The following is a 288,358-nucleotide window of genomic DNA, read 5'->3' on the forward strand; positions in this document are numbered from 1 at the left end:
ACAGCTTGTCTTGCAAACAAGGGTGCCGCTTCAAATCTCACTGGAGTTGTGCAGATGCAAAGCAAGGTCATGGATCTCATGAAATGGCAAGCGCACAGCACCTGCTGCCTCATAGCGCAGGAAGCCATCTTTACTCAGATTTATTGCTCATTCTGAACCATCTCCAAACATGGCACCGGTGTCCCAGTCCCAAGCAGGTTGCAGTCTAAGTATAATCAGTTTTGCTTTATGCACCATTCCAAGGACTCTTCTCTCTTCATCTTGGAGTTCTTTCCGTGTGAGACTAGGTGGTTCTGCCACTCAGCAAGGCTGTTGGTCCCAAGAGTGTACATGTGGGTGGTTTTTGAAAGGCTCCATCCCAAACTGCTGCATTAAAAAAGAGACATTCACATAATTTTAGCCTACGAGCCAAGAGAGCCTTACAGACCCTAATATGGCAAGAAATGTTTCCATCACACTGCAAGAAATAAAGATTATTTAAGAACTGAAGTCAGCCTGTTAATAATAGCAGGGAGGGTTAGACTCAACCCCTGCCACTCTGAAAGGAGCCCGGAATACCTCTGAGATCCACATTCAGGGCTCCTCCAGACTGGTGCTTTATCACGAGGGTATTCTGCAACATGTTCCTGGCACAATAATGGGGGTGAATTTATTCTGTTTTCGTTTGTTCTGCAATGCCTGCCCAGTGCTTCCACATTATTACTATCTGAAGGGACCACCCTGCAACAAAGGCAGAACAAAAACAAATCAGAATGTATGTGGTATTAGAAAGTTACAGGATTTCAACAATACGTTACAAGCTATGCACTCATTGAAATGGTTTTCTTTTGGAGGGGGGGCTATTGGGTTGTTGTTTTTATTTTTATTAGGTATTTTGTGGTTTTATATCTTGATTTTATTCTGTGAACCGCCCTGAGACCCCTGGGTATAGGGCGGTATATAAAGTATAATAAATAAATAAATAAATAAATAATAGTACAGTGGTACCCCGTGTTACGCACGTGATCCATTCCGGATCGTTCTATGTAACACGGGTGGGCGTAATGCGAACGCCCCTCCCAAAAGAAAAAACCTGGAAGTTGTGCGATTTGAGCGTTTCTGCGCATGTGCGAAGTGCGCAGAAGTGTTCTGCGCATCCGGGGGTGGTGTGTGCTCCGGAAACGCTTCTGGGTTGTGGGCGTTCTTAACTCCACAACCCGGGGTTCCACTGTAGTAGTAGTAGTAGTAGTAGTAGTAGTAGTAGTAATAATAATAATAATAATAATAATAATATTGCACTAATTGGAAACGATGCTGTGTGAGAGCCAGCCCCAAAACCTTTGCAGGCGCAAAAGTGGGGTCTCATGTGACCACCCTAAGATGAGCATAAATACACAATCAAAAGGGAGTCTGGAGGAGTGCTCCGTTGCACGGGCCAACCCAACACATCTGGCTAGGAGAGCAAATGCTGTCACTCCGCACCCCCACCGCCCAGTCAAAACGCATAATACCCAAAGTTGGCGAGTTGTTAAGGGCACCAGTCATGAAATCTGTAAGCCCCTCTCCGTAAGCAATGCGGTTGGCATCCATTTCTGTGTCTCCAGAGGTGAAGTCCAACTGCTGCACCCAAGTGACCTCCCTGGGGCGCAAGCTTGGGCAGTGTGTATGGTGGGCTGCCCAAAGGAGAAGACCCCTCCCTCTCTTGGCCTCGCTGTTGTGGGCCAAAGGAAAGCGGAGCAATACGTTTGGCACCAGTTGGGCTGTCAGGAGTTGCCAGAAGGAGGCGTACAAGCCCTATCAACCCCATCTGCCCCTCGCTTCCCTCTGCAGCACTGCAGAAACCACCTTCTTGACTGTTGGACCCACACTTGGTCTTGTCTGCTTCATCTGCCGCAGCCTGTCTTCACATGCAGGGGAAGTTGCTAACACACCGAGGGTTTGAGACCCATCGTCTACCCTCAGCTGTGTCCACAGCTGCATGCTGACAGCTTCTGGGAGCCACACAGTTGAGAGCTGAGTGCAGGGTGGGGATCAAAGGGGAACAAACAATCCCAGAAGGAGCCCAAACAATTTTGACCCCTAAAATCAGGTGCTGCTTGGAAGGACAAATAAGAAGAACAAGAGAGGATCTGTGAAAAGTCACCGGAGACCATAGTTAGTGTGCCAACTTCAAAGACGGAGAGAGAGAGAGAGAAATCCCCACTTCCTTTTCAGTTTTTTAAATGAGTGCTATTTCCCCTTTCAAGACACTTCTTTGGATAAGCAAAGAGCAAGCCTGCTTCCCAAGGTTGTGGGAGTGGTAGAGGACATTGGACCCAGAGGATGGATGCATGCCAAGCTAAGTCCAGTCCCTTCCGATATTGATCCACTAATCCCTAGTGGTAGAACGGCTGAGGGATGTTCACAGAATCAAGGCATGGACCAGGATCCCTCAGTCGCTGGGCCATGCTGCAACTACCTTCATCCAAAGTGAAAGTCGATTTCCCCTCCACTCAAATGTCCACACTGTACGGAGTAGGGAGGGGAGAGAGATGTTTCCAGAATGAGAAGCACAATTCAGGAAATAAACAGCCTTCTCAAACAAGCATGGGGATTCATTCTTTATTTGGCCCTTTTCACCCAACCACAACAGAATACTTAATATTGAGCACCATTATCCCCGTGTATGAAGTACTGTTTGAAGCAAGGGCGTAGTTCATGTTTCTTTTTCCAACTACAGCCTTGAACGATAACTTAAAACCGAGTTAGTTATACAATGGAAACCAACAGAATTATCCAGAGGGATTTTGTCTGTCTCCCACAACAAAGTCTGTCCCTCCTTTGACTGAGATGGTGATTCAAAACAAGAAGCTTAGGCTGCCATCCTAGACCCAGTTACCTGGGGGTAAGTTCTATTGCATTCGATGGGACTTTCTGATGAGTATATATAGGCTTGCACTGCTAGGCAATTTTACTAAGCTATAACCTAAGGCCGGGTAGGTGGTTCTCACTATATAGCCACATGAGGTTCACAAAACTCTTGAGCTTGTTGTAGATAATCTACCAGAGACACCCCCATATTCATTGTTAAGTATGGGAGGAGAAATGAAGCAAGAACATATTAAAGCACCATTTCTGCCAGAGGCTTCTACAAACCTATATTTATTTTCTACAAGTAACTCAGGGCTTCCCCTTGGACTGGGAACTGTAGTTTGATTAGAGTATTGAGAATATGCTGTTTGATATCACTGATTTCCCAGAATTCCTGTGGTGAGGCAATGCTACTGAACCAGTTTTAGGCCTATGCAAGCTTTCAGAGGCCCACACTTCTCCCTCCTTGAGGTTAAGGAACATTAGATGCTAAGAAAGATTTTCAGAAGGAAAAGCAACCTGCAAGATTCAAAGTGGGAGGGTGAGAGTTAAGAGTAATTCATGGTAATAAAAAGGTTTTAATGGAGCATAAGTTAATTTACCTAGCTGGGTTTAACTTCCATCTTATTACATTAGATCAGGCTGGGAGAAAGGAAGGCTAGGATGGTGGAGACTTAGTAGGGAATTCGGATTCAGCTGCTGGCTCCGAGCTTTGAACTGTGGCCACACACTAACCCAGGGCACATACCTTCTCCTAATATATTCAGCAATAATCATGTCTCTCTGCACACCGGTTTCTTTAAATTCAGCTGCTTTGTTGTGCAGCCTGCAGGTTTTCCTCTTGCTTCCCAGGAGTGGGACAACTAGGATAAACTTTATGTCTCCGTGCTTGATGCACCAAAGCGGAACAGCTGCAGCATAAACCAGAATGATGCACCTGCTCTTCCAGCCTGATGAACGGAACTTTAAAAAGATCTATTCAGCAGCCACATGTGGTTTTTGGAGTCCTGAGAGGCTTGGCTCTTTGGAAGCACTCAAAACCGTTTGCCTAACTGATGCTTTGTGTATCCAAGATCTGGCAGAGTACACGAAAGTCTTCTGTCCCAGCTTCCAAAGGCTTCAAGGTCTCTCAATGGGTGGTATGTTGTAGCAACTTGGGGGAAGACTATCCCGGATTTCTTCCAGGTTCTTGATGTCTGCAAGGATCTCAGTAATGCTCCATTCCAGTGTCTGAATCCGAAGTTTCTGACGCCGGGCTGTTTCCTCCAGATGCGCCATCAGTTCTTTCAACTGGTTGTTTCTTGTTCTGACTTTACTTAGGTTCGTTTCAAGCATGATCACACCTTGCTCACCCACAAACTCAGGTTGGTCTATACGAGGAGGTAAAATAAAAGGAGAACTCAATAGCAAAACCTTCTGAGCAAGCATCCCTCAATCTAGTTGGCTGTTGAAGGAGCTGTCCCATAATCCACAAACCCAAGACTTTATAATAGTGTTGCCTAAACTTCTGGTAGCTAAGGCCCACTTAAATTGTCTGAATTAAATTTAGAGGCAGGTTCACTCTACCTTCAAAACACTGACTTTTAGAGGCTGAAGGCAGTAGGTACCTCCTATACCTTCAGAGGACTCTGTGTGAGAAACTGTTCAGAGTATGACCCCTGGTTGGAAGAAGGCACATCCAGAGCAATGACTCTTGCAGGGATGCAATGGACAGTTTCCTCTGAAGGCAGGTGATCGAACCAACAGGTAATGCAGAGAGGCTGTGTAAGTTTCCAGAGAATGACGGAAGGGGCAAGACCAGGCAAAGACACTGCAAGTAGCCAATTTAGGGATCAGAGAAGCATTCACTTAATTCCAGCTTCATTCACAAATCCCAGTTTGACACAATCAGTTACAGTAATTAAGCCTATTGTCCATTGATAAATCTGCCATTGGAATGTTATTTATTCACTTATGGATCCTGGAGTCTAGAAGGAGATCGTCAGCTTTATTTAATAGGTGCACATCGTGATTCAGAAGTGGTCAAAAACCCCGGATTTTCTGCTACCCCTTGCTGAAAACTGACCCTAAATTAGAAGATCTTAGAAAGGCTTTCATTAAGGTAAGTTTCCAAACAATGTTCTCCATTGTATGTGGGAATTTTTTAAATGATACTAAGCAATCTATGATCTTGCATTTGTGGATAGATTTTGAATTGTAGACCGTTATTTGTTTAATCAACCAAAAACAGTCTTCTTATAGTAAATATGCAACCATAGACAATGAACAATGTTGTCGTCAAATTGCGAGAAATTCATAACCCATACGTCTCTCTGTTTGCAGTTGCAGCCAAGAAAACCCAATCAAAGCTTCTCCAAAGGGCTTAAATTGATTGTGATGGAAATCACGTAGTATGAGTGGTAAAATTTATGATAGGAATTTCCCTATCAGTCACCCGAGCTATTTATAAATCCAGTCTATGAGCTACCCTCTGATGTTTAATTCGGTAATTTTACACTCATAAAATTTCTAACAGACTGCAATTTGTGATGACTAACGTTGTTTAAAAAACTTGATACAATCTTTTTTATTTAGTGACATTTGCATTCCACTCTGCTCCTCACTTGCTGGCAACAGTGCATTAGCTTTACGGAAATATACAAGGTAAATGATGCTAAGCAATTTCTCCACAAGTGCCTGCATTTCCCCCATAGGTAACTGGATTTCCCCTGTCCAAGTGCAACACTAATCTCTAGCCATCTGTCCACATTTGTCTTACTCACAGAAGCCCCCAAGCTGTGTGGCGCATCTATGCAATTTGAGAATGTTATGACTCCACCTACTACATGTGCTTGCCCCATTTGACACCCACAGCCTGGATGGGATATCATAATTTCCAAAGGTTCTGTGTGTGATACCTGGGTATCAGACAGGACAGGCATGCAGAACTCCTCCCATGCAAATTCATGCATACCTTAGGGGACTGTGTGAACTACTTTGTCACAGGGGTGTGATCATGGGTGTCATCTTATAACAGAAATAAGCTAGGTCTGATTAAGGACTTTGCATGGACCAGCAGCCTCAAAAGATTGCAATTTATCACACAACAGCATTCAGTCCTAGATTCATAGAGTTGGAAGAGACCACAAGGGCCATCCAGTCCAACCCCCCGCACCTTCATGAACTGGTCCTGGTGCATGTAACGTGTGAGGACTTCAGATCCAAGATCTTTTCATTTCTAACATCGGTAACGTGTTATGCTTTGACACACCACAAAATGCTGCACATGTTGAAGAGCAGCTGGTATGTGGAAAAATATAAGGCCACTCCTAGGGCACAGCAATATGTTACCACAGCCAACGTATGTTTGCAATCCCACATTTGCCAAGATAATGTGAATGTGGAGTGGGAGGATCAACAGGGAGTAAGCACTCCAATCTCCTGCTTGCCTATTCTCCCCACATACAGCCTGGCTCTCATCAGTGTTACAAGACAACAACTGGGATAGGGACTCTCTCATGATGATAGATCACATGGTTTAATCATACAAGGGGAATAGAAAGCTAGCAGTTAAATTTTATGTCTGTATTTGAAGCCATCATGTTTTGTCCAGTTGTGTTTTAGACTTCTTCAGCCTATGAAGAATGGGATAGTAGCAGCCTCTAGATTTCCCTCTGCAACAGGGGGCATCAGTGCAGGACAATACACTACAGGGATTTTCATTGTGGGACAATTGCATGTGGTGCCTCAATCTAGGCTGTCAGTGCCCAGCTAATCCTTAAATACAGTGGTACCTTGGTTCTCGAACTTAATCTGTTCCAGCAAGTCCGTTTGACTCCCAAAACCGTTCAAAAACCAAGGCACGGCTTCCAAAAACGTCCACCAACCAGAACACTTACTTCCAGGTTTGCGGCGTTCGGGAGCTGATTTGTTCGACAACTAAGCCATTCGAGAACCAAGGTACCACTATACTATATATTTCAATCAATCAATCTCATATGATTAAGCTATCAATAGAGTAAATATTTTTAGACAACTACCTTTCACCAATAAATTATTTTTGTGTATTATCAGAACTTCAGCAGAGATATTGAAGAAAGTGTGACATAGCATATGAATGCCACCTTTATTTCCTTTTTGATCCCTTCTCAAGATAACACACTAGAACCAAAATGGCCTCCAAAAGTGAACAAGTCTGCCCTTAATGGTCTTTTTGTTGTTGTTGAAAATAATAAAAAAATCTGATTTTACAAGCGTAAAGTTGTAACAATACCAATTACATATACACCTTTAGAGATTTATCTGAATCTCCAGACTTCCCACTATCCCTTCCATGGGTCTTATTGTTAACATTTTCAGCTGCATATTATTTCATGATCTATATTTTGAATCTCTCCACATTGTCCATAGGAATTGTTACATTGCAAGTGTTTTTAAAAATCTGCTAATGTTTAAGTCTGACCTTAATATTCAGCTACACCAACAAACATTTGCTCTCCCCTATTCTAACTTGTTTCAACTCTATGATTCTATGCTGGAATAATGTTTCCAGACTTAATAGGAAATAGAACTGCTTCTTACCCATCATGCGCAAAACATCATCTAAGGCACTGATGACTTCTTGGACTGTGTTCCCAGCATCATTGGCATCTGCCCAGGCACCCTGTGACCCCTGACCAACCTGAAGAAGCGGCAACAGTCAAACATACAGTATTATTAGCAGGCTTTCCTCCCTCAGCAGGTTCCTTTAAAACCCCTTTTAATAAAAAGCCAAAAAGCTGCAAACTCACTTCCTGAGCTCTGGTTGTATCCATGCCAACCTCCAACTCCTTCCTTTGTAACTCGCTCTCCACACGTCTAGCCTCATCCCGCAAAGAAATGATTCCTTTCTCCAGGACTAATACTCCATCTGCTGTCCTGTTTGCTTCCATGGCCAACCTTCTCATCTCCTGCAAAACAAAGCCAGCCAATAGCACAATTGTGAGGTCAGAATCAGTGGCAATTAAAAGAAAACTAAGACTGGAGCTATGTGTAGGTGAAGGAAAAGCCTTGGTGGCTTGATGTGCAGAAACAATGAGCAACTGCATTAGGTAGATGGTAAAAAAATCGCAGGTATCTGTGTATACAACCAGTACTCACAGTCTATGTACTTGGGGAATGAGGGGCATGTCATGTATGGTCACATTGCATTACATTCTAGTGCAGATGTAGCCACGTGGCTCCTTCCAGATGTTGGAGTATAGTACCCATCAGCTCCAGCTAGCTTGGTCAGGGATGATGGGATTTGCAGTCCAAAAACATATAGAAAGCACCACATTGGCTAACCCTGCTGTAGTCTGTGTAATGTTTATATTTTACTTCTCTGTAAATCGTATTGAGACGTATTGAGTAGTAGTAAGGTAAAGGTAAAGGGACCCCTGACCATTAAGTTCAGTCGTGTCCGACTCTGGGGTTGCAGCGCTCATCTCGCTTTACTGGCCGAGGGAGCCGGCGTACAGCTTCCAGGTCATGTGGCCAGCATTGACTAAGCTGCTTCTGGCAAACCAGAGCAGCGCACGGAAACGCCGTTTACCTTCCCGCCGGAGCGGTACCTATTTATCTACTTGCACTTTGACGTGCTTTCGAACTGCTAGGTTGGCAGGAGCAGGGACCGAGCAACGGGAGCTCACCCCATCGTGGGGATTTGAACCGTCAACCTTCTGATCGGCAAGCCCTAGGCTCTGTGGTTTAGACCACAGCGCCACCAGTACTAGTAACAATAATAATGCTACAGAATATCAGGGTCATAGAATCATAGAATCATAGAGTTGGAAGAGAGCACAAGGGCCATCCAGTCCAACCCCCTGCCAAGCAGGAAACAAACCACCTCTAGCTGGGCTATAGCTAAGGATGAAAGGTACTGTGGAGGCCAAGTCCAGAAGTCCTCTGCCAGCAACTTACTAGCTGGTCTCAGTCAAACCCCACCCCCATCGTACTAACCTACCTCACAGGGATGTTGTAAGAATTACTGCATAACAGTGTACATGTAGCAATTTGAATTCTCCAAGTGCTGTGGAAATTCCATATGGTGTACAGCTAGGGTTGCCATATTTCAAACAGTGAAAATCAAGACAGAAAAATTGTTGAGCTATTTTTATGGGAAACTGGCTACCATACACCCAAATTTTCCCAGACATTTTTCTGGTTTCCATATGGACACTGCTGCTGGCTGCAGTATTCCAGATATGTCTGGGAGACTCCAGACATATGAAAACCCGATGTACAGCATATCTCCCTGCATTTTAGTTTATGTAGATTTGAACAACAATGCGTTATCCAACCTGAGCCTCCAGCAAACGCTGGATACAAGTCTGAATGAACAATTCCAAACCAGGCTGCTGCCAGCCAGGCATCCTTGATCCCACCCCTATTTCCTCACTGCAGATCTCTGGCACTAACATACTTTCAGTCCCCCCTATACCTGGTCAATGCCCCCTGCAATCTCCTTTGCTTCCCCAGCCATTCTCAGGGCTGCCTCTGCTTCTGTAGTCGCAGTGCCCAGGGCTGCTCCTGCGATGCTTGTCTTTTCACTGGCTCTGGTGACCATGTTGCTGATGAACGGGAGCCTTTGCATGGCATCTTCAGCTTCTTTTCGCTTGTTCCCTACTTGAAGATCGAACCCTGCAAGCAGAAAGGGTGGGAGGGGACCCAACTGAATAAGGAGCCGTATTAGTGCAGAGAGGAGAAGCCTGAGGCAAAAGTACTGAGCTGGGTACTGGCCAACTTCCAGCAGCTTATGGTTAAAGTACCAGGTAGAGAATTGGGGAGGAAGAAAAGGGCAAGACAGAGAACATGGAGGTTTTTCGAGCAGAGGCTGGGCAGCCAACTCTGGGAGATGCTCTAGCTCTGAAATTTGGGATTAGACTATGTGGCCAATGAGACCCTCTTCCTCTATGATTTAGTGCAGGTGACCCTCCAATAGGGATGGCCAATTTAGTTTCTTATTTTTCAAATCTTAAGCTCAGCTCTCCACATTTCCATAGCAATTTGCAAATCCTTGTGAACATTCATCAGCCTTTTAGGACAATTTATCCTAATATTTTTTTAAAGCAATTTTGTATGTTATGTTCACAAATATATGCACTTGAATTGACACTTTGCTTACTAATTTTGTACATAGTGGTTGGTTGCAGAACTGCATTGCAAAATTCAATTCAAACAAGTGCAATTTGGGGGGAATTGCTGAGTTTCAGTTTGTGTACTGGTTTGAGAAGTAAGAATTAAGTGGCTTTTCATTAAAATGCAAACAAAATCAAATTATCTCCCTCATCCCAACCCTGGAGTTTATTCATTGTATTTATACCTTGCAAATGGCCCAAGGACCTTCAGGGCAGCTTACAAAAAATAAAAAAGACCCAAACAAAACCCATGAAGCCTCTGAAAAAATCTGCAATTAAATCTAAAATCAAAATCCAACTTCAACATTTAAGGGCAGCAAGCTGCAGCAGATAAAAAGTTTCCTTAAATCTGTTAACAATCAACAATCTGCCTTACCTTTCCTACTGGAATAAAACAGCTTTTCGTGGGTGAAATTCAATGTTGCACTAGGATGATTGTTCTGCCAATGCAAATATGTTTGCTTGCCATATGGAACAATTTCCTCTCTCCTCCCCCACCCTCCACTGTTCTGGGGGTTCTCTCAACCATCCAGAGTAGATTTGGGGAAGCCACATTGTCTCACTGAAGAAATTCCAAATCATGAATTTGAAAATGTGCAGGAACAGAGAGCAAAAGAAATCAGTGTGTCACATCTTTATATTGGAAGTCACCTGGTTATGTGTCTCACCTTCATGGCCTCTAACCAAGTCAGTGGCAGACTTTGGGCTTTAAAACTTCAGTGGTGTCCTGTGTGATGCCAAAGTTTGGCACCCCTCTGCCTCTCACCTTCCATTGTTCATCACTGTTGTGGTGCCCTCTTGGCTCAGCGGGCAACCTGGTCACACTCCCCTAAATCCGCTTCTGGCCAAGTTCTCCTCCCTATAGAACCTGGCTGCCCCTTGATTGCCTATACTTCGCTATCTGACACGACACCAGCCTTTTCCCAAAAAACCAAACTGCCAAAATGCCAAAATGAAGAAGAAAAAAACATTGGATTCTCTTTGTTTACATTATTCACACGCAAAACCATTTTGATGCAAATTTCAATTTTATTTTTGTTGAACTCTGGACATGGATGTCATTGCTTCTTCTGGCCGCCTCCTCAATGAACTCCCCACCCATTACTCAGAAAACCCGCCACCACAACACACCTGCAAATAGACCCAGCAGTGGTTAAGCAACTCACCCTTGAGATTCTTCAAGATGCTGTCAACTTCATCAAATGTGGCATTGCCAGCACTCAGTGCCTGCTGAGCTTTACTCTTGGCAAGGTTGGCACGAGACAGCAGTTGGACAGACACCTGCAACAAGCAAACAAAATAAATAGCATGAAAATACAGCCCCACTCCCAGATCTATAAAAATGCCCGAGAATCCAAGGACACTAAACTAGTTTGTTTCTATTCCTTAAGTGAAATAGACAGGCCCTAAAAACATGCCCATAACACTTGCCTAGAAACCCATGAATGGCTAGGAATGGATAAAGTTGCCATGCTGAGTGACTAAAGATTTCAGGGATCCCAGGGCCCTTTACCCGGTAATGGTCTCCCTGATTGCTTATATGGATGTACTTTACCAGTCTGTCATTCTGTCCTTTTTGCAAGAGCTCTTTGATCTCTTCCTCCCAACGCTCCGTGTTGCCTTGGAGCTGCTTGTATTCTGCAATGTACATTCCCGCTAAGCCAGTTAAAGAATCTGCTTTCTTCCGGAGCTGACCGGCTTCCTCCTGAAAAAAAACATCACTTGGTTCAGAGCCCTTCACAGCTGTCACAAAAAGCAGCCTCTCTTCACCTCTATCAAGACCACCCATCTCTAAGAAGTGCAAACAACTGTTGACTAAATAAGGGATGGAGAACTGGTGGCCCTTCCAGTGTTGTTGGCACTACAGCTGCCATCATCCTTGACCACTGGCCACGAAGCCTGGGGCTGATGGGAGTTGGAGTCCAACATCTGAAGGGCCACATGTTGTGGAGAGAGAGAGAGAGAGAGAGAGAGAGAGAGAGAGAGAGAGAGAGAGCGCACACACACACACACACCTCTCACCTGAAAGAAGCTTGTGTCGACCTTTGGTAAGCGAGCCAGAGAACCAAACACCATCTGACTACTCTGGTAGACCCTGTCAGCATCAGATGCAGCTTTGCCAGCATCAGCCTCCAGTTTGCTTGAGAGCAACTTTACCTCATCATATCTGAAACGGGAAGATAGCTTTTGAGCCTAGGAGTGTGAAACTCCCTTTCCCCAAGGGGTATACCATATCACCAAGTTAATGTATGAATTCAGCCCAAGAAAGGGAAGTGATTCTGCTTTTGGGCTCTCCTATCTACCATGATTATTTGTGGCCAAGACATCCAAGCATGTTGTGATTCTCATAAATGAGAGGGGTTTTGAGGACAGGCAATGACTGATAAACGTGTGTCCAAAAGAGCCGTGATCATGCATGCACCGAACCCAGAAGTGACCCCAAAATGTCACTCAATGCGTCACAAAAAGGACAGAACGGGGGCAGGGTGGAACGGGGGTGGGGTGCATTTATCTGCTCTCCTGGTGCCCATGGGGGCCAGGAGCCAGTCATTGACTGTATTCTAATTCTGAGTTCCCCACTAAGCCAGAGGGGAACCTCCATTATCTCTCTTGCTGTTCAAAGGAGAGACTCTTGTGCATGGCAATGCAAGGTTAGTCCATTATAAGATACTACTTGAGTCTTTTCTGCATCTGACAGTTTATTCTTCATCATAATTCAGCACAAATCACTTGGTTCAAATCTCAACTCAGTCATGAATTCACAAAGTGGCCTCAAATGCCTCAGTCCTTGCAAGGTTGTTGTAAAGAATTATTGAAAAAGATGTCTGTGAGGAGCTTTGAATATTAAAAACACACTATATAAATAGCAAGTGTTACTATAATTAAATATTATTATGAAAAGTATAGTAAATGAAATAATATGTTATTATAATACAAATAAGGGACATGTTTTAACACCACTCTTAAACACCCAGTTTTCTGTGACATGAATTATTCAGTTGACTTGATCAGATCTAGTTTGTTAGTTTTTCCCAACTCTGAAAATTTCTATCACATTTTCTTGGAGTTTTTTTTCCTGGGAAAGGAGGGTTCTAATACCCTGCTATATTCAACTCAACAGCATATAAAAGGTTGATAACGAACACAGTACCCTTAGTTCACACAAAATAACCAGTAATATGTCCCATGGGGAGCTCATAATCATGCCTCATGGTAATATTCTTTCTATAAAAGCCTGTCCATAACATTCCATCACATTTCAGCATCTGTAAGAAGGCAGAACTCTGGGCAGGACACTGCATATATGGAAAGAGCAAACTTGAGTCCCAGTTAAAGCTGGGCTCCCCAGAAGCACTCTAATCTCTCTTTTATAGCTTCACCAACCCCACTACAGAACTTCCTCCCATAAAAGTCAATAGCTGCCATTTACTCTGACAGAGAAAAAGGACAATACTGAGCCTGGGAATCAGTCATGACGAGGGGGAAACCTGCTCTCACCCCGCCACCTTTCACCAGATCCAGGTTTGTGGGGGCAAAGAGGGGCTTGGGCAAGTTGCCTCCAAAAGCACCCCCTCATCTGTTGTCACCCCTGCCCATTCACCTGCCCTCTCTATCCTGGTTCCTGCCCCTCACACTTATCACTGTTTTCTCACTCAGAGAAGGTGAACAGGAAGTGAAAGCAACCTATGAATGTTTTCATAAATTACATGAAAAAGAGGTTCCCAGGTCTTCGCTTGGCTTAGTGTAAATTAAAATCCCACTGGCAATTAGAATGCTCTCCACAGACTTATTAATTGAATACCGGGCTCCCTATCTGTCTCTATGTCAGGGGTGGGGAACATGTGGCCTTGCAGACGTTGCCAGGCTCCAACTCCCATCTGCAATCTGGTGGGCCTTTATTTTAAGACATGCATCCTGGTAGTAAACATATTTTGCACCTTGCGCTAAACATGATTGTGGTAAGCAGCTCCGAATTTGGAATTGCATCACATCTTCATCATCACATGCACCAAACAGGATAAGGAGCCCTTGTTAACTAACCTCTCACTTCCTTGTCTTCAATGTTTTCTTTGTTCCGCCTATTCTTTCCACGCAAGTGCTTTTCTTAATCTACTAAGCATTTTTCCTGTTGGGATTCCCCTTTTGGATCTTAATCAAGCCGGGAATTGGGGACTTTCCAAGCTTGTCATTTAAGTCCTCTTGTCCCTTATGTTTTACTGACATAAAGCAAGGTTCACAACAATGGTCAATTTATGGTAAGAATTGCACCCCAGCCAGAGAACAATGGACTAGGAACTGCTTAAGCCCTCATCGATACTGTCACTTAATGGCAACAGTAAGCTTCCTGCCACTATTAATTCTCCATTAACTTTCACCCTCAATCCAGATTTTCTCATGCGCTCCATTTTGGAGAACCATGGAGAATTAAAAGAAGTACAGGAAGCTTATTATCCACATTAAATGACCTGGGTTTTCCTTCTCCCAGGAAAAGCTCCAGTCCTATTTCAAAATGCTTTTAGCAATCATAATAATAATATCATGAAATAATGATGATGGGACATGGAGTCACCTGAGAAGAGAAAGGGAACAACCCCTGCACTAAGAAAGCATTCAAAGCAGCACATTTGGACGTACTTTTTGTGGAGCCCTGGCACAGAGTTCACCAGGATGTCTCCTCCACTCGCAGATGACTGCAGCAATCCCAGCGCCTGTTCTGAGGCTTCTGCCGCTGCCCTGGCTGCTAGCTCGATAGTATCTGCCAGCTGCATGTGCCTAGAAGGCAAAAAGAGACCATATGGGAAAGGGGGGAGAGGATGATTCACAGCCAGCACCCCTCCTTGTCTCTAACCTAAATAACATAATACAGCATTATAGTTAGCTACTTGGACAAGTTTTTACAGCCTGCTCAATCCCAGCAGCAGGGTTCCAAGGGCTTGGATCCTAAGACCCACAAGCAGAGTTTTGTGTGTGAAATCAGCTTCCTATATCCTCTTCACATTCCCTCTTCCCTCCCCTTCTTCTCTTTCATGCTTGCCAGCTTTTGCTTCCAGCCTTAAACAAACCACCATTTCCTGTGACACATAACCTGGGAAACTGTGGTTTATTTTCTTATGTCTGAAACAGGCTCATGTCCTTTGTGTGCTGTGGTCATAGAAATTGGCAGTTGCTGATTAACATATGTTTTAAAAAAAATGCCACTTCCATCAGAAAGTCAAGGTCTGGCCTTCAGGAGCCATCACCAATGGGAATGAACTAGCAGCTACAAGGACCCTAAAACTACCTTCACAGGAGACCCCTGGAATTTGGAGTAGTTTCCTTGCCTAAAGGCAGAGGCAAGCTGGTAACCATATCTGCACTTCACCATTCTAATTTTACTGCTCTTTTTTAAAATGTTAGGTGTTGATGTTTTCAACACCAAGCCCAGTGACAGAAAGTATGTTAGGAGCAGCCTAGTGAAGATTATTATCAACTCACCTGTTTGCCAACTTCATGGCTTCTTGTGCCAGGATTAAAAATTGGTTTGACCCTCCAGGGAGGTCTAAAGATGGAATAATCTACGTGGGGGAGAGAGAAATATCAATGTGTGCTTCCAAGAAGCAGAGGGTCCTATGCTGAGTTGTGTTCCACAGCTCAGCATAATTATGCTATAGCCCAGAGGTTCTTAGCCTTTCCACCCTCAGGGTCCACCAGAGAGCTAAAAGCCTCTCAGCTCCACCAGTCACAAAATAGTGCCTCTCAAAGTGTTTTTACTCATTCTCTGTAATTTCTTCTCTCTGTCTCCAAACCTCTGGCATTGGGCAGGCCAGAGCAGCGCTGGTAGGAATTCGAGAGGGATATGCAGCATGTCCCATAGACATATGATACATTGCACCACACACCCTTTGCTAGGCGTTTCACTAGCAAATGATAATAATGCACAAGACAGTATTTCAGAACGCAGATACTTGCCACGCTTCCCATCTTTGCCTTGCTCTGCTCCAAATCCAAGCGAGCTCTCACAACAAGCTTCCTGGCATTTTCTGCCTGGCTCTGGTACTGACTGCCCAAAGACTGCAACCTGTTGGCAGTCTCCGTGATCTCCTCCAACCGGGTCCGGTAGGTGGACTCTTGAACTTTCATCTTGGACAGGCGGCTCCCCAAGGACCTGTCAGAAGCTTGGAGAAAGGATAACGTTTGACATTAAGCTGGAGAATGCAACATAAATGGGCACATGTTTGGTGGTGGACAAACAGAGCAAACAATTTGTACAATCTGGGGGAAATCCCCACTGAGAAGAGGAGAGTTCATCTGAATATTCTCAGTTCTCCCATACTAAGTAGTCAGAAGCAGGGGAGAGAATGGACACAGACATGGAAAACTGCTTAACGTTATGACATGAATCATGAATTGAGGGGAAACACCATGGCTGTGTACATATGACTGGCTTAAGATGCAGCAAAGTAGCCTGCTCCCGGTTACACGGCAACACACACGAGCCAGTCATTGTATGCATCAGTATGGCTGGATGTGTTTCCAAGCTGCTGTCTGCCTATACCACTGGGAAGAGAGGGGGCATATATGTCTTTACAAGGCTAACATTTTCAAATTGGATCAAAGTTGGGAGGTTTTTTTGGGGGGGGTGCATCAAAATGCTGTATTTCTCAATAAACTACAGGACTGGTGTGGACTGTGACTAACAATGTGCCTTCACAAACAAGAGGGAGTGCACTGGTTGCAGAGTCAGTGGGTGAGTGTACACAGCTCAGTGGCATAGCATGTGCTTTGAATGCAGGAGGTCTCTGGTTCAAAGCCTAGCACCACCAATTTAAAGGGCTGGGGAATACACACATTCACAAAATCATCACATTTTAGAACACTTTTATACTACTGGCAGTCCTCCTTTTTCTGCCTTCTAAAAGAATTAAGTCCCAGGAGATAGAAAAATAAGGCTTTCATATATTGCGTGTTAACATTTTGCTTTTAAGAACTTTTTCTAGATACAGTGGTACCTCGGGTTACAAACACTTCAGGTTACAGACTCCGCTAACCCGGAAGTAATACCTTGGGTTAAGAACTTTGCCCCAGGATGAGAACGGAAATTGCGCGGTGGTGGCGCGGCAGCAGCGGGAGGCCCCATTAGCTAAAGTGGTATGGTACCTCAGGTTAAGAATGGTTTCAGCAGGGCCGTCTTAGGGAGATCGGCCGTCATGGCGCGGCAATCTCTCCGGCGCCCCCGGCGTTCTGCCTCTCCGCCACCTCCTGCGCTTCCCGCCCTTGGGGGGGCGAGCGGGGGATGAGGGGCGTGGCGCTGGAGCAGCGCAGGGCTCTGCACGCCCTTCCAGTGCTCCCGGGACGGGAGGCGAGGGCGGCCAGCTCGCAGCCCGCCCAGGAGCGGCATGGGCGGCAGTGACTGCACTGCCGGCGTGCGAGCGCCCGGCCACCAGCCCCTATGGATGAGACGGCCCTGGGTTTCAGGTTAAGAACGGACCTCTGGAACAAATTAAGTTCGTAACCAGAGGTACCACTGTGTTGATGTTTCATTGTGTGGACATGATCGAACCAAAACCAATCATTGTCAAATCCCATTGATTCAAATTGATTCACTTTTCTTCCTCAGTTCTCCTATAATAGCATCAGACCCTCCAAGGGTCCCTATTTTCCAGGGACATCCCTGATTAAGAGAAGTCATTCCGGTTTCCAATTTGATTCTGGAATGTCCCACTTTTCCTTAGGATGTTCCTATTTTCACCGGAGAAATGTTGGAGGGTATGGAGTTATCCAACCCCCGAGCCAACTGAAGGCAGCCCTCTATAGGGAAGTTTTTAAAAGTTTAATGTTTTATTATATTTTTATATATGTTGGAAGCTGCCCAGAGTGGCTAGGCCAACCCAGTAAGATGTGTGGGGTATAAATAGTAAAATTATCATTAGGGAATGGGACGTTCCTATTTTCATCAGAGAAAAGTTGGAGGGTATGTCACATTCCAAAGGGATCTAGAAAGACTTGAGTTACCTTGTAAGCTCTGGGCGTCCCTCAGGACTTGCTGGAGCATCTCCTCTGCCTCTCTCATTTTCCTCTCCAGCTCTGCATTATCTCTTGACTCTCCACCAGTAAGAACCTGAGAGACCATCACTTCAAGGCCCTGCAGTTGCTGGAGGTACTGGTCTACCTGGAAACAAGGTAGGAGAACTCTGTGAGCGAGGAACGGAAAGACATGAATACAAGGCATGCAAAGACTTGGACAGCAGCTCCAGAGTCTTCAAAAATATGCAGTCTGGAAGATTCAAAACAGGTGCCTCCGAAGCTTCCAGTTCTAAATAATTAATATTTTAATGTTATCAAGTTATAATAATGATAATTTAAAAGAAGGTACTACCTAGATGCCGTCTTAAATATTTCCTATTGCATTTGTGCTCTGCTGTTCCTCCAAAGGGTTAAAATAGTTTACATGCAATTCCTAGGAGAATCCCAAGACGTTTACTGAGACAGACCTGCTTGCTTGCTTGCTTATTTACTGATTAAATTAATTTATATACCGCTCTATACCCAGAGGTCTCAGGGTGCTTTCAGACTATTCTCCGGGAAGAAAATAGAATGAGCTTTATTTGTTTTTCTTTTCTGATTCCTAACCTTTTTGAGATTAATTAGTTACGGTAAAACATGTCACGATTCATTGCAGATGCCCTCAATTAATCAGGCAGCAGATCGCACATTTTGCAAGCCCCACCCACCCCCCATTTAATGCATTTTAAATGTTATTTTCACTAATTATGCAGTTTTATGCACACTTCCCCTAATGCATATTTTTGGTTGGAAAACTGCATTGAGAAATTCAGAGCAGTGTGAATTTCAAAACACAGCTTTGCTTCGTTTTGCATATTGTTTTGGAATTAGATAGGCTCACATTAAAATGTGAACCAAACTAAATTTCTCCCCCATCTCCAGTGGGAGGTTTTGCATTAACAATCCTAGTTGTTCTGCACCCAAATAACAAAGCAGAGAGCAGGGCGTTGGGTAGGAACATTTCATACTCAATTGATAGTTATAGTATTCGGTAACGAAACTGCAAGAGGGAAAAGCCAACCTGAGTCTTCAGTTGGCTGTAGCAGGCTGGACAACGGGCGTGTTCACAGCTCCGCCCTTCGAACCCTGGCTTGCAAATGCAGCTCCCATCACTGTGGCACCGTGACGGCTCAGAACTCGCAGAATTGCAATTGCAAGCTGCGTAGAGTAAGAAAAAGCATAAGGTCAGGAGGGGATAAACATAATGTATCTCAAAATGCATATTATCTCTCATATTTTCAAACATTAATTTGAAAAGTGTGGGAGCAAGTCAGAGGGTGGGATTCACCTGACCAGCCCACATGCTACAACCTCCCAATAGTATTAGTAGTTTCTGTGTCTTGCCCTAACAGACAGAGTGTTTGACTGACTTGCCAACAGATGCAGGAACTTCCAACCATCTAGAGCAGGAGTTGGAAACCTCCAGATGTTGTTGTACTCCAGTTCCCATCAGGAGTCAGTCAATGATCAGAGATGATGAGAGCTGGATTCCAACTGCATCTGAAATATCACATTCTCCACATCCCTGATCAGCACTGGATTTAGGGCAGTGCATATGGTTCCCACGCACAGTGTGCTGAGCTGAGAGGATCCATTTTGGGGCACCCAATTTTGACCTCACACAGGGCACCATATTAGGAGAGATTACCAAAGTCTGTCCCTGCCCTGAGCTGAAGGCAGCTCTGCAGGTCACAGCTTTGTTAGAAAGTTACATTACCCACCCAGGTAAGGCATTTGGATGTGACAGTAGGAGTGATTTGTGTGAGCCGTTTTATCCCTGGAAGGGAAAGGTTTGTAAGCAGCCCTTTGACTCCCCCGATTGTCCCAAACCCCAGTTTGGTCCAAATTCTTATAAAATTATTTGGGTGTGCATTGCTGGTAACAAGGATGCCTTTGAAGCCAGCATTGACTTGCATGAGATGATGGTGTATACCTTGGCATTTCTCCGCTGGGTTGATGGATAAAGGATTTCCAAAGAATCCGTCCTTGCACTTGCACTCCCCTGTCAAGTGGTTGCAAATCCCAGAAGCATTTGGGTCAACACTGCTACACTGGCATGGTTGGCAGGGACGTGCTTGGCCGTTCTGACCCAAGGGGTCTCCAAAATAGCCGTTGGTACAAAACTCACAGTGAGAGCCTGAGAAGAACAAGCAAATGAGGTCTTGAACAAGCAATACATGAACTGCCTCTGAACATGATGCTGGCAATCCTGAGCATAGGGTGCCTGCGGTCCTGCTCCACCCCTAATTCCCACAATCCACATATGAACTGTCCACAAAAATTGTTGCGGGGGGGGGGAGGTTTCTCCTGGTTTAGTTGTGCAAGAGTGGCCCTCCAGGCAGCAATAATGCAGTTACATCAAGCACCACATAACCACTTATAAAGTTGAACAATGTGTGGATGCTCCAGTACAAAGTTTCCTCATATGTACTATTATTGCATCCATGTGGTGTCACATTCAAAAATACACCAGTCTGGAGGAGCCCTAACTCTCTGGGCTGCCTGACTTCTGACTTTATCCCTTGACTACAGTACCCTGGTGCAAATCCTGGTTCATCTTCAGTCTAGCTGCCTAGAGCTCAGGCCCACTGACAATGACTAAATTTGATGAGAATCAGGAGGATTTCATTATGGTCCTTCTCTTTCCCTGCCTGAGTCAAGGTCTGCCTGTGTTGGTGCTGTGCCACCGAGACTACAGATAGTGGGTTCACATGACTAATGTGCCTACATGCAAAAGCATTCCTTCCACACTGAAAAACAGGTGTCAGGGCAAATGTTATAATCTAGACTTCTCCCTTCAATGCTAGTTTTATACGTAAATGGATAGTATACGGGTGCTTTCCCACCCCCTTTTTGGCAAAAACTCTTCCTTCTGTTCTTTATTGCAGTGCATTTAATCCTCAACCTCAGCCCTCCAGATGTTTTGAGACTACAATTCCCAGCATCCCTGACCACTGGTCCTGCTAGCTAGGGATCAGGGGAGTTGCAGGCCAAAAACATCTGGAGGGCCGAGGTTGAGGAAGCCTGCCTTACATGCTCTCTGAAACGGTACAGCACAGACATAGGTTTACCACCTCAGAAAGCAGACATGAAAGCGAGGACCTGGGCCTAGAAATCCAAGTCTCCACAGAATATTGAAAAAGTGGTGGTGGGAAGTGCAATTTGAAGGAAAGAAGTGGTGGGTGGCGGCGGCGCTGGGGTAAAGGAAACTTAACGATTACCCCGCTCATAGCTCTTCCCCTGCAATCTCAGCACTCAACTGAACGCTTTTCTTTAAGCATGCAGCTGGGAATCCCGATGGGGAGGGGCTGGGTGGACAAGGGGAGTGCAGAAAAGAGTTAAATGTCACGAGCGTCGAGCCCTGGGGGACACAGTGCGCACAACACAGCCTTTGCTATGCTCCTGTCATTCCTTAGGGAAAGAAAAGCTGGCCTCAGAAAGAAAGAACATGCTGTCTGGTTAAACCATCCAAATGTGGGCATTACCTCCTGCTCCTGGAAGGCAATGACTGCAAATGACTTCCTGCGTCCCTGGCAGCACCGAACAGCCTTGGCCACCTTGGCACGGGCATGGCTGGCAGTTCTGTGGGCTCCAGGGGAAGCTGTAAAAACCAGCTGGGCAAGTGGCACTGCTCTCATCTCCAGAATAGCATTCTCCTGGATGGAGGCAGAAAGAGAAAAGGAGCAGCTGGTTAGAGTGGAGCTTTACAAGATATGTTTCACATCATTGCCTGAGGCTCTTTGCATTCGACCCCTGAGAGTTCTGGCTTTAAGGTTTGTTTCATTTGCATAGATAAACGTTTGAAAAATGTGACAGCAAAGTAAAGATTCTGAGGAAAAAAGGGAACATTAAAGTAGACGTTTGTGTGCAAGACCTGTCCATAAATTCAGTTCTTTGCATTATGCCCTATAGACATTACAGCAAGAGCAGGGAATATTTGTGTGTGTGAGAGAGAGAGCTCATTCCACACTAGTTCGATAATGGATAAAGGCGGGGGGACACACACACAATTATGGGGGATGAGGGCTTATCATGAAATCATCGGACAATCGCCAATCATTGGACAGCCTTATGAGGAATGGTTGAAGGAGCAGGGTATGTTTAGCCTGGAAAAGAGGAGACTGGGAAGAGATATGATAGCCATCTTCAAAAATCTCAACAGCTGTCACATGGAAGATGGAGCCGGCTTGTTTTCCCCTGCTCTGGAAGGTAGGACTCGAACCAATGGCTTCAAGTTACAAGAAAGGAGATTCCGACTAAACATCAGGAAGAAGCTTCTGGCAGTAAGAGCTGTTCAGCAGTGGAATGGTCTCCCTTGGAAGGTTGTGGACTCTCCTTCCTTGGAGGTTTCCAGGCAGAGGTTGGATGGCCATCTGTCATGGATGCATTAGCCAAGTTTCCTACATTGCAGGGGTTGGACTAGATGACCATTGAGATCCCTTCCAACTGTACAATTCTATGATTTATGATTTGTATATGAGCTATTGAAATAAATGGGCATGACTTAAGACTGATGGTTTCAATGGGTCTAAGGGTAATTAACACTAGATATGACCCACTGAATCCAATCTGGGCCAGGCAGTGATAGAGAGGCAGAGACCTATATCTCTGTGGCCCTCCTCCTGTGGTGATGGGCCTTTAGACATTTCATCAGCAGCATGGGAATGTAAGCCTGGAAAAGCATTTCCGATGCTGTGTTACTCCAGTGCCTGAAGGTTACCTGGCTGCATCCCAACAAATATCAACCCAAATCCCCTCCATGACTATGTCTGCTGAGATTTTACCAGGAACTCTCAATGCAGAGTTGACTTCAAGACATGATGGACTGAATTTCCTTTCTGAAATCTTTAGAAGTCAACTGAGATTCTCAGGACTCAGAGAGTTTGCTCATACACCATCCTGGTGGGGATCCTACCTATGCAACACAATCCATCACACACCTCCCCATGTGCACACGGGTTAGCAACAACATAGGCACTATCCACATGTGCCACCCCAGCAAAACATTATCTTGTACATGAAGTGGGAGAAGGGGCTTCTCATGCCCATTCTTCCGTCACATGAACAAGATCCCTAGCTGGATCACCATGTAAAATGGCCCTAAGTGAGCTACTTGGTTTTTATATTAGAGACCTGCTTGTTGCCCAAACAAATAAATAAACAATCTCTCTGTCCACAATAATAGGCTCTTTGACTGTGGTTTATCCTACCAGTATCTGGGTCACAGATTCCTCCTCCCTGGCAGCTGCAGAGCACACAGTTGCTGAGAGCACCGAGTCTAGCAGGATCCTCTCTCTTGTACCCTGGGGCACATTTCTCACAGAACTGCCCCTGGTACCCAACTGGACAGACACATTGCTCCACCCAGGATGCTGGTGTGCCAGAGGTTGGCTGCGCCGAATCCAAAAGGACATTACTGAGGTACCCTGTGCCTGAGCAAAAAGAAAAAAGGAAGAACATTATGGTGAATATCCCTGAGAACACAACATGATAAAATACTACTTATCCCAGTATCTCAACTGGATCATGTCTAAATCAGAAGAGAGCTGACATGTGTGGGGCACATCTACGCTACCATGGTACATTTGTTTTATATCAATTTATCCATCAGTGCTTCCTGAAAAGCATCCTGGGAACTGTAGTTTGCCGAGGGTGCCGGAATAAGATATTCTATTGTTCCCCCTCCCTTTGCAGTGGTGGAGGAAGGGGGTGAGGGGGGGTGCGGTCCACCCCAGGTGTCATCACTGAGGGGGGTTGACAAAATGAGTTTAAAATAAAAAATAAAAAATTGGGCTCAGGAAACTTTTCAGGAGTGATGTGGTGGCTTAGGCGCCTGCAGGTTCCACGCTGCCTGAAAAGACAGCGTGGGACTTGCCTCTGCCTACTGCCTCTCCCTCAGCCGCTCTACAGCTGAGGGGGAGGCGGCGGCGAAGCTCCAAGCGTAGGAGAGGCTCATCCCACCTCCACATATGGATTGACCCGCCCCTGGCTGCAGGACACACACACACACACACACCCGCACCAGTCACCCGAGTGGCTAGCTACGCTGCTGCCGCTTTGATCCTTCACAGAAATGCAATTTACCTGCAGAGAGGAAACGACTATAAAATAGGGTTTGTAAGACAAGACAGAAACAGCAAAGTAATAAATAACCAGAAGAAATGTATATGACCCATTCTTTAGCCCAGATTTCACTATCCTACTCGCAACTCACTGTCTCCATAAGTGGCTCTGATCCGAAGAGCTGTCAGGTTCCCAATTAATTGGCGATACTCTTTGCCACTCAGCCTAGGGCTCCAGTTGCTGCTTGGGTGCTCATCCAACCTGAGTGTAGGAGGGGATGAAAGACACGAGAAGTTATATGAGCAGTCTCTGTGCCACCATACTTGTGTACAAAATGCAACTAGGAGTGAGTTTTTAGACCCAAGGAAGACTACAGCACACAGCTGTTGAACTGCTGATCAACAGGAAAGGCCAGAACTGCAAATGAGATGGAGAAAACAAGAACACTCTGTGACCAAGGAAGCACAGAATGTGGAAAAGAGCATAAAATTCAGTTTACTCCGAGAATCAGTGAAATCAAAAACAAATACAAAATCCGGCATTTAGGTCTTCACAAACAGTGCCTTCTTCAGTAATCCTAGGGTGCAACTTGCATTTCCTTAATGATATTTTTTACCATCAGAACATGTTGCAACATGAGCAACAATGGCTGGAATTCAACATCACACTCTTCCAATCATCCTGTCTGCGCAAGTATTCCAGTTTGCCAGAGTCAGACAGAAGAATGCTGTTCTGGGGGTTCTCCTGACCACCCCTTGAGCTAATTTCAGGGGGTGCAGGGAGCACAAGGGGAGAAGCACTGTTGTGCAAGCCAAAGTCCTTGTGCAAGGCTTCCACTGAGAGGGCTCATTGGGTGAATCCATCACAATAAAAGTGATTAAAGACAACTTAAGGTAAAAAGAAATAAGGTGGCTTTATGGACCAGGAATTGATGTAGGCAACTTCTCTGATTCAGGTAGCTTAACTGGGCTTTGCTGATGTTATTTTCATGACTTGAGGGACAGCAGCTAGATCCTTTTGGGTAAGCAATAGCCAAAGCCAGCAGTTTTCAAACTTTCCATCTTCTTGGAACACTTTCTGTGCTGACTTGTTTGCTGAGAACTTGCTGCCCATCGAAGAGGATTCTGGGACATGTACAACTAGGTACACATTCAGTTCATGTCAGGCACTAGTTAGGAACTGAGGGCCTCAACTCTACTTTGTGTGAACTGAGAGCATGATCTAAGGATGCGTGCGCAAATCTCCAGAAGTTGCACATTGGTAGTGGAGGGCAAGCTGCTTTTGAGGAAAACTTGTCTATCATTGCTTTGAGTTGCACTGCAGGGTTTGACATATGAGTGTTCCCTTACATTCTAAGCATTTTACCTGAATGTATAGGTCCTGCTGGCTTTACAAGGCAACACCCTTCCATTAGGCGTGAGTGGGGCAGTGATTCTTAAACCAGCTCCTTCCAAGATGACATCATGCTGTGAAGGGTGACGTCCAGGTCGGTTCACACGATAATCAAAAGACAGCTTCTGGCTGTAACTCAGTTGATGGTTCCCAAGGAACCTGGCTACAAAAACACACACAAAAGAAACACAAGGTCAAAGTATGGCATTTGCAAGTAAAATGCAAATGTGGCCTGTACCACTGTTGACCTTGATTGGACAGGACTAGCCTTAGGTATAGCAGGAAGGAGAATTTCAAAGGACCCCATCAATACCTATGACCTAAATGCCATTGATATCAGCCTGCTTGAACATGAAGACTGACAACGGGGTGCTTCAAAATTTGCTCTCAACTAAGGATGACACAAGTGAAAGTGAAAGGGCCTTTTCTATGGTGGCCCCACAGCTCTGGAACTCATTCTCATCTGACTGCCACAAGGCTAACACACTCCAATTCTTTCCAAAAGCTTTGAAGACCTATGTTTCAGGTGGATTTTATGTGACTGACTGCTATGAAGGCTGAGGTGTGTTTCCTTTAATTGTTTTGCTATGAAAAGTTTGCTTTATATCATGGACTGCATATGGATTTTTAAAATTAATGTTGGTTTTCTAATTTGGGGGATTGTTGTAGAATTATATTGTGTTTGTATATTATGTATTGTGGATAGTGTACTGAATCTTTATTATGTGAACCACCATTCATGAGTTAAACTCAGACATGTAGCCTGTAAATATCGGGGGGGGGGGGAGAGAAAATGTGGCTGTTAGTGGGCTCTAATTTCATGGTTAAATGCAGGGGTCCCTGAACTTACCCGGCCTAGGGCCGCTTCCTCTGGCACCGATTGCGCAGTGGGCCAGAGGGCGGGGGAGCGCGCACCCATACGCACACGCACTCACTTTTTCTGGTGCATTTCCAGGTCGGCGTGGCGGCAGAAATAGCTTGTGCACGTGCACATGGGCCTCCGCAGACCCGAAAGTGTGCTGGAAATGACACTTGCGCATGCGCACAAGCTATTTCTGGCGCCGTGCCGACCCAGAGATGGGCAACCGCACCGTGCTGTGCCAGTAAGAGCAGGGGCCACACAATTGGCTCGTGCAGGCCACATCCGGCCCGCAGGCCTTTGTTTGGAGATGTCTGGTTAAATGCTTGCTTATTTATTTAATTTGAATCCCACTTATCAGATAAAAATCTTTCAAGGGAAGTAATAGTACCACTATTCTGCCTTAGTCAGACCACACCTGGAATACTGTGTCCAATTCTGGGCACCACTATTTAAGAAGGATGTTGACAAGCTGAAACGTGTGCAGAGGAGGGCAACCAAGATTATCAAGGGTCTGGAAACTCAGCTTTATGAGGAGTGCTTGAAGGCGCTGGGTATGTTTAGCCTGGAAAAGAGGAGACTGAGAGGAGATATGATAGCCATATCTTAAGGGCTGTCACATGGAGAAGGGAGCATGCTTGTTTTCTCCTGCTCTGGAGGGTAGGACTCGAGGCAATGGCTTCAAAGTACAAGAAAGGAGATTCCAACTAAACATTTGGGGGAAACCCCTCTGACATTAAGAGATGTTTGGCAGTGGAACAGATTCCCACGAGAGGTGGTGGACTCTCCATCCTCTCCATCCTTGGAGGTTTTTAAGCAGAGGTTGGGTGGCCATCTGCCAGGGATGCTCTAGCTGAGATTCTTGCATTGCGGGGGGTTGGACTAGATGACCTTTGGGTCATATACAATTCCATGATTCTAGACATGAGGAAAGTGACAGTCAGCCATGGATTTCAGGATTTGTGGGTGGGGTGGGATATAATGAATGGCTCTATTGTCAGAAAACCATGCCAAGGTTTCTGGAAATTCAACCTAATATTGTAAGCCCACTTTCAACACACACTTAAAATGGGGCAGAAGGAAATTCTCCAGAATTAAGAGCAATTCCTGTTCTAACTTGAGTGTTAGAATTGCCTACAAGCCAGCAAGAATCTGTACTAGGATTTCTGCATGCAAGTGGACCAACAGGTGTCAGTATGTGAGACACTTGATAATATTGGCAAGTAAATAGTGAAGTTCAGTGGTCCTTGTGGCTGTTCCTGTTCCCCACGGGATATGGAAACACACACCTGGAGCCATGAAATAGACAGGATCTGGCCTTCTTGCTGCCACATAAACTTCTTTATAATGTGAAGACCACTGGAGCTGCAAAGGAGACCCGTTTCCTTGAGCTTGCCAACCTTCATCGCCTGGAATACAAAGAAACCAACAGCTAATTCAAATGAGCTGGAAATCCAACCATACCCAACGATTCAGGAAATGTGACTGGAGGAAAGAAGCAACGAACAGCTCTTTACATATTACACAGTCATGTCAGGCTAGTGGTGTCATATGCTTTCCTGTATTGTATCACAAGAGGTCACAGGACCCATTTCTACAGTAAGTAGAATCAGGCGGTAAAGCTTTCTGGACTGTAGCAAGTACTTCAAGTTGCTGGTGAGAGTGCTGAGCACTTGAATATTGACCCATGAAAAGAAACCTTCCCCACACATAGAAAAGTAGCATGTCGGGGTGGGGGTAGCCTTCTCCCCAATGTGCTCATTTTCTATCTGCAATACTTTTGGGGTGGGGCATTTCCGACATGCACTCTACACCTGCAATGTGCATTCCAGAGCTGGAGAAACACAACCGTTTTCCAGAGAGATGAAGGTAGTGTGCCAGAGCCAGCATTGTCCATGACGTGCAAACACTGATTATCATCTGTGCCAACATGTTTCTATACTGCATCAGAAACCTCCACAACCTGTTTGACCAAAGATGACCATGGGAGGAGAAAATAAAGCTGTGCATCCACCATGCTAAATAGTGTTTCTGTCATTCCAGTTGCACCTCCTTAAAACTCTTCCAATCCTAGAGAAGCTATTCTAAATTTGCTGATTGTATAAACTGGAACAAAGTTAGCAATTTTGACCCAAGGCCAGTGCTAAGTATTTTTGCATTCTGCACAGAGACTCAGATCCATTTGTCTTCTTCCTGTACATTATGACTTCATCACTGATTCAGCTCCTTTGCCATTTCCCAGCTGCTTTGCTGGTTCAGAAAGAATATAAGTGGAACCACTTTCTGGCAGGGTGTGCGTGTGTGCAAGTGCACACACACACACACACCCCATTCTTAAGAAAGGCAATCACATAACTGCATCTTATTGTTCAAATTCCATCAGTTAAAAAGCCAGAAGCACAACCAAAGATGTGGCTGTCTCTCTTTTTCCTTGTTTCCTGTCCTATCCTCTCCAAGTGTAAAGGCTTGAGGCAATTTTGCTTTGTACCTTGGCATATATATGTATGTGCAGTGCTCTTTTTCTTAAAAAAATGTTTAGGGGTACACTCATTTGGACTCAAGAAAATTACTGGAGAAGGAAATGAAGCAGCCACCGGATTAACAAAATGTTTAGGGGTATACTGAATCCCCCCAGAAAAAGCACTGTATATATGTGATCCTTCTGAAGGAATGACCATTTAACTGGAGACTGACATGCATACTATATCCTTTATCACAAGGCTATCATTTCCTGCCCCATCTTGTAGGTATATGGGATCAATTTTACATTTTCTATTGATGCAGGGAAACATAATCTGCCTCCATTACCGGACTGACGTTTGTTTGCTGGTGATGAGGTTTGCCAAACGGAGAAGCAAAGCAGCAGGACTAAACAATCCCTTTCTTTCTTAAAATCAGCAGCATAATATTATGTCGGTTACATGATCAGGGAAGACTTGGTTGATCTTTATGCAAAATGCCTAAGCAGATGCATTTCCTGCTAGATTAGGGTCAAAGCAGACATGATGGTGGAAGCCATGATTGAGCTTTAAGTAGCAATTTCAGTGGAATTGAAAATGACTTTCTAAAAAGCTCCTTATCTCATTTATTAGCAAATGCACTCGTCAAACCAGGCTCCTTGGCTGGGTTTAAAATTGGTACAAAACCATTATAATAATTTGCTGGGTTTTTAAAAATCACAATGTTTAATGCTGGTTTTTGCACTCAGTGTGGGCGAGTCTGAAAAGTAACAGGGAGCCTTGAAAACTCTCTTGAACTTCAAAAAGCACTTCAGGAAAATGCAAGTAGATTGTAGGAGGGGTCATTATGCCAAATATGCTGGTGGAATGAAAATGCAACAGACTGATTGCCTGAATGGCATGATGAAAGAGCTTTACAAACACAGAATCTTCCCAAAAGCCTAGACAGACATTTTTGTCAACAATGTGTGAGAAGGAGATGAAGGCTCATGTATGCTCTTGCATGCGCACGTACACACATACACACCAACTCTCTGTCTGTAACTGATATTTATGCCTAGATTGAGAGAGAAGCATGAAACATTAGTCTAGCGAGATCTTGGTACACCAGGTGTTGGTTGGGGAAAATACTGGATTTACCTGCGGAAAGAAAACACAGCATAGGCACCTGCAAGACACATTCCCACTCATACTGGAGTCCCAAAGTAGTGTTTGAGTCTCAACTCTACTTAGAATGGGGACAGAGTGGGGCCAAATAAGGAAAATATAACCAGGTATGGAACCTGCAGCAGGAGCAATACCCCCCAGATGCTCAGACCATCAAACCTGACCTAGAAGCTCTTACAGAATTCACCTGATCTGCTCTAATCTATTGCAGCCATAGAGCTAAGTCTACAGTGACACACACGCACACACACACACACACACACACACACACACACTGAACTTGCATTATTAAATGGAAAGTCATCATTGGCCATGAATAAGGATGTAAGAAGGCAGAGGTTTCTATTTTGACTTTTCTTCATCACAATCGGTTTCTGCAAAATGCTATGGTATTCGTCTCACTGACTGCTAGTTAATATAATTTATGTAATTATTTATGCAAGCTGCACAAGTTATAAATTTAATGTAATTAATGACATAATCACATACACACCATTCATTTCAATGCAAAGGAAAAGCAAATTCAATGGTGGAAACCATATTCAATTATGTATAATTGGAGGACTAAAAACAACAGCAGCAGCAAATACGAACTGAGGATTGCTAGATTGGTTCAGACATAGAATGAATACACAATTTCTGTTTCAGTTTCCACCTTCAGATCAATTCTCCAACAGCCCTAGCCATGAATGTTGCTGTATGGACAAAGGCAGAGACACCAATCTACTCCCTGTGTCTCTATAGTGCAAACTCTATTATAATATAATAATTATAATACTGGCAATTAAAATGGCAGCATAGTTCAGTGTAACACCGTGTATTGATCATGAAAAAGTGAAAAGGCAAACCCCAGTGAAGTTTTTTACCTTGCTCGAAAGTAGAGGTGATTTTACGGACGCTATAATTTTCTGCACTGGAACATGTTGTTGAGTGCCCATGACAGAAGCATCGAGAACAGCCCTCTGGGTTTCCTGCATCTAGGTTGTAATAGCCCTGCTTGCAACTGTGCAAGAGATAAATTAACACACCACACTTGTTTGTGCATTCATATTCACACACAGAAAGCTGACATATTGCATTTCCAACCCTGATACCTCTGCTTTATCTGCTGTGACAGGAGAGCTGCATCCTCCAGTCAATAAAAACTTGAGTGCTCTGATGTCAGCTACAAATCCTGTGCTACCATTCTTGTTCAAGTGATAACTTCATGACAGAATGACTGGCACTCACCACACACACAAAGGCACCGAGGTAACTGCTCCAGAAGGTACAGAAGCAGGAGTCTAGCCTGTGCTATAATCTGGTGAAAATGTGGATTTGAGAGTAGATCCACACTATTCATTTAAAGCACATCAAACACACAGTTAGAGTAAAAAAGGTAAAGGACCCCTGGACGGTTAAATCCAGTCAAAGGTGACTATGGGGTTGTGGCGCTCATCTCGCTTTCAGGCCAAGGGAGCCGGCAGTTGTCCACAGACAGGTTTCTGGGTCATGTGGCCAGCATGACTAAACCGCTTCTGGTGAACCAGAGCAGTGCACAGAAACGCCGTTTACCTTCCCGCCGCAGTGGTACCTATTTATCTACTTGCACTGGTGTGCTTTCGAACTGCTAGGTTGGCAGGAGCTGGGATGGAACAACAGGTGCTCACCCCGTCGTGGGGGTTCAAACTGCTGACCTTCTGATCAGCAAGCCCAAGAGGCTCAGTGGTTTAGACCTCAGCACCACCCACACTGTTAAAGTACATTACTTCCCCAAACACATCCTGGGAACTGTAGTTTTCCCCACACAGAGCTATAATTCTCAGCAACAAACTGCAGTTCAAAGGATTCTTTGTGGGGTGTCATGTGATTTAAATGTGTGCTGGATGTGCTTTTTAATGTAAGGTGTGGATCTCTGATGTGCTGAGCTCAGTGCAACTTGTGCACATGCCATTTTGGCCTCAGCGTGGACTCAAACAGTGACGTGAGTCAGGGCTGTCATTAAATAAAAGTGTTACGCTTTTTTACTTTCCATTAATTATTTGTCAATGGCACATTGGGGGTACCACTATGCCAGACCCTTCAAGTGTCCCAATTTTCCAGGGACGTCCCTGAAGCTGCCTTAGTTTCTCATTTGATCCTGGAATGTCCTGCTTTCCCTTAGGACGTCCCTATTTTCATTGGAGAAATGTTGGAGGGAATGGAATTATCTGACCTCCGAGCCTCCAAAAGGCAATCCTGTATAGGGAACCTTTTTTAACATGTAATGTTTTATTATGTTTTTATATATAAGATGTGTGGAGTATAAATATTAAAATTATCATTATGGAATGGGACGTCCGTATTTTCATCAAAGAAATGTTGGAGGGTATGCTATGCTGCACTGCTATACAGATTAGCACAGAAAATTCCAATCATCATCACTACCACAACTAATGACATAGCAGTGCCCACATTGCAAAGTCAGCCTGTTTTACTAGCCCATCATGCACTGAACTGGTCGTGAAATAGGCTTAGATTGGGTTTGCCGTCAACTAGCTTTCCCCTCTGGTCAGCAGGTCTAGTGCCTGTGGTTTTGGTATGAGCAGGACCAAACCTACCCTCACCTGGTTTAGCTGGCCAGTCAAAGTTGTTTCTGAGTGTGGCTGCAGGTGAGAGGTGAATGCAGGCTGGGAATCACAGGTGGACCAAGTACCCCAGAAGGAGCATGACGTATCCCTCACCAGAGGTACTACCCCTCCCTTAACACCCCATACACCCCATACAAAGCAACTAATACAAACGCAAAAATAAAAAAATGCTTTAACTAGCACACAGCAAAAGGCAAGAATGAAATGGAAGGAATAATACGAATAGTATGGAGATTGGGGTTGAGTGCACAGAAGAGGCAGGAGGATGGGGAAGTGTAAGGATGAAGGCTGAAAGTTGTATAGCTGTGACTGAAAGCCCCCTTCCTGGCTTCTGAAGCTCTGTTCTGGACAACCAGACACTACAGACCTACATTTCCAAATATTCCAGAAGCCACATTGCTTTCTCAGTGGAAACTGAAGTTCTCAGTATCCAAAACGCTGGGATTAGATGCCACATTCCATGCTTGCATGGTGAACTCAATCCACATAGCCTCCATTTCTGAGTCAGAGAGAAAGCTACATTTCTGCTGGGTTTGTATGCCAAGTGAAAGAGCAACTTGAGCTACCCAGTGGATTCCTTGATCGTGACAACTCTGAGCACCATGAAAAACGTTTAGCCACACAAACTTTGTGCACGCACCTGCCACATCGTTCCCCTTCAACAGCTGCCTTGCAGATGCAACGTCCTGAAACACACTGGCCCGTGCTGCCAGCTGGATCACAATCACAATTCCTGGGAAAATTAAAAGACCATTTTCAAATGAAGCTCCACACTCCTCATTGGAACACATTCACCAGTAACAATCAGCTCCACCAACCCAAAAGCACTTACTCTATTTGCCCAGCAGCTCTGCAGCCAGATTCTGAGAAGGAATGGAAATTGTGCTGGCATCGGTCGCATTTATCACCTGTCACACCAGGTTTGCAGTGGCACCGTCCCTGGTTATCACACTGTACACTCAAAGAACCTGTGAGGAAGGAGTAGTAGAGATAGCAATGGGGTCAATATTTATGATTCTCATCAGGTTTATAGCAATTCCAAGGAAACTCAAGGAGGGTTGCTGCAGTAGTCATTCAGTTCCATTGTGCAAAGTTCCCCTCCTGTTTGTTTTGTCATGGCTGGTACATTGCTGAACTACTCAGGCACACTTTGTCTTAAAAGATGCTCTGGCATGTACAAATGTGATGCTCTTCTGCAGTATGAGATAGGCTGAAACCTGGTTTTGTGGAATATTGCCAGAAAAGTGGCAGTTGTTCAGGTTTGAATTGGTAGACTCTATTGCTTGGAGGTTCTTCAAGAGAAGCAGTTTGTTTCTCTGCCCCCAAAATACCTATCCAATCTATAAATTTGGAAATAAACTGATTATTACAAAGGCAAAGCAAGGGTCAAACTAGAAATGATGCTAAACTTGTAATCACATCAGTTTTTAGAACAAAATTAATACATTTTTGTTGGGGATTTTTGTTGGGACTGGTATGTGGGGAGGAGATGCTTTCCTCCTTCACTTCATGTCCGATGAAAATATCTCTCTCTCTCTCTCTCTCTCTCTCTCTCTCTCTCTCTCTCTCTCTTACACACACACACACACTATGAGTCCCTGGAGGGGAAAATCCACTGGTGCTAATGAAGGCTTCCTTCCCAGAGGTTTCTTTGGCAGAGGAGACAAAGAGGAGACAATGGTATTTCTGCTCCACAGGAACAATCAATGCACAAAGTATAGCAAACTTTGCCAAAAGGGATACTTCTTGGACACGACTATGCTGCTGCCTATTTTTTCTTCTGGCCCAAATAACCAAGAAAATGCAAGCTACGTGGACTCTGTATGCATTACCAGCTTAGAACACAGCTGGGTTGTTTTGTTTTGCTTCACATTCAGATTGAAGCTGGTTTAGGGGAAAACACATCTGACCGTGGTATCTAATTAAAAACAACAATAGGATGTGCATTGTGGTTACCATTATAAACCTCACTGGGGCCTTGAGGCATACCTTCGGGTCCCCATACCATAATAACAAAGAAAACAAGTTTTTGGAGTCCTACAGACCTGGCATGCTTCCAAACAGGTAATGTTATTCAGCATTCATCTTCACTTATTTGCAGGGTGGTTAGATAATGTTATGGCAAAGCAAGTGTCACTCCACATTTCCCAGTGGATTCCACCTTCACTTTCCTTATTGCAGAAAGTCCAATCTTTCAGGCAAGCAGTTTGTTGCACAAGACTTCTTAGCCAACTATGATTGTGCAAGCTGGATTTCCCACCTGAAAATAGTAACAGTCTGGAAGTGCCCCTTGATTGTGTTGAGGAGAACAGCTGCTTTTGGCTTCTCCTCTCCCTGATCTCATTCAGTTGAACCCAACTCATGGAATGCACTGGAACCCCAATTCTCCACATAGTGAGTGGCTTTAAGGGTGCCAGAACATTTGTGACAACTGGCTTATTTTGCAAACATATTTGGGTTGAGTGTAGGCAGAGATACGCAGCATTAGAACCTCAACAGACACTGCAGTCCCATAAGATTGGGGGTGAGGAGCTTTCTCACCTGCCCCTCAGTCCCTGCATACCTTTGGGGTTGCAGCTGCAGGATACACAACGTCCTCGAGGTTCCTGGCGATAGAAGCCCTCCTTACACCGCTCACAATTATTTCCCTCTGTGTTTTCAGCACAGTTGAGGCACCGGTATCCATTTCCTGTTTGTCTGAGCAGCTCCATGTCAAACATGCACTGCCTGGATTTCCCATTGCAATGGCAAGCTGAAAGCAAAGAGAATAGTTAGCACCATTCAAGAACAACAACCCATGTGGCAGTTCCAGAAATTGGCTCGCCATTTTTACTTGATGATATACATTTAAAGGCCACCCTGTTGGTAAGCTCAGATCCAAACTATGCAAGCAGCAGTGACTAGTCATGCAACATTAGCCTGATTCCCTCATCACAGAAAACTGGCTGGTCCATTGGTTCCAATGCTGGCAGGCCAGTTTCCTCAGCATGCTAGTTTTCTATATTTGGGTTTTAAAACCTGGTTCTCTTCCCACTGCAACCAACAGTGGTAGAGTTCAACAAGATGCTTTCGTTAATGTGAATGCTTTGGTTGAGATTCCTGTCTTGCATGGGGTTGGACTAGATCCCTTTCCAACTCTACCATTCTATAATGGGGTCATTCTCCACAGCTGTTGCAGCAGGACTACGTTTTAAAATACTGTAATATATATGAACTAATCAATCTGGGTTAAAATAAAACAGAACATGATTTTTTTTAATTAAAAAAAAGATTCTCATGCTGAAACAACAGGGAAGGTGTCCCCTCAGTCCCGTATCAAACGCCTCCCTGCTTCTATGACAAGCAACTTGTTTCCCAGTTTCTTCCATTGACAGGACTTATCTAAGAAAGGAGGGTGAGCCCCATGACCTACTCTGTAACAAGGTAAATATGGCTCCCCTAGGGGAGACTCCCAGGCACTATGGATATACCATCTTTAGACCTTGGAGAATTCACAGACTTGAATGTAACTCTCTTCCTACACTCAGGACCCTCTATAATCACATCTGGACCCCAGGAACAAAACAGCAGCAAACCCAGAGAGAAGCAACCATTAGAAAGCAAAGTGTTTAACCTGAAGGACTTCCTTCACCAAGCTCTTCCCTGGGCTGGCTGTTAATGCACCAGGAAAGGTGGAGCTGCAAAGCCTGCTAGAAGGCTGCAGACGGGCCAAACTACATTTCCCAGAGTTATTTGGGAGAAGCCATGATAGATGAACAAGTATAAACCAGTACAGGTTGGCAGTGTAGCTGCTGTGCCCTAAGGTGTTACGGTGAATTTTGAGGAGTTGCAAAATAAACAAATCTACCAACATTTTATTAATGTGGTTTATTTTTAGTACTGAATTTCTGTTTTCCAAGCACAGGATTTAAATTGCCCCCCCCCCCCGCAATATTTGTGTACCAACAAGCCCAGAAGAAAGCAGAGGGAAATTTTCATAGCCAAACTCTTTGTAATGAATACTACAGAAAACCATATACTTAAGAATCAAATCTCCGTGACGTCACCTACAAAGTTTGCAGAATTATCGTGGGTGTTACAGAGCTTTTGCTACCAAGTGTTAGTCTCTGAAACACCAAGAGCTGCTCTCCACAGCTGCTCCTGCTAATCCTCAGTTTGGCTGCCAACACATACGATCAGGTTCAGGCACGACACTTGCATTCCGAGCACCTGAGAGGTTCCAACGCATCGGCCGGATCCTGGGTCTGCCAAGGCTGCCAAGCCAAGTAGAGCTGATCTCATACCCTTCAACGCCCACTCAGCAGCACCTGGAATTTAATCAGCCCCCCCCCCCAAGGCCTGTCAACAGCCTCATTTGCTTTCCCAGGCTCCCTCAATGCCCCATCTAGCTTGTGTGGGAGCCCTCCCATTACCGCAGAAGTGGGTCATTCCCTGCTTTCCCAGTATCTCAGGCTCAAATAGCATGCTGCAAGAAATTCTGGGTGTGCGTTCCTCCACACTTTTTTTTAAAAAAACCAAATCATCTCAGCATGTCTCAAAATGACTCAGAGGACAGGAAGACATGGTGCGGCTTCTTAAACCTAAAACCCAAGTAGGACATTGCCTTTTTAGGCATACACTCAAAACTGTGGTGTGTGATTGATCAAGAAATCCTTCCAGTAGTACCTTAGAGACCAACTAAGTTTGTTCTTGGTATGAGCTTTCGTGTGCATGCACACTTCTTCAGATACATTACACAGGTTACTGAGGGCCAAACTAGACGTTTCCTTAATTATGGAGCATGTAGCTATGTAGTATTCCTGGAGTGTGAGCGCTGCTGCATGTGTTGTAAGAATTTAAAGTCTTTTATTTATATATATCTATATATATATAAATGTTCCCATTGCGTGTGCGTCCGGCCCCACCTTGCTCCGTAACCACTGGACCAAATCACCTCAAATTTAGGACAAAGCGTAACATGACCATGGGGGAAGGATCTAGCATAATAAAAATTCAAAAAACCCCACACCTATCATGCCTAAAATATAGAATAAAGGCCAAAAAAAATGGTGCACACATTACGTGTCACCAGCAAGAGAACTGAAGACTTTGAACAACAACCAATAGAAAGGCTCATCGCAGGGCAGCGTCACAGACTGTGCGCTGAACAAGAAACCTCCTTCACCTCAGTCAGCCATTTTCAAACAGCAGGGACAACCCCCATTAATCTCCCTAGCCCCAGCCTCTGCCAAGGGCCTTACCGCCAAAAAACAGTTAAGAGGAAGGAAGGCCTCAACTCTTCTTAGTAGTTTCAGCTCCAGGCAGGAAAAGGTTTTTAGGCCCGGGCCATACCATTCCTTATGGCGGGGGGGGGGATGTAGGATGAGAAAGCTCAGCAATTATGCTTCGCTCCCTATCCTGTCTCCACACACAATCCTTTCTGCACTGCTGTATGGCTTTACAAACGAAACTCCAGTTATCAGAAGAGGAAAAAGCGCCGCACACAAATGTATAAGGACCCTCCCAGTTCCCCACCCCCCCTCCTTGCATCGTTATGGTCCCTTCTGACCCCAGGCTCAATGCCAGAGCGGACTGTACCATGTATCAGGTTTCCAGAGGTGGGGGGGGAGGAGATAGTAAAAGTTCAATGGGAGAAGCTGTGGGGAGGAAGGCAGAAACGGGGGAAAGACAAACAGGAGGCAGGCGGAAGTTCAATGGGATAAGCTGTGGGGAGGAAGGCTATGCATATTGTTTTCTTAAATAATTACTGGCATGGGTGAGACAGTTCTTACTGGGAAGGCAGCAAGTGAGAATGGGAAAACTTCTCATTCTTCCACCCTGACCTGACTGGACCAGAGATTCTCTCCCTTGGGGGGTTGGGGGGAGAAGACGTTTGCAACTTAATCACAAAGGCTACTTCTGTTAGGGAAAAGCAATGTTTGGAGCAAGTGACTTTCAGTGGTGGACTAGTACAGGACAGGGAAACTAGACTCGCTCTCCCCACATCAATATCTTATGCCTAAGGGAAAAGTAATGATAACTGAATCTAAACGAATACCAAGAAAGAACATTGGTCTTTGTCTTCCTTCTGTTTAAGGGAGGTGGGTATTTACAAAAGATAAAGAAACTAAGGGATGCAGGTGGTGCTGTGGTCTAAACCACAGAGCCTAGGGTTTACTGATCAGAAGGTTGGTGGTTCGAATCCCCGCGATGGGGTGAGCTCCCTTTGTTCGGTCCCAGCTCCTGCCCACCTAGCTGTTCGAAAGCACGTGCAAGTAGATAAATAGGGACCGTTCCGGCAGGAAGGTAAATGGCACTTCCGTGTGCTGCTCTGGTTCGCCAGAAGTGGCTTAGTCATGCTGGCCACTGACCCGGAAGCTGTCTGCAGACAAATGCCGGCTCCCTTGGCCTATAGAGCAGGATGAGCGCGCAACCCCAGAGTCGTCTGCGACGGGACCTAATGGTCAGGGGTACCTTTACCTTTAAAGAAACTGACTAAGTTCACAGATAGCATTCTAAATGATGGTTTGCAGTGCACTAATCACAGATTAATCTGTTCAGCATTTAGTCCATTCAGACATCACACCAAGCCATAAATAAGAAAACCATGGTTTGCAATTCCAGCTCAAAACCAGCTTTCTGATTTGCCAGCCAATCACAAACCACATTTTGCAAATTTAGCTGTCAGGCTAAACCATAGCAAAGCTTGCTTTGTTAAATTCTGTGCCGTATCTAAATTAACTGACTCTCATGTGTCTCAGTTGCTATTTTATATAAAGACCACTTTAAACCACGGCATCTTAGTTCTCACTGAGGTGGTGGTAAATATATTGTGTGGGGAAAGAGTTGCACCAATTCAGCCTGCAGATGCGGAGAATCCCATGACTGAATGCTTCTTTACAGTTATCTAGTACCGTATGTTATTTTCCTATGTAGAAGGAATTCTTTTGTATGAAAGAGCATTTAGTCATGTGAGTCTTCACTTTTCTTCTGGAGTGGTGAAATTCAGACACAGGTTTACCCTCTCAGTGAAAGAAAGACTTGACACTCTTCGCACATTTACCGTATTTTTCCTAACTTAAAAAAGCCTAATATGGCAATGACTGCTGCTTAGATTGACCACGCATATAATTAGCACTGCATAGCAATTTTCATAGCCAATAGCTCAACCTGCTTACAGATTACATCATCCAGTCTTGCCTTGATTCTGCTGCTGCTGTTGTTTTCTCAACGCTTTGTGTCTGTCAATAGCCAAATTACATCACGATAAGCGTGTCTGTAACTGCATGTGTTTACACAAGGTAATTTCACACTTCTTCCCAGTGCTGATGCCTGTGAAGTTTCTTCACATAGTTTTTCTGAATGAGATTCTCAGTGCTGAGATGGGCTTCCACAATAAAACTTTACATATGTCCGGGACTGGACGGACACAGAGGAACCAGCTGGGGAACCCCAAGGGAAGGAAGGCTCAGAGCCCAGGGAGTGGTGGTGGGAGAACAATGAGCAGTCACATGGAGAAGAAAGAGAAGAAAGACGGGTGGGGGGGTCAGAAACTGAAGGGCTAACAGGGCTTAGTGAGCAAGAAGAGTCTGTGGTGGAGGGAATTTCAGACTCAGAAGGTGGAGCAGGAGAGAAGGGAGGCCGGGATGAGTCAGGCTGGTGAAGAGACATGGTGGCTCCCCCTGCTGCTGCTGCGACAGACTCCCCTCCCCGCTGGTCTCTCAGAATGAGGTGAATATAAACTGATAGATTTGAGAGAAATTGCAGAAAGGAAGAATTGGGGACCAAATTAATCCTGGAAGGGTAAGCAAAATACAGGTGCTGGGAGGGGACAGGTCAGCAGCAATGTGTTGGGAAGACAGAAGCTCTCAAAGCCATCCATCAGACACAAGCAGACTGTTATTTAGTGCTACTTTCACCTCAGTGCACCTGTAATATCCGAACTCGAACCAACTGAATTCTGATGTAGTAAAACAATTGAAGGTGGTCACAAGCTCCTTTGTTTGTGCTGGGTGGGCAGAAAGAAAAGGTAACTCCTGTCATTTCAAGGTTGTTTCCTAGTGCTACTAGAGATGTTCATTTCTTGAAGAGAACTAGCTTTTTAAGAGGATGGGTCGCCCCTTGATATTTTTAATGCAAAGCCAGGAAGTAGTAGAAGGTCCAGACTGCAGGCCCAGAACAAAACTCATTGGCTCTATCTTCCACACAGACTGCCAGCAGTGTCATTAGGTTGGGCTCTGGACTTAAAGGTTTAATGCCAAGGGATGGAAGGACTGTTTTAGAAAGCAGTAAGTGTTGCTTACTTCAAAATGGCCTTCTTGATCATTCAGCTGAGAGGGACCTTGGCCTTTGGCTTCAAACACTTGCCCAATCCCAGGGACTTTGAACAAAGTGTAATAAATTTAAATACAGTGGACGCTCGGGTTGCGAATGTGATCCGTGCAGGAGGCACTTTCGCAACCCACAGCATTTGCAACCCGCAGCGCCGCATCTGCACACGCGCGGGTCACAATTCAGCGCTTCCGCACATGTGTGAGCACCAAAACCCGGAAGTAACCCGTTCCAGTACTTCCGGGTTCGGCAGAGTGCGCAGCCCGAAAATACGCAACCTGAAGAGTCTGTAACCCGAGGTATGACTGTATACATAACAGGTTTAGATAATATTAAGCGTTAAGCCCCTTATTCTGTCCCCTTTTCCACTCCTTCCCATTCACACCTGTTTTCCCTGCCTCTTGGTTCAAGAGCTTGCTCCCATTCCCTCCAACATTTCTCTGATGAAAATAGGGACATCCCATGCAACCATACAAAATAACCATACTTTGTCATTTTTACCTCGCTCATGTGACTGGGGTGCCCCAGCCATTCTTGGCGACTTCCAACATGTATATAAAAACATAATAAATCTACAGGGCTGCCTTCAGATGTCTTCTAAAGGTTGTATAGTTTTATCTCCTTGGCTTGGGAGTTACATAACTCCATACCCTCTGACATCCTACCATACCCTCCAACATTTCTCTGATGAAAATAGTGATGTCCTAAGAAAAAGCAGGACATTCCAGGACCAAATCAGAAACCAGGATGGCTTCTCTAAATCCAGGACTGTCTCTGGAAAACAGGGACACTTGAAGGGTCTGTGTTCCCTGTTCAGATTGGTCATCTTAGACCGGGGGTCAGCAACCCGCGGCTCCGGAGCCGCATGCGGCTCTTTGATAGGTTTGCCGCGGCTCCGGGTAGGGCCGGCGCTTAGCGCCGAAATGTAGGCGCCGCCGCGCCGCGCTGCTGGCCCGCCTGCGCCCACCCACTTGCCTCGCTGCTGCGCCGCTGCCCCGCCTGCGCCCACCCACCTTGCCAGCGGCTGTTTCAAAATGTAGGCGTCGCTGCGTCGCGCTGCTGGCCCGCCTGCGCCCACCCACTTACCGGGACTAACAACCCCGCGGCGCTCCAGAGGCCAAAGGAGGGAAGGGGAGACCCCGACCCCCCTGCCGCCACCCCCGTGGAAAGGGAGACCCCGCCCCCCCTGCCGCCCCCCCCCCAGCTCCCGTCCCAAGGGAAAGACGGGAGCCCTCGGAAGAGGAACACTCGTTGCCGCCATCACAGCCGCCACCGCTGCCGTCTAATCGCCATCCCAAGGAGAGAAGAGGGACACCCAGGGAAGGTAAAACCTCTTCCCTGGTGCCCAGCCGCCGCGCAACCACCGCCAAAGAGGGGAGAGGTAGGCTGAAGAGGGCCACGAAGGGACACAGGCCCAACCCGAACCCCCCCCCAGCGGCCGGCTTGTCGGAGGAAGACCTGACTCTCACTGGGAAAGACCTCTTCGCCTTACTCTCACCTAGTATTTTTTACTTTATTTATATATATATATTTATTATTCAAATACATTCTACTTTATTTCTTTTCTTTTTTTAAAAAAACTATTTTTAAAATATTTTTTATTACTAATTTTTCCCCCAATATCTTTTCTTTTTTTCCTCCCCCCACCTGTTTTTTGCTTTTCTGCTTTTTGCCTTGCTCTCCCACCCCCCTCTTTTTCTTCCTCCCCTCCTTTTTTAATCCAAGGGGGGAAATCCCATTTTTAAAACAAACAAACAAACAAACGAAAAACAAACAAACACCCCCCACAGCTGCTGCAGCCACTCTATTTGAATTTTTATTATTACCCTTTTCTCCCTCTATCCCCCCTTTTCTTTTCTCTTCCCCTTTTGTTTTTGTTTTCCAAAAAAGGAAAAAGAAGAAAAAGATTTCCCCCCTTTATTTTTATTTTTTAAACTACTACATATTTTAATAGATATTCTCCCCACCCCACCCCCAATTTATATTTTTCCACCCCACTTTTCCATTCCCACCCCCATCTGTTTTCTACCCCGTCTCTTCCTTTCTCTCTTTCCCTTTGTGTCCCTCCCTCTCCCTTTCTAAACCAAATCCCCCCCCCTTTTTCTTTCTTTCTTAGTTCGTTTGCCAACCTATCTTAGAGGGGGAAGCCCTCTCTCCCCCCCACCCCCCCAAAAAACAACTTTGAGCTGAACCCAAAAAAACAGGGGTAGATCACTGCTGAAAGTAGATCAGTTTCTTGGGAGTTGGCCACCCCTGGTATAAGACATGTAACTAGAATAAAAATTTTAAAAAACCAAGCAAATAATTGTAATAAAGCACTGCTATAATTATATATAATTTTCCTAAAATTTTGGTTTCATTCGCCTTTCCGTGCTGAAATGTCACAACCTGAACGACCATGGCTTGCGCCCCCCCCCCCCCAGTTTTGATCCTGGGTACACCCCTGAGTCAATGCAAAAAAGTAAGAACTTATTCTTGTTGTTTTTACTAATTATACTTTGCATTGGCTCCTATACGTTATTTATTATTATTGCATTAAGGTAAGAAACAATATATGCAGCGTTATATTTGTTTTAAACGTCACAATGGTTTTGCGGCTCCCAGTTGTTGTTTTTTCCTTTGGAAACGGGTCCAAGTGGCTCTTTGTGTCTTAAAGGTTGCAGACCCCTGTCTTAGACCTTCCCGTTGCAAACATTCCAACTCCAGAACACAAAAGAAGTCAGTGTTCTGTAACCGCTGAGAAAGTTCACTCTTCACTGGATTGGTTTTTGGTCCCTCCTCATGTTACCATTGCTAAATATATTAGTTTTCCCCCTAAATATTTTTTTTGCACTTCTGCAAACCTTCCCAAGGCTGATGTTGTTGTCGTTCAGTCGTGTCCGACTTTTCATGACCCCATGGACCAGAGCACGCCAGGCACGCCTGTCTTTCACTGCCTCCCGCAGTTTGGTTAGACTCATGTTGGTAGCCTCGAGAACACCGCTGATACTTCTCTCTTTATCATGGATGGTGCCGTGTGGGTTAGATAAACATCTACATTCGGGATAATAAGTTCACTACTGGCATCTATGATTCCTCATGCTCTACGAGTTCAGTATAATTCCCTCTCCCTTGAGATCTATTTTTTTCCTGTGGCAGCTGTGTATGGATATGTGTGTGTAGATTTGCACATGTGTGTGCCATGTATGTTGTTGGCATCTGGCTATGTCAAGAGATAATGGAGTGTGCCTCTGGGGGTGACGTCAAACCACTGGGTTACCAGCACTGAAGTGACCTCCCTGAGATGCAAGCCTAGGTAGTGTGTATGGAGGTCTTGGGCTGCCCAGATGACAATACCCCTCTGAGCCTCACTGATGTGTCCAAAGGAAAGCAGAGCAATATGTTTGGCACCAGCTTGACTGCAGGAGTTGCTGGAAGGAGGGGTACAAGGTGCCAGCCAACCGTCTTAGGGACTCCACTCCAGATTTGCGGAGGGTTTACTCCTTGGCCTTTTCTTCTCCCAAAAATATCCCGCAAAGCAGCAGAGGTTGAAGGTCAGAGTTTTCTTTCTCCTAGATGGGATACCATCCCAGGTGGATGAGCCCCATCTGCTCACTTCCCTCTACACAGCACATGCAGAAACCGCCTTCTTGACTGTTGGACGTGCTATTAGTCTTGTCCACACAATCCACCGGAGCCCGTCTTTGCATGCAGGGGAAGTCCCTAACTCACTGGGGGTTTGAGACCCATTGGCTACTCTCACCTGGTTTAGCAGGCCTGTTGAAGCCATTCCCGGAGTGTTGAAAAATGGTATACAAATAAAATGAATGAATGAAATAGAAAGTGAAGGAATAGAGCGTGACAGTCCCACACTAAAACATCTAGTGTGGAATCACCCCTTGTCTATAAATAATTGTTATATGAAGTTGTCTTAATTCTTGTTCTCTACATGGCTATATATGAATGTTTAGGGATTTATAGGACAATTCTCATCATTCTCTTCAAACTACAATTCACAGGATTCCTTAAGGGAGGGCACCATAGGAACACTGGTGTAAAACTGATATAAATGTGTGGCCAAACATATGAGTGGTACTAAATCCAAGTTAAGAACTCTGACATGGTCGCCCACAGTGAGTTTATGAAAAGTGTCAAATGCATAGAATTAATTTTGAAGGCACTGGTAGAAATGCTGAGAGAATTACATCACAGAAACCACCCCGCTAATGTAAAAAAGTGAAGAATTAACACCAACACTGTTGACCAAGTGCACACAGGGACCGAATATACTTGCATGATATACTATGAAAGCTGGATTTCTGTTTCTAGCTCAAGATCTAAAACAATTTAGTAAAACAATGATTAAGAAAATGACCACCCCCGCCCTCAGTTTCTTCCATTGCAACAACTGCCTTATATAGAGTAAGAGACTGTTGCTCTATCTAGCTCTTTTCACTTTTCAGGATTTTAGACTGGAGACATTCCGAATCATACCTGGAGATGCGGAGGAATGAAACTCAGTATCTTCTTATGCAAAGCAGATGATCTACTACTGAACCAAAGCCCCTCCCTATTGCCCTAGGAAGCATATAAAAAGTATTGGAATAAACATGTCTCATTTGAAAGCATATTGATTCCATCAGAGGTAAAGGTAAAGGTACCCCTGACTGTTAGGTCCAGTCGTGGATGACTCTGGGGTTGTGGTGCTCATCTCGCTCTATAGGTCGAGGGAGCCGGTGTTTGTCCGCAGACAGCTTCCGGGTCATGTGGCGAAACCAGAGCAGCGCACGGAAACGCCGTTTACCTTCCTGCCGGAGTGGTACCTATTTATCTACTTGCACTTTGATGTTCTTTCGAAATGCTAGGTGGGCAGGAGCTGGGACCGAACAACGGGAGCTCACCCCGTTGCAGGGATTCAAACCACCAACCTTCTGATCGGCAAGCCCTAGGCTCTGTGGTTTAGACCACAGCGCCACCTGCGTCCATCTGAAGATTGAGGTAAAACACTAAGGACAGCATTTTCAAAAGTCCCTGAATGAATCTAAATTTACTGGGGAACAACATTCATCCACTTGTCACCTTCTTACTGAAAGACCTATGGTGGACTTATCCACTGGACTGATAGGACATTTCCCCCATCACTGAACGATTACCAGGTGTGACCATATCTCAGCCCAGACACCCAATCAGGATACAGATAATACAAGCTTGCAGTTGCTAGGCGACCCCAGTGTGTGTTTCACCATCTACCTCTAACTAGCAGGTTTCGGAGGAGAAACGCGGTCCACACCTAAGGAAGTAATCTTAGAAGATGAAGATCTGGTCCCATCCTCCATATCGCCCACATGCTAAAAACGTTACTGCCCAGTTCCCAAGACATTCCACATGCTCATAAAGAGAAAGAGTTATCAGTCTAGCTACTTCTCTCACACAACAAGGGGTTGCTCAGCAGCTGGCTCACTTGACACCAAAACAAGAGTCAGGGAGAGACAGAAGACTGCAAAATGAAACCCACTTCCAAAAACTAAAGTGGAAAGATTTCAAGCTCACCTTCTCTTCTTTGAATGCCAGCAGCTGACGGGAGGAGGAGAGTGATTGCAAGGCAGCTGGCAGTCACCAGCCAGTGCTGAGGCATTCCAGGGAAGTTCGGGGGACTGTGTTGCCCAGAAAGTGCTCAGATCCAACTCTTCCAAGCAAAAGCCTCAAGATCAAGGGGCAAAGCTGTGTGGTGGTGGACGTGCAGCTGCGGACAATTCCACCCGGGCCTCCGTTTCTTGTTTCAGGTGCTTTTTATCACCTCCTCTGCCTGAATCACTCTAGACAGGAATAAAAGAACTTGCCTTCGGTCTGACTCACCTTGCAAATAAAAAAAAAAAAAAGAGGGCCCAGCCCATGTACATTTCAGGGAGACACTTAACAGTTTCTTCTTAGCCATTCGTAGGGGCGGATCTCTGCAGAACACAGCAGCCAAAGCCCCTGGCAGTGGGCCAAGAGGGAGTGGGATGGGTGGCAGGACAGAAAGAACAATTTAATTATTGATCTTCCACATTAAAAGCGCCTACAGGGCAAGCTCAAAGCCAGACTCGCTGCAGGGCTTGTTCTGTAAACTCATTAACGTAAAACACAACTTCATTAAGTAGTTGGTTTTACCCTCAGGTAACACCACTTTTGTTAAACCTGTGCCACGTTCTGGAATGAAATGGGCATGTTCCCACTCACCTCAGCCCAATTGGAATACTTGCGAAGAATTTGTTAGCATTATAATTATTACTATTACCTTAGCAACACCCAGAAAACACACCTCACCAGCTGTTATCCAATCAAAACAGCTTGAGAGGGACGGCTGTATGTCTGACATATTTTGAATCTATGATGAAAAAGAGAAACAGATGTGAAGATGAGCTAAGACTTCATCCTGATTAAAGTATTCTGGAATGTACATGTTTAAATTTAGGTTAACTGAAATTTACTATGAGAGCCAGTGTGGTGAAGTGGTTAAGAGCGGTAGACTTGTTATCTGGAGAACCGGGTTCGCGTCTCCGCTCCTCCACATGCAGCTGCTGGGTGACCTTGGGCTAGTCACACTTCTCTGAAGTCTCTTAGCCCCACTCACCTCACAGAGTGTTTGTTGTGGGGGAGGAAGGGAAAGGAGAATGTTAGCCGCTTTGAGACTCCTTCGGGTAGTGAAAAGCGGGATATCAAATCCAAACTCTTCTTCTTCTACTACTACTATACTCACAACTCTATACCCCACACCAGCCTTATACCAACAAAGCAGCTCATACTTTGCACCAAACTCAAGCAGACAAAACAATACCATTCAGGCAGTGTTATTTGCTTTAGCTCAGTGGTCTTCAAACTCCCTACTTTCCATATAAAAAGTAATTTATCCTACTGAGGAGCCTCTACCCTAGAATCTTTGTGTGCTGCTGAGAATTCTGGAGCTTTTCCTACAGACCACAAGCAGTTTTTCACACAGGGCACGGCTGACTAGGAACAGTGCGCCTCACCATTAACTGTGCATAAGCTGAGGGTGCCGTGTTGAACACACCAAACATTCTCCTATGGCTGTGTAGTGTTGGGGAAGACCAAGTGTGGTACGGAAGCTTACCCACTATTCTTGGTTTTCTAATAGAAGCCATCCTGGTAAGCTTCTGAGAAACTCTGTGGCCCCACTGAATAGGTCTGAAAACCTCTACTGTTAATCAGATCAATTGACTCTCACCTGCCATTTTTCTTATCCATTCACCCATTTCAGAGAAATCAATTAGGATCTCTTCAAAGTTTGCTTTGAGCTGTACCATCCTGAATTATTTTGATGTGCTATGCAAACATTCAGTGACATGTGTTAATCTCCCATAGCTTCTAGTTAATTGCTCACACTTGGCTCCACTCTCCAGGTATTTGTGAAAAAGTTATGGTCCCTGCTTCCAGTAGAAGTCCTCAGGAAATCCACAATTCAGTTGCCTCCATTGTAAAAACTCTGCACCGTCCCTCCTAACCACTGCTTCCTGTTCTTTAATTAGTTACCCACTCAGAAGAGGAACTGTCTGCTTTCCCCATGGCTGCAAAGTTTAATAGACTTTGGCAATGGACACTGTCAAAGCTTTATGCCAGTTTCAGTACATCATGTCTATCAGAGCCCCTCTATCCACATACATTGATAACTATGCATGCTAAGAGGGTGCGGATGGAGGGCACTTTGTTGCCTGTTTGGCTCATCCTTAGCTTACCTTCTCAGGCCACATTCTATCCATGCTCAGCTCACCTGTGGTAGTGGAGCACCTGCCACACCATGCATGCAATCATTCGTTGTTTTCACAGGAACTCCTTCCTAAACTGCTTGTTTGGTGATAAAACATTTTTTTTGGGGGGGGGGGGACACCCACAGCCTATACATATGCATACAGGGATATGCAGTTCAGAACTAACTTAAAAGTGACATACGTACAAGGCCTTTCTTATCTCCTAGCTTACTGCCTCTGATTCCAAACTCCAATTTTAGGTAATTAAAGCTCAGGTGTTTCCCATAATCTCTTGAGTTGTCTGGCAGCTTCCTCAGCCTTAAGCTGATGATGCTGGTTCAGACAGCGTAATGTTCTGTGGTTGCTCACTGCTGGGAGGCTCAGGAAAAGCATGGGGTGAGATCATCACCATGCTTTGCTATGGTTTGTCAGGTCATGGCAATACCAAGCAGGAGAAGACCGAGGCAGTAGAGATGGGCAGAAGCAAACGGTTTCAAGTTTCTGGGCAAACACAAAATTAGAGCAATGGTCCCATAGACAGGTGTCTGTTGAAGAGCTAAAAATGTTCAGAACAAAGTTTGATGAGGATGAAGATAATGATGGGGGAAATAAGCTAAAGGAGAAACATGCTTATGAAGTTAAAAATGGAAATGAATCATGCAAAGAGACTCCAGAACAAACTGATGAAAAGTTGCAGGACTGGATCAAGAAATAAGCAAACTGAAGGAATCAGATGCCTATGTGGAAATGGAATTGGAAATGATCTCCATTCAAGGATTTGAAGGAGAAATAGAAGATAAGATTACAAATGATGATTTGGAGATATATCTCGATAGGGTGTTGACAGAGCTGAAAGGAAAAAAAGCTTTGGGATTTCATTCCTGGTCTTTCTTTTGCTTTAGCAGAGAAAGGATTCTGCTTACAATCTGGAATGAACCCAAATAATGTTGTATTTCCTCTGGTAGGGACGCGGGTGGTGCTGTGGTCTAAACAACTGAGTCGCCCTAGCAGTTCAAAAGCACATCAAAGTGCAAGTAGATAAATAGGTACCACTCCAGCGGGAAGGTAAACGGCGTTTCCGTGTGCTGCTCTGGTTTTGCCAGAAGCGGCTTAGTCATGCTGGCCACATGACCCGGAAAAACTGTCTGCGGACAAACGTCAGCTCCCTTGGCCAGTAAAGCGAGATGAGCACAGCAACCCCAGAGTCATTCGTGACTGGACTTAACTGTCAGGGGTCCTTTACCTTTACCTTATTTCCTCTGGAAATAGATGGGGGGGGGAAATGAAAGTGGAAGAGATCAGGATACCATTGTAAAAACAAGAGGAAATGGGATGCAACTGGATATGGAACCAGATATAAAGAACTGGACATGAACTTATGGATATGTAGTGAGAAATCAAAATGGAATTCTCCAAAACCTATGGATATGTAATGGAAAATCAAAATGGAATACTCCAACAGGAAGTGGAATACAATAAGAAATTGAACCAAATAGATGGACTGGATATGAACAAATGGGATATTGATCTAATAGTAGAGACTTTAATATGGACACAGAGGGAAAAATATAACTTCTAAAAGAAAAATAACCCCTACAACATTGATAAATGTAATCATAAATTGCATTAAGCCTTCAGCTCAAACACAGGCTTCACAAAAGCATACACCCCAAAGAACCCATGTATATGCCGTCTGAAATAGATGGGCCTTCAAGATCAGCTGACAATGAGCTCCAGAATCGTGGGCTACCAGAAAGACAAGTTCGGCTAAGCACTGTTTCCCCCCCCAGATTTTCCACACAAAAAAAGTTCAACCACTTTGGCAAAAAAAAAAAACCAACAACAAACTATAATTTCATAGAATGTACATTACTTTCCTGCCCTGGAAAGCTGCAGCTAAGTGTGACTTCTCCCAACATGACATGCAAACCACTGTGTCATGTTCTCCTGTCTCCAAAATCTGCAACATTGGATGTTAATATGAATCTACTTTACAAGGCCATTGTAAGGCCTACTGGGATGACATACATACAAGCTGATAAGTGCTTTGATTATTTTAATGTTCAAAAAGTATTATTGCAGGATTAATGTGTTCTTCTCAAGTGGAAGAAGAAGAAGAAGAAGAAACAAAATAGAAAATTCTTTCCAGTAGCACCTTAGAGACCAACTGAGTTTGTTCTTGGTATATGAGCTTTCGTGTGCATGCATACTTCTTCAGATGCACAGAAGAAGAGTTTGGATTTGATATGCCGCTTTATCACTACCCGAAGGAGTCTCACTAAAGGAGTTTGGATTTGATATGCCGCTTTATCACTACCCGAAGGAGTCTCACTAAAGCGGCTAACCTTCTCCTTTCCCTTCCTCCCCTACAACAAACACTCTGTGAGGTGAGTGGGGCTGAGAGACTTCAAAGAAGTGTGACTAGCCCAAGGTCACCCAGCAGCTGCATGTGGAGGAGCGGAGACGCGAACCTGGTTCCCCAGATTACGAGTCTACCACTCTTAACCACTACACCACACTGGCTCTCCTCTCCATGTAATAACTTGTCCCTTGCCAGATGTTGGTGCCCTACAACTCTGCAACAGTCCACCAGCCAGCATGGCCAACAGTTGAAGATGAAACAAACGGCAGTCCAACACTATTTGTAGGGCCACAGCTTAGCTACCCCTGATGCAGGAAATGCCTAACAGATAAAGAAGGTGCATGGCAGTATTAAAAAGTGTAAATACTGTTGCTGTGGGACCGAAGAGGCAGTAGAAGCAGATTACAAACTGTGGCTAAAAATACTTTTGCCTGGAAGCTATCACTACCTAGTCGGTGACTATCTCTCCACTCAGATAAAGTTGTCTCAAGCACTCCTTCCCTGAAGCTTAGGTTAAAATAAAATTCCACACCCTCCAGGGCTGCGGCAGATCAGTGAAGGGCCACACCCTGCTGCTCAGTTCCGTTGAGCAAGCTAGGTGATGCATACCTGGCGAGACTGTGGCTGAGGTGTCAGCAAGGCAGGGAAGTACAGTCACATCTGGCCTTGTCCAGTCTGCTGCCCCTTCCTGCAGAAGGACTCCTCCTTCCTTCCCTCTCAAGATTAAAGGATCAGTTTATTTGCCCCTCTGCATACACATTCAATTTTGGCCCTTTTAGCCTCTTTGTTGTAACTGTCAGGAAAGGAGCATCAATGGAATTCCTTGAAGACATTCCTCGCATTTCCTGATTAATATGGAGAGGGATTTTGTCAACTCCTGAGCTGCCAAATGAGCTTTTAACCAAGAGAGCATTATACAGACACTATTTTCATAACACACTCCAGCAGGTCTAGACAAAGGTTTTGTGGTTGTGCGTGAGAATGAAGTTCATTCTGGGGTGATATTACCCCATCATCTGCTCATGTAAAGCAAGCAGGATAATCATTGCTAAAATTAATTCTCCAGCAGACACAAATGTTTTCAGTAAGGCCACAGAGTTTCGTCAGTTCGATTAATCAAAGGAACACATTTTGATCATAATGATGCTGTTAACTGGGCAACAGCTTGGGAAGGGGAGCTGAAATTCTTCAACAGCTTTTTCCTCACAAAAAAAAATATTTTAAGAGAAATTTCGGCTCATGTCATTTTGAATAACACTCTGTTGGAGGATGAAGGGAGCAACGGGCTAAGAGATGAAGGGAGCTAAGGATGAAGGGAGGAACGGACTAAGAACTGTAAGGAGGAAAAACCAACAGCATTAAACTAGACCCACCATTACATTCATATACAGGTAGGTAGCCGTGTTGGTCTGCCATAGTCAAAACAAAATTTAAAAAAACATTCCAGTAGCACCTTAGAGACCAACTAAGTTTGTTCTTGGTATGAGCTTTCGTGTGCATGCACACTTCTTCAGATACCAGATATTTCAATCTGGTTTATGGTCCATGATTTTATATAGTTCCAGATAATAGTTGAGATGGGAGATGGTGATACTGTTAGTTCTACTGGCCTGCTCAGTAGCTTGCAATACCATCAACCATGGAAGGAAGAGGAATATTTAATTGCTGACTGCATGTTGGGGGGTTGGGTGCATGCACATGAAAGCTCATACCAAGAACAAACTGAATTACATTCCTAGACAGCAAAATTGGGGAGGCTAATTTTCTAAATATTCCCCAGGGGAGGACTGAAATTCTAACAGTTCAGGAGGAGCTCAAAAAAGTGTAAAATAGTAATTGGCAATTGCTCAACAGGGCTGCAACTTTTAAAAGCCTAGCTCTGCTTGGCTCCATATTGTTCAGCTGTTGTGCCCAATCTTGGCCAAGTAAGAATTTCACGGGAAGTACTCTTATTGGACTCGTGAAGTAAATTTAGCAGCCACAGAATGAGAGGACATTGCTTTTCACGAAAGGCTGATTAAAGTAATGGGTAGGACTAAGTGACCAACTTTTGACAGTGGAGGGAAGAAAATAGTGGGATTTCTTGAGGATCTGCATTGCAACTTATTCATAAACCCTGTGTCTGAGGTAAGGAATGAGTTCTTAGATGATTTGGAGTTATTTAGGATGACACATTCAAAAGCAGACTGTGAACAGTTCCAGAATGATCTAAGCTAAGCAAGTGGCCAATAAGATGGCAGATGAGATTCGGTGTTAAGAAGTGCACAATGATGTGAACACTGTGGTAAAAAAATTCCTATCAAATATATACTGATGGGGTCTGAGCTGGTTATGGTTACCCAGTGTTGTTTCTTTTTAAAATTCTCATTCCCTTTTTTCTTTTTCTTTTTTCTCAATCTTATCTTCTTATAAATGAAATTTTCTTAATAAAATAGAAATAATACCCAGGAAAAAGTTTTAGAGGTCATGGTGAATCAGTCACTGAAATCTCCAGTTAACCTAGAAGCCTCTAGAATTCAAAGTGAGCATTTTAGCCACTACAGAGGGGGATATTTTCAAAATGTGAAATTAAATCTTGAAGCCGTTTAGAAATTGGTTAAAGTTCCATGCCAAAATCCTTTTTTAGCTCAGGTTTCCTTTCACAAAAAGGTGGTAAGGTAAAATGAGACCATTCCACCCCCATATTAAAATCCGATAGGAAAAGCAAATATATTTGGACAGCTGGTACATGTTCTCTCTCTCTCTGTCTCTGTCTCTCTCTCACACACAGTAAATACTCAAGAACCCAGCATATGAGGGGTTACAAATATTCAGTCTTTATTATAAATAAGAAATACTGTTTTATACATAAAACTGCCAAGTGTTGCATTTTTGTTGTTCTTGTTGTTCACTGCCCCCAGACAGCAAGACCACAGATTTAAGTCCAAAACTGGACTGAAGGCACTTTTTGAGGTGCTCACAGTTGAGAATAAAAAATAAAATGAAGGGAACTCTTCAGCAGGTGTCTCCCGTGAACAGCTGTTGCATCGCTTTGTTATGCACGGAAATAATAACTTGGACCTATACAAACGTGATAATAGCTGTTAACGCAATATTCGTAAATTCTTATAAAGGCCTTTTTATTTAGTTATTTAAAAATAAAAAAAAAATCTGTTAAAACCTGTTTAAGAGAAAAGGGGGGGAATACTAGAAAGGCAAGGAAAGAACTAGGAGACTACGGAGTGAACTGTAACCATCCCCTTCTATTTGGCAGAGAGGAGATACTGTTAGGATCCAGCCATCTCAAAAAGACTGAAGTCAAGTGCGACATGCCACAGCAAAAAGCCATTTCCAGTTAATGGCTTTAGGTTCTGCTTGCCTGGATGCATGCCAAGTCGGCTTTATGTAAACTGTTGAAGAAGTTGCTTGGATAAAGTTAAGATCCGGCTGGAACTTCTCTCTCTGGCCCTGCAGGTGCTGTAAAAACCAAGGCCAAAGCGATTTTGCCTGCCTACCTGTAATGGTCTAGCTCTTACTGGGCTGGAAAGTATGTGGCTGGCTGGCTCCCACGATTGAATGCTCCTTAATTTCCCTACATGGAGACAACGAGCCACGTCTGAGAGAAAAGTTTTTCTCTTGCATGGAGAAATGGTACCAGCTCAGTCCTAGGTTAAAGCACCTGAGTAAGAACTAGGCCCGTGTCGCATTTCCTCTTCAGAGCCAGCAGGAAGCCTATAACCATTCCTAATATCAAGACCACAAACCAAGGGCCAGTTTGGGTGATGCCTTCACCCCCCAAGCAGGAGAGCTGGGGAGGAGGAGGCCTCAGGCCTGGGGGTCTCCTTCCTGTACCCCCTCCCTGTGCAGGCCAAAGTCCGCTGCTGAGAGAACTCTGAATGGATGAGATTGTGGTTCTCCCATTTCTGCTCACAGTGGAGGAAGGAGGTGTGGGGCAGAAGAGGCCTGCTCCCCATTTCAGCCCAGGCAGAGTCTCCCAGGGCAAAGTATCCCCCGAAATGGCCTAAGGCACCATGACTGAATCCTTGAGGTGTCAAGGGGCTTGAGAAGAGGCGAAGGAAGGGCAACTTGCCTCTCAGCTGCTGGCAATGCAGAGATATGGAATACTATTAGCTCCCAGTACGGGAGGGCAGAGAAAATGCCTGACGCTGGCCCAGCCTGCCCCTCACTGCCAAAGGAGAGGATGTAGGCAGCAGTGTGGCGGGCGGTTAAGAGGAAGCCATGAGAGAACAGGGCCACTCTGGAAGCAAGGCCAAGCATATTTACATGGGGGAAGGGAGAGAGAAACAGACTTTTCCTCACACTATAATAATCATGATAAAAAAAGACACAAAATCCCACATTCACACAAAAATATAAATTTGAAATAATTAATAGCACCAGTGTGTGTGTCAGATAATAAATTTCTTCCCCTCGACGCAAACGTACAAAGTTGCATAGTGTTGAAGGGTGGCTATATGCAGATCTCCAAAGGCAGGGGGGGTGGAAGCATCAGACCTCTCTCTTGAGGAAACTGCAGAGGCAGATAATTTCCTCCAGTTCAGAGTGGGGGTGGAGAAGAGAGACAACATGGAAGGAGAGATCTTCTCCCCACAAGGAAGCTGAATCAAAGTGGGAGAGGGGACATTCTGAGTGGGGCAGAAATTCATACCAAGCAACCACCAGCTCAGTTAGTCAATACTGTGAACTCTTGGAGTTATTTACCACTAGAATTAGGCCTGACCAATTATTTTTCCTAGAAAGATGGATCAGCTATAATTTGTGATTATTCTTCTTTTACACAAACGGTAAACCTACCAAGGCAAAATGATATGATTCAACCTGCAGAAAGAGAGCTCTGCAAACATTTTGAGTTAATTTTCTACCAGAGAAGATTATGTTGACTTCAAATTTCACAGGCAAGTCTAGCAAAAAAAAAAAAAGTACTCTCTGGATAGTGGATGTTTCTTTCAAAAAAAGGGGGGGAAAGAAAAAGGCCCCTGCCCCCCCCCCCAAGAGAGAAGGACAGAATCTGTTCATATTAAATTATCTGTTCTTGGAAGATACCCCTTGATTATTACTAGTGACTGGCTGGTGACAGGAACAATTCTGATCACAAGTAGATTCTTCCATCTTGAAGAATTAAAATTTCTGCCTGTGTTCTCAGAGGTCGAAGGCAGGCCAAGGTATAGCACCATGGAGACCCAACACACCACTCCTTCCTTGTGACTCCCCTAAAACATTTCTGAGAAACTGTTTCTCAGAATCAAGATATACATATACATATTGCACTCTAGAAAGTTTCTTTAAAATTGGCAGCTGGCTACCAAAGTGGTAGTTTAATTGGCCACTAATATATGAATTAAGTTGATTTTTTCTTCTTTTCTGATTCTGAAGGCCAGCAGCATTTCTTACAAATTGTAGCTATACTGGCCGTTACAATTTAATACTTTGGTAGCCAAACCTTTTCCTTCATAGAAACAAAAAGAACAGAGAAATTGCGAGATGGGGTACGGGAGAGAGATACGGGGGAAAGAAAAAAGGAGAAGCCTGTGACTGCCCCCAGTATGCATCAGTTCTCATGGCCCTTTCTGTAATTCAGCACAACAGTCCATAATATTTCACATCATTATGCAAATCAAAGGGGAGTCTTTTCTGGGAGAAGAGGAGAAAAAGGAGTGTTTTGAGCAAGGAAGTGTATACATTTCATATCTTTAAACCCTTCTGATGCCCAAAGGCTGGATATTCAATTTGCGTTCATTCAGAAACTTGCAATTTTCTCCCTTGAATTGGGAAAGAAAGGACTGATAGCTATGTGGGAGATGAGGTGGGGGTCCTGAAGAAGGTAACCTAGGAATTAAGGCACTCCACAGCCAAAAGACCTGCTCCACCAGTCATTGAGGTAACGCCCCCCCCCCGGCCTTTAGCACATCCTTAGGGTTTTTCAATGGATGGGGTGTTGAAACAGCCAGTTGGTAAGGTCTTCTTGATGTCCTCTAAATTGCTAATGTCTTTCCTAATGGTGTTAATGTCCCTGTCATATTCACTGATGGCACTGGCTTGCTTTTCAGCTGCCTTCTCCAGATCAGAGACTTTCCGGTCCAAATCATTGTCCCTCATCTGGTTTTTGGCAGTGTTCAAAGTATCCTCAATCTCATTCAGTTTGCTCAAGTCCACAGGTTCCACACGCCCTGTAATAGGAGCAACACACAAAATTGGAATGTTTTTTGATTAAGGCCCACTTCATTCTGATACAGAAATAATTTCCACTTGTCAAATGCAAAACAGAAAGAGATTAAAGAAGCAAAATAATTTTAAAAATCTTATCTTCCTAGCTTGCCAAATCGTCTCTAACTGCTGCATTCAAATTGTTTAAATTTGAGAGATAAGTTGTGTATCAAAATTCAGAAATGTGTAACATCGGAGCACTCAGTTCAGTGTCTCTTAAACTGCACACCTAGAAATTCACATTATGTACAAACATTTTACATTGTGAAATTTAAATGTTATCTGAATTTTATTTCCGCTGTTTGAGAAAAGGTTCTCTATACACATACATCCTTAACTATTTCCCCCCCTTTTTACAATGGGAAGATTAAACAACAACATAAACGACTGATTGCCCATTCCCTGCATTTAATCATTCATCCCACCCGTTCTTTTTTACAGGCCAAGTCTATGGACTTATGAAGCAGTAAACTGTACAAGAAATTATTGTTGTGGACATAAAAGGTGAAAACAGGTGCAAAATGTGGCTGCAAAAAAAAAGGGAGAAGCTTGGATAATTCTTGATTGGGCAGCCAATTCAGCAAATAAAGTGTCTTGTGGACTGGTTGGTGAGTAGGGGTTGTGGGGGTTGGCGAGTGGAGCAAACAGGGACAGAGCCACCTTAGTGCTATATGCACACACTACAGTAATCCAGCTAACCTGGCAAGCATGTCGATTTGCAGAGTGAAGTCTTGCATACTGCAAGGGCCCCCAAGGGGGTGCTGTACAACTTTCTGTGATTTGAACACAAAAACATCCCTACCCTGTATGGAATCCCTGGCAGTGGAGGCCTGGACACCCTTTGTCAGGGTTAGCTGGCAGGTTTTGCCTTCACAACAACATGCCATTAAGAGTAAAACAGCAATGGATGTAAAGTGATGCAGTCAATAGACAGCGCTGGGAATGGGAGTCAATCGTTGCACATTCATAGATTTCTCCATCTAGGTTTTGTTTTAGACAGTCAGATTGTACTGGATACTGGGAATGGACCTTGAGACAGACGCCAGACATATCTTAATATGTAAAATAAGTATGAGTGCAGTTTTACATTAAGCCCCACTTGTCTATCATAATTTCAGCTTTGACAGCTCAAGTCACTGTACACTATAAGTATTTTATTGAAGTCTTTTGAGTAAGTCCACAAAAATTATTAGACTAGATGCCCAGCTACACAAACCTATGCTAGCCAGGTATCTTCAAGCCAGGCTTGAAAGAACAAACAAACAAACAAGGCAATACCCCAAATGCCACACTATTCGGGTGAGAAGGTCAAACTCTCTAGCAGTTTACCAGCTGAAGATACATACCCAGCTTCTCAAGGAGGTCATTAATCATGCTCAGCAAACTGCTAACAGAGGTCTTTGCTTTCCTTGCATTGGCTTCTGCTTCCTGAGCTGCCTCTGAAGCCTGGGGAATTAAAAAAATAAATTCAAATGGATATTACAACTGAATTCACATATGAATGTGTGTAATTCCATATCAATTACTTGTCGCTGACCACATGAACCAGCTAATAAGACACTACCTGTGGTGTTTAATTTGCAGTGAGTAACTCTACACACATAAGTCACTGAGTAATGAGCATGCATGTGTCAACTCTGTCTTGAACACTGCAGCATCATGCAATGTCATTTCTGCTGGAAGACAAGGGAGTCGCCCAGGAAGACAAAGGTGAGAGGATGAGAAAGAGAAAAGAAGAAAATGATTTCCAAATGGCATGAGACTTCTTTGAAGGGCACGCAGCCATGCATGGTTTTTGTAAAATCTCTTTTAAAAAAGAGTCCCAAACATACAGTGGTACCTCTGGGTTATGAATGCCTCGAGTTACGTTTTTCGGGTTACGAATGTTTTAAACCCGGAAATGAATGTTCCGAGCTCTCTACGGAGGCTCCATCAGCAGGAGCACTCCGAGGCCTCCACAAATGCCCGGAGCCAGGCCCCAACATCCTCAGGATGCCCAGCAGGTCACATCCCAGCCCCAAAGTTAGGTAAGGAACACTTACCTAACAAAGACCAAGATCAGTGAAGCTGTTAAGAAAACAAAGATGTGCCTGGGCCGAAAAGCCCTTTACCAACCCTTGGCCCATCTCCAGCTGCAGCAAGATGGGTGGCACCAGCCAGGTAAGCCCACCTACCCTGTGGAGGGGGGGGAGTGGAAGATTTTGGGATGGTGCAAGGGATTTTGGGATTTGTTTATGTGAGTCTGCCCTGTGCCTTTGTCTCTGCTTTGCTCCTCTGCTTTGGGTGACGTCTGGGGGACTCTGACTTCTGCCATTGTTTTGGGGATTGTGTGGAGCCCAGTTCAGCTACTGGTTAATTGTGTGACTGCAGAAATGGATAAAAGCCCCCCATCCAAACAATAACTATCATCAGTGCATGTAAGGAAAAAAATGTTAATTTTTTTCATCTACAATACTGTCTTATTTATTTTATAGTACAGTACATTGACTATCACCTTCATTTTATGGATCAATGGTCTCGTTAGACAGTAAAATTCATGTTAAATTGCTGTTTTATGGGGTATTTTTCATCGTCTGGAACGGATCAATCCATTTTTCCATTAATTTCAATGGGAAAGTGCACTTCAGGTTAAGAACGCTTCAGGTTAAGAACAGACTTCCGGAACCAATTAAGTACTTAACCTGAGGTACCACTGCATGTGCTGATATTGCAGATTAACAATATGCCAATCTAACCCTCCAGTCAATGGTTGTGGGGTTTTTTTTCGAAGCAGACAAAGTAACTCACCATTCCTGCCATCATCATATCTTGATCAGCGCTTTCCTGTTTCGCCTTTAGCTCTTTCTCTGCTGCATCCAGCTGCTGCAACATGTCACCCACTTCTTTGTCCAACTCGGCAACAGTGGAGAAGGTCTTGTCAGCATCAGCTTTTGTTGAAGCAGCATTCTAGAATGGGCAGAGACCAAAACCATTTTAAAAATAAATGAAAATACCCAAACAAAGCAAGTATATATGAAAGGCTGAAGAGCCTGCACAGCTGGTCCAAACATACATGCAATTTGTTCCTGAGTCCCAAACAACACCAGCACTGGGCTCTGCCTAATGAAGTCAATGCAGACTCGTACGTGTTTTCCCTCCAGTTAATTCCTTCACTGCTCTTAAAGCCTCACCGTAAAACTTCATTTGAAGTACGAATATTGATTATATGTGACTATATGAGGTTGCCCCGTACAGTTAGAATGATCAGTGGGTCCACAGTCTAGAACTTGTCCCAATGTGCCAGGACGCACCTTTCTAGTGACTCATGTAGGGATCATTCCCAGCCTTCATAACCATCTTTACCTGGAGCCACAACGGATTAATACCAGGGGTTTTCCACATGTAAATCACGTGCTCTGCCACTGAGCTGTGTTTCTCAACAGGGTAAGAAAGAATACCCTGCCATGGTATTTGGCCCTTTAATGTTATAGGAAAGCTCTCTCTGTTCTGGGCAGCATTAAGAGCAAGACAACTGAGCAAGCGTCTTTACCAATTGCTTGCCAGTAGAGAAACGTCAGCTTTTGACTTCCACTAATGCTAAAAGAGCAGCTGGTCTCACAGAAGACAGCTTCGTGTCTATTACATATTGCCAGGAGCTGATCTATTTATGCAGAATAATTATGTGAATGACTATGTGCTGTTGCCACTTCAGGCTGTGGACAGGAGGCATGATGTGCTTGGAAAATGGAGAAAGTAAATTCCACACACATGAAAACTAGCAAATTGGGAACTTTTGTCCTGACGTGCTAGTATTCTGTGTACTGAGAGTTCATTTCATGAACTGTTCAGACACGCTATTCACATCTGCGGTCTGAGGACAGATAATTCAGGGAAAACTGTACCACAAAAAAATACTTTTGAACAAATGAAGCTCCTCAGTATGTTGCTTCAGATCAATGGTCCAGCTAGCCCAGTATTTACTAGAGATTGAAGATGGAGCCTTACACAAAGGATGTACTTTAACACTGATGCACAAGACTCACCTTCTGCACAGAATTAGCAATTCTCTCAGAATCAGCAGCTTTGTTCTTTGCTTCTCTGGCATCCGCAGCAGCGTTGCCTAGTGCCGATTCCGCTTGCCGTGTCTTATTGTTGGCCTCCAAGATGGTCTGGGTAATGGCAGGAATTCTCCTTAGAGCCTCCTGAGCGGCAGTCTTGTTATCATTCACTCTCTTGTCGAAGTCTGGGGGGGGGGGGGGATGGAAGAGAAGCCCCACTGGATCAAACAAAAATCCATCTGACCCAGCCTTCTATTTCCAACTGTGGTCAATCAGATGTCTCTGGGAAGCCCATAGGCAAGACATGAAAGCCACAGTGCCCCCCTTGCGTGTCCCTAGATCTGATATTCAGGGGTATATTGCTTCCAAACAGGGAAGGCCCAAATAGCAACTGTAGCTAACAGCCACTGACAGACAGATCCGGCATGAAACACTGTTTTGTTTTATTGGAGTATCAAAGGTCTTAAAAACCCACTGGAATGCAAGTGGATGAGAAGAAACTGGTGTCGTCTCCCCCCATTTAAAAAACTTATAATATGCTGTTGACCCTGAGAAGCTTTCAGAGGAGCTTACAAAAGATCCTCACAAGTGATTATCTTATCCTTTTCTGTCTTGTCATGTACACGGCTACAGTAAATTTGTCAGAAGGAAACATGTACAAGGGCTGAAATGTATTACTGTTAATTTACACCTTGGGAATCCTGCTACACTGGTTGGCGTTTTTGACCAAAGTTCAAATCTGTGTCCAGTTACAAAGCATGCTAAGCTATTTGGCAAACCCACCAGTTTCCATGCATTTGCTCAAACCATTGACTCAAACCATGCTGCCTACCTTTCAAGTTGCTGAGAATGTCATTGGCCTCCTGGAGTGTGTTGCTCCCCTTCTTGGCGGATTCTTCAGCCAGAGCCTTGGCAGCATCTGCTCGAGCCAAGAGCTGATCAGCAGTCTGTGCAAACAGACACAACACAGCAGGTGACCCATATGCCCTCTCCCTCTCTCTACAATGCCCTCATATAGCGAGTATTATGCACAGACTGTTTCTATTTAATTTCAATTTTTAAATTTAATTTATTTTTTTTAAAATAATACTGCTTTTATTTATTTTCATGGTACAGAAGACAAATTTTGAGAAAACAATTGTAACAACAGTAAACAACAAGTAACTTGTCCTAATAAAATTACAGACTTTTATCATGCCATGTGTTAAAAGTTTCACTTGATTACTCTAAGAGATCACACCACATTTCCCCATGAGTGCTGGGTGGATTCCTGCCACAGTCTGAGCATTGTTGTTGTTGTTGTTTTATTTGTACCCCACCCACTCTGGGCAGCTCCAATGTTTTCCCAAAGGTGCAGGGGCAGGAGTCAAGTCCCTAGTTTCCCCACCTTAATTCTAGCCCCACAAGGCAGCCCAAAGCTTATGGCTTTGCAATGCTTCTGAAATACACTCCGGCTTGGATTTCGTGAGTCTTCAGTGGGCGTGAGTTCCAGCAGAGAGGAGAGAGCCACTGACAATGCTTCTTTCTTCCGTGGATTTCAAGGAGGGTGTAATCAGACACAACGGAGGAAGCGGCCTCTAAACCATGCTGAACCTAAGAGTCTCTGATTATCACGTGACTAAAGCAGCTTACAAGGAAGTTAAACAGTATAGGTTGGGAAGTACAGTTGCACAGTCACAAGAACAAAATCTAAACCTTTTAAACAGTTCATATATTTTAAGGACCAAGATGCTAAAGAATGGGAAAGGTTCTTCACCCTCCCCAACTCTGTTTTTAACTGCTGATTCTGCTTTACTAACAGCTGTGTATACTAGTTTACACCACTATGGTCTCTTTTGGCTTGGACACTAAAACCTTCACTTACCTTTTACACCAAATTGTTTCTCCCTTACTGCCTACTATCTCTCCACCTGTGCTTTCCTCGTCTCCAGGCCACTTTTCCTAGGCTCTGGGGCCCATGCTGTCTCTCCATGAACACTTTGCACCTAGCTCTGTCCTGCGCATGGTGCAGCCATTCTACAGAACACATGATCAAAAAAAGCCCGAAACACATGTCCACCATACCTCTCCATGAATCGGTTAACACAAGTTTTCAAAGGTTGAGAGCAGTTAAGCCACCCCTGTTTTAACCTGCATTTATGGCTTTTGTCAGGGTAGGAGCTTACATAAAAGTAGAACTGACCTGCTGTTCAGTCTTGCCCTTCTCCAAAAGGTTCTGTACTTCCAGCTCTTTCCCTTTCATGTCTTCTCTTAGGTCCTCATAATCCTTCAGCTTCCTGTTAATGAGTTGATCCAATTCTCTGGCTTCCTTCTTGATCTTATTCGCCTCATTCTACACATGGAGAAAACAGGAAGAGAAATGGCTTTTGTGAATGCAGCAACTGTGTATTATACATTTTATGGCACATTTCCAAGGGGCTGAATTTACAAACATCAAACCCACCCTTTAAACCAGGATCAGATACCGCAGTGCTATCTGCAGCACATCCTTATATCTGGTGATGGCTGGACCACCACTGCTTTCTGCTTCAGTTTTGATTTTCCCAAAATGTATTGCAGAACGTAGTTTAGGTGTCTGACAATATAATCCAATTTCCATATGGGGGACGGTATTCAACTAAATTTTACCCAGAGTAAACCCACTGAAAATGGTGAACCAAATTTAGTAGTGTTCATTAATTTCAGTACATCTACTAGGAAAAGAAAACTTAGTTGAACACAATGAAGGGTAAGGAGTGGATCTGGCCTTTGCTATAGTGCTCAACATGTGCCTTCCATTCCACTCATCTTCTGCCTGACTTACTGAGTTGGTGGGAAGAAGGGACATCTGGGTACTGCAGTGGGGCCTTTGCTGCTGCTGCCGCTGCCAGCATGTGGAGCAGAGGCACTGGCAAACATAAGAAGTTCGTTTCTCATGGTTCCCAGCACCTCTGTACACCAGAAGTGTGTAGGAAAAGACAGGCACTGAGTGATAGCGCAGCCTCCTCAGTATGGACCGTGGATCCTTGGAATCACTTACAATAGCCTTTTCCTATCTTTTTTTAAATGTGTTTGATTGACATAAAATATAAAGAGTCCTGTACTTTAAACCTTTCTTATATTTTTTTGTCCACCAGGGTTACTCAAAGTGATTATATTTCAAAAAGAATTAAACGAACAATCTCTTAGCTGACACCAAGAGCTTGAACCATTTATTTCTGGTGTCACCCACAAAAGCAAAACAAGTTTCAGTTTTATTGGTGCTTTAAAGCTCTTCCAACAAACTCCACACAAAGCCCAACTCAGCATATCTCTAGCTCAGAAAGATATGCAACCTGTCTCCTTTATTAGGTGTTTCAGATTACTCTTAATCAACACAAGCTATAAAGTGATGCTAATTTTATTGATCATGGCAGCATGTTTGGAGATAGCCACATGCTGCCACACCACAACTAGCTTATCAAGACTCGAAGAAGAAGAAGAGGAAGAAGAGTTTGGATTTGATATCCCGCTTTTCACTACCCGAAGGAGTCTCCAAGCGGCTCACATTCTCCTTTCCCTTCCTCCCCCACAACAAACACTCTGTGAGGTGAGTGGGGCTGAGAGACTTCAGAGAAGTGTGACTAGCCCAAGGTCACCCAGCAGCTGCATGTGGAGGAGCGGAGATGCGAACCCGGTTCACGAGATTACGAGTCTACCGCTCTTAACCACTAACACCACACTGACACAAGAATAGTCAGTTGCACTTGTAGAAAAGTTGACTTGCCAAATAGGGGTGGCCAGAGGCAAACTGGGTCCGATGTCCTTCTATGCCACCTGGCCGCTGTTCCATTTCTTACTTGCAATGGGATAATCAAGCATGTCACCCACCTTGAATGCATTATAACGTGTGGAAACACTTACTGGACTGAAGAACTTTAAAAATGAATATACATGTCCTATTGCACCTTTGAAATCTATCCCCCTTTGGGATCAGCCACGATATTGTTAGTGTCGACTATGTTTGGTTGCTGTATGTATTTCAAAAATAGTAAGATGAGAATAAAAAACATACCTCTAGCTCCTCAGAGTCTATAGATGGCAGACTGGTGAGGTTGGCATAGATCTGCAGGGCCTTATTCCCAGCCTCCTCAGCATCTGCATGGACTTTGTTTGCCTGCTTTTCTAGATCTCGGGAAATGTCTTTTGCCTGGTTATACCTAGGAACCAAAGATAACCTTACTATTGTTCCTCTGGCCTGTTGGTCTAAGGTACTATTTCTGCTTTGGATGCAACAGGTCTTGTGCTCAAGGAGTGGGTAGGTGGGTACGGCTGCACCAGATGGAAAGGGCCTGCAGCTCAGTAGCTGAACAAACTTTTGCACGCAAAGAGCCCCTCATTTAATCTCTGGCATCTTTTGAACGTAGATCTTTGGGAGCAGAGCTGGGAAAGACTGGTGCCTGGAGCAGTCTAGAAAGACTAAAAAGACTTAGAAGAGCTGGTGCCTGTCAGAACACATCATACGGAACTTGATGGATCAATGGTTTGGCAGTATAGGGCAGCCTTTTGAATAAAGTTAATCAGAGACGCTTTCAGATAAACAATTAAACAGTTCAATGCAAATACACACAAATCACTCAATTACATATGGAAACTGGCAGGGAATACACTGCACCTATGGATGGACAGCTGCACAAGCAACCAGTCAGCTTCCATTTAAAAGGTACAGGTCATGACCTTAGTATCCCCAAGTGGCCTGGCCCTGGCCCATGCTTTAAAATTGATCTTTGGGGCAGCCGTGGCAGCGGATTGTGGGGAGGGGGACTGGACCAGGACTCCACAGTTATGAGAACTGAAATCTGAGTTGCTCTTGGTGGTGGCCCTAGGAGTACAGGTCAGTTTCCTCAAAAGAAGCATATCTGATAACTGAACTTTGCCATTTCCAGCACCAAGTTAAAACTGTTGTATTCAGCCAAACTTTTAAGTTCTTTAATGCCGCCTTGTTTTAACCCTTCAGCTTTTAACCCTGCACCTTTGTTGCTAGTTCTGCATCTAAGGAAGCCATTCCACACAAACTGCAGCAGCAAATCCAGGAATGCCACAAACTGTACACTGAATGGGGAGCTACAGTAAATCCTGGGAATGTATGTGAATGAACCATATTTCTTTAAAGACATTTTGGCCTCATTCACACTTTACAATTGTAGATATACTCTTCGTATGTGCACCTGAAAACTTCCCTAAGCCTAATACTGATAAAGGTTTTATGCCAGGGGTCAGCAACCTTTTTCAGCCGTGGGCCGGTCCACCGTCCCTCAGACCATGTGGGGGACTGGACTATATTTTGGGGGAAAAATATGAACGAATTCCTATGCCCCACAAATAACCCAGAGATGCATTTTAAATAAAAGGGCACATTCTACTCATGTAAAAACACGCTGATTCCCGGACCGTCTGTGGGCCGGATTGAGAAGGCGATTGGGCCGCATCCGGCCCACAGGCCTTAGGTTCCCTACCCCTGTTTTATGCCTTAGGCTCCTGGATATAGATTCCTGACATCTCTTTTTGCATAAACAGTAACTATTTTAGCTATTCTGCTTCTTATGATCACTGCGGCACTTTGGACAGCTGAAACGTTTTAAAAATAAAGCACCTCAATTTCTGTCTTCACTTCATACTTACTTCCTATTAAGGTCACCGATGTCATTCATGGTCTGATTCTCCCCTGCCAGTGTATCCAAGAGCAGCTTATATGCTTGTGTCGACGTGTCGTTTGCTTCTTTAGCCACACGAACAATGTCATCTGCTTCTTGCTTGTGCCTGGAGCAGTATTAGGAGAGCAGAACTAAATGGTCAGAGAAACACCATCCTTTTCTCTCCATACATTATAGTAGGAGTTAGACGCTAGGCATCATTTTCAAAGAGAATGATAACATGCCATAAATCTTCAGTTTCAGGAACACGGTCTGAATTGTCCCTGAGAATGAAGCCAACACAGCCTATTCCTAAAACAGCAATAGCCAGCCTCTTTGTCAAGTGCACCTCAAGGGGCTGCTGCATAAAGGCGATACTCCATGTTTTCTGCTGGTGTATTCTCTAGCCAAGTAGCAGCACAACATAGGAGAGGCAGGCAGGAGTAGAGGCTTGACTCCATGCCAAGGCCAGACTCACTGGATCCTCCTGTTCCTCTTCAGAAGATCCATGCTGCCAATGCCACTGGCCGGCCATTCATGATAGCTAGAGGTGGGTGCTCTCCACTTCTGGCAAAGGACTGACATAATAGTTCTCTTTCAAAAGCTTGTAGAAACCCACTGTTTTCCAGTTAGTATTCTTTTTTCTTTAAGGGGTGGGTGGGAGGGAAAGATTCACAGAACCCAGGTTAAAATTAAAAAGGGAGGAACTTAAAGAAGTGGTTGAAGCACTCTAGCTTTTCATGGGCTTGTGGTGGATGAAGGACTTCCATCGTTTTGTGAGTTGGTTGACCAACAGTCTCTGTTCACGTAAGGGGATTCAGATCCTGGTCTCTCCCAAATAACTGCCTGTTTTCCCATTACTCAACAAGACTGTTCAAACAGGAAGTGACTAATATAAAAGTGGAACGGGGTGGGGAGGGGATGGAAAGAGACATACAACAGACTAAGCTAGCAGATACTTGCCAGTGTTATCAGAACAGAAGGTGGGGGAAGAGGACAAACTGTGACATACTCGCTTTGATCAGACAGGTAATATACTCGCTTATCTGGCCAAGACTGCACCCTTCAGGGCCAGTTCTTACAAAGCATTTTGTATTTACGTACAGATATACCTGAGCACAAAATATATATGTAACGCATTAGTTATGCTTTCATGTATGCTTTTTGTAGGTTTTTCTTTAAAAGAAGCACAATGAGAAACTGCACACCATGCGTTTCAAAAGTAGAAGCTGCTATTTATACATGCACACACCCCTTTGTAACCTGAACAGTGCTTAAGTGCATTCTGTACTGCAGAAAAGATAAATATGCCTTGTTAAGGTGCAACCCTCAGTTAAACAATTAGAAGCAACACCATTCAAGCAGTTTATGACTACGCTAAGACTGCTCCATTATGGGCCGTCCTTGTTCTATTCCCCTTAGGGCAAAATGGAAAGGTAAGAACAAATGGGGAATGGAATGGGAGCAGGGAGGAAAGAGTTCCCACAAAGGAGAGAGGGGCTGGTGGTTCAAGTGTGGAAGAACAGTAAAAGGGAGGGTGGTAGGTGTGATCTTAAGGTATGCTGAAAGAGAGAAAGACGAAAGTGACTTGAGGAGGGACAGCCTTGTGTTTCTTGACAATGTGTTGCTGTATTATTTATTACATTTATAAAACTGCCCTTTCCCTGCTCAGAACAAATGGAGAAAACAAGGAAAAATAGGCTAAAATGAATCCATCAGGCCAAAAAGTGCAACCAGCAGCCGTCCTAAAAATTCTCAATTTCTACTCAAGCTCCTTCCTCAAATACCTGTGTAAAGAAAGTAGTCTTCACTTGCTGGCAAAAATAAATCACGGAGTGGGACAACTGAACCTCCATGAGGCAGTGGTTCCATCACGTGGGATCCTTCATGAAGGAAGCCCATGGTATTCACCGACACCAAGAGAGTGAAGAGTGAAGAAGGTATGCTAAAGATGCAATGGGCCTTACCGAGCAGCTAGCTGGCGGGCTTCTTCTGCCAGGCGAGTCATGTTGTTGGGGTCGCCGGTTGACTCTGGTGGAGTAATAGACTGGAGAAGAACCAAACAGAATTTTAAGGTCTTCTATATTTTTAAACAAATGAGCAGTAGCTACTTGCCTTCTCAGACTACTACTGGGTCTAAAGTGCGGACTGGAGCTAGACATGGTGAGAAATATGGGGCCCTTGCTGATACAGGCAAGTCTTGTGTGGTTCTCCCTCTTCCCCTGGCCTGTGTAGGTATGGAAATACTCAGTGAGGCCCAAGCAAACACTTATTCATGACTCAACATGTGAGAGAGAGAAAGAGGAACTCAGAACAAGGTTGCCAATATCTCAAAGCTGACGTGCAACCACACTTGCTCTTTGATTGCCAACACCTTATACCGTTTTTCAACATTTGACACTGGGCCGGTATCAGACAAACTATCAGGAAATATTCAAGGCACTCAAATTCAGTAATTTTAGCTCTTTCAAAAAGGAACACAAGAACCACTCACCACATTAGCAACTGCCACCTTTGCTCTCTGCAGCATATCTGAAGCTGTTTCAATCAGTTCCTGTGTGCTGTCCACCCGGGCTTGGGCCCGCTCAGCCAGATTTTCCGTCTCTTCCACTGTGTTCTGGATGTTCCTCAACCGACCAAGTTGGCCGGACAGAGTTCTGTTGATCTCCTGCAAGCGATCCATCAAGCCCTGGTCTACATCTGGAACAGACCAAGCCAAGCAACAAGGAAAGACTGAACTAATTGCACAAAAAGATGAGACATGAACAAGAATAAGGCATTGCGCCCACACACTTTTATTGATAGTTGCTTTTACTAAAGAAAAGAAAAGAAAAAAAGTGTGAATGGGGATGTAAAGAAAGGTGGATGCAAAACTCCCAAGACTTTGGCAGGATTTAGGCATTTTCCAAGAATATGGAAATGGTCAAACTGAAAGAATCTTGGGCAGAGGATTTTAGAGAAGAACTTCATGGAGGTGTACTTTAAAATCAATAAAAGGTGTTCTTAAGAGGGCAGCACTACTCTATTAGGACCACACACAGCAAAAGCAGAGGGAGTCAACCAGAATTTCTTCAAGTTCTTCCTCTGAACTCATCTCTTCTCATGAAGCCCTTGGTTTTCCTAATCCCTGATTGACACAAAGTTTTAACTGTAGTTGCTTCTATTCATCCCTTGTTATCCTTTCCTTTCTCCCCAGCTGTCTCTCTCACTATCAAAATTCAGATTAAATATTCCTTTGGGCAGGGACAAAACACTTGCAGTTAACAAATTATGACAGGAACTATGGTACAGCTTCTTCTTACTGCACACAGGGTGGGGTAAAAAAAAAACAACAAAAAATCACCAAGACTCCTAGAAGCCCCTACTTCGAGCTACGAAATTCTTTCACAATTGCCTGTTGAACAAATTAAGCTATTTTCTGATTTGAAAAAGAACCTGCACACTTTGGAGTAAACTTTTAGGACAAAGACTTTTAAATTTGGTTTCCATTTATAATCACAAAAGAATACACCACTGCTATCGCCATTAAACACTAAAATCTAATTACTTCAATGTTATTACTTTCAGAAGATTGTGATCTTCTGAAATATTTATTTATAATTCATTTGTAAGAGAATTTCTAGCCCACCTCAACCTATGATCCCAGCATGGATAAACCACAGAACTAGAGAATTGCAGAGTTGGAAGGGACCATGAGGGTCATCTAGTCCAACCCCCTGCAATGCAGGAAATTATTGCCCAATGTGGGGCTCGAACCCATGAACCTGAGATTAATAGTCTCATGCTCTATCAGCTGAGCTATCCCAATGGAACATAATTTATAGAAGCAGATATAAATGCAGCACATCTTTGGGAAACAGCTAGGGAGTGACAATCTCAGCTCCTCAGTTGCTGCAGTGACAGAATTACTAAATGCCCCACCCCAAATAAAAAAAGCCTAATCAATAACATACACCAATCTTGGGGAAACAAGGGTATTCAGAAAGAAATGTGTTCCACCTACCTTTGCTGTTTTGGGCATCCTGAAGCAAGTCCATGACATCTCTTTCAGCTTCTTTCAGCCTGTCTTCAAAAGCCTGATCAGTTATAGTTTCTTCACCTGTTCCTATGTTGGCTATAAGATTTTCAAGCTCCTGCAATCTCTCCCGCTGTTCTGCCACCTAAACAGAAATGACAGAAAGGAGGGCTGAGGAAAGCTGTATCCACTTGCCAAGCGTTTAAGACTCCAGTAGGAATCACCTAGTCCTCATCTACAGATCTCTCTCTACAATTAAGTATAGGACAATATCTCTGTGTTACCACATGTTTCTGATTAAGCTGGATAAGCCTAAGGATGTTGTATTTGTCAGTTTTTAGTACTCATGTTTGTGTGGAAAATAATCTGCAAAGGTTTTGACAGTGTTCCTAACAAAAACGTAGAAACTATACAGTCTAAGTGGGGGGTGTTAATACAACAGAAATAATATGTACATCACTGAGTAGAGCTTTTATTTGTTTGTTCGTGAGAAGTATTTATTGCCTGCTCCCCATTGCCAAAGCAATTCAAGAGCAGGTTACACTAAAACCAATCCAAAAGACATATTAAAAGAACAAGCAGTTAAACTCAACTGGACGGATAACAATGTGGCAGACTTCTCCAAATGCCTGGGTGATATAACTGGTTTCTTCCAAGAATTTCTGAAGCTGCATTTTAGACCAGGGAACACTTTGCAATAAAAGTTATGGGTACGCTGTGGACTTGTTTTGAGGAAGCGGGGTGGGGGGGTTGTCACTGCCTTTTTAAGGGCAGCGAAAACCCACCCCCTGCACAATGGTATGATGCATTCGCCACACACTGGACCCAACTAGTCAATCCCCTCTGGCTAGGTCAAAGCAGTCAAGAAAGGCAAGGTGTTGAGAGGTCTGCACCACGCTTCAGCGCTATTTCTCCCCCTGGCTTGCAATTAGGGCTGTTTGGAGAACTCACTTTTTGAAAATTCGGACATAAATAGACCTTATCCGCACAACCCAGACTACGTACAAATTGGTACATTATCATCCTCTGGTTCCCACACATTTGGAAGTGTGTATTTTAAGAGACTTTCAAACCCAACTCAATCCAACTGACTTAACCATGGTTTGCTCTCTATCAACAAACCACTATGTGAAGCCGTGGCTTAAAACAATGGTTTGGCGATACTTCCAAATCCAACAGCCCTTCTTAAGCACTGTTTGTTTAGCTACCCCACCCCACATAATAACCCCACATAATAGCCAGGATAGAGGCACAAGGGAAAGCAGCTGGAAAACAAACCAAGTTTTGGAGAAGCAAGCCGTTGCTTGTTTGCTCATCTGTGCAATGACTCCATGATGAGGGGGGAAAACATGGCTCGGCACAATGTACAAATGCAGCCAGTGTAGATCACCACACTGTAAATCTGGAGCCAGCCTTGAGAATGGCTTTCCTCCCGCTTTCCTCCCTTCTCTGGAGCAATGTCTCCCTCTCCCTTCATTTCTTCAGGTTAACAATTACATGACCACCCAAACAAAATATGATTAATACAACCAAAGGTCATTTACAACCATGATTTGCAAACTTACTTGAACTGACATAAACACACAGTTTTACAAGCCTGACCTTATCTTTCACCAATCTGTAACACGCAGGGCACTCTTGACAGCCTGGCCAGGATCGATTGTAGAAATAGTTTTCTTCACACTGGTCACAGCGGTTCCCCACAAAACCTTCTTTGCACTCACAGCGACCATCCTCTTTGCACTGGAGAGATCGAGAACCTTCAGGGTCACAGTCACAAGCTGCGGAAAGACATGATTTAAAAGTAATTATGAGGAAGAGGCAAATGAGAAAAGGGGATTTGGATGAATATATTTCAGAACATACTTAAACAGTTTTGTTATGCCTTGAAGACCAACAAACATCTTTAAAGTACTACAGGATTAACAAAACTAACATTATTGGTCTTTAAGGCATAAAGGAAACTTTGTAGACTAGTGTGATGTGGAAATTGTACATTTATAACTACAGCTGACTGGATCTGTAAGTCGTATGCATATGAAAGTTTGCAATCACTTGCATGATAGCTCAGCTTGAGCAAGTTAAGACTCATTGAAGCCTAAGGGATCACTTGTGAGTAAATCTGCTAGTTTGCACCTTTTTGTGAAAGACCCATCTAACCAATTATTGGCGCCCTTATTTTCACATGCATTGTGTTGTATGGCATTGTGCCTATTCCTTCAACTGTAAGCACAACCTTCCAAGTCAACTTTGTCTTTGACACAAAGCCATAAAAGCAACAAACTTTTTCTTTCAGCCACTTCTCAGTATGCAGATGCCTCCAAGTCCGGTTTTTGTTAGGACCAAGAGAAACCCAGTGTGCACATCAGTACTCTATGCTGATCCAAATAAACACACACTTTCATCCCGCCTAAGGGCTGAAGTGGGCCAAAGGTGGAGGTTTGAAAGGGGTGTCCACTCTGTGAAAGTACCAGAGATGATGGGATTTGTCTAGTCCTGTGGAGCAAAGACTTTTTGGAAAGGTATTGGGTGAATATCCCATATCTGATATTCCTTTTAATATCAAGATGCAAGTGTGCAAACCTACATATAAACTCTCCCCATGGACATCAGTGAGCCTTACTTGTTCCATCTGGGCTGTGAGAGAGTATTTCTGGGTGATCTACAAACATACATATGTATACAATACACACCAGCAAGATGGAAATGGTAGGGAAAACCACATAATTTTGCATCTTTCAATGCACTTAGACATTGAGCTACTAGCAAAACAAAAACAGCTACTCATTTAGTAAGTATTACATTCTTACAAACATAAACTTACCACCTCATCTGCTGTTTGCAAGAACAAGACCCTATGAAGGAGCTTTGAGGTCTGCTTCTCATGTCACACCTTAATAATATGAAATCCATTCGTGCAAGGCCACGTTCATGCTTAAATATATAAAAAGCTTGCCATAAATTCTCTACTCTTGTAGATGTAGTCACACTTCAAATTGCACTTGCCAGGACAGCTGTGCACATGTACTAGGTCAAATGCTGACTCCCCAGAAAACATGGCTTGCAAACTGAAATGAAGGCTTCCTTGTCCTTCCTTCCTTCTCCCTTCTCCAACCTCTCCTTGCCAGGGGGAATCATGGGTTAGCATTATATGCTCACCAACACAAATACTGGGTCCCATGCACTTTCCAAACAATGATTTTCATCTCTCCATCAGATGTTTTACTCATTCAACATAAAACTATGGATAATGCTGCAAAGGGAAGACAGCTCTGTAGAGGGAAGGTGGGTATACAGCAATATTCCTGAGGCTAGCTTCCAATCTGCAAGCCATGGTTTTCAGGGAACCACAGATGCATGTTCTTTGGGCCACTGTATCAAACCAACAGATGCTAGTCTACTAGAGATGGGAGGGTTTAGATAAGTAGGAATGTATGTCCCAATCTGACACACTTTGCATGTTCTCAAGCCTGAGTTAGCAGCTAAAGGCCACATTCCAGAGTAGAAGCGTAGGAGTGTAACAGCCAGAAAATAGGCCAGTTCTGGGACAAAATTCAGAGGAAGTGTTTATGACAAGGAGCAGCAGATGGTCTACAAGTATATGCAATCATAATGCCCTAGAGGGAGAAAGTAAGACTCACACAACTGCAAAAACATTCTCAATAGACTTGAAACTCACACAACACGCAGGAAGCAGACAGACAAAAGAAGAAGAAAATGGGGAGGGTGACGCAAAGAGCCTCTTGTGATGTCCAAGTCCATAAACACACTAAGAGTGGTGAGCAACGAAACACATTTTCAACAGAGAAGAAAAAGTGGTGATAAACAAATGTAAGAGAAAACGGTGGGAAAGAAAAATCATGTTCCCTGCCTGCCCCCTCGCTTACGTTTGCAGCCTTCAGGACCAAATCCGAAATGGTTTGCCTCGCATCTCTCACAACGCTGCCCAGTAATGCCTGGCTGGCATTCACATTGCCCTGTCTGTATTTCACAGTGGCCATTGGTGGAACCCAATGGATGGCAGTTACACCTACGGGAGGAGGAGGAAGAAGAGCACATTTTTTTTAGCATTAAGGCACATAGTTAAAACAAAAAGACTGCACATGACTATCATGTTTGATTTGGGTACGGTGCAATGCAAGTCACATTCGCCATGAGAGGTCTGAACTATTGCTGCATCAAAAAGCGCCAACATGAAATACAAGATAAAGTGCATTTGCCTGCTTTCCATAAAAATATAAGCCTTAAACACATCCAAAAAAAACACCTCACAAAGTGGAAGACTGCTAGCTCTACTGAGCCTTCTAAATGCTAGTCTACTATTTGAGGAGCAACTTCTTCCCTCCTAAGAACTGGATTGAGATCCACCCCAGGGTCACAGAAACAGACCTGCAATGTAGTCACCTGCAATAGTAATAAGCAGTGTCCCAAAATTTCAGCCGGTTGTTATTATTATCAGCCTAGGAAAAAGCGAGGGAAGGGGGGAACCGACCAGTGTAGCTATATTCTATTAAGGCATATATCTATTATCTATATCTATGAAGGGAATAGGGACTAAAAGGTTAAGTAATAGGTTAAGTAACGTCTTTAAAGAAAAGGTGGCATTTTAAGTAGGTATATGAAGGGAGGGGTGGCACCCCATTGATCTTCTGGGAAGGAGTTATAGGCACCATTTTTGTCACCACTGCTCTCCTAACCTTCCGCCAAAGAGTTCCTGTGACAAGGTGAGAGCCCTGGGACCAGCTCACCTCTCGCAGCCACGTCTGCTCTGCAGGTTGTAGAAGCCAGGCTGACAAGAGCTGCAGTCCCTTTCTGTGACATGCGGAAGGCACTCACACTGCCCCGTTACTTGATTGCAGTTGGTCTGTAAGTTCACCGTGCCGTAAGGATTACAGTTGCAAGCTGCAGGAGCAAAAGTGGACCCATCAATACGTATTTTCTAAGAAGAAAGGGTTCGGAGAACAGCTGTGGACTAGTTGAAGTTGCAGGAAGCCCAAGGCGCTTTGTGTTTTCAGTGCTTCTGTACCAGGCTGGAAACAGGAGTCTCACCATCTCCCCTCAGTGGGATGTGTGAAGGGTGCAAAAGTACTATTTTGTATTTCAGGTGTTTTATTATTCAAAATGTTGCAATACATACATAAATCCGGGGATGCCTCACTGCAAAGAGCAAGCAACTATTCTTTACAAGTTCAAGACAAAAGATTATGTTCCGTTTCAGCACAATGATTACAAGTGCCCAGGAGAAGGGGAGTGCCTTGTGTTCTAACCTAGACCACTGGATTGTAACAAAGAACATATTACAGACACATACCTTTGCACTTCTCCTCTGTATTGTGAGCCAAGGGATTCCCATAGAATCCATCTTTGCACCTGTCACAGTAGAAACCAGCCGTATTATAGATGCACTTCAGACATTCTCCCGTCAAGCGGTTGCAATTCCCAACAGCATTGGGGTCAATGTTGTCACTGCACTGGCATAGGCGGCAAAGCCTGGCGGGGCCATTCTCACCAAGAGGATCTCCAAAATAGCCATCATCGCACAATTCACACCGTTTGCCTACAAGGGCAAAGCACATTAGAAAGCAAAATGAATTTTCTTGAATGCTGTTCTTCTATAGCCTAAAAAACATCAGGATGGGAGAAACCAAACATTTATAATTTCAGAACTCTAATCCACACAATCCTGCCCACCTAGCAGTTCGAAAGCACATTAAAGTGCAAGTAGATAAATAGGGACCGCTCCAGCGGGAAGGTAAAAGGCGTTTCCGTGTGCTGCTCTGGTTCGCCAGAAGCAGCTTCGTCATGCTGGCCACATGACCTGGAAGCTGTCTGCGGACAAACGCCGGCTCCCTTGGCCTATAGAGCGAGATGAGCGCCGCAACCCCAGAGTCGGACACGACTGGACCTGATGGTCAGGGGTCCCTTTACCTTTACCTTTAATCCACACAAACACCAACATGCAATTCAGTCAAGATCATAATACCCAACACTCAAGTAATGGAAATTGATCTTGCATTTATCACTTAATCCAGGAATGGCCAAACTTGGCCCTCCAGCTGTTTTGGGACTACAACTCCCATCATCCCTAGCCAACAGGACCAGTGGTCAGGGATGATGGGAATTGTAGTCCCAAAACAGCTGGAGGGCCAAGTTTGGCCAGAAAACTCAGGTGATGAATACTGACAGAACTGTAGCTAAAATGGAGCCACTGAAACAAGAGGGATGCTGGGAGAATCCCAAGACTTTAAGAAATGCATTTCAAAAAGGAAGACTCCGGGGGTCAAACAATCTCCCAACAATCCTATTAGCTCTAAGTGTGTTCAGTAGCAACAGCATGTGCAGTGAGACATGGAAAGGGGAAATGGAAGAGTGTGAAATGCCATGCTTGGACAGAATGGCTGGCTGGAACCCTGAACAGAAATACTTCCTTTAGGCCACACTGCAAAATTTTGTTGCTGGTCCCATTTGTTTATTATATGTGCATGTTGTTTTTTCCTCCAAAGAGCTCAGAGTAGTACTTTAGCCTCACAACAACGCTGGGAGAAAGTAAAGCACTGTGGATATGAAAATTTGTTTTTCATGTCCAAATCCAGCAATCAAACCATTGTGTCACACTGGCTTTATTCAATTGACATGATAAGCAGCATGTAGCCTTGAAATGTGCTACTTAAATGCTAAGGGTTGATACTGGCAGAGGAACGTGGAGGAAATGGAGTGGGACAATTGTGTATGAATGAATTCTGACTTCCGGCGAGGACGCCATCGCGGGCGGTCGTGGGTCGCTTCAGCAGCGAAGCGACTCAGGCCGGCCCGGGGGTAGGAGCCCCGCTACCGCAAAGCGGGGCTCCGCTAAACCGCGGGTCGAGCGTCCCGCGGCATGGGCTCTCCGGCGAGCCCGCTATGGCTCCGAACCCTTCCCCCGTTCCCCCTGTAAAGGGGGAGTGGGGGTGAAGGGACCACGGAGCCGGGCTGTGGAGGCATGCCCCAACCGGACCTGTCAGAAGGAAAACAGAAGAAGCCCGTTGGCCGTGAGTACGTGAACAATTGAACTTATTTTTGACATTTGGCGCTCCGGGAGATACGACGGAAAGGAAGCCCGTTTTTCTCCCTTTGGTGGAAAGAAAGTAACTGCTTTGATGGCGACTGCTGTTGCAGTGATGGATACAATGTTTCGAATTTGACAAGTGAGACTGATTAGATCCCTTTTGGGGGACCTAAGTTGGTGGGAATATTTCTTCTTGAAGTGGACAGAATGTAATCTTTTCGCCCTAACTTCAGGGAAAATGGCTGCGGAGACTTGTGACTGAGATGGAAAAGTACTGTGACTAAGATGGAAAAATACTGAAACCTGACACCCTATGCCCACTTCTACCATGTTGGGTTTCGTTTTCAAGCTTGTTTTAGACTCTGGACTGACTCACGAACAAAGGATTATTTTTTTGAATTTAGAATTGCTGAACCAGAAATTAACCTTGCTGAATCAGGATGACAATTTATATCTCACAGGAAAGACCATTCAGAACATTGTTAAAATGGAAGAAAACCTTGGCAGAGAGCTTAAGGGAATTATTGAAGTACAAAGTACAATGCTTTTGCAACTCCGAGAAGATGAAAAATCCTGTTGGGGTGAGAGGCCCAGGATTAGAAGACTTTTTATATCCAATTTCTGGGGTGAGAGCCCAGGAATGATGGGGAAAAGATTTATATATTTACAATTAGAAGAGGAACGGAATTTTGAACCGGAGATGCTGGAAGGTGATGATCTGCGTACCCTGATGCTCCCTGTAAGGACTGTTGTAGACTACGTCTGGAACTGTGGACTTATAAGAAAAGAGGACATTCTGAAAAATGGTTTTGGTGTAAGATGGAGGAACGTCTGGGGGGAGACCCCGAGATGGCGAAAGAAAATGGTTAGAAAAGGGATAGGGTGAAATACATTAAGGATAAAATTAGGATGGTTTATTATGGTACCCTGAAGTCGGTGTGTTAAGATTTTAAGTTTTTGAACTAGAGAAGAGATATTTGAATTTTTTTTATTAGCAGCAGTCTAAGTGAAAGAAGATGTATGATTTGATACAAGAACTAATTTGTTGTGTTATGTAGCTATATTATTAATTACTATGAAGTTATATTTGGAATAGATTTGATTTAAGTTAAGAAGTGATAGATTATTTTGAAGTAAAAACAAGATCTTAAGAAGTATGTTTAGTTTTGATTTTTGAATGATTTAATTTCAGAGATGAGAAGTTATTAAAGTAAAATTGGAATTGGAACCAAAGGAGAGAAAACGGGGGAAGTCACCTAGTAATGATTCGAACAAGAAAAAGTTTTTTTTTTGTGTAAACAAGAATAAGAATTGTTGGTGTATTTGTATTTGTTTTATTATGGTTTGATTGTTGGGTTTGTGTTGGTCTATGTGTTATGTTGTTCTTTGTTTTGTAAAAACCAATAAATTCTCTACAAAAAAAAAAAGATAAGCAGCAGTTCACTGTGATATAAATGAGCCTGTGGTAGCCTTGGGTTCATGCCCCCACTCTGGTGTAACCACAAGGTTTGAAGGCTTTCACTTCCATTTTTTTTATAAATTGTAGCTTCCTTTGACATCCAATTATTATTATTATTATTATTATTATTATTATTATTATTATTATTATTATTATTATTAAAAGCTTACTCTGTTAAAAACAAGCTGGTTGCACACCATGGCTTATGTTTGCTAAACCATGGTTAAGACTGGTGTTTTTTTTAGCCTAGAAAAAGAGGTACAGGAACTCCCAAAAAAGTTGTTGAGCTTTTTTGATGGACGACCCTAAGAGAGCCTTTTTTGGGGGGGGGGTGCTTCTCTGCCCAGTCGACCCACTGCCAGCATCACTGTGGCTGCATTACAACGTCACCTCCAACACTCTGCCCCACAGCCATGAGCCCAAAGCCTCCGACACGCAGCTCTGGGCAACGTGCTGCTATACAGCTGCCAGTACGCTACAATGAGGTGTTGCAATGTACCAAAGAGGTTGCGGAACTCAGTTCCAGTGAGTTCCGGATAAAAAAAGCCCTGGTTAAGACTGAACACAGTTTAGGGTTCAGTAGCAATTTTTTTATGGTTTGGTTGAATCTGGTTAACCAGAAATGGAAATGACAGCTTCCCCGTGGCTTCTTCATTAGTGCTGGGAAGCAAGTGAGAACTTGAGACTGGCACGGGCTCATTCCTATCTCAATAAACCATGCTTCCAAATTCAGCCACCAACTCTCTGAATAAAATACTATTATTAAATAGTATACAGTGGTACCTCGCAAGACGAATGCCTCGCACAACGAAAAACTCGCTAGACGAAAGGCATTCGCTAACGAAAGGGTGACTCGCAAGACGAATTTTTCTATGGTCATGCTTTGCAAGACGAAAATTTCAATGCATTCCTATGGGAATTAAATTCCTATGCATTCCTATGCATTCCTATGGTCGTGCTTCGCAAGACGAATTTTTCGCAATACGAAACGACTCGCAGAACGAATTAATTTCGTCTTGCGAGGCACCACTGTACTATTAAGACAAGCCAACTTGTAAAGAACTGAAAACAGAGAAGGCATTGTTCCGAGATTTAAGTACAAGGTCCTTCTTGAAGGCTTATAAAAGAGTGAAGGTAAAATGGGGAAGGCAGGAGCAATAAAAGAGAAAAAACCAAAAGGGAAAGGAAGAAGAAATGATTTTTTAAAGGGAAAATCCAATGTGTGTGAAAACTAAATGGAAGCTAAAAACTTCTTTCTTGGTCATTTTCTTACAAAAGGAAAAAGCAACAGCAGACTGATGTCAAAGAATGGTGGGCAGACTTTAGATGCTTTTTGAAAATGGGAAGAATTTTAAGTTGAGTAGACAATGGCTGGCAACAAAACCCCAAAGTTAAGAGCTATAAAGGCAATATACAAGATGAGAAGGAATAAATATGCCATCTTGACAAGGGGGAAGCCCTCCTCCATGACTTGAAAAATCAAGGAGTTAAGAGAGAGAAAGCAGAGTTGAAAAGTGAAGCAAGTTGCCCCAGAACCTGGTGGGATGAAAAGGAAGAAACAAATAAAAGTGCCTAACCCTTTGCACTAATCCCTGGGTAGAGGCAAGTGTGCCCCCCCCCCAATAATAATACAGTAACATCACACAGTAAAAACCTTAAACTGAAAAGGAATTTGCTGAAACATGATGGAGAGCAAACAGGTATAATCAAATTTATAATCCATACAAAGACCAAAAGAGTGCAAAACAGAAAAAATAAATAAGGAAATGCTAAGGAAAAATAAACAGCTGAGCATTTGGGTACAGGAGTGTCAGGATGGTACTGGGACAGGTTCACTTTTAGTTTCGTATTTGTATTATAGGACACAATAGACTAGGAGTTTTATCATTGGCGTAACCAGGATTTTTGTTAGGGGGGCAGAACCTCAGATTTGTATTGATTTAGGGGAGCAGCTGCCCCTCCCGGCCACACCCTTGAGTTTTATGTTCGCATGTTTTAGCGCAGAAAATGTATTTCAGTTAGGAGAATATTTAGAAAGGGATGGTAGACAGCTCTCTCCTCTCCTCTAGAGCACATTCAGACAGATGCTTTTTCGCAACTGCCACAGACACCGTACAGAAAAGCTATCGTTATTTTCATCTATCCATTAACTGATATGGTAGAACTCGAGATTAACGGGGGGAAACTTGAACTTCAAAGAAACAGGAACCCAGGTGCATCACAGCGGTTAGGGCTGATAAGAAATACAAAGGAGCCGCCACCCTTCTCAACAAATCCAGCACTGAGATGTAAAATTTCTTTTTGTGTTGGCTTGCACAACTCTTACAAGCTCATTTATGGAATGCAGACAAGTTGCACAATTATTTGGGGGCTGCCTTCTCCTCAGATGAATCAGCCGATAGTTGAACTGGGGGCCAATTCTAAACTGCCCTGCAATTCACTAATATAGGAAGGAGAGGCGTGTGTGTGTGTGTGTGTGTGTGTGTGTGTGTGAAGTCTTCTACTTGCTGTAATGATCGATGAGGCCAGTGACCAAATGGGACAGTTCCTCTTTGGTGTTTGTTTGTCTTCAGCTTTCCTGGATACCTGTTATCCACAGTTCTTAAGCAAAGGTATCACCCCCAGATGGGCTGCAAAGTCCATTTCCCCAATGAAACAATACCCAAAGAATTGGCCACAGGGAAAGTAAACTCCACCACCAATTCACTACTGTGCACTTCACCCTAAAACAAGCAGCATGTGACATCAGCTTCTGTTTTAGAGGGAACTAACAGAGGATTGAGGCAGGATACTAGCAGCAGCACTGAATTCAATAATCTGTAGTGGGTGTGTAAGGGGTACCTAGAGGGCCCTGCTAAAGCAGCTACGCTTTATGCTGCTGGCACATACAATATTGCTTTCTCCACCTCCTTTTCTCTCCTTGTTCCCAGATCTGGCATGGAAATCTTCATTTTCCAGCTTGGTTGCATTCTATGGTAATTCACTATTACCCATGGGAGGGCATAAACAGTTTCGGCTACCCACCACCTATAAAAGGAGGTTCAGTATAAATGAAGCTTGCAAAATCATGTGCTTGAAACGTTAAACGGAGGTGGAGAACCTCGGGGCCAAGGGCTTTCTCAACTGGTCCTTGCAACTCTCTCCAGGCCACACCTCTCACTAGCCCCATTCGATACCCTTCCTTGAGTGCTTTTGCCTGACTGGAATTTGCCCCATAACTGGCAGGATGCCTCTCTGCTTGCTTGGGCAGAGGATTAAAACCGCTGGCTTTTTGAGTGGCTGGAATGTAGTCTATTGTAGATTTTAAGGAGTTCTTGGAGAACAGGTGAGGTCCCTACAGACTGGAAGCAGGCAAATGTTGTCCCCATCTTCAAAAGGGGGGAAAGGGAAGACCCAGGTAACTACCAACTGGTGAGCTTGACGTCAATACCAGGGAACGTCCTAGAACAGATAATTCAACAGTTGGTCTGTGAGCATTTAGAAAAGGATGCTGTGATTGCTAAGACCCAGCATGGGTTTCTCAAAAATAAGTCATGCTAGACCAATCTGATATCTTTTTTTGATGGATCAGGGAAATGCTGTAAACATAGTGTATCTTGATTTCTGTAAGGCTTTTGACAATTTCCTCCATGATATTCTCTAGAGGAAGCTGATAAAATGTGGGTTGAATGAGAGAACTGTTAGGTGGATTTGTAGCTGGTTGACTGACTGAACCCAAAGAGTACTAATTCATGGTTTCTTGTCATCCTGGAAAAAAGTGACAAGTGGGGTGCCACGGGGTTCTGTCCTGGGTCTGCTGTTGTTTAACACCTTTATAAATGACTTGGGTGAAGGAATTGAGTGGATGCTCATCAAATTTGCAGATGACACCAAACTGGGACGGGTAGCTAATGCCACAGAAGACAGAATCAGAATACAAAATGACCTTAACAGATTGGAGAACAGGGCCCAAGCTAACAAAATGAATTTCCATAGGGACAAATGTTAGGCCCGGCACTTTGGCAGGAAGAATCAGATGCACAAATATAGGACGTGAAAGGGATCTAGGAGTCTTGGTGGACAAGCTTAACATGAGTCAACAGTGTGATGCAGCAGCAAAAAAAGCAAATGCTATTCTAGGCTGCATCATCAGAAGTCTAGTGTCCAGGTCAATGGAAGTAATAGTACCACTCAATTCTGCCTTGGTCAGATCACATCTGGAATACTGTGTCCAATTCTGGGCACCACAATTTAAGAAGGATGCTGACAAGCTAGAACATGTGCAGAGGAAGACAAGCAAGATGATCAAGGGTCCAGAAACGAAGCCTTATGGGGAACGGTTGAAGGAGCTGGGTATGTTTAGCATGCTTGTTTTCTCCTGCTCTTGAGGGCAGGACTCGCAGCAATGGCTTCAAGTTGCAAGAAAGGAGATTCCAACTAACTTTCAGAAAAACTTGCTGACAGTAAGAGTTCTTCAGCAGTGGAACAGACTCCCACGAGAGGTGGTGGACTCTCCCTGCTTGGAGGTTTTTAAGCAGAGAATGGATGGCGATCTGTCAGGGATGCTTTAGCTGAGATTCCGGCATTGCAGGGGGTTGGACTAGATAACCCTTCCAATTCTAAGATTCTATGATTTTATGTACAAAAGTAAGAGCATGTGCTTGTCATTGGAAGTCCTTGTCAATATCCCCCTCCCTGAGGGGTTCAGAGGGTGGCAAAATGAAAAAGGGCCTTTTTGGTGGTGACTTGCCTGACGTCATCATTACGTGTCTTTAGGTGCCAGACGAAAACAATCCTTTCACCCGGGTCTTTGGCCATTATATAGTCTATGGTTTGTTAAAGGTGTGGGGGGCACCTTTTATTGTGATTATTTCATTATTATAAACATAACTTTGTGCTATGTTTTTCTTTTTATGTCCTGTAAAATATGTTTTTAATGTTATATACTGGCCTGGGATCTTTTGATAAAGAGCAGTATATAAATCAAATAAATCATCACAATCTATTGCTCCATTCACATTCTGGACCCCAAAGAGTTGTCAATAGAGGTATGTGGAACTTGAGCTGTGAAAAGTTCCCCACCCCTGTATTTTAAAAAAATAATAAAGTCTGTGGAACATCATTCAACCAGTTCCCCACCTTGAGAGACCTCTGGCAAGTAGCATGTGAATATGCATAACTGAAGTTTCATGCATGGCAGCATACCTGTAGTACCAGCTGGGCAATTGGTGCACACCACCTCCTTGGTTTTGGGTACTATGGCACAGCTTGATCCCCCTGGACATGGACACGGCTGGCAATCGGAAGAGCTGCCTGTGGTTGCATCTCCATAATAGCCATCGCTGCACTTCTCGCAGTGAGGACCTGCTGTGTTGTCTCTGCAGTCACAGGCTCCTGTTTTTAGGTGGGAGAAAGAGGGTGGTTTATTCCCCAGACCTATGCAGCCAGTGGGCAACTGCTTCACAAGAATCTCTCCTGGCCCAGACTAATTTCTCAGCATGTGGCCTTTTCCGGAAACATTATGTGCTTAGGCACAGGGCTGGATTTATTTTTTTGCTTTATTGCTTTGTCTTTCCAGTGACTGCTTGCCATTCCAAGGACAGTATTACCAAAGGAGAGGGAGGGAGGGAGGGAGGGAGAGAACTGAAAAGTAAAACTAAATGAGGAAGAGGGGAATTTCCTCTGTGAACACTGTCATGGTCCAGAAGAACTTTCAACTCTGGCTGCTGGCTTAAATCTCTGTAAAGTGCCACAGGCCTCAAATTAGAGACTGGGAAACAGATACAGGCACCTTGCCAGAAGAGGGAGCTACTGGCTTGCTCTTTGCTGTGATCAGGTACTGCCAATGCACCTGGGAAAGCAATTGTTGGGTGGCATGAATATTCAAACTCATAAGGACGTAAAAGCCTGGCTGCTGGATCAGGCCAAAGGGGACCCATTTAGTCCAGCTTCCTGTTCTCACAGTGGCCAACCAGAAGCTTGCATGAAGCCCACAAACAGCTCGTGGGTCCCCATTTGCAGTTCCTAGGAAGCAGCATTCAAACCAGCATTCCAAGTTGGTGGGCATCGCTCCCTCTTGTGGGAGAAACTGCCATAGGACAACTACATGCTGTGTGAATAAGTCCTTTTTTCAATCTCAGGTCAACTGCCAATGCTATCAATTCAATGAGACTTCCTGGGCTAGTATCATCTTCTAAAAATTCAATAAAACCCCCAACACCATCTGCATCTGAGCGCTCTCTCTTACCCGATTCAGGGTTGCACGTTTCGCTGTGCCCATTGCAGAAGCAAGGCACACACGGACTATAGGGCCCAAGATTAGGGGTCTCCCTCCTGTAGCCCTGGGCACATCGTTCACAGAACTGCCCCAAGTATCCTGTGGGACACGTACAGCTCTCCACCCAAGTTGCTGGTGTTCCAGACCCGGGCCGAGCGCTCACAATAGTGACATCATCCAAATATCCAGCACCTGGGGGGAAAAGATGTGGTGAATATATGCAAATGTGAATATCATTAGCTATTAGAAGTGTAGAAGCTTAGAACAGCTTTGGAAGCAAAGAACCTGAATCCTGTCCAAGACAAAACACAAGTTGACATGTTGTGAGCCTCACAGGTGTGACCCTCTGGGTGACCTTCTCTCTAAGGCCCTGGTCAGGACTAGTGTGGGTTGAGAGTGAGGAGGGAAGGAGCCAGCTCCACCCTCTCAACTTCCCCACCAGCAAATTCTGTTCCTACCTTCACCACACCTTTAACTCCCGTAGTCAATTCTTAATTCCTTGGTTGTTTTACAAACCTTCCTATGAGGGATTAGAAATGACCGCAACTATTAGCAGCACCACTGCACTAGGTGAACATATAGTTTAAATGTCAACAAAATTATCTTCCATGTGTTTCTGCTTAGAAGATGGCATATAAATAAATCAAATTATTAGGTTTTGGGTTTTTTTAAAAAAACTTTCTAATTCATTAAGATATCCATTTCAAATTATACATTTTGTGTACTGCAAGGCTGGTTCTAGACCAGGCATAGGCAAACTTAGCCCTCCAGGTATTTTGGGGCTACAACTCCCATCATCCCTGGTCCTGTTAGCTAGGGATGATGGGAGTTGTAGTCCCAAAACACCTGGAGGGCTGAGTTTGGGGGTGCCTGTTCCAGACACATCAAAAAACGTGTTTCAGGAAAACACATTGTAAACTTTATTATGGGAAAGACAGGACTCTACAGTGCCATCTGGTGGCACAGTGTTATAACGCATATATAACGCTTTTTCTTTACTAATGTAGCCGAGTCTCAAGTTGAACTATAAACCTTCAATAGAGGTATTTTAATATTTTTTTACTGATGCGCTGTGTTTGTGTGTAAAACATTTTTTAAAAATCTGATTCTGTGAGTCCTCTGTAGGTGGAGTTTTAGCTCATTCTTGGAGAGTCTAAATGACGATCATATTTAAGGCCAGGAAATATTTTTTCTCCCAGGTGAATCTGACTAGCAGCCATAAGAATGGGGCCTACACAGCATGACAACAACAACAACAACAACAACAACAACCCACCCATCTGGCTGGGTTTCCCCAGCCATTCTGGGCAGCCTACAACTAAGCTTTATTTACTTCAACCAGCTGAATTAAAAGTGGCTGCAGTGCACAGTCACTTGCACTCTGTTTGTGCCACTCAAATGCATTAGTCTGCGTAGGCTCTTGATTTAGGAAAGGGAACTGGACTAGATCCCTCTTCAATACCATTCAGGCTCTGTGATATGAATCCACTCCTGATACAGTCCAGGGGGTTGGCAAATCTTATGAGCACAAAGGACCAATTATGTAATGTGCAGGAAAAAAGAACTTGTTTGCTACCAACTGCACCATGGGTCAGGAACAAACACTCCATCCCACTTCCTCCTGCACCCCCTAGACCAGTTTTGGCTCCTATCCTGCTTTGTGTGAGTTATCATTTTGCATTAGATGTGATGCAAAGGTCCCTCACATCTATGCTTCACAAATCTGCTCAAAACCATAGCTTTGATTCTCTGGTTCCTGATTTGCAAGCAGGCACATGTAACATGAAACCATAGTTAATGGTGGCAAATGGAACTGCTCCAGAGATGGCAGGAGGGAAGGTGTGTCTCTGAGGCTGGCTCCTGACTTGCAAGTGAAGGTGCTCAGGGAACCAGCACTGCATCTGCCCTGGGCCTCCATGTGATGCTGAGAAACCAAAGCGGGGAGATGCCTTTGCACAGCAGAGCTAACAGGCAAGCAGAGATGGCAACTTGCCAAAAATCCTCCTTGTAAAAGCATGGGAGTGGGTAAAGAATGCAGCTTTCACTACCATAAAATGTATTTGCACACACCATTCCTTCGGCTTATATGGTCAGGAAAGAGCCCGCCACAGCTACCGCCCCTTCACAGATGGACTGGCTGATCTCTTGGCCCAGCCTAACTTTTAATCCATCCTTTATAAACATTTATTGCGAGACCTCCCAGCAAAACCCTAGAGCTCTTCTAACTGGCTCGTTGCTGAAAGCCATGCCCTAGAACAGGGGTCTGCAACCTTTAAGACAAAAAGAGCCACTTGGACCCATTTCCAAAGGGAAAAAAAAAACCTGGGAGCCGCAAAACCATTGCGACATTTAAAACAAATATAACACTGCATATATTGTTTCTTATCTTAATGCTATATATACAGGATCGTGCAGTCAGCTGCTATAGCTGCTATATCAATGAAAAATATGAGCATGTCTGATCTGTGACTTTTGATGGCTAGTCCCAGTTATTATTCTCTAATGAGGGGAGAGAGATGCACCCCATATGGTCCCAAATGCATGTATGCTTTGCTGCTTTTGATGCCCCAAATACAAAACCCTCTCGTATTCTGAGCAAGCTTGGGCTTGCTCTCCTGGGTGTTGAATGAAGTCAAGGTGTGCATGTAGGGGTGTGTGTGTGTGTGTTTGTTTTGAATCAAATAAAGGGGGTGTTGAATAAACTCAGGGGGTGTGTATGTGTGTTGAATCAAGTCAAGGTGTGTGCGTGTGTGTACAGGGGTGTATGGGTGTTCTCCCAGGCTCCCTTTAAAAAAACGGGGATAAGCCGCTCTGAAGGGGCACCATGCACCCCTTCACAACGGCTCATCCCCGCTTGCTTTGAATGGAGCTGGGGAGGAGGGGTGAGCTTTCACCCCTGTCCCCAGCTCCCTTCAAAGCAAGCGGGATGAGCACAGGGCGTGGGGTGGTGGAGAAAGCAGCATCCCGGCTGCTTTCTCCACCCCGCGCCCTGCTGCCGATCCCAAAAGCCTGCTTTTGAGATCGGCGGGAGGGCGCAGAGTGGAGAAAGCAGCCGGGATGCTGCTTTCTCCACCACTCCGCGCCCTGCTGCCGATCCCAAAAGCCAGGCAGGGGGGCGCAGGCGGGCCACAGGCGCAGCGCCCCCCACCATTTCCCCGCCCCGGAGCCGCGGCAAAGCTCTAAAAGAGCCACATGCGGCTCCGGAGCCGCGCCTTCCCGACCCCCGCCCTAGAAACTGCCCTTAGGAAGGGCTCTACCTCATATATAAAACAATTTTATGGAACTATCTTTTGATGGAAGGATGTTTACATTTTGGGTAGCGAACTCTGACTTCCGCCACAGTCCTAGGTGTCCCTGCATGTTTGCAATGAAAGGAATGTTAATTACACCACAATTTTCCTGCATTTCTCCCTCCCCCCTTTCAGTAAAGCTAGTCACCAAAGCATACACAACTTACCAATGCTCCTGCAAATTCCATACATTTTACACATATTTAGCAGATGCTTTCTGCATTGTATCAACATAGCTTTATGTTATGGGCATCTTCTGTTAGGTGGTTAATGGGAAAGCAGGGAGGTGTTGGCTAAATCATGATGATCTGTTAAATTCTGCTTTATCTCAGGAAAATGTCATTTGCTGGTCACTGACAACAGCATTTGGACATTTATTATAACTGCTCCTTCAGCTCTGAGATTTACTGGAAAATGTTAAGAATTTTCCTCTGGCCCTCTTCTAAACTTAAACATTACTGTAAAATATCCACAATTTAGCAAATCTACAACATTTACCATCATCCAACAATAGTTGAATGATAATATTCCAGGGATGAGAAACTTGTGTCCCATCAGATGCAGTTGGACTCAAACTCCCATCCGCCCCAGTCAGCATGCCCAGTTCTCAGGGACAGCAGAGGCTGCAGTCCCACAATATCTGGAAGGCTTGAAATTCCCAGTCTCTGGCCTATTTCCTTTCCTAACGTGCTTGACACCCATTTGGTCTGGTCATCCAACTACTGTGGCAACTTACTCCTCTCACTGTAGGTCCCACGGATCTTGATTGCTGTTAAGTTGTGCAGAAGCTTCTGGAACTCAAACGGGGTAAGAGAAGGTCTCCATGGATAATCTGCAGCTTCATGGAGTCTAACAGGGAAGAAACATGCATCACTTTTAAACCCCTAAGCATTCACTTGTGAGATTAGTCATTCCCCTTCTTCAGGACAACTCAAGAAACTGTGTGATGTTGCTGTATTATTATTATTTTTTGGGGGGGGACACTTGCCTCTACCCAGGGATTAGTGCAAAGGGTTAGGCACTTTTCTTTGTTTCTTCCTTTCCATCCCACCAGGTTCTGGAGCAACTTCCCAATCTTTGCCCTCCACCTGGCATTGGCGTGCCAGCAGTGCTTGAAGGTCGCACTCACTCTAGCCTGCCCATTTCCAGAGCCATTCAAACCCAAAGGTGTCACACAGCAGCTGCCATGCAGCCCACTGTCCCTCCATCATCTCATTCAAATAGGCACCACTGTCAAGTTGTAACAGGTATGTTTAAAAACATGTTAGCGTGTGACTTCGCAGCAAAGCGTCCAACCTGAGGGGGAACGATGCACACAATACAGGTCTATTCTGCATGTTTTGTTCCAGCTTCTACTGCATAATTAAATTGGCAGCAGACATTTTTAAATTAGCATTATTTTTAATACAAATTACTTTTTAAAAAAACGCTGCATAGAGCTGTATTAAAAGAGGTATTCTTCATCCTCTCAGATACAAGGAAAAACCCCTCTTAATATCCAGTATACTGCCTTCGCTTGCATTACAACTACCAAGTGGCATTGGGGATAAAATGTCTACATCTAGAATGGAGACATGCATGCACAATAATTATGGGCCAACTTCAAATTGTTGAAAAAACACAATCCCACTGGTCCCAGAGTTTTTGCAGGCAGCATTTATCAAAGATTCAAGCTAAGCGGGTATTCACCCATAGCTGGCCACAGCTAGAATTCCAATCCGAAACTGCAATCTCTTTAAAGAAACATTTGTGCTGTGTTAGATTCTGGTTATAGCCGTTTGCTGCTCCTTCAATCATCCTTGAACTTCCCCAGATTAGAAAAACACAAATACACCTGCCCTCACCTGAAGGCATACTTCAGGGTGCTCTCACTGGGATAGGAGTTGCCTTGAGCAATCAGAGGTACGGATACTCTCAGGCCAGCGCCTTCAAGCACTATGTCCTCCGCAGAAAGGCGTGTGTCCCGCCTATCGACCCGAAAAGAGAATGTCACGTTTTGGCCGTAACTCAAGATTTGATTCCCAAGGAACTTGCCTGAAAGGGAAGCAACAAAGTTGCAGAGAGTAAAGGCAGAGAGTTTAGTTGTAAATATTAGCACGCTACCGGTCCACGCAAATAACCATGCCACTCTTGTTATATACCTGGTGCAATGAAGTAGATGGGAAAGGGAGTTTCTGAGATCACAGATATTTCTTGAGTCTCACTAATCCACTGAACTGAAATTTCAGAGCCATCTCGCTGTTCTGCGTGCCAGTCCTCCTCTCCTGAAAGCCACAAAAGGAAACTGGAACTTAAGCACTGCCAGACTAATTTGCTGCATAGCCTATGCTTTGCTTGATGTAACCTTATCATTTTATAATTTAATTTAATTTATATTTTCTGGAAGACAAACCATATTACAGTATTCTGTGCCTTGTGAAAAGAAAATGTTAAAGCTTTTAAGGTAAAGGGCAGGTGTTGTTCAAGTTAGATTGAAACTTGCACTTACCAAACTGAAAGCTGGAGGTGATTCGGTAGGTGCTGTATCCAATGGCATTGGTACAGACAGATGAGTGCCCAAAACAAAAGCAGGGAGTGCATCCCCTTGGATTGGCAGGATCCAGGTTAAAAAAGCCAGGTTTACACCTAAAATAAAATAAAAACCACTGAGCACTTCTAATCCATCTCCCACATTGATCTTCTGCCTTCACATCTTTAAGAGTTTCATTTAATTGGGCCACAGAGCTGCATCCACAATATTTCATACAGTCATGCTAGACCACTTTGCAGCAGAACTTCACACTAAATCTGAGGAAGTCTTCCACTCTGGTAAAGTAACAGCCAGCAACCTGGAAAAGTATTGCTAGAGATTGTCTTTCTTCTGTGGTGCAACAGATAGATGCTGGTCTTTGACCAGGAAAAGCTGAACTCTAATTCCTCACTTTATACGGCAATTGCTATTTCCATGGGTATATCCACGTTCTGTTGGAGAGCTGCGACCCAACCTCTGCACAAGTATACAAGGGGGTGTCTAAAGACATGCACCTGTCACAGATCATCAAATTCACCCTGCACTTTTGCTAGGATAACAACAGTGCATTCCACAACAAATGTGACTGAGCCCTAAAGGGCTTGTTCTCACTAACAGCAGAAGAACTGCTGCAAGTTGAGAAGAAAAAAAGAAAGCCACTGCTACCAAGTGGATCCCTACAAATTTCATTCTCAATTGCCAAAATTTCTCTTCCATCTCCCCCAACAAAAACTGAGCCCGACATTCTCAAGTGAAATCTTTCCACTCAATCCCAGCACACCTGCTGTTTGCGAGAACCGGACTGAAACGTCAGGAGCTGCTCTCAACCATCTGATTCATTAGGAAGCCTTTCAAAAAGCCGCCATCTCTCAAGCTTGATCTGCATCATGGATTTTTTGTAAGGATAAAAAAGGGTACGCTGCTCTGAGCCCTACAAAGGGCAGAAATGCAAGGCGCAACAAATGGGTCAAATCCCACATTCCAAATCCTGTGACGTAATGCAAACCACACTACCTTTCACAGTTGAAGCCCTCAGCATTGTCTCTGCAGGTACAACGCCCTGTGTCCATGTTGCACTCGTCCATACTGCCAGCAGGATTGCAAGAACACCGCCTGGAAGAGAAGCCAAGAAGTCCGGTCAGAGCACTGAGGAGAACAAGGAAACCAAGTTTCCAGGTAATGTATCAGGAAGGGGACCTGAGGCCCTGCAGATATGGATGGGCCACAACTCTCATCAGCCCCCAGCCACCATGGCCAGTGTCAGGAATGATGAGAGCTGTAGCCCAGCAACAGCAAGTGGTTCCTCATCCCTGTTGCACATTTTCTGTCACAGCCACTACTTTCATCTATATATTGATCTAGGGTCAGTCAACTTTTACCTGCAACCGGCCTCTGTGAGAGAGTGGAAGCCGGGCTGGCACCTATCACATTTGTCGCCCATCACACCAGGTTTACAGCTGCACCGCCCATAGTTGTCACACTGAGTGCTGAGGGAACCTGTGTGTACAAAATGAGATCAAGGTACTATTAAAAAGCAAATCAACACAAAAACTGCACCATTTGTTCTTCAAACTTGGCCCTTCAATAGGGAGGGACCAGGATCCAAGAACAGGCAAAGGCAATCACAATAGTATATCGTTTCTGTAGCCTCTCCGCGCCAGACTAAAACAATGTTATCTAGATGAAGTAATCTGAAGTAAAATATGCAACATGCGTTAACCATCTGAAGGTTTCCAATCTACACACTCAAATCAGGACTTATCTTATATTGAAGCTGCAATCATCCATAATTTAATACTTGGCAGTTATATGGTGTGTGTTTCCCCCCACCCAGTGGTGCATATACTTAGGCAAGAACAAACTTTTGCTCCAATACAATTTAAAACAAACTATTTAGATTCTTGTTGGCACAGCTCAGAATAGGCTAAGCTCATGCACAAAAAAATCCTGAACATTCTGTGGTGCAAAAGAGCATGAGCTGTGCTATATGGTGTTTTTGAGAAGTTCAATATCCAGCTGTCTGTCCACTACAATTGAGGGAGTTTTAAAAGCAGCTTATGATTTGCTTGTCAATTGTAAGAAGCAGCAGACTCCGCCCCCCCCACCTGCTCTCTTTTGCTGATCTGAGTTATAGCCTGGGCTTTGTGTACATAATTTCATTTATTTAAAAACAGTGTTATCACATCTCTCTATGGGCTGCGTGTCCTATTAAATACATAAAGCAAAAGTCTAGCTTTCACTGAGGTGGCAACTTGAGTCTGGACTGTCCCACTTCCAGTGGCAGGTGGGGGTTCGAGTGATGAAATACTCCATGAATAAGATTCCTCAAATAAAGGACAGCAGGTGGCAGGAAGAAGAATTCTAGCACAGGCCTTTTCCTTTAAGGTGGTCCTTGTCTATTGGCAGGGACTGTTTCTGTACAGAGCTGCATTCTGTCAAAGAGCTTCCACCTGGGCTCTGACGCAGTACAGTGCAGACTCAGATACTGCCACCAGACTCAACAATCTAAAAAGCTTTCACAGAAGACTTGGCATCCCCCCTCTGCCCCAAAGGCTAGGAGAGATGTCAGCTCTCAGACCAAACCTGGAAGGTCATTCCATAACTGCGGGGCACATTGGCTTCATCCCAACCATTTTAAGTTCCTATACTGAAGGAACTACAGTGGTACCTCTGGTTACGAACGGGATCCATTCCAGAGCCCCATTCATAACCTGAAAGGTCCGCAACTTGAAGCACCGCATCTGCGCATATGCGTGACGCTTTTCGGTGCTTCTGCACATGCGCGTGACGTCATTTTACACGTCTGCGCATGCGCGAACCGCCGAACCCAGAAGTAACCTGTTCCAGTACTTTTGGGTTTGGCAGGTTCGTAACCTGTGACAAACGCAACACGCAGCGTTTATAACACAAGGTACGACTGTATACAGTGGTACCTCGGGTTACAGACGCTTCAGGTTACAGACTCCACTAACCCAGAAATAGTACCTCGAGTTAAGAACTTTGCTTCCAGAACGAATTAAGTTCCTAACCCGAGGTACCACTGTATAGGCTTTGGGGTTTCATAAGCAAGAGGCTTTATCTGGAAACCCAGCCAGGTGGGTGGGGTATAAATAAATTATTATTATTATTATTAAGAAATAATATAGGTCATAATCCATTAAAATACAGATCAACAATCAGCTTCCCAAGAAGCCCACTTCGATAACACACTCTAAATCAGTGTTTTTCAACCACTGTTCCGCGGCACACTAGTGTGCCGCAAGATGTTGCCTGGTGTGCCGTGGGAAAAATTGAAAAATTACTTTATATATAGTCAATATAGGCACAGAGTTAAATTTTTTAACATTTTTTAACATTTTCTAATGGTGGTGTGCCTCGTGATTTTTTTCATGAAACAAGTGTGCCTTTGCCCAAAAAAGGTTGAAAAACACTGCTCTAAATAATCCTGCTGGCAAGTTCTCTTGAAGCATATCTCCACACATCTTTTCCCTCTAAATTGATGACTGGGGACCTGGCAGCACAGGAAGCAGGCTAGCTGCTGCCTCTTACATTAAAGCAGAGGTTGGCAACCTAAGGCCCATGGGCCAAAAGCGGCCCATGAGGGTCACTTAACTGGCCCATGAGCCACCCCCAAACTGAGCCACCCGCTTGGCAATTCCCCGCGTACTGCGCACTGACACAGTGTGGCGCGGGGACTCTCTTCTGCTGTGCCGGAAATCACTTTTGCGCATGCCCAGACGCCGAAAATCGCTTCTGTGCAGGCACGCTTTTTGGCGTCTGGGCATGCACAAAAGCGATTTCCGGCACTGCGGACATGCGCAGACGCGATTTCCAGTGTCATGCCGAACCAGCCCATGGAGGATCTCCGCAGGAGTGATCCGGCCCGTGCCAGATAAGCGTTGCTGACATTAAAGGCTTTGAATGCCAAAGCTTGCTGAATTGGGCCTAGAAGTTAACTGGCACCTCAAAGCATTTAACTTCCAAACCAGGATGCACTGAGATCATTTGTGATGTTTTTTAGTGGGTCAAGTATCAGTAGTTTAAAGAGACAAGGAGGACATTAAAAAGCTAACTTCTAATTAACATTGCAAGAGGTTACTGCAACTTTAGGCTAGAAAAAGATTGACACAAAAAAACCCATTAAGAGGATTAAAACAAAACATTGATTTAGCAACAAGAAGCTCACAAAGACCTTTACCACATACAGTCAACAGTCTTCCTTCAAGCCAGCAATTATTTAGGAACAATTACTCAGGCAAAAATGCCATCTTAAATCAACACACACACACACACTTTAAATATACACTGGCTGCCGGTTGTGTCATGGAATATACTGCAAGGTTTTAATGCTCCTTATCAGGCCTTCTAAATTTGCCCTGGACTGAAAGACCAGTCTTCATTGTTGCAACCCTACTTGGCATTTACACTTGGCACAATGGCAAAATTCGAGTCTGATCACAGCCCGACAGAGAAACACATAAACACAGCTTAGATCTGTGTCTGAGTTAGAAACCTAAGCTATATTATATTCTGTACAGATCATATTGAATATGTGAATCTGGGTAACCACTGTTTAGCATTTTAAACACCATTCTACTAATGCCCAAGTACAGATCTCTGTTCACACCTCATCCGTTCTAGAACCATAGAACTGTAGAGTTGGAAGGGACCATGAGGGTCATCTAGTCCAACCCCCTGCAATGCAGGGATTTGTGCCCAACATAGGGCTCAAACGTGCGACCCTGAGATTAAGAGTCTCATGCTCTTCCAACTGAGCTGTGACCAAGAAAGAGAATTCAAGGCACACCAGGAGAGGGTTAATCTCATCCGTCACTCCAGATAACTTGAATCACTAGGCTCAGCAAGGAGGCTTAACTCTCCAGTCCTGTTGGAAGAAGCAACAGGATGCACTTGGGGACATGACTGCCTCTTCCATAACGGGGCCCCTCCATCACTGATATTGGGTGGCCACACCCATTTGCCCCTTCCACATGATCCTTGCAACAGACAGGCTCTTCTCCATCTCACATACATCCCACCCATTAGGGCTACAACCATTTTGGTAGGGCCCCTACCTTTTAAAAAATAAAGCTGATTTAAGAGCTCACTCCACACATGATGTGATTCTAGTTGTTACAGTTTAAACCCACAAAGGGTAACCTTTTAAAATTGTTAGCGTGCCAAGAACTCTCTCCCTTTGGAAGCTTAACAACTGAAAAACACAAAGAGCTTCATCATCTCTGCCACTCACCAACAGGGTTGCAGTTACACGGCAGGCATGCTTCCTCGCTCCCAAGGCGGTAGAAATTTCCCCGACACCTCTCGCAGTTTGGTCCGTCAGTGTTACCAAAGCAGCCTGTGCAGTGGCCACCGTGGCCTGTGGAACGGTAGAGCTCAGGGTCGAAGTAGCACTCCTGGGACCGGCCATTGCAGTTACAAGCTAGAGGTAAGGAACAAACGTGTGCTTGCTTAGTAAGCCATTGAAGTACATCTCCCCGCTAAATCCTTTCCCATCTGCCCAACCCTCCATGCAACAAATCCAGAAGTAAACGCTACCAAGTCTACCAAGTTGTAAAGTAAGATGCTCCACCAAATGGCTTAGAAATGAAAAGAGGTTGGGGAGAAGTAAAGAAGTAAAGAGATGAGAAAATTAAGCAATTGTTTCTACCTGTTTGGAGATAATGGGAGTGGGAGTTTGGGACCTCAGATAACATTCCATGTTTACCATACAGAATATAAAAGCTCAACAAGTTCAGTGATTTTCAGAAAGCTAATTCACTGCGGTTTCCTTCATATTAGTTCAGGGGGACACCAAAAGTAGCAGAGGCTGAGGTTGTTGGTGAAGCTTCTGAACTGGAGCCAAAAATTCCACAGGTTGGGCTGTAGTAGAGCTTCGTTTCCTGCTGTTCTTGTTTTTTTTTTGAAAAACAAAACAACACCAAGCCATATTTTGAACTAAAAAAGAAATAAAGGGCCAGCAACATTGGCTCTATCCTCCAATTCCCATGTAAGTGAGAACACAGGCAACATGTTCTTTTACACACACACACACACACACACAACAACAACAACAACTGAAGAGCAGAGACTTTAGCAGGAGTGCTCTGCTTATGAACTTTGTGCTACACAGACCCATTTCTGGTGCACAAATCAAGGCAGGTGGGAGCGTCAGGAGAAATCTGCTAAGGTTCGTACACTGTGTTAAAGACCCCCTTTTGCCCGGGTCTTGGCTTACATGAGGGAAATAGCTAATGGTGCGGGTGCAATTCCTTAGACTTGGGGGCAGGGGGAGGGGGCACAAATAGAAAGCCTGGGTTGAACTCTCCCAGGTCACTAACTGCCAATCCACAGAGCGGAGTCAAGCTGACACACCCTTCCTGCAGTTGCAGGGCTGAGCTGCTGCCTGATCCTCAGTTCAGCAGCTTTAGGGTAAAACCACCCCAAGGCAGAGGAACCGCGGGGAGCTGCATAGGTACCATGGTGCAAACCAGAAGAGCACTATCCATACTTTGGCTTCTCCTTGTGGCTCACTTGCTCTTGCCTGAGGCTCCAGGAGGTGGAGGCAATTAGCCGTTGTCCATGAGCATGCCTTCCCCACCACCTCACCCCAAAGGGCTGGGGTCTGGATAGGTTGCTGAGTGTACTAGATTTTCCACCCGGCTGTCTCTCCAGCTGTGCTACAGTTTCTAGCCTTCCCACAGCCCTCCCACACAGTTTACACTGCTCTCTGGCATGCAAACTGCAGGGAAAGATAGCAGCGAGACCAGCCTCCCCCAGCTGCATCCTGTGTGTCTGTGTATGTGAATGGGAGAGGAAAAACTTTCTGCTTTCCTTAGCACAGACAGGCCTAATTGCTCATGTCTAGGACATGGAGCAGAACAAGAGCCCATCAGACACCAGTTTCGTCAGGCTTTCAACTCAATTCACAGACTCACATATACAGCTGGGAACTTTCAGCATACATACGAAGCAAGTTAAGAAGAAATATTGCCTTCCCTCTCCATGCAGTAAACTAGCAATTCTAATGCTGGAGGCCAGAGCACACTAGCGTGCAATGAAGCAGGCTAAATTGTGCCTTCAAGATTTAAGCCATTGTGTTAGGTAAAGGTAAAGGGACCCCTGACCATTAGGTCCAGTCGTGTCCGACTCTGGGGTTGTGGCGCTCATCTCGCGTTACTAGTACAGCTAGTACAGCTTCCGGGTCATGTGGCCAACATGACTAAGCCGCTTCTGGCGAACCAGAGCAGCGCACGAAAACGCCGTTTACCTTCCCGCTGGAGCGATACCTATTTATCTACTTGCACTTTGATGTGCTTTCGAACTGCTAGGAGGGCAGGAGCTGGGACCAAGCAACGGGAGCTCACCCCGTTGTGGGGATTTGAAACGGCGACCTTCTGATCAGCAAGCCCTAGGCTCAGTGGTTTAACCCACAGCGCCACCCGCGTCCCTCACAAGCCATTGTGTTGGGTGCACCCTAATCCATGCTCACCAGAGTGTGGTGTCCCCATGTAGCACAGATGCTATACCCACACCCGTCAAATGTATGGGAGGGAATAAAGAAGCACCATACAGCCTGTGCTACAGCTAACAAGCATGGGGGAATTCCAGAAGCATCACCATAATTCAAAAAGTGCAGGCCCATCGCTGACTGTCTGGGCAGAGGGAAATGCAAGATGCTGCAAGGCAATTATTATCTGTCGTTACAAGGAGAATGCCTTCTCACGTTTCTTATTTATTACAGTGGCAAACCAAACAGACATTTTAAATGCCTATAGCAAAATGTTTCAACGTCTGCCTTCATCGGTTCCTCTGACAGAAAGAAGGCTGTTTCCAAGAGGGCAGTTTTAGGGTGTGCTCAGAAGGCCTTCATTTTGCCACTGCTTGTATCTCTTCTAGGTTGAGGCCATGCAGTGCTGATGTGTCCACTGTGTGCATCCAAAAGTTCTGCCTTCTTGCTAACATGGTTGGATCTGCCAGCACCTCTCTGCCAATTATTAAGTCCAACATGGCAAAATAAAGTGTATATAGCAACAGGTTGCTCCAACTTTTTTTTTTTGTTCAAAATCGCTGATTTGTGGTTTCTAAAATGTAGGCATAGATTGGATGTAATTTTACCTGCATAATGAATATGACATTCTTTCTTTCTCTTTTCTTTTCTTTGCATTCAATGATATAAATTATTTTGCATGACCTGCCCAGGTGATGTTCTGCTTGAAGTGATACGTTCTGCTTGAAGTGATGTTCTGCTTGAAGTGATACGTTCTCTTTGTCAGGTGGCTCCTCACTTTGATGGAGGTGGTTTTCTCTGGGCAGGATGGGAGCCCAATGGATGTTGCAATCAATTACATGTGGAGGATATTCTTTTTGCAGGAGACATTGTTTATTTTCAGTGATCCTTTGGTGTTTTATCTTTGTTGCAAATGCATTTGATTCTAAGAGCCAGTCTGTAAAAATGAATTTCTTTATATGTTTTGGATGTCAGGATTTCCAGCACAGATGCATGTGAGCATCACTGGTTTATGTTGTAAAGACTGGTGACTATTTTGTTATTTCAACAGTGAGGAGAACATTCCATCCAATGACACAGAGTGAGAAATGCACAGCTCAATGATGTGCTGCCCATTATGGAAGGAGATGGGGAACTTGATATGAGGCTGCTGTTTTTATAACATGCACTTATATCCAAAGATAGGACTCAGGGGGTCATTTGAGAGTCTTCACTTGAGTTTCAGCTAAATTCATGGTGCTGGATCATACCTTGAAGGAACGAGGTTCCCAGGGAAAGAATTTCCACAAAAACAAACATTTCCCAGTTTCTTCAGGAGAGATCATTTGCATCAGTAATCAGAACTCTATTGTATTGCAAACCTGTGTCCATATGAAAAATCTCTGAAGGCCAGAAATACTTTGCAACTCCAGAAGCAAGAAGATATAGTAAGTATCAGATCAAGCAATTAAAATAAACTGCTTTTATCAATACTTTTCTCCTCTTTAAAAAAACAAACAAACCTCTTTCTATGACCACTTAATTGATTTCCAAGGATGTCACAGAACAACTAATAATTGCACACGCAAGTTTTCAGTCAGCTTCCTTACAACAGTTTTTCCCTGCTTCACTGTCATCCTATTCTACTGCACATTCCAGATAGAAGATAAATCTGCCTGCCACACACTGCAGTCCCCTCCCAAACACCACCCGGGTACCATATGTAAGCACTTTTCCCACAAGAAAAGCAATCACTATGGAAACAACTGTAAGGTGCCTTGCCCAGAATAAAGCTCTGGGCACCAGGTTAATTCTGATGGGCACATCTCACAAATACCATTTCTTGGTACACCTAACCCACTCTATGACTAGGGTATTTTTTAAGCCTGAGGGTTACAACAATTTCTAGGAAGACAGCAGTCCCTTGTACTGGTTTAAGCTCAAGTCCCTAGACCTTTCTCCCCATCAGAACTTTGCACCCAGAATGAAAGACAAGAAATCCAATTTTTCTCCCTTTTCTCCCCCTAAGGTTTGGGGTTTTTTCCCCTTTCAAAAAAGAACACATGCATACCACAAACTCCACAGTAACTCAGAAAAACAACAGGTCTCAGGGACCATGCAGAATAGAGTTCCCAGGTTTTTTTTTAAATTTGATTTTTTTTAAACAACCCAACAACCAAACACTTTCTAGTACTAATGGCTACAATGATGTACTTTAAAGTATGTGGACAACACCTGGGGGAAGTCTCAAAAAGCCAAAAGGATTGCTGAACTGGATTTCTACTAGTTAGAGGGCAAGGCTTCTGTGGGGTTTGACTAGGTGACCCTTGGGGTTTGCTTCCACCGCTACAATTCTATGATCCTTGCCCTCTTCCCAGGACTAGGAGAAGCAGAGTAATGTATGCAAAGTGAGAGTCCTGCATATCAGCTTGTATATTTCATGCATATTATAGAATTCCTTTCTTGTGACTGCAGAATCTGGGTCATCCTGGCACAGATTATCTATTTATTTTCATCCATAGAACACAATTCCTGGTGATAATTAGTTGAGTCCAGAGGACTATGCTGAATCAACAATGCATAAATGAGAAATACATTTCTAATCTTGCAGTTGGGTAAATAGATAGGTGTGCCAACAATAACCACAGATAACAAGCTGTATAGCACCTAGTGTGGTCTGAATCTTGAGATACGAGCTGAAGAATTACCCAACACTCTGCAGGTTCCAAGGCATTTCTACCACACAACACACGCCAACTGATAATATGAAACAAAGACATTTGAGGTAGGGTTTAAAATAAGCTAAGCTCCTGAATTAATACAGGATGACAAGAGACAGGAAGGGACTGGATCTTGCCAGGAGGAAAAAGGAAGAGAACACTCCAAAGAGCTTTAAAATTGGCTACCTCCTACATGACAGTAGGAGGTGATGAAATAACTGGCAGGAAGATTTTGCTTCTTAGACAAAGCCAGATTATTTAGGAACAACCCCAACACACTTACGCAAACATTCGTTGGCACTCTCTGCTGTTGCTCTTCTCCAAGGCCGGTCGTTGTAAAAAGGGAGGCACTTTTCACAGTCCACCCCAAAGGTATTGTGCTTGCAATTGCAGGAGAGCTTTCCATATTCGTTCTTCACACACTCGCTTGCGTGGCCGTTGCATTTACACCTGCGTGGTAGGAGCAAGACTTCAGGAAGAAATGTACATCTTGTGCCCCACCAGAGTCCAAACCTCCTACACAACCAGACTGACTCACATCAAAGGAACTCCTGGGGTCGGTCTGTTCCTTCCCGCCTCCACCCCAAGGAAAGCGATTCTCAGGGCAGTGGAATTTTCTTAACATACGATGAACCAATACAGTCACCTGACCACTCTCAAGTGACGGCTAAAGCCAAGAAGTAGGTGAGAAAGCAATTTCTAAACTTTTTTTTTCTTTAAAAAGAAAGAAAGAAAGAGACCCCAATGTGCTTCCATATTCCTTGAGGAATCGCCTTTTACATTGCCAATGAAAAGCGTGCAGCAGAGACAGGCAAACAGGGACCTGTTCTAACATTTCTACCTTTGCGGCTCTGAGCTCCTTTGGGAGAAAGGCCAGGATAGAAGTAGCAATAATTTTTGCAATATAGCTTTCAGGTGCCCCTCTCACATCCGCTCCACCGTGTTATTATGCATTAAGCCCAAACCAGTGGCTCTCAAATGGTGTGGCAGGAGAGAATGGCAAGTGTGGCAGGAAGATTCAAGGACAATCAGTATTATATTTTAGGAATGATGCGTGCTCTTATATAGTTGCATTGTTTTATACTTTCTAGGTGTCACATGATCATATGATAAAGTAGTTGTGTTCTGTTATAAATCAAGAACTGTTAGGAGTTGTGTCTTTTTGTTTTCCAACATATTTCTCATCAATAAAAACATTTGGTGTGGTGCAAGCAAATTTTAATTCTGACAGTGTGGCCCAGAGAAAAAAGCTTGAGAAGCACTGATTTAGACACAACCCAAGTGCTTTCAAAACTCAACTGGGTTTGCCCTCATGACTCTGACAGAAGTGTTATTTACAGGTAGGTAGCCGTGTTGGTCTGCCATAGTCGAAACAAAATTTAAAAATCCCTTCCAGTAGCACCTTAGAGACCAACTAAGTTTGTTATTGGTATGAGCTCTCATGTGCATGCACACTTCTTCAGATACCTGAAGTGTTATTGTTCTACAGATGGAAGAACACTGACACATCTAAGTGAATCAAAGGCAGAAAAGGGATGCTGATATTATTGGAAATGAAACAAAAATGGCACTAGCTCCCACTATGCCACAGCACATAACTTATTGGGAGAGCAAACATAATGAAATTGTGTAAAGCAGTTTCAAAGTTTACAAATGATACGTACTCTACGTACCTACTCTAACAGCCAGAGTTTAGTGGCTACAAGTTCAAAGAGTGTATTGTGAGCCAAGAAGCCCAACTTCTACCTTATTTGCCTTATGCAAACCAGCTCTTCAGCATCAGTTGTCTCCTTCTTCCACATCTATGCATGGAGATAAATATACTGGCCTAACTGAGAAGGTTGTTGTGAAAGTTACTGATGTAATATATACAAAGTGCTCTGAGCAAGTTGGAAAAGTTAAGTATTTGTATGGCAAGCTTATATAGACAACTGCCAGCTTAAACAAAGTCAGGCATAAGGCAGAGCTGCAATTAACACACAACCAAATTAGCAAAGCAAGACTTTGCCCTGCTTCTCATCTGCACTGGTCACACAATTGAAAAGGGGTAGGTTCTCATGTCTGGGTTTTACTTAATGACAACCTCTCTTTTACCATGGGCAGAGACTTTTCATAAAATGTAAACAACACCAAGTAATTATGAGAAGTACTACTGAATTTTATAACTTGACCTGGTTACATGAATCTAGTGCAAATGAAGTTGAAGAATGCACCATAGATATTGGAATAGTCCTTGAGCCAGTACACAAGTTCAGTAACGGATGTTTTATTAAGTCATCATTTTTAAATCAAAAAATCACTTTAACTGTGTGTACATACAAATAAAAATGGGGGGGGGGGTTGCAGTCAGAAGCCCCAAGCAAACACTCATTAAAGATATTAAATATATAATTGGATGTGGTTTCCTACTCACCTGCCACCCACAGCAAAGTCAGAAATGGCATAGTAATAAGACTTGAGAACTTTGGGATCATTAAAAACTTCGTCTCCAAAGGTGTTCAGGCGATTAAGGCTTACTCTGATATCGGTAGCAGTTACCCATTCCTAAAAGGAGAAATTGGAATGAAGCCACAATACACATATGAACAATCCACAGCAACACTCAATGTATAGCATATATTCTATGTGGCTGTAGCCAAGGTTTGTTTCTGGCTCATTGCTTGTGGTTTGCTTGGGGAAAACAAACTCAGAGGGAAGGTTGAGATGTAATGCTAAGCCACACACAGCAGCAGGAGGGGGACAGGGAGCAGAGCACCCACGATTTTGTCCTGCATGTTCTGCTTTGAACCATAGTCATGTTTACGGTAACTATGGTTTAAAGTGACTTGCTAATGAAGCCATTGCCAGTAGGCCTGTTGGGCCTTGTAATTCCACATTATTCATTATTTCCTTGAGAACACAACTCATCCATTATCAAAACTTGTTATATATTTTTTTAAAAAATCCCTTTATAACCTCACACAAGATCTTAACAAGCCTCTATGAACATCATTAAAAAAATTCTGTACCAACTGTGCATTCATTCTCCAATCACCCCTGTGGTTACTGCTCTGTGCTGTGACAACCATAAAGTCACAAACAGAGCATTTGGATCTGCCAGGTTGTGCAAAAACTGCAGTTTCTGGACACTTTTCAGAGGCAGTTCAACATAGTGCGTTATGGTAGCCCTATCTCATAAGCAAGACATGCATGGCAGTGGCCACATTTCTCTTTCACGTTGCAATTTTTACGGCAAGATAGATCACCGTAACCAAGATCTAGGAGCAAAAGTGTATACCAGGAAGTTCACAAAAGCCAGGTGTGCATATACTACACCAGTGTTTCTCAAGCTTGGGTCTCCAGCTGTTGTTAGACTACAACTCCCATCATCCCTGACCACTTGTCCTGCTAGCTAGGGGTGAAGAGGGTTGTAGTCCAACAACAGCTGGAGACCCAAGTTTGAGAAACACTGTACTACACTGTCTAGCACACAATTCAGAGTGTGGTTCAGCAGGACTACATGGCTAAGCCTGGCTGGATGCTGAGGCTTGAATGTTCTTCATTATTATTATTATTATTATTATTATTATTATTATTATTATTATTATTAATATACTGCCCGATACCTGGGGGTCTCAGGGCGGTTCAAAGAATAAAAACAAGATATAAAACCACAAAATACATAATAAAAATAAAAACAACAACCAAGTACCCCCCCACACACAAAAAACACATTTTGAAAGGGCATAGGATGTCAATCAGATCAACCAAAGGCCAGGTTAAAAAGGAACGTTTTTGCCTGGTGCCTAAATGTGTATAATGAAGGTGCCAGGCAAACTTCCCTGGGGAGAGCATTCCACAGATGAGGAGCCACTACAGAGAAGGCCCGTTCTCGTGTTGCCACCCTCCAGACCTCTCAAGGAAGAGGCACACAAAGAAGGGCCTCAGAAGATGATCTCAGGGTCAGGTAGGTTGATATGGAAAGAGGCGGTCCTTGAGCTATTGCGCTCCTGAGCTGTTTAAGGCTTTATAGGTCAAAGTCAGCACTTTGAATTGGGCCCGTAAACTAATTGGTAGTCAGTCAGTCTGACCAGGATCAGTGTAATACGCTCAAACCGTCTTGCTCCAATAAGCAACCTGGCTGAATTCTGCACTAGCTGAAGTTTTTGAACAATATTCAGAGGCAGCCCTACCTATAACGCATTGCAGTAATCTAACCTTAAGGTTACCAGAGCATACACAACAGAAGTTAGGCTGTCCTGTCCAGATAGGGGCATAGCTAAGCCACCAGCCAAAGCTGTTGAAAGGCACTTTGTGCCACTGAGGCCACCTGAGCCTTGAGCGACAGCAATGGATCCAGGAGTACCCCCAAGCTACGAATCTGCTCCTTCAGAGGAAGTGTAACCCCATCAAGAGCAGGCAGCTATCCAGCCATCCGGTGTAGGGAACCACCCACTAACAGTGCCTCAGTCTGATCTGGATTGAGTTTAAGTTTGTTGGCTCTCATCCAGCCCATTATCAAGGCATTTCCACTGCCTCACCTGCAGATGTAAGGAGAAACAGAGCTGAGTGTCATCAGCATACTGCTGACGACGTACTCCAAAGCTCCAAATAACCCCACCCAGCGGTTTCATGTAGCTGTTAAACAACATGGGGGATAGGATTGAGTCCTGCAGAACCCCACACTGAAGGTTCCACAGGGCTGAAAAGCATTCCACAAGGAACAGCCTCTGGGAACGACCATCCAAGTAGGACTGGAACCACCACAAAGCAGTGCCACCCACCCCTAGTTTGGAGAGTCGCTCCAGAAGGATACCATGGTCAACGGTATTGAAAGCCGCTGAGAGGTCGAGAAGAATTAACAGGGACATGTTTCCCTTGTCTCTCTCTCGACAGAGGTCATCATACAGGGTGACCAAAGCAGTTTCTGTGCCAAAACTGGGTGTAAACCTCGATTGAAATGGATCTAGAAAATCTGTTTCCTCCAAGAGCGCTTGGATCTGATCTGCGACCACTTGCTCCAGAACCTTGCCCAGGAAAGGGAGTTTAGCAACTGGCCAGTAGTTAGTTGGATTTTCTGAGTCCAGGGAAGGTTTCTTAAGGAGTGGACCACCCCTCTCGTAAAGAGGCACTGATCACCTCCCTGGCCCAGCCATCTTTTCATTCCCTGCTGGCTTTTATCAGCCAAGAGGGGCAAGGGTCCAGAGCGCAAGTGGTCGCTCTGACTGATCCAAGCACCATGTCCACATCCTCAAGCCTTAACAACTGAAACTCATCCAACACAACATGACTAGACTGTGCTCTGGACATCCCATGAGATTCATCTGCTATAACAGCAGAGTCAAGGTCTTGGTGGATGCAAGCGATTTTATCCTCAAAATGCTTTGCAAACAAGTCACAGAGAGCTACCATTGGTTCTACCACCTCCTTTGGGCCAGCCTGTAAAAGGCCCCGTACAGAAAAGCTTTGCCAGATGACATGATGAGGATGCCATGGAGGCAGCAAAGTAGGCCTTTTTTGCTGTCTTCACTGCCACTAGGTAGGCTCAATAATGAGCCCTTATCAGTGTTTGGTTGCATTCATTTGAATCTTTCCTCCACTGTTCAAGCCATCTCCCAGCTTGTTTCCTCGCCAGTGTGGTGTAGTGGTTAAGAGCGGTAGTCTCGTAATCTGGTGAACCGGGTTTGCGTTTCCGCTCCTCCACATGCAGCTGCTGGGTGACCTTGGGCTAGTCACACTCCTCTGAAGTCTCTCAGCCCCACTCATCTCACAGAGTATTTGTTGTGGGGGAGGAAGGGAAAGGAGAATGTTAGCCACTTTGAGACTCCTTTGGGTAGTGATAAAGCGGGATATCAAATCCAAACTCCTCCTCCTCCTCCTCTTCTTCTTCTTCTTCTTCTTCTTCTTCTTCTTCTTCTTCTTCTTCTTATCTCCGGAGTATACCAGGGGGCCAATCAGGCTCCACAAAGTCGGAGAGGGCATTCAGGGGCAATTGTGTCAATAGCCCGAGCCATTCGGGTGTTCCAGAGGTCAGCCAGGGCTTCAACAAGCGCACCAATCATATCAGCCAGAAACCCCCCAGAACCCTCCAAGGGTGGACCTTCCTAATAGGTCCCCCACCTCTGCAGAGGGGGAAAAGGTGCTGACATTCTAAGTCTAAACAGGAAGTGATCTGACCACGACAAGGGACTGGTGTCAATGTTCTGCACATTCAAATCACTGTCTTCCTGCCTAGTCGAAAAGACATGGTTCAGAGTGTGGCCTTCCATGTGCATTGGGCCGGTGACATGTTGGGACAGCCCCATGGTTGTCATGGCGGCCATGAAGTCCTGTGCCACCCCAGAGGCAGCTGCCTTGGCATGGATGTTGAAGTCTCCCAGAATCAGCAGCCTGGGAGTCCTCAACACCGCCTCTGAGACCAGCTCTGTCAGCTCAGGAAGGGAGACTGCTGGGCAGCAAGAATCCCTAATTTGTCCTGATTGGCCAATGCCAGGAATACACACTCTAGGTCGGTGTGTCGTCCCGTCCCCCCATCTCACAACTGGACAGAGACCCTGGGGATAGAGAGAGAATCTCTATAGACTACAACAACTCCCCCTCCCTGACCCTCAAGTCTGGCCTGATGCTGCACTGAGTACCCCAGTGGGCACAGCTGGGTGAGACCAACTCCACCCTGTTCACCCACCCAGGTTTCAATGATACATGCCAGATCAGCCTCCTCATTCATAATCAGTTCGTGGATGGTCCCTTCCCCTCATATGAAGCAATTCCCTACATCTTACCCTAGTTAATGGGAAATGGCCAATGATGATTTGCCTCAAGACCAACTGTCACACACAAGGGGAAGATGGAGCCGGGTTCAGGTACATAATGCCAAAATATGGCTTAGCATTACATCTGAACCGTCCCAACAGCTCAACTCAACTAAGTAGCTGAGTCCTCAGGGATGCTAGCGTATCTTGGGATTTATTTCTATCCCATATCCTTCTTTCTAAATGGTTTGGAATGCTTTGCTTGGTCCAGGAAGTACGGGAGAAATTTAAAAAATCAACCAAAGATATGTACATGTATTTGGTTTTCTGGAAGTTTTCCAATCTCAGAACCAAGTACACATGTGTAATACACACAATGAATCATACTTACTTGAATGCTTTGTTTTAAATTCTCAGCTTCCGCTTTCCCATAGACTCACCGCAACCCAAGGGAAACCAGCATAATTGCTCCAGAAGAGATACCTGCCCCAAAGCTCTTAGGCTAAAGTCTGTCTTTTCTTGGGAGCCTGCATTCCAACACAAACTGAATAATCATCAGTGAGGCTTTCATGTTCACAGCACCCAGCATTTTTCCTGTTCATTTCATAGCTTTAAGATATGCTGGTGCCAATTTGAAAAGGAAGCAGGCGGATCCCATGGAAAAACAAACACAACAGCGATGCAACACAACAGTTCTGCTTCCCTTAAAAGGAAGATGCCTGGTTTCCTTGTTAGGAGGTGTGACAGGATGGAAATTTAAATGGGTCAGTTAAACAAGAGGCAGTGATGGCCCCCAACTTAGATGGCATTGGAAGAGGATTAGACAAATTCATAGATATTAAGGCTATCCAATGGCACTATACTTCGGAATAATGCTGCTGGAAACTGCAGGAGAGGAGAGTGCTGTTGCTCTCAGGTCCTGCTTGTGGTCTTCCCATGGCCAGTGTGAAAACAGGATACTGGACTAGATGGGCCATGGGCCTGATCCAGCAGATGTTTTTTTATAAAAATCTGCACCAGTTTCCCCCTGCAATGAGCCATTGGACCTACATGGTGGACCACAAAAACAGCCAAATTCCCAAGCTCTCCCATTACTGTTTTACTAATTATACTTCATCACACATGTATAACGGTCTCCTTCAAAGGAGCAGACAGGTTGTTCTGTGGTTCCCATTCATTTCAATGGAGATTGTGCCAGAGAACGTGTGAGGCTCAGATCTGTCCGCTCGCACTGTGCTGCACTCAGGCGCAAACCTGAAGCTGCTTCACATGTCTCACGCCAGGGGTCTCCCTGACCAGCTGCTAAACAGCAAGATACAAAACACACCTGAAGAGGTAGGACCATAGATAACCTCACTAACTAATGAAAACTGGAGCATGCTGTGGGCCTACATTGGGGTTATCCATAAAAAGTAGAGAGGAGCTGCCTGGTGTCTTCTTCTGGTTGTACCCAGGGGAGCCTTAGATATGAAGAACTGAGATGTGCCTCAATCACAGCCTCTGATCCAGATCCAATCCCCATTTCCCTTACCTGTAAGACAGGGCTGTTGTCAAAGTTGTAAGCGCTGGGCCTGCCCTCAAGTGTTGAAAAGGCTACATTGCCTCCCGTGAGTGGAGAGATGTCACTGAATTCGTCTGTGCAAAGGGCCTGCTGTTCATCCTCCCCCGTCCTGATGAAGGCACGACTGGATTTGCGGTAGGTGTTCTCGCATGAGCCACTGTAGTACTGGTAAGGCACCCAAGGACCATCTTCCCGAGTGCGTTTGTAGATGGCAAAGCTCTCCGGCCGGCTGGTGTGAAATTTCAGGCGTACGTATGTAATATCAAAGGACTTTCCTGTAAAAGAAGAAAAAATGTTGAGAGGCACAAGAGCAGGAAGAGAGTGAAATTTCTCTTCATTCTTTTCAAAGTCTGCAGGGTCGACTTGCTATAAATGTTTGTGTGAAAAATCAAAATGATAAGCTATGTTCATAATATCAAAACAAAACGAAAAGGCTATGTTTGTCATACTGTAAACTTGTAAATGGTCGCTCTCTTGGTTACCTGCGGCAAGTTAAGAAAAGACATTAGGCAATAGGTTGGAGGGGTTTTTAGCACACTAGATGAGAATGGACACTTCTTCCCAGCTGAAAATGTGCCACAAATGTTTTAGAGTGGTGTGCATACGCAGCTTTGTCATTTTACCTGCAAGGAGTACAACTGGTATTTATTTTAAATTTTTCCTAACAGCACAATTGCCCACTCTGTCATTTTACTAAAGAAACAATTAATCAATAGCATTTGTATCCAGCCTGTCCTCCACATGAGCTCAGTGCAGAATGTATGGAACTTATCCTTTATTTGCCAAAGCAAGGAAGGCGAGTGATATATTGACCTGTCCAAGGTCCCCAGTGAATGTCATGGGGTGGACAGAGATGCTAACTCAGGTCTACTGTGCCTAAGTATACCATACTCTACCCGTGTCAACTCATGGGATGTAACTGTGGTGGTCCTTTCCAAGGACACAAAAAGTAATGTGCAAATTCACTTTTTGGATTCTTGACATGCAACAAAACACTTGTGTGTATCTTCCCCCCCCCCCCATGCCGTCAATGCCCAAGCAACTGTGGCTGAGGAGGATGAAAGAAGCACACTCCAAAAGACAGCATTGTAAGACAGGAGTCCTTGCTCCAACATAGGTCTCACTACCTCATGCGCATATGAAATGTGCAGCCGGTCTGCATGCAAGTCAATGAAACATGAGGCTTCTCCATGCAGTTAATGCTTGATTTGGCCTGAAAGGAAATATGAGGGTGCAATGTTAGTAGTCACTGGATTACACTGTAGGGCTGCACACTACTCACCCAGCACAATGTGTAATATGGAGATAAAAGGAACAGGTAACACAGCACCGTCCTAGGCCAAAGGCCCATCTTCTCCAGCACCCCATTCTCACAGTGTCCAACCAGATGCCTATGGGAAGTCTGCAAGCAGAACCCGAGTGCAACAGCACTCTCTGCATCCGATTCCCAGAAACTGATAGTCTCCAACATATGGCCATTGTTGCTAGTATCCCCTGGTAACCATAACCCCCATGCACCTGTCAAATCCCCTTTTAAATCCATCCATGCTGGTGGCCATCACTAAATATTATGGGGACAAAGTCCATAGTTTAATTTTGTGCTGTGTGAAGAGGTTCACTTGATGACCCTGAGCACCTACATTTTCCACACCATGCACAATTTTGTACATGTTCCCTCTCTTACTCACCCTTTTTTCTAAACTAAAAAGTCCCAAACGTCACAACTTTTCTCATAGGGCAATTGTGCCCTATAACCTCAGGGTTACTGGAAGCTTCTCTCTCAGTTTCAGACCAAACCCCAACCTGCTATAAGGGGCGGATACATCTGGACAACACAGCACAGTTGCTGTGCAGACCACTTAGAAGCTGAACTACACTGCAGAGGGTTGCCACTCTCCGGAGAGCCCTTGTCAGACAATGCAGCACTAGAAGGACCATAAGGCAGCTTCCCAAGCAAAATATCTTGAACACTTGAAAGTCTATTAAAACGCTAAATAAATAAATGCTAAAAAAATATACCCCATTGCTTTGTTTTAAAAAGGTACTCGCATAACCTTGCGCCTCACATAATCTTAAGAACTCCAAGACAGCAGACATGTTTCTGGGTACGACACTGAATGAAACCACAGCAACTGGTTCAGAAGTGCAATATACGTTTCCCACAAAGATGATGGGCTCATACTTTCACTTTCCCTGTAGTTGACACAGCAAAGAGGAAATGCTGGAGCCAAGCCAGGGAACTGGGATAGTCAGGGCCTCTTGTTGTGACAATCAGAGCCTTTGTTAGTTCCTCATTTCGTGCCATTATGGTTAGGATCAAGGAACTGTTTTCGACTCAACTTAACCATCCCAGGAAGGAAGAAAAGCGGAATCCCCCTTTGATACTATTTCTTTGTAGACAATCAAATGAAGAATAGCCCCAGGATTTATCAGCTTTAGCAAAAAAGCAAACAAAAAAACCCACTCTCTTCCACCCCACCCCCCACCCCCTGCCCACCTGCATACATTTCCCACCCAGTTTGTGAAAAGAGGCCTCTCCATTATAGATTCTTTCCAGTTGCTGGCATATCCCCAGGCAGGCTCAATAAACGTAGATAAACCAGCCATGATCATCTTTGCATCCTAGGAACGTGCGGCACTTCAGCATTTCACTCCCTTTAGCTCAGCGGTTTTATGAAGTATCTCCCTACAGGGAACTCTTTCCTCATCAAGTTATCTGAAAAGGAACCCCAGCCCACAGCAAGGTGGTTCTGGGGCACACTGGGGGGCAGCCTTGCTAATACAGGTGCGAATGCTGTTACCTCCAGAAACTTTTACCATTTATACACTGATCGTCTGGAAACAGAACAGACGTTGGGGCACAGCCCAGGGAAAGTGAAGCACTTTTAAGGTCAACTGTTTTCAATGGGAAAATCCATTGGCAAGTAAGCTTGAACTTTGCCTCAATCTGTCACCTCTCTTCTAGTTATGAAAGCTTCCCTGTCTGGTCAACTGGATGCAAGTCATAGCTTGCCACAGCCAACCAAATGAACAGCTCTTTTCAATGGCTGGAACGCATGCCGTTCACATGGGTTAGTGATGGGGCTCCCTATCACCAAGGCCAGGGATAGGAACCTTTGGCCCTCCAGATGTTGCTGAACTACAACTCCCATCAGCCCCAGAAAGCATGGTTAGTAGCTAGAGGTGACGGGAGTTGTAATTCAGCAACATCTGGAGGGCCAAAGGTTTCCCAAGTGAACTGTAAATGTATTCTGGAGCACACTCCGTACTCTCACATGGTTGCACATTTGCAGGGCCAGTGATTAAGGGTGAAGGGCAAGGTGTCTTCAGCATTTTTGGTGTTTATTCCTCAGTTTATTCCTCATCGGTAGTAAAGGACATTTCGAAAGGCACTGATCTATTGCAGCACTGTAACAGCATTATAATAGCCTAATGGTTAGTGGTTTAAACCACAGTACCACTTGGACTTGCTGATCGGAAGGTCGGCGGTTCGAATCCCCGTGATGGGGTGAGCTCCCATTTCTCTGTCCCAGCTCCTGCCAACCTAGCAGTTCAAAAACACGCAGTGCAAGTAGATAAATAGGTACCGCTCTGGCGAGAAAGTAAACGGTGATTCTTTGCGCTGCTCTGGCTTCGCCAGAAGCGGCTTAATCATGCTGGCCGCATGACCCAGAAAAACTGTCTGCAGAAGCGGACAAATGCTGGCTCCCTCAGCCTGTAGAGCGAGATGAGTGCCACAACCCCAGAGTTGTTCACAACAGGGGTACCTTTACCTTTACCTTTAATTGTTAGTTGGGGGATTTGTGGCCCAGCGGGAAACATGCTGCTCTTGGCCTAATTTTATGAAAACCTCAGCATCCTCTGGCTCTCTGAAAGCCGCATGCCTACAGTCCTTCCTAGAAATCCCTTCTGCTTCATATTTGTGTCTTTGTGCAAAGAAATGCATGGGGTGTTAGAGGAGGGGTAGTGCCTCTGGTGGGGGACATGCTCCTTCTGGGTAGTCCATCCACCACTGGTCCCCACTCTGCACTCAGCTCTCAACTGTGACTTGTAGAAACTGCCAGCATTCAATCGCAGCCACACACCAGCCACTGATGGCTTGGACTAGGCTAACCAGAACAAAATAAAAGAAAAAATCTCTTCCAGTAGCACCTTAGAGACCAACTAAGTTTGTTCTTGGTATGAGCTTTCGTGTGCATGCACACTTCTTCAGATACACTGAAACGGAAGTCACCAGACCCTTAAATATAGTGAGGGAGTGGGGAAGGGTATTACTCAGAAGGGTGGTGGGTATGGGTGATCAGCTGATTGGTGTGTAAAACCTGTTGACTGTTAAAGACTGCAATATATACAGGGTCTTACAGGGAAAAGCAAGGGGTGAGATGGCTAAAGATAGCTTTGTCATGTAATGTATAATGAGATAATGACTTCCGTTTCAGTGTATCTGAAGAAGTGTGCATGCACACGAAAGCTCATACCAAGAACAAACTTAGTTGGTCTCTAAGGTGCTACTGGAAGGAATTTTTTATTTTATTTTGTTTTGACTATGGCAGACCAACATGGCTACCTACCTGTAACTAGGCTAACCAGGTGAGGGTTTCAAATCCTTGGTGATTTAGGGACTGCATGCGAAGATAGACTCCAGCCAATTGAGTGGACGAGACCAGTAGTGGGTCTAACAGTCAAGATGGTGGTTTCTGCACATGCTGTAGAGGGAAGTGAGGGGCAGGTGGGGCCCATCAACCTAGGAAGGTAGCCCACCTAGGAGAAGGAAAACTCTGGTCCTAAACATCTGCTGCCTTGCAGCTATACTCATTTGTGAGAGCGGCTTCGGGAGTAAACCCTGAGGAACAATCTGTACCCACTGCCTTGTGGGATATCTTTGGGAGAAGAAAGGGCTCAGGAGTAAACCCTGTGCAAATCTGGAGTGGAGTCCCTAAGACTCCATGGATGGTGTCTTGTAGGTCTCCTTCTGGCAACTCCTGCAAAGAATAGGAGCCAACTCCAAGGGGCCACGGGGACTTTGCCCTCCCCATAAAATATCTGAGGGGGCCGGAGCCCCCCAAAGTTGATGGGCATTGCCATTCAAATGGTGTGCATGCACCACATCATGTGATCAATTATGTGGGGGCAGGGCTTACCTTATTCAAGTTGGCACCCCTGAAAGGCAACTGCTCTGCTTTCCTCACATCTGTGAGGCTGAGGGGGGGGGGGTCTCACCATCTAGGCAGCCCAGGACCTCCAAACATTCTGCCCAGGCTTGTCCCCTGGGGGGGGGGGGTTACTTTGGTGCTGCTAATGCAGCATGAATGTGATAAAGAAAGAAACAGGGGGAAAACAAATGTAATCCTGCAACAATATACTCTCTACCCACACTGGCTGCAGCCTCCCCTCCCAAACCTTTCCTTTGGAGCAAAGTTCCTTAAGTGGGGAAAAGGTTCTCCCCAGCTCAAGCAAAAAGGCAATGGAGCAAAATACCAGTTAAAACAAAAGCCCCACAGTGAGGCATGTTCTCTACCGTATTAGCTAGGCAGTGCGGATGGCACATTTTTGAAGGGGTGGTGATGAGAAAGTGACAGAAGGAAACCATCTTTCATTTATGGATTTATAATGGACATGGAGAAACCATTATAAGAGCTTCAAGAGTTACATGTGGGGGTGTAAAAAAAACCACCCTCCTTTTTGAATTGGGAATGAAATGAGCATTCTTAAGCTTCACTGTTCAAGAACACTGGCACTTCTGTTAAGAGATGCTTCAAGGAATTTTTCTTTAGCAAGAGCTTGCTAGACAGCCTTCCACCACAGTTGTCGCGACAGGGGATGGTGCTTATTGTTTTCAGATTTTACAGTGGAGCACACGGGCTGCCATTCCTCAGTCTGGGTGCATAACCAGGAACTATTTTTATTTTTTGTCAATGGCCTCCTGAAAAGCTCAAGACAAATGACTCCTGTGCTACTCACAGTCCACTAGGCAGTCAAATGCACTGTGGGCTCCCCTTGTTGTTATGTCCTGGTGACATCAGAAAGAACAGACCTGCGGAAGAAGAACTAGAGAGCTGCTCCTGGGGTGCCTGAAACAGTTAACAAGAGTTACAACTGTGGGAAGAGCCAATAAATAAATAAATAAGTCTTCCACCCCACCCCCCACCTTCCTCTCAAGGCTTCTTGGCTGTGAGAAAAGTTCCCAGAGTGAGGTGTACAGCTGCACACCAGCTGTTATTGTTTCACCTCAGTGGGCAGGATTGTATGCACACACAATCTCACCATAATAAATGCATTCTGCAACCAAGCAACAAAAGCAGATACAACAGAATGCCCTTTGCCCAACACTGCAACAGAGATGAGGATAGTTTGTGTGTGCATGTGTGCATGTGTGTGTGTGTACACACACACACACACACAAGCATGCACTATTCAAGCACAAAAGAACACACAGCCATTTATGACTGGCTATCATCTCAAGCAGCATAGATTTCTTAAACTTTGAACAATTTCAGTTATCCCACTGATCAAACCTGTTGCCAGAACAAGTCGCTGAGATTCTTTTCCCCATGAAAAATTGTCACGTTTGCTGTGGGACCTTAAAGTCTAACAAATTTACTGTGGCACAAGGGCTTTCACATATAAGACCCTATTTCGGATGCTCAATGTGGTTTGTGAGAGGTTGTCAGTGTTACACACACACGGGTCTGCAGGGTGTGTGCAGTCACTTAACCTGTGCCCTTCTTAGTCATGCGAGGAGACTGGTGTGTAACAACGCAATAACTGCAATAAGATGCACTAGCATATTCACAGTTTAAGGGTGAAGCCTGGGCAGTGTGTATGGGGGTCTAGGGCAGCCCAGACAACAAGACCTCTCTCTCGGTCTCACTGATGTGGTCCAAAGGAATGCACAGCAAAATACCGGTATGTGGCTGCAGGTATCCCCAGGAGGAGGTGTACAAGGTGCCATGCAACTGTCTTAGGGACTCTACTCTGGATTTTTTTACTCCTTAGTCTTTTCTTCTTCCAAAGATATCCTGCAAGGCAGTGGAGGTTTCGGAACCGAGTTTTCCTTCTCCAAGATAGGCTACCTTCCCAGGTTGAGGAACTCCCTCTACTCCCAACTTCCTTCTACAGCACAGGCAGAAACTGCCTAGACTGTTGGACCCATTTAATGGTCTTGCTCCCCCAGTGCTGTAATTTATGTATGTACTCATCAGTACATCTCTGCAGTGTGCATGCACACGAAAGCTCACACCAAGAAGAAACTTAGTTGGTCTCTAAGGTGCTACTGGAAGGAATTATTTTATTTTTAATTTTGTTTAGACTATGGCAGACCAACACGGCTACCTACCTGTAACTTTATTTTCCTGATATTAAGATAGCAGTAGAAGTGGTTGCCACTGTAGCAATAATTACATATAAGCAGGCATGCAAAGAATTTCACCTCGCATGATACTTTTTCCATGCAAATGCATGTAAATATGAGCCCGTATTTGGGAATTTGATAACAATGTATAAATTGAACCACAGTGGAAGAGATAAGGAGTTCCTTTCTCCTCTGGAGTGCTTAAGCTTAGACTGGAAACTGCAGTCTTTGTACTATGTCACGTAGCAGCAAAGCTCGCACTAAGAACAGCAGGACCACAAGGGGCACAGATTTTAATAGCAAGTGCCAAAGCCAATATTTTTTTTTTTAAAAAAAACCCTGGCACACAACCTCATACTTCCTAGGCTTTGTTTCTTCCATTTCAACCCAAGCTAAAAAAACCAGTAACTTGGATTTGCAAAAGCAAGTTTCTGGAGAGGCCCTAAATGTAGGCTCCTTCTATCAATGCTGTCCATGGGAAAGTCTAGCATGCATGATCTACAGAGACAACAAGCCTTAAAGCAAAGGCAACCAATGTTTTGCTTGCAGGTGTGATATTATAAAACAGTTCAAAAATAGGCCACTGTGCTAATGCAACAGAACAAAACCCACAATAGGTCAACAAAATACTAAAGCTTGGGTTTCAAAAGGCTGGTGTGTGCATGTGGCCTTTTTCAGCAACCACCCTGGCCCCAAATGTTGGGTGGCCTTCCAGAAGCACGCCTCTGAAGCCATCTCTCTTGCTTCCTTCAAATCCCTTCTCAAAACCCACTTTTCCACAAAGCGTGTAGAACAGTCAACTAGTCCACATAACCCGCTGCTGTAACTAAGCTGAAGTATGTGTAACCGAAAATAATAAAATACTATTTCTGGTTTCCTCCTGCTCCCATTTCCTTACCTTTTCTCTACTGCCCTTCCTGAATTTGTAAGCATCTTGTATAATATTACAATACAGGCAATACTTCCCATTTGTGCACGTTTGGCACACGCATCACCGCTGACACACACATGCGGTGCCTTGGAACACAACCCCTGTGAAAATGGGGAGTTGCCTGTGTATAATTATAATAGACTAGCTGGCCCGGCCACGCGTTGCTGTGGGGTTTTTTGCTTTTTTAAATTCTGACCCCGAAAGTATTCTGGAAGCTCCTGTTTTCGTTCTTCCCTGTCCCTGTAGAGTAGAGGTCAGCAAAGGGCCGGGCCGGTGGTATTGATCACTTGGGACTCTGTGTGTTCATCATGCGAAGTTGCGGCGGCCATTTTAGGTGAAGGCACTTGGGAAATTTTAAAATACCTGAGAGAGTGCAGCGGCCATTTTAAGTGAGGGCAGTGGCCACTTTATGGAGGCCTACTGCGGGCCTTGCTCTGGTTTTTTTTACTGTAAAAGCGCAACCCCCCCCCCAAACACCCCCTCCTCACAATTAACTGGCCCCATGCTCTATGCCATTAAAAAGAGCATTCTCCCCCATCCCAGTCCCAAAATTACACACCCCAGCGACAAAATCCCCTCAGAGCCAGTCTTACTCAGTGCAACCTCTCAGGCAGCCTTGGGCTTATTTTGCTCCCGCATTTTTTTCCTCCCCCCTCTCTTCCGCAACTGCCCTGCCTCCTGCTCCGTCTTTTTTCCACATTTCCACTAAGTAGTTTGTGTCAGAAAGTCCTTGGGTGCTTACAGGTGACAGTTATAAAATGGTGGATGGGGTTTTCTTTTTGGCGCAGGTCTGATGACGTCAACAGGCAATCCGCCTTTCTATTGGATGCTGTTGGAGTCTTCATTCCTTTTGCTGGTGAGGTATAATAGGCGCGCCATTTTTTTGCCTTTATTCTATATTTTAGGCATGACAGGTATGGGTTTTTAAATTTTTATTATGCCAGATCCTTCCTCCATGGTCATGTTACGCTTTGTCCTAAATTTGGTCCAGTGGTTACGGAGCAAGGTGGTGTCGGCCGTGCACGCAATGGGAACATTTTTATATGTATAGATAACCAAGGCATCCCTTAAAAACTTCACTTTGCAAGATTATTATTCCTAACATGGAATTCAAAACATGGTCCCCTTACATCACAGAGGATTCCAATGAATAACATGTAAGAACAGAAAAATCCCCAGACTAACATAAAAATCACACTGAGGTATTATTGTTTCACGCTTTAACCATGGAAGTTGGGTAATCCCAAAAGGTCCAGACCTTGCTCTACTGCTTACTGGCTGCTGAGAAAGTCATTCAAAACAACCGTTTTTCCTCTCCTATATGTACCACAGGACATTGGGGGGGGGGCGGAAAGCATAAGAAATTAAAGTTGCTAGAATGCTTTTTAGTTTGCTGTTCAGCAATTACTGGAAATAATAAATAAGCAAGCTTTTTTCTCCCAAAAATCTGGCTCGGAGGAAAGGCCACAAAATTGGGAATGTTTGCCTGGTTTAGAAATAACTGTTTCTGAGATGAAAAGGTTTACAACACAGATTACCACCAAAGTTTCTGGTGTTGAGGGATTTTTTAAATTTATCACTTGCTTTTATTTTAGAAGTTATTTCTAAACCATTTTTTGGGAAGACAGATGGAGAAACTAAAGAGTGATGACATAAGCCTGCTTTTATTTTTAATAACAAAAAAATACAACCCTCACTACAATGATTTGGGCTATAAGTCATTCCACACACATACCCTTTTCAAATGGACATTTGCAAAAGGCTAAAGTTCTGAAGACCTAACAACAGGTTACATGCAAATGTGTGCCACCATATCCCCAACATATTCCTACAATTTAGGAATAGGGACAATTAGGAATAGGGTGGCGCTGTGGTCTAAACCACGGAGCCTCTTAAGGGGCTTTCCGATTGCAGTTCGAATCCACACAATGGGGTGAGTTCCCATTGCTCCGTCCCAGCATCTGCCTAGCAGTTAGAAAGCCTACAAGTGCAAGTAGATAACCGTTACAGTGGGAAGGTAAACGGCGTTTCCGTGCACTCTGGCACTCGTCACGGTGTCCCGTTGTCAGTTTAGTCCTGCTGGCCACATGACCGGGAAGAGCTGCCTGTGGACAAAAACTGGCTCCCTCAACCTGAAGCGAGATGAGTGCTGCACCCCATAGTCGCCTTTGACTGGACTTAACAGTCCAGGTCACTTACCTATTTACCTTTTTACTATTTAGGAGAAGCTGGGAGGGGGAAGGTCTTTGGAGCCAAGAATCAGTAGGTGGGAAAAGGTAATGCTATTCTAGGCTGCACAGAATCACAGAATAATAGAATGGTCAAGTTGGAAGGGACCCCCTGAGGGTCATCTAGTCCAACCCCCTGCAATGCATGGAAATGTCAACTAAAGCATCCATGACAGATGGCCATCCAACCTCTGTTTAAAAACCTCCAAAGAAGGAGAGTCCACAACCTTCTGAAGGAGTCCATTCCACTGTCAACAGGGTACAATAGTATATTACTTCAAGGGAAGTAACAGTACCGCTCTACTCTGCTTTGGTCAGTCCACACCTAGAGTACCGTGTCCAGTTCTGGGCACCACAAACCAAGAAGGAGATCAACAAGCTAGAGGAGGGATACCAAGATGATTAAGGGTCTGGAAACCAAACCTTATGAGTAATGGTTGAGAGAGTTGGGTTTGTTTATCCTGGAAAAGAGGGGACTGGGAGGAGATACGCTAGCTGTCTTCCAATGTTCAAAGGGCTATCACATGGAGAATGAAGCAAGCTTGCTTTCTTCTTTTCTCTGGCGGGTGGGACCAGAACCAATGGATCCAAATGTTAGCGAACTTTACCTCGGCCTACGAACGGAAGCCAAACGGTGGAAGGGCACCAGCGGCAGGAGGCCTCATTAGGGAAAGCACGCCTCAGTTTAAGAATGGCTTTGGTTTAAGAACGGACTTCCAGAACAGATTAAGTTCGTAAACCGAGGTACCGCTGTACAATAAAAGAGATTCCAACTCAACATCACAAAGAATTTCTGACATCATGGGCTGTCTGATAGTGGAACAGACTCCCACAGGAGGTGGTAGACTCTCCTTCCATGGAGGTTTTTAAGCACAGGTTGGGTAGCCATCTGTCATGGATGATTTGATTGAGACTCCTGCATTGCAGTGGGTTGGACTAGATGACCCTCAGTCCCTTCCAACTTTACAGTTCTATGATTTTGTACTCCTCTGCTGAAACTACCTCCTTCTTGAACAGTTTCTCCTGGGGGAATATGGCTATTAGGGTTCAGCTACACATGTTTATATGTAACATGTATTTAGGCCCTATGGGTTAAATTGCATATTTACACCAGCAAACAAGTGTCTATTGGTGCACATGCTCAACTCTACCAACACTGTTTTTCTTAGCAGCCAGGCTTCTAGTTGATGCCCAGAACCAAACCAGCATATTTTAAATAGAAAAACAAAAACAAAACTCACGCCCAGTCATTTCAGCATGCCAGTGTCAGAAAGCCTTTAAAGAAATGGTTTATTTATTCCAAGGAAGAGCAGAAGGTCAATACCTTTTGCCTTTCTTCAGATGCCAAAAATATTAGGGTTGGCTGAAAGGATGGGCTTCATGCTACAAAACCAGCTTCATTATTTTTGCTTTATACTACCAAAAGGGATGGGCTTTGTGCTACAAAAGTGGATTTTAAATTTTATATTAGCCTTGTGCTGAGTTACTCTGCACAAAAGGTGCTTGCAGGTCTAAACAGAATGGATAGGAAATGCATTTAAAATGTTTTCTTCAGATAGGAAGTGTGTTAGAAAGTAAAGCATCAATATATTTTCCTCTTGCAGAAAGGAGAGAGCAACTTCAATAATCTTGATGAAGAAAGATAACTCTTTCGCAAAGCTTCCATACCTGTTCCAGCTACAATCTTTGCCATGTCACTGACTCTATACTGGACTGTCCACACATCATTAGTTGTTCTATTATGCTTCTCCAGTGTTATCACATGTTTGTTGTCTGGAGGAGCACTCTTGCACTATACTGCAACAAATGCAGGACAAAAACCCCAGAACATCTGTGTCAGGAAAAGTTATAGGATTTAGCAGGAAACCACAGGGCATGCACCTACTGCAAATGAAAAGAATGATTTCCCGCAAACCTACTGGATGTACAGTGCCACTGAAAGTGTACTGTACAGAACTGCTGTATATAACTGCCCTGATAACAATCATGATCACAAATAACAAGGAACGCTCAATTAAAAGGGTGTCTGGGAGAGTGAGGGGAGATGTGCGAGTCGCTCATAATTCACCTTTCACCTGAAGTGCTCCCAAGGTTGCAAGCATCCCTAGTGCCACAGAGAGAGTTCACATGTTGTGTATGTATAGAGCTTCTAGCCTTGCCATTTTAAAAGAAAGACCTTAAGTACCAAGGATGCTAAAGTCACAGCCCAAGATCAAGAGACGGATGAGATTAATGATTGTTCTAACACAGTTCAAGCCATATTACCTGTACACCAGTATAAGCAAAGTTGTGCACAGGGGCACTCCCCTCCCCAGTTACACCAGCCTCTGGGTCATTGATAAATGGAAGATCAGCCACCAGCAGCCCCCTGGATAAAATGCAGTCCACTAAGGAGAGGAACCAGGCCATCAAATCTCAAACTAGGAGACATGGGAACGTGCTGTGGCTATAATCATTTTGACTTGGGGGCAGGGTGTTTGGGCCTATGGCATCGTTCCCCCCCCCCCCAAAAAAGTGTTCCTCTAGTTAAACTAGTTGTTGGCTGAGGCAATAAATGTTCTGCTGTCACACTGCAGCAAAGGAGTAAGACACAAAAATAGGGCACTGAGGAATGGGTGGTCCGACTCAAAAGCTGCAAACCAGCACTACCTCATGACTCTATCCTGAAGATTTCATCTGCTTTGCTGAGAAGTGGTTTTTTAAAAGTTCCTGCCATCAGCAGCAAAGGAAGCTGGACTGAAATGACTTTGGGGGGCAGGAGGAGGTTCTCGCCTCCTTGATCCCTTTGCATGAATACCAACAATGCTAAGGAAGTGCTGCAACCTTGAATCTATAAATAGAGAGAGAAGGAAAAGTATGGCAGTGTCCATGAAGGCCCCCCTCTTATCCTCAGAGCACAAAAGCTCCATTGTTTTTGTGTTCTTCAGAACGGATGGATAATTCATATCATAAAATATCCCTGCCAGCTGACACTCCTCATAAAAGTGCCAGACTGTGAGAAGATTGCCTTCATGAGATGAGCATAGGCTGAAATCCTCCCACTCTTGATCCCAGCTCTGGAGCTCGGCCTTTTGAGAGCCCTTCTTCACACCCAGTACATTTAACTTAATAAAACAGGCAATGTTCATCCAGGGACATATGGGCAAAGGTGGCAGTGGGGACAGAGAACGCTACCTGATCAACTCAATAGCCACACAGAAACTTCCTATTTTCTCGCAGGAATGTGTTGGCTGCAACCAGATGCAAGGCAAGAGTCTCCAGCAAAGGCAAGAAGCTTCTCTCCCTTCCACCACAAAGACTGCTATAAAGGTTCCACTATATGCAAAATTCCGGCAGTCACTTCCTTCAAGCACAGTATTAATGGGGGAATGCTGCAAACACATCTGACTCCTTAGAACATGCAGCGTCTCCCTGAGGCACAAAAATTAATGCCTCAAAGTAAACACCCTCTGTTAAGTCTAAGACATAAACAGCAAGCGAAATATGCCTTCAAGGGAGTTCCTCCTCACACACCCTCCATGGATATGCACTTATAACATTTACAGAACACTCTCCCGTGCAATGTGCAGAGAACGATGCACCCTAAAAGGAACAGAAACCAAAAGGTAGAAATTTATCTTTGTCTTCCTTCTCATCCCCCCCCACTTGGGCTCATGAGACTTTTTTTTTAAAAAAAGATGAAGATTTCTACCTCTTCCCAACGTCTGTGTGCATTCCCTTAGCTGCCCCTTATCACTGCCCTCCTCAACATCTGCCTTCCTCCATCCATTGTCATTTTCAAGAAGAGATTAAAGCCCACCAGACTTCCAGATAATATTAGAATCCTCCATCTCTTCCTCTTTAGATGGACCGCCTGCAAATATACAGGAAATCTCTGTTGAAAATCTGTCTTCCATGGGCCATGCAATTCAGGCCCCTGTTGACTAACTACACAAGACAGAACTGTCACTTGATCACTGAAAACTCAGCAGACTACTTTTATGAGTTTTCATAAATGCAATCAGCCTATGAATAAAGGAGGGGAACCCACTTATTTAAAAATTATGCACGTCACAGCACACACACTCTCAGAAGACAATCTCCTCACCCCTTCACCAGATGAGGAGATGGTGCCTGCCACCCAAGCATTTGTTCATATGTTAGTTCCCTTATTTATGGTGCAGGTGAATCAGTGAAAGAGCCAAGTGAGCTTCTCTAGGGAGAACATTCCATAACCACCACTGGAAAAGTTCTCCACTCAGTGAAATTCAGATTGAAAGAAAGCTTAAGTAAGGGCTGCTTACTGTTAATATCTTTTTCTGTCTCCCATAAGTTAATTGTTTAAGAACCCATGCAGATGAAAACTGGGGTATAAATGCTTTAATTAACTAATATATTGATTAAATGGTGCCCATGATGTAGTCTCACCCATTTTCTGCATGAAGCTGTCTGTGTAACCACCCCATCACAGAACACGAAAGGCAGGGCTAGCTGCTGCACAATGAACAGGCACAGTTTTATTGGGGGAGTGGAGGCGGGTGGGAGAGAGAGCGAGGAAGCCACATGCATCTAGACAAGGGAGTCTTATCATTCAGAGCAGGATTTGTACTATCTACAAAGCTCGACCCTTCAGCAGGCAAGGCTTCAGGAAATACTGGGTCCCTCTGGGAAATTTAGCAAGGCCTCTGTAACTAAGCTTAAACTCCCACTACCCCCATTAGCTCACGCATTCTTCCAGTGCGCCAGGAACAAAGGCCCCATTGACTTTGGCATGTAGGCGGCAGAGACAGTAAAAGGCTGTCTAACACATTATTCCGTGACAATGTGGTGCAGGGCTGAGCTACTGATTCAAGCCACGTTTTCTTACAAGAGTCTCTCACTGCAATACAGCTGCCTTCTGCCTCGCTCCATTCACAAAAAACCTGGGACTTTCCCCCTTCTTTTTCCACCAGCCTCCCCCTGCACAGCCAAACAGACGAGACACAAACACACATACAGAGAGTGAAGCAACAGGAATGCTTAAAAGCCAGAAAGTGGCCACCAACTCTGTGAACCGCCCTGAGAACTCTGGGTATAGGGCAGTATATAAATTCAATAAATAAAATAGTAAATAGTAAAAAATTAATTTCACATTCCGTAACAACAGATGTCCTTGATCTTGCAAGGCAGAGTGTAGGTAGCACAGGTAGGCTGCCATATATACAGCCTGAACAGCAGAACGTGCTCAGAAATAAATCCCACTGGCTGCCTAGAAACAAAATGTTGCATTTCTCTTCCTTTGGCAGGCTTTCCCATTTTGATGGCATTTGTAGTATCCAAGGATACGAGGTCCCATTTTACTGCTGCCATTTTACTGCTGATATTGTTAATTACATTAACCTTTTTTCCAGAAAGATAAAGCAAGTGATTGTGCAAGTTCACTGTGCATGCAGAGATATTCAGTTGCAAGAGGCAGCGTGGTGTTTGAGGCTAGCAGCCACATATGTAGCATGACTGCTCACACCCAAAGTTAAACAGTGTGTGGTTGCAAAGGATGAGATCACCAATGCCTGAGGCTAAAACACACCCCAGGGCCCCAAAACTGAATTAAAGCTGGAGAGGTAGGTAGCCTTCCCAGTGTCACCTTCACTCTCCGGCTGCAAACAAACACTCGCTTACCCGGGTGCAAGCCCCATTGGATTCAATGCCGTTTCTTAGTAGACATGCATGAGGTTGCACAGTCAGAGAGAAATCTTAAGCCTGATCTTCCAGAAGGCCTGCGTGTCTGAAAACAGCATCTCCACCCTGCATTTTACACACCCCAGGAGCTGACACGACTGTTGGGATGGCAGCCAAGAAGCAGTGCACTGAAATAACCCTGTTCTGATACCTGGGGAAAGTCCATAACCATTGCAGAGTATATTTCTGTCTTTGATGAGGAAACCAACTAAACCGGTTTGGGTGGCTGCCTAGAGAACCTGTGGGCTACATTAGAGGTTCATCCTCTCAGACCCCTACACGTTCTGTGGTCCCTGACCAATCTCACTAACAATTACCCGTAGTTTCACAAGCATCTTGCAAACCCCAATAGTTTGGTAAAGAATAAGACACTTTTCCTTTAAAATAAAATACCCGTTTCCAGGGTTTTGTAAAATTCAAAATGCATGAAAGACTTCTCTTGAGTCGCTGATCTCACCACAAAGTATCTAAAGCAAACAAGCTGCTATCACTAAACAGGATGAAACACCAGACCTGGCAGGTATCATGCATGGGAAATTCCATTTTCAAAGCTAATAATTAGTTACATTAACACAATGCCAATGCCTTCATTTCCATCTCATTTTTGCAGACCAATGAAACTTGCACTGTATGGAAGAAGGGGGAGTGATTGGTGAGAATTAGGCACCTGGGCAAAGGAGGAGGGCTGCATGGATTGCTAGGGCTGCCATACCCTTAGTAGTGGGCAGGAGAGGAGTGTTCGTCTGTACACATTTATCATACCTTCTGGACTGCGCACCAGCCAATGGAAGTTGGCATGTCAGCCATCCCCCTGATTTGGCACACTGGAAAAATCAGTGGCACTACAATTCCTCTCAAGTGGATTCATGACCACAGAATGGGACTTGGGAGTTAGCAATCTGTTTTGCTTCATGTACTGCAGGCATAGGCAAATTCGGCCCTCCAGATGTTTTGGGACTACAATTCCCATCATCCCTGACCACTGGTCCTGTTAGCTAGGGATCATGGGAGTTGTAGTCCCAAAACATCTGGGGGGCCGAGTTTGCCTATGCCTCATGTATTGCAAAGTGGATGATGCCTAAATTGCACAGTGATCAGCACCACAATATATGGCAGTAATGTTACAAAGTTGTGGCCTTTTATACATTTGGATAGAGAGAAAGCAGTGCTGTGTTTCAGTGAATATCCACACTTTGACAAAAAGAAACATTCACACATGAATGCTGATAAGATGAACAGTATGAGGGACCCAGGAACACAGATAACTGTTGCCAGTCATCTAAACAGAATACAGTGGTGCCCTGCTAGACGAATGCCTCGCTAGACGAACGCAGGCATAGGCAACCTTCGGCTCTCCAGATGTTTTGGCCTACAACTCCCATGATCCCTAGCTAACAGGACCAGTGGTCAGGGATGATGGGAATTGTAGTCCGAAACATCTGGAGGGCCGAAGGTTGCCTATGCCTGGTCTAGCGGAAGCTGCCCCGCAAGACGAAAAAGTCTATGGGGCTGCTTCGCAAGACGAAAAATTTTCGTCTTTTTTTTTCGTTTAGTGGAGCGCGGCTGTCATTGCCGCTTCGCTAGACGAAAAAACCGCTAGACGAAAAAATCCGTAGAACGAATTATTTTCGTCTAGCGGGGCACCACTGTAGTCAACATTCATTGGTATGCATCTGCGAAGTCGGCAAATGTGCACCTATTTTTGGACATTCAATAACTTCACCTAGAATTTACAGCATTCACATGCTTTTATCAAAATCTAATTTTAGTGCTCAATGCAGCAGTTTACATAAGATCATAAAACCATCAGTAATATCAAAACAGCCACCCAACCCCCCAACATGCAGTCAGCAATTAAATATTCCTCTTCCTTCCATGGTTGATGGTATTGCAAGCTACTGAGCAGGCCAGTAGAACTAACAGTATCACCATCTCCCATCTCAACTATTATCTGGAACTATATAAAATCATGGACCATAAACCAGATTGAAATAGTTCCATATAATCCACATCCTCCATTAAGTGTTTGAAGTCAAGGCATCACCACCTGCCTGAGCACCTTTGCTTGTGTTTGTGACTGGTTAATACAGTAGTTGATAGTCATCTGGGTATATGGACTGCTTCTTCAGGTGCACCCTAACAAAAGCTTGCTTCAAGTCAGCTATGACTGCAACTTCTCTCAGTGAAGCATTTACAAACCCTGTTCCTGCAACTCCTTTCTGGCAATACGGGCCAAGGGTCAAACAGAGGCCCACACACCACTCCAAGGACCTTAGAACATTCATTCTAAAATACTTTCTTTCTAGAGGACACACATTAGAGTAGCTACTTCCAGAATCTCTTGGGTGAAATGTGTAGGCTGCCAGTCAGTTTACCATGGCAAAGACAGAATTTACCTTATGCTTTGGCTAGTGTTGGCATGGGTAGGGGGAGAGGAGCGACCATGTGATGTTCAGAGCATTTTGCAGCATGGCCCTCAGGCTCGTCTTAGAGGGATCAGCCGCCCTGGCGCAGCGATCCCTCGGCGCCCCCAGCCTGCCGCCTCTCCGCCCGCCTCCCTCCCGCGCTGGCCGCCCCTCGGGAGGGGGGGTGGGCGAGCAGGGGATGAGGGGCGTGGCGTTGGAGCGGGCGCTCGCGTGCCGGCGGGCAAAAGATGAGGGGCGGGCGCTCGCGCACCGGCGGGCGGGCGGGCTACAAGCCGGCGGGCGGGCGGGCTGCAAGCCGGCTGCCCTCACCTCCCAGAGCCCCAGCTGGAGTGCTGGAAGGTCGCGCAAAGCCCCGCGCCGCTTCAGCGCTCCAGCTGGGGCTCCGGGAGGCGAGGGCGGGTGGCTTACAGCCCGCCTGCCCGCGGGGGCGGGTTGGGGAGGGGGAGCCCGGTATGCCGGCGGGCTCGCGGGGGTGCCCCTGGGGTGCCCAGCGCCCTGGTGCGCCGCGCCACCGGCCTCTATGGATGAGACGGCTCTGATGGCCCTCTATCTATGGAAGTCCTCAAATTTCACCTAAGTACTTTCAATTTTGTTTATCCCCACAGAAAAGAAGGCCTTAGCAAGGATTACATTCTCAGAGTGTGTTCATTTGTGCAATGAAATCATGTGACATTTGGAAACCAAAGTTATCATGATTTATTAACAAAGGAGTGCCAGTGCTGAGAAACCATGACGTATCTCTAGAGATAACCACGGCTACTGCTGCCACAGGGGACGTGGATGGCGCTGTGGTCTAAACCACAGAGCCTAGGGCTTGTCGTTCAGAAGGTCAGCGGTTTGAATCCCCGTGACGCTCATCTCGCTCTATAGGCCGAGGCAGCCGGTGTTTGTCCGCAGACAGTTTCCGGGTCATGTGGCCAGCATGACTAAGCCGCTTCTGTTGAACCAGAGCAGTGCACAGAAACGCTGTTTACGTTCCTGCCGGAGTGGTACCTATTTATCTACTTGCACTTTGACGTGCTTTCGAACTGCTAGGTGGGCAGGAGCTGGGACCAAGCAATGGGAGCTCACTCTGTCATGGGGATTCGAACCGCCGACCTTCTGATTGGCAAGCCCTAGGCTCTGTGGTTTAGACCACAGCGCCACAATTGAACATGACTCCTTGCAAAGTAACATAAGCAGAGAGAGATGACCCCTTGTTATCTTTATAACCCAAATTCTGAAAACAGGCAAAGAGAGGGAGACTTAAGGATAAGCACATTTAAGGGCATCAAGTTGAAGAGAAGGTTTAAGAATAGACTTCAAGAGGAAAGAGTGGTTTAGAGATGGATTTACAGGAAGAGGTGGAAACTCTCGTCAAAGACAGGATGGTTGACATCTGAGGTGCTACAACTACCTGGTTTGTTTCAGTGTTGCTTTGGTAACATATGAAACACTTCAATCATGTGTGGTCAGGTTAAATCATGTTACTCCTTTCCATACCAGCACTGCCACCCTCCCATCCATTGGCTGGCCTCGAAACTCAGCTCAGTCCCATGTGGGTCAGAACTCTATTTGTTACCAAGGTGATGAGATTGAAACTTTGGATGTGGGGAGGGAAGAGCATCTTCCACACAAGCTTGGCAATGTAAGAACTGGGAGCGGCTGCCGAGACCACATAACATCGGTCCTGAAAGACCTACATTGGCTCCCAGTACATTTCTGAGCACAATTCAAAGTGTTGGTGTGCTGACCTTTAAAGCCCTAAACGGCCTTGGCCCAGTATACCTGAAGGAAGAGCATCTCCACCCCCATCATTCTGCCCGGACACTGAGGTCCAGCGCTGAGGGCTTTCTGGCAGTTCCCTTGCTGCAAGAAGCCAAGTTACAGGGAACCAGGCAGAGGGCCTTCTCGGTAGTGGCACCCGCCCTGTGGAACGCCCTCCCAGCAGATGTCAAAGAGAAAAACAACTACCAGACTTTTTGAAGACATCTGAAGGCAGCCCTGTTTAGGGAAGCTTTTAATGTTTGACTACTGCATTTTAATATTTTGTTGGAAGCCGCCCAGAGTGGCTGGGGAAACCCAGCCAGATGGGCGGTATATAAATAATAAATTATCATCATCATCATTATTTATCCTCTAAACCCGAGGTGGAGGACACAAAAAGATTCTTCCCAGCATGCAAAGCAACACCCTGTTCAGCATTCTCTTAGCGGAAGACGCACAGATCATGAGTTAATTTACATAATTCACTATTATAAATACAGATTCCTCACAAGTTGAAAAAAGCTAGCACACCAGGCAGGGGAAAAAACTAGCCGTGTCTGTTGTTGTTTTTACTCTCAAGGACATGACGATGTTTTCTTTTTAAAAAAAACAAAAACAAGCAGAGAGCATTAAATGATACCCCTACTTAAACCCTGAAGTTATTCATTCAATCACCTCCTTCTTTTGTGTAGACAGTGCCTCAGAGATGTATGCTGTTAAGAAGGAGAAATCAGAGCTTGTGTTTTAATTTATGGTTTCAAAAGAAAAAGAATCAGCAGAACACTTTTTTAAAAAGCACAAGCAAAATGAAATCCCCTACTGTAAAGGGATGTGCAATGATTTCCTCAGGAATCCCTTCCCAAGTGTCCAGTGCGAAAGCAAACTTAAAACTGATATTCAAACCAGGAACACTTCACTCTTCAAACCCTTTCAAAACAGCAACGCCTTACGCTACCCAGGAGCACCCCATATACATTGCTCAAAAACCCCACTACATTCAACACCGTGAGCACAAGTCCTAATTCCCCCCCCCCACTTAAGTGATCCAGTTTACAGAATTATGAGTGTATTCATTTGGCCTCTACCTCAAATCAGAAGGTAGAACTGTCCTGGTGTAGAAGCAGATCTAAAGCAAAACAGCAGCAAAGAGTGGAATATGAGATGTCCTTGTTTCAATGGTCACCTTAGCCACAAATGCACTAAGAAAAGCTGCTCTTTCTTTAATCTCTCCAATCCATCATATGGGGATAGCAGGGTGGATTTGATTTAAATCAGTGGGGGTTTTTTTATTTAAATCAGATTTTTTTTTATTTAAATCGGCCCTGAGCCTTACTGACTAGTGATTTAAATCGTGATTTAAATCAGTTTGATTTAAATCAAATCCACCCTGCTTCCAACTCTAGGGGATAGTAATAGCCAACTACCTTGCAGGGTCATCGATGAGGCTAACTGATATAATGTATGTGAAGCACTAGGAGCACTAACAAAACAATATTTTAAAATAGAACAATCCATTGAAACTAACTACTCTCTGCAGCTCAATGTTATTCCTCCATGCCATAGTAAGTATTTTTTACAGCTTAACAATATCGAACTGACAGATATTTAAGTTCAGGCTATAAAAGCAGCTGCAGAAGCACTTAATGGAAAGCCACGCATGATATAAAACCCAATTCATTAGCTGTAGTTTGACTTTTATTATAAAGTATTTCCACTGACTTGGCTGAAGTACAGGACCCCCTGTAGCCTTGCTTCCTTCTCCCTTCAACCCCACAAATGCTAAACAGGAACTTTAGCAGCAAGCTAAAGAAACCCTTACATCCGGATTAAGTTCGGGAGGTTTCCAGTGCTTCAGCTTACCCCGCTAGTCTTTTTTTGCACGTGTTTCCTAAAAAGAGGCGAAGGAAGCAAATGCACTGAATAGTACGTTATGTCTTGCACCAGATCAACTTCTGTAACCACAGAGGCCATTCTATAGTGCAGCCAATGGTCAATGGGTCTGTCAAAGTAATTAACCACAAAACAAGTCCCTCATAAGTTACCAGTCTCCATAGAGCAGCAAGGGCTTTGCTGTTATAGAGCACATGCACTCAGGCATAAGGAACACTATATAAAAAAATTTGATCCAAGAGACTGTGATCTAAAAGCATGAAATTTCTCAAAATCTTACAATGTATAAACATTTTATTTCTTTGAAAGTGAACCTAATGACAATCTGATTCACATTTGCTAGACCCGACAGGGTGGGTGAGACTCCTTTAGAGTCCGGATCCAGTCTGCAGGCCACTAGTTTGCTATTCCTGCTTTACACTCTGTGCCTTATATGTTGCTGCAATGTGATAATTTGTGTTGCACTAAGGTGGAGGCACCTGGTAAGTATTACTAGGAAATACAGCCTGTGTGCATTCATGCTTCCAGTAACAGCTTGCAGAGTTACAGTGGGTTTCTTTCACACTTTTCTTGGTCACAAGATTAGCTGTGGTTTAGTTACAGGTTTGAATCATTTTACCCTGCTTTTAAGTGGGAAAGGCTCCTCCAGTGCCCTTAAAGATTAATGTAAACCAAGACACTCAATATGCCAGCAAGTTTGGAAAACTCAGCAGTGGCCAGAGGATTGGAGAAGATCAGTCTACATCCCAATCCCAAAGAAGGGCAGTGCCAAAGAATGCTCCAACTACCGCACAATTGCGCTCATTTCACACGCTAGCAAGGTTATGCTTAAAATTCTACAAGGCAGGCTTAAGCAGTATGTGGACTGAGAACTCCCCAGAAGCGCAAGCTGGATTTCAAGGGGACAGACGAACCAGAGACCAAATTGCAAACATGCGCTGGATTATGGAGAAAGCTAGAGGGTTCCAGAAAAACATCTACTTCTGCTTCATTGACTACGCAAAAGCATTTGACTGTGTCGACCACAGCAAACTATGGCAAGTTCTTAAAGAAATGGGAGTGCCAGATCACCTCATTTGTCTCCTGAGAAATCTCTATGTGGGACAAGAAGCTACAGTTAGAACTGGATATGGAACAACTGATTGGTTCAAAATTGGGAAAGGAGTACGACAAGGCTGTATATTGTCTCCCTGCTTATTTAACTTATATGCAGAATTCATCATGCGAAAGGCTGGGCTGGATGAATCCCCAACCGGAATTAAGATTGCCAGAAGAAATATCAACAACCTCAGATATGCTGATGACACAACCTTGATGGCAGAAAGTGAGGAGGAATTAAAGAACCTTTTAATGAGGGTGAAGGAGGAGAGCACAAAATATGGTCTGAAGCTCAACATCAAAAAAACTAAGATCATGGCCACTGGTCCCATCACATCCTAGCAAATAGAAGGGGAAGAAATGGAGGCAGTGAGAGATTTTACTTTCTTGGGCTCCATGATCACTGCAGATGGTGACAGCAGTCATGAAATTAGAAGACGCCTGCTTCTTGGGAGGAAAGCAATGACAAACCTAGACAGCATCTTAAAAAGCAAAGACATCACCTTGCCCACAAAGGTCCGTATAGTTAAAGCTATGGTTTTCCCAGTAGTAATGTATGGAAGTGAGAGCTGGACCATAAAGAACACTGGTCGCCGAAGAATTGATGCTTTTGAATTATGGTGCTGGAGGAGACTCTTGAGAGTCCCATGGACTGCAAGAAGATCAAACCTATCCATTCTGAAGGAAATCAGCCCTGAGTGCTCACTAGAAGGACAGATCCTGAAAGTATCTGGCTCCAATACTTTGGCCACCTCATGAGAAGAGAAGACTCCCTGGAACAGACCCTGATGTTGGGAAAGGTGGAGGGCACAAGGAGAAGGGGACAACAGAGGATGAGATGGTTGGACAGTGTTCTCGAAGCTACCAACATGAGTCTGACCAAACTGCGGGAGGCAGTGGGAGACAGGAGTGTTTAAGTGGAATCTTCTTTCTTGTACCGGTAGTTTGAATCTGGAGCAGCAGAAAACAACCTTTCTCCCTCCTCTATATGACATCCTTTTATATCTTTGAACATGGCTATCATATCACCCCTTAACCTTCTCTTCTCCAGGCTAAACATACCCAGCTCCCTAAGCCGTTCCTCATAAGGCATCGTTTCCAGGTCTTTGACCATTTTGGTTGCCCACCTCTGGACATCTTCCAGCTTGTCAGTATCCTTCTTGAACTGTGGTGCCCAGAACTGGACACAGTACTCCAGGTGAGGTCTGACCAGAGCGGAATACAGTGGTACTATTACTTCCCTTGATCTAGATGCTATACTCCTATTGATGCAGCCCAGAATTGCATTGGCTTTTTTAGCTGCTGCATCACACTCTTGACTCATGTCAAGTTTATGGTCTACCAAGACTCCTAGATCCTTTTCACATGTACTGCTCTCAAGCCAGGTGTCACCCATCCTGTATTTGTGCCTTTCATTTTTTTTGTCCAAGTGTAGTACTTTACATTTCTCCCTGTTAAAATTCATCTTGTTTTCTTTGGCCCAGTTCCTCCTCCTCTTCTTGGGTTTTAAGGGTGTGAAGGCAATAGGGAGGCCATATTATCACCGTGTATATTCCTATATTACCATTGTTCATAAAGTGTAGTATCTCATAAGAACTTCCACAAAATCATCAGCATTTGATACCAAATATTTCTGTCCTTTAACAGCCCCCTAAGATTAAGTTACAATGCTCAAGTTGTTCAGCTTGCGGAGGCTCCCCCTCAAACAATCCTATACTATATGATCAGCTGTTTTGTTCAGTTCACAAACTACCCAAAACCCAGCATCAATCTGTCCGACATTAAATAAATTGCTCTAAAGAGCACAGTGCCCTGCCAAAATTCTAAATAAAGCAACTTGTTTCATCTGGTGATTAAAGATCTAGAAGTCTCTCAAAGCTGGTCAAAAAAATAAATGTAAAAATACCTTCCTCCTACTCATGAGACTTGTTTCCCAATATTTTTGCCATTCACCCATAATCTTCTGCTTAACCCAACATTTTACTTCCATGGAGCTGAAAACAACATTAATGCTGTGTTGCTTGTGTCTCAAATCATTCTTGGCTACCTGATCTACCATTTCCCATGTTGGCCGGAATTCAACTAAAACTGACCAAATACTTATTAACAGTGGTTCTGAATTCAAGAACCAAATTTCATTTACCAAGTTATATATCCCATATCTCCATTCTGAACAGCTAATAACCCCAACAAGCAGTCGGTTAGCAACATCTCCCTATCAGGCCTCGCCTCCCTAACCCACTCCAAAACCAAAATTAGAGTCACCATCTTGGCCATTGTTACTGAAACCCAATCAGATTAATGATAGTTCTTTTGAACTCTAAATGTTGGTGCACCAGTTGTTATAGGAAGAAAGTTCTTGTAAGGACCAGCTGTGATGGAAAAAGTTGGAGAAGAAGAGCCAAGGGGAGCTGGTCTCTCAGCAGAGTCAGTGGCATGGTGCTGCCTCCAGTGATCTCCTTGCAGTTGCTGCCAGGTGAAAACTGAGGGACAGAGGAGTCAGTTGGAGCTAGTTCAATTAGCTATTAGATTATTAAGTGGTCAATGACTCATTCCCCTGGTCAGCAATAACGGGAAAATGCTCTGAATGAATGCCAGATATTCTTCACTTTAAAAAGGAACAGCCCTTATTTACTAACCAGAGCAGTAGTGCAGCCTTTATTTTGCAAACCTTTTATAGGATAGTTCTTACTATAATGGGGAGAGGCTGCAATATTGAATGCAGGGAACAAAGAGGCATGGTATTGACAGTGCCTAAGTTTTAACCAATTATTGTTATTCTTACTCTCATTTTTACTGCTAGTAGTGCTATCACTACCACTACTACTTATTCAACAGAGCAGCTTTACCAGTACAGTACTCCAATCTAAAATCTGCCAACCAAACATCATATTCTGCTGCACAAACGTTCCAAAGCATTTGCAGAAAGCTAATTTCTTTAAAAAGGTGTGGTGCATAAAATTTAACGCAAGAAAATATAACTCTATTCAACATGGATAAAATTACTTCATTCATCATAGATAACATCATTGAATGATAGCAATCTAGCTCCGAGACAAAAATACAAGTCTAAGGCTGGAGACCACTTTCTCAAAATGGTGAAGCTGCAGGGAAGGGTGTTGGGTTTAGGATTCTTAAAAATAGCTTGCATTCTCAACCATGGAGAATGGAGAAAAAAGAACAAGGCCAGGCAGCATGATTTGAGCAAAATATTTGTTTGCATGTTAAGAGGGAGTTTGATTCTACAACTGAGGTATGGCCTCATCCATATAGTATTAAGCAAGTCAATCCTAAGTACTATTTTCTTACTTACATAGGGGTATTGTCAGTCCTACTTGCCTTCTAACAGAGGGAAGTAAAACTGATAAGGACCCCCCCCCCCCTTTATGTTCAGGGGAGATCATACTGACTGAAGGAGCTCAGAGAAGTATAAATACATTTTTTTCTTCTTTTCAAAAATATGTGTCAAAGAGATATGGGCACATCTGTAGAGAAAGCAAGTGGTTTACTGGTGTTAAAAGTTGTTTGGTTTGTTTGAAAGGAGCCACAATGGAATGAGATTACAGGGAAGTACTCACTTTTTAAAAAATTACTAGTTAGCAAAATATTATACAATATTAGTTATTGCTTAGTATCAGACAAAAATTATGTACTTCATAATGTAAATCACAGTTCGTCAGCTACACGCACCATCTAATTGTTTCAATCTCACTGTTTAATCCAATTCCATTATTTCTTTCCCAATACTGAAAAAATCTCATTCTTCATGTTTCCCATGCATTTCATTCTGCCTTCTCTATATTGCAGTAGGTATGCCAAGTTAAGAATTTTAAGAAACAGCATGTCATCTCCCATTGACGGAACTTCTGCTTCCCCTGCCCCACTGTGTGGCCTCATTTTCTAAACATCAAAACACAAAAGTAGAATTTCCTGCCAATGGAAACACAACTTTGTTGAAAAGCATTTGGATCTGCTGCATCAGTGATGAAATAAATGGGCATTCCTTTCAGAAGAACCTCAAGGGGTGCCTTGCTAGTAATCCCAAGTGACAAAATTAGGTGGGACAGCAGCAAATTTGCAAGAAGAATGTTGACTGGATGCCACTGCCACTACTACACATTGGTTTGGTACCAACATGAGGCTGGAGTGTTCTATTTTCATTTTGTAATCACTGCTGCACCAAGACAGACTGGGCATATCCATTTCAACTGTACAAGAGCAGGACAGTATGCCTCCCAGCCCCTTCTAGTTTCTTGGCAAAACCATTTCAGTTCATGAACATGTTCAAAAAAACCCACACAGCAACAGAGCACATGTAATCACCAAATGCTAGTCAAGAACCATACCTGTTTGTGTGCATGTTCAGACAGCAAAGCTACAAACAGCACATCTGTGGTGGCTGCTACCAGTTTGGGAGGTTTTGTCACAGAACATCCACCATTTTGAAATGCCCCATATTGTAAACCAGCACTGTGGTATTCATGATAAGTAGATTCTACTACTTTACTGTTTCATCTGATTTTCGATTATTTATCCTTTACTGGGTTTGCGGGGAGGGGGGCAAGACTTCAGTTAACAGCTGAAACAGAACTGAAACTCTCCGCAATTAAATTTGATTCCCTGCTTTGAATACATATTGAAATAAGTGGATCCTATGTTCAAGAAGTATTCTTAAGCTAAGCTTCCATTTATCTCAAACTTTAGTTAAATAAGCTGATGATGTTCTTTTGTAAAGCTTTATGCCAACTTTAAGGAAAGCATTATATTCATTCTCTGGTCCATATGCTATCCACCAGACCAGATAACAAGACGTGTCAATCTTAAAACCACAAATAATTCCCTGACCAAAGCCTCTCCAACTATTTCATGTTTAAAAGGCGCACTTCCTCTAAAAGTTCTCACGCAGCTCATCTTTAAACAAACATATGGGAATGCAACCCAATCCTCTTCCCAGACACCTTTCCATGAAAACAAGGAATTCTGGAAGAGGAAGGGGGGGGAGTGGCTCTGCCTTGGAATTTACTACTAAATCCACATCCATTTCCCAACAAGGAACTTAAAAGGTTTAAAGAGCTGAACAAACACTCTACAAACTCATTAGGTATACACTTCCACATACAATGCATAATTAACCTACAGGATTCATCGTCAGAAGATGCTGCAACTGCTACTTTTAAAACAAAATAAAAAATTCTTTCCAGTAGCACCTTAGAGACCAACTAAGTTTGTTCTTGGTATGAGCTTTCGTGTGCATGCACACTTCTTCAGATACACACGAAAGCTCATACCAAGAACAAACTTAGTTGGTCTCTAAGGTGCTACTGGAAAGAATTTTTTATTTTGTTTTGACTATGGCAGACCAACACAGCTACCCACCTGTAACTGCTACTTTTAAAAGTGTTTTTTTTAAAAAATAACTGACGTTTACCTGATTGTTAATGCTGAGAGACTCAACCACAATTTAAAATTTCAAGGACAGCATCTCTTAAATGTTTGAGGTCAAGGCAGGGGCAATATGCTACCATCTAGCCCCAGTTAAGAAATGTAGCTTTAGGAAAGCTAAATGATGATGATGATGATGATGATGATGATGATGATGACAGACAGAACGCTGAGCTAGAGGGGGCACTGAGATCAATCCAGCATGACAATGTGCTTTCTTACATGAGTATGGGGCTACCTATCCACCCTCTGTTGCCTCTGTATCTCTGCCCATGACCTCCTCTCCGCCATTCTGCTGCCACTCCTACCCAGTTGTCTGTTGTAACAGTTCTGCCCATTTTCCCTTACTACCTTTTATGGCTAGAACACCTTCCTGGAACATAGATCTGGGTGCTCCTTTCCATTTCAGAAGCAAGGTTGAACACTGGAAGCAGGAGGGCTCTCTCACTGGCTGCCCAAGGCTTTCTGGGATGAGCAATGACACTGATATCTAACCTTTCCTCCAAAGAGCTCAAGGTGACATTGCATAGTGCTCTCGCCTTTCCCTCATATTTTATCATTACAATCACCCTGTGAGATAAGTTAGGCTGAGAGATAGCAAGTGGCCCAACCTGGTCTCCAAGATCCTAATCAGATACACTAACCACTGCACCACACTGGCTCGCCATCCTAACTTCTCCCAGGAAAATTTAGTTTGTCCTCCCTGTTGGTATTCGACCTTGGGTAATAAGATAATAACTTCAGTGGACCCATTAACTGGACAGTATAGGCTTCTGATTTTAATCTTATTATGACATGGTTTTGTTTTAGTTTATCTTTTTCATGCAAGTATAGTAAGCAAGCTGGGTCAAGTCCAGAAAGCCAGATCGAAATATTTCTTAAAACAAAAAAAGTATGTGGTACTCTTTATTCATTCAGAACCCTCAAGATCTGGCTTTTCTGTGACTCCCAACTGAAACAAAGTCTCCATATGCACGGCTACCTTTGTTCACTTCAATTGGCTATTTAAAGTATTTTAACCCACTTTAATTCACGCACAAAAACACAAGCACAACACACACACACCACCACCAGCAGCAGCAGCAGCAGAAAATTGGCTCAACTACAGCAGAATTCAAGCACTTCTTCAGTTCTCCTCCCCAGCAGTCGATTCACCAGTGAGACCCTTTACACCAGGGAAACCTTCCCCCAAATTCCTGTTGAGCTACACCCCCATTATCCCTGATCATATTGGCCTTGCTGCCGAGGCCAATATGAGTTGCAGTCTGAGAGAACATATGAACAGTGTCACTTTGACTATCCTGGCTTCACCTCAATTCTGCTAGTAAAAGCCTGCAAAGTCAAGTCCAAACCTTAGTTTTAGTTTCTGTTGAAGAGTAAAACCTTCCATATGGTCAGGAGAAAAGAAAAAGAAAAAGCAGCAGTATCTATATAAATCCTCAATCTAAGGTCACTAAAAAGAAGTTCTAGCCTCAGTCTCTGCAGGTGCACCAACCATGTGGGTGGGGCTGTTTCACTGAAGGACGGCCAAGTTTACACTCTTTGCAGCAGATCCACTACATCTGCTTGTTGGCCTACCGTCTGAATATTTGATAAAGCACAGGCTGTCCTGTTATTTTACTACTCTCTCTCTCTCTCTCATTTTGGTGTGGTTTATTTTCCCGTTTTTAGAATACCACAGCTGCAGCTAGGAAATGCTCTCTCACTGTAGAAATCCCAGTGGGCAGTGGGCTACAGAACAGCATGGAAAGTACGTATCACTGCCCTCCCCACCTCAAAGAGTCACGTGTGCATCTTACAAAACACTCCTTTATCCTTGCCCATGAACTCAAAAACTCTAAAGCTAAGCCGCTACTTCCAGGGGTGGGGGTGAGGAGAGGGGAAAGGACACTGCTTCTTGGCATGGAAATTTTAATTGTGGATTTCAAAAGCAGCAAGCCAGTTGTAGGGAAAGAAAAACATGTTTTCATCGTATTTATACCAAGCAAACCTAAGAAATACTTAGCATCTGTACGGTGCATTTTATTTTTTAATTAATTTTTCAATTACAATAATCCAATAATAGCCTCATTGTAACAATGCCAAATTATAATACAATTGCTAATACAAATCATTCAAATACCAAATTATATAATTTAGACTGATGGTTTGGTGATTTATTTTGTTTCTGCGTTCCAAGATCTTATTGATTTCAACCACATTGCCATCATAACAGTAATCCTTTATACAACAGCTGCAATATTTATAACTTCTATTCGTGTTGACACATTAAGTAATTTATAAGACTACAAGTGAAAATCTCAAACTGCATCATTGTTCTTCCTGCGTGTGACATTTATTCTGCCCATGATGTTTCTTCCTGTCCTTGTACGTCAATCTTTCCCTGGTTGTTGCTGCAATCCATCACGCCTTGAGCGGAGCCAATATCCCAATGTGGTGCCAAAATTTCTCCCCCACTCTGTCCCGTGCTCTTTGTTTTTGCAACTTTAACAATAGCTGCAAAAGTCACTCTATCCTAGTCTGTAACCTGTTTTCGCCATTTTTCTTTTCCAGCCTCAGAAGAAGAGTGATCTGTTATACTGCCTGTGCCCTTGGCAGGTTTCCAGACGCCTTTCATTTCTCCGTTCGGCCAGAGATAAATAGCATACCTTCCAGATTCCATACTCACAAAGTGATAATTACGCACAGTCCAATTAAGTTAAATTTTAAGTCCTTTTAATGTTATTCAGTTGTTGTTGTTTTTTGCCCACATAGTTCAGTTCAATGTTGTATTCCAGGCACGTCCAACAGGTAGATCGTGATCTACCGGTAGATCACTGGACGTCTGCGGTAGATCACTGGTAGACCATTGGCTCCCCCTCCAAAGAAGCTGAACAACTGTGGCTCCCCTAAAAAAAGCTCAATATTTTACCTCCTCCCTGAAAAAAACTCAACAACTTTTGACCTGAACCCCCAAAAAGGGGGTAGATCACTGCCAGTTTTTAACTTTGTGAGTAGATCGCAGTCTCTTGGGAGTTGGCCACCCCTGTTGTATTCCGTATCTGCAATCCAGTTTCCTCTTTCTTCACTTGCTCTTTACAGAAATTGATTTAACATTCTAGGGAGGGTTGCCAAATCATAAATGTAAAAAAAAAAAAAATTATATAAAGAAGCCGTAGGCTCCCCCCCCCCACTGTCTTTTACACCAAATGAAGTCTTCTTTCAAGTTCAAACCTTAACGATCTTGTAGTTGCTTCAATTCTGCAGTTTATGATCTCATCTTTTCTAGCACACACCTGTACATGAGAATCTCTGCTTCTTAATGGCAGCGCAGGGGGGGTTATTTGCAGGCAAAGTGCTTTTGCACTCAGCACCTCCTGCCTCCTACAATCCATTCCAGAGCAAGAGCCAGGTACCAAGACGAACTGCGAGTGAAGTCCGTTGCCCCCTGTCCCTGGGGGGAATTTGCAAGGATAATTAACCTCAATCATCCTTGTTTTTTCTTTGCCAATGATCTCCCGCTGTCATGGGAGCTGCCTCCATTAAGGCACCGGATCCAGAAGCCTGCACAGTGCATTTCAGGTGCTTAAACCACAAATTCCCCAAGTAATCAGCCACGTCAGGTATATCGTTGTAATCCCTACCAGTGTTTCTAAAACCTGGGTCTCCGGCAGTTGTTGGACTACAACACCCATCATCCCTGGCCACTGGTCCTGCTAGCTAGGGAAGATGGGAGTTGTAATCCAACAACAGCTGGAGACCCAAGTTTAAGAAACACTGTGTATACCATATTATACAATACAACAGGGGGGAAAATGATGAAAACCAGCACAACTAGATCTGCATTTCTAACAACAACATGCCTCTGCCTATATGGTGGTAGGCTGTAAGGTGAAACTGTGCTTCATGAAAATTCTCCTTCGGATTACGACAACTAAGATTTCAAACTAGACTGAACACTGGGGTGACCCATTTCCAATCCTCGCCTGTTACAGTTCATCCCAAGACTCCAAAGCACCACTTCCACTGTCAGAGGCAGTGTACCACTGAATACCAACTGTTGAGAACTGCAGGTGGGCAGAGTGCTGCTGCTCCACTCATGTCTAGCTTGCAGGCTTCCCACGGGCATCTGGCTGGCCACTGTGGCCTGATTCAGCCGGCTCTTCTGTTCTGCTCTAAAGGTACTTTTGTGCATGCATGTCTGAAACAGGCCAAGGAGCTTCATTTGGCGAATACAATCCAACTGATGCACAAGTTGCATTACTGAAAGCAGCAGCTGTGGGCCTTCCTATTATCCTTGAGCACAAAATATAACAAGACAGACTGGAGATATGAAACCAGCAATTTAATAAAAGAGTAATGCAAAATATAAAAGATGTGAAAACACATCTCTAGCTGGGCGTCCGTTTTTCATGCATTTAGCAAGTGGAAAAGCTGTGGGTGACCACAGATAAAAGCAGGCGTGGGTTGTGCTGGAAGCCCGGTCTAAAAAAAAAAAAGGCATGAGTAGATGTTTAGCTTACATGCCAGCAATCTTCTGAGAACAAGTCCAAATGTTAAGAGTGATTCTGCCCTCAGGAATGAGCAATGTCACTACAGCTCACTCAACTTATTCTTGTACCTTGGCAGCCCAGCATGATGTTTACTTTTAAAAAAGACAAATGAGAGCTACTTCTCCTTGCAGCTATCCATAACCAGAGAACAGAGTATTCAGTCACTGAACTTTCTAAGGGTCCCCTGGGAGTGTGGAACTGATGCAGTTCTGCACCCTCCTTGCAGCACAGCGGGAACGTCCCACCAGTGCTGTCCCTGTTCCTAAGATGGACAGTGAGAGTTCCCATCATGCTTCTCACATTATCTCAGTCCTCCAGCATTGCCTCAGGAGTGTGTCAGGCAGCTGTGCTACAGCAACCCCCATTTCCTAAGGCGAATACTGTAAGGATTCCCTAGAAATCTTAGTAACATTGGGTTTCCAGAATCTCAGGCAAAAGACTTTCCCAACTCCTGTTATCAATACTTTTACCTGGAGATGTACCTTGAACTTTTTACATTTGTGGAAAGATAACAGCTCAGTGATGGGCATCTGCTTTGTGTGCATAAGGTTCCGAATTCAAACCTTTGCATTTCCAAGTGGAAATGTCCCCTACCTGAAATCCTGACAAACTGCTGAGGATCAGTGTTGGCAATACTGAAATAGATGAGCCAGAGGTCTTACTCACTATAAAGCAGCTTCATATACTTTTCGATTAAGTTGTGGCCTCTCCCTTGCTTCATCTGCTTTCTTCCAAAACCACCAATACTTATTATGCTGCCCACAAAACCACAAGGCAGTGTTCAGCAGACAGTATAACACAGCTTACACACCACATAATAAAGGCTACCCGTCTAACACAAGCAAACCTACATTTTTTAACAAGAAACATGGGTTTTAGCAGACATCTGGCTGTGGATGCAGATGGTGTACCTGTAAAGTAGGCCTCACAAATGCAATTAAGTCTCCTATTTTTTGTTTAATTGTATATAGTTATAATTGCTGTATGGGAACAAGCAATTATGTTCTGAGCTCTCCTGAAGCTCTAAAACGGAATGATCCACTTCATCAGGTACTACTTGTTAGGTGAACAATTTAATGAACATCATTCTGCATTCCTTAGAACAGGGTTTCTGAAACTTGAGTCTCCAGCGGCTTTTGGGCTACAATTCCCAGCTTCTCTGACCACTGGTCCTGCTAGCTCCAGATGATGGGAGTTGTAGTCCAACAACAGCTGGAGACCCAAGTTTAGGAAACCCTGCAGAAATATTCCCAGCCTGCTCTTTTAAAGTTGGATGGGTAACATCTTATTAAAGACCTATTTATCACAGCTGAATAACCTTCTTGGTATTTATTACCAAATGCTACATTTACTTTGGATTGGATGATGATACCTGGAGAAGGTACAATCACTACTCAGGGAAAACCATAATAAGAGGAGGTTAACAGAGGAGAGTAATAATAAATTCCAGATTCAAAAAATTGACAGAAGAAGCTAAGAAGCAGTATTTAATAGTCTTGTACTTTCACACAATAGCATAGCCAAAAATATTGGAATATCAATGAACTGACCACCTATCTGTCTGTGAGTAAACCCTTTGAAGCTATAAGAGCTCTTGTGGTTTTCCACTATACCTTCCAGTGTAAGCATATTGGCTTTTCACCACAGGGGTGTCAGTGAGAGAAATAAGCTCTTCTGCATCAAAAGAGAATCCTGACCAGCAGAAGCTTTTGGTTTGTATCCATTTTTATGCTGCATGGAACCGCCATCTTTTTCTGACCGTGCTCAGCCCAGGTCAACAATGCCCACGAGTTAGGCTGCCAGCCAGGGTGTTAATTTGCTGTAAGGAGAAGGAACCTTTGTGTGATCTGGCACTGTACTTTGCAAAGGTTTTCGAGAGGGGCTGAACTGTAGATAACTTTGAAGTGATCTTGATTCTCTCAGCTGCTATTCAGATCAGTACTTTAAATATTTTACTTATTGCACCAATATCTGAGTGAGGTGTGTGGGGCGGGGCAGGGGAATCCAGTCAAACCTCAACCCTGCCAAGGGTCTTTAATTCTTTCCTTAAATACACACTTAAATTCCATAATCGCAAATTATTCTGTAGCTAGAACATTCTGTGCAATTAGTTCAAATTCAAGAAATGAATCTAACTGGCAACATGTGCAGTAAGTATTGAAGAGAGAGCATTGAATCACTTTGTCTTTTCAACTGGAAAGTGAGTTTTAAGACCTGTAATAATATTTCACTTAATTGCCAAGTAAGATTAAGTCAAAGGGACAAGAAAATAATGAAAAGAAACAGAGATCAGAGCATATAAAGAAAACACTATCATTTGTTTCACAGATCCTGCACAACAACCCCACAACCAAGAGACTAAAACTCAATACATCTATTTTTACATCATCTGCATGATACAGATAATTAATCTCTTGTTATAACTGTGTGTGAGAGCCGTTGCCACTGAACCGCTTGTTGCGCTGAACTGCTTGCTGAAAACAGACGTTGTGGTGTAGCAAAGCAGGACAAAATTAGCAAGCAGTTTTTAGACAGACTATGTTTGTAATACTGTATTTACAAAGTTAATGACGTAGCTCCTGTAATACCACACCAAGGTATTCCAAGCTGCTGCTTCAGATGTACATTCAGCTGCAGCATCACACTGCCAAGCATGCAACCCATAACTGGAAGCCCAGTAGCGGAGAGCAAGGAAATACATGCTGAATGCTGTACAGTATTTGAACAGTCATTAGGTTACAAAGGAAGTGCACTCCCAAAGGAAATGCCCTTCGAGAGGTAACCCCATCTACCCCTCTGTTTACAGGATACTCAAGTTCAAAACAACTGACACAACCCTGCTTGCTAGTGCTACAGAGGAAACAGTTCTGAAAGTATGATCAGCCATAAACAGCTACACAAAGGTGAGGGTGCATTGCTTTCAATTTGTGCTGCATCAACTGACCCATCTACTAATCCTACTGAGGTGTGAGCTATGCATCCTCAGCCTCTCTGCTCCACAGCATTGCTTTAGCGGAGCACAGACAGTTCAATGCCTTATTACAGAACTTCATTGAAGATAATGATATGTTCAAGTTTCAGGTTTCCTTGGCACATTTGGGAGGAATGATTACATGCAAGGGCAGTATCTAATTTGTATGGCTGGGCAGCACCAAGCAAGCCTGCAGTGGTAACTAGGGGAATTTTACCAATTTAAATGCATGATTTATACTATGCAACTCTCTCTGGTGTGCCAATTTACAGCATAAAGGAGTTTGTTTTAGGGTTAGGGTTCAAAATTTGTATTGTTTGCCTCCAATCTGTAGTGGTAAAGCCCTTAATTATTTTTCAAATCTATCAGCAGATGCAAGAGGCTATTTTCTGCCACAACTAAAGCCATCAACTTGAAATACAAGCTACTGAACACGGTGATGATGGTGATGATGTCCAAACCTTCAAATCCAAAGAGGTATAATTTTAGTGTGTTTTGTTTCATTTGGATTTTTTTCCAGAAAACATGACATCCCCTGGCTGTCTACCATCCAAGTAGTGACCAGGTCCAGGTCCATTTCACTTTAGGAGTGCTTATTTATGCATGTGTGCATGTCCACCACTTGATTTCTCATCACCTCTCAACTTCCAACCACGTGTGAAGCCCTGGAAAGCAACAGCATTCTAAGGAGAAACCCGGAGTTCCATTTTTGAAGGCCACCTCAATATTCTCATAAGCTGATGAGCATCTGTATGTGAATCGGTTGTTGTCGTAGGCAGGAAATGTGAAACCTTTGGATTGGATCAGCCAGATATATATTTTAGAAGCCTGGAAATCTGCCTGCTGCTCTTTAAGCCCAAGCCTTCTGGGGTCTTGTTTATGGATCTGTTCTTCTCCCTCCCTGGCCCTGTCATTTGTATATGGATGCTGTCAAGGAACAAGTTAAAAGTGCATCTTTACAACTAGATAGGGAGCAGGAAAATAGATTAAAAAAACTATTCATACTCATGTTGCTTAATCAGGTTTGAAGAAAACTAGGTTAAAATAGAGTAAGCTAAACTTTTCTATCCACAGAATAGTCTGAGGACACCTGGTGTATTTTCAGCTTAAGACTGATTCACTCCACACTCTTGTGCTTCTGAGGAGGGCTTTAAGGCCCACATAAACATCATTTCTGGGAGATCACTACATCGCGGCTCCCAGGCTCCTTGCACCAGGTTCTCTGGTGTTCCTGGCAACATACTTCCCCCTTCCCTTCCCTCAAGACTTCCATTCAAATCCTGGCAACCCATAAATTCTGCAGGCCCAACAGTGACTATGAGTAACTGTTTCCAGATGCTTATAACCCAACAAACCGTTTCGCAATTTTTCAGTTCGGCTGCTGGCCCAAAATGGACAGCAGCACAGGTAGAATCAACTTATCTAATGCTCTTCAAATGGATGTGCCTAACAAATAGAAGTGGACGCTTTTATCCTGGTATGGCTCCCCTTTATCACATACACAGCCCAGCAAGGCAACAAGAACCCACTGACAGCATACGGTGGAACCTCAGGTTACGACAGGGATCCATTCCGGAGGCCCCGTCGCAACCCGAACATGACGCACATTGAAGTGGCGCGTCTGCGCATGCGCGAGCAGCGAACCCAGAAGTAACCCGTTCCGGTACTTCCAGGTTTGTCGCAGATGTTCGCTGAAGTGGATGCAAGCGGAGGACAACACAGAACGACGTTTGACTGTATGGATCAATATGGCTAACCTGACCCAACAAAGTGCCCCCAAACAATCTCACTGTAACCAACTAAAGACAATGAACCATGTCCTGGGCCCCCTCCAGCCTCTCTCACTACCAAGGAAATACAATAAATGAATAGAAAGAGAACCTACCAAGTGAAGCTGATGTAAAAATGCCACATACACACCAATTATTTCCCCCACCCCCCTCTCCGTCCTTCTCTCCTTTTGCCCCAACTTTATTCTGTATACAACATTATCGTCTCACTTCAAATGTAAAAAGGACTGTACAACCTGGAAAGGAAAAAAATAGAGAAGGCATGTACTTTTGTAAACCAAGAAAATCTTTAATAAAAATTATTTTAAAAAAAAATATAGATGTGTCTTTTTTCAAGTCTGCTATCAGCTTGGTCCAAGAGGCAGGGTGTTGGTTACTGAGGTAAATTATTTCATTCGGTACTAGAGTGAGAGCTTGATTTGGAAGGCAGGTCTTGGCAAGCAAGACAACTGGGATCCCATATGGGGAGAAAAATGGACTGGACTTCTTTTATTAATGTTGATGCCAACAAGGTCCCCCTGGCTGTATTTTGTTACACCGCCCCACATCAAAGTGGTTATTATTATTATTTAGAGTGGTGGTTTTAAACGTGTGTTGTAGGGAACTCCAAGGCTCCTAAAAGGTTCCTCAGTGAAATCAGCAATAGCAGACAAGTTTGCCTTGGTTAGCTCATTACCACAGATATACTAGTGTAACAGGAGGGCACAGTCCGCAAAGTCACTCACCATACCTGCCAACCCACCAGGGCATTCTCTGGATCCCCACGTCCAACCCCAACATTTTAACCACTATGCCCCATTTCTGTCATTTGGCACATTTTGGAAATCCTCCCTCCCTGCACCAAAGAAAATCATGGGAGGTCCATGTTCAAATTTCCCCTAGCAAACTTATTCTTCTTTAAAAGCATCTGCGGGAGACCCAAATTAGAGCAAGTCATCAGTAGGAGTACCTTTTCCTTTCTTGTTTCCAATCTAAACTCCTCTCTTCCAAATACACATTTGTGGGGAGAGGACTTTAGGGCAGGAAGAGGGCATTACTACGCTTCCCCTGCCTCAGCCAATGCAATTCTGGGCTGCGTCAATAGGAGTATAGCATCTAGATCAAGGGAAGTAATAGTACCACTATATTCTGCTCTGGTCAGACCTCACCTGGAATACTGTGTCCAGTTCTGGGCACGACAGTTCAAGAAGGATACTGACAAGCTGGAACGTGTCCAGAGGAGGGCAACCAAAATGGTCAAAGGCCTGGAAACGATGCCTTATGAGGAACGGCTTAGGGAGCTGGGTATGTTTAGCCTGGAGAAGGTTAAGGGGTGATAGGATAGCCATGTTCAAATATATAAAAGGATGTCATGTAGAGGAGGAAGAAAGGTTGTTTTCTGCTGCTCCAGAGAAGAAGACACAGGGCAATGGATTCAAACTACAAGAAAGAAGATTCCACCTAAACATTAGGAAGAACTTCCTGACAGTAAGAGCTGTTGGACAGTGGAATGTGCTACCAAGGAGTGTGGTGGAGTCTCCTTCTTTGGAGGTCTTTAAGTGGAGGCTTGACAGCCATCTGTCAGGAATGCTTTGATAGTGTTTCCTGCTTGGCAGGGGGTTGGACTGGATGGCCCTGGTGGTCTCTTCCAACTCGATGATTCTATGGTTGCTCTGGTCCAATTTCACTCACACACACAACACACATGCTTTCAAATTAGAGTATCCCATTTCTCTCCTGCTTAAAGGCTTTCTGTAAATGTGGTTTGTGTTGTCCCCCCCCCCCAACAATCAAAGGGATTATTTTTTAAAACATTAGTTTTCAGGTAGATCCAGTTTTCCATCAAGTATCAAATACAGAATCAGTTCTTACACTAGATTGACAAAGACCTAAGCTACTGCAAAGACTAACTGTAGAAGACATGAAAATTAGTGTGTCTGGAAAATTAGCCACATCCTAGCCAAGAACCACTACACTAAATATCACATTTACTGGAGTCTAACGTGCCATCAAATCTAATGCGCACCTTAATTTTTGCAACGTAATTTGGCCAAAAATGTACAGTATTTTAAAATGAAACTGCTGATCAAATTTAGACAATGAATTAATCAGTGTGTATTTTCATGAAAACCAGGATGTTACAGAATTATTTCATGGAAACAACTTCTGTGAAGAATTCTATCCCCTAAGTAAACTGCAGATTGCCATGTGTGGTTACTGTACTTTAGGTTTTCCACCATATCTCAATTGCTCATTGCTGGGAGGGAAATGTGTTTATTTCACCAGACGAAGGGATTTTTTGGCACTCAGAAAATGCTGCCAGATCAGTGAATTTATTTATTTTAAACATGCCTCCCTGCCCTTCAGTATACTATACCAGCACTAAAAAGCAATCATATCTTAACACCTTCAGTTTAGTTGTAACAAATTCTAGTTTGTAGTGTTGCCAAAGAACGAACTCTGGACTGATCAGAACTCTCTCTATTACTATTACTACTACTACTACTACTACTACTACTATTACTACTACTACTACTATTAGTAGGTTGCTGTTTTGTTTTTAGTTTCTCCCAATCTTAAAAAAATAAATAAATAATCTATGAACCGCTCAGGAAACATTGAAAATCCAAGCAGGAAGACACAGCATGCATGCAGCTGAGCAGTTTGGTTGCCATAGTAACTCCAATGTTTCATATGAAAGAAAACTTTACTTAAACATCATCCAGGTTTGAGGGGTGGGGGGGGGAGGACAGGAGAATTAGAATCACAGCTAAATAAATTTGACAAAGAGCTTGCTTGCATCCAAACTGCAGCCGTTAAATGAAGGAACAGCCAGGATTATGGCCCCTTCCCCAATAAACAGTATTTCTCCAACTTTACTGCCTGTCCTTTGTGCAAGAAAATAAGACACATGACCATATGGCGGTGGGGGGGGGAGAGAGAGACACTTCACCATTCATCTCTATTTATGTTATGCATTCCCCTCCCATCCTCAAGAAACTCCTCCCAAAGCAAAATAACATAAAGGTACATATTGTACCTGCCACCCGCACATGAGTAGCAGCGTTGAGTCACGTAATGAATACCAGCAGACGGGCAGATAGGTTCACTGAAGCACTGGATTCCTTTCATGAACAGTCACTTGGGCTGGAATTCCTGCTCTGCAGGGGGGGGGGGGGAATGCATAGCTCAGGGCGTTTCTTCTTAATTTCCCATTATTATGCAGGGCGCATTGGGAAGGTGAGATCAGGCAGAGGCTGCCTCAGGTGTTCTCTATCTGCTATTCTATGTCTCAAGGGCAGCCCACAGATTATTCACAACTTCCACGGACTGCTCATAAAAGTTAACAGAGGAGAGAGATCGTTTAGCCAAAGAGTGCGCTTCAGAAACTAGGAGCAAAAATGATCTCATACCCAAAGTTGTTAATGTTTCTATCAAAAGTTTTAAGTTGGTAATAAAAAACAAAAACAAAAAATCCCACTCAAAAGGAAGAATTTTTTTATGTGTGTTTTGTCCATGAATGAAATTTGTAGTCATTATAGTTTGAATGTAGTTTGAATAGATGGTGGTGGTAAGCCAGAGCCCTAGTGTCAGGAGTGCGTGCAGGAGCCAGGCCCCGTGACCATCAGGGCTTCTCAGGACTGGGGCCTTCCTAGGTTTGTTCTGGAGAGGCAAGGCGCGGCCACACAGGTGAGGCTGCTTGGTAACTCACTGCACCTGGTGGCAAGAGCCGGGAAGGGATATAAGGTCAGCATTTCCCTTCGGCTTTTGGCCACAGCAACACGCTTCCTGCCTTGGGCTTCTTGACTCCTTGCTTCCTGATCCTCGGACCTTTGTTTCCTTGACTCCCGGCTCTCTGACCCTCGGCTTCCTGACTCCTGGCTTCTGGACTCCCGTTCCTGCTCCCACCTCACCATCTTGCCCCCGGTCCTCACGTCCTCTGCTGGGACTTCGTTCACCTGTAGACCAGACCATGAAATGTCCATGAGGGGTGTCAAACTGGGTCTTTGACCTGGGTCAAATAAAGCCTGATTTCGCCCCTGGGTAAACCACTGCATAAATCCCAACTCCCCAAAGTGGTCTTCCAGCAAGCTCAGTTTTCAAAGACACCACTTTCTCCTTACCTCTTCTACCTACAAGTTGACAGAGTTGGTTCAGGGCCCTCCAAGCTCCAACTCTAAAGTCTGCATCAATTCCCAGTCACTTTAGCTCACGCCAAGCTACCTTTGTGGCAACTCTGCCACATGCCAATCTGACTTTTGGGAGTTCAGATACCAAATTAGGTGTGTGGCACATGACTGGCTCAGTGTAAGAGACTAATTGAAACTTTGGCTTTTGTTTCTGCTTGTAGCTGCCTCTTGTTGAAGTGGCCCTCTAAGTCAGTCCATGGTTTCATTTAAAGTCACACATGGAGCACGTGTGACCAAAATTTCCAGAGGGTTAACAGGTTTAGGTAAAGGTACCCCTGACCATTAGGTCCAGTCACGGACGACTCTGGGGTTGCGCGCTCATCTCGCTCTATAGGCTGTCTGCAGACAAACGCCGGCTCCCTCGGCCTATAGAGCGAGATGAGCCCCGCAACCCCAGAGTCGGACACGACTGGACCTGATGGTCAGGGGTCCCTTTACCTTATAGGATTTGTAGTCCAACAACAGCTGGAGAGCCACAGGTTCACTATCCCTGTCCTATAGTCTGAATGGAAAAAAGTCAAAGACAGAGCAGTGATTCATGCAGAGATTGTGAGTGTCCTCTAAGAGTGGGTACTTTGGGCTCACCTCGTGCTTTGTGAACAGATATCTCATGACAGTTTGGGCTTTCTGCCCTAGGAAGGAGGTCAGATAGATTTTAACTATGCAGCCTGCATGGGTAGCAAATCCCTCAAGACTTCTTCTTTGCCTGTTTTTTAGCACAAAGCTATAAGAAAATAGCTAAGCAGGCACCATTACAATCAGATCTCTGCGCTATTCCACTGTGTTAACTATCCAGGCTTCAGAATCCTTCTGTTTCCAATCACATCCCCCACAACCTGTTTAACTCTTATGCAAAAGATGCTACACAAGGCAGTTTTCTGCTGGTACATATCTCACTCATCACTACAGGAGAGGGAAACATCCAAATCCATTAAGAAAGGTTGGAGCCTGGTTTTTCAAAGCTTGTTGATGAAAGCAGATCACCCACATACACTAAGCATGGCCCTTGGAAGAACCTCCCTTTAATCTGAATTTTAGAGGTTAAGATGGGGTTGGAACTTTGCCTGAGTACACGTTCCACCCTGGTCACACACACAGAACGAGCAATAATTCTTTCAAAGCGTTAATTCTATCATGCAATAGCATGCTATCGCTTGGCTTTCAAACGCATTTTTAAAAGAAAAGCCTGACAAGCGTTTCAGATACCTTTTAATTGAATAACTTTCTAAAGAAATGCATGAAGTAACTGACATTATAGTTTGAAGTCTTGTTTATTCTGTTATATTTTACTCTAAGAAACCCCATTTATCCTAAACAGAACCCAATAAGGCAGACATGTATGTACAAAATACTTTTCTTTTAATGTGATCCCATTGAGATCCCAAGATGAAATTTTGCGGGTAGCTCTTATAAATATTCAATAATCAGTAAAATTTTGGAATTTTAAAATCATTTTTAATCACTTTTTAAATTTTAAATTTTGTAACTTACATTTTAAATTTAAAGTCAGTCCATCATGTGACATATCATATTAAAGTCCATGAAGTTCTGAAGAGATTGGTGTTTTTAGCTTTGACGGTATCTCAATTCAGAGCTGAGCTTTTAAGGTTTTTTTGCAAGGCCAAAATTGTCGATTTTTTGACATTTCAAACCCTCATAACTCACAAATGGGATGAGATAAAAAATTAACATTTTAGATTTAAACTTGGTTTTGATCATTCAACAAGTGTACAAAATATTAAGAAAACTGGATGACATGAGGTAAAGAAGTTGGGTCACTTGATATGGAATGACCCCTATGGAGTGTGAACACAACCATAACCCTCCTCCTTAACACTCAGGTGGCAGAGACAGTCCACCGAGGGGCAGGTGTGGATGGGTCTATGCTAGGCCAGTAGTGTAAGGAAGATATAGAAAAAGGGGCACCAGCCCTGAGAACTGGGGCAGGTCTGACAGCTAGTAAGGCGAACCTACTTACATCATGTTTTCTTTTCCATATGGAACAATTAAACAGATTTACATGATGAAAAAGGTCAGGTATCAGCTTGCTCAGAAGCCTGGAGAGGGCAAGGCAAAGGCAAAGCTGCAGCATCTTGCTGGCTCTGTGCCTGCAGTCAGGTTACATGCAGCTCCTGAATATTGCTTACTAGGAAAGAGAAAATCTGAGAAGCAACTCTGGAGAGCAGCCTCTTTCAAACAGTTTCTGAGCAGGAGCCAGTGATATGGGTTTTCCAGAAAACTTTAAATCAGAAACATTTCCTCTGTCTTCAAACAGAGATTAGTCCAACATGCTTTATTTTAACCACGTGTTTTAGTAAAAATAAATAAATCAACAGTATACATTCCCCTTACATTGCTTAGGTTTTAAGTAAAACATGAATGCACTATTAATGCACTAATTTTTGTATGTCTGAGTACCTGTTCTTCCAAATATACAGTACATGCGCTTCCTAGGTACAGTCACCCAGAAAAAACTTAAGTAGAACTTTGATTTTTTTCATTTGACAGTTACCGAAACCATTCCAATTCCCCAATTTGACTGGTACTGTGTCCTTTCATTAAGAGAATGCATTTTTCAAAATGGAAGACTTTTCACGGTGGAATATAGCAAAGAGGGAATAGTTCAATCCAAGTGGATTGTACAAGTACATCATGTCAATGTCCTCTTGCAAACTATTTCAAATCTACACCAGAGGACCAGCAACAACTTGCAAAATAGTTCTGCAAGGCTTGTAAACAAACATTAAGCTTCCAAAAACAATTGGAATACAATGAACTAATATTCCTGCAGCTGCACCACAGCTGGTCCACCAAACAGCTTTTTAGATTCCACTGTCAGGTGCTATGATTAAAACAGGAACACAGACCTTCACAAAAATATGAATGCTAAATACCACAATGCAGGTAGGCTACCCTAACCACCTTGCTGCTCATCTGTTTTTAATTGACCCATCAATGAACCACAACATGTGCCGGAAGCAGTGTTCCTTTTGGCAAAGTGAGATGAGAAAAGGGCACAGCAGTTCAGGGAACTGAAAGGGACTATCACTGTGAAGCAGTGGCAAATTACTATGTTTGGGGGGCAGGGAGAGAGGACTCTTAAATTACAGATTTAAGATGTTGCTTATAACAATGCTATCTGTATTTTGCAAAACGGGAAGATCTCTGCTACTTCCTGGAATTTTGTAATCTCTTGAAATAACACAGATGTTAGCCGCTGAAAAAGCAGACAGATATGGGCTTTGAAAATACGGTAATTACTTGTGCAATTTGCGATCCAACTCTCCACACACCACTAATATGAAATAATCTTTTCGTGGTCTTGCGTATTTCACCAACGGAATATTCTCATCAGCCAGGGACAGGGGGCATGTTTTACAAGATGACAACAACTTGTTCAAGGGCATATTTGTGTATTCTGCACCCGGGCAATCCAGGCATAAATGACCAGATGACCCTTGGGTTCCCTTCCAACTCTTAAGATTCTATGATTCAATACTGTAGAATTCTGCAACCTGTATAAATCACATATAGCTACACATATCTATCTATCTACACTCTCTCTCTCTCTCTCTCTATATATATATATATATATTGCATAATTTATTCTCAGTTTGTTAGCCATCCAGCCTTTGAGAACACCTGACTGTGGCTACAAACACAAAGAATGTTTACACACACTATTTTAAACACTGTACCAGTTAGCATCATACGTACTTGAGTGTTACAGCTATACTATTTGCCAGGATCTGTAGAAGTCTACTTTTCTCCCAGACTTCACTGATGTGGTAAACCTGTGTCTGAACTTGCAGGATGGAAGGCTCACGCGCACACACACACAAAATTAGATCAAAGTAGCAATGGAGGCACCAAGTGTTCCAGCCTAGATTTACTCCTCACCATCTATTTTCTAAATCAAAGGAATTATTTTTGTATGCAATCCCAGACAGAAGCATTACAGCGGACACAGGTCCACCATTCCAATGAGAACGAGGCCAATGAGGAGACAGTTGCCTGCTCCCTTGCAAACGGCTTCTTTGCAAAAAACCACAGCCACTCATTTGTCTCCTGGGTGGGCAATCTCTGTCTCTTAATGTAGAATTATGCACTCCGTTTTTTCATCATGCAAGCACTCCAAGACACCCTCAGGCACTGCTCTAGAAGGCTGCTTGGATGCACGTGCAGGATCAATTCCGTGTTCATGTAGGAAGCGCACCCAGGTGACTTTGACCAGTCATTACGAGTTTGCTTGTTTTATTGTTCCTTGTCGCATTTTGATCTTGCCCTTATTCCAAGGAGCTCAGAGCAGCATATGCAGTCAGCCCTTGCTATTTCCATTTGATTCCCAACAAGAAGAGTGCTTCAACTGTTCACTGCATGAAATTATTCTAAATAGAATATTATTATTATTCTAGCACCTGCCAGAGGACCAGGAGTCTCAGAGTAGTCACTACACTTCCACGCCAGCATGGCAACATCAGCCTGGTTATAAAGGGATTTAACACACCTGTTTAGCAACTCACCTCCTTATTCTGGCACTTTTGCACTGGCTTCTCTCTCAACTTTCTCCTCCCAGTGTGTTTAAGTGTCCAAAACACTCCATATGAATTCCTTTGCTGTAATATCTACAAAAAGCCCTGCACAGTAGCATAATGATATTCATATTGCAGACTGCTGACTTCATGGCAAAGGTGAGACTGAACTGGGTACTGTCTGATGTGCAACACTAGACAAGTTCAAATAAAGAAACATATGAAGATTTGATGGTGTTTCCTGCTTGGCAGGGGGTTGGACTGGATGGCCCTTGTGGTCTCTTCCAACTCTAGGATTCTATGATTCTAAGAATGTGCTGGAGCTATACTGGAAAGAAGCTCCAATGTCTGTCTGCCTAAATGGACATTTCCCCCATTACCCAATTTTATTCTATACAAATCAGACGTTTTGCTTCGGGTCTGGTAAACATTCCTAGACAGGAATTAGCACTTGGTTGTCACTGCTGCATATATGCCACAATTTCATAAATATGCTTTTGGATTTGGGGGGCTGTTTTTTTAAAAAAAATAATAATAATCATATATTTGTCTTAGCTTGGAACTTCAGCACATCTACCTTTGCCTTTTATCTCTGCCGGCTTCTGATACCATAGTGGACTTTAGGTGTGTTTCCTTATAAAAGAAAAGTCATGCTCTTTAATTTCCTTGTAACCAGCCTCTAACATATTGACACACTAAGGCCATGTACACACTCCTGCTTACTCTGCATCCAGCGCCCTCCCATCCAGCTCAGTTGGTTAGAGCATGGTGCTGATAATACCAAGGTTGCAGGTTCAATCCCCATATGGGACAGCTGCATATCCCTGCAGGGGGCTAGACTAGATGGTCCTGAGGGTCCCTTCCAACTCTACAAATTCTAGGATTCCCACCACCAGTTTGGGACGTGGTGTACAATCCATATCTATCCTCCACCCTGTTGTTTCCTATGAAATACTGTGCTTTGGTGCGTTTTCCCACAAACCACCTTCTATGTGAAGTGAGAAAAATAACGAGCTAGTTGCATTTTAATCCAGTAATGTGTGCACAGTCTTAGCTAAAGAATATCCCAGTGCCTCCTCCCTGGACGAGTACGCAAGCAAGGAAATGGAGTGAGCGAGCATGTGAGAGAGAAAGGCCACTTAGGGTGTGAGAAAATAGGCCTATCTCCAGATGTATGTATAACCAGCCTGCTTAAAAGGCAGAGAAGCAGTGATTCGTGTAATGTAATTTAATCAGTTAACTCATGCCTGCAGAGTCTCAGTGGGCGGAGGAGGCAGCAGGAAAAAGAGAAACTATTCCAAAGCTCTGGGCCCCATGTGTGAACCAATGGCCAGTCTGCAGAAAACAGCCCTGAGGAGGCATTGCTTTTCCCCTGGCTGGTTATACAGAGATGTATTTTTATTTTTAAGAACAAAAACCTTCTCCTAACAAATATTATAAAGTTGCAACCAAATATTATAAAGTGTCACCAAATGAGTAGGCAGCAGATCTTTTTAATAAAACTAAAAAACGAAGCGCACACACTTTTCCTTCAAAAGTATTTAACCCTGCGTAAATGCAAGTACAGATATACTCTTAACTGTTTTTATTTTTTAAAGCAAATCGTTTTAAGTGATTGTGATTTCTTTAATTGGAAAAGACCTTAATGTAACTACAAACGTTAGCTGCAGACCATAGTTGTCACGCCTACATTTTTCTGCAGAGTGAAATTCGTTGCCCAGGAGCCACAGCTATAATTGTGAGATTAAAATAGCAACATCAATTAGATGCTCACATTTAAAATCTCAGAACTGCTACTGATGCTCTAATTAGTTCTTTCTTCTTACATTAGTATCTTAATTAGAAAGCAATTTATATTTGCTTTCGTGTATGCTAGGAATCTGAAGACATCCACACCTCCCCAAAGCCATCAAACCAGAGATCAGAAGTCAATAATGGCTGGTACTGTTATCAGCTATTGGCAAATCACCCTTTTTGCCCAAAGAGAATCAACTTCCCACCCCAAAAAGAGTTGTATAAATGTGTGCAAAGACTGCTGCAGGCCACAGAGACCTCTGTCCTGCTATAAAAACAGCAGCGATTTAAGACTACAACTCCCATCCTCCCTAGCTAGCAGGACCAGTGGATAAGGATGATGGGAACTGTAGTCCAACAGCAGCCGGAGACCCAAGTTTGGGATATACTCCTTTGCAGGAGTAACAGGGAGGTGGGGACAGCTGGGGTTTTGTATTTTCACTTTAGATCTTGTCTTCATTTATGTGGAAGTTGTTGAGCTTGGTTGCTTATTTTTTACTGTTTTGTTTACGGTTTACAACTACTGTACTTTTGTATGTTGTAGTTATGTGTTTTTTCATGTTGCAAGCCACTCTGTGCATGGTCTGAACTGTGAAAAGGCAGCATACAAATAAAATTATGTATGTACCGTATTTTTTCGTGTACAGGACTAGGTTTTTTTCCTAAAAAAAATAATGTCAGAAATTAGGAGGCGTCTTATAAACGGGGGCATCTCCCCCCATTTTTTAAAATATGAGTCCCCCAAAATAGGGGGTGTGTCTTATACATGGGGACGGAAAAATGCGGTATGTTTTCTCCTGCTCTGGAGGAGAGTATCCGAACCAATGGCTTCAGGTTGCAAGAAAGGTGTTTCTGACTAAGCATCAGGAAGAACTTTCTGACAAAACAAAATAAAATAAAATACTCCTTCCAGTAGCACCTTAGAGACCAACTTAAGTTTGTTCTTGGTATGAGCTATCATGTGCATGCACACTTCTTCAGATACCATGCACACGAAAGCTCATACCAAGAACAAACTTAGTTGGTCTCTAAGGTGCTACCGGAAGGAATATTTTATTTTATTTTGTTTTGACTATGGCAGACCAACACGGCTGCCTACATGTAACTGGAACTTTCTGACAGTAAGAGTGGTTTGACAGTGGAACGGTCTCCCCCAGGAGCTTGTGAAGCAGAGGTTGGATGGCCATCTGTCACAGATGCTTTAGCCCAGATTCTTGCATTGCAGGGGGCAGACTGATGACCCTTGGGGATCCCTTTCTATATATGCCTTATACAGAGTCCGATCATTTAGCTCAGAACTGTCTACCTTGATTGGCGGCAACTATTCAGGGTTTCAGGCTGGGCTCTCCCCCAGCCCTGCCTGGAGATGCTGCTACCAGGGACTGTACACAGAGCTAGCATATGGCAGGATCAGGCCTAAGAATACGCCAGGGTGGGCAGGCCTCACAGAAACAAATAATGCTCACACCAGGCATTTACTCACATTAACATTGAACTGTGGGAACCACTGATTTGCAGGAGCAAATCCCCCAAAGTCTGTCACCAGGAATATTAGTGGAACTGACTCATAGTGGCTCTTAAGAGTGTGAGGTGGAAAACCCGATTCAGGGTTAGCCTCAGCTCACATGTTACCTTTGGGCAGATGTCTGGTACAAGAGTGGGAGTTTGGGCATGGTCCATTTAAGTGTATGAACTGACCCTAAGCTCTGCGACTATACTGAAGTTACTACAAAGTCAGAATGCTACTCCAATCGTAAATGATGGGGGAGGGGGAGAAAGAGAGAGAGAGAGTGTTGCTGCAGCAGCAATAGAGCAGCGTCATAAATTGCGCTCCAATTTAAACGATGCATTCCAAACACTGACAAGCTAAAGTAAGCAGAGGCACAGAGACCCATTTACATGACATACCAGAGAGATAAAGAAAACTGAACTGACTTTCCAGAGATTAATATCATGTTTAATACTGTGGAATGAGCTTCCATGCACATCAGGAAAAATAAGGGGAGGAGAGCAAGCGCGCCCACAGGAAGGGGAAGGTTTTTGGCTCCACGGGCCAGATCCTTATCAGGATCTGCCTTGACAGTGCTGCCAATCACCTGACAGTTGCAGAAGCGAAGGGGAGTGGGGGGGGGGGGCCAGGACAGGATAGCCCTCCCTTTGCATCAGCCAATTGGGGGAGGGGAAAGATCCTGCTTAGTGCTGGGTTCCTGCTGGTGGTTGCCAGGTGATCTGGAAGCTGTTTCTGTTCCTGCCCTTAACTGTGTAATGCCAAGTGTGGCATGGGCATGGCTTTCCCCAAAGGCCAAATGGGGAAGTGTGGCAAGCCAAGATTCGCCTGTGCATCAGGGGTTTCCTCACTCCTGACCTATAGGTTACTTCTACTCCTGTCCACCTGTGCCCTCACCCTGTCTTGCACTTGACATCTTCTGCAGCCAAAAGAGCTGGCTCACAGCTTCTGAAATTTGGCCATCGGTGAAGGACCACAGTTCAGTGTTAAGAGCATGTAAAAAAGATCAGGAGCTAGGAAAGGCCTCTGCCCAAGTCCCAGGAAAGCCATGGCCAAAGGGGAAAGTACTGGCCCTGATGGACAAATCTCTGGGCTCCAGGCCTCCGTAGTATCTGTACTATAGGGTCTCCCTGCAGCCAGAAACATGACCATCGCTTCCCTACCATGTAAAGAATGTCCTAAACAGCAGGAAATGTTTTAAAAAAACTGGCACACTCATATTACAAACCTCCCTTTTAATTAAGACTCACCAGGGGCTCTGCTTTGAAGTTTACGTAGCCTAATTAGAAAAGGTCCACAACAAAGATTTGTGCTGCAGCCTAGCAGCCTATTCACCAACATCTGTATGAGAAAAGCAGCCACCTACTTACTATTTAGCAAACAGTCCCCCCCCCTGCAACTTTGAACAGTACTTAGCAATATGTAGGACTATGTGCACTCTTCAGTTCTTGAAAGATGAGAACAAGCAGGAAATGAGGTACTGGGTGCAGTTTCTAGTCCTCATGACTACAGAGACAGACTTTAGAGAGCTGTGACAGAAAGGCCTTGTGAATCTCTCAAATCAAAGAAGCAGCTGAACAGGAGTTACAGTCACCACACTCGAGAGAGACAATGGAGTGCGCCTCCGGGGGTGAAGTCAAAGTGCTGCATTAGTGACCATCAATAATATGAGAGTTAATATATGAGAAGTGCATTGACCAAACTACCACTACTGCTGCTATTTATTCTCTTTCATCTGTAGTGTAGAATTATGCAGAAAACGGAACCTGGGCTATAGCAGCAAATCCACCAAGGTCTTTGAAACTCGGCAGAACAAAAACCACACGACAGCAATCCCACAATTTTATTACTTTCAGCAAACCACATGTTTTCGGGAGACGCTTGTGGTAACTTACTTAGAATGTACAAAGTCAGCCGACTCCTTGGTGGCACGCTGGCAGTAGACAGACACCAAGTATGCCTGGGTGTTCTGTTGTCTTCAATGGGTGAACAATGCTCCAAATCACAGGAGCAAGGCTCTTCTATGCTCTTCCCAAGTTAAGCTGCGGTGAATAGCAATCCCCTCTAAGCAACCAGCAAACTATGGCAAGTTCTTAAAGAAATGGGAGTGCCGGATCACCTCATTTGTCTCCTGAGAAATCTCTATGTGGGACAAGAAGCTACAGTTAGAACTGGATATGGAACAACTGATTGGTTCAAAATTGGGAAAGGAGTACGACAAGGCTGTATATTGTCTCCCTGCTTATTTAACTTATATGCAGAATTCATCATGCGAAAGGCTGGACTGGATGAATCCCGAGCCGGAATTAAGATTGCCGGAAAAAATATCAACAACCTCAGATATGCTGATGATACTACCTTGATGGCAGAAAGTGAGGAAGAATTAAAGAACCTTTTAATGAGGGTGAAAGAAGAGAGCGCAAAATATGGTCTGAAGCTCAACATCAAAAAAACTAAGATCATGGCCACTGGTCCCATCACCTCCTGGCAAATAGAAGGGGAAGAAATGGAGGCAGTGAGAGATTTCACTTTCTTGGGTTCCATGATCACTGCAGATGGTGACAGCAGTCACGAAATTAGAAGACGCCTGCTTCTTGGGAGAAAAGCAATGACAAACCTAGACAGCATCTTAAAAAGCAGAGACATCACCTTGCCGACAAAGGTCCGTATAGTTAAAGCTATGGTATTCCCAGTAGTAATGTACGGAAGTGAGAGCTGGACCATAAAGAAGGCTGATCGCCGAAGAATTGATGCTTTTGAATTATGGTGCTGGAGGAGACTCTTGAGAGTCCCATGGACTGCAAGAAGATCAAACCTATCCATTCTCAAAGAAATCAGCCCTGAGTGCTCACTAGAAGGACAGATCCTGAAGTTGAGGCTCCAGTACTTTGGCCACCTCATGAGAAGAGAAGACTCCCTAGAAAAGACCCTGATGTTGGGAAAGATGGCGGGCACAAGGAGAAGGGGACGACAGAGGATGAGATGGTTGGACAGTATTCTCGAAGCTACTAACATGAGTTTGGCCAAACTGCGAGAGGCAGTGAAGGATAGGCGTGCCTGGCGTGCTCTGGTCCATGGGGTCACGAAGAGTCGGACACGACTGAACGACTGAACAACAACAACTAAGCAACCAGAGAAGGAAGCCTTAGCCACTGACAACAGGGATGGGGAATATGTGGTCCTTCCACTGCTGTTGGCCATGGTGGCTGAGGCTGATGGGAAATTGAGTCCAGCAGCATCTTGAGAGCCACAGATTCCCATCCCTGGCTTAGGTGTGCTCCTCTACACCTCCTCATCTATGGCACTGATATAACACAAATGACTGACATAGGAATATGTGAGAAAGCCAGCTAATAAAAATGACTAAAGCCTGGTTGGGACTTATATGTAAGACTGATTTGGAAATGTTTCTCAAGGACTGTGGTTGCCATAAGCATTGTGAGGGCTCTGGCCAACATCTTAACTATAGGGAAAGAAGACACAACCCAGCCCTCAGCCGCTTTTAAGGATTCACCTCTGCAGTTCAATTTAGATATCTCAACTGGTTTGGCATGATGTCCAAACTGACAAACCATGGTTTACCAACCAGAATCAACACACATTATTTGAAGTCAATTTGCATACTGCTCCATAGAAACACAAGTGCTGAGCAGCCAGAGAAGTAAAAGGAATCAAGCTGCTAGAAACCATATTTTCTCTACGTGTTTAGAAGGTCAAACCACTGCAGAGATTCTGAACTAGGGTTAGCACAAGCCATGGTTTGGTGTGATGTCCAAATCGAGTCCTTTTTGTTTGCATCAGTTCAGTGTCGCATTTATTATATTTACAACTGTAACAAGCAGCTTCATTCTTCAAAAACCTTCCATATGATTACGGAAGCATTAAAACAGGCAATAAGTTAATAATACTAAAAATTGCGGATGACTGCTGGAAAGCCTCTGCTCCAGAGACAGACCCCTCCATGGCAAGTCTGTCCAAGACCACAAATAGCAGCTATTTTGTACAGCAAAATGCCACACGGTCCCCAACTCCTTCTATCCCTTAAAATAAATGCTTGGCCATGTATAGTATTCCCAAGCGACTCCTACTGTGGCACCAGTACTGCAGGGAGAAAGGAATTAAAGAAAAGCCAGAGAGTTTAAAGGGTGCGGGGTGGAGAGATGAAGAGCTTTGCAGAGACTTTATATAACTGTACTGAACAACTGCTGGCCATTAAAAAAGAGAGATCTCTTTGCTACTCAAGTTGAAACCTGCAAAATGTAAATCAAGCCTTTGTGAGACTAACTAAAATAGAGTTCCCTCAGGGCTCCACAAATACCACAGTGAAGTCACTGAAGTGCTCAACAAGCTATTCCCAGACCTTGATTTAACAAAGTCTCCAAAGGATTTCCTGACAAATTGCACAGTTAGAGACAGTTTTCAGCAAAGAGCTTTCTTCCAGGTTATTTAATCTTAATTTCTTGGATATGTAAAAAAAGGAAACCGCTCAAAGAGAGATTATAAATCTTGCCTTCTAAAACACAAAAGCCAGTATTACAGCTAACACTGCAATCCTATGCATGTCTACTCAGAAGCAGGTCCCGGTTAGTTAACGTCAGACTTAGTCCCAGGATATAACTGTACAGGATTGCAGCCAGGTGTCTCGTGTGACACTGGGCTACCCAACCTAATCTAATCTGGACGTTACCCCATTCCCCATCATCCCTTAACATCAGTCAAGCTGGCTAGGACCGAAATGAGTTTTAGTCCACAACATCTTCAACCTTTTCAGGACCCATTTCTATCCCAAACACGCACTTCGGGACCCTTTTCTTAATCCTTTACCATATGCATGCATGGCAGCAGTGCTCCTGCTGTGACCCACCTTGGACCCAATAGTGGGTCTCAATCTCCAGCCAAAGTCCAGTGATGTAGAGGCACCCCATTGGCTAACCCACTTTACAGTACTGTATGTGTTACAGAGGTGTTCCTTCTCTGCATTTCCAACAAATGCAAAACATAGTTTTAAATGCATTGAGAAACCACAGCTTTATGTGGAACGGCGAATTCCTAAACACCATGTTTGTGGGCATGCATGAATCGACTGCATGGCATGCCAGGTTTCAATGATAAATAAAATATTTTGGCTGACTAACATCCTATATCCTTTTAAATGTGTTTCTGGGAGGGGTGGGGTGGGGTGACTGGTTTGTTTTATTCTTGTTTTTATTATCTATTTTGTGTTTTCCTTTCGTATTTTTATGCTGCGAAACCACCCTGAGATCTACAACACAAGAGCCCAAGAAGCCCATTTTACTTCTCTCCTACTCTACACTTTGAAATTTGGCAAATTGCATTTTGGGAAGGGAACTGAGCAAGCTTTATATGAGAGAATGCAGCCAGTAGCTGACCTGTTTCAGACCATTATAAAGCTAAGCAGGTGAGCCTAGGAAAATATCGGCCTCTCCAATGGTTCGACTTTACCCTGAAAGGTGCAATCTACCACTGTCTCCCAAGACAGATGGATGCCAGCAAAAACAACAACAAGGCACTGGTGGAGAGACCCTTGTGAGCTGCGACGTGATCCAAGGTGGATCACAACAGGAACACTCCTACATATGGTAAAAGATTCAGAAAAGGTAAAGGTAAAGGGACCCCTGACCATTAGGTCCAGTTGTGGATGACTCTGGGGTTGCGGCGCTCATCTCGCTCTATAGGCCGAGGGAGCTGGTATACAGCTTCCGGGTCATGTGGCCAGCATGACTAAGCCGCTTCTGGCGAACCAGAGCAGCAGCACACGGAAACACTGTTTACCTAGCCGTTTACTTGCACTTTGACGTGCTTTCGAACTGCTAGGTTGGCAGGAGCTGGGACCGAGCAACAGGAGCTCACCCCGTTGCGGGGATTCGAACCGCCGACCTTCTGATCGGCAAGCCCTAGGCTCAGTGGTTTAACCCACAGCACCACCCGCGTCCCTTAAAGCCTCAGAAAGAGGTCCCCAATTGCATGTTTGTTTCCTGCGTCTGAAAAGGTTGAAGATGTTGGCCTAAAGGAAAGAAGAAGAGGAAAGAACCTGAGAAAGGAACAAGTCAAAGCAGGACCCAAGAAAAAAGGGTTAGAATAGAGAGTGGTCCAGAGAAATTGGGGAAGTGGAGAGAGATAGTACAGGAGAGATGCAAAACAGAGATAGAGCATGAAAGAAGGAGTGGAGGGGGGGGGAAACTGCAGAGGTGAGCAGAGCTGAAGTTCACAAACTGATTTGAAAGAACCAACCCAAATATTGGCTGTATGCCTGTGGTTTATTTTCAGTGCAAAAAAAAAGTGTTCCCATGGATTTTTTTTTTAAAGGGTCACACTACAGACCAAATAGTAACTCAGAATCCAGAATTAACAATAATTTTAGCCCGTTTCCATATCTTACAATAAATTCATTTATTTGTAGAAGAAAAAAATATTCACATTTTACTTAAGCCCTTATATTTCAAGATTCCTGCCGCAGCGTTTTTTGAAAGACACTTAAAAAACAGGATGACCATGAAAGGTTAACTTAAAACTGACAACTCCTCGTGCTTAATAACACAAGCAAAGAATTCAAGAATTAAAATTGCCAATTTTAAGTACTGAAGTTTCTTATGTAACATAAACTTTACATAGGATGCTTAGCTTTTTATTTGGTAATGATTACCGAACAACAGCTACAATGCTATTTGTAACCCCCCCCCCCAACAATTCAAATGGGGGTGGAAAAATATATTTGAATAGGCTACATATTTTAACAGATACAAATTAGAAAAGGGTTCCAGTAATATATAATGTATAAACAAATCAGTATAAAAACTTAAAATAATCTCTGTAATCTTTACAACACATCAAGGTTAGTAATGATCCACAAACTGCATATAAGAAACGGGGAGGACAGACTGGCATGAGGGTACCTAACCAATTCCTGATCAATACTAAATTTGGAGTGGAGACTTCATGGTTCATAGCTCAATCTCTTCACCAGTACACTACAATAGGCCTTATGCATTCAGATTTGGTGGTTGTTGTTCAGTTGTTCAGTCGTGTCTGACTCTTTGTGACCCCATGGACCAGAGCATGCCAAGCACCCCTATCCTCCACTGCCTCCCGCAGTTTGGCCAAACTCACGCCAGTCGCTTTGAGAACACTGTCCAACCATCTCATCCTCTGTCGTCCCCTTCTCCTTGTGCCCTCCATCTTTCCCAACATCAGGGTCTTTTCTCTTCTCATGAGGTGACCAAAGTACTGGAGCTTCAACTTCAGGAACTGCCCTTCCAGTGAGCACTCAGGGCTGATTTCTTTAAGGATCTTTAAGTTTGATCTTATTGCAGTCCATGGGACTCTCAAGAGTCTCCTCCAGCACCTATACCCTTTTAAAAATGCTGGCTCTTTTTTAAGGGGGACAACACAATAGAATTCCTTTAAAAAGAGCTAGCATTTTAAAAAGGGTATAGGATGTAGATCAGGTCAGGCAAAGGCCTGGTTAAAAAGGAACGTTTTTGCCTGGTGCCTAAAGGTGTATAGTGAAGGTCCAAGGCGAACTTCCCTGGGGAGAGCATTCCACAGATGACAATACAGCTACAGATCAATCAGATTTATATCTATCTATTTATAATCCTTCAAGGAGACCCAAGTCACTTCTTGGGCAGGATCCAGTTCTTTCTTCTAAGTAGCCACTCACAGCAACCTGACTGCCTATGGTAAGAAAGATGTCCAAACAGGGAAGTTTTACTGAAGTTGGCCTTTTATAAGTTATGCTGGTGAGTTAGCAAAAAAGCAAGCTAGCACCAGGTGACGTATTCACTGGGTTGTTTTAATTCTTCCACACCAGTGTTAGCAATTCAGATATACAAACTAGGCACCAAATGGCTCCCTAAACCAAGATTACAGTTACAAAAAATGGAACGTCTAGTTGCCATTTTGGGGTAAGACAGCTCCACAGTCAAATGATGGACTGACTGATTAATTATCAGTTAAACCTCTGGCTAATTCAGATGTCTACCTTGAGCTAGATTAAGAACTTTGAGAACTTACAAGAAGAAAAGCCACTTTATCCTGGGACAGTCCACATATATATTGGCCTATTCCTCCCCGTTTTTCCTTAATGGTGACACGGACCATTCATAGCGTAAGAATATTCACCACACCTGTGAGCAGGGCAGAGGGGTGAGGTAAGTGAAGACAAGTGACAATTAACTATAGTGTTGTTCACTGCTCCTACTAAGGCTGCACAGAAAAACCATTTTGGTTCCAGAAATTCATTCTGATTGTGCATATAAAATATAACTAATCAAGCTCTACAGGATGGGGTATTAGTGTGTGAAAACAGTCCAGATGGTGGAGATAGCCGATGCAAAATGCAGCTGGCGCCTGGCTAATTGTGACACTGCTTTCCTTATGAAACAGCTGTGTTCCTGCCACCGTACTGTATTAATGTGATTACTCCAGGCAGAATCAGTCTATTCCCCCATCTAGCACCCTAAAGAAAACCATGCTCTCCCTTCATTCAGCTGCATGGCTCACACCTGGGTCAGCTCTCATCTTTGAGAGCCAGTGTGGTGCAGTGGTTAAGAGCGGTAGTCTCGTAATCTGGTGAACCGGGTTCGCGTCTCCGCTCCTCCACATGCAGCTGCTGGGTGACCTTGGGATAGTCACACTTCTTTGAAGTCTCTCAGCCCCACTCACCTCACAGAGTGTTTGCTGTGGGGGAGGAAGGGAAGGAGAATGTTAGCCGCTTGGAGACTCCTTCGGGTAGTGAAAAGCGGGATATCAAATCCAAACTACTACTCCTCCTCCTCCTCTTCTTCTTCTTCTTCTTCTTCTCCTCCAATTCCGGTTCAAACCATGAAGGAAATAACAGCACAGCCTTCTTCCGCTCCTCGACCCTGAAACCAGACTTCCCCACTCACCTTGCCTAGATTGGGTCTTCTCTGCAGCCGATGCCTGGAAGGTTGCTTTCAGGTGGTGCACATGGGATGATGCTTTGGACTCAGACCTATTGCTTGCGTCTGGCCCTGACTTGTCTTTTAACATATCCTGCCACTGTCTGGTGGCAATCCTATGTGACTCTATAGATTTTGGCTATAAACTTTCACCCACTTGCTGGAGTAAATAAAAGCAGTTGCAGTTTTGCCTGCGGAGTGGCTAGCCAGAGGCACACCAGTCTTTCTGGAACATACTGCCACTGCCAAATCCAGCCCTTCCCTTGCCACTGCCCCCACCAAGGCCTGGCCCCCTTCCCTCCGCCTTGATTCTTCAGCACAATTAAGCAAAACAACAAGTCCATTCAGAGACAGCCTTATCAATGCAGCTACAGAGGTGTGACACGCTTCATTTGGGGTCCTGGAAAGTACAGCAATGGGGTATGAGTTCAAGAAGTTTGAGAAACAACTTAAACATCATATATTTTACACTTTTTTATTATTCAGGTGGTTCATAGCCACACCGTTGTCCAAGAGCAGGAACTTGCTCTGGAGAGTTTTCACACACAAAGATGAAACATAACATTAAGTCTCACTTCCAAAAGTTGTGCTATCAGTGAATATTGTTAATGTGGGAGGTAAGTTTGGCAACTCATGTATTTTTAAAGAAAAACTGAAAACACATGAAAACACCCCTTCATTGTAAGCTGACCCAGTGAAAAAGACTTATTTTTTCTTTCTCTTGTTAACCAGAGAACTAACAGGCCACTCATTCTATTTTGTAGTGAATTCACACAAGAGACATACTATGTGTTGTACTGTGAAAATGCTGTAAGACCACCAACACCTACAGATCTCTAGTTTTGTGTCTGTGCTTGCAAAGCGCCTTTTCTGTCATGGTGAGCGTGAACCATAAGACACTCAAGGAAGGCTGTGTGTTTAACTGGGTTCTTGTCTGCTTAGAATACAAGAACCCCACAGTGAACTGCTTCCTACTGAGTCCTCCAAACAAAGAAGAGTCAACTAAACTGAAACAAAGCGGGTCAACAGCAGTCATGTGAAAGATTTAGCCTTGTGAGCACTGGGGTGAAATATGCAGTCTGAGCTATCTGAAATTTCTTCAGTTCTAACCTGGCACAATAATCACACTAGCAGAAAGCGGTTTCCAGGCAACACTAAGTCCATTCAGGAGAGATCTGCCTCCCCCGCTCATTTGTTACCATGCAAAAGATTGATTTGTCAACCCATCAAGTAATTATTATCAATTCCCTTAAGATCCATTCACAAAATATTTAGAGTATTTTTTTATCCTCCCTTTCTATTAAAGAAATAAACCCACAAGGCCTTGAAAAAAACTAACAAAGTCCACCATAACATAGTCTTAAGTTATGTTTTGAACACCTTGAGACTGCTTTATTAACATTCCATAAGAATTAGCACAGAAAACACTATGTTCCATAAATATAGCTTGTTTAGCATACAAGGCGACAACATAGACTCCACATATCTGAATATTTCAGAGATAAACAGTATTCTAAAAAGCACAACTGGGAGTTTTATTTACTTATTAAAAGCTAATTTATTTTCCCAACAATGGAACTCAAGGCCAAAAGGATGAGCCTTCTAAAAACCATTGCATAAAATGTATTTGCATAACCATACAACAATAAACAGGGATGGGGGTGGCGCTGTGGGTTAAACCACAGAGCTTAGGGCTTGCTGATCAGAAGGTCGGTGGTTCGAATCCCCGCAATGATGGGGTGAGCTCCCATTGCTCTGTCCCAGCTCCTGCCCACCTAGCAGTTCGAAAGCACGTCAAAGTGCAAGTAGATAAATAGGTACCACTCCGGCGGGAAGGTAAACGACGTTTCGTTGTGCTGCTCTGGTTCGCCAGAAGCGGCTTAGTCATGCTGGCCACGTGACCCGGAAGCTGTCTGAGGACAAACGCCAGCTCCCTCGGCAAGTAAAGTGAGATGAGCGCCGCAACCCCAGAGTCGAACACAACTGGACCTGATGGTCGGGGAGGGTCCCTTTACCTTTACCTTACAACAATAAACACAGCCTGACACACTCCAAATCAAACAAATGAATTTGAGGACAAAGGTGTTTTCATACCAGCAGAAGCAAAACCATGCCTGATGAGAAGGGATTCCAAAAGGTGAATACTGAAACAGTAAATGACAGGATACAGACAAATATCTCTCCTGCTTGTTTTAAAGAGTAAGGAGATACATATGGGAGAAGGCACCCCAAAAAAGTATTCAAGACCTTGGGCTACTCAGAAATTTAAAATGCAATAATCAGCAACCTGCTTAAGGACAAAGCTAAAATGCAACACTAAAATTGTGCCAGGACTGGACCAATATCATCTTGCTTTTAGCACCAGGAAAAGCTCTCATTTCAAGAAATGCAGGTTCAAAAAGCAACCATTCCCTTTAAGTAACACACTTTATCTATGTAAAGCTGTTTTTGGGGGTTACATCCTCAGAAAGCAAAATGCATAACAGAGAGAAGATGCAATGCAACCATGTTAAAGTATATAAATTACTATATAGAGCATGTCTCTCTGAAATTCACGGGTATGCACACAGTTAAAGCCAACAGTGAAGAGCAGGGGTCCCCAAACTTACCTGGCCTCGGGCTGGTTCCTCCGGCACTCATTGCGCGGCGGGCCGTAAGGCGGGGGAGTGCGCACCCATACGCACACACACTCACTTTTTCTGGCGCGGCGCAGCACTGGAAATAGCTTGTGCACATGCGCACAAGCCTCCACAGACCGGGAAGTGCACTGGAAATGACGCTTTGCGCATGCGCACAAGCTATTTCCAGTGCTGCACCAACCCGGAGATGGGCAGCTGCGCCGCGCCACCAAAAGCGGGCAGTGTGGGCCAGATAATTGGCTCATGCAGGCCGTATCCGGCCCGCGACCCTTAGTTTGGGGACCCCTGGTGAAGAGTTTTCAAGGCCTACTGAACAGTGGGATAATGAACAAGCAAGTTTTAAGTCACTTGGATGGGAGTTACACAACTACCAAATCTTGCATGTACGTCAACTTAACCAATCTTAAGGGCAGGCTCTCCAGAAAGACCCCTCAAGCAGTTTGTAGAGTATAAGTACAATTATACCTTTTGGCCCTCCAGATGTTGCTGAACTACAACTCCCATCAGCCGCAGCAAGCATGGCCAATGGCCAGGAATGATGGACACAGAAGTTCTGCAACATATCCTACCAAAAGCTACCCACATCTGAGCAAAAGTGGACAAAAAGCACTCCTGGCTCCTGTTGCAACCTGCCCCTCTCCCAAAGTACCACCAGGTTACACAACAGGTTCTTCAATGGAAGAACAATCCCTTCCAAGTCCACTATCCAAATCAGTCAACTTCCAAGAGTTCTACTGCCTTCTTGGAGTCTTAGGTGGAGGAGAGAAGTAGAACTGCTTGTCATCTACGTATTGGTTACACTGGAGCCCAAATCCCCGAAATGATTTCTTGTAGTATGAGGCCACTCTCCATCTTTAGAAGTACATCATACATGTACAAAAGAGAGGGTCTTCTCTGCAATGGGCACCATGACTGCGAAATGCCCTCCTGAAGGAAGTATACCTGGCACAAAAATGGTCTTCTTTCTGGTATCAGGTTTTTGTTTCCCAAGGCATTTTGATTTATATTTGTTAACTGTCTAAATATTTTAATTCTTCCTACTTTTACTTTACTGTTGGTTTGTCTTCTAATGTTTTTGTAATTTTAACTGTCTATGTAACAGTGATACCAACATCTGGATGAAGGATGCCTTACACCTTCTGTCCACATACCGGTACTTTATTTTAAAAAGGTGTAAGGCATCCTTCATCCAGATGTTGGTATCACACAGTTTATGGCTTATATTGAAGCTTCTAAGGGCAGGAATTGTGATTTATGTGAACGTTCTGTATGGTAACAAAACCACATCCAAACTAAACCAGAATTCTACAGTCTTTTCTAAGTTTTACTTAAGTCTATCAGTAGACTTAAGTAAGTTCTACATTGTTTTCCAGGAAATCTCCCATTTCTCCACCTCTAGATAGGAGTGTAGCTTTTACAAGAACAAGAATTATCTCTCTTCAGCAGATAATGAGGCCCTTGACTATCTGATGCATCTTCCAGTGTCCTGTAAGCCTTTTATAGCAAGCAGAAGTAGAAACTTCAGGTTTGGATCAGACACAGGCCAGTCTAGTCAAACTATCACAGAAAACTCTACTTTCAAAATAATATCGGTGTGTAGCAATAGATGTATATCCAGATCCATGCTCCTTCAAAATGTAAGTTTGTGAGAATCATAAAGTCCTTTTAAAAAGACAAATGACCACACAGGGTGCATAGAAAGAAACAGCATATTAAATCCACATTTTAACACAGGTTAGTGCCTCTCTCCCACAAGCACCAAACAGCTCCACACCTGAGAAACACCTCCACCCATTTACACACAGAAAGCCCTTGCCTGCTTATGCAACTCAAGCAAATGACTGACCATTCACAGAACTTTAAACACAACACCGCTATCAAAAGCAGCTGGTGGGTTTTTGTTGTAGTTGCTGGGTTGTTGTCTTTTAGACAATGGCAAAGTGGTAACACTGGCAAGCTACCACAATTATAAATCCAGTTCAAATAGCTGAACGACTGAGAAGTGGAAAGTTATTTCTGTACGCTCCTTCCAGCAGTGGATAATAATAATAATAATAATAATAATAATTTTATTTATACCCCGCCCTTCCCAGCCAGAGAACCGGGCTCAGGGCGGCTAACATCAATTAAAATCACAACAAAAAACATAAAAACGATCAATTTAAAATAACAGATTAAAATACAAATTTAAAATTCAATTAAAACTGCAGGTCTCAATTTCAAAATAACCCACCAATAAAAGATGAAGCATAAATATTAAACAGAAACCAACCCAAAGGCCAGGTGGAACAGCTCCGTCTTGCAGGCCCTGCGGAAAGATGCCAAATCCCGCAGGGCCCTGGTCTCCCGTGATAGGCTGTTCCACCAAGTCGGGGCCAATATTGAGAAGGCCCTGGCCCTAGTTGAGGCCAACCTAACGTCTTTGTTGCTCGGGACCTCCAAAAGATTATCACTTGAGGACCTTAAGGTCCTACATGGGACATACCAGGAGAGGCGGTCCCTTAAATACGAGGGTCCCAAACCGCATAGGGCTTTAAAGGTCAAAACCAGCACCTTAAACCTGATCCTGTACTCCACCGGGAGCCAGTGCAGCTGGTAAAGCACTGGATGAATGTGGTCCCGCGGCAAAGACCCGGTAAGGAGCCTCGCCGTGGCATTCTGCACCCGCTGGAGTTTCTGGGTCAGCTTTAGGGGCAGCCCCGCGTAGAGCGAGTTACAATAGTCAAGTCTGGAGGTGACCGTCGCATGGATCACTGTGGCCAGATCAGGGCGAGAGAGGTAGGGGGCCAACTGCTTAATACGGCGGAGATGGAAAAATGCCACCTTTGCTGTGATTGCAACCTGTGATAATTCTTGTTCAAAGCAAATAACCCATGTACTGACAGAGCTTTTGCTGTAGCCACAGCATTTTCCCTAGCATCCTCTTGTGGTCCAAATTTTATACATAAACTTCAACCAACAAAGCATTAGTGAAATGAGAGGCACCACCTTGTTTAATGCATCCCATTTTCCCTTTCAAACAAGACAAGCTCCTCCGCTGTGACACACCACCCAGCTTCAGCATTTTTCTGTTTTACAATCCCAGCAGACGCTCACACATTCTTTTCCCAAACTTGAAGCATTTGCTCCAAATGCCTAGACAAAAAAAGTATGCACCTACAAAGGAAATGCTGAATAAGCACATTATTCATTCATTCATCATCATTTACTGTGTTACACAAAAAACCCTCCAAATTTACACTTACTGCATCACAGGTGTGCAAACATTCAATTGTTTGCAGCCAGAAAGTGTCAAAAGATTTCCCCACAAATTACTTTGTCACTACAGATACCAGCTCATTTTTTTTTCTTTTAAGTTTGCATTCAGGCTTCAAAATCCCAGCTCCACCACACACATTGTTCAAAGCAAACCAAAGAAAAGCCAAATCCAGGGAGGAATAACCTGCTAAAATGTTGCAGAAATCAGCCCCCTACAATTTATTACCACTTGGGAGACAGCCCATTTCCTTTTTGCATTGCGTGTGATGAGACTTAACTGTGAAACTGCTTTGTGACCTATTTAAATTATGTTTGACCACCACAAAGCAACAATTTAACCCTGAGACAGAGCACTCCTTTGAAGCGTTTATTCAAAGTCCCCAGATATACAGAAGGCAACGTGGAACTTATACTGTGTACATTCCTCACTCCCCCTTTTCCACTTTGGGAGGCGGATTTTTTAATTTTCCTACATTCATTATGCACTAGTCTGTCAAGTGGACCAGGTCAGTCAATATTTAACCTGAAAAAACCTAAGTCTAACAACCAAACTGCTTCTCCTCTGGAAGAGGAAGTATGAAGGTGAAAATGATCCTTGCTAGCACAGACACAAGTAAATGAGAAGACTGGGTGGGATTAAGCTGAAGGATAAGGAAATTAATTATTATTATTAATAATAATAATAATATCCTGCCCATCTGGCTGGGTTTCCCCTGCCACTCTGGGAGGCTTAGTATACATAAAAATTTCAAACATTAAAAAAACAGAATATCTTATACAGACTATACAAATCAATCAATGAATAAATAATAATAGAACATTTTACAGTTATAGCCAAATTAAAATAACCACCAACCCCAACCCAACAAAAACAAAACAGAGGAACCAAAATTAAAACCGTTTAAAACATTTTGAAACATTTTAGGCAGTTGCCACAACCCAAGAGTTGTTCCAGCAATGTACCATGAGCCTGGAAAAAATTCATTCCAGGTTTATAAAGAGCAGGAACAGGAAGGGTAAGGAGAGGAAAGGGTAGTCCTTGTATGGAAAAAGGAAAATGCTCAGTTACACTAGCACAGGAAGCAGGACGAGGAGGAAATTATTACATTATAGAAAACAACCTGAAAAGTGATGAAATCTGCTCTAAGAATAAAGCACTGAGGCCAGACATGCAAGAAACTGCTAATGGATGATCATAAAAGGAAGCAGGAAATGAAGTTTCTTCTCTAGTCAAGGAAATCTACTATGCCAGTTCAGGCACAAAGTTCCAATTAGCCATAAATGCAAGCAGGTGGCAAAGGAACTCTTGCCTGCAGGTGTTCCCTTAAGCAGAAAAGGATAAAGGGCAGGTGATGCTAACTTTAAAGGCCCCCCCTCCCCACCATCACCATGCCTGGAAGCAGAGAAGGATCTGCAAGATTCAGGAACAGACTGCTATTAAGTCTACTTGGGTTGCACCGCTCAAACTTCAAATAAGTCAGGAACGCTGTTGGGCTGGACCCCACTTCCACCGAGCACAGTGAATATAACTCCTGAGAAAACATGCATGGAAGTGTGCTGAAAATGTTGCGAAAGTTGCACTCTCATTGGACACCGCCTCTCTGCTCTCACCATACTGAATATTAAGCTCATGGCAGTTCGTGGAACGCCTGCCCCCCCCCCCTTTCTTCAATGTACTGGTGCTCCTGAAAAGCTTTTAAGGGAAGAGTCTTTGAAACACATTAAATGTGCACGAGGATGCAACTCGTGGGGGGGGGGCGGGGGAGACACCAAGCCACTGCCGGATGCAAGAAGAATGTCCATTTGGAATGAGTATGTGTTATGGGACAAAAGGAAGGGAGTGACAGGATAGGCTGCAGCTGCGTCACCACAGCTGCAAAGACAAGATTCCCACATGCCCTTTATCTAATCCAGTGTTTCTCAAACTTGGGTCTGCAGCTGTTGTTGGACTACAACTCCCACCATCCCTAGCTAGCAATACCCGTGATCATGGGTGATGGGAGTTGTAGTCCAACCCATGGTAATCCAATGCTAGGAGTAATAATTGGAGACTAGTAGTGGGTAGACCAGTTGCCTAAGATTTGGAAGGCAAGATGCAGCAGCTCAGCCATGGACCCACCAGCAAACTCCTTTGCCATCTCTCTCACTCAACTCCGCTCATTTGTAAAAACAGAGGAGAATGCAACTCACCTCTTATCATTGTGAAGATGAATGCAAAGGAAGTACAGTGTTGATATCTGCCTTGAGCTTAGGTACACAACGCATGTGCCTTATACAATAAAAGAGAGAGGCCAGCTGCTGATATTGGGCAATTGTTCCATTACTGCCCAGGCCTGGCAATGACTAATTTACACCAGTAATCTCTTCCAATGGACAAAACGAGTTAAGACATGCCCAGACGCCTTCTCTTAACCAGGGGAGAGCCTGCTGTTTCAGTGCTTCCTTAAAAATAATATTTTCTATTATTTATACCCCGCCCACCTGGCTGGGTTTCCCCAGCCACTCTGGGCAGCTTACAGCATACATAAAACTTAGTGCACTATGGTGCCACTTTGGACTGTACTGGCTGCTGTACACCTGCAGCGGGAGGTTTTTTTTTAAAAAAAAACAATGGAGAACAAAACCCAATCAGCAGTCTATACAATTAACTCAATACAAGTTCAATAAATAAATAAAACAAAACTTGGAGAGCTGGGGAATGGGAGACAGAATGTCACTACAACCAATCAAACTCATAGCAAGTTGCTGCAGCATGGACACCCCCTTAGCTTCAACCGATTCGGTTTAAAGAGTACCCCAAATAAAACAATGTCTGCACAGGGCTTTAGACAGTACAACTGCAGCACGACTCTTATTTGTTAGAAATCCAACAGTTTGACTGGGGGGGGTGGGGGTGGGAGAGAGACAATGGAGCTAAGTTATAAGGAAGGCAGGGAGAGGCAACGTACAGGAAATAAAGTCAGCGATGAAAGTTCAGAAGCAAGTAATACCTAACAGATTTGCCCTCTGGTCAGGAGGGAGGATTCTCACAAGGGCCAAATGTGGTAAAGGCACTCTGCACATGTTCAATGGGACACCCTCTTTTCTTGACTATGAATGTGCATGTTCCTTTACTTGAACCCCAGCACAGAAAACATGCCCTCCTGAGCCCTGCCCCAGGCCTCAAGAATCCTCTCCCCTCCCCAATGGGAGAGGCACAGAGCAAAAGGAGGTATTTCCCCCCTCTCTATGCAAACTGTGGGGGACACCCAAGTCTTTGTCGAGGCCTTGCCCGGAAACTTATTTTCACGCTATACAACGTGCATCCACAAAGCAACTTCTCCCTCTGTGCTGAATAATCGCTCTGGGAATCTGGACTTGGCGAGCAACACTCCCAGGCAAGGACACACTTTGCACTGCCAAAGATGCGATGGTAAGTCCTTATCAATGACAACACATGTGTGTGTGTTTAAACAAATCTGCAGGAGGCAGAACTATCAACCACAGTCAGCCTTAATAAGGAAACAAAATCTCCTATTTGGAGACAGTACCTCTAAACCAGTTTCCCAAACTTGGCTCTCCAACTGCTTTTGGACTACCAATTCCCTTCATCCCTAACCACTGGTCTTGCTAGCTAGGGATGATGGGAGTTGTAGTCCAAAACCACATAAGACTCAAGTTTGGAAAACACTGCTCTAAGGCATAAACCGCAACCTTCCAAAAGCATTAAGTTAATCACTACTACTACAATTGATGAAGCACTAACTCGCATGCATAGCGCCGGAAACTTTCATTGAGCACCAGCGCGCACAGCACAAGATCGCTGCCCCGAGGACCTTACAACTTAAGAGCGTGTCCAGAGGACGAAGAGGCGCAGGCGGCCGGCTCCACAAAAGCTGGGCTCTGCGAGGCGGCGGAGAGTCCCCCCCCCGCCCGTGGTCATCCAGCCCACCCCGCTGCGCAGCCCCTCACTCACCGAGGTGCAAGGTGAGGTTGACCGTGCTGGGGTACTGGACGCCGGCCAGCATGGTGCGGCTCTGCCACCAGGTGGTGTCGGCCTGGTTGTTGTAGTCGGTGAGGAAGGCGGCGCCGTGGCTCAGGTGAGGCTGCTGCGCGTCGCACAGGTGGCACGACTTGGTGACCCCGGTGACGCCCGTCTGCACGCAGTACTCCTCGGCGGGGCTGCCGCACGTGTCGGTGGCCGCCACGGTGGCGTTGAAGGCGGCGTTGACGAACTCGGGCATGCAGCGCTGCGCCCGCCCGCTCGCCTCGTCCGCGCACTCGTCCATGGCGCCGTCGCAAAGCCCCGCCAGCAGCAGCACCGCCAGCAGCACCGGCAGCAGAGGCAGCAGCGCCCGCCCCAGGCGCGACTCCATCCCGCTCGCTCGTTCGCTCCCTCGCTCGCCCGTCCCACGAAGTGGCTCTGCCCGGCTTGCCTGCCTGCCTCTCTCTCTCTCCCGCGGGAAACCGACGGCCCTCGCGACCTCGTCGCCTTGCAGCCGCGCAGGGAAAGCGGGCGGACGCGGGCCCGGCCGGGTGCAAGAGGAGGAGCCCGGCCCGAGGAGGCGCAGGCAGGCAACAACTTTGCATGCAACACACACACACACACACCCCGACGCCCTCTCTCCACCCTCTTTGCTGGGGACGGGGCGGGAGGGGGCGGCGCCCGCGTTGCACGCCGGGATGGCGAGCCCTCCGGAGGAGACGGGGGGGGAGGGGGTTTCACTGGGGTCCGGCTTCTGCCTCTTGCTGCTGCTGCTGCTTGGAATGCTTTGCATGGGGAAGGATTCCCGCAGGGGAACTTTCTGCAGGAAAAAGGAGGGGAGGGGAGGAGGAGGCTGCAAATCCTGAACTTCCTGCATCACTGGCAGGATTTGAAAGCACAAAAAAACCCACCCCACAAGCTTTTCACAGTTCACAAAAAAACTTTTCCAGAGCGGATTTTTAACCCGCTTCTTTCCCTCCTCCGCCCTCCGATTTTTGCTTGGAAATAAACTGGCCGCGTTCAAAGGGACTTTCTCCCGAGCGTAGGGACGGGGTTTGCAGCCATACTTGGAAGCAGATTTCGCTTTCTTGGCTCCCCGGCGAAATAAATAGACGCGCACAGGCTGGCAAGCCTGCCGTGGGAGTTTCTGTCTTTCGGGTTATAAAGGGCACTACTGCGAATTCATCTTTCCTTCTCGCAACAAACCTGAGAAAAAGGCTCAGGGCGACCCAAGGCGCTGCACGGCCATGGGGAGATGCGAATCTGGGTTAGGTTAGTTTCTCAGAAGAAAAGGATCTCTATTTCAAAGGCGGCTTGATTGTTGCTGCGTGAAAGCTCTGCTCTTCCTTAGGTCTCTGGGCATATGTAGAGTGCCTTTTTCTCCTGACCATGTAAACACAGTACAGTCCTAAACATGTTCATTCAGAGCATTTGTTGTTTTCAACTGAATAATTTTCCATTAAATGAGTTCATGGAGAGCTGAGTAACTGTGGAATGAGGCTTGGCCTGTAAAGTGATAGTGGGGACCAGCAGACTGCAGTTCAGAAATGGGCAATCAAAATGAAAGAGGCACTGGAGTAAGAGGATATGTCACAAATGTTTGGGGCTTTTTACATGGGGGGGGGGAGACTGAGGGTTCATGCTATTTTAATTATTTATTCCGTTGATATACCTCCCTTTTATCCAAAGATCCCAGGGCAGTGGACAACATTAAGAACAGAATATATGAACGTGTAGGTGCATAAAGTTATGCCTGGTGTTGAGAAAGTAGGCAGGGAGACGGGTCTGGAGACCAAGACTTATGCGCAATGGCTGAAGGGGCTGGAAAAGAGAAGACAGGAGATAGATAGCCGTCATCAACTACCTTAAGTGCTGTCATATGGAGAATGGAGCAGGCCCGTTTTCTCTTGCTCCAGAGGGTAGGACCCAAACCAATGGCTTCAAGTGACAAGAAAGGAGATTCTGACTAAAAATCGGGAATAATTTTCTGATGGTAAGAGCCATTTGACGGTGGAACAGACTCCCACGAGAGGTGGGTGGTGGACTCTCCTTCCTTGGAAGCTTTAAGCAGAGGTTGATATTCCTGCATTGCAGGGGGTTGGACTAGATGACACATTGGGGTCCCTTAACCCCTCTACAATTCTATGATTCTACTGGGACCTGAGGTCACCCCATGAAACCGTATTGTTTGCTTTTTACCTCAGCCACTTTCAATAGAATACTGCTCACTGTTTAAGAAAGAGTCTAACTATGTGTGTACAGTTTCAAGAAGCTTCTATGAAGGGACTTTAATGTGATTTTAAATAAGTTTTATACTCAATAAAAGTCAAAACCTCCAACAATACAGAAGGATTAAGCTGTTTTCAAATCCATCTGAGCTACTTCCTGCAATTAACTTCTCAGTACTTTAGGAGTAGACTTGTAAGATACGAAGTAATGAGGCATCTGAAAATAAAAATATTACTTTAACTGTACATTATAATGTGTTACATATTATTTTATAATTCATGGTAATGATCAGAAGCATATGGCCAGAATCACTATACAGTGGTACCTCAGGTTACATACTTAATTGGTTCCGGGTTGCTGTTCGTAACCCGAAAAGTATGTAACCCGAAAATCGCGCTTTGCACATGCGCAAACTGCGCAGAACGCTTCTGTGTATGTGCAGACCGCGTGCGAGCGCCGAAAAACACTTCCGGGTTACGTGAGTACATAACCCGAAAAGTGCATAACCTGAAGTGGACGTAACCCGAGGTACGACTGTATTCACTTTATAGCCATACAGCACTATTTCATACAGCACTATTATTTATATTAATTGCAACATACTAGTTTCACTTATAGAACACCATCACATATTGGAAAACAAAATGGATCCCTACCATCAGTAGGGCACTATCTGAATTTCGGCTGTAGGGGAGATGCAGAAGAAGGGAAAGGGGGTGGAATAGAGTGAAAGGTCCAAGGTAACAAGGAATGATAATGAAGAAATACAACAACTCCCTGTACTTAGAATGCAATCCTATACATGTCAACCCAAGTCCCATTGAGTTGAATGGGGTCTGCTCTCGTGTAGGCAATTGCAGCCTTGGAGACTTAATTTCGGCTAAGTTGAGGAATAAGGCAAATTTCACATACTACTCAGGAAAAAAGAAAGTTTGCGGCATCCGAGTGTACATTTGACAGGGAACCTCAGCCAGTTTTGGTTCTCTGACTAGAAGACAGACTTGATGCAAGGCATGAACTGGTCTGAATCATGTCAATCTCAATGCTGTCATGGATCAGTTCTGCCAGACATGGCTAGGGACCAGCTGTGATTTATTGTCCCCAAGAATGAGACTGTTATCACCATGGGATCTCCCCAGGCCTTTTTGAGATTCAGGAATGCAAACAGAGATAGGGCTTGCTCTTGTGCAAGGCCTGGTTGCCTTTTAAAGAGGACAGGGTGGGTCGGAAAGGCAAGCAAATTTCTATACATGTCTTTGTTCAACCAAGAATTGCTGAGGTACAAATTGATGTGGGAACTAAAGGCAATTTGTCAGCCCCTTTCAACTATGTCACAGGATGCAAAACTTCCAGCCGGCACTAAATTAATTCATAGGTGCAATGACAGATCACTGCTAAATACATGGCATAGGTTTGCATGCTTACTTTTAAGTATTTTTTATTATTAAATTTTAGAAGATTACAAGTGCAGATGGTTGCAAAATACTAGAGAGATTTTAGCTAATGGTTGGTGATTACTGGCAGCTCTACATCTTCTGAGGGAACTATGATTGCTGCAGGTATATATTTGTTATACCGGTGTTTCCTTAAGCAAACATATTATAAACTATAAATAGCAGCGTTTCCATGAGCACCCATATGATCACCTGGGAGTTACAATTAGAGGTTCCAGGCAGGGGCGTAGGAAAGGGAGGCAGGGTGGTTTGACCCAGGTGCCATCATGGAAGGGGGTGACAAATTATCAAGGAACAATTACTGCCCTACTAGGGTGGGTGTTCATAAAAGAAACTTTTTTAAAAAATGCCTGCTCCGAAGGTCTTATCTTGCTACACTAGGGATTATATAGCTATATATATGAAATTTAATGCATATCTGTTAATATCTTGACCCTCCTCCATGAAAATAGCTGTTTACTTGGCCGTTTTCCTATGTCGTGAAGGCTGAAATGTCAGTTCAGTGGAGCAGGGTCAAGATACAGAACTGTGCATCTAAGAACACTTCTATGTTTTCCTCCTCCCCAGTTACTTTTTCCTTCTGTGTCATGTTTTTAGAGTGTAAAAGCCTTTTATTACTCTACTGTATTTGTAAGCCACTCTAGAAGCCTAAGGAAAACATTCTTTTAATAAATAATGTTGTGTATTGATTCAAGGGTTATCATATCTGTATTACTATTGTCTGTATTCACATTAGGGGAAAGTAACTGCCTTCCTGTTCCAGAAGGAACAGCTACTATTGGTTCATTCAAGTTGCTGCATTTGGATCCTCAGTCTTATTGGTTCCCACCAAAAGGCAGCTTTGTGATTGCTTGAGATTGTTCCTTCCAAAATGTATCCTTTCTAGCCAGTCTTCTGTCCCTAAAAATGTAGCTTCCCTCTCCTCAGTCTCCAGTCTTGTTTTCCTGAATAAAGAGTGTTACATGAAGAAGCTGTCTCCTGCCTGCTATGCCAGAGAGCTGAAATCACTTGCTGAAATCATTATTCCCATGCTACTACAAATAACAGTAGAAGTAAAAACTGGTAAATGGTGACAATAAACCTATTCATTCAGATAAAAATGGAAGAATCACAGATCTCCGTTGTTCAGTGTTTAACATTTAGCAAATCTCCTTTGTGAAGCCTTTGAATATGCCAGTTAAATATTCTCATACTCTTGCCAAATATATTACCTAGGGATCTTGCTTTGGAGGAAGTTTGGAGAGCATCTTGTCTCAAAAGATGATTTCCGTGCTCTAGCAACCCCTTTAGGTAGGAGGTAATCCAGCACAGGAGTGAATTTCCCTTCTACCTTTTTTTTTTTAAATGAGACATGTCCTTTCAGCTCACTAATATTTCTAGTCTAAAGTATCTTTGATACCTTATTAGCTGCTGCTTCCAGAGAGAGTATGAACTGGTGGTCCTGTTCCAAGGGATTTTCGTGTAATACCAATGCATAAAGCTTTAATCCTTCCATAAAGGCACTGACAACATCCCTACCACAGAGACATTCCTCACATTCTTCTGAATACATCGGCAGCTGAGATTCTGACTGTAAAGTACTGATTGCACCATTTACCCAGATTGAATTTATGGACTTTCATTTGCACTCATATAGCGATCACTCTTAGCAGAGTAAGATTGTCTTCCACTAACATGGTCTTAACAGTGAGTCCGTAAGTGACTGTGGAGACCAATTCTGGATCCACACGTCCTTCCACAGTGGAGGCATAGGTTTCCTGGCAGGAGTTGATTACGGTGAGAGTTTGCCAAGCGTGCCTTCCTCTTGCACACTTCTCCCTTTCGTCCTGAGTTTGAGTGTCTCCAAAGTCCACGACACCTTTGGTATAGGCTGTTCTCCAATTGGAGCACTCACAGGCCAGTGTTTCCCAGTTGTCAGTGTTTATGCTACATTTTTTAAGATTTGCCTTGAGAGAGTCTTTAAACCTCTTTTGTTGACCACCAGCATTACGCTTTCCATTTTTAAGTTTGGGATAGAGTAGTTGCTCTGGAAGACGATCATCAGGCATCCGCACATGACCAGTCCAACGAAGTTGATGTTGAAGAATCATTGCTTCGACATTGGTGATCTTTGCTTCTTCCAGTACACTGACACCAAGTGATGTGTAAAAATTTTAAGAGACATTTTGATGGAATCTTTAAAGCAGTTGGAGATGGCATTTATAAGTGGTCCATGTTTCACAAGCATACAGTAAGGTTGGTAGTACAATAGCTTTGTAAACAAGCTTTTTGGTTTCCCTGCGAATGTCCCGGTCCTCAAACACTTTGCACTTCAATCAGGAGAAAGCCACACTCGCAGAGCTCAGGCGATGCTGACAAGGTGATGATCCAGCGAGTGAGACTCATATATACAGTGATACTAACCTTTCCTGTACATGACCAGAGCTGTCAACCTTCCTTTTTTTTGCATTGGGAAACGGCGCTGGAATAAGGGAATTTCCCGCAAAAAAAGGGAAAGTTGACAGCTATGTACATGACTAGAGAGGCAGCTGATACAACTTATTATTCTGATTGATTGATTGATTGATTGATTGATTTTTTTATACCACCCTTCATCTGAATATCACAGGGTGGTTCACAATATAAAAAATACAAAACGAGAACACAAAATACATAATAAAACAAAAACAAGCCATTAACTCTCCTCAAACAAATACATTTAAAAAGACACAGAATGTTAATCAGCCCAAGGCCTGTTTATAGAGAAACACTTTTGTCTGCTACCTAAAGATATGTAATGAAGGTACCAGGTGAGCCTCCTTGGGGAGAGCGTTCCACAAGTGGGGAACCACCACAGAAAAGTCTCGCTTTCATATTGCCACACTCCAAGCCTCTTGTAGGGGGGGGGGGGCAGACAAAGAAGGACCTCAGACAATGATTGCGGTTCTTATTGGGAGAGGTGGTCCTTAAGGTATTGATTGCTGTTTAAGTGTGGTGTAGTGGTTAAGAGCGGTAGACTCATAATCTCGTGAACCGGGTTCGCGTCTCGGCTCCTCCACATGCAGCTGCTGGGTGACCTTGGGCTAGTCACACTTCTCTGAAGTCTCTCAGCCCCACTCACCTCACAGAGTGTTTGTTGTGGGGGAGGAAGGGAAAGGAGAATGTTAGTCGCTTCGAGACTCCTTCGGGTAGTGATAAAGTGGGATATCAAATCAAAAAATATTTATAGGTCAAAACCAGCCCTTTGAATTGTGCCCAGAAACTGGGGGAGAGAATAATAATTAGGGAATATTAAATTATTGTCAAAGGAGTGGATAAGAGGCCCATTCTCCCAAGCTGAGAGTAGTTAGTCTTTTAACTGCTGAGTGGCATATCAGAAATTTATAGGAAACTATAAGACTTCACTTTGTTTTCTTATTCTAGTTACATTTAGCAGAATTTCAATTTATGAACATGGTTAAAATGCAAAATACATCGGGGATTTCTCTCCTGAATTTCCTGGATTGTGTTACTTACCAACAGGTAATATCCAACTCTTTATTTCTTGGCTTACAGGTTTGTACCTTATGGCTGAGGAATCTTGGGACAGAGAACATGATGGAGTCTCTCCCCCCCCCCCCCACAATTTAGGCTGGAGTTACCAAGCATGGGATAGCCAACGTCGTCGTCCTCCTCCTCCTCCTCATAGAGGAAGCCGGAGTCCGAAGCCCCCAGAGTCCCTGAAGATTATTAGAGAGCATCAGTGCTTTTTCTCTTGGGGCCGCACGGCGCAGGGGTACGCATACCCCTAAACATTTTGTGGATCTAAGTTTGGCCTCATTGAGGGGCAGTATTTCAATATGAGTAGGAAAATGAGAGTACCCCTAAACAATTTTTTTTAAGAAAATAAAAGCTCTGCATAGCATCCAGAATCCTCCTGAGAGAGCTTTGCAAGCAGCTAGCCCCAAATTTAGCATTCTCTGTGTTGTCTCAGAGGTGAGGCTGGAGCAGCTGGCTGGCCTTTAAAGAGCCCTCCTCGCTTTTGGGTTGGGGAGGCAGTAGCACCATGGGAGGGGCTGCTTTTTTGTGTCCGCAAGTCAGGAGAGTCTTGAAGATAATCCAGGCAATTTCCCCTCACACACACACACACCCCTGTCTCGATCACACAGTGTGTGGTTTCTGGATTGTAGGGTCACGTCATCATGTGTGTAAAATAGCTTGTGATTTAGCATGAAGGTTAAAGATGCAAATCATTATGGCAGTATATAAGACGTCTGTGAATTCAATAACTTGATATTAATCTGTATGTGCAAGTATGTTGGAACATAGCGGCTCCTAGTCATTTTTGTGTATGTTCCAAAAATACATATCCTACTTTAATAACTTGAAAACCCTTTGAAGATGAATAACCATGAAATGTTGTTATAGGTAAGAGAGCCACTTTGTTATTTTTACATGTGACAAGATTATGAAGGAAGGAAATGTTATTTTTAAACCCTGGAGTGGGCACAGCTAGCAACAATGGAAACAACCATACAATTGTATTAAAAATAGAGAGTTTCCATTTTAACGTATCAAGATTAGCCTGCCTGCTTTTCAAGTGCTAGCCAAAAAAAATAGTTTTTAAAAGTAGGGAACAGATACTGGGCTGAACTCTTCTTGTATACAATGAAATATTAAATTAAAAAATAACAAGTGGTGATTTTCTGTTTTCAGACCTTGTCACATTTAAAATTAAATGCACCAATCCCAAAATACAGGCATTGGGGGTTGGACTAGTTGACCCTTGGGGTCCCTTCCACCTCTACAATTCTATGGTTCTAGAATGCATCAGTCCTTTTGGGGATGAGCTATTTGTTCAGACAGGATGAAGGGACCCACCCCTGACTTTTCCATATCCTATCAGTCAATATTATGTGCCCACTGGGCATGCTCAGTTCTCAATTGGCTATTGGGTTGGGGTTCTGTACAGATTTTCCTCTCAAAATCTTTTGTACTTCTGCAAACCTTGGGGTTCCCCTGGACCTGACTGCTATGTGTGTGTGGGGGGGGCACGCACTGCCATTTTGGCTATAAAAGCACCAGCACTATCTCCTGAAGAATGGAAACAGAATATAAGTTTGACTTTGATATCTTTTATATGCTCTGTGTAAATCTTTGTAATATGTACAACCATAGCAATTGCAGTTGTGTTTGGGTATACATACTGTGAAGTCGCAATAGACTGATAAAGGCATTCTGCCCATAATTCATTGCTGAAACCCTAGAAACACAAATCCCTTCTTCTTTTAACAGTTGTTAATATGTTATAGCTTACAGTGCAGAATATTTGGTTTCAGAAGAAGTGATTTCATTTAGCAGGTTTTAATCTAAGCAGATGCAGCTACAGAAGGGATCAAATAAGCAGTTTGACCTTGAGCTCACTTTTCCAAAACTTGCCACAGACATAAATGGATATCAATTACTGCAGATGCATCTTGGACTGAAATAGAAGGTGTGTTTGCATGAATAATTTGCACCTCTCTTCTGCCCTTGCAAATATTTTTTACCCACTCCAACAAGAACTGAAGCCATTATCCCGGGGAGCAAGCATTCATGCTGGAGAGGTGGATGTCTTGCAGCCAGAATATGTGGCTATAGGAATCCCTGGAGCCATTGCTGAGTTAGCTGGACTTGTGTGTCTCTGTACTGCCATCCAGGGATTAGCACAAGGGCTAGTCCAACATCTGGGCTGATCTCTCTTAACACCCTGAGCCTAAGCACATTATGTGAAAAGAAGTATCCTTCATTTCAGTTGAGTCTATTTCCACGTAAGTGGCTTAGGATCACAGTGCCAAAGTTGGCACAAGGCTTCTGGCTCACAGAGGGGCGACAAGCAAAAGGTGGGTAGGGGAAGGTAGTTGTGCCAAAGGCTTTCTGCTTCACTAACTAGCACCAAGACTTAAGTTGTCTTTTAGGAAGGAGATTCTTTCCACTCCGCTTAACTAAAACTGCAAGAACTAGGCTGTATGTTGTCTTTCAAGAGGTTCACTCCACACAAACTGTTCCTTGGACATTTCCAGGTTATTTATTTATGCTGCTATAAAGCAGTTGATGGGACCCAGGTGGCACTGTGGGTTAAACCACAGAGTCTAGGGCTTGCTGATCAGAAGGTTGGCGGTTCGAATCCCTGCCGCGGGGTGAGCTCCCGTTGCTCGGTCCCAGCTCCTGCCCACCTAGCAGTTTGAAAGCACGTCAAAGTGCAAGTAGATAAATAGGTACCACTCCAGCGGGAAGGTAAACGGCGTTTCTGTGCGCTGCTCTGGTTCGCCAGAAGCGGCTTTGTCATGCTGGCCACATGACCCAGAAGCTGTCTGTGGACAAACGCCAGCTCCCTTGGCCTATAGAGTGAGATGAGCGCCGCAACCCCAGAGTCGGACACGACTGGACCTGATGGTCAGGGGTCCCTTTACCCTTTAACGTTTTAAAGCAGTTGATAAGAAAATCAGATGGCTGGACTGATGGTTGCTTAGACCAGTGTTTTTTAACCACTGTTCCGCAGCACACTAGTGTGCCGTGAGATGTTGCCTGGTGTGCCATGGGAAAAATTGAAAAATTCAAGAGAATTACTTTATATATAGTCAATATAGGCACAGAGTTAATTTTTTTTAACATTTTCTAATGGTGGTGTGCCTCGTGATTTTTTTCATGAAACAAGTGTGCCTTTGCCCAAAAAAGGTTGAAAAACACTGTCTTAGACTGTACTTATTTAACCCAGGTGTCCTTTGGAATGCCAGGTGCTGCTGAGGCTATAAAATGAACCAGTGCTGAAGTTGTCCAGCTGCCATAACTCCCTTTGTGGCAGAAAAGGAAGGACCTGAGGGGGCAGGGACGGATGTGCTTTAGAGTTCTGTCTCCAGTCCATCATGTGTTCCTGCTGCTGCGACTACTGTTACTACTATTTGTTTTCAAACCATTTTCTGGAGAGCCAGTGTGCTGTAGTGGGTAAGAGCGGTAGTCTCGTAATCTGGTGAACCGGGTTTGCGTCTCCGCTCCTCCACATGCAGTTGCTGGGTGACCTTGGGCTAGTCACACTTCTCTGAAGTCTCTCAGCCCCACTCACCCCACAGAGTGTTTGTTGTGGGGGAGGAAGGGAAAGGAGAATATGAGCCGCTTGGAGACTCCTTCGGGTAGTGAAAAGCGGGATATCAAATCCAAACTCTTCTTCTTCTTCTTCTTCTTCTTCTTCTTCTTCTTCTTCTTCTTCTTCTTCTTCTTCTTCTTCTTCCTAGAGGTTCCTCAAAAGCTTATCAACTGTTCCTCTATGAGAAGATTGATAATGACAAACTTCCCTAAAAAGCAGCTTGACTTGATATTTCTACTTGCTTGTTTTTAATGCGTTTTGGTGGTCCTCTGTTTTACAGATGGGTTGACACTATTGACCTGTTTATATCTGTTCTTTATCATATTTATATGTGATGGGTATTTATATGTTCATTTTGTTAGTTGTTTTCCTTGTTGTTGGCTGGTTTGATGGAAAGGAAAGATGCCAATTTATATGCTACTATTCACAATACTCTAAATTCCCAGTAGGTGCAGACTAGACAGAAGAGCAGGTGTGGCGGGCTGTTCTGGCTTTAAGGGCCACATTGCCTCATGACAAAACTTGGAGGGGGGGGCTGCATGCTGAACTGGGCAGGGCCTCACACAGAGACATATTTATACACATGTACACACAGATGTGTACATTCAGGCACATGGACACACATGATCTAATGCTGATCTGTGCAGACCAGCATAGGGTGAGGAGTGGTGTGATCATGGCACTGGAATGCGAAGAGAATAAAGTATTTCTTCCCAAAATGCTAGTTTCAAAGGAAAAGGGTTAGCAAGGCCACCCACTTCCTCTCACATTACTCTCACAATACTCCACCATTTTATTTTTTTTGTAAAAGTTCTGTTGATTATGAGTATCCTCCTTCCTCCGCAAAGTCAGCTGTGGAGCATTCATCTTGCCCTCTTTAAGAACTGTGAACACCAGCAAGACTAGTCTCTACTAAAGTGGGATTAGGTCTGCTGTTATTCTAGAATAAAATCTGGTGGGCTTTTTTATCACCTGGAAAGGCCCACAGTCTAATCTGATTAAACTCTTTTTGGACACAATTCTACGGAGCTGCAGAACAATAGTAGCTGTTTGTTCTTGCTTTATAGGGAATAGATCCAGCTGGCTTTCTAGCAACATGTGAGTTTTCAATTATAAGGGCTGGAATGAGTAAGAAGGAGCAAAAACATGATTGACGGCTCCCATGAGGTACATTACTGCAATACACAGCTAATACTTTTCTCCCACTGAATCTAAATACTCAGTGTCTCAAGGATTCCCTCTAGATGAAAATATGAGATGGCAGGTGTTCGTCTGTTTTGTTGTCCTGTTTCTCAGAACATTGTGACCCAACTACAAATGTATTTAGATTCAATAATATCAATAAGAATGTGTCCAACTGTGAAATTTCTAGTCAAACAGGAAAATGCAATCATATTGTTTTGGACAGTGTCTATACAAACATAAGAACAGCAGTCCCATGTCCCAAATTGTGCACCATTTCAATATTATATGCAAACTACCAAAATTTTAGTAGTTCTGCTATGAAAATAAGACACTGTACCAGATTTGCCAGAAATATTATCAAGGACTAGCTGCTATGTAAGAATGTAAGGCTTGAATTATTGTGAAAATCCCAGGTTCAAATCTACACTCAGGTAGGAAGGTTCTGCTCCATAGACTTCTGGTTGGCAACTGTGAGAACAGGATACTGGACTAGAAGAGCCACTGGCCTGATCCAGCAGACTCTTCTTATTTAAAGCTCACAAAGTAGCAATGGGCAGGTCTCAATCTAACATACGTCACACGTGGGGTTGCAAATGAAATAAGAAAATAGATGTACAGTATTACCTTGTTGTGCAACGTGTACAATTTGCACATACATAGAAACAATATGTTATAGAATCATAGAGTTGGAATGAGAGACTGGAAAGATCTGGTTTCACATTCCTGTTCAAGCCATGGAATTTACTGTGTGGCTCTAATGAAGTCACCACTTACTAGTGCTGACATTTAAAGCCCTAAACGTCCTCCACCTTGTATACCTGAAGGAACATCTCCACCCCCATCATTCAGCCCAGACACTAAGGTCCAGCTCCAAGAGCCTTCTGGTGGTTCCCTCACTTCAAGAACTGAATTCAGTTACAGGTAGGTAGTTGTGTTGGTCTGCCATAGTCAAAACAAAATAAAAAATAAAAAAAAATCCTTCCAGTAGCACCTTAGAGACCAACTAAGTTTGTTCTTGGTATGAGCTTTCGTGTGCATGCACACTTCTTCAGATACACTGAAATGTACCTGAAGAAGTGTGCATGCACACGAAAGCTCATACCAAGAACAAACGTAGTTAGTCTCTAAGGTGCTACTGGAAGGATTTTTTTTTATTTTTTATTTTGTTTCAAGAACTGAAGTTACAGGAAACCAGGCAGAGGGTCTTCTCAGTAGTGGTGCCCACCCTGTGGAACACTCTCCTGTCAGATGTCAATGAGATAAAACTACGGTACAGTTGTACCTCATGTTATGAAAGCTGCGTGTTGTGTTCATCACGGTTTATGAACCCGCCAAACCCGGAAGTACTGGAACAGGTTACTTCTGGATTTGGCAGTTCACGCATGCGCAGACGCGTCAAATGACGTAACGCACATGTGCAGAAGCGCCGAATCACGCAGTGAGCATGCGCATACGCGGCACTCAGGATGCGCACTGCTCAGGATGTGAATGGGGCTCCGGAATGGATCCCGTTCGCATCAAGAGGTACCACTGTCTTTGAATTTTAGAAGATATGTGAAAGCAGCCCTGTATGTTTGATGTTTGATGTTTTATTGTGTTTTTAACATTTTGTTGGCACTGCCCAGAGTGGCTGGGGCATATTATTATTATTATTATTATTATTATTATTATTATTATTATTATTATTATTATTATTATTATTTCTGAATAGCATTACTGAACCCATAGGATGGGTTGGCATCTTCACATACAAGGTTTCAATCTCCTCTAGGACTTTCTGTTGCTGTTATCTTAATGTTCTTTGTGATGAAATGGAAACTGAGGGCACTTCCAGATGATTTGCTTATTGAGCATTCATCCTGATTTGTTTTTAGGTAGGCCATATGATGTTGTGTCAGAGCAAGTGTTATCCCACACTTTCCAGTGCATTTCCATGTCACTTTCTTTATCTGAAAATGTCAAACTTTGGGGGGAAGGAGGGGTGTGATGCAAGATCTCACAATCAAATTTAATTGCGCAACCTGAATTTGCCAGTATGTGGTTGAATCCCACCCAAAAACAGAGATGGTCTGGAAGTGTCCCGAGGGAAGACATGTGAATTAGCATTAGAAGACAACTTTAAGCATGTGCTGCTTTAAGCCCCATGTGAAAACACAAGTTCATTGCAGAATATGAACTGCCTCATCCTTTTACAAGGCGCTTGGGTTACACAACAGGGCTTTCTGCAATATTGAAGATGCAAAGGAACAGCATGGGTTCCTAAACAGTTCAGAAACATCTGGTGGACACACACAGCAGGGAACTGAGGTTGGTTGCCTCGATGCAGCTGTGCAGTTATAATACAGCATGCAGTTATAATATGTGCTTTCCTTTAACAACTGTATGATCAGTGCAGGAAACATCAAGAAAAAATGTGAAGTGTAGACATGGGCGTAGCCAGGAATTTTGTTGGGGGGGGGGCAAGCTTTTGTTGTGGGTGCAGAACCTCAGATTTGTATTGATTGGGAGGGGGGCAGCTGCCCTCTGCCCCCCAACCCCGGCTATGCCTATGAGTGTATCTGAAGAAGTGTGCATGCACACGAAAGTTCATACCAAGAACAAACTTACTGGTAGCTGGTCTCTAAGGTGCTACTGGAAGAAATTTTTTATTTTGTTTTGTGTAGACATCACTGAGACAGGAGTGCAAACAGGCAGGGGACGTAGGCTTGGCAGAGCCCGTTTAAGATTCTGTTCTGCCATGTGATGCCCCAAATCCCCCTGATGCAGTGCATGTGGAAAGTGTTGAGGTATTGCTCCTGGTGGATTAAGTTGCCCACAACTCACAGCCATAAAGCAGCATGCTCAGTATGCAAGCCTGGCAGACCTTCACCTACTACAGCAATGCTGTTGATGCAGGGACTCAGCTGGGCTGGATCTAGACACTTCAAAGCAGCAATTCAGTTCCATGTGTTGTTGTAAACTCACACAGGGAAACCCAGCTGCGAAAGACGAGACTCCACAGCGCCATCTGGTGTCACAGTGCTTTATTACATATAACGCCTATAAATCGCTTTCCCCCCAAAATTGTTGAAGAAAAAGCATTTTATATGCGTTGTAAATGCGATATAACGCTGTGGCACCAGATGGCGCTGTGGAGTCCCACCTTTCCCAACCGGACTTCCCAGTATGAGTATACTGTACAACGCGTTTTAACGGTATCGCTTCCTTGACGTTTAAATGTTTGCGCCAGCAGCAGCCACAACCCACCGCTGTGTGTGGACAGGGGGAAGGTCGCGTTGGCAGTCCCATTGGGACTCCTCCTCAGCAGGGCTTCTCGCGTGGGCCCTGCCCTGGGCTACTGCCAGGCCCAGACCTGGGCGGCCTCGCCCCCGCGGGCTGAGGAGGCAGAGAAGGGCTTCTCCCGCTCCCCACAGGCGGCGGCGGGGTCTCAACGGGAGAGGAGCGCGCGCGAGGACGGCACTCTTTCCGACTCATGCGCGCAGGACGCGGAAGAATATCTCGCAACGGCTATGTGTTCTGTCCCGCAACTGTCCCTTTGTGACCGCTCGGAACTCCGCCCCTCCGCCTCTCCCATTGGCTGCCTCGCTCGAGGGTCCCGCTTAGGTGAAAGTAGTTCCTGCCGGGGCTTATAAAAGCCCTGCAGGGGAGCTCGTGGGCGCTCAGTGGCGGCGGCGCGGCCTGTAGAAAGGCGCCGGGTTGCGAGGCGATGGCGACAAGCGCTACTGAGCAGCCGGGGGAGGGAGCGGGAGCGTCCTCGGGGGCAGCGAAAAGCCCGCCTCGGAGCACGAGGGACCGCCGCCTCGCTGTCCCTGTCGGCGCGGGAGCGGGCGGTGCGGAGGAGGAGGCCGGGCCGCTGCCGGCGCAGTTCCCGTCTCACCTGGGAGCGCTGAATGGCAGGGGGAAGGCGGCGCTGTACTGCGACGACCTCCTGAAGGGCTGCAAGGTGACTCGGTTGGAGGGGTGGTCGAGTGAGAGGAACGAAGACAAGAGCCCGTCAGCAAACCTGCCTCTCAGCCCTCATCACCATCACCTGCATTATTTATTTGTAAACCCCGCCTTCTTCCCTGACAGGGACTCAAGGCGGCTTACAAATGTGTACAAATAAGTACAGCTAAAAACACGGGGGTGGGGAACCCCAATATTAGAGTATGTATGATATCAGGGCACACTGAATTTCTTAGCTTTTAAATTCCCCAAAGGCGAGTGCTAGAAAGTTGTGACATAACTTGGCAATGCAAAACCCAAGGTGGGTCTTTCAGATGACTTGGGCCTAAGATGTCTAGGGCCACATAGGTAGTGCCGCCACACACGACAAGGTCATGTATGTGTGTGTTTTCCTTTCTCCCTTTCACCTGTGCTAGTTACAGTGCTCTTTTTCAGGGGGCTATCTTTTTTGTTGTTAAAAAGTGTTGCACTTTAGCAACTTTGTAGTGAGTCCTGACACCTTTATTTCTAGAAGAAGAAAAACACTGGCTAGTTACAGGGACCAGTAGGGACTCTTCAGGGAACAGAGGGGCATGCCCCATTTAAATTACTGTTCCTTTCCTATCCTTTATTTGTTATGTTGTGATTATACAGTTACTTGCTTAAACATGAGTTGAACTAGAGTTGCAGGGTTGTTCTGCCACTGATGTATTCCTCAAAAGATTAACTTCCTGTCAGTGGTGAGATGGGTGGAGGCAACCATTGTGATCTTTTGTGTGAGTTCATCGCCAGACCACTCTCTAAAGGCTGCTGAGTGCCCTGATCTGCCTCAGAGGTTGTCAAGGGATTGTTTCGGCCAATATATTGAAAAATCGCACAGTTCTAAAACAGACCATAAAATTTGTTAGGTTTCCATGCAAAAATGACACAAATTTAGTTGTGGGGAAGGGCAAGGGATGGGGCCATGGACCCCCTGGGTGTGTTCACAGACCCCCCCAGGGGTTCCCAGACCCCTAATTGGGAACCACTGTATTTAATAGGCTTCATACATGTGATTAATTCTTGTAATTCTCTGGAATTTCTCTGGAATTACTACTTTAATAAATAACTACTTTAGATTATTGTATGCTGTCCCTGAAATAGGCTTGCTCACACATTACAATGAACACAGGTACTGTACAGTATGTCTCTATATAGCACACATTCAAGGGTTTGCATGACAAAATGTGCACTTGGATTTATATACTGTATATTCTGGCGTATAAGACTACTTTTTAATCCAGGAAAATCTTCTCAAAAGTTGGGGGTTGTCTTATACGCCGGGTGGAGAATCTGCGGTCAAGTATATCTCAAACTCTATATTTTAACTGGAAAAGTTGGGGGTCGTCTTATACACCCAGTCATATTTATACGCCGGAAAATACAGTAGGTCAACTATCGTATTCACAAGCTACGCTTGTTCAGCTTTACATGTGAATAACTACAAGTGTACAGCTCAGCTATCTGTTCACAAGTAGAAAGATTGCACACTTGTTGAATGTAATGTGTACACCCCTAGGCAGGAAAGCAAGTGTGAGAAACATGCTGACTAGACTCTATATGCGTGGATTATTTACTTACATATCTAGAGAATTTGTCTACAAATCTTGGCTTGCATAGCATCTACAGTAGCTAACAATAGTAATAAAATAGAAGCAAATAAAATTTTAAGGTAAATAAAATGTTAAAAATAAGTTGTTGGCATCTGTCTGTCTCCAGAGTGCACCTCTGAGGATGATGTCAAACTTAGCAGCAATGAAGTGACCTCCCCAGGCACTAGCCTTGGCAGTGTGTATGGAGGTCCTGGGCTGCCCAGATGGCAAGACACACGCACACACCCCTTGCTGATGCTGTCCAAAGGAAAACAACAATACATTTGGTACCAGCTTGGCTGCAGGAGTTGCCGGGCAGTGGCATACAAGGCACTGTCCAACTGTCTTAGGGACTCCTCTCCAGATTGTACATTTATAAGAAGCACATCCAGAGAGCAAATTATGTTACAGGATGGGCATTTGTGTGCTGAGAAAAACAGTCAGGAATTCCCTCAATTTTCACAACCCACAACTTCATAATTAAAGATGACTTCATTCAGGTAAAGCCTAGTCAATAGGTGCATTGACATATTGTGTGTGTAGTTGGCCCCACCCTGTAGAGAAAAGGATTTGGCTAGCTGGGCAGAAAGGGAAAGGATCAATTTTGTATTATATATTAATTTGCAAGGTTATGTTTTGTTCGTTTCTGAAAATATCCAAATACCGGTACATTTCTGACATTTTCTCCTTTTACATGAAAGGCAGAAGATGCCAATGAAGCCATTAGCAAATACCTTTTGGAAAAGTTGAAGATGAAGGAAAAATGGCTTGGAGTCTGGAAGACCAATCCAGAACTTTTTTTTGTTAATTCTGAAGAAATTCCCATACCATATGTTGGTGTGCTTGTTGAGGTAATTATATTTATCTTTAGAATGTTAATTAAAAAAATATTTGATGACAATTAGTAGAGTTCGGTGAATATTAATTTGAAGATAGCCATTCTTAAATAATTTGAATACTTTGTTGTAGCAGGAAACATTACAAGTCTCTTTCAGAAAGTTTCTGAATACTTGGTCTTTTTATTACTGGGTCTGAGACATTGCACGATGAAAGTGAAGCTCCCACCAGTTCAGCTATGCCATTGGGAGTGTTATATCAGGTGTCTTACTTACATCCAGCCATCTGAAGGCAGTGAGGCCTTTCCTTTATGCTGTTTCTTTCATAGTTCTGTTAATAGTTCTATGCAGGTAATCCTCCTTTGGTGTGAGGGTTACGTTCTGGACCCTCATGTGCACCAGTGGAATATACCTAAGCCTGCTCCATCCCTTTCCACACCATTTTGGGGCTACTTCTGGGTTTGGCACTGTGTGGTCACATGTTTTTTGGACGTGCCTAAATCAGTCATTGCCTGTATTCCCTTTAAAGCACCAAATGGCCTGGCCCCTGTATAACTTAGGGCGGGGGTCGGGAACCTGCGGCTCTGGAGCCGCATGCGGCTCTTTCGCGGCCCTGCCGCGGCTCCGGGGCGGCTGCCTGGGGCGTGGAGGTGGCGCGGAGTGGTGGGGGCACTGCGCCTGAGAACTCCTCGGCCGGAGGGAAGACGCGCCAGGCCTGCCCGCGATGGAGGGGCGGTTTGCAGGGGGGAGAGAGAGAGGGAGGGAGGGGGCAGCCGGGGGGAGGCGCGGGGGGCGGGGCCTGGTGCGACGGCGGCAGCGCAGTTGGCGGAGCGGAGCGGGGCCGTCCCCGCCACGGCCCGCCACTGTGAGCGCACAACAGGCGCTCCTCCTTCGGCTCCGGGGCGGCTGCCTGGGGCGCGGAGGTGGCGCGGAGTGGTGGGGGCACTGCGCTGCGCTCCTGGGCTGCGCCCGCCGCGCCGTCCTCCTGACCCGCCGCGCCTGCCCGCTTCCCTCCTTGGAGTGTCGGGCCCGGCGGGCGGCTGGGGTGTCCTTGTGGGGCTTGGCTCCGTTGCGCCTTCCCTGCCCCCGGAGAGGCGGGCGGGCGGGGGACCTTCCCGGCGTCGGTCGCCGGATGGTGCTGCTGCTGCCTCCGCCTGGCTTTGCTGCTCCGCCTCGCCGTCCGGCGCCTCTTTGGCAGCGGGATCCGGGGGGCGCCCGGGGGCCCGGCCGGGACTTGGAGCCTTCCTGCGCCGCCGTGCAACAGGAAGGCCGGGCGGCGGCGGCGAAAACGTCCGGGCTGCTTCTGAAACCTCCGCCAACCGGTGCTTCGCCAGCGCTCGCTGCGGGCGGTGTACATGCTCAACGATGGCCCCAAGGGCGGCTCGGGGGCCCGGAGCCCCGAGGCCAGCACGCTGCAGAGCCTGGCGCGATTCCCCCCCCCCCAAAAAACCTGTTTTTTGCTTTTTGGCTTTTTGCCTTGCTCTCCCACCCCCCTCTCTTTTTTTTCCTCCCCTCCTTTTTTAATCCAAGGGGAGAAATCCCATTTTTAAAACAAACAAACAAACGAAAAATAAACAAACACCCCCCACAGCTGCTGCAGCCACTCTATTTGAATTTTTATTATTACCCTTTTCTCCCTCTATCCCCCCTTTTTCTTTTCTCTTCCCCTTTTGTTTTTGTTTTCAAAAAAAGGAAAAAGAAGAAAAAGATTTTCCCCCTTTATTTTTATTTTTTAAACTACTACATATTTTTAATAGATATTCTCCCCACCCCACCCCACCCCCAATTTATATTTTTCCACCCCACTTTTCCATTCCCACCCCCCTTTTTCTTTCTTTATTAATTCGCTTGCCAACCTATCTTAGAGGGGGAAGCCCTCTCTCCCACCCACCCCACCCCCAATTTATATTTTTCCACCCCACTTTTCCATTCCCACCCCCCTTTTTCTTTCTTTCTTAGTTCGCTTGCCAACCTATCTTAGAGGGGGAAGCCCTCTCTCCCACCCACCACACCCCCAATTTATATTTTTCCACCCCACTTTTCCATTCCCACCCCCCTTTTTCTTTCTTTATTAATTCGCTTGCCAACCTATCTTAGAGGGGGAAGCCCTCTCTCCCACCCACCACACCCCCAATTTATATTTTTCCACCCCACTTTTCCATTCCCACCCCCCTTTTTCTTTCTTTCTTAGTTCGCTTGCCAACCTATCTTAGAGGGGGAAGCCCTCTCTCCCACCCACCACACCCCCCCCAAACAACTTTGAGCTGAACCCCAAAAAACGGGGGTAGATCACTGCTGAAAGTAGATCACAGTTTCTTGGGAGTTGGCCACCCCTGGTATAAGACATGTAACTAGAATAAAAATTTAAAAAAACCAAGCAAATAATTGTAATAACTACTGTAATAAAGCACTGCTATAATTATATATAATTTCCCTAAAATTTTGGTTTCATTCGCCTTTCCGTGCTGAAATGTCACAACCTGAAGGACCATGGCTTGCCCCCCCCCCCCCAGTTTTGATCCTGGGTACGCCCCTGAGTCAATGCAAAAAAGTAAGAACTTATTCTTGTTGTTTTTACTAATTATACTTTGCATTGGCTCCTATACGTTATTTATTATTATTGCATTAAGGTGAGAAACAATATATGCAGCGTTATATTTGTTTTAAATGTCGCAATGGTTTTGCGGCTCCCAGGTTTTTTTTTTTCCTTTGGAAACGGGTCCAAGTGGCTCTTTGTGTCTTAAAGGTTGCAGACCCCTGACTTAGGGAATGCCCTATTCTGATAATTTCCTCCCATCCCAAATGTTCCATTCCTTTTTTCTTTCAGTGTACTATAGTGAAACCAGTGGGACTTTTGCAGGTCACTTCCAGATGACATGTTTGTTGATGATTCATATATATAAAATAAAAACATCAAATAAAAACAAAACAATACAAATCCCTTTTTGTGGATCCTTATGTTACAATTCCCCCCCCGCCCCCCGCATCTCCTTTATAACTCCAGTCTTTAATAAATCCTTAAATATTCCTTAGTTCAAATTCCTTAGTTGTGGACGGGATCCATTCCAGATCTCTGTGCATTCAATAATTTGGTGTTTAGCAAACCTACCATTTCAATGTTCTTTAAGCATAATGGACAGGGCAATCTTATACTCCCATGTGGGTGAGTGGACTTAAATTGCTGCAATGTTAACATAACTTGTGCCATATCCAATAGCCTCTCAGTTGACCTGTCTTGAGAATAGCATTGTAGCCATAAATTGTATGACAAAAGTCAAGAGAGTTGGGAAACCTATAGATAAATTAGAATCTTAATGTATTTTAACCTTGTAATTGTTTCTTTGTTACAGGTTACTTGCAAACTGCCCCAGAATCCCTCTGCTAACTTCAGAGTTTCTGTATCTGTAGCTGAACCCTTTTCATCTAATATTGCAAATATTCCAAGACAGTTAGTTGATGAAGTTCTGGAGGAAATGGATCATTGTGTGCCTCTTTTGGAAGTCTATCCTGTGGAGGGGCAGGACAGCGCAGTGTATGATATAGCCAAGGCTTTGGAAATTGTGAGGTATGTTTTTCTAGAGTTTGGGATTCAACAGCATATTAAAGGAGGCGTGACAAAATAGAAATAATTAATAGAAAAAGAATTTAAGAATATTAGACTGAGGGTAGAAGCTTATTTTTGAAGTTAGGGAGGTAGAGTACACACTTTATGTGCAGGTGATGGTTCCTGGCATCCCAGGTTGCAGGTGATGTGAAAGATCTCTGCCTGACAGCCTTGCAAGCTGCTACCAGTCAAAGTGGAGAATAATAGGATTGATGGAAAAATAATCTGACCTGATAAAAGGCAGCTTCCTTTATTCCATTTTAAGTTACAGAACCCTGAAATACTAAAACCTAACAAAACTTGCTAGTGGTCAGTTAACGTGTCCTTCAGTAGTTTACTTTCTCCCCATTATTAACAGCTCTTCGGTAACAGAAACACATGATCAGTGGATACATCAAAATGCAGCCAAAATTTGGAAAGCCCTATACCAAGGATGAACTGCTGGCATTCTTGTAATGGTTATTAGCCATTCGGGGCTGCTAATTTGTAGCATTGACATTATGAATCTGTGGTTTCCAGAAATTATGTGCCTATTGCTTCAATTGCATATTCTTGTAGTATTTTATCTCAGATCCTTGTTGACTTACCGGTCTGTCATCTGGAGCCATGGCTGATGTAGGAACATTATTTCCCTGGGGCCTTGTTTTGATTCTTATCTTTAATTTGATTCTTCTTGGTTTGGAGCTGTAAGTTCCTGCCATATGTCAGCTGCTTTGACTAATGTGGCCATCCCACTTACTATGCTTTAAAATACTACTTCCAGGAGATTTTCAACAGATGTTATTCAGCCATTGTATCTAATTAGCGACTACAGTTTATTCAGGGTTTGTTGTAAATAACTAGGCAATTTCATCCAAACTTTGAGTTTAAAGAAATAAAGTTTAGCCAAAAATAAACAGAAACTAACCAATATTTGGTCCCACCTTTGCGGAAAGTTGAAAGCAGGGATGTGGGAACAATCTGTTCTACTTGACTGACTGGAGTGCCTACCTTCAACAGCTACTTTCTTATTTAGTGTGAGTTCATGTCAATTCTGTATTTTGTTTTAATCTTTCTATTTTTTTTTTTTATAAAAAGGAAGCCTGTATTGCTCCCTCACCTGCTATTCTTTTACAATATTCTAGGGTTAATGTGGTCAATCTGTTAAATGGCTAAACATAAATAAGTTTTTATTTCTTTAGGCTGCATAAAGAAAGGAGAGCATAAAAGACTTTATAGAAATATAAGGACATTTAAAAATAGCCCAAAGCAGAACATCAATATTTTGAACAAAAGTAAGGCATTTATTCAAGCAAAGCCAGGCAGAACAAAAATATTAGGTGTTTAGACATAAGAGAATACATTTTAGCTGACACAGCTCTCCCAGAAATGAAGTAAAAAGGGATTATTTTATTGAGAAAAAGATGGAATCCATTATTGTGTACCAATAATACAGTAAATTTGACATAATATAGACAGTCTGTACATTACAGTTTTTTCTGTACTGTATAGGAAGAGGTACAGCAAGATTAACAAAATTTTGTAAACTTTTATTTTGCTTTTCCCGCTTTTGCCTTCTGAAAGTTTCTGCTATATATTTTTGCTAGATACATTCTGGCAATGAATGTCCTTTTTTAGCTTATTTACATGCCCGTTTTCTACAGTAAAATATACCCAAAGCATCTCTCAACAAAAATAAACGTATTAGCAAAATGCATAACTTCTGAAAAGCAGTATGTCACAAAACGTAAAAAAAATTCAAGTAAGATAAAAATGATTAAAGAAAGGATGAGATCCAACATAGTGTTAGTTCATAAAGATTGACAGTTGATGTTATTCTGTAAGTGTTAGCACACAAACTTAAGTGCCACAGAGTACAGTGGTAGCTCTGGTTGTGAATGGGATCCGTTCTGGAGCTCTGGTCGGATCCTGAGGATTCCGCAATCGGAGGGACTGCTTCTGTGCGCGTGGTGGTGGAGCACTTCTGCGCATGTGTGTATGGCAAAAACCCAGAAATATGCTTCCTGGTTTGCTGCTTAAGTATCTCAAAGTTTACATAACTGGAGGCATATGTAAGCTGGCGGTCGGGCGACATCTTTCACAAGGGGGATTTGGTGGTTGTGCTGTTGTAAGGTGAAGTTCCTACTAGTATAATGGTTGTTGCATTAACAAGCTGCCACAGTTGGATATAACCCATAAGGAATTGAGTATGACAATTCAGTAATCTAGACTTAATAGATAACTGATACAGAGCAAATATAAAAATTAGAGTTCGAAGCAAAATAAATAAAAGTAACACTGAACCATCCTAAAACTGGGTTCACGGTACTCCATGGGGCCACAGTAGCTTGGCTTAAATTCAGTTCAGAACAGGCAAGGCCAAATGGTTCACAGCAGCTAGATGCTGCCCTTGTCTCTCCTCAAGTGGCAAAGACGGTAGTCCTCTTTCTCCAGCCTCCCAAGTGCCTCCTGAACTTTGTAGCCGTATATACTTAGGTACTTTTTTATAATAATTATCAATGCAATGCAACTATGGGTTTTATTCAGGTTCTTCTATGACTTCCTTTGGAGAGATTGGGATGATGATGAAAAGAGTGAGACCTATGCTGCACTGATAGAAGAGAGAATTAAGATGTAAGTATGCTGCTGCTCAGGAATAGTTCTCACAAACAGTAGATGAGGAAGTACTTCAGATTTTTGAAACAAAATAGAAAATTCTTTCCAGTAGCACCTTAGAGACCAACTGAGTTTGTTCTTGGTATGAGCTTTCGTGTGCATGCACACTTCTTCAGATTTTTGGTGAAGGCTCTACTGAGTGATGGAGAGGGCTAGGTTAGAAGCTATTTATTTCCCTAACATGTTAAGATGCTATAATATTTTTTAAAAATATATATAGAGGGACATCATGAGAACAACTTCACCTGCAGTTTGAAGTGATGCAATTCTTATTCAAGTTAACCTCCTGATCTGCTGTTTGAGAGAACTAGTAGAGCTTAGTTTTTGCATAAAGTTTCAAAGGAGAAGCTCTAATTTTCTTAAATCTTCATAGTTGGTGTGATATTCAGAATGGGACTATCCCTGCTCCGATTGCTCACCGTTTTAGAAGAAATCTTGAAAAGTACAAAAATCTGCATTTGGAGTTGATCCATTACCAAAGTAATATTAAAGAAGAACCCACAGCAGAAGAAGCAGTTGAATGTTGGAAAAAGTATTATGAATTGATAATGCTATGTGGATTGTTGAAAATATGGGAAGATTTACGCCTGAGGTAATTTTAATTAACATTGATTTTTAAAAATGGTTCAAGTTAAATTATTTTGCTTGTTGTCCAAATAGCTTGTTTTAATTACCTATTGCTTTATTAATTGTAAGTACAATTCATTTGTTAGTGAATTAGATGTTACTACAGTGGTACCTCGGTTTTCGAACGTAATCCATTCCGGAAAACCATTCGAGTTCCGAAATGTTTGAAAACCAAAAACTCAGTACGGAAGCCTCAAAATGGAAAACTTGAATATGGAAGCCGTGTTTCTGGTTCGACTTCTGAGGTGCATTTGAAATCAAAAGCATTTACTTCCAGGCTTACGGGGTTAAAAAAACAAAATATTAGTCAACGGAGAAGTTAAAAAACCGAGGTACCACTGTATATGTTTAATTACATTGAACATAATTTGTGTAGATGTATACTCAAATTGGCTTGTCCTGGTGTAGTTATAGTAATATATTGTGTATTTCCATTATAAATGATTGCTAGGAGATATCTGATGAAATGATGTCACCATAACTGTCTGTCCTGTTGTGCCTAAAGTGCCTCTTGAATGAAGTGCAGCTGAGTTCACAGTCCCACCCCAGGTCTCCTGGTCAGAGCCAGTCAATAGTTTTTCATAACCTCATATATGATAAATGAAATACTCCTGACATTACAGCAGTGGCCTGGACGTTTCTCCTAGTATGTTTTCAGATTGTGCCATTAAGGCAGAGACTTGATATTACAGGATTGGACATTTGGGTATACACCTGCTTACTAGTTTCTTTCATTTTTGTTTTTTATTCTGTTGAGTGTAACAGTTGAATAAATATTAAATTGGGAAACTCTGCCATAGCATTAAATTTGGTTCCTTTAAGTGTATGTACATACTTTTATTAAGAAATGTTTGCAGTAGTAAATAACAGAAAATACTTAATTTTCATACCATTTTTGTCATCAATGGGAAGAACAAATGCAGCTGTTCTTAATACACTTAAAAGAAAGCAAATTCCATTGAAATTGGTGGGAATGGCATGCAAATGTGATTAAGAGTGTCAGCATCTAGCTTAGAGAGCCACATATGATAAATAACTAATTATTTATTAGTTAAGATCATAATGCCAGTAGATTAATCCAGATCAACAATTTGCACAGATTTGTAATGGATTGCTTCATTTTTTGAAAGGCAGGAGCCAATGGTAGGTTACATGTCTGCATAAGTAATCATGCTTCTAGTTTCAGTGTCTGGCAACTCAGAACTGGGAAATTCCTATCTGAGAACTTGTAGAGCTGCTAGCCGTGTTTTGTATAAAGATACTTTCTGAACTTACCGGTAGTAACAATGTGTATTTCCCACAATTGTATATATTTCCATAACTAATTAGGGCCATAGTGGTAAGTGAAATTCCACCAAATAGAAAACTTATTACAGTGCATTTTAGGTACTTTCCCCTTCATATTAATCAATGAGGGGGAAAGTACCTAAAATGCAGTGTAATAGGTTTTCTTTTTGGTGGAACTTCACTTACCACTAACTCTTATTTTAGAGTTAGAAAGGATTAGTTGTAGAAAAGCAGGACTCCTGGTTACCATGCGACAGCATGGCAAAAAAATAATGAAAGGCACAAATACAGGATGGGTGACACCTGGCTTGAGAGCAGTACATGTGAAAAGGATCTAGGAGTCTTGGTAGACCATAAACTTGACATGAGTCAACAGTGTGATGCAGCAGCTGGAAAAGCCAACGCAATTCTGGGCTGCATCAATAGGAGTATAGCATCTAGATCAAGGGAAGTAATAGTACCACTGTATTCCGCTCTGGTCAGACCTCACCTGGAATACTGTGTCCAGTTCTGGGCACCACAGTTCAAGAAGGATACTGACAAGCTGGAACGTGTCCAGAAGAGGGCAACCAAAATGGTCAAAGGCCTGGAAACAATGCCTTATGAGGAACGGCTTAGGGAGCTGGGTATGTTTAGCCTGGAGAAGAGAAGGTTAAGGGGTGATATGACAGCCATGTTCAAATATATCAAAGGATGTCATATAGAGGAGGGTGAAAGGTTGTTTTCTGCTGCTCCAGAGAAGAGGACACGGGGCAATGGATTCAAACTACAAGAAAGAAGATTCCACCTAAACATTAGGAAGAACTTCCTGACAGTAAGAGCTGTTGGGACAGTGGAATTTGCTGCCAAGGAGTGGGGTGGATTCTGCTTCTTTGGAGGTCTTTAAGCAGAGGCTTGACAGCCATCTGTCAGGAATGATTTGATGGTGTTTCCTGCTTGGCAGGGGGTTGGACTGGATGGCCCTGGTGGTCTCTTCCAACTCTATGATTCTATGTCTACTTAGTTCTGTTACAATTCCACCAGGCTCACTCCCAGGTGCAGGGGGTTAGACTTACAGCATTAGTTCTGCAGTTCCCTGGGATATAAAAGCTGCCAGTTTGAAGTTCAGCTGGTCCTGCTAAATTATTTTCCTTTGTTATTTTGAGACCTTTGTTATATTTAAGACTATGTAAGTTTATTTAAATATGTATATTCTTTTGTAATAATTATTATATTCTATGCTTCCATTTCATTTAATAGAGCAAAAGTTCAAAAATTGAATGAATTATTTAGAAATCACTGGGGGGCAGAGGATATGGAGCATGAAAACTTTTAAAAAATCTTTTTTCCCCTTTAACTTTTTCTTATACTAACAAATATTAACTTTGTAAATACTGTGAATATATTGGTTTCTGCTTTTAAAGATAAATCTCCCCTCCAAAATGGTTGATAAAATGCTTTTAAAAACTTTGACGCAACACCCTTCAGTTGTCTTTTTAATTAGCTGCCTTGAATATTGTTTATACCTTAAATAGTTGAAGTTCAGATTTTATTCATTTTAAGCCAATATTCATAGTAAATATTTCTAGGGCCTACAGTGCAATTACATCAGTTGTAAATGAATTGTCTGGCATAGAGTAGAAATACTGAACGCTTTGTATTTCTTTGCTTTGCATTTTCAAGGCTTTGTCATGCCAGACATTTCTGGTATGCTCATTTTCTGTAGGGATATTGTTTAGGCTTAAATGTCTGTATCTGTTTAGAGCTGAAACAAATACAATGTTAAGCATACTTGAAGCCAATTTTATTTAAATACATCTACAGAATGCTTTGCCCAAGGCATTATTGATAGTACAAAGTTCATTTTAAATTTTAGGGCTCACGGACCTCTGACCCCAAGAATTTTGAAACGTAGGAAAGGACACAGAGATGATGGAAAAACTGTAACTTACATTGTTGCAAAAACAGCAACAGCAGAAATGGTAAAGAGTTCATTTGAATAAATATCCAAGTACTGTACCTGTAGCTGAGACTGCTGCTTCTCCTTCAGCAAACTTTTCTTGATAACCCTTCTTCTCTCCAACCCTACCCAAACAGCTTTTCCATTATCGCTCCCTTTGTTGAACTGTAAGGTGCAGGATACTTTTATTTTGAAATAATGTAGAATTAGCTGTTGCCTTCTACTCTATTCACGATTCTCCCGAAAGCAGTTTGGCTGGAAGGGGATTGAACTCAGTAGTCTTTTAATTTAATTTCAGTTTTGCTTGGTTAAAAACTATCCTAATAAGCTGCTGTTTGTTTTAGTGCTAGCCAAGAAGATGAAGACTAGCATTGGAAAGGTGTTTATGGAAACACTATTATCATTTCAGAGTGCCTGTCATCTTGGTGCTGGTCACATCCAATATGGCACTTACACACATAAGCCATAACGGAACTTTGCCAAAATAGTGTTGTTTTTTTTAAAAGAAATGCTAACAACACTTGTGCATTTAATACAGGAGGAAACTAATGTGTACCGTAGGTAGGGAACAGCATGTAAAGTTCAAAGAGTTCCTAGAAATATGCTGCAGAGAAGCAACAGTGAAAGGATAGGTTAAAAAACCACATTAACCTTTAAAGCAAGACTGGCTAATCCCTGATTTTACTTTGTACCTGTTTCATCTGCTGCCCAGGTTAAAGAACTAGCCCCAGACACACTTCTTCAGCAGCAGGATAACTTAAACCTGGCTTTGGACAACTGTTACAGTGGAGATAATGTGCTTATTTTCCCAGGAGAATATAAAGCAGCAAACCTTTCCATGTTAACTGAAGATATTGTTATTAAAGGTCAGTAGCGTGCCTGCTGTGATTTTTATCAAATAGATTAAGAAAACTAAAACTATTAAAATAAAGACTGGTTAAATGTGAGGCTTTCAGGTTTTCGGAATTTGGAGAGTGAATCACTTAAGGTTTTATATAAAAACATTTCTTGTTTGTGTCTCTTATCATAGACATTACAGCTTCTTAATACAAGTTCTGAAGCAACTGCAAACGTGCAGCACTGGTCATATTATCTGCAATAGCAAATTAATCATCAGCTGTAGGAGAGCGGATCTAATTTCATGGTCACCTATTCTGCTCTTGAGCATAGCTTTACAACTATTGCTGGTGATCTGATTGGGACTACATGGGTGCAGCCAACAGTGCAGGATCAGGTCAGGAACTATACAGTACAATCAGCAGTTTTGTGTTCTGCTAAATTCCAAGTTGGCTCAGAATTGGCTCCAGATTGTAGCAAATACAAGGCATGGTCAGTTCCATGTTTTTCTGACAGCCACCAGCCAACCACCAAACTATGCCACCAATGTGCATCAATCCTCTGAAGCAGATTTTGCAGGTGGAGTGGGGGCACAGAAGAGAGGAAAGCAAAACTGCATTCTGGTTGTACAAGGACAGCATTGAATACCATCCATTATTTTTTTTGAACTACTGTATATTCTGGCATATAAAACTACTTTTTAATCCAGGAAAATCTTCTCAAAAGTTGGGGGTCGTCTTATACGCCAGGTGGAGAATCTGCGGTTGAGTATATCTCAAACTCTATATTTTAACTGGAAAAGTTGGGGGTCGTCTTATACGCCGGAAAATACGGTACTTAAAAAACCTTAGTTTCAGTTCATAATAAAGCTGTTTGGTCAAATGTACATTTCTTCCCTACTCCCACTGTCCAATTTTTGTGCACATTTAATTGATTTTAATAATTCTGTTTCTCCATTTTGTTTAGGAGTTGGAAGACGAGAGGAAATTGTGATTGTTTCAGATCCTGTCTATGACAGTTTTATAGTGTCCAGGGCTCAAAATCTGAAGATAATGAATATTACTGTGCAGCAGCAAGGGACTCTCGATGGTATTATAGTAGTTGAATCTGGACACACATTTTTGGAGAACTGTGTTTTGAAGTGTGAAGGAACTGGTGTCTGTGTACTTGTTGGGGCATCTCTGACAATTATAAACAGTGAGATTACTGGAGCTCAGGTACTCTATTTCAGTTCAAAACGATACAATACACATATGAGAATGTAAGGTGCTTTCATTCAGCGAATACACAAAAACCTGGTTTAATGCAGAACGGGAATTAATAATGAAAAGACTTGATGTCAGTGATAGATAGCACAAATTTCAATGTTATAGTTGTCTGTGCACAGGAAAGAGGTGTGAGTGCACAGGATGGTAGATGTGACAAGAAGAATTGATTCCAATCAGTTTTGCAGCATGCAAGTGGGGTTCTGGTCCACTACTCTATGCACTCTGTGCTGCTAGTTGTTGACCAGGACTCTAAATGATCTGCTTGTATTCACACACACAAATTGATTTTGTTCTGATAACATGATCAGTAGGAACAGCTATTTCCATGACAATCCAAATTTTGGTTTTTGCACTCAGGGGGCTGGAGTCGAGTTATACCCAGGAAGCACAGCTACTTTGGAGGGTAACAAAATTCACCACTGCAATAACTTCAGAACCTGTGACTCCTCACATGGTAGTTTTGGTGGAATTAACATTAAGGTAAATTATTGTTGACTATGGAATGCTACTGTAACAACCTAAGTTACTTGAAAAGATTTCCAAGTTTAAGAAGAAAATTTGATTAAGATGCTACCGACAGTTCATGAATAAACTTTTGATTCCTTCTTAACAGGTTCTTCCTGCTCCTAAACTAAGGATGAAAAACAATCATATTTACAGTAACAATGGATATGGAGTGACCATTATTAAGCCTTCTGAGCAGCTGTGTGCTACAGCTGAAGGAACAGTGGAATGTGCTGCTGCAGGAGATGGTGAAGATTCTGTTTCCAAACTAATGCAGGAACTGAGCCTTGAGATGAGCACAAACATACTAGAAGACAACACCAAAGGCATCAGCATAGTTAACTGAAGCTACAGGTTTCAACTACAAAAGAAAACTTGTTGTATTAAAAGATATTAATAAGAGTTGTTATTATGGATACTGATGAAACGTGAAATAGCACCATAATTACTATTTCTTAGTAAAGAGAAAGCTTTTCATAGCTTGGCAAGAATTTAAGCTTAATTTCCATTTAAGTCTTTGGCACCAGAAGCCATAGCTTATAGCTCAAAATATAACCCCTTGGAGGCTATCAGTTTGAATTCTGTACTCACTATTCCAACTCGGGAATATATTTTTTTGAAGCCTGTACAGCAGTAAGTAACCTTCAGACTTACTGAAAAGTAGTTAAAATTGTTGATTTATTACTGCAAGTTTGTCTTGTCGAGTTAATTTTTACTGTATTATAAACAGGTCTTATGAATGAAGTAGGATATTTTGAACACCAGTCCCATAAAAGTGACCATACTTCTGGCAGGTCAAGGATAGAAGTCAGGGGACAGTATGACTGAGGAGCTAGAGCTAAACTTTACTTAAAACTGATTATGTGAGAAATAAGGAATTCTGGACTTGGAAGGAGTTAGTCGTATTCAACATTAAAGGTTAACTGTCAGTTTTTTCTGGCCCTTTTATTATCCTTCCACATCTAGTGTTAACATGAATTCATCATTAATAATTTACTGTATTTTCCCGTGTATAAGACGATGGTTTTTGCTAAAATAAAAATAAAAAATTGGGGGTTGTCTTAGACATGGATGGTGAATGCACAGGGGTTCTGGTGCGGGCAGCCCAGGCTGGTTCAGGTTCTGGCTCTGGCCCGATTTCTTATTTTGGGTTAAAAAAAATAGAGGTTGTCTTATACATGAGGGCATCTTTATATATAGAAAAATGCTTAGTTTCAGCATAACTATCACCATAATTTTATTTCCCCAACAAGATGTCAAAAAGAGATAGTGATGAGGAACAAACATAGCTGTCTTAAGAGGCCTAGGATAGTACTCCTTCAAAGTTGTGCGTGCGATGGAAATGTACCTGTGCAGGCCCAGATGTAGAAACTAATAGTCTCTTATTGCATTCTCAAGTTCTTTAGAGAATGAGGTAAGAGATTATTGCTATTGCTCTGATCTACCAGGACTCCAGTTCCTTGAGAAGCTGGAGGCTATGAAGCAAGTGAAGACGTTTTGAGCACTGGTGGAAGACTTGGACCAAATATGACCAACTACACCAGGGGCAGGCAATGTAGTGCTGTCCAGATGTTGCTGAACTACTCCTCCCAGAATCCCAAGTGGATGGAGTTCACCATGTTTGCTATCCCTGAACTACATCATAGAGACTACGTGCAAAACCTACGAAATGGTATTCTCCACTGTTTTTGCAGTTAAATTATATCCCAATAGAGCACTTCTGGGTGGCAGGAGATGGCCTCTAAAAATATGGAAGGCTGTTAAGTCTTGAGTTAATCAATTTATGACGCTTCTAAGTGCAAAAATTATGAATCTATTTAAAAACAAATAACTTGTTTTATTAAGATCAAAATGAACACATCATGAAAGAGTATCATAGCAATCTGATTATTTATTATATCAAATTAAAGTTTCAATCCTTTGTGAACTCTAGGACTAGAAACACTTCTGCATTACAAGCAAAGGAACATGGGGAAAAACAAGATCATGCATCATTATTTTTGGGTGGTACTATTGTTCCACTCCTACCACCCCCACCTGCCTCTAAACCCACTCCCTCTGTTTCCTCCACTTTGGTATCCTTGATAGCCTCCCCCACCTCGAAAGCCACCTCCCCCAGCACCACTGGCATATCCCCTTCCCCCAGAACCACCATGGTAAGAATGGTAACCACTTCCATAGCCGCCCCTGTAGCCGCCGCCACCTCTGTAACCACTGCCACCTCTATAGCCACCTCCATTGTCATACCGAGCCATTTTGGGGGGGCGAGGTCCATCACCATACCTGGGAAACAAAAATTAAGAGCTGTTATTCCTGACTGTAAAAATGCAGTCCTAAACATGATTATGGTGCTCACACTAGGAAACCCATCTCACATTGATAACAGGTAATTTCTTTTCCACGTTTCAAGTATTTAATGCTATGTTTCTAAATGAAAAATTAAGGATTACATTTTCCCTCAAACTACTTAGGATTTTACATTCTTCTCCCCCTCCATTATATTCCCTAAAAAGCCTCAATGATTTAAGTCTTTCCTAATATCTCACCATTCTTTTTGTAAATGTCCAGCTGCAATCGTGTGAACTTAATGGAATAATGACATTGCTGTCTTATTTTTCTCTTTCATTCTTAACACTTTTACTTTTTACACACGCTTATTAACCCTTGTTATAATTCAGAAGTATCTTCTTGGGGATTTTTTTATTCATTTCAGGATGGCTGTACACCCTGATCATCATATGGTGGCTTAACAACAACCACCTTAATAAAACCACATATTAATAAATAGCAAAGTACCACAATAAAGGCAACTAAAGTCAGAACCAAAATTATGACAAAAAACAAGGGTTCAGGTACCACAACAGAATAATTAAATAGCCATTAAAAGCCCCAAGACAGCAAGAGAAACTGGCATCTGAAAGTTATCAATGATGATAATAAGTGCACATTCTTAAGGAATTCAATAATTTGTGTGCCACCACTCTAAAGACCTATTTGGTAGCCACCCACCTAATTTAAAGGGGGGGGGTCCTCACATGTCCTTCAAAAATAATACTAAGCTACTCAGCAGGCTCATGTGGATTAGATGCCAAGGTCTGGTTGCCATACGAATGTTTCTAAAACCAATAACGGGCCAGATCATCTTTCCTCATGAAGGGGTTACAGCTGAATCACCAGCCAAAGCTGGTAAAAGGCACAGAAAGCTACTAATGTAGCTTGGGTATTCATAGCAGTCCTGGATCAGCCCTTATTCCCAAGGTGCAAGCTTAAGGGGAAGTGCAACCCCATCCAGAATATGCTAAATACCTCTTCCTCAACTGTTAGATTGCTCATCATTATCTGTCCTTCTTTGATTGACTGTAAATTTACCAATAATTACAAGCAATTCAATCAAAAATTCATTTCCCCCCACTGCATTATTTGCACTTACTAAAGTTTTCATGTAGCATTTTCTTGCCTTATCATCCTATCTAATAATATCCCCTTTGAAGCCTACATGATTTGCTTTCTTATTTTATTATCCTGAAATTTTGGTATCATTCTGCATACTATTTAGAAGTTAAATATTTTCCCAACGTGGATCCCTGTGAAGACTGCCCATGTATCCCAAATTTCATTTTATGTAATAACTATTTTCTGATAAACAGAATCAATCCCTTTTAGGATCTTTGTAATCTCTGGTTAGAAGAAAACATTTTCACCTCTCGGGAAGCTTAAACAAGTGGCAAGGTTTCATTATGACTCTTAAGACAGGGGTGGGCAACCTTTTTCTATTGAGGGCTACACTCCCTCTGTCAGGGACCACATTAGTCCTAGATTAATCTGGAGTAAAGATCATCCTGCTCCTATTTTCACCAGAGTTTATTTCCATTTAAGCCCTACAACCAAGGGAAAAAGCCTAACACATCAAATAAAATACTAACTATCCCAGCTGTCCTGGAACTACATAGAAAGAAGGAAGGGGGCAGGGAATAGATGGTAGGGCATCTAATGGACTAAAGTTCTAAGATAGCTTGGAGCTAACCTCATAGTGCCTGCTGCAAGGTTGATGCCAGCAGCTAATGGTTTGGAGATTTCCCAAATTACATTCAACATGTTTTTGTTCATTGGGTCTATGTCACTGATGATTTCTGGATTCTTAGTTACTTCCACCACAAGGGCTTCCATTGCTGCACGCAACGCAGCGATACAGGCAGCTGCATTGTGAGGCATACGCAGTTTGATCCTACAGGAGAGAAACAGTTTAGCAAATGAATATACTATCCATCCTGGGACCCAACATAGGTCCTCCCATTTAATCATCCAAACTGTTCAATCAGCTGTGCTGTTAGGGTTTGAGGCACATCAACTCAGTATTATAATTTCCCCCAGTAAAACCTGTTAACTGAAATTCTCTAAGAATATTGAGAACTTAAAAAAAACAAACACACAAGAATTTTGATAGGGCCATCAAGACAGGAATGGCCATCAACTGCAAAAAATTAAAGTTTTTTCATGCGTTCAAAACTCCCCTCTCTCACTTCCACATCTGATGCATCAACACTCAACAGGACCCTAAAAATTCTGTAAAGAATTTCTGTCTACATTCAATGTTCTTACACTTCCTTTCTTATACTGCCTTTTAAAGCTATGAAACCAGCTGTTGTACCTCACAGTTGTTCCCCATGCATTTAGTATCCATAGCCAACCAAAAGTTCATACCAGTCATCCAACATAATGATCTCTCCATCTGATACAACTTTCTTAGAGCCAAAGAGAAGCAGCTGCAAAGGGCTCACTAAGGTCATTGCTTTGGCAGAGATGGCTCGTGTCCGGATCTGTACATAGAGAAACATACAGAGGTCTTTGTGGATCATACCATATGGAATCTGGGGCATAATATGAAATTATGATAGCATCCTAGCACACAAAGGAAAAGTTGCCAGGTGTCATAGTTAGAGTGATGAGCCAAAGCCTTCCCAACATTGCCTAAATGATTAGAAATCAGCAGAGAGCAAGGTTATAGCTGCCAGAAGGCTGCCATTCTGTCCTCCTTCACCTCTAAGTAGGCTTTATCTTCTTCCCTGTTTGCCCATAAAGCTTCAAATGCTGGAATCACACCTATTCAAACTGACATTTCTAGAAATGTACAAATTTCACTCCACACCAGAATATATATTGCACTATATTTTCAGTGGCTATAAAGACACGAGATACTTTGCAACATAGAACTACTAAGAAGTTATATGGCTTTAGCCATCTAACTTCAAAAATACAACAAAACTAACTTTAATATAGGCCTATAATGCTTCAAAAGCTTTGTGCTGATTATTCTAAACAAGAACATATACCCGGTAAATACATTATTAATTTATATACTGTTTAATGTCAAAAAAAACACCAGCGTATCAGTATAGTCTTCACCTTTTTCAGAAACCCAGGGACCCACCTTTAACTCATACTTCTCCCTCCTCTTGTTACATGGTGGTAGTGCTGCAACTGCAACCCTTAGATCAGGCCACAACACAGTGGTGGGTCCTGAACCACCAGCTGAAAGCCAGGGTGTTACAATCATGACAAGAGATCTTCTATAGACTCCAGACTGGCAAATTTTTACATTTCAACCAGAGGATTTTAATTAAAAGCAAACATACAATGCCTAAGATCAAAAATTGTACTTGAACATGCATGGTAGCTCAGCACATCTTTCACATTTGCCTACCTTTTCTCCAAAGACAAAAAATGGACAAGGATACTTCATGTCCTGACTGCTAAATGGACAGTTAACAGAAGACTTGTGGATAAGTGCATTGCGGCCTTCAGTAGTTAGAATCTTCCTCTTCTCCTTGTGGAAACAGACATTGGGATACAAGCCAAAAGCCAGCAGAGAGATGACAACGTCTAGGCTGTTATCTGGTCCAGTGTTGTTAAATATCTGGGTCATCAAACACTCTGGAAAAGAGAACAGAAACTGGCTTTCCAAGCTGTACTTCATTTATAAGCAAAACTTTATAAAAGCATTTAATTTCCTCATTTGAAACATATTGTATTTTACACTTGTAGAATGAGTGTTTTGAGTTTACAACTATAAACAGATCCCTACAACAAGGAGACAGAATCTAGTGCAAAGATAGGACCTCCCTGATCTAGCAACAAGATTCAGCAACTGCACATCTAGAAGTCTCACATTTTAAAACCCATTATGTCCAAAAATGGGATTAAGATTACTGCAGAACACTGCTAGGACAACAAATGATGGAATTTCTCTCTGGAGGGAAATCAAGATACTTGGGACCAAGTTTTAGAGTACAGGTCGTACCTTGGTTCTCGAACAGAATGTGTTCCAGGAGTCCATTCGAAAATTGTCGGCTTCTGAAAATCTTTCGAAAACCAGAACACTCACTTCTGGGTTTCGATCATTCGGGAGCTGATTTGTTCGGGAGCCAAGGCGTTTGAGATCCAAGGTACAACTGTACTTTCTATGCACACTGCATCCCCTGCCAGCAACCACTGCCATACACGGTACAAAAACTGGAATCTAAAATGTTATTAAATAACCTTTGACCAAATCATGTGTGACATAAAAATGAGTCTACAGAGCCATGTATTTGTTTACTGTGCCATACTCCCTATACTTGAAATTACTTCATGCATATTACCTTCAGGAAATCCAGAGTTGACAAGAATATCTTTCAACTGCACTTTGGCTTCCCAAGTCATTCTCAGAGTAGCCATGTTGAGTCTCTTGTGTTCACAGAAACGTATCTCTGCATTTTCCCCACCCAATCTGCAAAAGGAAAATGGACAAGACAAACTGATTTGCAACCAACCTGTACAGATGCTCCACAGTAATTTTCCATGTACTGAACTTGCTATATAAAATAGGATGCCTTATAGGTCATGCAGCTGTTCACAGCTTTAGTTGTCCCAAATAAATTTACCTGGCATTATCCCAGGCTTGGAAAACTGACAGGAGGGCCACGTGATCAGAAAACCGATTTCCAGCAAAATTTCTGTGAACGTAACCCAGCCTCTTTCCCTCGCTAATGAATGGCTCAGGGAAGCAGGTGGCTGCAGAGATGGTACATACAGCATCTCCCACACTGAAACAGAAACCATAGAATGATTTTTCTCATGGTCTTGCGCCTAACAGCTGGAGATCAACTTCAATAAACTTGATATCTAACTATGTTGTTGTTATTATTATTATTATTTGAACATGTTGATATCTAACTATGTTAGAGGCTGTGGAGGAGGTGGGATGACAATTCAAGTTTGCAAGTCTGAATAAAAACAGAATGAGCGTACTTCTGGCTCTGAAATAATGTCTCAAGTTAAAATGTGGTTTCATGGTTTTTTAAACTCCCCTCCAAAAGAACCCACAACACTCCATTTAGAGACCAATCATAATCAGTCACCCAATCAATTCACATACACTTCTAACCCTATTAAATGGCACTTACTAGAAAATACACCCCATTATCATCATCTTCCCAAGGCGAGGTTCAATGGGCAGTCTAGCTAAAATTCGCCCAAGAGGTGTCAGCTCGTCATTGGAGTCCAAGGCATCAAGCTCTGTGAGGGGAGGAAAAATGCACGGGCAAAATCTGATAGGGTTTAATTTAATTGTTCATTCAGCCTCACAATTAGTGAAGCATGTACTGTCCTATATATTTTGGAAAGTTAGTTGTTTGCTATGCATTTGGACACTTAAGATACCACAATCAAGTTCTGCAGGATGATTCCCATACTGAAGCAGCAGGTGTTTGTTCTGTTTGGATACAGTTGGGCAACACTTTGAATCAAGATGGCAGCCTGAAAGTTTCGAAGCCACAATGAATTATTGGTTCCTTAGAAATACTGAGCAATGCTTGGTACAAGACTGTAAGCGTCTCCACCCCCATCGTCCAGCCTGCACACGGAGGTCCAGCGCCAAGGGCCTTCTGGCGGTTCCCTCACTGCAAGAAGTGAGGTTACAGGGAACCAGGCAGAGGGCCTTCTCGGTGGTGGCGCCTGCCCTGTGGAACGCCCTCCCACCAGATGTCAAAGAGAAAAACAACTACCAGACTTTTAGAAGACATCTGAAGGCAGCCCTGTTTAGGGAAGTTTTTATTTGGTTGGAAGCTGCCCAGAGTGGCTGGGGAATGTATGTATGTATGTATGTATGTATGTATGTATAAATAAATAAATTATTATTATTATTATTATTATTATTATTATTATTATTATTATTATTATATCAGAAATGTGGCAGCAAAATGAAAAGCTGTTGCCTTCCAATCTTGCTTGTTAGCATCCCTAAAGCACCAGGGCTGGCTTTTGTTGTAAACAGAGTACTTTGGTTGGACTGACCAAGGCAACACAATGGCAAACACAAAAGACATAAATTACACCAGCATTCTATAGTGCTTAGAGGCCTCTTCTCCAGTATCTATGCTGAAAGTGGGAGCAAGCAGGGAAGGGCCTTATATAATCTCAATTGGCAAACAGGATTGTGCTGGAGAAACCAGTTGTGCAGATATCACAGACTAGCTTTGTAGGTTAAAACCAGCACTTCTTCTCATAAATAAATTGAGAGTAAATTATTTTTAAAAAACCAACACAAAACAATAGGGAAATACATTTACTCCAGTGGTTTTGTTAATGATCTGGCTGTTGCATTCTGGACCAAGTTCTTCAGAGATGAGAGCCATGCATAAACATCAAGTCATGAAAAGAGCAACTGAATATCTACTGCTTGTGTGTGAAAATGTATGACACAGAGTTTGAAAACAGACCACATCTATGCTTACAGACCGGAAGTATCAGTCAGTACCTCTGAGTGTGTGCTCTGCTTCAATCACTGCATCCAAAGGAGGTGGCTCTATAGCTTTGGCCAGGAACTGGCCAATCCCTCCCAGTCGCAGCAGTTTGATGCTCAAAGCAATTTCATGTAGCGGTGTTCGGAACATCTCTGGAGTCATATGAGTCTCAAGTCTGGAGACAAAATGAAGGGAGAGAGAAAAATATTTCGGGTATGTTCCATTTCAAGTGGTAGTACCAATAGTTCTACTCTGTTCCGGCCAACACTGCTCCCTAAGTCACCCTACATACATAGGGGAGCGCTTATTGTCTTAACAGCGTCACAACATCTTCTCAGTCTCCACCAAAACATGAAAAAACTAAAGAGACGTAAGGAGGAGATACTGATTTGTGAAAGTGATTACCTGACAATCTGAGGAACCTTTGGCTATGCTTGCTGGGGCCAATGGGACTTGGGCCTTCCAAAACTCCTGGAAGGCCCATCACTGTCTTGGAGCCAAACCAGGTGACTGTTAACCACACAATCACTGACGGGTTTTTAAGTTAACCCATACCCACTTCATAGTCCTATCAGGGGTGCTAGGGGCATGGGAGCAAAACTCCCTTCCTCTTCCATCTAAACTCTCTTCTACTTTTAATACATTTCCCCCCTGTCAGCTCACTCCAAGATTCAGGTGAGGGAAAAGCATTTTCAAGCTGCTGAGTATTGGTGGTGGGTTTTACTCCTATTCCCCTTTCCATGTTAAATATTAACCCCTCACCCTCACATGCAGACAAAGTTTGGCCATGAATGAGAGCAGAAGTGAATGAGAGCCATAGTGGAAGCTACCACAGTAGTTAACAGCAAAATGGGCAACTTAATTTAAAACTAATAATATAAATTTGCACAATGGAAAAACACTGTACGTTTACAACTACAGGCTAGAGTTCCTCTTTATTTGCATCCTAAGGGGAAAAAATTCATACCCATTACCTCGTCTCTGAGGTTGGGTTCATCTGGCTTTTCTAGTTCAGTTAACTATTTATTCAGGAATTCACTCTAAGAAGAAGCAGAGTGTACACCTACCGTTCAAAGCGAGCTCTGCTGCAAAGGTGGAAACAGAAGCCAGGACGGACACGACCAGCTCGTCCTTTCCGCTGTTCCAGGTTAGTTTTTGAAGCCCACACAGTGGCATAGTTGGTCATGTTGTTGTGAGCAGTGAAGAGCTTCACCTTTTGCCTGTGAAGTTTAGTTAGAAGAAAATGCAGTATCAAATAACTCCTAAGTTCTTGTATTGAAATCAAAGCAAAATATGATGTGATGCGCAGAACCTTAAGGGGTTTAGCACTTAAGTGGTAAGTTGCAGCACAAGGCAGGATTCTCAAAGTCTAAGGTGACTTTGTGAACATATTAAAAACAGGAGGGCTTGTGATGTGTTAAGATACAGACACAGTTGTAGAATAGCTACTATGGTGGCAGCGGTCACAGTATAAACAAACCAGGATGGGAATATCAAATTTTAACAAAAAATGAAACTTACATAACTGATCATGTGGGATAGAAGGAATGGGAAAACTGTTAAGATCTAAATTGGAGAGGAGCTCTTTATGCACTTTCCCCTCAGTAGAGGATACAGTTGACTAAAAATGATTCCTATCTCTTAGCAGGGGAGTTACCAGTGCAGATTGACCATATATCTACTCCAAAGGCTGATAGATCTTAAAAGCACAATTGTTAAAAAACCTTTCCTGCTCTAGAGAAGAGCAAGGGATTCCTGGTTTGCCATAGCACTGCCAAAGCTGCCTCAGCAACACAGCAGTCAAATCTCTCCCAGCTTTCTTTTCAACTATGGGCAAGGGAGGGACGTAGAGAGGGCTCACGTGCAACTGCCAGGACAACCCCCACTTGCTACAAGGCTGGTTCCACATCATGCTCACCAGAGGATGATGATACACTTTCCACAATTAGCGCATATGTAGAAGCCTGGCAAAATCTGCAGAATTAGCTTCACTGGACCAGTATATCCTCAATTTTCTGGACATGTACCATTGATACATGACTTTAAGAGCCACATTAATCAAACAGATGAACCCATTTTGTAGCACTGCCAATCCTGTCCTACCCATGTTTATAAAGTGTAATTTCAAAGTCTTACCTTAGGCATGTTCTAAGAAATCAGTGGAGGAAACCTCCAAATTTTAAGCACTTTCCCCAGTCACTACTGCCCCATTACATCCACGTGGCAAATAAAGTGTCCTGCACACACCTGCCCTAAGCTGTCTCCTTAAGCATCCATATGGCCTGTCAGGAAATACAGATTTCCACCAAGCCCCTGGCTGTGTACTTTAGCCTGGTGGTTCATAACTATAACAGATGAAAAATGTTCTGCAAGCTTAATCTTAAGCTTTTTGGCAGGCAGGGCAACATTGCATAGAAACAGAAAACCCATTTTGCGGATCAAACCAAAGAAACAGGAGGAACAAAAACTCACTTGCAAGAGTCAATAACGTAGACGACATCATTAATGGTAATACTGGTCTCTGCAATGTTGGTAGATAAAATTACCTGGAAAAACAAACATAAATCTGTTCTGAATACAGTATTACCTGGGACTACCTACTACACTCCTTGCCTAGAGTACAAAAGGAAGGCTCACTTTGGTCATTGCAGGGGGCACTGGGTCAAATACTTTGCGTTGCTCCTCTCGGGGAATCTGGGAATGTAGAGGAAGTATTCTGTATCTCTGGCTTCCTATAATAAGAGCATGTGAAAGTAAATGTTTTAAAACTCCATACGTACAACTGAACATCCCTCTCACCCCCACTATTTTTAAATACTACCATTCACTGTCTTTCAAGCACTCACTCCTTTCACGTAAGGGAGACTGAGATCTCTTTCACTTTCATGAACACATCAGATAAGAAGCAACAAAGGCAAGAGGAAAGTTGAAAAATGTTTGTACCAAAATGTGGATTCATTTCCAGGTATTTCTGCATGGTGTAGATCAGATTCCAGCCAGGCAAGAAAACAAGGACTGCTCCTGGTGCATTCAGGGTCTCGATATACTTCAGCAAGGCCTCAATGAGCTCAAAGGGGGTCTCCTTCTCATTCAGCTGGGCCATGCGGCGCTTCGTTTCTGGGCCATATTCATCACTACAGATAAGGTTGCAATTGGCCTGCAAGAGAGGAGAAAACAGCACTTTGAGAACACTTCCCCTACTAACAGCTCATAAAGACACATGAATGCCCAGAATAGAAAGGACTGCATTTATTGGTTCAGTTCTCACTGCTCAATGAACCGGAACTTATTCTGGCCCTACTTTCAAAGAAATCTGCTGCCAAAATTGTAACATTTCCTCCAATAAGAGGTGAGGACTCTTGGAATTGGAATCTTGGAAACTTGGAATTGTCAAGCAAGTTCTAATAAAAGGGGGTTAAGGTGTAAGGTTTTCATTTACCAACTATTTATTTAAACATTTATGACCTGTCTTTCCATTGTTTGATGCCCAGGACAGCTTTCATGTAATCACAAAATGCTGATTAATGCAACAGATACAGGATACAAAAACAAAAAATTCAGCAATATAGCCACTCACACCAAGAAGTAAACCAAAGAAACAGCAGCTAAAAGTCAGCAACCCTCAGGAACACATGAAAGACATTTAAAAGTTTTGCTATCTAAATGGAAGCAGAGGGAATACCAACCTATTATACATATTAAACCACTTTACTGAATTCCTAGTGTGAACCTTCTAGTACGCTGCAGTAACGCCTCTGTAAGGCCTGGTGTATTTGGTTGCAAAATATCTTGACTCCTAAGTGAAGTGCAGTCTTGATTTATTGTACAGGGCTTTTGTAGAATTTAGTTTTGCTTCTTATATAAAGTAGAATATGCCAAAGTTCAAGGTAGTATAAAGAGGTAAAAATATTGCAACCTGCTCAATTCCCTCCCATAGAATAATAGAATTGTAGATGATGAAGAAGAAGAAGAAGGAGTTTGGATTTGATATCCCGCTTTATTACTACCTGAAGGAGTCTCAAAGCGGCTAACATTCTCCTTTCCCTTCCTCCCCCACAACAAACACACTGTGAGGTGAGTGGGGCTGAGAGACTTCAGAGAAGTGTGACTAGCCCAAGGTCACCCAGCAGCTGCATGTGGAGGAGCGGAGACGCGAACCCGGTTCACCAGATTACGAGTCTACCACTCTTAACCACTACACCACACTGGCTCTGAAAGGGACCCTGAGGTTCATCTACTCTAACTGCTTGCAACGTCTGCTTAAATACCTCCAAATAAGGAGAGTCCACAACCTTCTGAGGGAGACTGTTCCACTGTCTCTTACTGACAGCTCTTACTGTTAGAAGGTTTTTCTGTATGTTTAAGTTATATATATATGCATGCATTATCATTACTGTTCTTATGAGTGCTGCAGAAATTATACACGTAAAATACCCCAACATACATCATCATCTTCACCACCATCTTCATCTTTATCCTTCTTCTTTTTGTCCTTTGGTGGAGGAATGAATTTAGTCATCTGAATGCAGTCTTCCAGAAAATACTCTAAACAGAGAGAACATTTATTGTAGGGATTATCAGTCCTGCACTAAGGGCCTTCTGGCAGTTCCTTCACTGCGAGAAGTGAGGTTACAGGGAACCAGACACAGGGGCTGCTTGGTAGTGGCTCCTGCCCAGTGGAACGCCCTCCCACCAGATGTCAAGGAAACAGACAACTACCTGACTTTTAGAAAACATCTGAAGGCAGCCCTGTTTAGTGAAGTTCTTAATGTTTGATGTTTTATCGTGTTTTTAATATTCTGTTGGAAGCTGCCCACAGTGGCTGGGGAGACTCGGTCAGATGGGTGGGGTATAAGAGATATTATTATTGTTTATTAATTATTAGGATTCTGCAGGGACCTCCAGCAGGATGACCCACAAGATTCTGAAGATGAAGGCTCACCTCCATCCTGCCCAACCAAATATTGGCAGAAAAACAGTAAAATGTCCACATTACTGTTGCTTTTCTCTCCCCAGGTAAAAGGTACAATACAGATAAAAGTTCTGTAAGCATTTAAAATATATAATCTGGTAACTGTGTCTGTACTAGAAACAATCTTATTTCTGGCATTAGCAATTCAATTGTGTCAGCTCTGCAACTCAGGCCAGTGTTCTGACACTGTAAGGATATCCCCTTGACACTAAATGACAATGTCCTTTATTCCAGCTTTTCTAATATTCCTTTGGGCAACCATTCACCTTGAACAGGGTAGGTTCTGCCAAAGACCTCAATGATGGGGCAATTAAAGAAGTATTCACAGAACATGGTGGTATCAATGGTGGCAGACATGAGGATCACTCTGATTCAGGGTAGGTCTGAATGACGTCCCGCAGAACCACCAATAGGAAGTCAGTCTGTAGAGAGAGAAAAAAAGAAACAAACACACCTGAACTCTGACTAATCTTAACTCAAATTTAAGGTGCCTATGAATTTGTCTGCTTATTACGTATCATGTTATCATATCAAGGGATCGCCAGTTGAGGTACTTACCTAAAACAAAACTTAGCATTTATATTGTTCGAAACAGCTCACATCAGTACTTTGTAACCTTAGAATGGCGTGGGTAACCTGTGGTCCTTCCGATGCCACTGGGCTCCATCTCCCATCAACCTCAGTCCAGGAATGATGGAGGGGATGCAGTTCAGCAACATCTGCAGGACCACAGGCTCTTCAACTGCACAAGGGTTGGTATCCCCTTATTTATTTATTTATTTATTTATCCATACAATATGCTTTCCCCCTTCAAAGTGGCTAGCAAAATATAGAAACACAAAAAATAAAAACAGTGATTCCATCATTAAAGCTATTACCAAAAACACCACAAGACAGAAGGCAGAATTAAGAAAAAGAGGGGCAGATAGTGCAGATGGGTGGTTGAGGGAAAGGTGTCTTGCACAAGGATTCCTAGTGATTAATGGCAGAGAGGGCATTCATACTGCAGGCTTCTCAATTCATAGCTCAGTCTCTTAGCAATTATATGACAACTAAGGTCCACTGCAATCTAAACCCCCAATATAAAGTAGTAACAATGCCCCATTCTAGTTTGCACCATCTGATGAATGCTGGGGTGCTTCGGAGTGCATCTTTCACATTTGCTCAAAGTTACAGGGCCAATGGATAATTTTGTAGAGTTATTTTCTATCTATCCCTGATTTGCCTAAAGGATAGCTCTAGGACGTACTAGCACATAGATCTCTAGCAGTGGCTAGAGGTGAACAAGAGAACCACCAATTTGTAAGCTTAGAACAACTTTGTTTTAATGGTGCAGAAACATAGTGTCAGCAGAACTTAACAGAAGCACCTACTCTCTTTCACAGCAATAGGCATGCTTACAAAATGTTAAGGGAGCTAGGTGGCAAACAAGCTGTTGGGGTAGAGTTCAAAGCTTACATTAATGTCTCTCTCATGGATTTCATCCACAATAACATGACTGATTCCACGGATGCCAGCTTCCAGCTTTCTCAAGAGGACACCTTGAAGGAGGAAAAAAAAATCCATGTCAATGAAGATAGGTATCAGGTGAAGGTCAGAAATGGGTAGAGGGGAAATCCCAGCCCATCTCTACAAGAGACGAAATAAAAACCACCTCCAACCCCTCAGTACACATCTAAGCCCTTTCTACAGCTCCTTTCCAATTACTACTATGGGTTTGATAGCTACCTCTCTCATGAGGAAGAAATGGCGCCATTTTCATTCTAGTGCAAAACTTACAGATAGAAACTTACTTTATGCAGCCTCTAAGATTTCAATCATTTTTATGTTCTCTATGACTAAAACCACTGTGAGATGAGGTTCTCCAACTCTGCTTAGCTCCAGATTTTCTATATCACCTCACTATCCTAGCCTGAAAATGAGAGAATGGACACCAGCACACACCTACAGTGCAGAACATCATACTGGCATGGGGTCGGGGAAGCATCGATTCAAAGCGGACACTATAACCACAGCTATTCCCAGGTTCTTCTCCTCTCTCATAGGAGACTCGTTCTGCCACAGAAACAGCACTGATCCTCCTGGGCTGTATAATTAAAGGAAATATCTTTCAATTCAAATATGAAATCTGCACCAACACATCAACACCAATTCCCTGCAACAACTCATGAATGAAAATCATAGAACTGGAAACAAGAAACTCAAACAGCCTCTATCAAAAGGTGGAAAAAATCACAGGTGTCTTGATACCAAGGTACCCAAACATTGGATGCTGGGATTCAGTGATCTGCAATCTCTCCACCCGCCCACATCTGGGCAGGAAGAGAGCCAAAAATTAATGCTAGCATTTCAAAACCTGAAATAGTCAGGGCCAAGACAACTCTGATCCAAAAAACCTTTATCCAAAAGAACTCAGTCCTCTGATAAACATAAAACTGAAAATAAAGTATTGTCTTTTCAGTTGATGAGCGGGGCAAAATGCTTTAAATAAATTAAAGACTATTTCCAACATGTACATTTTCATACTGGAAAACTTGGAGGAAAATGCACTCTCAACTGACAAGACAGTTTTTGTAAACTGAGCTGAGACGATGCCACTGTACCCTTTTCCTATTAAGATACATTACTCAGTCATTTTCAAGTTAACTACTGCACGGTGATAGACAATTAGCAAATTAATCTCACAGGGATGGTTGAGAAGTATGCATTGCATCCACAAGATAACAAATGGGAGCACTAAGGATATATTACGGCTTGGTCTACTAGATTTCGTGGCAACTAATTCTGATGGGTATTATTCCCAAATACTTCACCAATCTTAAGTACTGCTCTGAACAGGCTCTTCACCTGAGTCACAACCACATTACACTCAGCAGCTCTTCCACTGTGAATAAATTCATCCAGGATGTACTGTGGAACCTGTGTGGTTTTGCCACAGCCTGTTGCCCCACGGATGATGACAACAGAATTTTGGTGGATGGCATCCAGAATCTCTCGCTCAAACTTTTTCACAGGCAGCGTTTCCCTCTCTTGAAGAATCTGGGACAGAAAGTAGTTTGTGATTAATATTCAGCAAATAACCTGGCAATTTGAAGTTTCCTGGCTATGTATTAGCAAATAAACCACTGTCTTCCTCATCCCAACTTCTGCACACTTTGAAAGTTTGGAGACCTAAGTGTGTGCTTTGGTTTCCTCCCCATTATATATAACACAAAGATCTTTTCAAGTGTGTGTACTTCTGACAGTTAAAGGGTGAGTGCACTTCTGACAGTTCAAAGGCCTACAACCTTCTCTGGCAGACTAGGACAAAAGAGGAAGTAGAAGTGACCAGACACAATACCTGCCAAAATCTTACTCCAAAGAACCTGCCCCCTAGCAGATGGAGAAGAGCCACTGGGAAATGACAGATAGGGACAAGGTATGTGGAAGTAAGATAGCATGTATCTTGGGAGTTGTGCTCCATGTATGTAGAGTTTGACTTTATACTCCAAACCAACCCAAGTCTGTAAGACATTTTGGCTAATATCTGTGGTAACGTAAAGCTAGCACTCCCAAAAATGTATCCTTACCATTTTCTCTAACCTGTGAAAACCTATCACAAGCCTCAAGAACATTAAATGTCAGCTGACTTACTTTTTGCAGTTCCTGATCATTTTCCAGCTGATACATGAGGTTGCTTTTTAGGTCAATGCTTATCTGTTCTGGTGTAGCCTGAGAAAAGATCACAGGATTTGAAGATACATACTGCTTTAAAATGGGTACAACAAAGCCAACTAAGTAAACAGCTAATGGACTTCTGTAAAAAGTAAAAATGAGTCATGCCAGGAATCACAATAAAATTTATGAATTGTGGGCTTACGTATGCCAGAGGACCCTCATCAATATTGCAGCTAGTCCACGGATTCCAGTTTGACTGAGGGGGTGACCATGGCACAACCCCTGTTTGATTCTGTTTCTGGGATGGTTCAAAGTGGGCCAACTTTCCAATGTTGAGTACAGCAGGGAAGTTGGGATCTTCAGGCTGCCAAGTTAGTTAGAAACATAAAACAGTGCTTAGTGAAAATGGGCAGAATCCCATCTGACTGAGAAAGCGAAAAGAAAGCTATTCTTGACCACACACTCACCGGTGGAACCGTTTCAAGACACATCTCCTCAACGATGCCTTGCAATTGATATTCTAAATCTGAAGTGATGTTGACTTCGTAAGGCTCCACCTATGAAATTGACATACGTAAAGAGGTTCTCACATCCAATTAAAAAAAACCACCCCCCTTGAAAGATGTACTTGCACAATACACTTGCTTACAGAAAAGGAAGTCATAATATTCTTGGCTCAGAACACAAACAGGAAATAGATCACATTAAACCATGAAAACAATTTCTTTATTTTTAAAAGTACATATATGTGTCGTATCTAAAAACCAAAACATAGCAACTGCACTTAAAAGTGATCATCTTTGGGAGGACTCAGCCATGGATGTTTAGTCTTCTGCCTCACCAAAAAGAGGGAAAAAATCTAAAATAGAGCAAGTATCCAAAACCAGCCATTATCAATCAAACCAAGAAAACCAGCCGATACAGAAAGGCTCCAAAGTGCTACAAAAAGACACTCTAGTCTGGTGACTATTCAACAGAATGAAATCTTTTACAAGTCTGAGGAATGCATTTGTGCACGCGCACGTGCGCGCACAAGAGCGTTAAGACATTTGCAGCAGGACTCACCGATTCACCTTCCTTCTTCTTGGTCTGTCCAGAGTAAGCCTCAATGATGTTCAAGTGATATAGCTGCCTGACCAAAGACAGAGCACAGGACTGTGCTGCCAGCTTTTTGTTGGAGCCATGCTCACGAGCATAGATTCCTGAAATAGAGCAGTCCAATATTTCCATAGTTTGAAATTTTATTAGTCCAGAGAGAAAAGAGATCTGTTTCACAGTTCCATCTCCCAACCAGAAGTCACTAAACAACAACAATAAAACTTCTCAAAGATCACAAATGCCATGTTTAATGTATTTTAATATTTGTGGAAGCCGCCCAGAGTGGCTTAGGGGATCTAGCCAGATGGGTGGGTTACAAATAATAAAATAATACTAATAAATGGGAACCCTGAATTTTTATCAGTGCAAGTAATCAAACTGCTTTGGTACTTAATTACCATCAGGGAACACAAAGAACCATAGAACACTGGAAGGGACCACAAAACTCATCTAGTCCAACCCCCTGCAATGCAGGAATATTTTGCCCACATGTTGGAAAGTAGTTACTGAGATTATCTCAGCCAAGTTGTGTTAGGGCTTGTTTATAAAATCAATAACCTTGTTCAAGGGCTATCATCTGTTCAATCTCAGATTTATTATACATGTGAGGTTGGTCAGCTGCAAGCAACCACCTCTAACAGAGGGCAGTGGGCCTTCTCAGTAGTGGTGCCACCCTGTGGAGTGCCTTCCCATCAGATGTCAAGGAAATGGGTAACTATATAACCTACAGAAGTATAGGAAACTTTTTAAGGGTAGATGTTTTATTATGTTTTTATATATGTTGGAAGCTACCCAGGGTGGCTGGGGCAACCCAGTCAAATGGGCAGGGTACAAATAAAATAATAATAATAATAATAATTACTACTACTATTACTACAACAACAGCAAAATCAGAGGCTCTTGACATTTCCTTTTCCATTCACCCAGTTATCCCGCAGAGTCTTGGTTCTCTAGTTCTGTGCCTTGTTGGCTGACATGCGATAAGACTAGTAAAGGATGTTTAGAGGGCTGGCATGTGGGGCATGGAACCAAGGGGACTTATGAGTACCAGTAGTTTGGGCTATAGGCTATGACATATTTCCTAGAGAAAAATATACACCAGGAGGCTTAGTTTGGTCAGAATGATTATACTTCCAGAGCTAATGCTAAAAAATTACTTCTGGTAATGAGCCTAATAGCTGCTAGAGGGCCGTGTCCTGGGCTTTTAGACTCATCTACCATGTACTTGGTTGGACAGTGTTCTCGAAGCTACCAATGGGAGTCTGACCAAACTGCAGGAGGCAGTGCAAGACAGGAGTGCCTGGCGTGCTCTGGTCCATGGGGGTCACGAAGAGTCAGACACGGCTAAACAACAACAACAACCCCCCCATGTACTATCTGAAACCAAAGGGGGTGCATTGGTTGTCAGATTGTGAAATATATTGGCATTATTTTCAGCTCTCCTACCCCATTAGGAAGGGAACTGTACTTCACATATTGATTTCAACTGCAAGTGCCTGAAAGAGTTGAGACTCACTAACACCACCAAAACCAACAGTATATTAAAAAAAAGCTTCCAATAGGGATTGCACAAAATACAACACAAAATTCATTCCCATAAGACAAACACTTACTTCTAGCCGGCTTTTGACATAAATGGTCATTTCTGCAATAAAGCTCCTGCAAAACATAGAGAAAGCAGAGTATTAGGGCTTTAGGTTTTGAGGGAGATCAAACTAGGCACCTCCAACATAGCCAGGCCTTTTCCATTAAGCCAAAGCCCAATAAAATTCAAACTTTCAGTTAACTCCATATAATTAGCACTTTAAAAAAATTTAATGACTTCGCTGTAAAGCTACTGTAAAATGAGCAGCTCTTTCCAAGCATATATGTTCTCACCATGTTTTAAAGGTTAAGGTGTTCTTAAGAGAGTAATTTATAATCTGTATGTCTTGCTGGTTAAAAAAGAATGGGCGAATCAGAAGCTTCCAATCACTATGAATCCATTGAGAACAAAAATTAATTAAGATTAAAAAAATTACAAGATTAATTTGCAAAATAGAAACACACTGTACAAAACCAAAGAGAACCAGATTAAAAACACTCCACCTTAGGATTTTGCCTATCTCAGCCTCACATCTGCAAGTGCAGGCTTTTGCCCCAAAAGGAGCCAAAATATGACTAATCTGCCAAATAGTCAACAGTAAAGGCAGCACTTCCCTCAACAAGCTATCTAGGAAAAATATGGCTGAGGTTGGAACTACCGTCCAACGGTAGCAAGATAAATACACAGCTTCACGTGGCTCTATTTTTACCTGCTGTGGAATGTGATCAGTTGGTTTAGTATCAACAAATACCTTGGTCATTTACCTAAGAGGTTCAAACGGACAAGGGTATAGTCCTAAATATGTTTATGTTACAACGTATACACCTATTACCAATGAGGTTTGGGTGACAGTCCTCAGAAAGTTACTCATTTAACTGAGTGGGATGCATTTTTGAGTAAACGTGTTAAGAACTGTCAGGTTGTTTTTTAAAAAAAAAACCTGTCTAAATAAATTGCTTGGGAATGGTAATTAACTCAAACTGGGTTTTAAATTTGTTGATGTCTCCTTATACTTTAATAGGTGGAATTGCCCCCAGCATTTCTGCTGTGCTGCAAGAAGATCACATTACACCTGCAACTAGGTCAAGGTTTTAATATCTCACTGCAAACAAGAGAAGTTAGATTACGCTCAGAGGCCTCTTCCTAAACCACCAGTGAACTGACCTTCAGGCACAGCGGCTTCATGAGTCAAAAGGCCACTGGCTCTCAGGGACACAACAGCCACCCTTTCATTAATGACACCGATGCCAGTATGTTTCTCAGCCAGGCTTATATCCAGCACTCAATTCATTCTCCTCCACCTGGGGGGGGAACAGCAACACCAGAAATCAATTTACAATAGATCCCCATGTGATTGCTTAGTACAGCCTAAGCAGCAGCACATGTGTGAATGAGCAAAAATCTCTGGTGTTGCAGTTGGCCACCCCTTTCAGCCTGGAGCTTAACCTGCAATGCTGCTATGGAGTCATCTTCCCATCCTGCCATCTGACAGAGCACCCTGTTTGTGCGCAAGGAAAGCATGCTTGTGTTTAGAATTATATACTCCCAAACTAGTTTCTGGAAAGCAACATCCAATCACAAATGTAATGCCAGGAAGGCCTGGTACCAACTCTCATCTATAGTGTGGAATTAAAAAAAAAAAATCCCTGCTGTATTTGTCCATGGGAAACTACAGTGGTGCCCCGCTAGACGAATGCCTCGCAAGACGAAAAACTCGCTAGACGAAGGCATTCGTCTAGCGGAAGGCTGCCCCGCAAGACGAATTTGTCTATGGGGCTGCCTCGCAAGACGAAAATTTTTCGTCTTTTTTTTTGTCTAGCGAAAGCGCGGCTGTCATTGCCGCTTTGCTAGACGAAAAACCCGCTAGACAAAAATTTTCGCAGAACGAATTATTTTCGTCTAGCGGGGCACCACTGTATCCACTTCTAATTTTCAACAAAATGAATCAGTTACATAATGAACACACACAGTATTAGCCCAAATGGCCAGTTTCAAGTTGCAATTAGAATTTTATATGACTACGCAAAGGAAGCATATTTATATTTATAAAAATGGGATAGAAATATGTGCATAGCTCCTTTAGATGAGCAAAATATAGTATGAACTGTTTCCAGTACCTAAACTTTTTTTTCTTAAAATTTTAAAATAGGTTGGTTTGGGAACCTGCTTCCAGTTTTAAGTCAATCAGAGTTCCATGTTAGATGAGTTTAAAACAAAACTGGTGTTGGGAGGAGGGCTTTTGATTTGGGACTGCATAAAGGGATGGGCTTTACTCAAATTAGGATGGAACCAGGCAGCTGGCACTTTAAAATATGGGATAGCAGAATTTGATATAATGGTAACCTCTAGTTATTCTAAAACTGGAAGCAGAAGTTTTTGTAACACTAAAAAGGAAACATGAAAACTTACCAATACAACCAAGCTATGCTCTCTCAGAATTTTTGTTTGTGTAACTGCAGTCATCCTCTAGAACAGTGTTCCCAAACTTGGGTCTCCAGCTGTTGTTAGACTACAATTCCCACCATCCCTGACCACTGGTCTTGCTAGCTAGGGATTATAGGAGTTGTAGTCCAAAAACAGCTGGAGACCCAAGTATGGGAAACACTGCTCTAGGTGCACTGCACTGCACAGGCTACACAAACTCTGCATTCCACCTTCTTACTACTAAGCAAGTTTAAGTTTTAGATAAATATAAACCATTGGATATATCACAGCATGTTTTCAAAAAATCTTTTTGCTTCCCTGCAAGACACAAGTGATCTATCCGAGCCTTCCTGGGAGTAACAAGCTCTACACCCTGGAATGCTCTCTGGAAAATAGCAAGCAGGCTGAGAAACGTACTGTCACTCACTGCTCCCATGTTCATCAAGCAAACGGATTGGAAGTCACATTCCAGAGAAGTACAACTTCCACAACAGTTGGGTGGGAAAATATTCTGTAATTAACATCTTCCAAAGCACATTCAAAATTAGGGCTGCCACCTTTTTACCAGTACCACTCTTTTGTATTCTAGTCTGTCATGCAGAAATTAAGCAGGTGAAGTTTTTCCTGGGATAGTGAAGCTTTACCAAAGTGATTACTGCATGCCAGGCTGCTGATTTAACACCCAGGGGTAGGGCCAGCAAAAGATGGCAACCCTGACAATGTTTTGCGTATTCAAAGCAATTATCTCCACTGGAAGCTGGAAGAAAAAAGTAATGTCACATAGTACACTTAAAGCCAGAAATTAAATCTGATTCTGATTACATAATGGCCCAGTTCAGATGGAACATATTCAGCCCAACTATGGATCATTAGAGCCAGAATGAGAGAGGTCCTTGACCTCCTGGTTCTCCCCTATTGCACTGCCTTTTCTCGCACACCTGGTGGTGTTTTCAAAAGAGACACCAGAAACCTGCAAGTATTGTTGCCGTGAGCACTAGCTATAACTGCAGCATGTGTCCTTTTCCACCCTTGACATAAAAGGCATATTCTCAAAGCAGTTTGCACAGTTAAAATTGGACAGCCTTTTTTAAATGAAACATCTTTCACTCTACAGTTTTATCTTCCAATTTCTTCCTTAAAGAGGATACTCCTGGAGTCTCATAGGCTTCACCAAGCAGATGGTATCAGCTGCTCCCGGCTTTTGGAATTTTCAGAGACAGCTGTTGAAGTGATGCAAAAAAACCTCCCTCTAGCTTTCTTGCTGTGTTTTGCCAGCCAGAAGGGATCACAGGGGAGTTGCCTCCTTGCCCTGGAAGTGTCTCCACGGGCCTGTTTCTGTTCTTTAATTGCAAATATAGGACACTAAATACAGACCTCTTGCAAGCTCAGCTTCAATAGCAGCACTGTAGCCGGAAGACTGGCTGTTATCTGGAAAGCTGAAGTCAAACAATGGTAACAGTTCCTTGAGAGGGAGGAGAGAAATGGGGTGGGCAGTTGCCAAAACACAAAATGCAGCTCAATGCGGGCTATGTTCCACGCCTGGCAGTGGCTAGATTAGAGAGACTGACAAATAGCAGCGCAATTAGGGAACACTGTGCTTTTCTGGGAACACAGTTTGGACTATGGCTAGGAAAAGTGGCAGAAGGAGCAGAAGTTGAGGACAGGGAGGATCCAGCAGGTTGACTGGATCAGAGCTACCAATATTGGCAGACTGCTTTCAAAGGCTTGTTTAAATATATAGTCTCTTGAGTATAAGTTTTGTCAAGAAATAACCACAATCAAATGTATCCTTTTTAACATAAGATGTCTATCTCCTATCAGAGGGAGCTGTGCAAATGGCAATTAGGTGCCAGTGCAATCCAGAATCAAGCTGGAATCACTCCAAACTAGCATGACAGTAACAGCCTTGCTCTAAAGACCGATCATATGGGTGGGGTATAAATAATAAAATTATTATCAACGTATGGAGAAAATGCATTTTTAAAATGACCCGTATAGAAAATTATTTCATCAAAGATACAAGCTTCTCTCTGTCATATCCCCTTGATATGCTGTTTTTTTACATGCAGGAAGTCTTGTTTTTCACATAATTCAAAATTTTTGATACTTCAGTATAGTTCCCTGTCCCTGCAATCTTATGAGCCCAAGAAGCCGTCTATGTGAGATTCTGCTCAACGCATAACTTGGGTTTTAAAAGTGCCTACCAGAAAAGTGAATAAAATACCTTCTTTCTTAAAAAATAAATAAAGGCAGGTTGAAAACTCAGACAAAGAAAGCAAGAAATAAACCCTACAGATTAATATGATTTTGGCCACTTCAAAAAGAAATAGTTGGTTGTACCTTGTTTACCTCAGCGTATCCATTAAGGTAACTAAATTCCCCATTTGAAAGTGCAGAGCAGCCAAGAAGTATTTCAACATTATCAGCAACACAAAGGTGAAAACCCAGCAAACCTGTTGTGATCAGGCCCCACTTGAGTGTATTTATATTCTCCTTGAATCTTCTCTTTTTGGAAAAACTGGTTCAGGCGTGCCTTGGCATTTTCTAAGGTCCAATTCCCATGAAGACTAGCATTTAAGTCTACTTCTTCTGACTCCAAAGTCTGATGGTAAGAAACAAATGTCTTGTAATTAAAGTTTACAAGTGCCACTCTTAACTTTGTTACATGTCAGTATTAGATGAAACAGTCTTTAAGATTTCTGGATCATCTTGTCTGAAAGCTAAGTGAGATAAGCATTTCCCCAGTAAATTAAACAACTTTAATACTATGACTAAACCATTAGATCTGTGTATTGGAGACTCCGCATATTCTGACAGGCAACCCCTGAGAATATATTTTGTAATATGCCCAGAATTATTCCACTAGCCCCCAAATATAGCCATAGATTAAAGGAAGGGTAACAGTAACAAAAGTTACTTCACATGCTAACCAAGAAAATAAAAATATCAAATATTTGAGCTTTACCTGCAGAATAATCTCACACAAATTCCACCCCACCAAACAAGCATATGGAAGTATCTTCTATGTATCAACCGACCTGGAATTATAACGTGTACTGAACTTATCTAAAAGGGAGGGGGAAACAACCCTTACTGCTTGAGCCTCCTGCTCCTCCTTCCTGGAATAGTAATCCTTCAGATTAGCTCCGCGGTCCCACTGAGTTTCCCCATAGTCAGAGCCTCCAGTTCCAGAAGAAGGAACACCATCTATCAGGGAAGAGAAGAAAGCTAAGTGTTTCCTAATAGTTGTAAAACACATGCTGTGGGGACATTTTAATAGAATTCCCCAGAGTCTCACCATCTCTGTCTTCCCAACCTCTTGATTTATAAAGCACAAAGAGTATAACACATACAAGGCATAAGATGCAGGTGTTCAATGCCTTACCTACTTCTGTTTTGAGAGCCAGATGAGGAGGAATCGGCCCTCCCAAAGGAGCAGTAAACCCATCTGCACTTTCTTCTGTTCCAGCCACTTCTCCATCACCAGCACCCACAGCTCCCGCCTAAGCAAGAACAAGTATTTTGTGAATTACAATGCTGCTTTCCTCAGAGCCCCCAAACGTGACCCAGACTCTGCTAAGCATTTTCCTTTCACAGTCAACTTAAAGAGCTGCAAAACTGGGGTATATGCATTTGTGTACTTACTTTTAATTTATTTTTTAATCTGCCATCCTTTCCGAAGGAGCCCCAAGCAACAAGTGATAAAACAATAAACATAATTCCTTTACAGATGGAGACTGGGGAATATTTTAATTTAAAAGGCTTGCATGTTTACATGTCCCCCACGCATCGGGCTCTATATTCCTATGTGCCTCAGCTTTCTTTTCTTTTAAGAACGATTCTAACCCTTAGAAAGTGGGTGGAAAGACAAAACCTCCAATGTTAGTCAGACCTACAGCAGACTCACTGAAATCAGTTGACACTACTAACTTGGGTTCATTCATTTCAATAGATTTACTCTTGAGTAAAATTTAGCTGGATACAATCTTCAAATACCATCCACAGTAATAAACTATGCAAGTTTCACAAACATTAGCAACTTTGCACAAACATTAGCAACTTTTGAGTTCAGTATATGGCCTTCCTTGCAGCAAATTTTTGGAAAAAATGCAGTTTACATATGGTTCCCAGGTAGTCACTCAATCAGACCTAGACATGCTTCATATGCTTTCAGACCATATCCTGGGCCTTGACAGTAACCCTAGCCTTGATTATAAAATCATGACATACCACATCACATATCCCCCAGAACAGAAACACTTACTCCGAAAGCTGGGATTTCTTCACTTTTGATTTCATTCACTCGAACCAGGTAATTGAGGAAGTCCCTTGCGGCGTTGGTCTGGGCATCCTTCTTGTTGGTGGAGTTGCCCATACCAGTATAGTTGAAGCCTGTCACCCGAACCTGCAATGAGCGGATAGACAGGCTCAGGAAGGAAAAACATGGGAAGTCTCAACAACACACCAGCTCATCACGAATACCATTTCCAACTGACTTCAAGTTGGAAAACTAAAAAGTGCAAAGAACAACTGGGCATGCTACTTTTGAGACTTCTTCAAGTGAGAGGATCGAATGGTAAAACATACAGCAATTTATGTTTACAATGAGCAACTCCCATTACCTGTTTGCCATAAAATGTACAATCTAAATCAGGGTGTGGCTGTCCAGCTGCAGTTGCCAAGTGGCAATGGGGATGGAGGACAGTTTCAGTGGATGAAGCAGGGTGTGGGCTTGGGCTGCTTAATGCAGTCTCTGGAGAGCACCCAAAAGCACCTGGTGCTAAACAAGAGATGTCACTGGCCCATGCAAAATGTTGCCCATCCCAGCTTTAGGAAATATTCTTTTCCAAGCACACTTGCATGAGAACATGAAGACGAAGCAAAGCTGCTTTGAGCTCCCCAGACACCAACAGGCTCTCACCTCACACATGAACTTCTGTCGGTTTTTGTTGCCCACAGCACGGATTTCGTAAGCTGGGGTGATCTTCCGCTTGCCGCACCAAGCATACAGGAAATTCTTCACGTCCCCCATGGCAGAACTGGGTGGAGTAGTGCAGCCCCTACTGTGGGAGGTTTAAAAACATACTTAAAGCACTAGGACATAGACTGACTTTCTTTCTGCAGAGCAGCCTTCTCCAATTGGCCCTCCAGTATTCTGAACTATAGTTCCCAGGAGCCCCAGGCAGCACAAGAAGGCAGGTCTAGAAGCTAGATATCCCCCATTAGCTATACAGTAATGACATTTTCCCTTTGTTAGGAGGACACAAATAGCAGCCGCTGACACAAAACAAGAGGGAACTCAGGACTCTGACAGCATTGGCCACACTGAGACACAATGCTACAATCACAGAGCTGGAAGGGACCAAGAGGGTCATCTAGTCCAACCCCCTGCAATGCAGAATATTTTTACTCAATGTGGGACTCATACCCACGACCCTGAGGTTAAGAGTCTCATGCTCTACCGACAGAGCTATCTCACATTTAGCATTGCCTCCCCCAATGTGGTACCCTCCAGATATTTTGGACTGCGGCTTCTTTATCAGCCCCAGTCCGCACTATTTCAAGATCAGCTACACAAGAGAAAAGGCAAATTATTTCCATAGTTTTCATCCCACTCTAAAATTCTGTTTTCTATCCTTACATTGTTGGCAGGTCGGCAATACTTAGGTATTTACTATTACATTCATTCATTCATTTATAAATAAATAAATAATCCGGCTATTTCCCTGACAGGGAGTCAAGGCGTCTTACAGATGAAACAGGAACACCTGAGGCTGCAACGTAGGCCGCTCTAGCTTGAAGTACAGAAATGTAATGAATAATAAATAAAATAAAAATAAATTGCCGCCGTCGCGCTTCCAACTCTACAATTCTATGAATCGAAACCAAGCACTGGATCGGACGTAGAGGCGTCCACCGTTGCATTTATTTGCATAGGCGGGCCGAGAGCGCTTGCGTGGTTTCCCCCCTGAACAGCAAATCAGGGGTCGTTTCACGACTCTACCCTTTCTCGACTCTATGGATGAAACCGGACGCCAACATAGCAGGCAACACAAATGCGCACGCGTGCCTACTTCCCGTCAACCAAACCAAGCAGCTCTACTGCGCATGCGGTTTTCCACTCCATTTTCCCCCGACCCCTTGTCGCGCCTGCGCACTCCCATCCCTCCCCTGCCTCGACTAGCCTATTTTTCTCTCAACGGCGCCATTGCCCTCATACCAACACATACAAATTATTATTTAAAAAAGTACAGTAAATCCTGCTACATGTAACCTTGTCCTGCGCCGGGGTAACTTTGCCTCAACCACTGGCCAGCATAGGAGCTTCCCTCTCCCGGCCAAGCAGCTCTCCCTTCTCCAAGTCCTCTACCGCGCTCCACAAAGAGGCCAAGATGGCGGCGCCTCTGCGCGTGCGCAATTAGGGGGAGATGACGGGCAGCAGCCGAGCCAGTGAGAGAGCGCCCCAAGCGGATGGAAGCGGGACTTCAGCCTAGAGGCTCGCAAAAGCGCGGAACGGCTGGGAGATTGGGCGGCGTGCAACGATGTTTTTATTTCATTTACATGTACATCCTTTGCATTTTCATTTCACTTCATTTGCATGTGCATCCTTTATTTGTTCAAGGACTAACCGAGGACAGAGTTCTACGAAACTCTAGAGAAAGCCAATTTGCTTTTGCTGCGTTTTCACTTTTAGTTGGCACTAATGAAGGTGGTCACACTGTTTCTGTTTCAAGCACTCACTCAGGGTTTGTTTCCTTTTGGAAATGAGGCACACTGGAGACTGTGGTGTCTTTATGATATATGGTTTATTTATTTACATATATACACCCAAGGGGGTCTTGTTTCTCTCATAGCCATAAAGGTAAAGGTACCACTGACCAGTTAAGTCCAGTCGCGGACGACTCTCGAGTTGCGGCGCTCATCTCGCTGTATAGGCCGAGGGAGCCGAGACAGCTTCCGGGTCATGTGGCCAGCATGACCAAGCCGCTTCTGGTGACCCAGAGCAGCACCTATTTATCTACTTGCACTTTGACGTGCTTTTGAACTGCTAGGTGGGCAGGAGCTGGGACCGAGCAATGGGAGCTCAACTTGTCACAGGGATTCGAACCGCCGACCTTCTGATAAGCAAGCCCTAGGCTCAGTGGTTTAGACGACAGCGCCACCTGCGTCCCTTAGACCATAGCCCTGGTCCTAGTCATAGCCCTGGATTTCTACAACCATTGTGCTCTAACCCTCTCTCCAGCTGGCTGCCTTTACCAGCCTGCAACCTTTCCCCCCTCCAGGTCACATCAAAGCCAACTCTAAAACACTCTAACAATGGCTTTTGTTCAGAGCTGGAGGAGGAGACCCACCCATTTGGCATCTGGCATCTTTCGCTTTCTTAACAGCCCATCAACCTTTCCCTTTGTTCTCTCCCAGGCAATTACCTCATGAGCAGGGGCACGAGTATAGGGATTGGTGGAAGCTTCAGCCCCCTCAATATTTTGGAGCAAGGGGCTCAGCACCCCCAATACTGAGGGGGCTGCCTCCTGCCGCCACAGGCCCCCATCCCATCGCCCTGTTGCCAGGTGAGTGCTAGGCAACCAGGCGGGACACTCAAGGGTGAACATCACACTCGGTGTGCTCAATCCCTTGTGTGCCACATCCACTCTCCGCCCCTTGAGTCAGGCTTGACTCAGGGATGAAAGTGCCACAGCCGGCAGCCTCTCTCAGCTGTGGTGGGGCTGCACATGGTGCAGCCCAGTTGAGGAGAGGAGTGGTAGCTCTCTGCCACCGACTCTCCACTCCAAGGAAGCTGCCTCGGCTGGAGCCAGGCTCCGATGGGAGCCAGGGGGGTCCCCCCCAGTGGATGGCAAGTTGAGTGGCCCCAATGTTGGATGCAACTCAGGACATCTGCTCATGAGGCAGCTAGCCTGGCATATATTTTAGCCATTACTGGGTCCAGGGGTTCGGGAGGCTTGATTAAATTATATCACTTAGCGAGTTCAGGAATTTAGTGGAGTCTGGCACTCCTGAGCTCTTAGCAACATGCTTGCATGGCAAAATCAGTCTTTTTTGTGAATATTTTATTAGTTGAATATAAGAACAACATATAATCAAATACAAGCAATCAAATACAGTTTTCCCCTAACTCCCTCCCCCAAAAAATCAGCCCCAACTACGTCCAGATAATTACATTCGTAATATAATCATATAAAAATTATTTCTACAGTTGCTGGTTTAAAAAATATAATTCCACATGCTCCCATGTGTCTTAAAGGTAAAGGTAAAGGGAACCCTAACCATTAGATCCAGTCGCGGACGACTCTGGGGTTGTGGCACTCATCTCGTTTTATTGGCCGTGGGAGCCGGTGTACAGCTTCTGGGTCATGTGACCAGCATGACTAAGCCGCTTCTGGAGAACCAGAGCAGCGCACGGAAACGTCGTTTACCTTCCCGCCGGAGCAGTACCTATTTATCTACTTGCACTTCGTGCTTTTGAACTGCTAGGTTGGCAGGAGCAGGGACTGATCAACGGGAGCTCACCCCGTCACAGGGATTCCAACCACCGACCTTCTGATCAGCAAGGCTTAGGCTCTGTGGTTTAACTCACAGCGCCACCTGTGTCCCTCCCATGTGTCTTAGGTGGTTTAAATGCACGTTCTTTCTTTGATACATATGTAAGAAAAGAGGGCCACATTATGTAAAAGTTATGTAGTTTCTCACGTTGTTTTCTTTCATGTACCCTTTCTGTTAACTTTTCCATCAAAATTAATTCCCAGACATAAGCATACCAAACTTCATACAGGTATAGGTTCACGTTTAATGTCCTCCAATGTCTAGCAACAGCAAGACATGCTCCAATTATAAGATGCACAATTAAGTCTTTGTCTCTAAGATTTTGTGCTTCATCTGCAAATATAGAAAGCAATGCTATTTTGGGATCTAATTTGATCGATTGAGATGTGATTTGTTCCAGTTCCTGAAATATTTTTAACCAGAAGTTTTTAATCGACAGGCATTTCCACCACATGTGTATAAATGTTCCTTCATTCCCACAACTTCTCCAACATTGCAGAGAAATATTTTTGTCTATTTTGCTTAGCAATGTGGGATGCAACTACCACCTGTGGGTTAGCTTTAAGGTGTTTTCTCTTATTCGGGCAGAATTAGCTCAAAAGGAGGCTTTTTGCCACATTCCTTCCCACAAACCATCATCAATCCCTTCTCCCAAGTCTCTTTCTCATCTAGTCTTCAACATGGAGGGCTTTGAGGTTGAGAAATTTACAGTCGCTTTATAGATTAAAGCAATTAGACCATTACCTCTAGGGTGTGGTATACTGTATATAAAATATTTTCAAATGCAGTTAGTGACTTCGTCCCTTGTTTGCGGATTTCTGTGCTACTTATAAAATGGATTACTTGATTAATTACTATCCAATTGTGGGGAAAGTTTTGAACCATTTCTTGTAGTATTAATCCAGGCAAAGGGGTGTTGTTGTTGTTTTTGTAAAAGTCAAAATCAGTCTTAATCTGAGGTCTGATAGAAGGGTAAGCTGTGTTAACCTGCTGAAGTAAAAACTAGACACATTTTTTTTAATTTAATCTGCACTTTTCAGGTGTGGAAGAGGCTCCAACAATTATCCCTAACACCCTTCTCTTAACCAGTGTTCCAAATTGTGGTATTGTCTATTTTAGGCTTGGCAAGGAATATGAAAGCCTAGCGTCACCTATGCATCCAGTAAAGTGCCATGATAATTTTGCCAGCTCTTAAGGTGCCACAGGACTTGTAAGATATTTCTTACTTCAGATTTGTTGCAACTTGTTGGACAGAAACACACAGCCAAATGATTTTCTTAAACTGCATTTCTCACCTAATAAAGGGCAGGTGGCCAGGGGGAGGCAGACAAGATTGAGAAGGCCAGACTTGCTATCTGGGAATAATTTATTGCAAGACAGGCTCAGAAGAGAGGCTGACAGGGCAGTGCTCGTCACCTACACCTTCATCACCAATGAACTATAGCAGGTTCTGGACAATTATAATGTACTTTCATGGTCCTGTCCTTACTTACAAGTGGCCTAAAGCAGCTGCTCATCACCACCACCAACAGGCCACACAAATTTATTGTGGCACTTTACTTTCCATTACAATTTGTGTCCAGCAGCAGTTTCTGAACTAGAATTAATGGAGTTATTTGAAAACCTGTTTAGAGTCATTTATCAATTAGAAGACTTGTGAGCATTCTACCATGAAAGAAACCTTTTGACCACCACTTTTTTAAAAAAAAGACTTTATTTTTTTGCAGTTTTGAAAGTAAATTTAGCAAAGAAATCCCTTTCCTTCTCCCACAGACATTCCATGCATGTTAATACGTTCCAGTTAGGTGAGTAATAGGCAAGTTTATAAAATACTTCACACTGTTCATTTTAATCTCTCCAGATCAAGTGTCTCTTGTACATCTTCTTACCAGGTTATTTTGAAGTGTACTATGAGTTGATGGTGGCAACACAGCAACGCTGTCTTTCACAACATGTTGAATAAGCATATACCAAACTCTTTAAAAGTTATCCTAGCTTTTTGTTTTCTGCAGTGTTCTGAATTGTTTCTTTGTTTTTCCATTAGGACTACATTCTGCATCCTATCCCATCACACCTCAAAATTCAGGATGGTAGCTATCTTCCAATGTTGGGTAATTGCCAGTAACTGTCTAACGGTGATCATCAAGATTAGCAGGTCTTACAGCATTAAATCCTTATTGTCATCAATAAACAAATTTTAAAGAGCTTAGGATCAGGTTGTAGTGCCTGCCCCATAACGAGAAAGAACTCAGAAAGAAGTGTTTTCTGAAAGTTTGTACAAACTTGCATTCCCAACACATGTGGTTAATAGGATCCGGTCACAGCCTCTGAAACATAGTGGATAACCCTGGAGTGGAGAGCCACTGCCAATCAGTGTTAACAATGGTCTGACTCAGTATAAGGCTCCCCGATGGGTGGAGAGGCTTCCTGGCCTCATCTCCAGCCGTAGACCTGTTTCCTCGAAAGCACTTATTTTGAAGCAAGAGGCTTGAGTCCCACTATTGGATCTACACATGAGGAATCACCTCTAGGTGCTTACTAAAGATTGGACCTCCTGGCAGGATGGCTTTAGCTTTAGCTCAGTGTTTCCCAAACTTCGGTCTCCGGCTGTTTTCAGACTACAATTCCCATCATCCCTGACCGCTGGCCAAGTTGGCTGAAGCTAATGGGAGTTGGAGTCCAACAACGTAGAGGGTATCAATGCATGGTCCCTGTTAGGGAGTCTTTGAGTAATTTCCTCGTGGAAGCTGTGCAGTCAGGATGCATCTCAAGTATGCAAGTGAGACCTGTTCACCAAGTTGCGTGGCCCATGTTCCTATGCCCACATTGGATGCTTAAAGTCAGCTGTAGCAACAGTTCTTCAGGCTCTCCAATTTGGGTTTTACGTTGGCAATGAACTCCTCAGAGGCACTTGAGAGTGGAAGTCGTGGGGGACCCATGGGTATCCCTGAAAGCAGAGTCACGATTGCTTTGGTCTCTGCAATGCCAAAGCCTAGCCAAAAGAAAAAAGGACACAAATCATTCCACAACGAAGTTTCTGCCCCACTCTGTAGTCGATGGTGAAGGTCACAGCCACACCATACATTTAAAGCACCCATACCAATTCAAGAGTCATGGACAATCTTAGGAACTGTAGTTTGTTAAGGGTGCTGGGAATCGTAGCTGTGTCAGCCCAGTACCCTTAAATGACAGTTTCCAAGATTTTGGGAGAAGCCACAAACTGTTACAAGAGTGCTTTACAATGTATAGTGGGGATGTGACTAAAATAATTTTTCATAAAAAAGCAGGGGGAGAGAAACTCTATGATTTACTGCATCTCAGGAAGTCTTTTAGCCAACCGACTAGTCCCCAACCTTTAATTATTGAATGTTTTTGACAGAAAAACAGAGGTGAGATTCCACACGGGAACTTACTGATTCAACATGACAATGTCATACAAGATCTCAAAATTCTAGGGCTGACTATATCACATATGTATTTACTGCCGGACATGGAGCATTACTGTTGCTAAACATTTGGGGAATCTGGCTAAATTTTATGGCAGCGAACAAGATAATATTACAAATAGATACACAATGGAATATATACAGATGAAATCTGAGGCATAGTTCAAATGTACAAGCTGCTAGATGGTTAGCATTTAGTACATGTGCTTTAGTGTAAGCACTTGAGTACAAATAATTTGTTACTATAATCTTACAGTAATATTATATATATTTTAAAGAAATGTATTTGGAAAAGAAATCGAGGTCTGAAAATCAAAGCAGTAGGAGAAAAGCCATGGGCGTAGCCAAGGAGGGGCAGGGGGAAGCTCTCCCCCCAAATCAATAAAAACCAATACAAATCTGAGGTTCTGCCCCCTCCCAACAAAAATCCTGGCTATGCCATAGCTGTCAACCTTTCCCCCCTTTTTTGCGGGAAATTCCCTTATTCCAGCCATAGCTGGAATAGGGGGAAGGTTGACAGCCTCCCCAGAAGGGAAGGCTATGCCCATGAGAAAAGCTACATTTGAAGAAAGTGCAAGGGGTAATTTGCAAAGGAAAAATGGAGAGAGAGAGAGAGAGAGAGAGTTGAATGGGGTCTTTCAGAACATATCTGCACTTCTTGGACAATAAAAGCTTTTTTAAAAAAAAGGAAATTCAGAAGCATTCAAGCCACGTTGGATAAACCATGTCAGATGGTCAGAAAAGGATTCAGTCTACTGAGGTACCTACCCTGTGCAATGAAAAAGCTGATTACTTCCTGGGTACAGTACTAAAAGACAGAAAATAAGTTTATTGATTTTATTATAGGTAATTTAAAAAAAGTGTAGGGCAGCTGGAGGTGGTATACATAGTGTTATCAAGTAATAAGGGGAGAGGGAACAATGAAGGATTGGGAAGGGAAGTGCACACAGGGTCTGAGGTGGGTGCAATGAGAGTGTTTATTTAAATTTTTGGCAGAGTGCCAGCTAGGTCATATGGGTCCCACACCAACTGTTTGCAAATACAGGATAGGTGCTCCTCATTCAGCAAGTGATACATGTCAAGAAACCTGTTCCCATTTTCCCATTGTCCCAAGCTGGGTGAAGGGTAATGGGGAGATGCGCACTACTTTTAGAGTGTGCTATCTGTACTGTACAACTTACCGGGGGGCGGGGGTTATACTCCAGGAATAGCGCATAATGCCAAAATTGTGTATCGTCAAAACACAATGGGTTAAATGGTGGGTGGGGTTGCCATTTCCCCCCATGCCCCCCCTTAATTTATTTATTTTTTGTCTATGTGTGAAAAGCTGAATAGAGTTGTTTTGTTGTCCTTCATTTGTCTCGAGAGACAATGGAGTACACTTCCAGGGGTGAAGTCAAATGGCTGCGCTAGTAGCACCAAGGTGACCTCTCTGGGGTGCAAGCCTGGAAAGTGTATGGAGATCCTGGGCTGCCAGTGTTAAGTTGGGAGTTAGGTAAAGGTAAAGGGACCCCTGACCATCAGGTCCAGTCGTGTCCGAATCTGGGGTTGCGGAGCTCATCTCGCTCGATAGGCTGAGGGAGCTGGCATTTGTCCGCAGACAGCTTCCGGGTCATGTGGCCAGCATGACAAAGTCACTTCTGGCAAACCAGAGCAGCGCACGGAAACGCCGTTTACCTTCCCGCTGGAGCGGTCCCTATTTATCTACTTGCACTTTGAGGTGCCTTCGAACTGCTAGGTAGGCAGGAGATGGGACCGAGCAACGGGAGCTCACCCCGTGGCAGGGATTCAAACCGCCGACCTTCTGATCAGCAAGCCCTAGACTCTGTGGTTTAACCCACAGCGCCACCTGGGTCCCTAAGTTGGGAGTTACCCGTATACAAAAGGAAGGAGGGATCTGTTATCATACTATGACCCCCTGTAATCAGCTTCAGTTAGAAATATCATACCTGATATTTTTGTGCCAAGGAGAGGTCTCCATTGGCAAAAGCTTCCAGCATTGAGTTATTTGCCTTGCCCAGATAGTTATAGGTGCTGTACAAAAACAAAAGCCAACAGTGCAAAGGCAGAGTTAGTATTAATATGTCCCACCATAGCTAGAATCGATTGAGCAGAATAGCAAATCTGAAGGTATCCTTCCAGTGCAAAACTGGGACTCACTACTGCGCAGAGTAGCGTGTCACACGTAATAAGCTATTAAAAGGGAGCAAGTGGGAGGGGAGATGCTACTGCACAGAGTGTGCCCTCTATGGTTACCATCCTAAATGGGGTAAGGAACTTTTTCAGACTCAGAGCCACATTCCCTTCTAGACAAGTTTCCAGGGGCCACATGACAGTGGTGGCCAGGGCCAAAGGCAAGAATGGGTGGAACAAGAAATGCAACATTTGCACAAGAGGCTGCTTTCTTCCTATCCTTCTCCATCCAGGCAAGGAAGAGACATGATCCGAGTTCAAGGACACCCTCCCTGCCAGGCGAAAACACCCAAGCAGGGTGCAAAACATATCTGGTTGAGAGCAATCAACCAAAGCGTTAGCGTGCTGAATGTGAATGGGCCCTTGGCCACAATGCTATTTACTCTAATATGGTCAGCAGGAAAGGGCAGAAGGTACAGATAATCAGAATTTGCAGCCAAAAAGCTAGACAGGTGTTTCCCTAAGTGGGCAGTACCGCTCCCTGGGGGCACTGGAATGATCTGGCGGAGGACAGTAGTAGCCTCAGGTGCAACTGGGGGCATTGAATCAAAATAAGGGGGCGGTGGAAGCATAAAGAAAGAAGAGAATAAAATTTTGAAAAACCATTCGTACATGTTACATCTATTGTGTAATGACGCTTACCGCCAGCTTGGGCGCCATTGCAGGATGGCAACAATGCCTCCCAGGTGGCAGTTGTCCTGGAGGTGGTGAGTTTTCCCAGGCTTGGGTGAACCTTTTTGGCTTCACCCGGTCGCAGCTTGCCTACCAACTGGGCCAATGGCAGGCAGGCTGCTGCACCAGCCCCGTCCCTGAGGTGGACTGGACTGAGCCACTCCTTGCCCAGTTTTGAAAAACCATTCATACATGTTTCATCTGTTGTGCAATGAATAAGGTGTCTTATTTACAACATCTTTCTTTACTATGTTGTAGGACATATGTAGCAATATAGATACATAAAAGAACGCAAATTTGTCACAGAATCTTTCTCTTTGTTCATTTCTGGGGGGGGGGGGGCACGGAGGTTTTTTTCTTGAAAAGGAAGCAGTAGGCCAAATAAGTTTGGGAACCTCTGAGCTATAACAATAAAAAGAAGAAAACTTTCAGACATGAAAGTTTTCTTACTCATCACTCAGCTGTACAGTTATACCTCGTGTTCCATACGCTCCGTGTTGCGTACATTCAAGTTACGCACCTCTGCGACCCAGAAGTCCTCCACGTAGCGCGCATGACGTGCAGGTGCACACGGGTGTGCAGAAGCGTTCTGTGCACTTCGCGCAAGCGCAGAAGCGCAAACCCCCCAAACTTCTGGGTTTTTTCTTTTCTTTCCTTTTTTTTTTGTTCGTTTGCGTTACGTACGCCTGGGTTATGTGGTGCAACCCGGAACGGATCGCGTACGTAACATGGGGTACCACTGTGTCAACAAAAGCTGGTGCAGTGCTAAAAGCAGCCAGAAAAAAAATGAATTGCAAAATGATCCTCTTTGCTACAGAAGACATGGCATTGGAACTCATACTTTCTCATCCATGGAAAGATGACTGAGGCTGCTAGCCTAACCCTCCTTACCTGGGAGTAAGTCCTACTGAATGCAATAGGATTTACTTCTGAGTAGACATAGTTAGGTTTGTGCTGTGAAAGAGAGACTGACCTTCCAACTGCCCCAGTCGCTCCCATAGCGAGTGCACCCAGGAGTTGCTGGTTAGGGGAAGACAAAAAATACATATTTTATTTCCTTGAGAAAACAGTAGAACAAGTTGTTGCTGGGAGGACAGTATTCAAAAACTGATCATGGCCCCTAAAAAATGGAGGCATTCCTGTTGGGGATGACCGGAGTGGAAATATCAAAAGCTGACCAGAAATTGTTCATGTATGCCACTACAGCAGCTAGAACTTTATTAGTCCAAAAGTGGAAACAGCAAGAATTACCAACAGTGGAGGAATGGCAGACGAAGAGATGGACTATGCAGAATTGTCAAAGCTGATGGGGAAAATCCGAAACCAGAGTTACCAAGTCTTCCAGGGAGAATGGAGTACGGTAAATTTATTGAATACATAGGCAACCATTGTAAACATATAAAGACACTAGCAGGACTGCGGTAAAGTTCGCAACGTTTAAAAGAAGAAACTTTCTACTTGTGCTTTAAATTCTAAATAATTTAAGTTAAATGTAGAAGTTAGATGGTATAAATGTGTGGTTCTAAGATGTGTTTTATAAAAACCAGGTGACAGAACAGAGGGAAGTCAAAAGCTCGGTAGAGCTAAAAATTTGTAAAAGGTGATACAATGTTATAATATTGTTTAAAAAAATTGAAAATTAATTTTAAAAAATTACATAAAAAACAAAAACAAAAAGTGATCATGGCAGCTCTTGGGTAGGCAGAATATGTCCCCAGTAGCACAAAAAGCACTCCTTGGTTACATCACTTTAGGAAGCCATCTTGCCATTCTAGTAAACCAGAGTTATTAATATAGAAATGCCTTACCTCATCCACACCATACAGAAGTACAAACTGGCCTCTATCATTTTTCTTCACACACTGCCCAAAATCCAGGAGGTCTTTATCACTGAACTTCACCCCCTTAAAGGTGGGGATCTGTTCTATCATCCCATTTAGCAGTTCTTCAGCATTAACTGAACAGAGAGAGACAGCAAAAGAGAGGAACATCAACAAGTTTTCAAGTCTTACCAGGCAAAGTACATGACCACATCTGGCAGGAAAACATCACAATAGAAGCTGTGAATCTATCCCAAAATACACTACAAAGAATGTGTTCTTGTGAAAAGGTGTAAATCTGGGAAGAATGCCCCAAAAAGTCCCCTCTTCCTTATCTGTGGAAGGCAATAGAAATGGAATTCCTTGATCAGAATACACTATAATCTTACACCAGATTTTGCAGGCGTCCTCTTGCCTCAGAGCAGGAACTCTGGGAATTGTGGGCCAAGAGGGAGGTAAAACAATGTTTAACAGACGGTTATTGGCACTCTCACAAAGCTACCATTCCTCTAGGTATTTGAGGGGAAACCTTGGCCATTACACTGGCTCAAAATTTATATACTTTATAATGTATATAGACAAGGATAATGCCCTCTAATACTGGCATATGTATGAACAATGGAACTTAGTCCTGATCCACACCATACTTTCAAAGTGCATCCACTGTGCATTTAAAGCACATGACTTCCCTAAAGAACCATGGGAACTGTGGTTTCTCCTCAAAGTGTTACAGTTCCCATGATCCTTAACAAACAACATTGTTCCCCAGCACTATTTGAGGAAAGTCATGTGCTTCAAATGTGTCTTGGGTGCACTTCCGGTTTCTGCAGATGGTGGAAAGGAGCGTGAGTCTGATCATTTGACGGACTCGAGCCCCGCTGAGAAATGGGGAAGCGCCAAGATGAAGAGCACCCTCCCCCAAAGCCCTGAGAGGGTGTTCATGGTGTTGAGAGGTCCAGCAGCCTGCAAAGGGGCTCTCCTGCAACCCCCAAACTCCTTTTGTGCTGGAAAGTATGGGGAGGGGGGAGGAAGCGGCGATCGAGCCTGCGGTCATGGCGGGATCACAATTCCGCAGGAGCGAAGCCTCAGGTAAAGCCTGAAGCAGAGATCTTCCAAAAATTACTACCAAGCCAATGGAAAGGTAAAGATTTACTTTCGGAATTAGGTGGAATTCGGAATCAGATGGAGGAGTAAAAAGGAAGTCCATCCCCGTCTTATTGGTAAATATCACTGCATGGAAACAATTTGCAAGTGAAAAGGTTACTAAATCTTTCTTTATGATACTTATGGATACTGTCTGCTGATGGGAAAGTTGGAGTATGCTAAAATTAGGAAAAAGAATGGGAAATGTTTGTTGTTCAATTGCAGGGTATTGCAAGTAGGTTGAAACATCAATAGGCCTTCAATAAACACTTGCAACCAGTAGAAATTTGGATAAAATAAGAGAAATAATAATTGGTTAAGCATGAATATGGAAATGCAGAATAATTTTGTCTATATAAAGAACCAAGAAGAGGGAGTGGAGGGAAGTCATGAGGTTTAAAGAACCTCAAAGACAAGGTTTTGAAAAAGGTATTTGTGAATTTGGGGACTGTGGGGATCATGGTTAGATTAGCGCTGGCAAGCCACACTAAAACCTGGAAGGTTAGAGAAACAGCGCTGGCAAGCCACGCTGACAGGAGCGCCAGGATGGGGATGCACGTGTTGGCAAGGACAGGAGAACAAAGGAATGGTTGGAAAAGTAGTGGAAAGTCACAAGATGAGCAGCGGGAGGGGTGCTTGTGAGAGAGGCATGGAGAAAGAGGACGTACGCAAAGGAGGAGTTTGGGGGTGTCACCAAAGGAACCCAGGGCAGGAGCATTTCCTTATATGGTGGGGGTTCCCACCTTTGGGTGAGGAGTTTCCTTATTTGGTTCGTGAAACTGTGCCTGAGGGTTAATCATTAACCACTATGTAAGATTGCCAATAAAAGGGGGCCCGTGGGCGCTGCTCGTGGGCGCCTTCCCGTTGATACCATCCTGTCCATCGCGTCATTCTTTGCCAGCGCAACAGGGGACAGGGGAAGTACTATTGTGATAAAATGTGGAATTCAATTGTGAAAATCAATAAAAACTTATTTACAATAAATGTTTCTTGGGTGTGCTCTAAATGATTTGTGCAGATCTGCCCCTAATCACCAGTACACATCAACCATAATGTTCTAGTGAGTTCAGCAACATTATATCCAAAGATGGAATTACCGTATTTTTCGCTCCATAAGACTCACTTTTTTCCTCCTAAAAAGTAAGGGGAAATACCTGTGCATCTTATGGAGTGAATGGTGGTCCCTGGAGCTAAATTGCCATGGGGCCAAAAGCAGATAGTGCTTTTTATTTTACAAAGAGAAAAGGGGGTGTTGAAAGGACCCCACTCAGCAGCTGATCAGCAAGAGATCGGGAGAGAGATAAGAGTCCCAGCTCCCTTTCAGCCCCGCCCTCCTTTGTTGAATGTGCTGCAGTGGGAGGTTGTTTGTTTCCCCAGGACATGTGACTGGCTGATTAGATTATCTGTCTGGAAACTGTAGAAATGGCTCCCTTTCCTTCAGAAGCTGCAGAAATGTGAGTTGAACCCCATAAAATGGGGCTTTCCCTCTTTGCTTTTCCCCCTTTGCAAAAGGAGCTTTGCTTTTCCCCCTTTGCAAAAAAAGCTGCAAAACTTTTATTTATTTTTTTTAAACAGAATTTATTAACATTTTCATAATATAACACAAACCCAACCCCACACCTACAAATACAAAAACAAATACAAATACACATAAAGTCAGGATTCTTCTTCTTATTTGTAACCTTACAAAGAAAAAAAAATTCTAGTTCTGAATCTTGACGCTTGACTTCCCCCGCCTTTTCACCTTCAGTTTTAATTCAATATACTATTTCCTTAACAACTTTTCTCTGTAGAAAATTTAACTTTACTTAAAAAAAAAGAAAACATACTTATCTCAATCTTTGCATTATACCTTAAATCGTAACCAAATATTCTTATAGCTAAACTTATTTCTTCTGTCCTTTATCATGCTGCTTTTAACTTAAAATTCAACATCTCCTTACTTATTTAAAATAAACTTATCATTAACAGACTTCACACTCCGACTTCGGATACCATGGCAGACCATTTAGATTATACATTTAATTCTTCAACCCACTCCCCCTCTGTCCATTGTCTTTCCCTGTCTTTCTCCAGCGCCAAATCTCCCATTGTCTTCCTCCAAGTGTCCACAGATCCAGGCTGCATCCACAGCAAACCCCGCATCGAGCCTCAGGGCGTTTCTCATCTGCATTCTGGGCTCCTCCGTTTCTTTTGCTTCTTCTTCTTGTAAAAATTCTGATTCCATGTCCCTTGCCCCCGAGCTGCCACCTCGGGGTCTGGATATTGTAAATTTTCCCATTTCCAGTTGCTTTTCCCGGATTTGCCCAGCCATCTCAGACCATCTTTCAAGCCCCCCTCCCAGCTCTTTGCCAAGGCATGATTCCATTGTGTAGAACTTTTGAAAAGCCTCCTCTGTGGAAAGTAGATCTTTTTTATGGATAATTCCACTCAAGACTTGTAGTTTCCGATCAAGCAGTTCCATCTGCAAAATAATGAGCTTTTCCTCATCCTTTAAATATGAGTTCGATGCCAGTGTGAGCGCGAAGTCCAGCATTTTAAGAGAGAGGGTGAGTGTCAGATTTCAGTTCCTGTCTCTTCCTTCCTTTGTTTCAAATTTTTCCTACGACACACCAAGTCGCCGCCATTTCTCCGAAGCAGGAGTATAAAGACCAAAACTTCAAGCGGAGATATTTTTCCCCCAATTAACCCCCTAAGGGAGATCTCAACAGACTCAGTTTTCAAATTCCAAATACTTTCTATTGATTGTTGTGGCAGCAGTCACTTAAAGAGTTAATTTCTTTCGCCAGCCGAAGGGAGGGAGGCGGGCTGCCTTTCTTCTTTCCCCCAGAGCATTCCAAAGAAACAAAGAGTCAATCAATTACTCACAGCCTCTGGGTTCTTATCAGCTCCTTAATGACAGGTAGAACTTAGACGCTCATCACAGGCTTAGCCGCCGCATTTGCATCCCGGTTGGGGCATTTCCCCTGTAGCCCGGCTCCGTCGTCCCTTCACCCCCACTCCCCCTTTACAGGGGGAGCGGGGGAAGGGTTCGGAGCCACAACGGGCACAGCCGGGGAGCCCAGAGTGCGGGACGCTCTTCCCGCACCCCAACCGGAGCCCCGCTTTGCGGTAGCAGGGCTCCTAACCCCCGGGATGGACTGGGTGCTTCGCAGCCGAAGCAACCCACGACCACCCGCAATGGCGTCCGCTGCAAAGCTGCAAAACTTTTAGCTGATCCTCAAAAAAAACCCAGGGCTTTTCCCTTTGCAAAAAAAGCTGCAAAACATTTAGTTGATCCTCAAGAACACAGCGCTTTACCCTTTGCAAAAAAAGCTGCAAAACTTTTAGCTGATCCTCAAAAACCCAGGGCTTTTCCCTTTGCAAAAAAAGCTGCAAAACTTTTAGCTGATCCTCAAAAAAGCAGGGCTTTTAGAGGAGGAAAACCAGAAAAATATTTTTCCCCTTGTTTCCTCCTCTAAAAATGAGGTGCGCCCTATGGTCCAGTGCATCCTATGGAGCGAAAAATACGGTAGCTTCTACTATGCTCCTTAGACCATGTCTTTACTAGTACAATAGATCTGGGGCTATCTTGACACCACTACATTCTGAAGCACATTTGACATTTGCCTAAATTAGTTAAAACACCAAACATACACAGAAAGAGCTGCTGAGTCCAACTCCCCCCCCCTCCCCGAGATGTAATTAGGATGGTCTAGACTAGTAACACTTACTTTTTATACCAGTCAGGGGAGGGATGTGGTAATAATAGAATGGGATGCCTGGGGCTTCAGATGCAACATCCCGCAAGAAGGCAACTAGAGCATCTAAATAAGAGAAGACAAGGAAAGCAATTGAAACTTTGAAGAGCACACACCTCATGTGCAACGTAGGCCTATGTGACATGCAAGTAGCAACTCCAAACTGCCTGCACAACTATTCCCCCCCCATCCAACACACAGTTTAAAAGGGACTTTTGGTCCACTATTGAAGGGGTGCCGTAGTCGCTAATTCATCTGGGTCTTCATCTTCCCAGCTAGGTTGCCAATTGTAAATAAATACGTGGCTGGAGGTGGAGAGACCGAAAAGGAGAGAAGGATTGTTCCAGGCTTTCATCTGGGATTCCCAAACCGCCAGAGCTCATCTGATTCATGTCAGTGAGGATAAATGATGGTAGCATCTCAAATTAGCACAGAATATGGTAAAGAAAATGTATGCTGGAAGATGCAAGAACAAAACGACTGCAGGCCCATATCTTCATTATTTGTGAATTGTGAGATGCGAGTCTAGGCTCTATAAAAGTAGGAAACTTCCCAGGAGGTTAACTAAGTATGTTCAAAGCTTAGATGCATCCTTTTGCATGGTACACAGAGGTGGACCTACAGCCATTTCTTTTATCTTCCTCTATATTCATGGATGGGCATGCTCTGCACTAAAAGAACACACACACACACACACACACACACACACTCCCAAAACATTCTGGCTAAGGTAACCTGAAATCTGTGCAAAGAAAAATGGGCTTTTGCAGCCTATATAAATTATGCAAATTTGTATAATTTATCATGCTCATCTTGCATACTTTATTCTGTCCCTGTGAGTCAAGAGGAGAAGCAATGAGCTATGGAAGGCATTGAAGCCTCACCTCCTGATCACTGGAATTCTTACTCAGCCACCAGTCTGGCTTCTGAGATTTTACAAGGTCCATTCCCTGATCCTTTCCAATTGTGTGTTCCAAGCCACAAGGACTGCAAAGTTGGTTTCCTTCCTTTCCAAATGGAAGCAGGGATCCACTGGAAGGTGAATTTGCCCCCAATGCCACATTTTGTGGCTTTTCTACACTCCCACAGAATACAAAGAGGGAATGTAAATTGAAAAGTAACTGCCAAGGCATTGATTATGCAGCAGTTAACAGAAACAGCCCACATCTTCTGGCTTCACCGCTGCACATCCCAACCCTGTACTTCACAGTACTGAAGGATGTGGATGGAAAGAGGGCAAATAATACAGGGGGACCTGCCTCCTCACCTTTCTTCACCTGTTTGAAGAAAGAGGGGGCGATGACAGCTATGCCATCCGCTCCTATTTCTGCTGCATGCTTAGCCTGAAAAGGAAGGAAAGAAATTATACCCACAGAGATGGGCACCATCACAGAAGTGCTAGAAAAGGAACAGGTCACTTGTCTGTTCCCCAATTACCTGTACATGAGAATTCCCCAGCTAGAGTTATATATACAAACTAGCTGCCTGGCCACGCGTTGCTGTGTTTTTTTTTTTCTTTTTTAAATTATGACCCCGAAAGTATTCTGGAAGCTCCTGTTTTCGTTCTTCCCTGTCCCTGTAGAGTAGGGGTCAGCAAGGGGCCGGTCCGGTGGTATTGATCACTTGGGACTGTGTGTGTTCATCATGCGAAGTTGCGGCGGCCATTTTAAGTGAGGGCACTGGGCACTTTATGGAGGCCTACTGCGGGCCTTGCTCTGGTTTTTTTTACTGTAAAAGCGCAACCCCCCCCAAACACCCCCCTCCTCACAATTAACTGGCTCCATGCTCTACGCCATTAAAAAGAGCATTCTCCCCCATCCCAGTCCCAAAATTACGCACCACAGCGACAAAATCTCCTCAGAGCCAGTCTTACTCACTGCGACCTCTCCCGCATTTTTTTCCTCCCCCCTCTCTTCCGCAACTGCCCTGCCTCTTGCTCCGTCTTTTTTCCACATTTCCACTAAGCAGTTTGTGTCAGAAAGTCCTTGGGTGCTTACAGATGGCAGTTATAAAATGGTGGACGGGGTTTTCTTTTTGGCGCAGGTCTGATGACGTCAACAGACAATCCACCTTTCTATTGGATGCTGTTGGAGTCTTCAGTTCTGTTGCTGGTGACACGTAATGTGTGTGCCAATTTTTTTGCCTTTATTCTATATTTTAGGCATGACAGGTGTGGTTTTTTAATTTTTATTATGCTAGATCCTTCCTCGATGGTCATGTTACGCTTTGTCCTAATTTGATGCTGTTTGGTGCAGCGGTTACGGAGCAAGGTGGTGTCGCGCGCGCACGCAATGGGAATGAATATATATATATATATATATATATATATATATATATATAAAATAATTGGATCTCCTGATGGTATTGTTTTTATAGCCATCCATTCCTGGCTGTTTTGAGAAGGAGATATTCTGATTGCAAAGCAATTCTTTCGGAGGGCTTTATGTGTCTTGATCATCTGCAGTGATCATACACAAACAATCAGCTACTCCAAGTATCTGCAATGCAAATAACACTTTAATTTTTTTTAAATAGCTGTAACCCACTTAATTTGTTGCAACCATACACTCACCTTATTTTCTCCCTAATGCTGCTTCCCTGAACCTGGCGCTCTGCAACTGATGTCAGACTCCAACATCCATCATCTCAAGCCAGCGTGGCCCATGGTCAGGGATGATGGGAGTTGTAGTCCAACAACACCTGGAGAGTACCAGGTTGGGAGAGAGGCTGCTCTAGAGGGGCCAGAAGACCTGCTATCCTTCATAGGAGGCGGATTTTCAGCAAGTGTAGCTTCTTAACCCTGCACTGACATGAAGGAAGCCAATGTCGCATAATGGTTAGAGTGTTGGACTAGGATGTGGGAGACCAGGGTTCAAATCCCCACTCAGCCATGAAGCTCACTGCCATTGGGTAACCTTAAGCCACTCATTCACACTCAGCCTAACCTACCTCACAGGGTTGTTGTGATGATAAAATGGGCAGGAGGAGAATTATGTATAGTATGCCACCTTGAGCTCCTTAGAGGGAAGGTGGGATAGAAATGCAATGATTCATGTAGGTTAAAAACGGGGGGGGGGGGGAATACATTAAAAACCACACACTCACCAGTCCCTTTGCTTCTGGTAAACTGAATGCGCCAACATGAATAATCACGTAATCTAGTCTGCAAAAAAGAAAAGAGGAAAGCGTGTTTGTGTGTGTGTGTGTGTGTGTGTGTGTGTGTAGAGTCATATTGCTGACAGTTTGCATTGCAAGCATTTCATAATATCTATTTAACTGCAACCTTGTCGAGGACAAACTCATGTATTAAAACCAGGTCCATGTGTTTGTACGTGTGCATGTATGTCTCTCTCTATATCAGGGTGGGGTTGCATAAGGTCTCAACCCCGTGTCTCCAGCTGTTTTTGCCTGGGTGGGATGTGCCCCCGAGCCATGACAATGCTGCTTGCTTGCCTGAATGGGGGATAGAGAGTGTGAGGGAAAGCAGCCTCTCGGCTTGAAAAAGTCGTCTCCCCCCCCCCCCCGATCTAATATCTTGGAATAGAAAATCTGCTTCACTGAGAGGCAATTAAGAATTAACAGAAAAGCAGGAAAGGACACTTGATTTCTTCCTCAGACATCTTCAGTCCAAACTGCTCCACAGCTTTCCCTCTCCCTTGATAGCATTTCACTTGCTTTCAAATGATCTGTTCTAAAGCAACTTCTAGAAGAAGAAGAAGAAGAAGAAGAAGAAGAAGAAGAAGAAGAAGAAGAGGAGGAGGAGGAGGAGGAGGAGAACATTGGGACTTAATGTGCAGTTAGCCTCTCAGGGCACACACATCAGCATACAGATGTGTGTTCATCACATGTGACAACATGCAACATAGGGATATATGCCATTTTGCCCAGTAAAGGCATATTTATGCAGAAATGCAGGTATTTAAAAGAGAAAGATGAACAGCAAAATGGAACACAGAGCAAAAGTAGAACGCTGTCAAAATCTGTAGCCCATGTTGCAAATACTTGTAGGGGAAAAGGAGCACATTGAGTCACACTCACCCGCCCTTCAGGAGTGCCCCAGAAACTCTTCTCTGAAGATTTGTGCCTTCACTTAGCAAGATTTAAAGCCAGGCACACCAGGCAACATCTCGCGGCACACTAGTGTGCCGCGGAACAGTGGTTGAAAAACACTGATCTAGTCCAACCCCCTGCAATGCAGGAATCTCAACTAGATCACACATGACAGATGCATGGCCATACAACCTTTGCTTTAAAAACCTCCAAGGAAGGAGAGTCCACCACCTTCTAAGGAAATCTGTTCCACTCTCATAAAAGGTAAAACCATTCTTTCATCTCTGAACCAGGATCATCGCAGCCCAAGCATTCTGTCTTAAAGAAAGAACTCTCTCTCTTTCCCCATATCCCGCCTCTCCATCCTTATTTTCAGCCTGCAAGGAATGGTATAGACAAAAACAAGACAGACAGCTCTCCTCTTATAAATATCCACTTTTATTTTCCTTGTTTGAGCAACAAGAAGAAATAAATAAATCTGCTGGAGATGAGAGACAGACATTAACATACTGCAGCTTGTTACTTTCGACAGTAGTCTTGATAAAGTGTTCCCCTCTCCCTGGCCTTTAAAGGGGAAAAAAAAGGAAGGAAACAAAACACTGATTTCACAACCAACTGTCTTTGCTTAGATAGCCAGTGATTTCCATGAAACGCACCAATCTCTCCTCGCCCCCCCCCCCCCCGGAATTACTCACTTATCTTTGCCCTTAGTCACCCACTCTTCTGCCAGCTGCTTCCTCTCCTGAACGCTCAGGGACAGGCCTTCTCCTGTAGTTCCATTTACTGTGACCAAAAAAGGAAAAAATGAAAGTATTTGCACACACAGAAAGAACAGAATTATTTTTTGGGGGGTGGGGGGGAATGATTACTTCAGCATGTTTGCAGGAAGGCTTGCTTCACAGCTCATGGGGTGCGTTGCAGGAACATAGCAAGCTGCCTTATCAGGGCCGGCCCACTCATGAGGAAAGGTGAGGCCGTTGCCTCAGGCGGGAGAATCCACAAGGGCAGCAGTTCTGGCCTCCAAGGAATGTATTACCTGCGGCGGCAGCATCAGCAGCACACGGCACACCCCATGCCACCTCTACAGTGGCCTCTTGGCCAATAGGAGGCACTGCTGATCTCTTCCCACCATCTATCTCAATGTAGATCTTTAGTCCCTCCCCCTTGTTCCTGATGTAGATCTTGGCTCAGCCCTTCTTCCCTGGAGGGGGTGAGGTGGGCACCATTTTGTGGTTTACTTCAGGGGCCAAAATGTCTTGGTCCAGCCTTGCGCCTTATACTGGGTCAGATCTGTTGGCCCATGGTACAAGGGCTAAAGTTCACAGAGAGGTTTTAAAAAATCAATCTCTCTTCCCAGGTAACTCTGGGAATTGTAGCACTGTGAGGAGGAATAAGGGTCTCCTAACAACTCTCAGCACCGTTAACTACAGTTCCCACAATTCTTTGGGGAAGCATGCACATGGGGCCTATCACAGCAGAAACTTCCATGGAGAAGGCTCTGTTTCAGAAACAAGTACCTACAAAAACCACACACTGCAACAATAAATTAGCCATTTAACTTGTCGTAGGCCTCCCTGGAGTGAATATGGGCAGCCATGTTGTTATCTACCAGACTGTGCATAGACTCTTTTGATAAGAAGAGCTCTGCTGCATCAAATCAGACCAAGGGCCAGCAATCCATTTTCCATAGTGGCCAATCAGATGCCTTCCGACATTGCAGGGGGCTGGACTAGATGACACTTGGGGTCCCTTCCAACTGTACAATTCTACAATTCTATGCCTCTGGAAAGCCTAGAATACAATAGCACTCTCCTGCTGTTGCTCCCCAAACTGACACATTCAGAAGCATGGTACCTCTGATCCTGAAGGTAATATAAAGTTATCACAATATATTGTGTCATCTTAGGTGTCTGGGGCTGAAATGATATCCTTTTCTGTGTAGGAGACAGTCCACACAAAAGCAAATGGTCTCATAAGCTATATCTTACCAAATACATTCTTCACACCTTGCTCATTTATCAGGTAGTCCACATATTGTCCAATCACAGAGAGGTTGATTTCTCTGGAGAAAGGAACACAAGACAGGAAGCATGATCACCTATATCCATAACTGAAAAGAAAAACCCAGAATGTAAAGTGCCAGGCATGCACACATGAAAACTGAACCTGAACAACCAATCTTCCCTTGCTAGACAGATCATAGAATCATATGATAAAAGGCATCACTCCCTGCAGTACGCTAATGCCATACTAATTTTGTTTCCATTCACAGTTTTTCTGGTGTTCTCGCAAATGACACAAAAAACAGAAACCAGAAGGCCAAAGAAATGAGAGCCCACCGCATGAAAACGTTCAACCGTGTTTTGCAGGCTGCAAAAGCTGTTGTCTATTCCTTGTTCCTGTTTTCCCCCTGCTATTTCCGGATAGCTTTCCAACTCTGAATGGGAGCAGCAGGAAAACACCGTCTGTCTGACGTCACCAGGTTTTGCCAAGAGCAGAGGGCTCGGAAACTCTGTTCCATCTAGCTGCTGGTCCAAGTGGGGCTTCTGCAGACAAAGCAAGCAGCAAACCAAACAGGGAAGCCCCCATTTCCCACTCAGTTGGAAGAAGCCCCCAGTCCACGGCCCACGAACATTCAGGGAAGTCCGTCCTGCCTCTTTGAAAGGCATTTGCATGGCCACAGAAGCAGGAGGAAGTTCTGGGCCAAGTCATCGTTGCCACAGGGTGTCTGGCTCCAAGGTCACCTCACTTGTTTCTACCAAGGTCAACGTTGTTAATAAGTGTCTCACCCCTTGCTGACAGAAGCAAACTAGTGATCTGTGAAGATGGGTCACATTCTTGAAAAGAGAATGGCTGACCAACAACACTGTCCTTCCTGATAAATTCTGGGTAGTCCCGTTCAGCTCTTGATCTTAAGCTTGCCGGGTTGTGCAGGGCTCCAGAAGCCAGAGAGGCAGCACAGGAATAAGCTAGATTCTGTTTTTTAAATTTAGTTTTCTTTTGTTAAATGGGGGTGTGGGGGGGGGCTACCATTATGGTTTATTCCAATGGTGGGCCAATTTCACCCTTCTATAGTCTACTTTTTTTCCTTCTTACTAGAAATACCACGGTTTTATATTTATTGCATTTAATCTAGAAGTATTTATAAGATGCTTAATATTTATAAAATCTCTAAGCAATGTACAACATAAAAAGCATATACAGTATGATTTTTTAAATATAAAAAACAAATTCATGGATACAACCAAAACCTACATTAAAGTGAGCAACTGGTCCTTCTGAACTTTAGGTGGAAGTGATTAAATATGCAGGCAGTTTCTGGAATTCACCGGGCAGGGAGTCTTTGCTGACTCTGTTGAATGCCTGTCATCTCACCTACCAGGCAAGAGATCCTAAGTACACAATCTTAACAGTTAAGGTTTAACTAATCTGTGTTCAATGACTGCCCAAGCATGCATGGTTGCTTAAGAACAGATGAGAGGATCAGACCAAGGTCTACCCAGTCCAGCATTACTTGCAAGAATTCCAGCAACCAGCAGGCATTGGGTTGGCCACTGGAAACTGGATAATGCAGTCTACTCTACACTAGAATAATATATCTGCAAAGCGTTGGCTCCAAACACCTGCTCCAGATCAGGATCCTTCCAAAGAGCCCTCTTGGGCGAGGAGCTAAAGAGGTACTTCAGGCATCTGCAATGGACTGTGTGCAACCTTTGGGGTGTTGAGTTCCCTCTCCTCTCTCAAACAGCAGGTCACACAGCGCCACTTCACAAATTGCTTTAGAAACACCTCTCTGTTTCAAAAGTGGTTGCCATAGATAAATGGTGACTCCTTAGGTCAGCCATCCAAGAGCCCTCAAGATGTTTCTGAATGCAAGTCCCATCAGCCTTAGACATGCCCTAGTGGAGTGGTTCTTTGAATTCTGGTTGTAATTGTAAGTGCTATCCAGGTACACTGAGCCATACAGAGTAACTTTGTAAGTTATGCATTTCACACATACTAGAGGTCCCTGCTCTGAGGAATTTAAAGAAGGGGAGGCAGCAGTAGTGCCCACGTGGAGGGGAGGAATGGGAAAGGAAGAGATAACGGTCCAGGTGCAAATAAGTAGTACACTGCCTCTGAAGCAGTGCAAGCAGATAACTCAAGCAAGTGAGCCAAGCTATCTGCTTAAGAGGGTCAAAAACTTAGTATTTTGAAGTTGCAGAGAAGTTGTGCTCCAAAATTTGATGCCAAGACCCAAAGCACTGGTTAATCATTGCCATTTTAAATCCAATTCCCCCCTTTCTGTTGAATACATGTGCAATGAAGGATATGATAAAACGAATCGTGATCTGTGTCTGTGATTTATTTAAGAGCCCATCAAACCTTACTGCCGTTGCTTTGAAGGCCAAGGAGATATTTACCCATCCTGAGTCATTGGAGTGACAGTGGCAGCCACGACACCCTGCAGTTTCTTCTGGGCTGCCATAGAGCGGTTGGGGTGGAGTCAAAGAAAGAGAAGAACCCTGGTTGCGACAGGAAAATAAGCAGATGTTGAGTAAAGATAAAGGGTAAAGGGACCCCTGACCATTAGGTCCAGTCGTGTCCGACTCTAGGGTTGCGGTGCTCATCTCACGTTACTGGCCGAGGAAGCCGGCGTACAGCTTCCGGGTCATGTGGCCAGCATGACTAAGCCGCTTCTGGAGAACCAGAGCAGCACACGGAAACGCCGTTTACCTTCCCGCCGGAGTGGTACCTATTTATCTACTTGCACTTTGACGTAAAGGGTAAGCCCATGCACAGTTTTCTTAATAGAAAATCCCACCCCCGTCCCAGTCTGTTTTTTGCCCGATGAAGGAAAACTTGGGTGTCCCATAGGGAAAGTAGCAGCTGGGGTAGGGAGATTTAATCCTAAAAACAGCATGGTTAGTCTCCCTCCTCAGCACTATAATTCTGATCTGCTCTTGGCTAAAGGTCAAGGTACCCCTGACCATTAGGTCCAGTTGTGGACGACTCTGGGGTTGCACACTCATCTCACTCTATAGGCCGAGGGAGCTGGCGTTTGCCACTTCTGGCAAACCAGAGCAGCACATGGAAACACCATTTACCTTCCCGCCAGAGTGGTACCTATTTATCTACTTGCACTTTGACGTGCTTTTGAACTGCTAGGTGGGCAGGAGCTGGGACCGAGCAACGGGAGCTCACCCCGTTGCGGGGATTCGAACCGCCGACCTTCTGATCAGCAAGCCCTAGACTCTGTGGTTTAACCCACAGCGCCACCCGCATCTGAGATGTTGAGTAGCCCTCTCTTAATACCAAACCATTACAGTCCAGGACACAGAGAACTTTCTATTGTTCTTTCAAGAACAGTATGCAAACAGTTTTGGCAAACATTCAGCTTCAAGACAAATAAACAGGCTCCCAACAGCACATACCTGGCCTCATGACTGCATTTTTAGTTCTTAAAATCTCTTATTGCTTTTAACGGCTGTATTTGTTTTTCAAGCCACGCTGGAGAGCCTATGCTCTGGGAAGCCTCTATGGATTTCATGATGCAGTAAGTAAATGCATATGGCATATACTTCCACAATAATGGAAGCTGCTGTAAGAGGAAATGGCTGTTGTCCTTTATGCTCTGCTTGTGGGCATCTTGGATACATCTGGTTGGTCACTAGATGGAACAGGATGCTGGACCAGAACCATTCCTAATTCAGATGTTACAGAGAAATAGATCTGAGTATCATTAATGTACTAGTGACACCTTGCTCAGAATTCCCTCATGGCCACTCTCAATGGCTTCATGTAGATATTAGACAGATACTCAATAGATGGGGGACAAGATGATACCACCACGGTTATAGGTGGAGTCCAGACATGTGGCCCCAGATATCTGAAGGAGAGAAGACTCCTTCCTTACGCACCTGCCTGGATATTATAATCGGTGCTATTAGCAGTGCTTGCTGCCTTCTAAGGCCTGCAGGACACACACCCATGACATGACTTTCTCGGTGGTGGTCCCTCCCTGCCAACAAACATCTAGTGCCATCATTGTTCACTGTGGCTTGGTCCAAATACACATCTTTGCCCAGGTCTTGGGCGAGAGGGAGATAGTGCTGTTACTGAGTTGCAGTAACCTTGAGGTGAAGGGTGGGCTATAAATCCAAATGACTATCTCATCCATCTATCTATCTATATCTGCTGACTTTCACATTTCAAAGGCAGAGTGTCCATTGCTTCCTTGGGTCCCTAAGTGTTTGTGTTTTCAAAGAACTTCATGAAATCACCCTCAAGATTCAACAACTTCTTGCACAAGGCACTTCTACCACTTCCTTTCCTTCTCCTCTGCCTTTGAAAACCAAACCAAACCAAACCAAACCACAGCCCTTCAGCCTGAAAAAGAAGCGGACAAACCACTTTGTGACTTTCACTCCACCAGCCATAACTAAAGGAGTTGTGCAGGCTACTGCTGTTCTAGGTACACACTTCCTGCAGACACTGACAGCGACAGTTTTGCATTTTGCACACAAACTGTCTTCCTAGACTGTCTTGAACCAATATGAAAATACCATTGCTGTTGTTTTAAAAAAGAAACACCATTGCTTCAGGGCATTCCTCCCTGTGCAGGGCATACCCTTAGTGAGCAGCTTGCAAACCCTTAGAAAACAGTTAAGGACTGCATTATTACAGATGATCAGTCACTCGGACCTTCCATTCCCCAAGAGCCCTTTCCTGCAAAGAAGGAACTTGTGTCCTCCTTTGCCAACAAATCTGGTACGATGTGCAACCCAACCACCGGCAGCAGACACATGAAAACAGTGCACACTTCTCTCTCACCTGGCCTAGCCTAGGAAGTTCTCCTACCGGCTTCTACGAATCACACGGCTTTGCTGCTGCTGCTGCTGCTGCTGCTATAAAAGAAATAAATAAACATTACTGAGCATGCCCAAAAGTTTGGAGCATGCTCAGAACAAAGATGTGAATTCACTGCCCTGAATTAAGCAGTTAGGTGCAGCTGGAGGAGTTTGCTGGCTGAGAGTGAAAACGGGGAATTGTAAATGCAGGCTCAGCAGGGTGAAATTTCTGGGATGAGCAGCAAGTTTTTGATTTCAGAGATGTTTCATAATAAAGACGTTATACACGCACATGCACAAAATATGATTCTTATCCCTCCCAAATTCTAAAATCCATAGTGAATAGTAACATTGACAGCACAATTCTATACAGGTTTAATCATTAGGACGCCTCATAAATTGTTGTTGTTGTTGTTTGTTGTTATATGTTTATTAAAAAAATAAGTGACCAAGACCTAGGAGGCAAGGGCTCAAATCTCTTCTTAGCTGTGAAGTTCACTGGGTGACCCCGTGCCAGTCACAGTCTCTCAGCCTAACCTACCTCACAGGGCTGTTGTGAGGATACAATGAGGAGGGGAAGAAGCTCCTTCGAGGGCAGGTGGATATAAATGTAAGAAATAAACAAGTGTGCATAGGATTGCTTAAACAAGCAAGTGCAACAAAGGCAGATTTATTATGGCACAAGCACAAGTATACCTGAAGGAGCGTCTCCACCCCCATCGTTCTGCCCAGACACTGAGGTCCAGCGCTGAGGGCCTTCTGGTGGTTCCCTCACTGTGAGAAGCCAAGTTACAGGGAACCAGGCAAAGGGCCTCCTCGGTGGTGGCGCCCACCCTGTGGATGTCAAAGAAAAAAACAACTACCAGACCTTTAGAAGACATCTGAAGGCAGCCCTGTTTAGGGAGGCTTTTAATGTTAAATAGATTATTGCATTTTAATGTTCTGTTGGAAGCCGCCCAGAGTGGCTAGGGAAACACAGCCAGATGGGCGGGGTATAAATAATATATTATTATTATTATTATTATTATTATTATTATTATTATTATTATTATTATTATTTGTAGACTAGAGTGCTTAATCAGATGCAATAATAAAATACTTTAATTTGAAGGAGGTTACCCTGTTCATATTAAAGCAAGCAAGCAAACCAAGTTTAGATATGCTTTTAGATTCCAGGCAGTTTGGCTGGGAAGAAGTCTAGAAATTAGAAGAAAGAAAAATAAACATCTCAGCCATTTCATGAAAGACCACTCTTCACCTGACAACCCCCACCGCAAATAATTTCCATGATCTGCATTTATTTGATTGTTCCATCTACTGTACTTGTTTGTTTGTTTGATCACTCTTATCAACTTTTCTTTCCTCAAAGGGCTAAAAGTGGCTTATGGATTTTCCTGCATGATCTCTACAGACGCAAGGAAATAAATTTTCAAATGAACAACCAAAGGGGCAAAGTTTCCTTGAGCAAACATACAAAAAAGAAAAGTCAATAAATCATTCAAAATATACATCTTGGTGCACATTCTTTAAAAAGCTAAAAGCTGGGGTTTTGTTTTTGTATTCTTTCCTTTCTTTCTTTTTTAATTGTTATATATTGGAAAGCAATAAAACTATATTATAAAAAGCTAAAAGAAAATTTTAAGGTGCAATATAATGGCCTTTTTGTTGCATTCCATACAACAAATTCGTGACAATTACAATTTATCATGCAAAACATTGTAATTAGTCACTAATTATTTCCAAATGTGGATCAGACACTAGATGGCACTAGTTTTACAGATAAAAAAATTTAAAAAGCAAAAAAGAAACCCCACATTTAAAATAAGGTTACCAGATTTTTTTTCAATGAATCCGGGGACACTTTTCAACTTCAATGGATTTTGTCAGGGGACTGATTTGTAAATCCAGGGACTGTCCCCGGGAAACGGGGACGACTGGTAACCTTAATTCAAGAGCATGTTTTAAAAGTATGGTTAGGACTGGAATAGTGGGGAAACAGCAGTTTCAGGTGGCGATTTTTGGCAGGGAAATGGTGGCGGGACATTCCTCCATAATCCACACTGCTCACTCGCATGGGTAAGGTGGTAAGCATGTTTTCTTAGAAGTAAGCCCCATTAGATGCTAGGAAGTGGGTTTGCGATTGCAACCCTTAAGCAGCAAGAGCCTCTCCATTTGGTGTGGCTGTAAAACAGCTTCTGCTACTCTCAACTGCTTGAATTACTTATTATTATTATTATTATTATTATTATTATTATTATTATTAAATTAAATTTCTATGAGCACTTTCCTTTTTGCAGGCTGAGCCAATCTCATCTTTTTCTCATTCATTTAAAAACAAATCCTATTAATGCAACCAGGCTTTAATGGAGGGGGTGGTACTATTTTATTTGTGTATTCATGCTTTAGCGCAAAAACTAGATTTGTTATGTACTGAGCTGAATCCTAGAACAATAGGATCCAGAATGCAGCAGTCTGATTGGTCCGCAGGAGCCACCCAATCCAGCTCCAGGTGGAAGTGAATCTGCAACCTGATTGGCCTCAGCTCCGCGACTGTGGATACGTGCGAGGCGAGTGTGGCAATTGCAGAGGCGTGATTTTCTGGCGGACTGGCTGTGTGGAGGCGACAGAGGAAGCGGCACAAAGTGGGAATGGGGTGTTTTGTTTTCGGCCCTCGGTTCTGCACAGGGGGTGGTGGGGACGCAATAAGCTCGCTCTGTGTAAAAGTTGCTGCCTGCGTAGGTGGGCGAGGGTAGGGAGCAACTTGTGGACGGGGGCTTACCAGTTTGCGGTTTGCGCGCCTCGACTCTGCGCGTGGGCAACATGAGGTTGGAAATGGCGGGTGGCTCTTTGCAGGTCCGCGTGGGTCGGGCAATGTCTTAGGGCGATCTGTCTTTCTATTGGCTGTTGGCAGTGCTGGTCGAAAAAGAGGAGGGGCTAGAAGCAGATGCACTGGGGCTATACCTTCAAACGTCCACTGGAGGGGGTATTTTTTGATGTAAAATCACATTTCTACCTATGAAAGGTGTGATATATTTGCAATCCAGGTACGCAAGATCACTCCCATATACCCATGGAATGTTGTGTCCAAATTCAAAGAGAATCGGTCAAGCGGTTACGGAGCACTGCGGCTACACCAAACGACCCATCTTGAACGTTTATATATATATAGACTGTAAATTTAAGTTAAGTCTGCTGCAATTGGATTTCTTACGGACAATGCCAATCCTGAATGTACTGAATTTGTGACCATTATGCTCATTTGCCTTCAGTAGCAGTAAAGCTCTGCTGGATGAAATAAAATTGCCTCTGGTCTATTTTTTGGGAATCCTGCAATGTGTTTACGTTTTTACTCTGCTAACTATACACTGGAACCTGCTCTGGATCAATATTGAGTAGAATTTCACGACAGGTTATGGGCCCATAATGGGTCCCCCTCCCCGCGCTGATACGTTCCTGAGGCTGAGCAGAGTGTTGAGGAGGTCCGGCTGTGCGGTGCCAGAGTGTTTGCTGTGAATGAGCAAAGGAGTAGCTGTGCTGAAATGCCGGAGGAGGACAATGAGGACCTGGAGGGTCTCCATGACTGGGCAGCGGTTTTGAAGCAGCTGGAGTGGATGCCGGTCGTGGTGATTTACGAGCCAGGTGGCTGTTGTGGAACAGCCTTACAATGGCAAGAAGCTGGAAGAGACTTGATTCCAGAGATGGCTGGTAGCGCTTGGTACAGATACAGCATTGGGAGGTATGGGGAACCCAGAGGGGCCAAGAGCCGGCAGTGGCTTTACTGGCATGAAACCATTCTGTTTCAGCAGACCCAGTCACTAGAAGGGCAGCAACCCCCATAACTGCTTGATTTGGGAAGTGATGTGCTGGCGTTTTTTCCCCCTGCCTGCCTTAAGCTCTTGAAGTTTTGAGCTCTGTGATATTTTTTATGGTGATATGCTTGATTGCCTGGTGGATGGCTGGGCACAGATTTGGTTTATGCCATGCCTGGACGAAGGCCGCTTTGATGTATGGTGACCCTAGACACCCAGCGGAGGCAAACTGGATGGCTGTTGGAGAAAGGGAAGGTCTTAGTACCCATCTCCAACTTCTGCAGTGAGGCAGACTGTATGCTGTCAGAGAACAGATTTATCTCTGGTGTGTGATTCTCTGGCCATCTCATAAATTTTTTTTGGCAACGCCAACAGCGGTGGTGAAGAGAAACCTCAGTGTGAAGAGATGCATCTATGGAGGCTGTCTGCTGTTTGTTTCCTGTTTTGGACATTCCCAGTGAGAACACACTTTTACAGCGAGAAGGAGAAGAGAGACTGCTACATCTGATGCTGAGAGGTGTAACCAGTGGTCTGCATTTAGTGGTTTTCCTGGGGGAAGCGCTGATGTCAATCCCAGGATGATAGTGGGACAGCTGTGACTACAGTATCATATGAGCAGTGATCCAGAGTATATTTCCTACAGTGTTTATATTTACTTACATGTAAGATGGGCTTGTTAAGAAATTGAACTGCATCCTTCTCATATCAATTCTTACAAGTCTGGCTGATGAAGCATTGAACGAAACAGATTGGTTATCCGGAAACTCTGTTCCGGCAATATTTGGTGACAGATTATGTATATATCAAACTTTTGAATTATTCTACCGCGACTGGTGAAGAAGATTTAGAGACTTTGGTTGCAATTACTGATTATTTGTATTAGTCTATAAATAGTGTTTAGTGCCATTGTTATTGGCCATTGTGTTGTTATTTTGTTCAGCTTGTCTGTATTGCAACACAGGGGTCTGTTTACGGTTTCTTAACAGCAACTGTTTTCTTAAGAACAGCAGAAGTACTGGTTTCATGCTGGACATTTTTCTGTCTTCAATGTGCATGGAATGTGGTTTATTATGTTTGCCCCAGTTGTACTGGCGTAGGAAGGGCGGGGCGTAGGGGGCGGGGAGCCCTGGGCAGCGCGATCCCGGTAGGGTTCCATCTCAGCTGCCCCCCCGCGCTGCGCACCCCACCCCTAGAACACACACCAGCCCTGCCCCCACCTGCTTCCCGCCCCCGGTGCCGGAGCATGAAGCTCCACCACTGCCCAGTTGTAAGAATTTCAATGCTGTAAATGCTAGTTTGTTGCTTAAATGCATATATTTGTGCTGAAGGGCATTAAAATTACCTGTAGTCCTATCTTAAAGAAGAAGGTGATTGATGAGGCCTTGATGAGGCTGGAAGGTGTCTTCAATGGTTTTATAAGAGGTCATTTGCTGAGCCCTGTTTTCTTTGCGTGAGCATCCCACAATGCAAACTTTTGGGGGGGTATAAATCAACTGCAATAGCTTTGATTTGGAGTTTAAATCAGGCAAAGGTGGGTCACTGGCCTGACAAAGAGGAGCATTTAATGTAATCTGTCTACTTGGTTACTCCCCCCCCCCCCCCGTTCAAAGGGAGGAGCAAAGTTTTGCAAAAATCTCACAGGAGCTGAGTTACAGGCTGGATAAACTGTGAGGAAGGGGGAAGCATGTGTTTTCTCGCTTGGCTATTTCCTCTGTTTAATAGTATGCATGTTTGCTGCTTGGATGTATGAATACTTTTTCTTTATAGGGCTCTTTCTGAATTGGAGCTGGGCTGTTCTGAAGTTGTGCCTGTTTTTTGCTGAGGCGAGGTGTGCAGTTTCTGAGTGGCTTGATGGTTTTGCAGCTTTGTGAGGGAAATCTCACGCTGTGTTATCTCTGTGGTTTATTTTCCTGTTTTGGAATGCAGGGCTGCCTAGAACCAGCTCAGGATGAGTTTTTGGTATGAAATCCTGTTATTTCCTCAAGATGTTTTCCCTCCTGCTCTGGAGGGTAGGACTCAGACCAATGCCTTCAAGTTACAAGAAAGGGGATTCAGGAAAATCTTTCTGACAGAGTGGTTTTACAGTGGAACCGTCTCCCTCAGGAGGTTGTGGACTCCCCTTCCTTGGAGGTTTTTAAGCAGAGGTTGGATGGCCATCTGTCATGGGTACTTTAGTTGAGATTCCCAATCAGACAACTTTTGCAGGTTTTTGAAATGGTTCAAAATGCTGCAAAAGCTCTTGTCCAGAGGTTAGAGTGGGATGAGTTGTTCACACTGTTTCAAAACGCATTTAGATCTCCGAAGGAAAATATTACTTTGCTTGTCTCTGTGAAAGATGGGGACATGTTAAAGTATTAAAATGTTGCCCCCTCCTTATCTACACAGAGAGGATATTGTTGGCATTCATGGAGAGAAAGGGTTATAACAAAGTGTTACATAGTGCACTTATTAGCAGAAGTCATAAAACAATGGCTATGGCTGTCTTGATGAATCCATTTTTTTAAATCAACATTCCTGTCCTGAATAAAAAATTTGGTATGTTACATGCATTTCAGTGGCTTCCAACCAAGTAACAATGTATAATTTAAAGCACCCACACCTTTAATCACTATTTTCTTCCTGCCTGCCTGCTCTCCTCTTTTATCTATTTGTGCTCCCTGATGGAATGAGAAGTGACAAGCTGTAATTTTATTTTCTTCTTGGAATTCTGGTTCTGAATTGATAGAGAAGATTTAGTTCCAAGCTTATCGGGGTTAAATGACTCATTTGGATCTCTCTCTCTCTCTCTCTCTCTCTCTCTCTCTCTCTGTTGTTTCTTATTATGGGAAAGAGTTTGGGTACATCTCTTTAGTGAGATGACATATGGAGGCATATGAAACTATCCTCAGGGCTGTAATTTTAAAGGCCATTATAAGGACCCCCAGGACCTATTGTTTGGTTGTTTTTAAAAAGCCCCACCCCATATTTAAAAATTTTAGTCAGTTGTTCCTACTTCTAGCATTCTGGTCAATGATGCCAAGACACTGGGGTGAACTAACTGTAAACTTGCTGCTGTTGTTTTCACTGCTTTTATTTTATTTTTTTACAAATATAGCGAAGAAAGAAGAGATTACAAACATCACCAGCTGGTATGAACAGTAAGAATATTCCATCAATCCCAATTTAAACATATACACTACTAGAAGCAGTCCCCGTGTCCAAATCAGTATCCAAACAGGATGGATGATAAGCCATGCATTCAAACGTAGAAAGGGCAGTGAGATCCTCAGTTTCACATTGATTTATTATGATGTCTTTGCCCTGCCACCTACAGTGTTCCTTCTGTCCCTACCTCTGTGAGTCCAGGAGTATTGTGGACTATGGCCTACTGCAGGGGTGCCCAGACTAAGGCCCGTAGGCCGGATGTGGCACGTGCAAAAGCTATTTCTGGCGTTCTGCCAACCCAAAAGTGCGCCGCAAATGATGCTTGCGCATGCGCACAAGCTATTTCTGGCGCTCCGTCGACCCGAAAGTGCGCTGGAAATAGCGTGTGGGCACGCGCTCCCCCACCCTCCACGCAATCGGCGCTGGAGGAAGCGGTCCAAGGTCCGGTAAGTCTGGGGACCCCTGGCCTACTGGAAAAGAAGAGGTTCAGAATAAACACGGCTTCAGGACCAAAAATGATTTGTGAAGGCAAATTTCCAAGTAAGACAGGCAGCAAACACCTTGGTTAATCTTCACTTTTGGAACATTAAGGTGCTGGTAGCCCTGAAAGGTTTTTCCCTTCCTTGGAGCTTGGCTTCGCTTTGCCTGAGTCATGGGGGTGTGCATATTCTGCAAGCAGCTTTTCTTCAACGCACCTGATGCCTCCTTGTGGCCCATGTTTTGCCTGGATTGTACAGACTGAGCTGGTTGTAGCATATAAGGGTGAGCAGGTTTTCACTGGGGGAAAGGGATGGAGTTGACTTTGGTGGGGTAGGTGGGTGAGGCCTTACAGTTTTACTATGGTGCAATGAACGAGGGGCCAACCCAGCCTTCTGGGCCCAGAAGTCTCCTCTGATGTTCCACCAGATCATGAAGAAGGAAGTTACTGGAACAGCCTTATTCCCAGCCACCTGGGGCCAGTCACATTTGTGGCAAATCCTTCTGCTGTCTTGCTCTGGGCAGATAAATGCATCTAGGGTCTCTTTCACAAGTTCCATGAGGGTCCTGCAAAGCAATTCCTCAACCAGGGCGATGACAGCCTTGTGAATCCATCCTTTAATTTTTGTCTCCAAGGATTTATCAGAAAACTAGGCCAGTCATACATCATAACTGCATTTGCTTCTGTTTAATTATGCTACATTAGTTAATCTTATTACCCCTTCAGGAGCCAACATTTCTCTGTGGAATAAATCATATTTTGTTTGCTTAGAATCATAGAATCATCGAGTTGGAAGAGACCACTAGGGCCATCCAGTCCAACCCCCTGCCAAGCAGGAAACACCATCAAAGCATTCCTGACAGATGGCTGTCAAGCCTCCACTTAAAGACCTCCAAAGAAGGAGGCTCCACCACACTCCTTGGCAGCAAATTTCACTGTTAAACAGCTCTTACTGTCAGGAAGTTCTTCCTAGAATGCTTGCTCTGCATTCCATCTATAGATTTTATGACATCAGTATTCCATGGCTGACTGAGGGTAGTACCAGCTTCTGTCTAATTCAAAAGAACTTTCTGTAACGGACCAACCCTGTGCCTGGGTGTGAGCAGGTGCCCAGCACTCGAAGAGTTAACACCCACTCTAGATGACTGGCAGCACAATCGCAGAGGCGGGTCTTTTCCACCTTTTAAAAGGGGAGAATGGCAGTTGGGGCGGTTGTTGTGGGTTGTGGGTCAGGGAGTGAGGGTGAGAGGGAGAGCGGGTTGGAGGTTAGGCTTAGGTTAGGAAAGGAAAGTTGTTATCCCGATTTCATGTTGTAACCAAGCTTATGTACCAAATAGAAAAAACATTGTAACCGCATTCTACCTTAACTTCCTTGATATTAATGTTACCTCAATAAACATATTTTGTTTGTTCAAACGTTTGTGGACTCTGGCAGTGCGTCAGTACCTCTAGAGGTGTGGTTGAGGGGATAAGCACTAGAGGTTTCCTTGAGGAAAAGGGGACGGGTGGCTTATTTACCTAACACACAGAGGACTGGGCAGGGAAGCCAAAGGTGCCACGCAGTTGCCAGAAAGGAAAGGGCAAGCTGCAGCAGTTTGGGAACCCAGGGCGGGAGAATCCCAAGGTGGCAGGAGTTTCACTTTAAGAATGTGGAGAACTGAGGTACCCCGAGGACTTCTCTCATAACATCATTGTGGGGATTCATTTTAGTCGTCGGTGAACCCTAGGGAGAGACACAGTCAGGGGAAACGATTTACAGTTGTGAGGGCTCTTGTTGGGACACTGAAAGGGCTCGTCACAATTAATTGGTGGCAGCGTCGCGATTCGAATTCAACACCCACACGCCTGTTTAGTTGAGAATCAGACGACTGTATTTTTTCTGTCAGAAAAATGGCTCACCTAAGGAAAGCTAGGGAAGCTAAGGGTGATGAGAGAGCCGATGAGGCAGAAACCAGAGAGAATCCTAACGCAGAGTTAGAGATGATGAAAATGAAATTAGAGATGGCCAGAATTGAAGCCGAAAAAGAGAAAAATAAATTAGAAGCTGAAAAGGAACGAATCGCTTCAGAAGAACGGGTACAATTAGCTAAAGTAGAGGCCGAAAAGGAAAAAGAGAGGGCTGCTGCTGAGGAACGAATGCAGTCAGAGAAAAATAATGCCAAAAAAGCAATTCAGTTACGTAGACTGCAGATTGAGGAATTGAGAGTGAGGTCAGAATTGCCTCAAAGTCAAGCCTCAAGTGACATTTCTTCAGTTAACCAGAAACTCTTTCCTAAGTTTGTGAAAGGAGACGATGTCGAAGCCTTTCTTTTTAGTTTTGAAAGAGTGTGTGCTGAGTTCAAGATTAGTGAAAATAACTGGATGATGTACCTCAGACCACAATTATGTGGGATTCTAAGTGAAATCTACTCTGACATGAGGGAGGATGAGTTATCTGACTATGATAAGTTTAAGCAATTGGTAAAAGTGAGATGTGGGTTAACGGCCGAACAGAGCCGAAGGGCGTTTCGTGAGGTAATACGCAACCCTAAGGAAACATTCTCCCAGTTAGCCAGCCGGCTTGATAGATTACTGGACAGATGGATCCAGGGGAGTGGAGTAACAAAGTTTGAGGAGCTAAGGCAGTTAATTTGCTTAGAACAATTTTTTAAGCAAGTTCCAGCCAATTTACGTTGGTTTTTGAGGGACAAGAAGTTACGAACAGTCTCTCAAGCTGCCGAGGTTCTAGATGAACTAGAGGTTGATTTTAATGAAATACCTTACACAAAATCACCTCAGAAGTTCAAACCGTGGAAATCTGGTGAAGGCAAAAATAAACCAGAAAATTTTCCTGTCAGAGAAGTTGGTGTTGACAAGACAGGGAACAAAAAAATCGTTTGCTATCAGTGCAACAGGGAGGGGCACATTCGCTCCAAATGCCCTCTACTGGCCAAAGCGCAAAGTACACCATCTACAGCAAAGCCAGTAAAATTGTTAATGCAGGCAGAGCCTGGAAATGGCCCTCAGTCCGCTTCAGAGGAGGCGAATAACTTGTCAGAGTCCGCCTCCAGAGTCATGCAGGTCTGGAGCGCCGAGCCAACCACAACTCCAGATTATTTGGAGCCTATACGATTGAATGGCAAAGATATGTTTGGGTTAAGAGATACTGGAGCGCAGGTTTCTCTTGTCAAATCCCAATTTATTGAACCTCATCAGTACTTACCAGGACAAACTTTCAGTCTGAGAGGAATATGGGGTCCTGAGTTCGAAGTCCCCACAGCAGAGGTTTTAGTTCAGTACAAGAATTATCAGGGCAAGTGGAAAGTGGGTGTATGGGATCGTTTGGAAAATCCAGTTTTGATTGGGAACGATCTGGCAAACCCCACACCACAAGTTAAGATCATTACCAGAGCACAAGCTCAGGAAATGGCTAATCAAACACCTGCCTGTACTGAGACACCTCTGATTGCTGAGGAGAGTGACATGCTATTTGAGATACCCATTGCTCAAGAACACAGTGCCAAGTTCTTAGAGGAGCAGAAAGAGGATGTTACCCTTAAAGAATTATGGGAGAAAGCCCAAACCTCAGACACAGAAGTATCCATTGAAAACCCCTGTGTTTTAAAAATTATTGAGGACAAGCTTTATAGGGTAGCCAAACGAAGGAAATCAGCTGCTAGGTGGGAGGAGCAAAAACAATTAGTATTGCCCATGAAGTACAGGATGCAGGTACTTCAGATGGCGCATGATGCCCCTACCGCGGCTCATTTGGGCATAAACAAGACCCGAGATCGAATCCAGGCAAGATTTTATTGGCCTCGGATGGGAAAGAACATCAAAGAATATTGCAGGTCCTGTTTGAACTGTCAACTAGCTGGGAAGAGAGGCGATAAAACAAAGGGTTTGTTGCAACCCATACCTGTGATACAGGAACCTTTTTCGCGTCTAGCAGTGGACATCATTGGTCCTCTGGCCAGAGCTACAAAGAGGGGTCATAGGTACATTTTATGTATTGTGGATTTTGCCTCGAGATTTCCGGAAGCAGTACCTCTAAGGGACATTGAGTCAAAGACTGTTGCCAAGGCACTTTTATCAGTGTTCTCACGTCTAGGCTTTCCAAGGCAGATCTTAACTGATTTAGGATCATCCTTCACAGCCAAATTCATGGCTGATCTGCTGTCCCTGTGTGGAATAAAACACCTTAAAACTAGTGCTTACCATCCCCAGGGCAACGGCTTATGTGAGCGATTTAACTCTACTTTAAGCCGGATGTTGAGGACTTTTTCTTGCAATCACCCAGCGGATTGGGACGAGCGTTTGCAACACTTTTTATTTGGTTATCGAGAGGTTCCCCAGGAAAGCACCGGCTTCAGTCCTTTCGAGCTGTTGTTCGGCAGACAACCGCGAGGACCTCTTGACCTGATGAAAGCAGCGTGGACCGGTGAGGAAGACATCCACAGCACCGACGTGGTTTCGTACGTCCAGGAGCTGCAAAGCGACCTAAAGGAGCTACAGGATCTGGCTGGAGACAACTTGCGGCAGGCCCAGCGGCGCCAGAAGCATTGGTATGATGCGCATGCCAGGGATCGCACGTTTAAGCCAGGTGACAGCGTTTTAATTCTCCGAACAAGGCGGCACAAGAAACTGGAAGCGTTTTGGGACGGCCCATTCAAGGTCATCGAGAAACTGTCCGCTGTTAACTATTTGGTAGAGCTGAACCATGAGGAGAATCGCTGCAAGGTTTTTCATGTAAATTTGTTGAAGCCCTATTTTGACAGGGAAAAGTTAATTTTAAAAGTAACTGGGGAAGTTAAAAGTGGGATTCAATTGTCTGGGTGGGGGAAGCTGCAGTATGGAACCACAGTGACCGAGGTTTCCTTTGATGATGCTTTAACCCCTGAACAGAGGGAACAATTGAAACATGTGTTGGCCCAGTATGCCAAAATCTTCTCAAATATTCCGGGGAAGACGAATTTGGCAGTTCATCGCATTGATACCGGAGAGGCCAGGCCCATCGCCTCACCGCCGTATCGGGTAACAGGGGAACAGGCTGACCTGATATCAGAGGAGGTCAGGGAGATGCTCAGGTTGGGTTTGATCGCACCATCTCATAGCCCATGGTCGTCACCTTTAATTTTGGTAAAAAAGGCTGACCATACTTTCAGGCCATGTCTGGACTTTCGTAAATTAAATTTGGTGACTGTGGCCGATGTTTATCCTATGCCCAGGGTGGATGAGCTAGTGGAGACGATTGGCAAGGCCAATTTTATTTCCACTTTAGACCTAACGAAAGGGTATTGGCAGGTCGAAATGCACGAACACGACAAGCCAAAAACCGCTTTCGCCACCAGGGAGGGCCTATTTGAGTTCCAAGTTCTCCCATTTGGCCTAAAAAACGCAGCTGCTACTTTCCAAAGGCTCATTGACAGGATGTTGGAGGGTATGAAGGGATATGCAGTAGCGTACATTGATGACATCGCGGTGTTTAGTACCACCTGGAAGGAACACTTAAAGCACCTCAGCTTAGTGTTTCATCGTATAAGCGAGGCTGGTCTTACTGTCAAGGCAGCTAAGTGCCAGCTGGGTAAGAGACAGGTGAGATACCTGGGACACATTCTCGGGGGTGGAGTGGTCCAGCCTGACACCCACAAGGTGGAAGCAATCCGGGAATGGCCCAGGCCCACCACCAAAAAGCAGATCCGTGCTTTTCTGGGCGCTATAGGATACTATAGACGCTTCATTCTGCAGTTCAGCACGCATGCTGCAGTGCTGAGTGACTGCACAAAGAAAAGCCAACCTGACAAAGTGGTTTGGACTACGGAGTGTCAACAGGCTTTCGATGTGCTTAAGGCAGCATTGATGTCAGCGCCAATCCTGCAGGCACCTGACTTCTTTCGCCCATTTGCTCTAATGACCGATGCTTCGGGCGTGGGGATCGGGGCCGTGCTTGCGCAACAAGAAGGAGAAGGGGGGTTCCTTCACCCCATTCTGTACATTAGCAGAAAACTTTTGGAGCGTGAAGCACACCTTTCCGCTATTGAAAGGGAATGTTTGGCCATCGTTTGGTCCATTAATAAATTAAAGCCGTATCTGTGGGGGAGGCAGTTCACTTTGTTCACTGATCACTCCCCACTGAAATGGCTTAACCAAATGAAAGGGACAAACAGCAAGCTAATAAGGTGGAGTCTCCAACTCCAGGACTACACGTTTGACATCAAGCACGTGCGTGGAAAGGATAATGTTATTGCTGATGCATTATCTCGTTTCTTTTAAAGAAGAAAGTTATTTGTTTGTGTATATATCAAATATAAAACAGGTATTTTGATCATTTGCTGGTATAAAGATGGCAAAAGCCTAAGGGTGAAAGTTTGTTTCTATTGTGTTTTTAAAGTAACCCTGTTATTGAGACTCTTTGCACCGGCATTACTATCCTTTAGGTAGTGAATGCCTATGCAAATTCTCAGAGGTGGGGAGAAATGTAACGGACCAACCCTGTGCCTGGGTGTGAGCAGGTGCCCAGCACTCGAAGAGTTAACACCCACTCTAGATGACTGGCAGCACAATCGCAGAGGCGGGTCTTTTCCACCTTTTAAAAGGGGAGAATGGCAGTTGGGGCGGTTGTTGTGGGTTGTGGGTCAGGGAGTGAGGGTGAGAGGGAGAGCGGGTTGGAGGTTAGGCTTAGGTTAGGAAAGGAAAGTTGTTATCCCGATTTCATGTTGTAACCAAGCTTATGTACCAAATAGAAAAAACATTGTAACCGCATTCTACCTTAACTTCCTTGATATTAATGTTACCTCAATAAACATATTTTGTTTGTTCAAACGTTCGTGGACTCTGGCAGTGCGTCAGTACCTCTAGAGGTGTGGTTGAGGGGATAAGCACTAGAGGTTTCCTTGAGGAAAAGGGGACGGGTGGCTTATTTACCTAACACACAGAGGACTGGGCAGGGAAGCCAAAGGTGCCACGCAGTTGCCAGAAAGGAAAGGGCAAGCTGCAGCAGTTTGGGAACCCAGGGCGGGAGAATCCCAAGGTGGCAGGAGTTTCACTTTAAGAACGTGGAGAACTGAGGTACCCCGAGGACTTCTCTCATAACATCATTGTGGGGATTCATTTTAGTCGTCGGTGAACCCTAGGGAGAGACACAGTCAGGGGAAACGATTTACAGTTGTGAGGGCTCTTGTTGGGACACTGAAAGGGCTCGTCACACTTTCCAGTTGGTGTTGCATAGGAAATCCAGAACTATGCAGGAGAATTTAAACATTATAGAATCATAGGATTGTAGAGTTGGAAAGGACCATGATCATCTAGTCCAACCCTCTGCAATGCAGGAAACTTTTGCTCAACATGGGGCTCAAATCCATGACCCTGAGATTAGAAGTCTTGTGCTCTACTGTATCTACTAATATAAGCAGAAAGCAGCATATGTACATTCAATGATAGCCAGGCTTTTTAATGTAATATTTGCTGTACCTGACAAGAGTAACTAGATCTAGTAGCACACAGCCAGCAAATTTATTGACTACAGTACTTTGAATCAGAACCTTTTTATTTTTATTTTTTTAGCAATCCCCCTTATACAAAACTATTTTGCTCTATTCAGGACCACATCTTCAATATTCTTTGTTATCCAAAGGTTAAAGGTAAAGGACCTCTGGATGGTTAGGTCTTCTTCCATGACCTTAGGGTCTCTCATCAACACATCATCCATTCTCCAACTAAAAGAATCCTTGGAGAAAATTTTTAAATCCAATTGTACGGCATTCTGATCTGAACAATGCAGGCAGCTTTTCAGGTCATGTGGCTAGCATGACTAAACTGCTTCTGGCACAACGGAACTCTGTGACAGAAGCCGGAGCGCATGAAAACGCTGTTTACCTTCCCACCACAGAAGTACATACCTATTTATCTACTCATGCTGGTATGCTTTTGAACTGCTAGGTTGGCACGAGCTGGGGCGAAGCAATGGGAGCTCACCCCATTGCGCAGACTCAAACTGCCAACCTTTCTGATCAGCAGGGGCATCTTAGCCATAGAGGCTAGTGGCGCGGGGAACCACGGCGCCACATTCTGGAGGGTGCCAGGGAAGAGGCGGAGGCTGTCTCCACCATGCCGCACCACGCCCGGAGCCTCCTCGCTGCTGGAGGAGCCGCCCTCCAGCCCCACTGGCAGCGCCGCCCTCGCCCACCTCCGCCATGCCACGCTGCACCCAGAGCCTCCTCACTGCTGGAGGAGCCGCCCTCCAGCCACACTGGCAGCACAACCCTCACCCACCTCCGCCATGCCATGCTGCACCCGGAGCCTCTGTCCTGCCAGAGCCGCCCTCCAGCTGGTGCCCACCCAGAGGGAAACGTGGGGCTGGGGATGGGGGCGCCGGAGGGATCCTTGCACCACGGCGCCAGATAAGCTTAAGATGGCCCTGCTGATCAGTTATGTTGCATGATTTTAGATGGAAATTTCCTTTTATTCTCTATCATCCATTGTAAAGCCCTTTGGCTATATACAATAAAATTGATTGCAATGGTATATATTCTACTCATTCTCTTTGGGAAAAGGTACCACCAGTATACTCTATAATGATATGTGCATTTAAGGAGCCATTAGATTTACAGCAAAAATAAATAAATCCCTTTCCAGTCCCTTCACGTTGCTAAATGGGCGTGATGTCTCAGAGCTGAAGCTCAAGAGGCTATTAAAACTGCTGCCACTTGAGAAAAGTCTCAAGGTGACACTTCATTGTGAAAGCTGTACAATGCTGCTGAGACTTTTGAGTTGTCACTTACAGATGTAAATGACATCAGTATTTCCTCCCTTTGGAGTGTTGTGACACTCATTACTGAGCTCATTACTTAGAAAGTCATTAGGGTTTCTATATTTGCAGAGAAGTGCCATGCCTGTTTCTCGGACTAGTCTCTTCTCTGAAAATCAAAGCAATTCAATTTTTAGAAGAAAAGTACCCCATTAGAGAGAGATGTCTGGTTACTGTAGCATTCCCTGGACGTGGAGTCATCTAGAATAGCAAACAAAACCTATACACTCTTTTAATTAAGGCTTTAAGTTCTGTATATTGTATGGTTTTATTCTTAGTAAGTTGCTTTGAGACCCAGGTGACATGAAAAGCAGATTATAACAAATAAACAAATAAATCACCGAAGCATAGAACAGCACCGGCCACCCGGCACCAGCTCATTTCTTTATTTGTTTTTGCATCTACACCTGACTTTTCGTCCTAGGAATTTAAGTTAGCATTCACAGTTATCCACCTCTTCATTTTATTTTCACGACAACCCTGTGAGGTAGATTGACTAAGAGACAGTGATTGGCACAGGGTCACCCACTGAGCTTCATGACTGATTCAGACTCTGGCCTCCCAGGTCCTCATCCAATAGTCTACTCCAGGGTGGTCCAACCCACAGCCTGTGGCCTGCATGGGGCTCACAAGGCCTTTTTGGTGGCCCTCTGCAACATTCAATTTTTAAAAAATCTTAAAACCTATTAAAAAATTGTGTCAAAGCTCATACAGCTGTTTGTGAATTAAATTTGTTTAAGAATTCAATATATTAAAGCTATTAATTGTGCCTTTAATTATATATATTCAATTAAATCTATTAACTGTATATTAAATAACTCTATTATTATATTATATTATATTATATTATATTATATTATATTATATTATATTATATTACTGTGTATTAACTGTAGATCAGCTATATTGCAAACACTTTTTTTACCGATATGGAAATTCCGTTCAGTGTGTGGCCTGTGGGTTCCGTGTTGAAGTACTCTTGCAGCCCACTTGGTAAGAAAAGTTGGACCGGCCTGCTCTACACCACTCTTAGAAATCGTTTACATTTACATCCCGGTCCAGCAAGTGTATGGATTCCCTTGTTCAGTTGCAAGCCACACACAGAGTCTTGAAGATGTGCAGTTGGTTGCGGGATGCGCCTTCACTGGCACCAGATGCTGTAGGCAGGGACATGGGGCACAACTTACAAAACAAAATGGTGGTAATATCCCTTGTGCACCGAGAGTTGTTAGGAGACCTGTGGGAATTATAGTTTAGCCAGGCGCTGGCATGCCACGCCCTTTTATCAAGATAGAATAATTAATATATACAGTGTTGGCATGCCACACTAATTAACCAAGATACCACACTTAATTAACCAAGCTACAGAGCCCTCAATTGGCACGCCATATGGCTCTGTGGGCATTGTGGGCACCAAGTTGGGAAAGACATGTTTAGGCAGAGCAGGAGAACAAAGGAATAGCTGGGAAAGTACTGGGGGATCATGAGGTGTTCAGCGGGAGGGGGTGAGTAAGTGAGAGGAGAGCACGTACACAATGAAGATGTCATATGGGTGTAGCCAAAGGAGCAACTTCCATATTTGGTATTAGAAGGCACACCATTCCTTATTTGGTCTTTGGAGTTCTCTCTGTATGTTAATGTTTAACCTAGCTGTGAGTTTTCAATAAAAGGAGCCCCCGAGAATGCCTCGTGGTGGCCTTCCCTTCACATCATCCTGTTCATCGTGTCAGTTAATTTCCCACAATCAACAATATCTAATATTAGTTTTAATATCTAATATTTCACCGTAACAGAGACCCCTATTCCTCCCAGAGCTATAGTTCCCAGAGTTCCCTGGGAAGAGGGATTGATTGTTAAACCACTCTGAAAACTGTAGCTCTGCGAGGGGAAATGGAGTCGCCTGGCAGCTCTCAGCTGCCTGACTGAACAGCCTACATTTCCCAAGATTCTCTGGGGTTTAAACCATGACGGTTTAAAGTGCCATGATGTTGTTTTAAACCAGCATTTCCCAAATTTGGGTCTCTAGCTGTTTTTGGACAACCGTTCCCATAATCCCTGACCTTGCTAGCTAGGGACGATGGGATTTGTCATCCAAAAACAGCTGGAGACCCAAGTTTGGGAAGCACTGCTTTAAACATATGGTGCAAATGGGGCCTTGGTGGTGTACCTGGGGAGATGGCCAGCTGCCTGAGTGCATGGCCCCTAATTCAGGGTAGTGCCCTTAAAATTCCCGCCAGCTCTCCAGTTCAAAGTAGTAACCAGAATCACTACTGGCCAACCTCAGAGCAGCACCCATCTTCTCCGAGGACTGTCCAGGTCTCTACAGAGCCTCCTCAGCTCAGCTCCATCTCTTGTTCCCGGATGCCATTTGCTCAAGATCAATCCCATTCAAGCCCTGATCAGTCAAGCCCAAAGCAAGACACTGTGTTAGACCCACTGAACAGAATGACAACACCTAGCAGGCTGTGGACTTTGAACATACCCGGCTCTTTAGTTTGCAACTTGTCGCTTCCCTCCCCCTTGGTACACCTTGTGCTTAATTTATCCATAGATAATGTTGATTCTCCGCACCCCCTGGGTACCCGCTGCCCTGGTTTCCAAAATAACAAATGCGCAGAGATATTTTAACCCACCGATGAAGATGTTCATTTGGAAAAAATTCCACCTCTCCCTTCCCCCCCTAAACACCATGTTCCTGTCAGTCTGCTGCTGTCACTTTGACAAGTTACGGTTTGCTATCGAAGCAGGGATGGCTTGTTGTTTACAACACATTGCAAAGTAACTGACAGTTATATTTTTAACAAGTAGCATTGAGAACATGGCAGACCTCTCCTAAACTGGGAGTAATTATGGGATGTCAGCGCTGCTAATGGAGTTAAATGTTGTTTGGAATTGTAAAAGGTTGGCACAAACCTCTCCCGCTTCACCAGCAGAAAACTGCATCAGCTATCAGGACAGATATTCTGACTCTGAGTGTCTCAATATTTCTTGATGTTTGGGCTCTCTTTTTCTCACAGAAATTGCTCAGAAAGATGCCTGCACATTTTGCTTTGTGACATTCCTTTTCAGAGTGCTAGATACATAGTTTTAATAATAACAAAAGCTCAGAATCCAGGCTCCCTACTGGAATAATGGACACTGATGCAATTGCTACAGTTGGCGCCATTATAATCTGACCTTGCCCGCAACACTGGCAGGAGGGGAAGTGTCAAGGGCCCCTTGACTCTGGCAAGATTTGGCACAACTTAGCAGCCCAGATGCCGGAGGAAGAAGGAGAAGGAGCAGAGACAGGTTTGGTGATGGGTACCTAAGGCCTCATCAGGAAGTAGGGAGACTTTGACCAGCCAGAGGGAGGGGCTGAACAGGAGGAAGTTGTGGGATGTGAAACACATAGCAGTCAAGTACAACATTCCCAGAATGGACATGCTAGGGGATGCTTTGTACCAGCCAGGAGAAAACTTCCTGTTTCCTCCTGAGCTGGGACAGACTTCCTCTCTGCATGTGACTTGATGTTGGGTGTGGCCTAATCTGGGTAGCGGAGCACATGTTCTTCTCTTGCTTTCTCTTCTCCATGTGTTAGCAGAAGTGATTGCCTGTTCACAGTCACTTAGGAAGTAACTCCCTTATAGGAGAGTTCCACATGTGTATATAGTTTTGTAACCTAAGTCTGCCTTCAGGGATCCAACCAATAAGCCACCGCCGTAGCTCATTCACCCCAACACCGGAAGGACCTACTAGCACAATTAATCTGTTTCGGTCGCCAGGGTGCCTCTGGTACCTCACCACCTCTTCATAAGGTGCTGCTGCAGCACTGTAGCAGCCGCTGGGGCACCGGGTGTAGCATGGCAGGTGGCTATTACGACATTTCCTGCGGCACAGACGCATACTTCTCCGGAAACCGGCAGCGCGGCTGCCCACTTTGGGGTCAGTGGAGTGCAGGAAATAGCTTGTGCGCATGTGCCGTGAGTAAATCACTTTTATGTTCTGTCATAACATTGTCGTGTATATTCTTTTTAAGAGGGACAAGAAGGGATCTTACCAGGAATCTTATATAGAGAGGCTCAGACGAGCCTGCAACAAGCAAACCGCTGTGCGTTCAAAAGGGGAATGTTTAAACTCTGCTAGGATATAGAGCTAACACAAGTTAGGAAGAATATCATCAAACAATATATCCTCTTCTGCCTCCCTGAACATTCCCACAGAAATGGCATCAGAGCTGGAGGGAGAGGGGTATGTGTGCATGTGCAACAGATGAGAGAGTCCTGTGAATATCCCAGGATGAGAGAGTCCTGTGAGTCACTTATCTTTAAAAGACTGGCAGGAGGGGTGTTGGGACATCTTTGCAGGTTTCGTTTGGTTAAGAACTTCTTGGAATCTTGACTTCTGGACTTTGTGTTTGCTGCTAAGCATGGACTGCTATTAGCCTGAATGCCATTATCTCTTCCAACTAAAAGTTGCTGACTTTGGGACATGAGCCTGGCAGAAAGTAGCCTCAGGGCAGGAATTCCAGAAGGAAAGTTCTTAGCAGGCCAGAGCTGAGGAATCTGTGGCCCTCCAGATGTATTTATACTGCCTCACATTTCCAAAGGAATCTCTAAGCAGTTTGCAACTGTCTTAAATAAAACAGAACACTACAATATATCAGACACTACAGATGAGAATCAGATACAAATACAAACATGATCCACAGTTAATGCAGCACGATTTACAGGAAAACAAAATATTCTCTTAAAACTTAAAAATAAAAATAAAAATAAAATGCAAGAACGTGGCTAAACAGCTCATTTGGTTTGAGCATGGTGCTGATAACGCCAAGGTCACAAGTTTGATCCCCATCTGGCAGAGGCTTTCAACCTTTTTGAGTCCACGGCTCCCTTGACTGAACAGTTGGGCTGAATTTCCCTTCATCAGGAATGGAGCAGGTCAGGAAGAAAAAGGGGACAAACCTCCCAAGGGAAAATAATCCCTTTTGCTATTGTCAGAATTGTGTGGTGGGGGCAGCCATGGAAGCCTTTGCCTAGCTATCTTTAGTGTAAGCAAGCATGAGAATGGTTTGCTACCCTGGGATGATGGCGGATGCATATTTACGAAGGAAGTGGAAACTTTTACTTCTTCAGGGACATGAACTGTTACTAAGCAAGGAGCTCTGTGCCAGCAGCATTTTCAGAAAACTCCGCAAATTTAACCTCCAGGAGGATGTGAAAGGGAAGAAGGAAAGGGATATGGGAGTTTGCACGGAAGCTGGAGTAAATCCCAGCAGAAATGCTGAGTCAAAGGCATCTTCCACTTGGTTTCTTGGCAGCTTAGCATCCTGATGAGAGATCCCATGTTAGAAAGGAACTTGCCCGTCCATTTGTAAACACATGCACCTTTTGTTCAGCAAAGTCCCCTCCCGAGAGTATTTTAGCTTGAAATGGGAAAGGGCCATAGCTCAGTGGTAAAACACCTAGCTTCCTAACTGCTGAGTCCCCAAGCCTTCCAAGACAAGCATTTAGAGCAGAGTTTCTCAAACTTTTTATGTTGGTGACACACTTTTTAGACATGCATCATTTCGTGACACAGTAATTTGAGGGAATATTTAGGAGTGTGGATGAGGATATATTACTTCATATATCTCATCCCAGCTTGAATTAACAAGCTCCAAACTTAGCAGAGTTTCATTCCCTTTTAAAACACACACAGCAGACGCGCTTGCACAGGCTTGCTAAAGCCTCTATAAGAAATATATATTCCTGGTATATATTTCCCCTTTATCCCTCTTAAAAGACTACACATGACACAATGTATCTTAAATGAATAAAAAGAGTTTACTTACATAATTCCTGAGTTACACAGCGTTTCTCAGAATGGCAGGCTTGCTTAGAAAAGATATTTACATGTGGTTAAGCCTGGAGGACTGAGTTACCTTCATGTCCACTCTAGTAGTGTTGGGTTTGACATAATTTAGTTTTACTAGGAAACTGGGGCTAAACTAACCCCTTTTCCAGCCCTGGGAGGAGAGCAGGGAGCGTTTGTTCAACACACCTACACACTGCAGCTGACACACTAACGTGTCGCGACACACAGTTTGGAAAGCTCTGATTTAGAGAGTGTTAGACCTGGAACAGGAAGACTGAGGTTTGAATTTCCACTCAAACTATGAAGTTCACTACTACGGAACCCTGGGTCAGGCACCATCTCTCAACCCAACCTACCTCACAGGGATATTGTGAAGATAAAATAGAGGGGAGAACAATCTATGCCACCCTGGGCCTTTTAGAGGAAAGGCAAGGCAAAAGTGGAAACAAACAAAGAAACAACAACAATACCACTGTTAGGTGTTGAGAAGTCCTTGGCCTGGCAGCATCTTGTGATTTTTCTAATAGTGAAAGTAGGTAGCATGATTTTATGGGAGTTCAACTCTCATGCATTAACAAGGAGTCAAATGTAAGACTTCAGTTTATCTTGGCATGAGCTTTCACAGGCCAAAAGCCCACTTTGCCATGCGCCACACTTGTGCGGGTAGACTATATCCAGCTATTTCTGGGAATGAAGAAACTGCAGTAACATTTGCCCCAGCTCTGAATGACAAAGGGGAAAAACATCGGAAGTGCTTTGCCATCCTCACAAAACCAGAAAGGCTCCAGGGCAGAGATTCAGCCCATAACAAGATGACTTGACTCTGCCTCTAAGAAATCTATAGCTATAGCAATATGAACTTTGACCTATTAAAAAGCCTAAATCCTTTTTTTATTGTTTCTGCAACAATTATGTAACTAGTCCTGCCTACAAGATGCATTTATATTTGACTGCTAATAAATTAATTAAGGACAGGAGCTGGGCAAGAAGGCGGATCTTACAGGCTTGGAAAGAAAGAAAGAAAGAAAGAAAGAAAGAAAGAAAGAAAGAAAGAAAGAAAATGTTTAATGGGTAGATAGCTGTAATTTGAAATTAAAGCCTGGGCAAATATGCAGAGTTAAGAGACAGCATACAGTGCTCAGTGACTATTGTCTGTCTTGAATGAAAGCAACAATAATAAAACAATATCAGGAATTTATAGAGGGCATTCAATTCTAAGGCATCTTGCAAACAACAACAATATAAAGTACATAGTAAGGCAGCCATCTTAAGCTAGGTGGGTGGGAAATCTGAAGGTAGTTGAAAAGCCGTATCCTGTGTTCTGCTCAGCTTGAGACACCAGGGTGGAAGTGAAAGTGACAGGAGCACAGTGCATTTCTCCACCCATTTCTGGGCTGGAAACAATGGGAGGGAGAGATTTTGACATGCTCTTGAGCGTGTCTACATTTCT

The 288,358-nt window shown here is 43.8% G+C and overlaps 5 protein-coding genes across 7 annotated transcripts; 1 reads left to right on the plus strand and 4 right to left on the minus strand.

Moving 5' to 3' along the window:
• Window positions 1–3,528: 3,528 nt before the first annotated feature.
• On the minus strand, window positions 3,529–49,000 carry LAMC2 (laminin subunit gamma 2). Of its 2 annotated transcripts, XM_033151179.1 has the most exons (24): window positions 48,779–49,000; window positions 46,397–46,662; window positions 35,121–35,309; window positions 33,390–33,525; window positions 33,198–33,290; window positions 30,815–30,951; window positions 27,612–27,731; window positions 25,437–25,626; window positions 24,223–24,332; window positions 23,219–23,440; window positions 21,494–21,664; window positions 19,942–20,145; window positions 19,030–19,166; window positions 17,958–18,114; window positions 15,915–16,120; window positions 15,441–15,520; window positions 14,601–14,738; window positions 11,988–12,132; window positions 11,521–11,670; window positions 11,132–11,246; window positions 9,269–9,468; window positions 7,599–7,757; window positions 7,390–7,489; window positions 3,529–4,199 (listed from the first exon to the last, which is right to left on the minus strand). In XM_033151179.1, exons 2-24 carry the CDS (start codon window positions 46,479–46,481, stop codon window positions 3,949–3,951), a joined length of 3,495 nt encoding a protein of 1,164 aa, XP_033007070.1. In that variant the 5' UTR covers window positions 46,482–46,662; window positions 48,779–49,000; the 3' UTR covers window positions 3,529–3,948. The 2 variants fall into 2 exon arrangements, with proteins under 2 accessions (XP_033007070.1, XP_033007069.1); XM_033151178.1 differs by lacking the exon at window positions 48,779–49,000 and having other exon boundaries at window positions 46,397–46,802.
• Window positions 49,001–56,536: 7,536 nt separating this feature from the next.
• On the minus strand, window positions 56,537–179,701 carry LOC117047844 (laminin subunit gamma-1-like). Its single transcript, XM_033151069.1, has 28 exons — window positions 178,816–179,701; window positions 109,888–110,192; window positions 104,039–104,169; window positions 101,909–102,075; window positions 96,671–96,859; window positions 92,799–92,916; window positions 92,434–92,532; window positions 91,399–91,535; window positions 91,052–91,174; window positions 90,755–90,944; window positions 89,647–89,759; window positions 85,591–85,812; window positions 84,549–84,737; window positions 76,172–76,417; window positions 75,609–75,762; window positions 74,748–74,890; window positions 72,463–72,641; window positions 70,849–71,005; window positions 69,340–69,545; window positions 68,813–68,892; window positions 66,835–66,972; window positions 65,228–65,372; window positions 63,377–63,526; window positions 62,027–62,141; window positions 61,180–61,379; window positions 59,945–60,103; window positions 58,504–58,603; window positions 56,537–57,120 (listed from the first exon to the last, which is right to left on the minus strand). Exons 1-28 carry the CDS (start codon window positions 179,699–179,701, stop codon window positions 56,864–56,866), a joined length of 5,298 nt encoding a protein of 1,765 aa, XP_033006960.1. The 3' UTR covers window positions 56,537–56,863.
• A 14,778-nt stretch (window positions 179,702–194,479) lies between these two features.
• SHCBP1L (SHC binding and spindle associated 1 like) lies at window positions 194,480–210,502 on the plus strand. Its single transcript, XM_033151070.1, has 10 exons — window positions 194,480–194,716; window positions 197,030–197,179; window positions 200,515–200,729; window positions 203,295–203,381; window positions 203,797–204,015; window positions 207,193–207,298; window positions 207,989–208,142; window positions 209,080–209,330; window positions 209,739–209,861; window positions 209,995–210,502. Exons 1-10 carry the CDS (start codon window positions 194,480–194,482, stop codon window positions 210,229–210,231), a joined length of 1,779 nt encoding a protein of 592 aa, XP_033006961.1. The 3' UTR covers window positions 210,232–210,502.
• Window positions 210,503–211,701: 1,199 nt separating this feature from the next.
• On the minus strand, window positions 211,702–238,775 carry DHX9 (DExH-box helicase 9). Its single transcript, XM_033151184.1, is given in 29 exon segments — window positions 211,702–212,168; window positions 213,910–214,110; window positions 214,587–214,702; window positions 215,587–215,816; window positions 216,524–216,651; window positions 216,806–216,967; window positions 217,328–217,439; window positions 218,680–218,840; window positions 219,733–219,885; window positions 221,138–221,211; window positions 221,303–221,397; window positions 221,609–221,822; window positions 223,110–223,210; window positions 223,904–224,008; window positions 224,011–224,059; window positions 225,096–225,178; window positions 225,582–225,723; window positions 226,485–226,676; window positions 227,271–227,348; window positions 227,497–227,658; window positions 227,762–227,851; window positions 228,360–228,496; window positions 230,002–230,051; window positions 234,855–235,003; window positions 235,496–235,608; window positions 235,787–235,904; window positions 236,666–236,806; window positions 237,323–237,464; window positions 238,676–238,775. Coding segments are annotated over 28 exon segments (3,726 nt in total). The 5' UTR covers window positions 237,434–237,464; window positions 238,676–238,775; the 3' UTR covers window positions 211,702–211,909.
• A 4,436-nt stretch (window positions 238,776–243,211) lies between these two features.
• NPL (N-acetylneuraminate pyruvate lyase) lies at window positions 243,212–264,909 on the minus strand. Of its 2 annotated transcripts, XM_033151185.1 has the most exons (12): window positions 264,838–264,909; window positions 262,428–262,529; window positions 260,013–260,086; window positions 258,720–258,807; window positions 257,080–257,137; window positions 255,242–255,317; window positions 253,948–254,040; window positions 249,080–249,228; window positions 248,245–248,291; window positions 246,356–246,440; window positions 245,175–245,214; window positions 243,224–243,952 (listed from the first exon to the last, which is right to left on the minus strand). In XM_033151185.1, the coding sequence occupies exons 2-12, from the start codon at window positions 262,490–262,492 to the stop codon at window positions 243,801–243,803; spliced, it is 927 nt and encodes a 308-aa protein (XP_033007076.1). In that variant the 5' UTR covers window positions 262,493–262,529; window positions 264,838–264,909; the 3' UTR covers window positions 243,224–243,800. The 2 variants fall into 2 exon arrangements, with proteins under 2 accessions (XP_033007077.1, XP_033007076.1); XM_033151186.1 differs by lacking the exon at window positions 245,175–245,214 and having other exon boundaries at window positions 243,212–243,952.
• Window positions 264,910–288,358: the final 23,449 nt, after the last annotated feature.

Source organism: Lacerta agilis, chromosome 6 (genome assembly GCF_009819535.1).
Source record: "Lacerta agilis isolate rLacAgi1 chromosome 6, rLacAgi1.pri, whole genome shotgun sequence".
Classification (NCBI taxonomy): domain Eukaryota; kingdom Metazoa; phylum Chordata; class Lepidosauria; order Squamata; family Lacertidae; genus Lacerta; species Lacerta agilis.

Bases quoted from the DNA above. Each gene is read 5' to 3' on its own strand.
- SHCBP1L (XM_033151070.1), top strand. From the start codon at position 194,480: ATGGCGACAAGCGCTACTGAGCAGCCGGGGGAGGGAGCGGGAGCGTCC. The intron at 197,180-200,514 runs GTAATTATATTT...TCTTTGTTACAG, and splicing joins ATGTTGGTGTGCTTGTTGAG to GTTACTTGCAAACTGCCCCA. The intron at 209,862-209,994 runs GTAAATTATTGT...CCTTCTTAACAG, and splicing joins TTGGTGGAATTAACATTAAG to GTTCTTCCTGCTCCTAAACT.
- LOC117047844 (XM_033151069.1), bottom strand. From the start codon at position 179,701: ATGCAGGAAGTTCAGGATTTGCAGCCTCCTCCTCCCCTCCCCTCCTTT. The intron at 75,763-76,171 runs GTATGTGTCTGT...TTGCTCCTGCAG, and splicing joins TACAGAGGAGAAGTGCAAAG to CTTGCAACTGTAATCCTTAC. The intron at 57,121-58,503 runs GTATGTATCTTC...CTCCTATTACAG, and splicing joins TGACCTCCTTGAGAAGCTGG to GGCGTGTGGAACCTGTGGAC.
- NPL (XM_033151185.1), bottom strand. From the start codon at position 262,492: ATGGCAGCCCAGAAGAAACTGCAGGGTGTCGTGGCTGCCACTGTCACT. The intron at 258,808-260,012 runs GTAAGATATAGC...TTTTGGTCACAG, and splicing joins AGGTGTGAAGAATGTATTTG to TAAATGGAACTACAGGAGAA. The intron at 245,215-246,355 runs GTATGATATTTC...TCTGTCTTTTAG, and splicing joins CCTTGGCACAAAAATATCAG to TACTGTACCCAGGAAGTAAT.
- LAMC2 (XM_033151179.1), bottom strand. From the start codon at position 46,481: ATGCCTCAGCACTGGCTGGTGACTGCCAGCTGCCTTGCAATCACTCTC. The intron at 14,739-15,440 runs GTGAGTTGATAA...TTTGCCTTCTAG, and splicing joins GCCATGAAGTTGGCAAACAG to GCACATGCAGCTGGCAGATA. The intron at 7,490-7,598 runs GTGAGTTTGCAG...CCGCTTCTTCAG, and splicing joins ATACAACCAGAGCTCAGGAA to GTTGGTCAGGGGTCACAGGG.